The 226,429-nt window shown below is 43.9% G+C and overlaps 12 protein-coding genes across 30 annotated transcripts; 4 read left to right on the forward strand and 8 right to left on the reverse strand.

Moving 5' to 3' along the window:
* Positions 1-3,594: 3,594 nt before the first annotated feature.
* Positions 3,595-12,985, reverse strand: LOC120453543 (muscle segmentation homeobox). The gene is made up of 2 exons (XM_039638295.1): positions 11,514-12,985; positions 3,595-4,680 (listed from the first exon to the last, which is right to left on the reverse strand). The coding sequence occupies exons 1-2, from the start codon at positions 12,736-12,738 to the stop codon at positions 4,343-4,345; spliced, it is 1,563 nt and encodes a 520-aa protein (XP_039494229.1). The 5' UTR covers positions 12,739-12,985; the 3' UTR covers positions 3,595-4,342.
* A 42,823-nt stretch (positions 12,986-55,808) lies between these two features.
* Positions 55,809-56,615, reverse strand: LOC120452123 (NADH-quinone oxidoreductase subunit B 2). The gene is made up of 2 exons (XM_039636205.1): positions 56,566-56,615; positions 55,809-56,512 (listed from the first exon to the last, which is right to left on the reverse strand). Exon 2 carries the CDS (start codon positions 56,509-56,511, stop codon positions 55,873-55,875), a length of 639 nt encoding a protein of 212 aa, XP_039492139.1. The 5' UTR covers position 56,512; positions 56,566-56,615; the 3' UTR covers positions 55,809-55,872.
* Positions 56,616-69,708: 13,093 nt separating this feature from the next.
* On the forward strand, positions 69,709-73,991 carry LOC120451096 (protein TRC8 homolog). 2 transcript variants are annotated; one of them, XM_039634501.2, is made up of 7 exons: positions 69,709-70,831; positions 71,204-71,774; positions 71,988-72,528; positions 72,584-72,758; positions 72,963-73,159; positions 73,224-73,424; positions 73,482-73,991. In XM_039634501.2, exons 1-7 carry the CDS (start codon positions 70,414-70,416, stop codon positions 73,830-73,832), a joined length of 2,454 nt encoding a protein of 817 aa, XP_039490435.1. In that variant the 5' UTR covers positions 69,709-70,413; the 3' UTR covers positions 73,833-73,991. The 2 variants fall into 2 exon arrangements, with proteins under 2 accessions (XP_039490435.1, XP_039490436.1); XM_039634502.2 differs by having other exon boundaries at positions 72,978-73,159.
* A 539-nt stretch (positions 73,992-74,530) lies between these two features.
* Positions 74,531-78,038, reverse strand: LOC120451099 (F-box/LRR-repeat protein fbxl-1). Of its 2 annotated transcripts, none has more exons than XM_039634504.2 (7): positions 77,758-78,038; positions 76,238-76,562; positions 75,562-76,180; positions 75,334-75,501; positions 75,058-75,261; positions 74,802-74,991; positions 74,531-74,741 (listed from the first exon to the last, which is right to left on the reverse strand). In XM_039634504.2, the coding sequence occupies exons 1-6, from the start codon at positions 77,839-77,841 to the stop codon at positions 74,856-74,858; spliced, it is 1,536 nt and encodes a 511-aa protein (XP_039490438.1). In that variant the 5' UTR covers positions 77,842-78,038; the 3' UTR covers positions 74,531-74,741; positions 74,802-74,855. The 2 variants fall into 2 exon arrangements, with proteins under 2 accessions (XP_039490438.1, XP_039490437.1); XM_039634503.2 differs by lacking the exon at positions 77,758-78,038 and adding an exon at positions 76,821-77,052.
* Positions 77,861-78,991, reverse strand: LOC120451100. The gene is made up of 2 exons (XM_039634505.2): positions 78,779-78,991; positions 77,861-78,075 (listed from the first exon to the last, which is right to left on the reverse strand). Exons 1-2 carry the CDS (start codon positions 78,969-78,971, stop codon positions 77,861-77,863), a joined length of 408 nt encoding a protein of 135 aa, XP_039490439.1. The 5' UTR covers positions 78,972-78,991.
* A 993-nt stretch (positions 78,992-79,984) lies between these two features.
* Positions 79,985-82,167, forward strand: LOC120453564. 6 transcript variants are annotated; one of them, XM_039638317.1, is made up of 4 exons: positions 79,985-80,071; positions 80,915-81,276; positions 81,435-81,502; positions 81,558-82,167. In XM_039638317.1, exons 2-4 carry the CDS (start codon positions 80,951-80,953, stop codon positions 81,917-81,919), a joined length of 756 nt encoding a protein of 251 aa, XP_039494251.1. In that variant the 5' UTR covers positions 79,985-80,071; positions 80,915-80,950; the 3' UTR covers positions 81,920-82,167. The 6 variants fall into 6 exon arrangements, with proteins under 6 accessions (XP_039494251.1, XP_039494255.1, XP_039494252.1 ...); XM_039638321.1 differs by having other exon boundaries at positions 80,008-80,120; XM_039638318.1 differs by having other exon boundaries at positions 80,015-80,150.
* A 225-nt stretch (positions 82,168-82,392) lies between these two features.
* Positions 82,393-82,844, reverse strand: LOC120453565 (protein Diedel). The gene has a single exon (XM_039638323.2). The coding sequence runs from the start codon at positions 82,810-82,812 to the stop codon at positions 82,465-82,467; it is 348 nt and encodes a 115-aa protein (XP_039494257.1). The 5' UTR covers positions 82,813-82,844; the 3' UTR covers positions 82,393-82,464.
* Positions 82,845-83,281: 437 nt separating this feature from the next.
* Positions 83,282-83,921, forward strand: LOC120453773 (signal peptidase complex subunit 1). Its single transcript, XM_039638614.2, has 3 exons — positions 83,282-83,441; positions 83,498-83,644; positions 83,719-83,921. The coding sequence occupies exons 1-3, from the start codon at positions 83,418-83,420 to the stop codon at positions 83,842-83,844; spliced, it is 297 nt and encodes a 98-aa protein (XP_039494548.1). The 5' UTR covers positions 83,282-83,417; the 3' UTR covers positions 83,845-83,921.
* LOC120453772 (tRNA-uridine aminocarboxypropyltransferase 1) lies at positions 83,862-84,995 on the reverse strand. The gene has a single exon (XM_039638613.1). It carries the CDS (start codon positions 84,898-84,900, stop codon positions 83,941-83,943), a length of 960 nt encoding a protein of 319 aa, XP_039494547.1. The 5' UTR covers positions 84,901-84,995; the 3' UTR covers positions 83,862-83,940.
* Positions 84,996-85,181: 186 nt separating this feature from the next.
* On the forward strand, positions 85,182-223,853 carry LOC120452046 (uncharacterized protein C2orf42 homolog). 6 transcript variants are annotated; one of them, XR_005616433.2, is made up of 7 exons: positions 85,182-86,152; positions 86,213-86,833; positions 86,892-87,221; positions 87,276-87,387; positions 120,349-120,383; positions 208,726-208,949; positions 223,733-223,853. XR_005616433.2 is itself a non-coding variant. In XM_039636106.2 (6 exons), exons 1-4 carry the CDS (start codon positions 85,283-85,285, stop codon positions 87,384-87,386), a joined length of 1,932 nt encoding a protein of 643 aa, XP_039492040.1. In that variant the 5' UTR covers positions 85,182-85,282; the 3' UTR covers position 87,387; positions 120,349-120,383; positions 124,618-124,719. The 6 variants fall into 6 exon arrangements, 5 of the variants coding, with proteins under 5 accessions (XP_039492040.1, XP_039492039.1, XP_039492042.1 ...); XM_039636106.2 differs by lacking the exons at positions 208,726-208,949; positions 223,733-223,853 and adding an exon at positions 124,618-124,719; XM_039636105.1 differs by lacking the exons at positions 120,349-120,383; positions 208,726-208,949; positions 223,733-223,853 and adding an exon at positions 119,342-119,394.
* Positions 89,019-192,290, reverse strand: LOC120452045 (tyrosine-protein phosphatase 99A). Of its 7 annotated transcripts, XM_039636100.2 has the most exons (18): positions 191,937-192,290; positions 159,054-159,223; positions 156,675-156,801; positions 156,104-156,227; positions 151,411-151,592; positions 148,933-149,120; positions 144,762-144,876; positions 103,101-103,304; positions 101,510-101,790; positions 99,963-100,079; positions 98,309-98,448; positions 92,892-93,181; positions 92,443-92,783; positions 92,220-92,386; positions 91,587-92,142; positions 91,261-91,529; positions 90,922-91,196; positions 89,019-90,210 (listed from the first exon to the last, which is right to left on the reverse strand). In XM_039636100.2, exons 1-18 carry the CDS (start codon positions 192,052-192,054, stop codon positions 90,173-90,175), a joined length of 3,702 nt encoding a protein of 1,233 aa, XP_039492034.1. In that variant the 5' UTR covers positions 192,055-192,290; the 3' UTR covers positions 89,019-90,172. The 7 variants fall into 7 exon arrangements, with proteins under 7 accessions (XP_039492034.1, XP_039492032.1, XP_039492033.1 ...); XM_039636098.2 differs by having other exon boundaries at positions 89,019-91,196; positions 191,937-192,286; XM_039636099.1 differs by lacking the exons at positions 144,762-144,876; positions 148,933-149,120; positions 151,411-151,592; ... (2 more) ...; positions 159,054-159,223; positions 191,937-192,290 and adding an exon at positions 112,547-113,322 and having other exon boundaries at positions 89,019-91,196.
* LOC120452051 (chymotrypsin-elastase inhibitor ixodidin) lies at positions 205,922-206,417 on the reverse strand. The gene has a single exon (XM_039636116.2). The coding sequence runs from the start codon at positions 206,387-206,389 to the stop codon at positions 206,108-206,110; it is 282 nt and encodes a 93-aa protein (XP_039492050.1). The 5' UTR covers positions 206,390-206,417; the 3' UTR covers positions 205,922-206,107.
* Positions 223,854-226,429: the final 2,576 nt, after the last annotated feature.

Here is a 226,429-nt window from a genome sequence, read left to right on the forward strand (position 1 = left end):
TATCTAATTAAGTTTGCCATTATATCCCATCATTCATTTACCTTGTGGCAAAGGAAAAGTGCAATTTCCCGGACAGCACTGTTGATTTTCCATGTGTGCCGAAGACTGATGACTCCGAACTTCTGAAGACTCGGAAGATTCTGAAGAATCAGGTGGTTGCAACGGTTCGGGGAATCGAGAAGAGCAGCTGGGGGCTCGCATAACGAGGTGAAAACATTATTTTCATTACCTAATTACCTCAATTTATTCGCGGTAATTGCGAGTGCTCTCCATTCGAGTGAGTGGATGGATCGCCATGCCGTCTGCATTGGAGTATTTACGACCATATAGTATATAGTATATAGTGCGGTTTTGGGCCGAGAAGCGGGTTAAGCACACGGATTTCCAATTCGCTTGACTTTATGAATGGATCTTCTGTGAACTCGCATATGAGTGTATCTGTCTCTGGGCAATCATCGTTTGTTGAACTGCCTGTCGACTGATGGAGATGTAGATGTTGGTGTTGGGCTGGAAAAACTACAATCTGTCGGGGGAGTTTTTCCGCCACTTCACTCCACTCCACTCCACTCCACTATCCATTATATCTGGCATAATCAGCCCATAATGAGCTCATTTGCATGTGTCCGTTTGTGGGTGTTAATTAAAAAGTGTTATGCTTGGATTTGCACTCTCAGCAGTTGCTAATAAGTGCCTGTTTTGAGATGGTGTTGTACGGCAGGAAAAGGGTTCTTACACTTTGAAAAGCATATAAAATATTTCAGAGGGATTTGCTAGATATCAAAGTTTAACTTAATTTGCTTTAAGGTTCATTATTTTCCCTCTGTGTAGTCCCAATGTAACCTCTGACATTTTATCTGTAGTTAAACCCGCTCAGTCCGCAGTTAATCAATAAAGCAGAAAACAACTGAAATCAAGTTGTAAGCAGATCTTAACTGCTCCGCCTCAATTGGGTATCCCAACCCCAAAACCCCAACCCCTTCCCCCTCCTCCGCTCAGCTCAATCGATTCCCATTCCGATTCCCTTGGCGGCTGGCCCATTGATAACTTTGAACACAAATATTATCATTGTAAATGCGCCGCCTCACAGTTGGGCGTTAATATCAAGCTGTGATTTCGGCGGGGGCGGGGTAGCCCATATATATACACAGACATATACATATACGTTTGATTGGGCCCCAAGCAGTGGGGCACACAGACAGAGACAGCAGGACAGCTAGAGAGAGAGAGAGAGAGGGAGAGAACGAAGGAGAAAGAGACGACGCCAAACAAATGCCCGCAATCAGCGCAGGCGGCGCTCGGTCCATTAGGCCCGATATAAAGCTTAATTGCCGGACTCGGCCAAAATCGCAGCAGGCTACCAATGTGACCAGGCTGTGATTTTCCCGATGCTGACCACACTGGCCAAAAATTTAGCTCAGCAAAGCACACATATCATAGTTATAATAATAATAATAATAATTCATATAAAATGCATTTACTATAGAAATATTTAATATATTAAAGTTCATCACCATAGAAGTGTTTATGGATACTGGAAAAAAGTTGAAAAACTTAACAACTTGTTGCCGCTTTCTCTCAGTGCATTTTAAGGCTTGGTTTTGGCGTCTTTTCTGTTTCGGTTTCGGTTTCTGTTTCGGTTTTTGTTTCTGTTTCAGTTTCAGGCTGCTCGCCGCTTGCCAAATGATTTGATTACGTTTTGATTAACGCATTGCACTTTCCGGCGCGCTGCGTTTTGCATGCAGCGCCACCTGCGGCTACCTGAATACCTGAAGGCGAAGCCGTTCCTAATTAATAAGCGGGCGAGGGGTCCGTTCCCACCAGACTGATACCCTCGTTTCCCCCCGATCGCCCTATTCGAAGGCATTGGATCCATTCTGGAGGGGATTGGGGATTGGGGCGTCAGACGTTGGCGTCTGTGTAGGCAGGCATTGTAATTATATACGCGTAATTAATTGCGGCGACAATCGATTTGACATCCGAGATAAAAACGGTCGGCTGCCGTGGAGAATTCATTTATCAATACTTGATGAACAGTAAGTGCATAATAAATGTAATTGTTTTATTGCTACCCAATAAAACATCGCACGATTGCAGCTTAATTGTTAACAAATTATATTCAAAGCGTGCGAATGGCAGGCAGGTGAGTGGAATTACATTGAGGCTATCATATACCCTGCAAAAAGCGTAATTCTTATATCTTAATGATAAATAGGTTACAAATATATTACTTCAATATCAGTTGTGTCCCAAAAATATATACTTAGAATGATAGGAGTTGAAAGCTCTTCATTGTTAATCTGATTATATTTCATTCGACAATAAATTATTGTATCACAGTTCCATTGGCGGAGGAAAAACCCGCGGCTGAAACATTTAAGCCAATATTTGTTCACACTTGACAGTGCAGAGCGCTCCGCTCGGAAATTTTCTTCCCTTATCAGCCGCAAACTGGCAAACTGGCAAACGGAGAAACTGGCAAATAATAATAATGTTTAATTTATTTATTGAGCGCACACGCACTAACACACCTGCGCAGATCTGCGAGGAGCACGTTGGAGCACTTGTTTGCGATTCGTAAATAAATCAAAATAGCTAAATTATTTGACGTGTTGCTCGCTGCTCGCTGTGGCGACGGCGTGTTATTTCCATTTGTAATTAAATTAATTGGGTTTTAATTCCAGGCGATAAGGAACCGCTCAGCAGTACATACACCATACACCATACACCATACACATTATTTGCAACTGACGCTCGGCCAACTGTCAACAACAAATAAAGTGAAACGTGAATAAAAAATGTATTCGTTATTGAACCTGGCCTGACACTCGACAAATCGCGAAGGAATAAAAATTATAATGCAAACAATTTGATAATCACTCAATTGCAATCGTATTTCGCCGATTGCTAGTCCAACCTCTGCCCACAGTACGTATACATTTAAATGGACAGCGATACGCATACGAATACGAATACGAGTACGCATACGCCATGTGGGCCAGCCGATTTGCCTCAGCAACCGACTGCCTGATTAATTAAATATTAATTGCCAGCCGCGATAAGGCATCACTCGATTCTCAAAATTCCACGATGAGTAACGCTGAAATGGCGAAATCTTCATGAACTCATTGGATTAGTTTTTTAATTGAAAGCTACTTGTTTCGTAACCCGCTAATATTTCCTCTCAATTTCCCTTTATCAATTCGCTGCGGCCACCAATTTCAGATTTTTCTATTCGCCATTTTCGATTTGCGATGGTTTTGCAATGGAAAATGCATTGCAGCATAGGCAATCGCACTTATGCAATCACCCCGTTGAAAATAACACTTTACGTGTTAATCAAAACAAAATATTGTTTCCCTGACATTTTGCGAGGCTGTCGATAATGGACTACATTCACATAATCAGCATCAAATGAGACACTTTGTAGCTCAGAGAATAGATTCGTGATTGCAATGAACTGGAAAATTCAGAATTAAACTATATGGATTCAATTCCAGCAATTGTGAAATAGTTTTGCCACCAACGGAATAAGCAGACTTTTTTAATTTTTTGTATAATTATATATTTTTTTTCAATGATTTTTGTATGATTTTCCTTCTGCTCTTTTCGCATGTTTTTGTTTTATATTTTCACACTTCGTTTTAATGATTTATGATTAAACAACTACAGAGGATTAACGCTATATGGTATTCATAATATATTATGCGTGTATGAACTATATGTATAGGTCTGTGGTATTATCGTAAAGTACTTTTAACGGCATAGTTTATAGCATTAGATTAGTTTAGTTTAGATGCTTAGAAGTATTTTTTAAATACACAATCGATCCATTAGCTAGACTGACTTACTTTGCAAAATACAATACATAATCAAATATGAATTTAGTTAATGTTGTTTTACGCTTATTGACTTGGTTTGTGCAAACGAACGACGTTCGGTTCGATTCTTTTGTCAATTGATTATACGAAACAAACGAACGAAGGTTTTTCAATTGATTGGGTTTACATGCTAGATTTATGTACAATTAGGAAACATTTTTCTGCTTGCTTTTGCTCTCGCTATATACAAAGTTTGATTGTTAAAAAATCGAAACCGGGTGCTTCTACTCCGTTTCTTATAGTTATTTACAGGGTGTGCATTTGAAACAACATTTGGAAGTATCGTAACGTAAAATGCGCTAACATCACAGCAAAATTTTGGGGGTTTCCGCTCGAGGACCGCCGCCAGCGGTTATTTGGTTACCAGGATGAAGATGATCTTGGCCACTGTGGCTCAGTGGGCGTTGGTGGCGCATGGCCTGATGGCGATCGTGGTGATGGCCAACCACCAACTGGGCCGCCACTTATCCCAGGTGCATCAGGCTCGGATGGAAGTACCCGGCCATGGCCCACTGGGCACCAGGTGCTCCTCTGCCCAGCGCCGCCATCTTGATCTTCTCGATCTCGGCCTCCTGCAGGCGCTTGGCCTTGGCTCGTCGGTTCTGGAACCAGATCTTCACCTGCGTTTCCGTCAGCCGCAGCGAGGAGGAGAACTCCGCCCGCTCGGCGATGCTCAGGTACTGCTTCTCCCGGAACTTCTTCTCCAGCGAGAGCAGCTGCTGTGTGGTGAAGGGGGTGCGGGGCTTCCGGTTGGGCTTGTGCTTCCGCAGGTTGCACTTGATCCGCGGCGGTTCGTTGGCATCTGGAAAATAGATGGAAAGAGTCTTGATTAGTTGTCTGTTGCACTGGTGCACTGCCATTAGGGCAGATAAATGGGATTGCATAGTGGCTATTCTGCTAAGCGGGCAAAGTCCCGCCTTTGTCCGCGAAAAATTAAGTGGTTTTCGTGTTATCAAGATTCTTGGATATTTTTCTACGCCTTCTTATTAATTGTGCAAAAAAACATTGTCCGCTATGTGTCTTGTCCGCTTCAGGGAGACACCTACGTCTAAGTTAACCTACACAAATTTTCTAAATCTTTTGCTTGCCCTAGGGCTTTGTCCGCTTTAAGGGACACTTACTGTAGCATGGAGCATGCAAAATGCAGCCGCTCGCTGAATGAAATGTGCTGTCAACCGCCGCTGTCCTTGGCCTTGTCAATTTGGCTAAAAGCGGCAGCCGCAACAATATACGGTAATTACTCCTTTAAGTGGCCAATAAATTTGCTGTCTAAACTATTTGTCAGACAAAGCAGCAGCAGTAGCGACGGGAAATGCATTCCCCGAGTGAATCCCCTCCTCCTTCTCCTTCTCATCCAGCATCCCTGCCTGCCAGCTCAACAAATCCCGATTCCCCCCTTATCCCGCAATATCTCAGTTCGATTCTCTCCACAGCAAAACAATTTTAATTTGGGCATTTTGTTTTGGCAAACAAAGGCACCCAGGCAAGTAAGAGACCAACACGAAAAAAAAAGCACAAAGCAAAAAGAAACGTGCAGGCCTTATAAAGACGGGCGTTCTGTGGCAAAGGGGGGTTTGCAGCAGCAGCAGCAGCAGCAGCTGTTGCAAGTTGCAAGTTGCGAGTTGCATGCCGGGAGTGTTGTTAATGAAAGTAATGAGCTTGCCATCGGGGCTGCGCCAAAACCACAAAGATGCAAATGGCATTTTAAAGATGCAGTCAGTCCGGGTCAGATCTTCAGATCCCCCCATCCCCATCCCATACCACAATCCCCCCTTGAATGCCCCACCATCTTCCTTTCCAGGCACGCGTAATTTATTGAGCATTTTGTTTTCAGGCAAAAAGCGGAGACAGCAGCAGTTGAATCAAAATAAAGACAAACGCAAATGCAAATGATATGCAGCGCTTTAATTTTACGCATAATTGCACAAATTGAAATTGCCGAGTGACAAACGTGGCCAAGTTGCATGCTTTTGTAATTGCTTTTCATGCTCTGCAAATGGCAAACGATGCATTAAACAACAATGCCAGAAGGCAGAAGGCAGAAGGGCAGACCTCGAAACTCGCCGAGGCCATTGAAATAATCGCAAAAAGCATTGCAGAATATTATATGGTACAATAATATGGGAACATGGGAACATATGACTAGGAAGTGGACTTCGATGTGTTCACACACATTTTATGATGTTATGTTTTCAGTAAACAAATAAATGTCGCACGGCCTGTCTCTGGACCATAAAAATGCGACTGGCGATGGAATCAGAACTAATAACCACGGGGAAACCTGAGCTGACTGGCTCATTAAGTAATTAGTGTGACATGTCGGAGTTATGTTAATGCTGCGCGGCCTTATCGATATGGCCGATATACTCGTATGCATATAATTTCACTTATTTGTGTGTGCCTCGCTTTCTGGCCGGGTCGTAAAAGCGTTTTGTATGGCCCCTAACAAGGTGAATCGAAATGCGAACACTCCTGACTCCAGATTCCAGGTGCCCCAGTCTTTATAATGAAGACTGCATTCACAAAATTTGTTACAGACTCTGCGACTCCGATTCGGCCTCTATAAATATAAATATACATATGGATATATGTGCATATACATATATACAATTTGTAATTTGGCTTGTTTTCTTGGCCAGCTTGCATTCCGTGTGAAGTTTTGCTTTTAATTTTGTTTTGTCTTGTCTTGTTTGGTATTTTGTTGTCGCTCTTGTTGTATTGGCCGTAAATTAGTGGCCAAATTAGCATTTAAACGAGGCGGCCAAACGGTTACAGCCCTTTTTGGCTTTTGTCACAGGTTGCTCTCTCGACTTTTACGACTCTTTTCTGTCTTATAATAATATTTATACTCAGCATGGCTTTAATATTTATATGCAAAACGTTGTTATTCAAAAAATAAAATTAATAAAAATCGAAAGAAATGTTTGTCCCACTCTTTCATTATTTGTATGCTGTATCGTGCTTCAATCTTGCCTTCTTTTCGTTTCGCTTTGCTTTACATTTATTTCAAAATTAATTGCTCATTTGTCGCTAAATTGTTGGAATGGGGTTTCCATAGCAAGTGAGCTGGATTCGTACCGCCCCCCTGGCCCCGCCCACCGACTGCCTGTGGCATGTTGCAAAACCTGCGGAAAAGCCTGCTAAAAAAAACAAAAGTCGAGACTGAAGGGGCAAGATGGAGACGCACGTTGAAACCAGAGTGCGAGACTTGTTTTCGCCTTTTTGCTCTTTTATAGGCATTGTTGCTGCTGCTGCTACTGCGAGTTGCTGCTGCTGCGAGTTGTTGCTGCTGCTGCGAGTTGTTGCTGCTGCTGCTGGGGCAATACGTCGCCATTGCCAGCGCAAAATACATGCCACAAACGCCAATTGTGACATTTAGCCTATGTTTGTAATGGATTTTCAATTAATTTGAGTTCTCCGGTGTATTGTAGCCGCGACATCGTATAAGTGCATCGAGCAGCAGCAACAGCAACAACAACAGCTGCTAAATGAGACAGGCAACAAGCAATTGTGAAATTTACGCGTATCGCTCCGTGCGGCAGCAAAATACTCGTACCAATACCAAATATCCAACACAAAATCGCTTTATATAGACGGCGGTGACAACGCTCGATTGATGTGCGGTGCAAATTGCTGGCAATTAATTCTTCATTAAAGCGTTTTCGCATAGCACCATCCAGATCCAGCAGCGTTTTTGCAGTGAAAACCGTTGAGCAATATGGTGTGTACTAGGATTGGATGGAGTAAATGGATTGGATGGCGTGGATGGAGTGGATGGATTGGATGGAGCAGATGGATTGAATGGATTGGAGGCAGAGAGCAAATGGGCAGATCGCTGGCCGGATGGCTAATGCAATTACACGCTTACGGTCAAAACGGCAATCGCTTTGGGACCCCAGGCCGATTTCATAATGTGCGATTTTAATTAGCTCCAAATAGGTGTTTACCGGCTAACTGAATGATTTAGGGGAGGGGGACGAAGGTCCTGGGCGAAGGGAGCTCCGTTGGCCAACTGGCACCGGTTAAACGAGTCAATCAATTAGTGGGCAGCATGGTGTTAAGAACCAGTTGCCACAGATAAGCGAACATGGGCAGTAAAAGGGTGTTTAAAATCGCAAAATTATGCGTTGTTAATCATTAGAGGTGATATTATACATAGAAATGGTAATTTCATCTGCATGCTGCATGTGCACATATTTCTCTCAGTGCTGTGTTGCACTGCCCACTCTGTTGCAATCTTGGCACATTGCGTGCTGGCCACATCTATCTATTTGGACTGTTTTGCAATGAAGTTCGCTGCCTCTGGGCAAGATAAGAGTGCTCGGTTAGCCCGTGGGCTGGGTGGGGCCACCTCTTATGACAGGTTCCCAATGCTATTTAATTACTCAGGTGCAACGCAGCAACAGCCGCAGTAGAAACAGCAACAAGCGCAACAGCAACACATTTACAGCAGCAGCAACAAGCAACAGCAGGCAGCTCAAATTAGTTGAACTACCAATTGTCTACAAATATTTAGCAAATGTTTTCTCAACCTCACAGATACCCACTATCACCACACACACATACAGACTTAGCACCCCCTTTAACACCCCCATGCCCCACAGCACCAGCTCTTAACCCATCACCATCAGCAGCAGCAGCACCTTCGCTTTGTCTGGCCTGGTAATTTAATGCAAATAAATTTTATTTACCAAAACATACATCAAAATGTCTGCGCCGCCACACGCCCCCTCGAAGGCCCCCTGAAGAGATCCCCATGCCCCAACCCCAACCGCACCCCCCTTGGCCCATGTCCCTGTGTTGCATGAGTGTATTTAGTACAGCGTATGCACGTTAGATGGCGTGCAGAATGCAAATATTAGTTTAGCTTTTGACTCTCTCGGCTTGGAGCCTTGCAAATGGTGTTAAAACGCATGCAAACGGCTCCCCAGCTCCCCTAAGCCCCCTTAACCCCTGGTCTTCCTTAACCCTCTTCTCTTCTCGCTTTTCGCCAACCAGCAGCCGTCTGTCAACGTTTAAATTGCTGCCGTTGCTGTTGAAAATTGCGTGTTTTGGGTGGGCGTTGCTGACATGCCACACCCACCGTTTTGGCCAGGTTTTCTCGCCCCCTGTCTCTCTCTCTTTCACTCTCTTGCCAAGAAATGTGGTGTGCGTTTGTGTGTGTGTGTGCCTGGCTCTATGTATTTATGCAATGACTCCCAAGTTGTTGCTCGTTTGTTCAGCTTGAAAATTAATTTCTATAATGGCTGCCAAGAATTGCAGCTGCAATGCGTGGTGGTGGTGGTTGAACAACAGGGGCCGTCGATGGGTTAAAGGGGGGCAAAAAATGGGTGGCATGTGCAGCATACGTGACTCGACTGCGCTTGCAATTAGTTAAATTATGAAGGCACAAAGGGAATTCCCCATATTGCAACACGAAGATGCTAATCAAATGGCAAGGCAAAAAACAATCCAATTTATGGTCCCACACAAAATGTGTGTGTGTGTTCCCTCTAATCGAAGGTAGTTTAATTTAATAGGCCATGAAGGAGCCGACAAACGGTAGCCAAAAAGATACAACCTATGTATATCTGCTATCTGCAGTTGAGCTGTTCTCCAGGTTCCGAAGGCACTAAGTACCTAACACTTGACATAATGCCGCAGAAGATAGCGGCGCAGGTCAGAAAGGGAAACCCTCCGGAAAACAGGGGATCATCAGTCCACTGAAGACAGCAACCTGCTGCGCTAATGAGACACGCTGAATACAGGAACCAGAAACTGAAACCGATACCGAAGGCCTCAAGAAAAAACACAAAAACAGCTGCCAAATGATACGAAACGAAATGCAATGAAATGAAGTTGTTCGACTGTATTTTATACACAGGCAGCAGTTGACAGCCAAATGACAAAATAAGCGGCAAATGTTTGGAATAGTTTATTCATCTCGGCCTGTCTGCATCTCGGCCTCTTTATAGCGAAGGGACAAAAGATAGCTCAAGTGGCTGAATTGATGGCCCACATCGAGATTGATTTATTTCGATCTTCTAAACAGCTCCCTTTTGAAATATTTTGGAATTAGGCAGGCACTTTTTGAAAATGCAGTTCTGAAATTCCGTGTATTAATAGTTCATAAATTGAATAGGGTCAGTACTATGGTAATTTTTGAGCTAACCCACTTTAAAGCCCAAATTTCCTAGTACGACACCCTATTTGAAGCCCTTTTTGCAGCGCAACCGACAGCTTTATAAAACAATGCTTTGTGCTGGCTAAAAAAGCGGAGTAAATGCCGCAAAAACAGGAACAATAGTTGCTGGTCTGCATATAAAAAGCAAATTTACACTTTTTTGCCCACCGCCCTTTCGGTGTTTTTTTTTTTTGAGTGTTTGAGCTACTTTAAGGAGCGGAGCGGAAACGCAAAGTTCGCGATGGCCGAGTAAAGTTCACATGTCAGTCCGGCATCAAAGTGTGACTTGGCGAGTGTTTTCCCTGATTTTCCCTCAGTTTTTCCCCATGGCCCAACGGCTTTTTTGTCCAGGAAATGCAGGCAAAGTGTGAACTGTGCATGCAGATAGAGATCGCCATAGTTAAGCAGTCAGACTCGCTTCAATTAGTCTGGCTGGCCGGTTAGACAGTCCGCTTTTTATGCGTTTATTATTAGATTTTCAAATTCGGATGGTAATGGGGGGCTGGCTGGGGTTGGCTGATTGGCTGACTGATTGGCTGGCTGTCAGACCGGAAAACACCGAAAAACGCCGCTGGCCACCGGGTGCAATGAATAATCAGACGTGGCCAATTGAGTCAAATCACAACCGACGCGACTATCATCGGCCTGGCGATCATCATCATCATCACCATCATCATTGTAATAATCATCATCATCAAATAATGGGCCCAGCAATCAGGCAGTTTTCATTGTTTTATTTAAGGCCCCGCAATAATTGCCACGCACTTTGACTACAAAATGCAGCCACGATCACCACGATTCATTCCATCGCCACGATGACGCTCATGACGATGACGACGAGGTGGCCATGATGGAGCACCCGCAGCTCGCGTCCGACCAGGAGCAGAGTCACCATCGATGCCAATTAAGGCGAGGGGCGGCAGTTAATTGAATTAAAATGCGACACAAAATGGTGTAGATAAACTTGCCACCGCACATGGGGCATACTCGTAAAACAATGAGGGGTGGCGCAAAGGGAGCACCACTGAAATTCCACCATTAAATAAATCGTTTTTGAATACACATCGTTGGCTGGCTGCTAATGGGGAATTTGCTCTCAAGCGGAATTCACGTATCTCTATTGTTCGTGGGTTCAAAAGATTATGTTTATGGGTTTACAGCTAATGATAAATATATGCAATGTTACTATATATTTAATACTATACTAATATTTCTCGAGCTATTTTCTAAACAAACTTTAAGTTGTGTTTCATTGAGTAAGACTTTTTAGTTATAGCACTCCTATTATCTATAAAATCGCCTATATTTCATTCATTCCCTAATCTTCAAGGTTTAAAATACCCCTTTGGACAGCAGTTAAGCACATGTAGCAGATAAGGTTTATCATTTCCCCTCTAGGAAGCATAAAAACTGAAAACAAGCTGACAAAAAACCCACATAACCCGGGCGATATACTGAGTAGCGACACTTACCTCCACCGAATCCTGCACCCGGAAACATGCCAGGCGGTCCGAAGGGCGGCATTTGTCTGGTTCCTGGCCACGGAACGCCGCCGCCCATTCCCGTCCAGGCCACCGCCGCGGCGGCCAGCGCACTGAAGGGTGTCGGGCGGATGGGCACATGACCGGAGGCCAGGGCCGCCGGGGAAAGTATCGTGGATTGCATGTGCGAGCCCGGCGGCGGACCGTGTGGCGATTCCATGGACTTGCCGCTGCCGTCGAGGCCGTCGGGCGTGGAGCGCGGCGAGTCGTCCGCGTTCATGTCCTCGATATCCACAATGGAATCCTCCTCCTCGTCGTGATCGGCCTCGTGGTCCTGCAGCATCTCCTCGTCGTACTCCAGCTCGGAGTCCGTGTGGCTGCCCAGCGGCGAATGGCGTTCGTTTTTGGCGGGAGTGGCGGCCACATTGCCCTGCGATCCCAGAGCGGATCCCAAGGGCGTCGAGCTGGGCGTGGAGCTGGTGGAGGCGGGTGGCGAGTTGGCCCGGGCGTCGGCTTGCTGCTGCTGCTGCCGCAGCTGGGCGGCCATCGCCTGGTGCTGGGCATGTGCCGCTGCTGCCGCATGGGCGGCTTGCAGCAAGTGGGCGTGGTGCGCGACGGCGGCGGGATGGAAGGTGTTGGCGGGAACTTGGGCGGCCGCACTGGCCGGCGGAGGTGGCGGCGTGCTGCTGGCCTGGGAGATGGGCGAGGTGGCAGCCGAACTGGTTAGGTTCTGGGGTCCATCTGCCGCCTGGTTGGGTGGCGTTCGGGGCCGCGTGTCCGCCAGGAGGGAGGCCACGCTAAAGTTGCTCAGTCGGGAGGTGGTCTTGTGCAGATGATGGGCCGGCGGATGCACTGCGGCCAGCTGGAGTGCCGCCGCCTGCTGCTGCTGTTGCTGCTGCTGCTGGTGTTGGTGGTGCTGCTGCAGCAGATGCTGCTGGTGGGCCAGCAGCAGTGCCGACGGCGAGGTGGGACTGGCCAGGGCGTTCAGGCCAGCCGGATGGTGGCTGGGACTCAGGTTGGTCAGGTTGGTTATGTTGCTGCTGGCCATGTTGCCGGTGCTTAGGTTGCTGTTGCTGCCGCTGTTGCTGCTGCTGTTGCTGCTGCTGCTGATGATGAGGTTGCCCGCGGGAGTGTTGCTGCTCGGCGGCACCGTGGGACTGGTCATCGTCTGGCGCAGGCCTGTAACTGTCATGCTCGCTGGGCTGAGCTTTAACATAAAGCCTTTGTGGGGTTCGTTTGTGTAACTTGTGGCTCGTTAATACTTTGCTTAAGGTGCGTCGGTTAATTGGTTCATTGAGACATGGTCTGCTGCTAATTTGTTTTGATTATCTTTCAATTAATGCGCTCGTTCATCACACGCTTGGGCAACACACAGACACACACTGACACACGCGGCGTTTTCTATATTTTTTTATTTTCAGGGGCTATTTATTTCCAGAGAGAGACACGTCCTCTTGAGATCACGTCTGTTCTGCGACTGAAACTATAGTCGCAGTTTCGGATGCACCGCTGCCTGGCACACAGATACTCACGCACACCACTGTCACACTCGACGATTGGTGGTGGGTAACCGGCTGTGCAGAGCGTGCCTCTCTTTCTCGCCCGTGGTGGCGGGCACCTGGTGCGACACCATTTTTATTGGTTTCGAGACTAGCGCTCTCGCTCTTTTTTTTTCCGGTGTGAGTTTCGTATTTCTCCACTTTTCCGACTTTTGTTCCGCCTTCTTTGCTCTTTCGCTCTCGCTTCAGTGTGGTGAGTTTGACGCACTCTTGCAGACAGAGATGGTATAGCACCCCCATAGTATGGCCGTCCCTGTCGCACGCCTAATTATTATTGAATAATTCAATCTTCAAAGCGTTTTTCCACTTTTTTCTCGTTTTTTTTTTTTTTTTATTTTAGCTGCTGCGCGTATTAGCATTTTATAACAAGCAGCGGCGGCAAACGCCTGTCCATTTCCACTCTGGTTTTCTGGCTTTTCCTTGCCCATTTTTCCCTCTTTACTTTACGACTTCATTTGGCCAAATTGGCGTGATTTTTTAAGCTTTATGTACCTCGTATGTACATATATATATATATAGACCAGGGGGCTCTGTCGAATTTAATTGGCACTCCTACATGTCCTTAGCGCACAAGAACAATATAATAAATAATAAGCCCATTATTATCAGGGCCCAAAAAACATCAAACGTCGGATGGGGCAAGGCATTATCGCAAAGCTGCAATCTCGGTCAGGAAATTATGTTTTTTCTTCCCTTTTGCTCCACCTCAGGAGATAAGCCATAAAAATCGGATCGGGCCACATAAATCGAGCAAACCATACCCATACCTACCGGCAACCCAACCGAATCAATCACATACGTATAAAATATATATATACATAAATATGAAATATGCAGGATTATATAGAATTTTGCCATCCCCCATAAGCTCCATAAATTGCATGAGAGCGTGGGGGAGGGGGAGCACCCCCGGCACCCTTTATAATTTTCGCTCTACAAATTAAACTCATTTTAAGGATTATTATGTGAAATTGTTGGCTTGAAAACTTTTGCCAGCCATTGTTCAGCTGCTCCTTTGTTTTCCGCTGCTCGAAGGACCAAGTTGTGAAAATGTGGAAATGGGAAATGCGAAATGGGCGGCGGATTGTGCGGGTGGGCGGGGCTTTGCTCGGCTTTCGACTTTTGGGGGGCGGCAAGTTGGTGAAAGGATTTTAATGACAATTGCCAGTGGGTGGAAAATAAAGAGCTCAATTAGAACAGTTGACGAATGGCTGTGTGGTTGCCTTAATTAGTTGCAAACGATGCTGAAAATGAAACGACGCTGCACGATTACAGAAATTCTAGCCAATTAATTTGGGTTTTTGTGCAAATGGGTGGGTTGAAATTCAAAAGTGATTTTATATTAATTACAACATTTCTAAACTTTTTCCAAACACTTTCCAAAATTGCTTTTAATTACACTTAAAAGAAAGCCCGGCTGTAAACCCATTTATGAACCTCACACATTTCCCAGCCATTCAATTAACACTTGATATAACTCTTACCACTTTTCCAACGCCTCATTCGCTGATTACAATTTTTCCTACTTCCCAAAACTTGAGCTCTTCATTATGGATGCCCAACAATTGCGCTTTCTTTTCAATTATACATTTCGAAATGACGGCAAAATGTGTTGAGAGATGCCGAGATGCCACGCAGCTCGTTAATATCATTGTCTGCGTCTCATTTTCTAGACTTTGTGCCGTTGGCATAAACAATTATAGCCAATTACAAATATTAATTTCACAGGCCAAGCACGTCGAGCGTTTCTTTTATTTTCCACTACTTAACCACCATCATTATTCATTGCGCTTTGAAATACGCAAATGAGCGCCGAAAAAAGCCATACAACAACGAGGCGCAAATTAATTTTTCAATAAACATCATAAGCGAGCTCCAGCCCACTCCACTCCCCTCCCCTCCCCCCCTCTCTACCACTAGTTCGAGATGAAACGAAACCGGCAAAAGCAGCAGCAAGTCGGCCAATAACAAAAGCACCAACAAAGTCCACGCTTCGGCCAAGTTGGTCAATTGATAAATGGCCGCCGATTTGCTTGCGTGCAGTGCTGACAACTAAACATTTTAAAACCCAGCTAAAAAAAGATTTAAAAATATTTCAGTAAAAGGCACTCTTATGTAATCCGAAATATAAATTTTTCATATTGTAGTGAAAGAACAAAAAATAAATCTTATTTTCAATTTTAAATAAGTTGAGTCATATATTTAAGAACTTAGTTTTCAAGAGGCGGTATTTTCGGGTAAGATAAAAAACTGGAAAATATCCAAATCCAGCTAGAGTTGGCTACTAAAAAGCCTGCTGGACAACACTAAGTGCGTGGATCGAAAAGATCACGTCGTTTTCCTCACTTCCCTTCGCTTCCCCTCCTATGTATGTATGTATGTAAATGTTTTGATAGTTTTTCATAATTTTTTGAATTTATATTTCCCGCCAACCGATTCCAATTCCAGTTTGATTGTAAAAGCTTTTGGAATGAGAGGTGGGGCTATTCGGACGTATATAGTTGGCCATGATTGAGTGGGTGTGCGTGTGTGTGGGTGTTGCATATTTATGTGGGTTGCCGCTTTTGCTTCGTGTGCCTTTTTTGTGCGGCAATTAAATGAGAATTTGGTGTTTTATTGTGCAATTAATTCCGAATTGAATTGCATAATTGTTTGTATCCGAGAGTGAGCAATTAAACAGTCAGCAAATTGTTTATTATACCAGCTGGATATGAGAACATTGCTAGACTGTGATATATTATTAAAATAATCAAGTTTGATAGTTTCTTTTACATATATACTAAATCACTTATATATTTAAAGCACTACATATTTTAATTAGATGCAAGGGATGCAAATGCGCAAACATCCTCTTTTAAAGATAATTAGCAACTTGCCGAATTTAATCCCATTCCCCAAGTTTTAAAGGACCTCTAAACGACGCTAATTTCATAGAGGGCGGCACTGTGCCAGGACAACCAGCCAAGCGGCGCATAATCAAAATTTCATTATCCTTGCGATGCGTTAAATCGCTTAAACAGGCGAAAAAGCGAGGCAAACGAGAGAGCCACCAACTCCACCCATAGAAATAACCTTAGCGACCAGCAAACAGTTGACATGTTGACAGTTGAGAAATTTCCGAAGGACGCAGGACGAGGCTGTTGCGAAACTCGGCTCAATAAGCGCTGCTGCTGCAAAGGACGAAAAGAGATGGTGGATCCTGGGGATGCGATGCTTTTTGAGGGGTTGTTCGCCGGCCGAGTAAATAAACCATCCCCCTTGGAAAACCCTGCGGTTGTCAGTCAGTCATTTAGTCACAGCGGCTGTTGTGGCAATTGCGGCTGCCTCACACAGATACACACCCATACAGAGTCACTCCACTCCACACACACTCACATACACTACTAAGCGATGGGGTGTTGATGATGGCGCACAACGCTCGTTTATTGAATTACATCCGCATGGCTGAGCATTTAACGAGCTCTCGGGTGTCGTTTTGCTGATGGCGTAAATGTTTGGCAAACAACAAGCAAATAAATAAAGTTCTGATTTGGCACTGATTGCCTTCGGTGGGTGGATGTCGATATGGATGTGTATGTCAATGTGTATGTAGACCCAATCGCTGGGTGGCGGCTGATTGACAGCGCTCTTTTGCTCTATTACCATTTTTTTATTTCACCCTCCTGGCTCATAGGAAGAATCACACGGCCAAAAATGGCTACATGATGATTTAAATTTGATTTTAGATCACTATAATTAGTATAGTTATAATAAGTAAATAGTTACAAGGCTAAAGATGAAGAACTAAAGATATATAAGGAAAAAAGAATGTTTTTTATCTTCTGGAACATGAATGCAAATATATAATTTTTACATATACATATAAACTTCTTTGATATATTTATTTATATATTTCTTTCACTGTAGCAGCACACAAAAAAGCTGGTCGTGCGTCGCAAGCTCGTTTATGATTATTATTTTTTGCTGCCATTTTTATTAATTCATTTTGTATTTACTCTATTTATTCGACTTATTCTATTTATTCAGTTCGGTGCTGTGCGGTGCGGTGCGTTGTGCACCGTATTATGCCCGCCCACCCTAGACAGCTTCTTATCTTCATTGCCGGCATTATGTGAGATAAGCGCAGGACGACGACAACGAAGACAGGGACAACAACAAGGATAACAAGGACAACGAGGACGACGCTGGCAAACAACAGGGAAAATGCCACCCAGCCGGGAATTATCCACCCACCCCGAGCGCAAAACGGTTGGCCCATAAAAATGTAAATCAAATAAATTTACCTAATATCAAATTTCCCCTTCAGCTGGCAAGCTAACAAGGCAGCAACCTCCGCTTTTCCACCTCTCCCTCTACCACCCCTTGGCATTTTTCACGATGCCACAACTCTACACCCTCTTGTCAGCCTTCCAGTCCCCTGCCATTTTCCTTTTCCCCCCTCGACCAGCAGCAGCAGCATCATCATCATCATTCACGCTCATCCTTTATCCGCTCGTTTAACAATCGTTTAATAATTTAGCCTGGTAAATAACACTAGCACTAACACTCCACTCCCGACCAGGCCAGCAGTCTTGCCTTTGGGCCTGCACTGGGATTGGGATTGGGATTGGGTTGGCATTGGGTTTGGGTTTGGGTTTGGGTTGGGAGTCGCAATGGTGGGATGCTGACTGTGTGGGCTTTGGCTTTTCTTAGGATGCGCACAGTGGTAACTTACTGGCTTTTTATGCGGATTTATTACCACTAAATGGTCGTAATATTGCCCACATTGCTTGGATGGCATATACTATAATTTAGAAAGATTGGATGGCTCTTTACAATAACACAGTATCTCTGTTCGCTGAAGCTTGTGTTTCTTTACATATTACATAACATTGACTTAAATTGATTTTATGGATTTTTTCAACAGTCTTAAATCTGATCTTCAATCTCTTCAAAGTACAACATATACGGAATCCATAATCCTCTTAAAATATAGAGTACAAAAACATATATGTACTTATACCATTTATTCCCAACGATTTCTACAGTTTACACATGCCCATTGTGTCCTTTCTCTTCGTGTGCGCCTTATCCTTGCAGCATATTAGCTACTATCATGTGCCAAACCGCAACCCCCCAAACGCCCCCACCATCCCGCCCACTGGCGCCGAAATATTTTCCACCCAACGGGCTAACCAAATACCAAATACCCACTGAGCTGGTGGCTGCTGGTGGGGAGAAGATGGCTGCTGCAAGGATACTTGGCCCGAGTCATTTAGCCATTTAACTTTGGCTTAATTCAATTTGCAATTTTTCAAAAGCCTTCGGCTTGGTTTTTGGTTTTGGTTTCGGTGTCTGTTGCTGGCCCCCGTGGCAAAACGGGGATGCTGGATGTTGGATTTGGCGACGAGGTTGGGGGCCATGGAGAGCATACGCTTTTCAAGCGTTTTTATGGCCTTCTGCCTTTGGGGGTTGACTTTTGTAATTTCAGCCGGCTGCTTCCTGGCGCAGGATGTGCGGTTCTGTCGCCCTTTATGTGCCACCATTTCCCCCCGACCCCCTGTGCATATATTTACTCGCATCCCGGGGGTTTTACGAATCTGGATCTCGATGTGAATGTGAATGTGGATGGGCAGAGTCACCCTTGGCTCTGTGGACTCTTGGCTTTATTTGTCGTCGCTTGGCTAATGAATTTTGATTGTTTTTCGCGTGGGAGGACGACGACGAAACTGTGCTCCATAAATGGCCGACTTGTCGGCTTGCCTTTGTGCCGCTTAATTACAGCTTAATTGTACGCTTTATGCGTACAAATTCCCAGCTTCCTTGAAGGCAAACAGCAAATCGCAGAGGCCCCAAACTCGGGCAGCTAAGATCAAATTAGCTAAATGTATTTATCTTGTCAATTTGCAGACGCGATTGCAAACTGCACTGACAATCACACGATCCCCTGTCCCGCCAATCGGACACTGCAGTTCATTAGGCACGGCTTCAACTCGCCGTTGCAGTTGCAGTTGAAATTGAAGTTGCAGCTGAAGTTGCAGTCGAAGTTGCAGTTGAAGTTGAAAAGTTGCTAAAATGTTTACAAGTCACTTTGCGGCGATTCGAGTCCGCATATCGCCGCATATCCATATCCCTGTGCTCGCCTTCAGAAGCTCCCAAACTCTGGGTGGACAAACGCTCTTACTGTTCTCCATGACCGAGGCGTACACGGAGAGAAAATAAGCAAGCTACTTCAAAAAATTACGGATCATCGAAATCCATTCGTGGCATTTATGTATTACCGTTTTCAGCTTGAAGTTAGAAGCTTATGTGACCAGAAAAGCACACATAATTGACTCCCGATCTTGCACTTATTTCTCCCAGTGCACCAGTTCGAGGTTCCAAGTCACAGAGCCCGTCTGGGCCATATCAATTGTTTGTTTGCCTTAGATCTCTGGCTCCTTGGCCCGGCACATTTGTTTGTCAACTGCGTTGGCCGTTCATGGTCGCTGGCTTTCGTTGGCTTTCTGCTTTGCACTGATTGCACTTTGCACAAGGATTCCCATTCTGCCGGCCAGTAGCCAATTCCGAATCCGAATCCCCATCCGAAGCCAGCAAAAATCTGAATCTCAAGCTCAAACTCAAGATGAAGCTGAAGCGGCAGCTTCTCGCGCGACGCACATAAAGTGTCATTCCGTAGCTGCTAATTGACATCGCACACAGCCGGCAGCGTTTCGCGGCTCCTCTGCCATTTGTATATCTGCTGGCCAGGCCAACTGAATGAGGATTCTGCGATCCCGAATGAAAGCTGGACACTGGATAGTGGATGGTGGATACTGGACACCGGAGCTGAATCTCAAGCTGAAGCTGCTCAATTGTTCTCGTGGCTCGGAGGACCATTGATGCGATTTGAATGCGCGCGCGGTTCTTTTTTGATACCCTTTCTGAAAGAGTTCCCCTGCAACGAGATAAAGTTTACATAAATAAATAAAAAATAAAGCAAATTAAAGCAGAAATCATAATATATTTTAATCCAGTTAACAACATAATAGATTTATATATTAGTACTACTAAACTTAAGTCAAGTTCCTAACTGTTCTCATATTTCTCATTAGTCTTTTGGTGTCGGCGATGTTAAATTGATTGATTTCTAAGCGGTTTCCAGAGGAAGTGCATTTAAAATTCGGTCTATCTGCTGCTGTTTCCCCATTTAGATAGAGTTTATTTATAGAGCCCGGTAGCTGGTGGCGTGGCACACACACTCAAAGTGTCGCAGTTAATTGGCAAATGTGAGTCAAAGTTTATAGAAAATCTGCCACAACAATTGGCGCGCGTTGCCGCTTTGAAGTCATAATAGATGTAGCCAGCTCCCGAATAGGGGGTATGTGTGCTGACCAGAGACCAAGAGAAGTGCCGACTGGCCAGTGGACACCTGACATAGCCGAACCTACACTATATCTCTTTCTCGACGTAGAAGTCGGAGTCGAAGTGGAAGTGGAAGTCAGGGGACCGACTGACCGGCTTATTTGCATGGCAAATGTTGACGCTTGGTAGTTGGAACGTCCCAGCCGATGAGCAAACAAATCATAAATACTCCGAATGCTGGACGATGGTCGAGCTGGGCAATGTGTGCCATGGGTATGGTGATGATGGTGATGATGGAACTCCGGGTTCAGGTTTGGGTCCAGGTTGAGCTCTTCATGTTTGGCAAAGTAATTGAGTAAGTGGCGGCGGTGGCGGTGGCGGCGGCTGACTTGTCATACCCATTAGCATTTGTTTGCCGAGGTGCGGATCTGAGCGCAGAAGCCGAAAGTCATGCGGCGGAACACAAATGCCACATTAATTGTTTCAAGTTGTTGTCGACGACTCCGTCAGCGGTTGCTCTGCAAATATTTGCGATCATTTTCAAGTGGCAAGATTATGACGCATTCACGCCAGATCGGAAAGATGGAGAGGTAGTTACACTGCGAAAACTAAAGTTTATTCTCGAAAATTACAATCTCTTATATATCTAATATAACTTGAATTTTCGTGTAAGAAATATAAGTTTATTTTCCTAGTGTAACTGAGTTAAGAGATCTTCTCCTCCAGTGATATTTGCACTTCGAGCGGCCCGGTCCACTTGTGTGTTCCAGTTCCAGTTTCAGTTTCCAGCTTCAGCTGCAGTTATTAATTGGTATTTAAAGTGAAGAATAATGTTGGCTCAAACAAAAGGACACACCACAAGCACTCGAATCCTGCCGTTCGCCCAGCGTCTCGGCTCATCCATCACTTTGCATCACCCACAGCGTCTCGAGTGCCGACTGCAGGTAGGGTGTCCCTGTGGACCCTAAAGACATACATATAGTGTATAGTAGTATCTAGGACCAGCTGGATACCCTGCCTGGCATCTCGAGTGCGCACTTGAGCGGATAAAGGAGGCAGTGGGCGGCGCAGGAACTGCAGGACACTCGCTGCACTCACTCTATTGGCAGGTTTATTATTTTCACACTCGCACAGCAAAAATAATTGCACGCTGTGAGCTTAGCCCAAAAGCAAAACCTCGCAGACTCCGAGGCACCACACCCTGGTGGTGCTCCTAATGCCCAGGTGCCAGAATGCCATAACACCAGAATGCCGGCATGCCATACTGCCAGAATACCAGAAACTAACTGCAGACCTCGTGGCAACTGTCGCCTGGCTGTCCCAACTTTATGGCACTAGCTTACTGCACTGGGAAATGGAAAACAGTGAGAAATCTATGAAAATTAAAAACCATTTTATTGAAATATACTTGCTTTAATATACTATCCAGCAAATTCTATTTGCTACAAGTTAGTTTGATGTTTGAATACAGCGGAGCTATGACTTCTGTGATCTTGGGTTCTGTAAGATCTTTTATTTTCAAAACCCCTGGTATTTTTTCGACTGCATCTTTATGACACTCGCTAGCTGGCAGCTGGGCCAGCCAAATGGTTGGACACAAGCCGTGGGTCTCGAGCTAGCCGTTAAGACGACTGCCAAAACATTCAATAAATATGTTGGCTCATATAAATTATGGCGGCTAATGAACACGGCCAGTGTGTGGAGCAGGCCTAGAGAAAACTCACACTCCGGACCCAGCAGCAATCTAAAACGAAACCGAAACCTTATAGACCGCGTTTCAACACAATGAAGCGCAGTTGCATCTGCCACTAAATGCTGCAGCACGCTTATCAACCGCCACGCATCTCTAAGATTTCCCTGGAAATATACTATTGTCGACACTTGGGTTACGGTTAAGGTTAGGGCTAAACCATAGTCTTCCGAACACACCCTTCCTTCGCCTTGGATTGATTGAAATTTGTGAGCTACTTGGCTTGGGCTTTATGGCCCGCTAATTAATAAAGCCGGAGTCAGTTGGTAGCAGTTAGTGGGATACAAATGGGCATCCATGAAATACGAAACTCAAAATCGAAGGAGTGCAATGAAATCCATTTATAATGAGGACTATAACGGAAGTTGTTGTACCAGAATTTACAGAGAATTTATATTCAATTTGCAGTCCCACGGTAATGAAAATGTGATTCGATTTGAATTTGAAAATGGTTTTGAAACAACGAAGATACTTTAGATGTCCCATCAATGTACTTAAAGCAGTGCAAAATGAACTATGAGTAACATGTTCAAATCCTCCATGAATTTTCCCGAATATAATAGGCAAAAGACCTTCTGATAGCTCATCAAGTGCACAATTGATGTTCATCAATACCTGATGGTTTTTTAAACTATGGTAAAAATATTCTCCCACAGGCAATTCATCGGCGATTATAACCACTGGCAAATCGGATTTGTTTTGGCTTTCAGCATGAGCTGCAGTCGACCAAAGAATATCTTTTAATTACGCTGCTCTCTCAACTGCGAACAATAGAAAGTGGAACTCAGACAGCTGGGTGAAGGAATTTTCGGGGATCAATCAAAAAGTGCAACTTGTATGGCCCATAAGCGCATAATGCTGTTTGCACTTTGACTTTCAAATTGGCTGATCTCCTCCAGCACAAAGGACCAAATCCGGCTAATCCTCTTGTAGGAAACGCTGCCTTTTTGACACCCATCAAACGCCTGAAAGAGCTGAAGTGCTGGAGTGTGTATCTTTTGCATACAGGCACTTGAATACTTGAGTCCTCCTTTTTTCTGTTGCTGTTTCTGTTTTGAAATTCTTGCGAAGCGAAACAATCAAACAATTGGCCTGTCAGCAGAGATTGGATGTCAAGGGAGCAGCTCTTAGGGGGAATTGCACTTCATAGTCCGTATCTGCATCCATTGTCCCCGACGAGTTCATTATTAAATCATTTTTGGGCATCATTCCCTCCGTTTTCTACCGCTTGACACGTGAGCTGACCACACACATTCGTTTGGGATGCTGTAGTGTTGGATAGTTTGGCCGAAGATACAGATACATTTACAGATACATTTGCCAGCTGGACATGACGCGTCTGAAGTCGATTTCATATGCAGATTGCAGCGACGACAGCTGACGACTTTGTTTGCCAATTATGGCGATTTCAGTTTTATTTCCCCGTCGCCAATCGATTAATGACAGATGTTCGAGATACTCAACTCGAAAATCCCAACATAATTGGCTTGTAGCTCGTCATAAAGCCAAAAATAATGAGGGTGCAGATACCCGGCGACTCCCGCACAACACTTTATATGCGAGGGATTTTTCACAGTTTCCAAGCGAAACAGATAGCCGATAAACAAAGATAAACATCTCGGTAATGAGACGATCCAAGAGCATCGCCGCACATATGCTTTAATTGCCAATTGTTGGCCCAGGACAACTTCGACTTCCATGCGGGCTGTCCGATTCCCATGTCTGGAATTTAAAGTGCCAACAAGCAATTGACACAATGGGTCCAAAACTCGCCATATCGTTAGGGGGAATGCATAGCACCATCGACAGTTGTTGGACAAACGCAGGGCAAACGCCTCTTTTGGATTCGCACTTTCTGGCATTTTCTGGCATTCTGGCTTTCTGGGGGAGTGACTTGGACAATTTTCAAATTAAAAACCACTAAAGATGCCGTTGACACGCTTCATATATCAGTGACCGAACTCCAGCACCTTTTTTGATTTCCGGGAAAAACACAAACTGAACCTAAAACAGTAACAGTAAGAGAAACCGAAACAGCAACAGAAACAGAAAGCCAAATTCGAAGGCGTTAAGGCCAAAACACACTTGGCACTCTGCACTCGGCTGGCAATTAGATGCGCTTCACTTGAACCTATTTAAAATACAATCGAAACACGGCCGCCTCACAAAGAGGTGTAAAATTGTGTCTGTTTTTCCTGGCCCGTTCCTGATTCGTTTTGTTTTGTATTTCGCAACGGCCAACAATGCCCGGCCACTGATAGGAACAATGGCCGAAAGTCCCGGCCAAGATGCCAGACAATGCCGCTGATTTAGCCGACTGCGCCGAAAAGGTGCAGCCAAACAATGAGCCAGCATTGTCCAGCAGCGGGGCAATTGCAGATTGGTTTAGGATCGTTTGGACCAGGCCCAAAGCCAAAGTCAATACGTGCGGAAAAATCACAGAAATTGGCCAGCAATTAGGTACTTTAAATATCTCTGCCGCAGCAAAATTATATTATTTTGGGAAAGAAAACAATCTTTAATTTTGATTTGTAAAATGCAGCATTCTAATGTTTCCTCAGCCTTATCACATTGATTCTATTAGTACTTTGTAGCTGGGCAGTGAGTTCAACAAACCCCTCAAATCAGACATCAGACACTCGACTAATTTAATAAGCTATGAAAATTATCAACGTTTTTCCATTAGGCCCGCGGGAGCCACTCGTCCACTATCAGTCCAAATTAAAACATAGCGCTTGTAATTGAGCATAAAAAGGATAACATCGCTGACAGCCAACCCAGTCTTATCACCCAGGAACGCAAGTCGGGGATCTAACTTCCCTTTCCCTAGTATCCCCTTCTTCAGACGCAATTGAGGCTGTCGTCTCCATCTAATCGGCAGGCATAACGCTTGACTAGCCCCAAACGCTTATCTCCGAGCGATGCACTCGCACAAAAGACGTGTAATTATGTGGCATTGCGATAAGCCTAACCCTAAACGAAGTACTACCAAACCAAACTACTGGGGGAAACTGGGAAACTCTGCTGCTGCCAGCTGACAAGATTTATGGACTTGCTCTGACAATTAGCGCTGATAACTTTCGATTTCAGTTGGATTCGATTTGGTTTCGACTTTCGAGCGTGGGTTCCTAAAATTGAAATTGCCTGTCTAATTTCCTGAGTTATGGCGCCGAGTTCAGCGCGGCACTGTAATTATGGCATATGAGAAAAATTACTCGAGCCTCGGAAAATATGAGACCTAATATATGCACTACTCTTCTGCGTGCAGCAGCTGTGGCAGCGAGTGGGCGTGGCACCGCCCCAGGCCAAACATTAAACGGTAGTTAGTGCGATTAGAGAACGCTGCTCGAGTGGTAAATATTGTGCCTCTTTCTTCCTACGACTTTCTCCGCAAAGCGTGCCTCGTAGGTCCCAGACCAAGACCAAATCCAAATCGAAATCCATGTCCAAGTCCAAAGTATCTGGCGCCAGAGGTGGACACTTGTCGCACATTCCGCCACGGTCGCTTTCTTTGTGGATCGCCTTTCACGCGAAGGATGGACCAAAATGCATCCCCCGGACGAAGTTATCCTTGCAGGACGCGGCTCATTAATATCTCTCATATTTTTCACGCCAACCGAAAGAGTTTCTTCGGCGGTGTCTAATGAGCAGGGCAGAAATATGTTTCATAATTATTCCTAGTACTCATAATTTTCCCTATGTATGTACAGTAGAATCCGGTTATAGCGACTTTCAAGGGACCTACGATTTAACGTCGTTATACCCGAAAGACGCACTAACAGAAAGGTGGAAATAAACATTTTTTTGTATATTTTATGATTGCCATGCAATCAATTTAATTTAATAACATAGCAGTGAAAATAGTTGTCCAAATGTGGACCAAATATTTTAGCTGTGCGACCATTTTTGGCCAAGTTATGCCGAAAACGCCCATTAAAAATATCCGATTTTTTATAAAATTTTTTTTTTTGATTTTTTGATAAAAAACAATCCGTTTTTCTTCGATAGCAGTAAAAATAGTTGTCCAAATGTGGAATGCCATACCTCGTTGAATTCGTAACAAAATTCCCTATCGATCCATGTACATACTTTGAAATGCTAATTTTCTGTCATTTTTCGCAAATTTTAATGATGGTACCCCTTATCAAAAATTAAAAAACTTGTCAATTTTTTTTTTTTCGAAATCGAAAAAGTAGGGATAGGCATAGTTAGATATGTTAATTAGCATCACAAAACAGTCTTTATTTTAGCTGTGCGTCCATTTTTGGCCAAGTTATGGGGAAAACGCCGATTGAAAATATCCGTTTTTTTACAAAATTTTTTTTTTTGATTTTTTGATTAAAAATAATCCGTTTTTTTTCGATAGCAGTAAAAATAGTTGTCCAAAAGTGGAATGCCATACCTCGTTAAATTCGTAACAAAATTCCCTATCGATCCATGTACATACTTTGAAATGCTAATTTTCTGCCATTTTTCGCAAATTTTAATGATGGTACCCCTTATCAAAAATTCAAAATTTTTCAAATTTTTTTTTTTTCGAAAACCAAAAAAGTTGGGATAGACATAGTTAGCTATGTTTGTAAGCAGCACAAAACAGTCTTTATTTTAGCTGTGCGTCCATTTTTGGCCAAGTTATGGGGAAAACGCCAATTAAAAATATCCGTTTTTAAAAAAAAAAATTTTTTTCGATTTTTTGATTAAAAATAATCCGTTTTTTTTCGATAGCAGTAAAAATAGTTGTCCAAAAGTGGAATGCCATACCTCGTTGAATTCGTAACAAAATTTTCTATCGATCCATGTACATACTTTGAAATGCTAATTTTTGGCCATTTTTCGCAAATTTTGATGATGGTACCCCTTATCAAAAATTCAAAATTTTTCAAATTTTTTTTTTTCGAAAATCAAAAAAGTTGGGATAGACATAGTTAGCTATGTTTGTAAGCAGCACAAAACAGTCTTTATTTTAGCTGTACGGCAAGTTATGGCGAAAACGCCGATTGAAAATACATATGTAGTTATAAAATCTATTATAGCTGACTTACCACTAATTTTAAGAGCGTTTCTTAAAGAAGCCATTTTCTAAGACCCTTTTCAAACGGTCTACAGTTTAAAAACATCAATATACGAAGATTTATCAGCCTTCCCAGACTGCCAAACAGTTTTTGCCCTTTGTGGCCATCAATCTTCAATCAAGCATTTCCCAACGTGACACTTTCGGCTGGGAAACAGAGGCAATTTAATCAAACTACTGACACACAAGGCATGAAATGCCTATGAAAGGCAATTTCCATCAAATTTATTGTCATTGTGTGGAGGGGCAGTGCTAAATGGCTGGGAACGTCCGGCATGCAAATGACATTTCGGCAATTGCATTAATGGCGGCGATTCTGATTCGGATTTCGATTGTGATTGTCTCGCCCTCGAAAGGGGAGTGCCATATGCATATGCATATACAAATACATAAAGTACATTGTACATTATAGTTTGGCGGGGGGAATGGCAATTATACTCGACTCGACTGGGCACATTCATGCTGGTCAATTGCCAGAGTGACATTATGTACGTCCAGTGAGGCGGGCAGCTCCGATTGAGGGTATTATTATTGTTATCCTTTCAGCGCAAAATGGCCGCCTGACATGGCCATAGTTTCGATTTCGGCATTCAAATTTCGCCATCACCATCGCCATTGTTTGCAGCTAACTGTGCGTGCCGAACATCCAGGCGTCCAGGCATCCAGAAATCAAGGAACCCAGGAACCCCGGAACACCACATCCAAAATATCCCAGCGGGCAGCTGACGACAGGCGATTAAAATCTCAGTCAGAACTGGGACCCCGCATGGGCAGCCACTTCCATATATGCTGGATGTATTCTGCATGTCTGCAATATTTGATTTTCATTAAATGTGCCTTAAATGTGGTAGTTCAATGATGAAAATAAAGGAAAATTGCCTGGTAAAAAGATAAACTATAAAATGCACAGAACTGCTAGCTGTAGAATATATACAATTGCTACCATCCAAAACATAGGAGGATCGAACTTGCTTCTATATACATATATATTTATTAATTAGCTAATAAACTATTGCCATTTCCTCTTAACTGATTAAAGGAAAACAAGTTTTCAGCTGCTTCCGCTCGCAGAAGAGCGCAACGAATAATAAATTGCTATAAATGTTTATTAATTGTTTGAAAATAATTGATAATTACGGGGCCACTAAACACGATCGATGGTTTCCAAGCGCGAACCTGATCCCTGATCCAATTATTCCCACACCAGAGGCGGAAACCCGAGAGGAATAGTGTTCAGCTTCGGATCAGATCAGACTGATTGCCGCTGCTAGGGATCGTTAGTGGCAGACAAGTTGGGCGCAACCGCAACAACACAATTCCCGTGAAAATGGGAAACTGCGGCGAACACACGCGGCGTTTTCCGGCCGCAGGATACTGGATCTGGATCTGGATATGGTGGCTAATGGCTGGTGGATATCGCTGGGAATTGGAGGCGTCAGCGCCGGCGGCGTTGCAGATGCCGCAAGTGGCTGTCACTTCCAACACATGTTTTGACCACGTCAATAAATCATCGCATGTCGGGCGTGTCAGCAGCGGATGATCCAGAAGCTATGTATAGCACCCAGAACTGACGGCTTGGGAATGTCCCGCGATTACTCAGTAGTTAAGAAGCCGTATAACAATTAAATGAATATTTTATTATATCACTGATTACTCAGTACGCTTATCTCTTGGGGCTCATATTTGAATACATAATTAAATTTAATGGAATTCACGGACCATAAAAACATATTGCTTATATGCCGCTTAATGAAATTAGGAAAAACACAATAGAATTATTTTGAAAACCCCAGTATTCCTCGCAATTTCATTTCACGATAACCATACCCGAGTAATAAATGTTTCCCCTTTGACTTATCAATATCCTGCAATGCTTTTCCCACACACAAAAGACAAAAACAAAACTCAATTACCAACAAGTTTTCAATTGCACCATTGTCCTCGTTCATTAGGCATAATTCTCACTTTCCTTGGAGGCTCGACCAGCATTCTGAGATACGAGTATCTGTATCTGCGCTAGACAATCTCACAGATGCGACAGATGAGATGGGAAAATGGCGAAAAGATGCAAAGTCAAGCTGGCTACTTGCCCCACAGTTCAAGTACTCAAATAAATTTCAATGTTAATTTAAATAGAATTCATTACCCGGCCAGCCGAGCAGAGAGCAGTCCATTATAAATCACATAGAAATTTTCGTAAATTCATCGCCACTTTAGTTAACCCCTAATGACTTTTGTGTCCGAATTGTTTTGGGCAATCAAGCCGGGCCAACCGACAACCCAGTCCTCTCCTGACCAACCCTCGAGTGTTAAATTAGCTTCAGATAGGGGAGGATTTCGGCAGGGATGCGGCAAAAGGTGCAAAATGCACAAATGAGTATAAATATTTTCACAATTAACGAGAAATTAAAGGCGACAAAGATGCCTGGCGGCGGTAAAAAGCGGCAGCCGCAGGGCGATGCTGTTAACTGCACTGAGAGAAAATACTTGGGAAATATATTCAAATGAATACCGGAATATATGAACAACACTAACACTAACACAACAGTAACACCTTAAATACTAAGTCACAACATCTAAATATTGCGTATATTATTAATTAATTGTATGAGTAATAAATATAAAGAGCTGATCTTCTGCTGCCATAGCATAAACTAGTTTTTAAGTAGATCCACATATTTTTCCTACTCACTTTTTTGGCAGTGCACTTTCGGTGTGATCCTGCGGCTATCCTGATCCTCGAAGTCACCGGCAGACAAACAAACAACAACCCCAGGAGCAGCAGATGAGCAGGCACTCGAGCACTCGAGCCAGACAAAAGGGCAGAACACGAATTTAATAGACTCCCATTCCCAATCCCAATCCCATTCCCGTTCCCATTCCGATTGCGATTCAGATTCCGATTCCGATTCGATGATGATGATGTCCTTCTGCCATTTAATGCGTACAAAACGTCTAATAAATTAACTTCACTTCTCTGCGCATCTGTGTGTGTGTGTGTGTGTGTGTGTCTGTGTGAGTGTGTGTGTGCTGTGCTTTGTGTGCGTGGCCTGAAAGAGAAATCGTTTTCAAATGAATTTCAATGCAACGAAGCGTAAAACATTTTACGCCGCGCAGCGCATCGTTTAGGGGAATCGGCTGCGGAGGGTTAACAAGGAGCCAAATAAAAGGACATGCGGCGGCTGCAGCACTCGAGTAGATATGGATATGCTATTAGACAGCTTATTAATGAATCCTTTCAATTGTTAGCGCGTGATTTCACTTTCACATGCCACCGTACCCCTGGCACATCGGTACCTCAAACCATTCAAGGACAATTAGACGAAGGGCTCACAAAAACTATATTGCAGTTTATCAAATGGCACTTAATGACCCAGAAAGCATGTAGCTCCACTCTCTGTAAATATGATTGGACAAACAGTTGGCATCGGATGACACAAAGGATAACGCAGAAGGATAACATGAAAGCTACTGCGCCGCTACCGAATATCCTTTTCGATTCGGTGTCAAATGCTTTCCAGGACTCCTGGACGCCTTGTTTTTTAAGGCGAAATCCAATGATTTTGTTGTGATTTATGCACGCGGCGGGATGTCCTTGAAGTGGATGGAAGTGTTAGGATGCGACTCCTCTGGCATCGAATGACATTGGCTTGCAAAGGGTGACACGCTGCCAGATAAAAATTAACCAATTAATGAAGAAAATAGTATCTAAACTAATTCTGTGATCAAGTCTGTGATTAAGTATTTAACACTATAGTTCGAGATGTATGCTGTGGGAAAGAATTCTTAAGGACACACATCAAGGACATATTCATTTTCCATTTACAGAGCAGTACCTACTCATTGTTTGAATCGGTGCATCTGCCTCATGAATATTACGAATTGTTTAGGCAGCAACCATTACAAATTAATATTATGACCCGTTCAGAATCGATTGTCAACCTCTTACTTTTTTACAAGTCCCGGTGAAAATGGGAACGTTCTCGATATGAATTGCTTGTGAAGTGCCAATGAATGGCGTACAGGAATTGTGGCAGGGTTTTCATTATGATCGACCCATTGAACAAATTTGCCCCCCCTTCCCACATTCATCTCCATCCGAATGTGTATCTGCTGCTCTTTCTTGTACCGCTTTTTTTCAGCTAATACGATTATAAATATGCGATTATTAACACACGATTGCCCGCTGACATAATTAAGACACCAGAGTCTGTCTGAGCAAATAACAAATAACCGAGTGGCTGTATGGTGGAGTGGCTATAGAATACATTGAAGGGTATATGCCATGTACATATCGGGCAAAACAATGGCGCAGGCCGCTTGTCACACGTTCTACAAAACCGACTGACATTGGCTGATGCCCAGATATTTAGCTGATATTGCTGACATGTGCTCGGATGCATCTCGCCATCCTTAATGGCCTGCTAATAGATGTACATACATACGCCGTGTTTGAAATTAAAAGTAAACCGCAAACAGGCCGTGGATAAATGGCCAACAATGGGTGAAGCCAAATCCCCTGGCAAACCAACTCATTGCAGGGTGATTGATGATGAGCTACTCGGGCGGATTAAGTAAATAGCTGCGATAAAGCCAACCCCTGGCCAAGTGTGAGAAACTGGCTGTACTGGCAATCAAAGGGTATACGTCAAATATCACTTTATATTTAATCAAAGGGTATCCGTCAAATATCACTTTTCATATTAACTAAGAATATACCATCATAAATACTTCTTTAAATCCACTTTAGTTCAACTATCTTCCCATCCTACATCAGTTTCCCATGTGCCCCATCAATATTGTTAACTCTATAGCGATTCCTGTTCATTCAGTGCCATAATTAGCTTAAGCTCGTGATGCACGTCGCCACACCTTGAAGGTGATCTTGGCCAGGTTCGTTTAGCGCAATTAGCCACAATCGAGTTGATATGTCAAATTAATAAAATATTAAACTGAAGGTGGCCCCTGCTGCTCATCGGCGGCCGAGGCGCATAAATTTCGCAATTCGAGGCGTTGATTTGTTGAGCGTGTTTTACCTTCTGATGAGGATCGCCGCTGCGGTTGACTGTCAAAAAGCCGTAATTTCTGTTTAACTTTGCGCAGCCAGCCTTCGATAAATTATCGCAATTTGCGTTGCATTTTGCAGTTTTGCGAAGTTGACTGGGAGTTTGCTGGAGTTGGGGGGCGGTACTAGCAGTTGCTAAATTAACAGAAGCCGAATGCAACTAATTTGCGACAAAACGCCCTCAGGTAGTGGCAGTGGGCCAATAAATCACGTCAACCAAAACTGGAAGCCAGCACCAGAAAGCCAGTAAGCCAGAAAGTCAGAAAGCGAAGGAAACCAGCTCGGCATCATTTGGCACTCGAATTTGTTGTCGTCGTCTGCATGCGCGCCAAATAAATTGCCCTTGCCAGCGGTCCAGGCTTTGGGCCTTTGCCTCGCGGCTTTTGGACGCTTTTGCAGCTCTTTGACCAGATTCCCCAGTGCCCAGTGCCCAGTGCCCATTGCGAAGTGCCCCCAAAGCTCCCTGGGCTTCCTGGCCCAATGCGAGGCGCAAACGCGTCCAGCAATTGTGCAGGATCACCATGAAATGGGATTAAATCGGACAAAAATGTTCGTTAGCGTCAATGAAAGGGCCAAAAAGAAGCATGAATGGAAGCTGCGACTTGTGGCAGGCTGCAGCTCCACTTCCAAGGAGCACACTGTCAAAAGAAGTGCTTAGTTATGTCATCAGGATATTTGGTAGTTGGTAAAATAAATGAAGAAACTGATTATATAAAAGGGAAGAGAAAACTGTGTTTAAGGATAAGCTCACATAACATTTAGTATTGTGGTATCTAGGCTCTCTCGATTATAGCACACTAAATTTAACAATTTCTCTCGGTGCACTTTCTGGGCTGGTCGGACCAACAACAAATTAACACCTTGGCTTTTGTGTTGCCACTTTGGGTACAAACAATAAATAAATATCACTGCACGTTGGCCTGTCAGGAGGAGTTTCTGGCCAACTCGAACAAGGCCAGTTCCTGTGCATTGAGATTGGCAAATTTATCGTCTTTTAATTAAAGTGCATGCGACCCGGTTCTCCGTCAGTCGGCCAGAAAGAGATCGCACCAAATGCCGCTACGCGTCTCTCTCTCTTTGAGTCCGATTAGGAGTGATGATCGCCACGTGATCTGCATATGAATATAAGCCAAGCCCAACTCCCAAAGATCTTAGATCTGGACCAAAACTACACTGCACAACACAATCTTAACCCTACAAATTGTAAGATTTCCTTCTTTTTCTTCCTACCTAAATGTGTTCCAGTTTCGTGTTAGCCAGTGTAAGTGAGTAGTGCAGCTGGCCTGTTGGCCCTGCGATTTGTACACATCTCAGAGCTGATAACTAACTGGGCTGTTCAGCCGCTTTGGGCCGCTTCCACTCAGCACTTGGGATCAAAATTGAGTAATTTAACTACTCAATTCACGATAAATATCCTACTGGGCAGCCCGATGCCGTGGATCACCGATCACCGATCCACCGATCAGCGATCAGCGGGGGTGTCGAAGCCCCTCTTTCCATTCCATCAGAAAAACCCCTGCGTCTTGGCCATTTCTGGGATCTGGGATCTGGGCTATGGCATCGTTGTTAGCCGCATTGAAGGTGTTTTTGAAATTGCCAATCATTAAATGGAGACGTGCCTGCACAGCGAGGGTTGATTATGAAGTTAGCGAACTGAATTGGAAGAGTCTGAAATATATTAGACTTAGTATATTATTAGACTTAATATATTAGACTTGAGCTTTTGCAAATCAGTAAATTATATACTTGAAAGTAATATGTAAGTAAACTGTTTGATCCAACCCCTTTCAGCAATAAACCGATCGGTGCCATGTTTTGTGATCTTTCCAGTGATCGTTCAAGTTAATCACAGCATTCATTGTTTGGAGTCCACAAGGGGAGGAGAATCGGTGGGGAATATGAAAGTGGGGGCTACGTTAACAGCTACACCGATGTAACTACAAGATACAACATACTTTGTTGGCCAACTGCAATTTAGTTTATTGTTATAAGTGAGTGAGGTTAAGTGCGCGAGTAATCTACGAGACAGCTTCCCCCGATCGGCCCGATATTACCCATATATACATATATAACCAACTATACCCGGCCGATCCTCGTCATCGGCATCATCATCATTTGTAAAGGAGAAGCGAAAAAATCACAACTGATTGCATTCCAATCGATCGGCCAAGTAAGTGGCGAGTGTGCCGGAGCAAAGGTGTTATAAAATTTGTTTAACTTAATTTCATCGAGCGCCGCTGCACGAAAGAGACGGCTAGCTGGGGCCAGAAAGAGACGGATGGCCGGGTAACGGCGGGGAGGCGAATAAGGCAGAGGCGGCGCTCCTTTAATCAAGACATCGAGGCAGGACGATCAATCAAGTCATCAATTTGAATGTGTTGTAGCACAAAATATAGTAATTTTCAATATATTTTCAGCAATAATTCAATTTGCAATTATCTCAAGTGTTTTGACTCCGAAACTTCAAGACGATCCACCGACCACGTATCGATGGTCCAATGGATCGATCAGAACAAATGACCGCTGCCCGGGGGCTCGACTTCAGCTCCATCTCCATCTCACGAAGTGGTGTAAATGAACCCAATTGATTAAAGCGTAAATTAACCTGGGGTTAACAATGTTTGGCCGCAATTGTTATTAATCACTGGGCGGTATGAATGCCTAATCAGTTTGGGAATTATGAACGCTCTTGGGGGCGGCGATTGTCAAAGCAGTTGCTTTCCCATCGAATTCAATGAACGATGATTGGCCTTTGACGAAGAAAGTGCGATCAGAATCTGGCTAAGTGAAATACAAATACAATTCGAAATAGAAATAGAAATCCCCAGCACTTGGTGGAGTAATAAATAATTGTTAACAATCCAACAGATCATCGGAAAAGCCTTTACCTTTTTCTTCACAGAAGATGCATAGAAAAACGCTTCAATTGAATCAGCATCATGAGAGCAATTCACACAATTTCCATCTTCCCCCCTTGACGAGAGTTAATTTTTCATCATTACAATTTTTCCAGCCTCCAGCCTCCGATCCGCGCTCCAATCAATAAATCAATCAACAATGCCATCGAATCTGGCAGACATCTGGGCGTCTGGGCCAAGTCATTGGCCCTATGCCTAAAAGGCATATATGGCTAATATGCCAGACGGTTTGGAGTCAGATCGTTGATTTGTTTACCATTCGACTTATCACAACTCACGCTTAGTTGGCACTTTTTTCGGGGGACCCATCCAAATTGGAACCCTCGAAGGTGCAACTGTGGCAGGGGAGGCTCATGTCAATAGAACTTCTTCAGCAGCGCACTTTGAAGTGGGAAATTGACAGGCCTAATGATCTTCGGGCATTCGGTCATTCGGGCGTTACTAATGCCGAAAGTTCAGCTTAAGTGCAATTCGTCTTGGATGCATTAGGTATTCATTAGAAGATAGACGCACAGAAGCGGCATCCATACAGCGGAAGATACTTCTGCTTCTCCAAAGGCACTTACAATAGCATAAGTATATTCAGTTTTTCCTTACTTTTTTATCCAGACTTTAAGCCTTTGCTAACGAAGCCACTAGTGGGACAGTGACTAGCAATTCACTGAGCTGTAATCTCTGGTCAGCAATATTTCAAGCTTTTTGTCGCTGTGAAAATTAATTCAGTTGTCTAATTTTTGCAGCATTACTAAATAAATTGCCCAAATGAAAAAGCATCCCATTCCTTCATCCCTCCACCACCACGTTGCCTTTTGGGCCACATAATCAAAAAGCGCAGTCAGCCACGCAGAATGCTAAATGCAAAATGCAAACGACCAAATCCCCTTTGGCAGCACAATGAGCTGGAGAAGATGGGGGACTTTGGGATGGGAAAAGGAGTCGCGGCGGGAGTGCATATAAAATATTTTGATACCCGAGCTGCATTCATGTTAAGTTAAGCCTGGTTTATGAGTGTTGAAAGTGCCAGAAGACCGGCTCCGTGATTGCAACTATTGTTGCGGTCCAAATGTGGCATGAAGTTTAAGGCTGCCATCAAATTTGGTAAAGACAATTTTAAATGCATGGCCCGGCCAAACGGGCTTATGACTGGCCAACAAGGTAGGAACGGGAGGACAGGGCAGGAAATTCTACGTAAAAGCCCACTCGGAGCATTGTAATGCGCCTTTGTGTTAAACAAATCATAAATCAATAAAAAGAAAAACTAAGCAGCGGCATTCCAGCTCCAGCTTCAGCTCCATCTCCATCTCCAGCTCCAGCTACGATGTGGAGTCGCTCTGGCTGCTGCAACCCGATCCGCGGGCCTGCGACTCGCCTGTCCACGATAATTGCGCATACACCTCGGCCAGACAGACTGCGGAGACAAAAACATCTTAACTTAGTGGTAAGTGCAGTCAACTAACTGCTACCACTAACAAAGACAACAAGCCAACAAGCGGCCGCGTTCCGCGACCAGAACGCAGCATGTGCTATGGAAAATCGTGCCCCAAGCTCACGACTCCATTTCGCAGGACCAGGGGCAATGGCAGCCCCGGGGGGTGGGGCGGCTGGCTGGCCACCTCGCCGTGCCCCTTTTGGGCCGAGAAAAGAAGGCAAGTGCCGCAGGCTGTAAAACACTCAGCACCCAAAACGCGAGTGGGTGGCTGCAGGCGGACGCGGCGGCGGATCTCTTCACACTGCGAACTCAAGGTGGTAAGAAGTTTATATCCGGCTCGAAGGACCAAAGTGGGTCCAGGGCCAGTGCCCTTAGTCCTCTGTTTAAAAAGCTAAAAGGTACCCCATTATTTTTCAAGTATAATTACAGCACAAGCATAGAAAACCACGCATTCAAAATGAAGTAGCTATCCGGCTCGAGGGACCAATATTCGAAAAAGACTCTTTTCTATAGGTAAAGTTGAAAAAAAAAAACTAAACCTCACATCCTTAGTTTATACAAATATAAACTTGAATTTTTGTGTTCATAATGTATCCGGCTCGAAGGACCAAACTTACACACGGTTTTATTTCCAGTGCACGAGTAACCAAGGGGGACGATCAGCAGCTTTGGAAAATTGTCGCGCCGCTTAATCGACAGCAAAAGCAAAAGCATCAGCAGTAGCAGTAGCAGCCAGAGCAGCAGGCAACCTCGAATGCCTTCTGGAAAAATTATTATCATAGTCCCTGGTCTTGCAGCGATGGAGCAGGGAAAGCCTTTTTGGCCCGGAGCCTGGGCTCAGTTTTGTGTCAACACAAAATGCTCAAGGTGTTGGAGAGTTCACGCTTTTGCCAACAACTACTTACCTGGCCCTCAACAAGCATATTAAGCCACAAAATGAAGTTATCGCCTGGTTATGGCCTGGCTTGGCTTGGCTTCGTCTGGTCGCTTGGCTGGGGAACAAAAGGTGCGCTCTATGAAAAACTGATTCATGACTTTGGGCCGAAACCGAAAAAGCTGGAAGCAATTTTTTCCCTCTCCTCTCGCTTTTTGTATTTTTGGTTTTTTATTTCGCTTATACATATATATTTTTTTTTTTGATCGTGCAGCCGCGGCACGGCATAGTTGTTGTAAATTTGTTGCAGCTCTTGTTGCTGTAGCCGAAGTGGTGATTTACGGCATGCGTTGGCCAAAAGAGCTGTGGATCTGGCATCTGGGAGTTGGAAGCTGGGAGCTGGGAGCTGGCAGCTCTTGGCCAAAAGCTGTGCTGGATCCTGGGCTGCCATCGCAAAATTTGCATGCCCAGCGAGCGATCCTGCAGATAATAAAAGCGCAGCTAGACGGCTGCCTTAGCCGGCTAAGGCTAAGGCGATCCTCGCGGTTTTGGCCGATCTTATCTCCTGCCAGAGTCAACGCTTTGGGCCAAGTGCCATTTGAACGCAGAGCCCAGTGAACAGAAAAACCCAAAACACAAAAAAAAAACCACAAAAAAAATGGTGAAAAAGGAAGGAAAAACAACCTTAAACAACATCGGGGACAAGAAGAACGCCACGTTTAGTGTGCGCATTTTATGATTATGTTGTTTTGATTTTCACGATCAGCCGTCTGTGGGCTGTGGGCAAGTATTTAGTGTATTTGGTGATTGCAACTAACATGGCCAAGAGGCCAGGGTCTAACCTTTGATCGTGTTACTGATCGTGGCATAATTATTGCCCTGCTAGCATAATTAACAAATGAATTTGTTTACAAGCTGCAGACTTAGAATTATCTGGAAAACATTTGGCCAACAACTCAATCATTAGACTTAACCTAATGAATATAAACGGTTATTAATGAATCGAGTTGGCCTAATTAAAAGTCGTTAGAGGCGCTGATTAGCCAAAGAATGAACTCAGTTAAAGTTAAAGTCTTTCGTGGTATCTTTTTGATTCAATTAAAGATCCAGAAAGGTTTTCATTTCAACTACCAATCATGACTGGTCTAACATTTAATTAACAAATGGACTTGTACCAGCGTCAATTTGATCGTGTTAGTGATCCAGTCTGGTTAATTTGCGATATCAAGAACCCGAAAAGTCATGACTTGTCTTACAGTTGTATAAAAATCAGGAGCCTTTACGCCCATTTATATGCGATATTTGTCTGCATGATTGTTGAAAAGTGGGTGAGAGACCACCAATCGTGACACATTATACAATTAATTAACAAATGTAGTTGTTAAGACAGCATTTCGATCGCGTTGCTGATAAGAAACAATGCAAATTTAATGGCTTAACAAGTGCTCGACATTTCAATTTAAATGGGATTGTTGAGATCTTATTATAAAAATGGAATGCAACGAAAAGACTTCATTTACACTCCCACTAGATTTTAAAATTAATAAGATACTTCGCAGTAAATTAAGCCATAAACTTGACGGTGTTACCAATCGCACCACAATTAAAATACAATACTTAACGCTTTCATAGAGAGTTCATCATGGGGAATTGAGTTAGATCATAATCGACGGTAAATCAAAAATCGTAAGCAGTAATTAAAATGTCACAAATCCGTGGAAGAGTTGCCCTTCTGCTGGTGTGTTGTGTGTGGTGGCTGTTAAGTTGATTTATGCACTGCGAGGAAATACTGAAAAGAAAATCAGTTAATAGTTTGAGGCTCGCTGGGCATTTAATAAGGATTTATTGTTTCTCGCTAGATGTTAATGCCGCCCGCCAGGCATTTCAGGCCCAAAACCAAGTCATCCCGAAATTTACAGCTGGCGAACGTCTTAATGGGCTATTAAGTGGATGTGGATGTGGATGTGGATATCTCGATGGGTGGAGGAGGAGTGCTTGACTGGAGATGTTTTAATCAGCATTCGAGATATTTGGTGGCTCTGGACGCTTAGTTGGCGTTTTACGAGCGTGACCAAAATGGAAAAGAGCTCAGATCCCAAACTCCAGATCCCAGATCCCAGCTCCAAATTGAAAGTTGAGTATACCAGCTGCTGCAGCCGGCGGCATTCCAGAGATCCCACTCATCACAACATTTATTTGTTATTTGTAAATCAAAAGCGCATTTAAATGCCTCGGCCGGGCAGCAAATAAATCATGGCTTTGTGACACGAAATTCGAGTTATTTAATGGGTCCAGTCCATGATTTTATGGCACCCGCTTCTTTAATTTGTTAATTTGTTTTTACCCATTTTTTTCTCCTTTATCTCCTTCACTCCGTGGCAACACATGGCGCAATTTATGCCACATATAAGTGACAAGCTGCGCGGCTTTATGTGTTTTTCAAAAGCTTCGACAACACTTCCAGGAAACTATAGAACTAACTGGTCCTGGCGATTATAAATGTGCACATATCGCATATTTATACATTTCGTACGTATTTCTGATTGTTGTATATGAAGCTGCCAATTGATGCCTGTGATAGTGCCAGTTGGCTGTCCCTGAAAGGATTTGGCTCTGCTTACGTGGAGCTATCAGTTCAGAGCTTGATGGGCTAATGACACTCAAGATACACGGAAAAATCTATTTCAATCTCATTTCGGTATCATCTACTGGTAACTTTAGACAGCGAGTGTCATTTGTGGTTCTCTTTTAATCAAGTCATTTTTGAACTTTCTGTTCCTAAAACTTATTCGATTTTGGTGGAGAACAGGATACACCTATAAATTCGATTTTCTCTATCAAGCCTAATAGGATTTGTAGGTCTAAATATCAAGTTTGTGTCACATATTTTCAGAGTATATTTCAGCGGTATCTCAGGTGCCAAAGGACCTCGTGTTGTTATTTTCTGTAGCCGCTGTTAATATTTTATTGTTGAATGAATGAACGAAAGGAAGTTGCAGCATTGCCTTCGCATATTTTTTAGCCGTGTTTGAGCAGCTTTTTCCGATTTTTTTACACTGTAGTTTTGCCTTGTTTTTTTGTTGTCAGACTGAAGCGTGGCTAGCGGTTGTCACGTTTTGTTTGCTGGCAATTTATGCGCTGCCTGACGATCCTGGCTTCCATTGGCATCCACTGGCATCCCCAAAGCATCCCGACAGGAAGAGGTGGGAAAAAAAAAACGCAAAAAGGCAAACGGCAAAAAGGAAAAAGGAACGCCATCAGCAGAGCAATCCTGTCGAAGCATTCATCAAAAAATGGAAACTAATTTCCTGTCAGTCGTTGTTGCCGTTGACGCTCCACTCACAATGGCTTGCACCTTCTTCATGTTGATTTTTTGCAGCTTTTTGTTTGTGTGTTTGTTGGTCTGTTTGTTTGTTTGTTGGCCGTGTGCGATGCCATTTCGGTTTTATTGTTGCTCCATTTTTTACTTGGCTTTTATTAATTTTTTGCTGTCTGCCGTTGGCCGCGATACAATGAAGTGAAAATGGCGCTGACTGCACATAAATTGCCGTCGATTGCTGTGCGTTCTTCTCCTTCTCCTTCTGCCGACAAGTCCTCCTCCTTCTCTTCGTCCTTGTTTTTTTTTTTTTTTCGCCGACTGCCATCGTTATCCTTATTGTGCATATGGCGAAGTTATCTTTGGGTCCTTTGTGCTGCAACTGCCATTTGACTGGCCAATTTTAATTGAAAAATTTTGCATATTGATGGAATTTTTTACTAGCAATTTTCGGTGCGCATATGGATTTATGAACGCGGTTGATAAGGTGAAGGTACATTCGGCAAAAATGCTAATGAACTTAGACAAAACTGCCCTTAAATACAAAAAAACAAGACAAATATTCGTACAAATATCACTCTTAATGAGAATTCAAACCCTTAACTATCTGAGATCCTAGATTATAAGATTAAGCGCTGTATTTATTGAAGTAAGTACTTGCTTGCCATAACCGAAATATGCATTTCTTATAAATCTATAAATGTTGCAACATTCACTATATTATTATTAGTTTTCGAGTGCATCGAATTTAAAAGCATGGCGACCAATGAGCGGCACTTGAGGCCGCTGAAATTATATGCTTTTAAGATAACCTTAATGCGATCTTGTAATTTTATTGGTCGAAATTACAGGGCAGCAGCGGATTCGAGTTCCCAGCGGCACGGTGAGTCCAAGCTGCCAATTTGTTGCCGCTTCAGGACGCTGGGGAATTTGCTCCTCCTACTTAGCCTCTTAATTTGCGACAATAAACTTTGCGACTCAGCAATCGGCTGGCTTTTGAAGGGAAGTGCGGGTCCAGTTGGCTGGAAAATTACTTGGGCCGCACGGCACAAAAAAGCGAAATTATGAAATGCAATTTGGAAAATATTTGCAATTGGCTGCGCGGCCATTAAATTGCCGACTGCGAGACTCGACAAAAATAAAGCCGACTCGCAAACAAACCGAAACGAAACGGACTGAAATGAAATGAAATGAAAGGCCGCAATAATAAGTAATCATAATAATTGCAGCGAGAGGCGCTATAAAAAGCAGCAGAAGCGGGTAAAAAAAAGCGAGGAAAGCTGGGCGGAGACGAGTTAATTAAGTCATTTTGCCCAGCGACCGTTACACACGGCGTATACGCAATTAAAGAGCCGCCAGGCATTCAAAATATGAAGAAAGCTGCCTCGGAAGCGGCGACATTCGCCATCCAGCGGAAGTTTGCTTAATTGCGTAACCAGAGGAGATTCCATTCCGGTAAAGGTTGGTAAAGGAGCCTCCTTCGGGAGGATCCGGATTTCTGGTGCCCGCTTTGGTGGAGTAATTGACAAATAACTTGATATAATTGCATCATTATGAAGATGACTAATGTGCGACAGCTTCTTGCAAGGTAGCTCTATAGTATATAAACTATATAACAAGTTAATAACTGAGACATCAATAATTTCAGATGACTACCCATTAGAAAACATTTGAATAGTTATGAGGAATATCTATGCAGTGACTTGTTTGACTGAGCTTAGAAGGAGTTGTGCACTATTCAGAAAACTTAAAGATATATAATATATATTATGTATTATACTCTTAAATAAACAGTAGAATTTAGTAGAGGACATTCGCTTCACCTCTCGATATGCTGAGCAGCCACGTCAAGCACTTCCCTGGCTAATGACTTACATTGAACTCTAACCCGCTGACGACGGGCTTAGAGACAGGCATTAGCCAGGCTTAGTTAGCCATGGCCGCGGAACAGAAACACCTTTGGCACACAACAAAATGGCAGGTAGCACTTGGGGCTTAATTGCCTATTAGCAGGAGCCGCAGCAGCCGCAGACACGACCTCGTCGAGCACTAAAAAAAACGGGGCCCAATGCCCAGAAAGCCGCGGCCAAAAGCGCAAAAGCAGCATGGCTGATCCGAGGGCCAACTCAAGTGGGAGTTGCAAGCCATTGGCAATTAAGTGCAAGCCAATCAAGCGATTTGTACATGCCCAACACTTACACATGCCAAGGTGCTCGCTGTCTGCACACTGCAAAAAATTTAGGGCTATAAAGATCAGATAGTATGCAACTGAATCTTTATAGTAAGTAAGAGTTCTACGCACTCATTTAAAAGAATATAATAAATTGTAAATTATTGTAAGTAGTTATTAATAATTCATAAATATACTATATATTTTTTAAGTGAGCTTACCAGAAGGAAAACTCATTTGGGCCGATGATCTTGGCCAGCAGCCCAACGGGCGGTGGCTGAGTTGGCTAAGTTCCAGCTCGGAGTTGGCCAACACAGCCAATGCGCATTGACTCTCTTTTGACGCCTTGGGCAAAACGCGCTATAAACTTTAATTAAGACATAAAGCACTTTTAACTGTGCACTAAAAGGTAGCCCCCCAGCTCTTTGGGGCCAAAGTGAAAGAAGGGCAACGTACCTGGTAAAATACCCGGGGATGGGCCCGACTTTTCGGCCTTTTCCGATGATGGGGGCAGTTTGAGTGCTCTACGTGAAGGGCATAAAATCGACAACGGAACTTTAAGTGTTAGTCCAGACCCGGATCGGCATAGATAGGGTTTGTTTTTTGTTGTGGAGAAATTGTGAGAGCACGATTACCCTCTCGTTTCGGGCAGTGATATTGAGCAAATTGCGTAAATTGTTAGCCATATTATTAATATTTAATCTAAATTTGCAGCCAGATTTAGTCGCTGACCCATGAAGCGGATACTCAAGCTGTTTTAGCAGAAATATTTCAGTAATTTGCTTTCTATTGAGTGCATCTTGTTTCGACTTAAATATAGGTATTATTCATTTTATATAAACTGTTAATTCTAAACCCTTTTCAAACTGATACAAACAAACTTTCCATGAGCTTTGTGGAACTGCGAAAATTCTTGGAAAATTTCTGATGAGTTCGAGTGCTGCTGGCCAAACTATGTGACCAATCTCTGGCTTTGGGACTCACTCACAGTTCACATGGCGAATGGGTAATGGGGAAAAAATCAACGTCTCTTTTTTGCAGTCGTTACAAGCGCTCTCAAATCGCTAACCAATTAACTTGGAAAGTTCACGAAACTGCAACCGCGCAGCGAGCACTAAAAATCGACACATAAAATGAAGTTATAAGAATGCTGAGCAAACCAACTGCTGAGCAGTTGCAGCAGATGGATGGATGAAGGATGCTGGATGCTGAATGCTGGATGGTGGATGGTAGGTAGATGGTTGGGAAGACCGAAAGACTGAAAGACTGGAAGACTGAAGACCGGAGGCCAGAAGACTGGGAGACTGCAGAGGCCGAAGGCGAAGACTGGTTTTGTGATCCGCAGATCGTCGTCAGTCAGCAGCGATTTAACGTGGCGCACATTATTCATTCCGTACGTTTTTATTACTTCATGTTCGTGTTATTTGTAATTTTAACAAGATAATTTTGTTCAGGCATTTAATGACAAGCCGCAGAGTGGAACCAGCAGTCAATTTACTTGCACTTGCAGCGATCATCTCGAACGGAATGGACAGCAGTGAAGTGGAGTGGAGTGGACCAGGTGTGTTTCTGTATCCGAAGGATACACTCCGTCCACTTGGTCACATACATACACTTAATTGCCATGGAGCGGAAATGTATTCATGTGATTTTTATGCTGCCACACCAATTATGGCTGCCTTTTTCGTGGGATAGCGCGACTTAATTGGCAAAATATTAAATCAGCCAATTTGTAAGGAGAAACGCCAACCATCGCAACCTCGTCGACTTGGCTAACTTGGCTAACTTGGCCGACTTGGCCAACTGCGCATAATGAAGCCATCAACTTGGGTCCCACTGCCACGCCCCCTGGCATCCTTGTGCCCGGAGTGCCTCGAATCACCCAATAAACCTTGGAACCTTGGGTATCGCAACCCTTTTCTTAGCTTTGGCCAAGATCGTTTATCAAAAGTCGCTGCCATTGTGGCCATTTTCTGCGGGGCATTCAAATTCCTAGAACAATGAAATAATTCCATAAATTCGATCGCTATTAGCGTTGGCCACCATTTTTCTGTCCAGTCACCATCTTGGCCAAAGCTCCTCCTCCTTTGCGGCTTTCGGCTGGTAGGCGGTTACCAATGCGATCGAAACGGGTTTCCGTGGTTAAAACTTGTTGGCCAAAAAACAGGTTTCCCCCTTTATTTTCAAAACAAAACTCAACTCGCGAGGCAGCAAAGTTGGCTAAAATGTCTGGACCCGGTGGATTTATGGTCAGTGAGGTACGAATGGGTTTTCCACACCGTTCTGGCCATTCAGTTGGCCAACTTACTGCTTCGATTTGGCCGACGGCAGTTACATGTTCGCACCCCGACCATTCGATCTCATTTGCGTCAACTGAGTGTCATACAATTGGAGTGTTTATCTAGTTGCACAATGGGTGACTGCCTCAAAGTTGCAAGTTTGTTGCAGCTTCCTGAATATTTGCAGTGCGTTCTTGTGTCCCCTTCTTGTTTTTGTAAGAGTGCTTGGAAAGTTTGAAATGCCAGTGAGCAACATAAACAAATTAAATGAAAGGATTAAGTTCATATATCAACTTTGTAAATGTTGCACAGTAGGACTTTAAATAATTATCATGAGATCTTGTTGTTATCTTGAGATCATAATTGTTCTGGTTCACCGTAAAGTTTCTTAAGTTACCAACCGGTAAAGGTGCTGAATTTTAATGACTATAAAATCAGTATTAATAGTTATCTTCTTGGAACAATTAATTTTTAATTGGTCAAACGTGTTAAAAAAAAAAGCGCATCTTAACATCCATTTAAAGCACTGCAAACATGGTGCAGCCAACCATGGGCATAATTTGTTTACACTGCCACATTAATATCAAATGCCCTGCCGATGCAGCCCATAAATTAATAATAATAATTTCATAGAACCCATTCTCTGTAGATAAACGGAAGGAATTAGCCATAATTACGAGCTGGGCCGATTAAGTGCATCATGGCACGCAGGCGCCTCCCAGTCCATCCGCTCAGGATGGTTCCCTTCGATGGTAGATGGTAGCTGGTAGTTGGTAGATGGAGTATCTCATATCTTTCGCTTTGGTAACGAACCCCAACAGAACGGAGAAGTTCTCGCAGCAGTTCCTTGAGCCAATGTCGAGGGCAATTAAAACGAGCAACGGCGCGCAAAACGCAAGAAATGGAATTAAAAAGGCATCTTGTTATTAATTAGGGAGAACAGTAGCTGACAGATATAAAATGTTTGCTAATTTGAGATATATATATATATATGTATGTATGCACATATATTCGGTAGATATATATATTCGCATTCCCTTTTGGCAGCGGCTTCCTCACATTCGGTCAAACGAATTCGCGATAAAGCGAATTTCAATGTCTTTAGCTTATAATTGGGCACAGTCAGCAAAAATCAGCAAATCGGCAAAAAGGAGAGGACAAAAGATACACGATACTTTGGATACTTTCGATGCTTTTGGAGGAGGAAGGAAGGGTCCTCTATCGTTAATATTTGGGCATTCCATTTCTTCTCTCGGCCTCCGCGCCAGATTGCTATCGGTGTCGCCTCGAAACTTTGCCAGTCTCGATTTTATAGTCGAAATTAATTAACATGACTTCCGTTTTGCCGAAACGCTTCTTATGCCTCCGCTAATTGGGTATCAGCAGCCTTTGTTCTGGTATAACTCTCTGATTTGAAGCCATCAACCCTAAATAAACACCATGAAACACCTTCCTCAACCCCAAAAAACAATAACAAAAGCAGACTTTCGCTTTTCGATCTGAACTAGTTGCCCCATGGCGTGTCGCCTTTGCTTAGTCTACATTTTATTATGCTCATTTAATATTGGATTTTTGAATACCGAATTCCCGCCACTTATCAGAGCTCCAAGATCTCAAAGTGGAGGGGAAAAAACAATACTACGCGACGCGTGCAAATTGATTTTCGCGTTTTGCATGCAAATTTCAATCAAAATTAATTAGTTAACATTTTTATTGTTGTACAAATGAGCAAAAATTAATTTGCATGACTATTAAGAGGAATGACTTTCGTGCAATAAATAATGCCAAGTCCGGCAGCAACAAAAAAACACAGCGAGCCAACAGCCAACAAGTAAAACAAATACCAATACAAAAACCACTGGCAAGTGAGCAGCGAAACTGTAAAAGCCAAAATCGACTTTTTAGCTTCGGGACTAATAGTTATAAATAACAAACACTGAAAATAATAGGGGAAATCGGTCGTATGCTATTAACCAAACTCAAAATGCTCTTTCCTTCATTACTTTTGTTGAAGAAAGCATTTTTGAACGACAGATATTTATTTGCACATTTAAGCGATTTTTAGCCATATTGATTTTGTTTCTTTCCTGTCTTTTATTGCCCATCAAACGAGCATTAAAAATATGTATTATCAAAGTCATAAAGAGACTTAAATCAGAGTATTAATATTTTGAATGGCGCTGTTCCTGCTTAATTTATTTGAAAACGTGTCAAATACATTTCCTGAATTATAAAAATAAAAGAACCCCTCAAATCGAGCAGGCATCTTTGAGCTGTAAAAGCTATAATCACTCGATTTGCGTAAATCATTTAAGGAATTTTGTATCTTTCGGATACAAGAAGATTTAAGAAGAGTATCCGCATCCCGACCCGCTTAACACCTGAGATGCGACTGCGAAGTGCGCGGCGGTGGGGCAGAATTTATGAGTGCGCTACCACAAAACTACAAAACTATCGGGTTACAAGGCAACGACAAGACAACCTACAACATGTTCGGATCTCGGAAAGCGCCCATATGCTGATGACGTTGAATGTGGCAAGTAGTTTCGGTGCTATGTCTATGTGTGTTTATGTGGCATATGGCTTGGAGTCTGTGCCTCTGCCAAGTGGCAAAGGTATTTTGTTGGGGGAATTTATCGATGGTGGTGCACATACATCAGTATGTGTGTGACCCAGTTAATGGAGGTCTTGTATCATCTACGGTTTAGACAAAACGCTTTACGAGCGCCCTTATCAGCCAAGATCAAAATATTTCGTTGATAACAATTGCCAAGTCGAATGGAAAACGAAATCAGACAATGCGCAGACCTCGCATAAAATTATAAGCTATTTTAAGGGCCAAAAACGGGCTTACGAAATCCGAAAATCTTCGCCAAGCCATCTAAAAAAAAAGATTTCCAGCGACAAATGACCGACGAAGAGTGACAACCCAAAGGCGAGCCCATAAAACCAATTAGTGGCACAAAAAAAATAACTCAAAGTTCTCTGGAACCGAAAACTTGCGGCTACTGTGCACGCATATGGAGGAGTTATAAAAAATAAAAAATGCGAGAAACGGGGAATGATGTGGCATCCAATATATCAAAATCAGAAATATGTTACCAAATCAGGAGAACATGCAACAGGCGAGAGAGTCGCTAGACTCGGTAGCTGCAGCACCTCAAATTGTTGTTAATTAAATGCAGATACCGATTTTCAATCCCTCGCTCGATTTTCTCGTTGGCTTTTCCGAGAATCAATTAACAAACGTTGCTGGCTGCACATTAACCAATTAACTGCTAATCTAATTTTATAGATAGTAGAGAAATGCTTGAAGACAAAGACTCAGAAGAGTCAGAAGAATCAGAAGAGTCTCACAAGTCAGAGAAGTCAACGGACATCAACGTAAATCTCGGGGAATCCGTCCCATATTATCAATGAAATGCAATCCCAACGAGACCCAAAACGACGGAGCAGAAACCCTTTAACTAATTAGCATTTTTCACTAAATTCCCAAAGTCCAATTAAAAAACACGAAAACACGACGTTAAGAACAGAGCGATAATTTACCTACATCAATGAGTTCCATTATTCGTATTTCGAATGTGTGTGTATCTTTTTCTCGCTGCTCCGAGTGCAGATGGAGATCTTTATCTGTATCTCAAAACTGGAACCCAAGAAGAGCTCTGATTTCACAGCAGGCCCTATACCATACGAATCGCGGGGGAACCCACACGATAGCCCCTAGACCTCAATAGCCCATAGAGAATGCCATTCATAATTAAAAGCAAAACTTATACCAATATGTCAAGCATAATTTTTATCCCAATGGCCTGCACCCAAGTCGCGAGCAGAAGGGCAAAAGGGCCAGAGGTTTCCGCGTGGTCAGCGCATAAATATCCGGCCTAATCGACGCAATGTTGAGAAATATTCTCACCTCCGATCGTAAGAATGCCGCTTCCTTTGCCGCTGGAGAAACGCAGAGGAGGCAAATTAACATTTCTGCCTTTCGGGGTCCCGCTTATCCGTTTGTTTGGATTAATTTTAAATTCAGTCTGCCTCTGCAGCGGGCTGCACATTCTAGTATTAATTACTTTGGCTTCCGAAATCGAATTTACATATTAAAGTCGTTTTAAGGCAACCACGATTCGTATCGTGCGCGAAGAAATCAAGCCGCATCCACGAGGTGCAGCTGCAGTCCCCAGTCTTCTGGCTCCTCGCTCCTCAATCCTCGGTCCTTGTGGCTCCGGTGCAGCAGGTTAAATGGAAATCAACCAGCGCCAGTTCACTTTCCACACCTCGCCTCCCTCTGTGCACTGGGAGAAAAGGTAGTAATAAAACTATAAATCAAGTTCCTATCAAATATTTTATAATGACTTTCAGTGGAATATTTCTTGAGTGAGCTTTCTTTGCATCTATATTCTATATTGTTCTATACTTTCTATTTCATGTGTTAATCATGTATTTTGATCAGCATTTTTCTCAGTGTGTCCCAGCCCATCGACGACCATTTCACAAATCGATACAACGACAGGAAAAGGGGCCCAAGTGTCGACTGTGGGCTGCCTTTGTTTTGTGTTCTTTTATTTTAATTTTTATTTTAATTGGAACAACATAATTCCTAGAAGTTCGCACGAACTAACCACACAGCTCCCCCCAGTAAAGATCTGCTAATGGAGTTCGTTTGTTTAGCTCGGCATGGGTATTTGCTTTAGGCTTCAGGGCCCTTACTATAGGTTTTCTTTATTTTCAGTTTCAGCTTTTTCAGTTTGGGTGTCATGCGCTCTGCCGGCGAACCCAATCACCATGAGGCCATCGTAAATTACTCGATCGTGTGTCTGGTGAGGACGGGAGTTGGCTTTGGCTTTGGCTGGCCAAGGAAAAGAGGATTGAAAACAATTAAAAAATTGGCAAACACGAATCGATTGTGATTACAGTAAATTGTTGTCAAATTAGCGGCAAAATGAGCGCTGTGGATGTGGAGCCAGCCCCAATGGAAAGGTGCCCCAAGTGCCCCTAAGTGCCCCAAGTGCTCCGTGTGCCCACGTGGGTGTGGATTTGGATGTGGATGTGGTTAGGATTGGCATTGGATAGGATGAGCGACGAGCGATGGCCGATAGGTGATAAAACTGGGTGCGGAGTGGCCCAGAGAAAGTTTGAACTCCGGTAACAAAGTGGTTCCGAGGAGATCAGATTTCACGGTGCTCTATGCAATAAAAAGTCAGCGCACAGATCGCAGATTCGCAGATTGATGATCGGTTGAGAGGTGGAAGATCAACTAGGTCTGCAAAAAGAATGCCAAAGCTGGCTGACAGATGGAAAGTTCTGATCGTCAAAGTAGAGCAACCTTGCAGATCAACAGTTTCGTGGGTAGATGTCCCAAAAGATGGGTTATACTAGAATAACATATAGGATATTTAATTATTTAAGATGACATGATTCATTGACAAAGTTCAGATAAAATCCAGGTACTAAAGTTAGGTCTCAAAAACGGTGGTAATTAGCTGGCTAGTCCATTAACATTTTGTGTCCCACACAAAGGCGACTACAATCGAAGTAAAATCTGTTGGCATTTTCAGAAAACCCCAGCCGAGTCCACCTGACAACATAATTACATAAAAATATCAATAATCCAAAGTGGCCCCATGCGGCTATCGCCCGAAATCAACATATCAAAACAGACAATTATACAAAACAAAACCCGTAGGTACGAAAGTGTCTATCGCAAGGCATCGCTGCGCACTCACTCGCTCACCGAAAGCACACCGAGATACAGATACGGATATACAGATACGGATGTACAGATACAGATACAGATACATATACAGATTGATCGATCATGAGAATGAATCTGAGCAGGCAGCCACACAGCTGAAATAATTATGAAATGTCAAACCTGTGTTCGCGCTCGATTACGCCACTTGACATGGCCAATTAATCTCGGCTTAATTGGTTTGTGCCACAACAAAACCGAGATACAGATACAGCTACAGTCACAGCTACAGATACAGATACAGATACAGATACAGATACAGATGCAGCGCAGATACACGACATCTGATATTGATGTGCATTCGCTTCTGATTTCGCCCCGTTTTTGCTGCATTACGAGTATATGTAGTATATGTATACCCGATGTGGTGATGGTTCCTCGAAATTTGTCATATTTACCGACGGACAAGTGATCGATCTGGTAAAATCGGATGGATCTCGGCGATTCTTCGTTCTCGTTGGTTTGGTTTCTTCTGGCATCCTCGCTTGTAGACATTTTATCAGATTCTTTAATTGCGTAAAACATTTTTGGATTCTTCACGTACGAAATTCCGAAACACCGAAGCTTGTTAAAATTCTTCTATCACTGAGCAGGCATTTTTTCTACATACATATATACTCACTCGTATATTCGTGAGTGGAGTGGAGTATCTGTGTGTGTTCGCAGAGCGAGAGAGAGAGATAGCACAAGATACGAAAAGAGAGGGACGGCAATCGGCATGTGGAACGTACGAAACGCCAATTAAGAAATTGACAAATTAAAGCTGAATGCTTTTTATAATCAAAACAGACAAAGCTAATAAGCTCGACCAGGCGGCCAACAACTTGTTCGAGGTTGCTTGAAAAATGTATGAATTTTTATTGTCTTTATTGCCCGGCCACGGGCACAACCACAAGTCGCAGCCAACTGGTTGTTTAATATTTAATTTGTGGCATATACACCCAGCACTTTGCATATTTTTATTCGCCTCGCACTGTCCCTAGCCCAAAAAATAAAAATAAAGTTCATAAAATACATATGGTACGTGTAGTCAACTAAAAAAAAGTTGAGAAAAACTTTCTATTTGCGCTGATGTCGCAGATGGCACGTATTTTATTTTACTTTTTATTTCGGTGGCCAATCGGCAGCGGCAAATTAACGCAACGGCTTGTTACAGACGCGTTTTACAATCTCGGCGCATTTTTTTGCCCCCTTTGCTGGTTGCACGTTGCACGTTGCTTGTTGCCGGTTGCAGGTTGCAGGTTGCAGCAATCAATCGATCAACCGATCAAGCGATCAAACGAGCGAAAGCTACCGATGCGGCCATGTCAAAGTCCTTTAAAAACAGCAGGAAGGCCCAAAGGAAGCTGGCAAAAAGGCTGAGAGTATGCCCAATATCAATACTAATACCAATACCAATACCATTACTGTTACCAATACCAATACCAATGCCAATCGATGGCCAACGATGGCTGCTGGCTGCATTCCGAAATGACAAAACAGTTAAAAAATAATTAATTGCGTTGCCTTAAATGGCCTAAAGCGGCTTGGCTTTTTCCTCCTCCTGTTGCAGCTTTTTGCTGCTCGCTTGTTTGCAAGCTGCAACAGCAAGGGAGCTACACTGAGCGAAACAGTCAGTCAGAAAGGAGCTAGTGTGATAATAAACAGATTAATGCAAGCTATTTCAAATTATTATACCACACAAACAAGTTTACGCTGATGAGCAATACGAATTGGTTGTATATTATTTAATCACAAATTAAGCTGAGTATTTGGCGCAGTGCACTCGCAACTACAACAAGATCAACAAGTGCACATGTTGCTGCCGCTCTGCGTTGGCCGCTCATTGCCCATTTTGGCCATTGTTTTTATTGCCCGCCTGGAGCGGCCATCGGGCAGCCACTTTAGGGCTTATTAATGATGGATTCTCCTCCTCAATTCCTTGGCGACTCCTGTTTTATTGCGCAATGCAGCCGGTCAGCAGATCCGTACACTCTTTTCCCCCTTCGATAATTCCCCCGAAGTTGGGCTTGGTCTTGGGTTTGGGTTTGGGTTTGGGTATTGCGAACTGGCAAAAACAAAGGACCTGGCCGAATGTATGTCAACGTTATTGTCCGCATGACAAATGGACAATTGGCGGGCAGAGAAACGGAAATTCTCTGGTGAGAGCTGCGTACTAAACGTTTTGGCAGCTTGGCGACTAATTTGGGCCAACACACCGATGATGATGATGATGATGGTGCTGATGGCCACGAAGATCAGTGCGATGAAGAAAAATCGTTCAAACTGCCATGAAGAAGATCAAGCTTCAATAAGTGAAATTGGTTGATTGAAAACGTTTTGAGATAACTAAAAATTAAGTTTGATTTCATATAAGCCCCACTTCAAATATAAATCAAGATGCCTATCGCCGAAAACACCGACAAACTGAGTGCAACAAATAACAAATTTTCACTTTTATTTAACAAATGATCGCTGGAAGAGCCCGGACAAGCCCGAAAAACTAATATCAAGATCCCATCGCGATGGCTTTGTAAAGTATCCATAACGGCTTAGCGCGCTGACGACTACCCATAACTTTGGACCAAGATTGGATTGGAAGCATGGGAGTCAGGGCCAAGATATATTTATGTAAGCCACATTGGACACACACGGACAACGCCCTGGTGAAGATTACGGATCTGTAGTCATAGTCAATGCACTGGCGATAAATTTCAATCAAATCCGATCGAAAACAAGGCACAAAACATCGCCCCACTCCGAAGAAGAAGATCTTTGGCGTTCGTTGCATAATTAGGAAACGTCTAAATTTCGTTTTGTATTTCGAAGAACACTAAATTAGATTTACGAGGCCCGATCAAAGCAGCCAAACAGCCAAACGCTGCACGGAACGCAATTAAAATCAGCTTAATAACTCTGGCCAGAAGAAAAGAGATAAGATTCGGATTCAGATTCCAGGTTCTGGACTCGAAGACCCAAGGTGTGATAATAATTTTATGAAAGAGCCCAACGAGGCAACAAATCAATTCCGCATAATGCCAATAAAAAAGATTTGAAGAAGGCATTTACATTCATGAACATAAATCTCCGCCAGCTCACAATGCTCAAATAAAATGGGAACGAACTTAAGCAGACACATCCAACAATTTCATTATGAGGCCATGAATGAATGAGTGCCACACTGGGGCACACTGAATAAGCGAATGAATGAATGAATTCTAGATCTATTGTTGCACCCATTTTGGCGGCGAGTCAGTCTCTTTTTTTACGTTCCCTACACTTTTTTTTGGAGGACCTCACAATCGGATGGCGAGCATTACGGGCGATTAGGTGTTAAACACACACAATTCGTTGGGCATTTCTGCTCGATCTGCGTCTGACGTAATTTATTGCCCGTGGAACATTGGCCGAACCCACTTATTTTTGGCCAGCAAAGGGGCTGCTATGGATCTGCAGGTAGGAGCCACCTCGGTGGTCGTGGTTCTCCAATTTACTAACTTTTCACTCAAGTGCAAATCCTGAGCATGCGCCGCTGGACAGTCCACTGAATGTGGCAGCGAAAAGTCGCTGAAAGTGCACTGAAAAAATTCTCAAGAAATTCGAAATTTAATGGAAATAAACTATATATACCAAGATGCTCAGTTGCTCAGTTCCTTTAACTTTTTCTTTGCAATTTAAGGGACTTAACATTTTGCATGTGCACTTGCGAGGCTTTTTCGTTGGCGCCTCGGCGCCGCAATTAAGCAGAAATCGGTTAAATAAAAAAGAGCAAAATTAAGGTTAATGTGGGCCGGGGTCTGCTAATTAAGATATGGTTGCCTGGCTGCCAACGGTCCACTGGTTTCGATTCTCCAGAGCCTCTGATGACTCTGATGCCTCTGGAGCCCCTGAATTCTCCCCTGGATACTCCCTGCACCTTTCGACAAGTCATTGAGCTGTTAAATTTATTTAATGTCCGCACAATGGAGGCAAACAAGTTGCCAGTGGCTTTGTTATTAATTTTTATTGCTGTGCGATTGAGACAAGTTAATTTCTCCACGCAGCCATTCTTATTCGCAGGAATTGTACAAGTCACGAACGAGAGTCACGGATTCCCAGGATCCCCGAGGATCGGCGGGCTGCCTGCTGAGCCATTGTCCCGATTTTCAGAGTGTGCAGGTCCTTTTTGAGCAGCGAGCTCAATGAATGAGGAGGTGCTCATTCATTCAAGTCCTTCACTCTCGAGAGTTTCCATTGAGGACTTTAGGGCTGTCTGCCAGTTTTGTGGGTGTGTCGCTCATGGATTACACTAATGCGATAGTTGTCCCACAATTTAATGCACTCACCGCACTCGAACGGGGATTTAATGATGTTCCCACCAAGTTCAAGTGCTCGAAGTCGCCAGATTCGCAAAAAGGATTTTTTTGGGTGTGTTTCACAAAAATGGGAAACAACGAAATCCTTTCATATGCCTCAAGAACCCTTCATATTTCATCGCCACTTGAGAGACAGTGCCGCCCGAAGAGTTTATTGTCTCTGCACATTGTCCGCAGGACTCGCTTCAAGAGGTCCTTTTTAGGGAACATGAAACCGATCCTGCCAGTGCATCAAGTGCAGGTGAGCACGAGCCCTATGCCGCTGACTAAGCGACTTTCTGAACCAGGCATCTTCTGCAGATGCTGGAACTGATGCGCTTAACTCTTTGATTTCGTTTTGGGTAAGGCCAAGATCGGATTAGGCTAGGAGCGATTTAAGCCTGGTCACGAAGCAGCTAACTCTACTTATGGGTTGCACCACCCTAAGGACACATTACATGAAAGGGTTTGCAAAGGTATCACAGCTCGTGAGTCATTTATTTACTGATCACCTTAGGAGGACACTCCACTCTACTTCCTGTACCACATCTGCAGCGTCCTCATGCGCTTGACCTTCTTCTGCAGCTGCAGGATTCCGTATATCAGAGCCTCCGCGGTGGGCGGACAGCCGGGCACGTAGATGTCCACCGGCACAATGCGATCGCAGCCGCGTACCACCGAGTAGGAGTAGTGGTAGTAGCCACCACCATTGGCGCAACTGCCCATGGAGATGACCCATCTGGGCTCCGGCATCTGGTCGTACACCTTGCGAAAGGCCGGCGCCATTTTGTTGGTCAGGGTGCCGGCCACGATGAGCACGTCCGCCTGGCGCGGAGATGCCCGGAACACCACTCCGTAGCGATCCATGTCGTAGCGCGGAGCCGCAATGTGCATCATTTCGACGGCACAGCAGGCGAGGCCAAAGGTCAGCGGCCACAGCGAGCCCTTGCGACCCCAGTTGAGGAGGTCATCCAACCGGGCACAGGTCCACTCGCCCCAGGTCTTCTGGTCCCTTCCGAAGGCCGAGTAGCCCCACTTGGGCGGATTTGGGCAACGGTAATCGTACACCGGCATGGTCTTCTGGCCACGAAGCCACTGGGCTTGCAGCACTCCACTGCGAGGCAGCAGCCGCTTGCCAGGATTCCTGGCCAATATCAGGACACTTAACATCCTGCAGAGACTTAATTTGATTTTCAGCTGTGGCAGTGAGTGAAATTACTTTACTTTTGAAATTGCTAGCGATAGGAAGTGTTTGACACGTTTTTCTGAGACTGTTTGCCTTCTTAGCAATTAAAACACCTTCTACAATATAAATAAGTACCTTAAGTAAATCTCTTGAAACTCCCATTTGGATCCCACTAACGCCGCCGCTTGGCGTCAAAATCAATCCGAAATCCCAGCCACTTAACGCTGGGCGGACAGCGAACAGGAATCCACGGGCTCATAAATACGCATGAGCCTGAGGAGCCTCCATTCATGCCCCATGGAAGCTGGAGCCCAGATCGCTTAGGAGGAAATTATTAGCTGATTGCAGCAGCGCCATCCTCATTCCCCCCCTCCTGCTGCACTTGGGGCATTGATGGCACTCGAGGACCTGGGGACATGCAACTCGGGAGGTGGCAATGGGAATGGGAATGGGCACCGCTCACTGGGAGCAGATGCATCCGCGGAGAACTTACGCAATCGATGCTCGGGCTCATTACGGAACAGACACTGGGGAGCTGCACTTGTAAAAATAAGAACTATTGGCAAAGAAATAGATCCAAAATCCAGTTGAAGAGATAGAGATACAAGAGTAATATCTGTAAAATCAAGAATTAAGCATTCAAAAAGAAGTATTCATAAAGTATCTGAATATATACTGCTTATATAAATACTGTTCAATATAGATTTATATGATCAGCAATGCAGTAGAGTTTCTAAAAGTCTGTAGTTCTTTTTTGATCACTTAGACTTAGTTTTTTTCAAATGAATAGTGAGCTTCTAGAGTTCAATTATTGCTGCAAATATATCTCCAAGTGTGAGATTGGAGTCGTGGCGCTGGCGCAGCTGGCAGTCAATAGTTGGTGGAAAAATGGCAACTGGCAGTGTGTCTTTTGCGGTTTTTAATTAACGCTTTTGCACAATGCTTGTCTAATTACGCCTTTGGTGCCTCAGACACGACAACAAAACGGCAGCGACTACTAAATCATCAATATTGTCAAGCGGCAGCTGCGGTTTCTGATGCTCTTGCTGCAGACTGCCTGCGAATCCTGCAGGATGGGCAATAGAAAAAAAAAAACAAAACAAAAAAATGAATTGAAAATAAATACGGGAGACATGGACGACGATCATCGCATGGCAATTAGGCATTGGCTGCATTTGATGCATCATTAATTGAATTTCATTTGCATTTAAATGCGCACCTATGAATGGAGCGCAGGCCACAGACCACTGCCATTTTCCCAGCCAGAAAAGCAGAAGATCCAAAGACCAGAAGAGTCAAAGACCAGAAGACTTAAAGACCAGTAGACCAGAAGCTCAAAGAGCCAGCCAGCTCGTCTCCATCGACAATAAGCCGCTGATGAAGTCATATGAGCCCGGCTCGAACGCATTGGCCAAATGCAGCGAAACTGGCAAGCGAAACTGCGCTGCGTACCCGGCGAAAATGCCAATTTAAAATGGCTAAAATAAATTGGATTCGTTCGGCTTTGTTCGCTCCTCCGTTGGTCTGGCTGGCCAACGCAAAATAGACTATCATCAATTTAAAATCAATATGTCACATAAATTGGAAGGGAAATCAACGCCAAAAGCCGCCAACGTTATTGGCCAAGGAAAATGTACAAAAAAATAGAAAAAAAACAGAGGGAAAGATGCGAAATAAATAAGTGAGGTGGAGAAGAAAGGAATGGCTGGCAAATTCCAAATACTCTGCAAATTTGATAGAGAAATATAAATTGGGTATATCCAAAACAGAATGCTATACGTATGTAACAGAAAATAAAATAACTTTTGATTGAATGGCATGTTACTTTATTAGGGTAAAGTAGAGTGAATTGAGGTATATCCTCTTCCTGGAGAGTGTATGCTCGAGCTGGATAAAGGATGCAGTGGATGCAACTGAAGAGTCCACTACGATTACTTTGCTATAATTCGTCGTCATCGCTGATGCAACTGCAACTGCAACTGCTGCAATTGTTGCTGCCCGGTGACATCGTCGCTGGGGTTTTATTGGCCACTTTTGGCCACATCAGCGACAACGATGAGACAGCCGAGTGCGCTTCCTGTCTCATGGCTCATAGCTAGTAGCACATAGCCATGGCATATATCCCATCCAACATATATGTATGTATATATATTTTTAATATATATATGTTGCATATACCCGTGTGTGCCGGACAACTTGCCATTATTATGCGCATGTTGCATTGCATTGTTGTTGCCGGATTTGTCAGCGATCCTCAAAGTGATAAAAATTGCTCGTAAATCCTTAACGAGTGGAACTAACACGCGCTGGCTGGCTGGCTGGCTGGCGTACTGGAGCCCCAACTGGAGTCCATCCACCGTCCAGCTGAAGCTCAGGAGCAGGAGCAACTCCCCCGCATCCACATCCACATCCACATACACATCCGCATCCGCACACCACATTTGTCTTTTTAGCGAACTCCCAAAACAACAACATGCCAAGTGGAACAATGGCGATCCGCAGACCGAAATGGACGCGCTCATCTCTTGATCTGCATTGTTAGTGGCCAGCAGGAGCAACGTGGCCAAAACACTAAGAGAAATACTTGCAAGCTCTGCTGTTACTCCAAGAATCATAGCCAACTTGAGCGAACTTTAGATCGACGATCAGGCATAGTTGTATATATCATTTTAAGCAGCTTAATAATAACAGCTTATTTTTCCCAGTGCAGTGGCATCTGCTGCATTCCATTTCCTTGGCGACTTTTGGATCTCTTTGCATTCAGGAGACAACTCACACCAATCCACTGCTGTGGGCCAGTTTATGCATCACCAGGCACCAAATTGACTCCATTAAATTCCAATTGTGCCAATGTTTTCTAAAAATGTGGTAGGAGAAACTACAAGCATATACCAAGTGGCTTGCTGCAACAATGTTGAAGTCACTTTTTCCAGCATTCAACACACAAGTAGCAGAAGCATTCTCGCTGTGTACTCAGCCATTTTAATTTCTATATTATGGCATTCGCCTGTTATCAAGTGGCCCAAACTTGCTGTAGCCAACGATAAGCCGCAATTAAGCCTTTATGTCCGATCGATTAACGCTAATTTAAGAGCCCCACACAAGAAGCCAACGCAGAGTTACAGGTTAACGCTAACAAATCAGATCGCTGCCATATGGCATTATATGGCTTAACCAGCCAACCAATTAAAGATGCAAAAGACAAAGAGTTCCAGCCCGAGCTCAGCAGCTGACAATAAAACCAACAAATTTTCGTATTTAACGATCGCCAAATTAACATACATTTACACATGCCACATCCACGTGAAGCGGGACAAACGAGTTTCCAACTTTTCGAGTCTGAGTGGCCGACCACCCAAATGTGGGGGCAGTGGTGCTGGGTGCTGGCTTGGGGAAAAACTACCAAATAGTAGCTAGTACTAAGTAGATAACTTTTCAGACAGAAGAAGTGCGATTCGAAAGATTTTTAAGCAAGAAATACGCTCCATTTCCAGTTATTAAGCATTTATATTAAAGGTATGTATCTTGAAGATAAAGATATAAAACTCTTGGAAAAAGTAAAAGAAAGGCTTTTTAAAGTGCTGTAAACTCTTTACCAATAATACATATATCATATTTTATTCTGAATTTTGTATTCATATATATCTCATATATATACCATACATATGTATCTCATAGATACTATAGATACTATACCACTCAGCTACAAAGCAGCTGAAGTGCCATCACCCACAAGGAAGCACAGTTTGGAGCAGCTGACGGGAGGAGGGCCATTAGCTGCTCTCGCTTTCACAAGTAGGTGTTGACAGTTCGGCATTATAATAACTACTTTACAGTGGAGCCCGATAATTAATTGCCGGCGATTAATGGCAATGTTATCTAAGCGCACGACAAACGCCGCGGGATGAAGTCAACGGAACAAAAGCAAAAGCTCCATCGTCGCCTTTTCGCTCGACTTCAGATGAGTTCGAGCATGGCAGCCACGCCCCTTCGTTTTCGTCTTTTGGGGGGTTGGGGGCGTGGCGAGCGCCTGCTGTTTTCAGCCAAGTGTTCTGCTTAATTTGCGAATAATTCGATCGAGGGCTTGGCTACAGTGGCTGCTGGCTAAGTGGACAAGCAGTAAAGTAAGAAGGGGTAAGCTATTTACAATGCATGGATTTCGAAAATATGGTTGCTGTTAGATTTATGTGCTGCAGCATTATTGGCAAATGTTTATTAGTAATTCATCAGCTTTTCTACTTTCACCGCATGGGAATGTAAACTGTATCGCTCCTAAAAAATGGCCATCGAAGTCGGCTTCTTTGAAGCGCTTGTTGTGGTTACACAAAATCCTTTTAATACATGCTGTCATTGTGACATTCAGATCACTTATTCCGAACATTTGTATTTGCCCTCGTTTTCCGTCTGTTTGCTCTGGTTTGTACTACTACGACTATTTTCCTTTCGACCGCACTTTCACTTTTCCCGGATAATTAATGTGCCGCGCGACCCGAGTTCCCGACTTCCCGAGTTTTCCGAGTTTCCCGAGTTTCCCTAAGTAGGGTGCTCTAACACACATCCCAAGTGGCCGCCCAAAACATAATTACGATGTTTCATTAACAACATTAGCAGCGACCATATTTCACCCGATTCCCTTCTCCCGACTCCCGAGTAGGATCCCTCCGCATCGCCGAGTGAAGTGGAGGTGGCCACCACTCGGGATCTTGATTTATGGACTCTAGGCCGGGATGGTTGGGATGCCCTCTGCCGTGGGTGGCAACTAGGGATGTGTCTTTGGATCATGGATCTTACTTAATCGGTATAGATAATTCAATCTTCCAGATTAGATAATATATTTTTAAAGTGTTTACTTGATCTTTGAGGTGTTACTTGATCTAATAAGGTGTTTACTAATACAATTTACTATGATATGTATATATTTATATATATATTTTATATTGCATATATACGATATGGATCTTACTTAATCAGTATAGATAATTCAATCTTCCAGATTAGATATTATATTTTTAAAGTGTTCACTTGATCTTTGAGGTGTTACTTGATCTTATAAGGTGTTTTGAGACCCGAAAGCCATTATAACTAATACAATTTACTATGATATGTACATATATATTTACATACATATATTTTATATTGCATATATATGTAGTTTCTAAAACTCACGCACCCATCGCTGTTTAGATTCCGGCGTTATGGATTATTAATGCAATGGGTTGCCAGCGGGCAGATGAGGCGGCATTGATCACTCTCTCGAAGTGTTTTTCCCCTCCTGAGATTCTCCCCCCGCTCACTTTTTTGGGGCAGTGGGAGGGGGGGCGTAGACTGACTAATGCAATCTCAAGTATGTGCGACACGCTGGCTGGGGCGACTGCAACATGTGGCCAAGTGGTGGGGCAGGCACATAAGGCATACGTATAAGAAGATGCAGCGGTGAATTTATGGGATGCGGCATAATGGCATGTTGCCATTGGCCTGATGCTCGCACGCATTTAAATGCCTCATAAAAGTTACACTTGAAAATTAATGAGCTGCGTTTTCGGCATTCGCCGGCGCACTAAACAAAGTGACAACACTCGAATTGAGTTGTTGCCGTTCGTTTAAGGATCTCGCGGATACGATACGATTCCATTCGATTCGATTCGAAGTGGAGTGGAGTTGCAACTGCAGCTCGATTTTCCCCCGATTTCGTTGTGGCTGTCAGAGATTTCTGCCGAGATTTTCGTTCGTTCGTTCGTTTTAGTTGGCGCAATAAATTTTGTGGTTTAATGGGGCGGGCGTGGCGGCTCGACTCTGAAGTTTTCCACTTTGATATTCGAGCGTCTATTAATGAAAGCGTCGCGCTGCCGTTGAGCGGCCTTTTTTGGCCCATTTTATAGGGCACACTTCCTTTTTTAATGCCCTCCCATCGCCCGGCCTCCTTGGTCCGCCATTAAAGTGACAAAAACTGACACTAATCATGCTCTGCTGCCCGCCAAAAGGGTTGGCCCCCCATTCAATTTGGAGGAGTCCGCATTTTGTAGCGCTGTCATGTCGCTGGGCGGTTCGTAATTTATGTCTTAACACTTACAGATCGTTAGCGAAATGGGAAATGGAAAATGGAAAACGGGAGAGGAACAGCTCGGGAAAATAATAGGACTCACTTGTAAGCGATCGCATGCAAAGCGCTCTAATTAGCTGATAAATATGAACACATGTTGGTGATCAAGCAGCCACATAAAGTGGCAAATGGGTGATTAAGTTGCAAGTCCTGCCAGTTATATAGATTTATATATAAATTTACATATTCTAATTTATGTAAATTCGCTCTAATGGTACCATATTATGCAGGGATATTCCATTTAGTTCAATTCCTCACCCTCAGTCACACTGAACCCACATCCCAATCCACATCCGAGACCTCATCCGTATCCGAATCCCTCATCCAAGCCCGTGCCCAGATAGCCGGGCAATAGCGACACCATCGCTAAACGCAGCAAAGTAAATTGTTCGATTAATTGGATTTTAACAGCGACAAGTAGCCGCCAGCCAGGACAGTCGATTGAGCCAATGAGCCAATGGCCAAAAGGCAATAAAACAGCGAGTTGTTGATGGAGGAGGAGAGGTTTTCTTTAGTAGATGGGAAGTGATGAAAAACCAGCTGCATTCCCAGGCAGCGGACATGAAATCTCGCTCGGCTGGGCGAAATAGAGATGAATTTACAGCTACAAATCGCTTGATCAGTCAACATTTTAGCCACGTCTAATTGTCAGTCAGTCAGGCGGACGGCAAAAAGCGGACGGCCATGCCACTGGCAGCAGCAACATGCAACAAGCAGCAGTTACTGCAGCAGCAGCAGCAACATCCACAGCAGCAGCGACAGCAGCAGCAGCAAAAAGAGGCCCCAAAGTTGAATTTTTATTGTTGTCACAGCAATTTCAATTGGTTTGATGAGCATTCCAGCCTTGCACGCGGCCAACTAGCGGAGCGATCGAGTGGAGCTCAAAAGACAACCAAAACCAAAACCAAAAGCAAGACAAGCAAAAGCCCAGGCAGGCCAAGTGGAATAACCAAGCCAGGCCAAGCCAAGACCCAAACTGGCTTAGACGAGATCCGCTGGAGACACAGCTCCATCAGCTCCATCATCGATATTATGTCGCTGGCAGACGATTAATGATTGCCAAGGTGAAGATCTCATCGACAAGCGTTCGTCTCGCGGTCGCTGCTTTCAGCCACAGTCGGGCATCGCTACAAGGAACTCTCTTTAAGTCAAGTGTATAATAAAAAATACTTCTATGTATGTTAATCATACTCATTTGAACTGTACACTGTTACTCATAAGTAACTAAAGCACATATGTAGAATGTTACGATGCTTTTGGTGATATGTAACCCAGAACTGCAATCAATATCCATATCTTTCAACTGAATTATAATATTTAAATAGCCTACCTATACAGTATATTATTCAATATTGTTATTCTTTGTATATTGATAAGTCAAGTCTTCATTTTGGTAAACCTAATCGGCAACTTAAAACCCAATAACTCTATCAAAGTTAGCCCGATTTTAAAAAACCAAAATCTTGTTTTATTCATATCTTTAACATATATATAATATATACTTCTCATATACATCACTTATCTTCCGCTAGTTAATCTCAAGCACGCTCTACTGTACTTTTTCTTGCTTGTTCTCAATGTCAGTGCGTCAGTTTGTCAGTCCGTCAGTTTGTCAGTTCGTCAGTTTGTCAAAGTCGCCGGGCCAAAGCGAGCAACGTCTCTCTCCTCAAACACTTGGTATTTATGCCAATTAGTATGAAATTTCTTACGTGCCCGCAGACAGTCGCAATAGCAGTCGCAGATCCCAGATGCAGCTCCATGGCCCCAGATCCATAGCTCCATCTCCATCTCCAGTTCATATCCCACTGCTCCTCCTGCTCCTCCTGCATCCTCATCCGAAGCCATCGGCTGCTTCCGCTCAAACTGGTCCAGTTTCGTGGCTCGATTTCACCCTAATGCCACTCAGAGGCACACAAGGCTATACACTAAACTCGGCTATACTCGTATATCTTATGGCTCTTATTGTCTCCGCGCGGACTTAGCGCCATTTTTGTCGCGCTCCTCTGACTTTGGAGCTAATCTGGGTGCTCGAATCGCCGATGCGCGAATATTTGCTGACTGTGGCATAAAAATGCAATTCAAATGCGCCACTATCTGCGATTGCCAGCTGGAATGGCTGTTCGGTTTATAGTTCGATTTAATTAGGTTGTGTGGCTGCGCCATCTCAAAATGATGTGGTGTTAACTGCAAATCTAAGCATGTAAGCAACTCTATTTGCATTTCGAAAGCAGTTCTAGGAAGTTCTCTGTTCCAAACTTGTTCCGAAAGTTAGAAACACATCCTTTCATTCTCAGTTGATCCTCTTGCAAATCCACTGAGTAATGCTGCCAGTTGGGTTGCACATTTTCCGCAGTCCGCTCCAATTAAGTTTTAGCCGCACCCATGCTGCCGGCAACCAGACAAATTTGGAAAACAATTTTCCGCCCAGCAAGTGCGACTCGTTTGCGGCGTCACTGCTCTTAATTGAGCAATTATTCATTCAAATGGATTGCCAATTTCGCCGACCAGCCCCCAACATCTGGGGATCGCATCCTACAATCCAAAGCGATCCACAGCGATTCAAAGCGATACAAAGCGATTCAGTGCGATACAGAGCCATACACCTCGGGGCCAATTTAGCAGATCGAACTGCCAACTGCAAACTGCATGTTGCAAGTTGCAAGTGGCAAGCGGCAAGCTGCAGGTTGCAATTGCGATTGCAATTATAAAACAATCACTTGTCGGGATAGGCGGCTCCTGGTCGCCACCTTTAACGGCAGCCCATTACTTGCAGCCTGCCCAGCATCTCCAGCAGCTCCAGCATCTCCAGGATCGAGTATCCACTGATTCCCCCTCGCCTTTTGTCCCGCTTCCTCCAGAGTTGGCCTCTTCTTTTGGGCGGCGGCCACGCAAATTGTGCTTACTTAATAAGTCGTACAACCTGCTAATGTGAGCAATTTACCAAAGGAACGCGCTGCACCCGGTGCTGCAGGTTCTGCTGCCCCAACTTGGCTGCCCCACCTGGCTCCCCACTTGGTTGCCCACTTGGTTGGCCACTTTCCGAGCTCCACGCGCATGCGCAGCCCCCGCCGATTGCGATCTGCGCAGAAGGAAGCGCAGAGTGTGTGAGTGCGCACAATAAAAAGGTGCGAGCTGCAAGAATTTATGGGCCAGCAGCCGGTCGATAAGCCAGGCGAAATAAATAAAATAAAATAAATAAAGTGAAGTAAAAGAAGGCAGTGAAATAAGGCAGGGAAGCTGGAAGATCGGGCGCAGGCAAAACAAAGTCGCTGGCACAGCGCACCTAATTATTATAAATAAACCAATCGAACAATAAAGATCTGCTGCTGCTTCTGATGCTGTTGGCCAAGTTTCCGCGAAATGCGCACAGTGGCCATAAGAACTTAATCGCAAATGAGATTCCGGCCCAGAGCGCGTCCCAAAAGCGGAGCAACGCCATCGATATAACACAATCGATGATGAGGCTTCGAGCTACCAACTCCATGCCATGCCATTCCATTCGTAACCCGAATCCAGAATCCAGAGCCGAATCCCAGTCCCAGTCCCAATCGAATCCGGGCTAACAAGCCGTTTGATGGGGCAGCCAGTCGGCTGGATTAATCGCTGACACGGTGGGGGGAACTGCTGGCTCCCAAAATGTCCAGTCTTACACTCGTAAAAATAGGAGGTGCTTAATGCGTGGCTCAGTCTGAGAAATGACTTCTCAAATTTTCAGATGATTACTTTAGTAAATTATATTGTTTTATTTTTAATGAGGTTACTGTCTTGCTTTTATTCCTTAATTTCTTTCTTGAATAAAATATATAAACAGAAATCAGACACTTTTGTAATGAATGTATTGACTTCTTTTATATAACTTTGTGTCAAATTTTTTCTCAGCCATTAAAGTGTTACCTTTTTTCGCGCAGTGCCAGTCCTTGGGGCCGCAGATAAGGCGCTGACGTAGTTAAACATATTGTAATTGCTGCGATGCCCCGAAACGAGTTTCCATCCGCATCCAGCTCCAACTCCAACCCCATCTCCATCCTCATCTCCAACCCCATCCCCATCCCCATCCCCATCTCCAGCTGCAACGACCTGGTCCGGCAGTCTGGTCATTGTTTTGGAGTGGCTTCTGTATCGTCGCAGCATCAGATTACCACTCCATGTGCAGACAAAGGCGCAGCATCATCAGCAGCATCATCAGCATCAGCATCAGCCAATAAATGGAAGGCGTCGTTGTCGTCCTCAACGGCATCCCGATACGCCTAACTCCACTCCACTCCCCATCCCGATCCTCTCCAGCCACCATCCTCATCCCCATCCTCATCCTCCAACGTCGCTGTCGTTACGGCCTTTGATTTTTGTGGATCAGGAGCTGCACAGTAGCCGTTCGATAATTTGCTATGGCATTCCAAGTGTATGTCTCCTTATCCGCATGTCAATCAAGCTCCTAATTATTCGCCGAATGCAAAAGATAATTGGGCCGTCGCTTTTTGGGCTTTTTGGGCTTTTTGGGCCTGCTGCTCCTGTTACCAACTACCAACTGGATTTTTGGCCATTCCAATATAAGAAACGAGCAGCGTTCTGCATGGGACACTTATGACAAACTCAAAAATCTGATCCTTTCCTTCAGCTGCAAGTGGCATCCAATTAAATCGAAGGGCTGAAAAACAAAGGAAGTGGGTACAAAACGCAGATAATCCGTTGATATATGCGTTGAGCTGGCTGGAATCCATAAAAAGATGCGGAAGAAGAGGTCTCAATATCGCCATTTACTGCGAGTTAACTGGTGTGAAACCCGAGAATCACTTGCTGCAATTATTCGATAGCACTAACAGCTTTATCACCACCATTTGACTAGTATTAAACCCCTGGTCATTCGATGTTATCTATAAAATGAAGTTTCCTTTCGCCAATTTTTGATACCCTATGTATATACAAGGTATATTGGGCAGGTAGCAGAGGGAAGTTTTAGAGTCCTTTTGGCAAAGTAATGCTCCCTTGTAATATAATATTATAATATTTAACCACTTGTAAGTTGTAAATGTATCTAGATACTTTATAGAACTCAAGTGGGTATCTGATAGTCGCAACTCAAGGTCCCAAGAGAGCCCCATCGGCAGTTTTATCGGCAGCTAATTCATTTGGCGTCCCAGCAGGTTTCCAGCCGTCTATTTCTATATGATATCTGCGAGTGGTAATCACGCTGGGAACGCGCTGCTCTGGGTTCACATGATCGCATATAGGTCTTGTTCCTGGCCACTGGGATGCACTGCGAGAAATCAGTAATAGTATTAAATGGGCAATGCAAAGAGTGGCCTTCTAGGCCAAAGATTTCCTCACTGTGCAGCTGCAAGTGCAATGAAATCACACGTAGACGGCTGAAATGAAACTGCGATTGGAGCAGCAGCCGTTGAAAAAGTGGTCTAAATCGGGGGTAAATCGTGGGGAGGGGGGAGGGGTGGCTCTGCGACATGGAGACCATCGACACTTTGTACGTTGTTGTGTAAAACGATTGGCGCGTTAATCAACGTACAAATTTCCGACTTATATGGCCAGCGAATTAAATCGTTCCCCCGAGATCTCGCTGGACTCGCTGGCCAACCTGAGCAGCCAACCTGGCCAACAAACGTGGCCAACAATCGTGGCCAACAGCTCAGCTCAGCTCGGCTTGCCCGTCCTGCTGACAGCTGCCGATTAGAACTGGAGCGATAAATTATACAATTGCCATGCGTGAGACCCGCAAAGAGAGCGGATCCTGCATCCATGCTCGGATGCCTGGATCCATCGAACTGGGCTCCTTGCATCTGGTAGCGATTCCCCCGGCTCATTGCGCTGACAATTACACTGATTACATTGAATATATGAGGCCCATATTGGGCTGCCAGTGCCTCTGGGAGTGTCAACTGCTCAACTGCTTTGGCCCGTCCCGCCAAACTGAAATTCAAATCGTCTGCGCGCGCAGTGGCCCCTCGAAGTATGCAACACGAAGGGTTAGTCCAAAACTAGAGAAAACTATGCAAATTAGCGGGGCCTAAAAAATTGTTAGAATTATTATTATACCCTGCTTTCAAAGCAGGGAACTTTACTGAACTTTAGACACTCTCATTTCACTGATTGAAGTTACAGCTGCCTGAAAATGATCTTGATTAACTCACTTTTCTACAGCCAATAAATGAACTAATTTTAGCTATAACATAATAATAAAGTGTAGTGAAAGTGGAAGTAGGTAATACAACTAAAGTACCCTTCGTACCCGCAGCCTAAAAAATCGAGAAACATGCATTCTTCGTCTGAGGAGCCGGCTGTTTGTTATGACCTGTGCAGTTTGTTTAAAATTCTTGTGGCGCGGCATGAAAAATCAATTATGTTAGTTGAACTTTCCGAGCTAAACGCTAAACAATTGCGCATAATTACGAGCGTTGCGTTGGGGACGAAACCAAAACGAAACCCAAATGCGGACTGCATCGCATTTGCCGTTGCCGTCGCCGTTGCCTCAATTTGTGCATTTGCATAGGAAAAGAGTTTGGGGATTGTGGAGAGTGGAGAGTGGGGCGTTTTCCAGGGGCTGTGTGCCACAAACAAGAAAGAACAACAATTAAGGTGGCAAATGGCAAAAGTTAATGGCCGAACAATTGAGGAAATTCACGTAAATGACTTCGGGACCCTGCGGATACGGATTGCAATTGGAATTGGGCGTATTCGAAGGAATGCAGGAAATGTTTGCGTTTAGAACTAGAAACTGCGGGCATTTCGGGAAATATGAGCAGAGGAAATGAATTCAGGGGTTCACTCTTTCCCCTAATGTCAAATGAAATACTTCCCTTCATTAGAAATACAAATAGTTCTATTTGACTAGTTATTGCTCTTTAGATTCAGCGCAAAGTTTGAATTTTGTAGACAGCGCGCCAAACTAACAGCAGCACTAGCCAACACTGGGCAGATCACTTAACAGCTCTGTATAGCACACTTCAGCGACTCTGTTCACGCCAGCTTACACTTTACATTTGGTGAATGTCAAACTGTAATAATCTTTAAAAACTGAAAAGTAGCTTTAAATAAACATATAATAAGTAAACACTGCACGAAAGTGTCTCCTTATCGCAGACAGAAGGCTAGGCCAGACCCTTTAAAAAGTAGTTTTGGAACAGAAAATCTAAAATTATCAGTACTTCAGACCGACACGCAGGAACACGCGCCGTTTCGCTGCTCGAAGCCAGAGGGACTTTTGAAAAAGCGCGCCAAGCGATCAGCTGGCAGCGACAATCGATAGTCGGGCGAGCGTAGGGCCCCGCTGGGCAGCACTGGCGGCCGCAACGATAGGCAGCGATAGGCAACAGCGCCAATCGATAGCTGGGTCGCAGAAGGAGGAGGAGAAGCAGAGGAGAAAAACAAAAACCAATTGTGAAAAGTGTAAAGTTTACATCGCAGCAGAGTCGCGTGGCCAAAAGCGGTGGACAAACGTGGAAACGGGCAGCCAACCAGATAACACTACCATTTCTCTACGACGCGCCAGCGGGAGTTTTGCACCTGCTGCAGGCACTCTCCCACACATACACACAAACGCACACACACACACTCGCAGGCAAATCGTCATTCTGCGCTATTTGTTGTTTTTTGCGAAATCCAAGACGAGGGCGAATCCACAACAAATGCAGATTGGAATCGGAGCTTGATTGCTACGCGATTAGTGCCTAGTCACGCGGGATCAGCACACCACAGCCGATCCGGCCGCAGGCAGAAGGGGCAAAGCCAGTGGATATCATAGTAGCAGGGTAGCAGCCAGCTAGGAGGATACGGAGCCATGTCCGTGCGGACGAAGGTACTCGGCCTGGTGGACGTAATGATGCGCGTGCCACCGGTGATGGTCATCGATGAGGTGCTGAAGCTCGAAATGGGCCTGCACACGTGGCTCAATCCCAACAAGGACAAGCTGGCCAGTGAGGCGTTGGCTGCGCCACCGGGAGCAGCCGGCAGACAGGATACGTTTGCCAGCATCAAGGAGTTCTTCGGCCTCAATACGGCCGAGGATGCGATCGCCCACATGACCTCCTCCGCCCAATCCGCCCTGGAACAGAGCATCGAGAACGCCTCCAAGACAGCCAAAACGCACGGCGTGCTCAGCACCGGCTTCAACTCGCTGATGAGCGAGCTGTCCAAGGACGAAACGCTGGCGAATGTGCTCAGCATCATTACGGTCAAGTTCGTCATCTGCGTGTTCGGTGAGTCAACCACATGGGGTTACTTTCTGCTTAGAATGCCCACAATATGATAAGGATATAGTAAATGCTCTATATGCAAAGTCATAAACTTTAATATCAGTAGGATTGAGATAACAAGTATTCGCAGAATCGAAGGTAATGCTCACCTAGCAAAATAACTATATGCGAATGAATAGTTTGCCTTAAAACAGCTTGAGCATTCCCATTGAACCCGAAACGTAAACACAGGCAATTAAGTTAGTTTTTTCGAGTTCATTGCTTTCGACCTGCTGACGAAATCATCCGGAATTCCAAGGGCCGCTTATCGGACGCACTTTGGAACACCAGCAAACGCCATTTGATACTTTACTCACAATCTGTGTGCTTTTGCAGCTTTCCTTACCGCCGCGTGCATCTTCATGCTGTGGACCCGCCACCTGGTGATGGTCTACATGTTCCTCACCTCGCTGGGCCTCACCTTCCTGTCCTACTGGTCCAACGTGAGCGCATTGTCGCTGATGGAGCGGAGTCCCAGCATGCTGGAGGAGCTCATGTCGCTGAACACCACGAGGCTGCTGGACTCGGGCGGGGTGGTCATGTCGCTGGCGCCGCACCTGATGGCCCAGTGGTTCATGGGCATGCTGTTCGCGTACATTCACCTGGGTCCGAGGTTCGAGATGCTCCAGAAATCGATGCCCATCATCTTTACTAGTCCAATTCTGTTGGCCATGATGCCGCTGCCGGCGAAAGTGGTGCAACACCTGCCCGTGGTGGCCGCATTTACGCCCATCATTCTCACAAAGATCACGCTGATGCACAGCGCCATGGAGGCGAGTCGAACGGTCTACAATGGTTACCAGTACGCCATGAACTTTGTGTCCAACTTTGGACTGTCGGCGCTCATCGAAAACGAATGGCAGCGGCTCAATGTGCCCAACGTTCTGAGGGTTTTTTGGACCATCAGGTGGGTTTGCCAAGTGGTTCATTAATTTATGTTAATCATGCACGTGGAACCTTCTAATTCTCGCATTCGGAGCGTTAGTGTGTCAATGGTACAAGGCCATCAATCACATTGTGTGTCCATGTAGATACTCTTATAGATACTTATTAATGGCCGCAGCGCACAGATTAACTGGTTTAAATGAATGATGATCGAATGAAACACCTTTCTTTTTAGAATAATACAAGGCGGCTATGCTCTGGCCACGACGGAATCGGACGAGCCCCTGGATCTAGTGACGTCCACACAGAAGCTGCTCGTCGATGGCTGTGAGACGCTGACGGCGGTCCTGGGCATGACGGGTGTCATCTCGATGATCTGCCACTACATCGGACGCTGCTTCCAGTGGTACCTGATGACCTACGACAACGACGAGGAGAAGTCGCTGGGCACTGTCTCCGCAGTGCTCTTCTACATCCTCGCTCTGCAGACAGGACTAACATCGCTGTCGCCGGACAAACGCTTCATCAGACTGTGCCGGAATCTGTGCCTGCTGATTACCGCCATGCTGCACTTCCTGCACAACATCGTGTCGCCCATTCTGATGTCGCTCAGTGCGGCACGCAATCCCTCGCGTAAGCGCCATGTGCGCGCCCTCACCGTCTGCGCCTTCCTCGTGGTGATGCCGGTCTCCCTGCTCTACTACCTCTGGACGCAGCGCTCCATCTCCACCTGGCTGCTGGCGGTTACTGCATTCTCCGTGGAGGTCATCGTCAAGGTGCGGTGACTATGCAATGTATTTGCTTCCAGATTACAACATACTTCTGCCGTAGGTTCTCGTTTCGCTGGCCACCTACACGCTCTTCCTGCTGGACGCGCGGCGGCAGTTCTTCTGGGAGAAGCTGGACGACTACCTCTACTATGTGCGTGCCTTTGGCAACTCGGTGGAGTTCTGCTTCGGCATCCTGCTGTTCATCAACGGCGCTTGGATTCTGATCTTCGAGTCTGGTAAGTTTGCGCGTAGCGTTCACCGTCCTTGTTACATTAACACATGAGTAAGCGAGTGCTCAACTCGCCGCTTTCCATTGGCATTCCCTCTGTCCATCGGATCCGAATTCAGATCCTTTGTCCGTGTCCAGCTTTTCTGTTCTATGTGTGCATGTAATATTTTTATTCGGTTGATTTTGTGTACCGATAACTATAACTTGATAGACCAAAATGGTACAGGCGGCGCCATCAGAGCGATCATGATGTGCATCCATGCCTACTTCAATATCTGGTGCGAGGCTCGTGCAGGCTGGTCGGTCTTCATGAAGCGGCGTTCGGCGGTCCACAAGATCTCAGCCCTGCCAGAGGCAACCCCCGCCCAGCTGCAGGCATTCGACGACGTCTGCGCCATCTGCTATCAGGTGTGTATTGTATCTAAATGCATATATAGTAATTCAAGTGACTCAACTATCTTTTTTGATTTAGGAAATGTATTCTGCGAAGATCACACGGTGTCGCCACTTCTTCCACGGCGTCTGTCTGCGCAAGTGGCTGTACGTGCAGGATCGTTGCCCCCTGTGCCACGAGATCATGATGTACACGGACAAAGCGGACGAGAATGCGCAGGAAGCGGAGCCAGCGGCGGCTGTCCAAGCCGAGCAGCCCATTCGGATATACCCGCGCGACGTGAGTGCCAACAGTTTCTATATACATCAATGTACTATCTATCCCTTAATCTCACAGGATGGCAACAACGCAGCTGCGCCGCGACGCTCCCCGGAGCGCGTTCCAGTCGAAGCACCAGAGGCGGCGGCCAGCAGCTCCTCCAATGCAGCAGCGGTGATCGGAGCGGAGGCCGTGTCGGCCATCGTGGAGTCGGCGGCGGCTGTGGGCGAGGCGCGTTCGCTGGGCAGTGTGAGCAGCGTGGCCAGCAATGCCACACACAGAATCAGCGCCAGCGGGAGCAGCGACAGCAGCTACATGTCCGCATCCGCCCAACCGCCTCCGCCGACGGCCACTTCGGCTGCTGCTGTGGCCACGGCGGCGGCCAGCAACACGACGCACATGTTCCGGATGTCGCAGGACCAGCAGTAATCGGGTGGGATAATAGCATAGGACCGAATCGGATTGGAATGGATAAGAACGGAACGAAACGGGAGCGCTCGGCGTACCTTGTTTTTCTTATATATCTTGCTACTTGGAAACGTTCTGTGTGTTAGTGTACTTATGTAAAAATGCAAATCTTTGTAGCGATCCAAGGCTTCTCTATTCCCCCGCCCAAAGAGCACTCTACTCCCCGCACACACGACCACAGCACTCACCACTCACCTCCGATCCTCATAGACACAGACATTGCGTATGTGCAACTCACGCAGCCATGCTTAACTAAATTATATACCATGCATATAATAGCGCACTGAATGCTGAACGGTAATGAGACGACAATTGAAACGGAGATCTATGTACGTTAAGTTTATGGTAAAAAGTTGATCCAAAAATGTTGAAACACACACAAAAAAATGTAGCCCTAAGTTTGCAGTGATGATAAAGAGATGAGAGCAGTGTAAAAAAAAAACCCATCAGCAGAAGCAAAAGCAAAAGCAAAAACGATAAACATTTTATGTGGTGAAGTCTGAAAATGATTTAATCAAGTTACCAACTAAATCTAGTTAAAAACAAAACACGAATCAACACGGATTAAAAAGTAAAAAACAAAGAAACAAAAAAACGAGAGCAAGTCGAAAAGTTGCGTTGTATAATTTTGTAATGTAAAAATAACTTGAATAAGCAAATCCTTGTTTTGTTTTTTTATTTAAATTACCTATGTACGTTTATTTAGATTTAAAGTAATTAAACGAAAGAAGCGGAAAATACAGAAAACATTAAAACAGTCTAATGTAAGCGAAAACACACAGAAACAACACGGCTGGTGCCGCCTTTTGACTACAAGTGTGGGTCATTCCATTCCATTGCCTTCATTGCCTTCTCTTCCCCTCCAGAGCTCTGCAACCAGGTAAGTACGCAAATTACTTTCAAACTCGGCGCACTTTTTCTTCTACTAACCCAATCAACTCTTTTGCCTTTCAGCTCCGAAGCTTGGCAGTTCAGCCCACTTGCTCAGTTGAAAATCAAGTCGTTGTAGTTGCGCAGCAGGTGGTAGGGCGACACGCGGCAACAGGTGGTGGTGCGCACCACGGTGATGCGATCGGCGCGCTCGAAGTTCGCCTTCACCGTCTCGTAGTAGCGACCATCGCTGGCATGGAATGGAGATAGTATATAATATAGTATAGTACAGACAACTGGTGGAGTAGAGACCCACCTGAGCACCATGCAGCGCAGCTTGAGGCACTTGACGCGCAGAATATCGATGGCCTTTTGGCTCTTGTCGGAGAAGCGCAGGTTGTCCGGATCCCAGCGCAGCTCCAGGCGCTCCAAGTTGCCGCAGTTCGAGGCAATGGTGTCCATCAGCTGGTCCACGTGGATGTTGACGCCCAGCTTCTCCGCCGTGCCCATGACAATGATCCTGAATGTGGCAAGTGTTTAGCTCATAAGAATAGCATTTGAATATCATTTGATGAGCAATGGAAACACCTACTTGCAGTTGCCCAGCAGGGGCAGGATGCTCATCCACAGCTGGTCGGTGATGTGCGGCATGCCCGAGAGGCAGCAGGCGCTCAGCTGGTGACCCTGGCGCTGTATGAACTTCAGCAGGCCCTCATCCGAGATGTTGTCCGAGGAGTCCAGGTCCAGCGAAATAAGCGATCTAGAACAGAATGCTGTAGAGGAGTATTTGGCTTATGGAGCAGCTGCTGTGTCAGCTCACCTGGTGGTGCCCGACTCCATCCACTGCTTGAGAACGCCGTCGTTGAAGCCATTGATCTGGCCGGCCGACAGGAACTTGAGGCTGGGTATCCTGGTCAGCATGTCCACGAGGCACTCGGGCGACAGATCCGTGGCCGTGATGTCCAGCTCCTGCAGGGCGCACTTGTCCCACTCGGCCTGCATGACGAACTCGGACTTCAAACTGGTGCCGTTCATCAGCAGGCAGGTGAGGCGCTTGGAGCGCTGGATGAGGGTCTTCAGGGTGGAGCCGGTCACCTTGTTGCAGAAGTTGACGGCCAGGCACTCCAGCTGGATGCAGTTGGAGCTGAAGGCGTCGATATGCGAGTCGTCGATGAAGTTGATGCCATACAGATTGATCACACGCAGATTGGGCGTGGCCGACTTGAGCTTGTGCACGTTGATCACCTCGTAGATCTCCTCCTCCTCCTCCTCGCACTTCTCGTAGGTGCCGATCAGGTGCAGCACCTCCAGGCCGTTGATGAAGTTGTAGATCTTGCGCATGAAGCCCTCCATGAAGATCACCTCCGACAGGCAGACGCACATGTAGCGCAGCTTGGTGGGAAACGCCTGCATCTCGCTGAAGTCGTGCAGTTGCATGGCTACAAAGTACAACTAATTATATCCTATTTCTGGAGCGGATGAAGTGGCGCACCCACCTGTGGAGAAGTCCAGCAGCATGTGCGTCAGATTGGGACACTTGGCGGACAGCTCGTGGAGCACGGTGTGCGTGATCAGCTCGATGGGCAGCTCGATGTAGCGCAGCGTCGGCCCAAATCTCACCGAGATCAGCTGCAGCAGCATCTCCAGGGAGCCCACGTGCAGACCCGAGACCTCCGGCCGCAGGCTGACGTTCTTCCAGAGGCGCGTGTCGTAGGCAATCTGGCGCCATCGACGGCAGATCCGCGCCAGGCGGCAGATCTCGCGGTGCGACAGGTACGAGAAGATGTGCAGCAGCACCTTGTCGGGCAGCTTCTCGATGGTCTGCGGATGAGGAGCATGGCAAGGTTGTAAGGATCTTATCCTTATATCTTATCTATACTAAATGATTCGGATATGATCTCAATATGGAGCTAAACGTGTGAATGGGAGCACAGGCAGCTAGAGAGGCATAGTTGAGTGCCTATATATGCTACGGGTGAGTGAGCTTCTATAGCTTCTCTTTCTGGGCTCTCCCACTTTCGGGTGAACTGACGAGTGGGTTCCCAAAGTAATAATCCCAAAAGGAAAAACCCATAGTACCGTGTCGGCGAAGGGACTGCGAACTGTGCCGTCGGAGAGGTAAACCTGGGAGGCCTCCACGGCCAGCTGACCCCAGATATCGGTGGATATATCCATTGCTCTTGTATGAGTCGCGACCACTTGCTTATATAAAATATATAGCTACTACACACGGCGGCCAAACTATGTACTTCTACGCGTGAATATCCGTCGTATCGAGCTACTTTCGCGCTACTGCGAGGCGCATTCCCTCTGCCATCGCCTTGCCATCGGAATCTCCAAAGATCCGCCAGGCAGTGGACTCAAGAGAACCCCTAGGCGTATTTATAGACCAGCGGCAGTAACGAGAGCACCACCACCACCATCACCACCACATCACATCACACCACATCATAGCAATGCATCAGCTGTGCTGTTCACGGGCGCCGCACCACTCACGCACTCTGCCTGCACCACTGAGCCACTGGCATCACTAGCACCACCCACCCACCAGGCGGTGCACGCGAAGAAAGATCACTGCCAACCTGGGGAGGATGAAGAGCATCAGCACTAAGCTGTCTAGAAGTATGCAACACCTTTCTTAGCTTCCACTGACCAACTGATTCATCTGCAGATATTTATGTATCTTTTACTTCCTTCTAAAAGAAGCTGTAAGTGCTTCTGTTTTCTGAGAAATAACCTACTGAGTTTTAATCCTGCAAATTCTTCTCTTTCTTCACAAGTTTCCTCTGCCTACTATATCATATTTTATAGTAGTAATAGCCCCTCTTTTCTCTCAGTGCACGTGAAAGCTGACAAGAACGCACGCTGTTTGTTGCCAAGATTTCTGTACACACGCCATCGCTCGTCTGGCTTTGTTTTGTTTACTACATCTATATCTGTATCTACTACATCTATATATACATACATATATCTGTATCTTTATATACACATGTGTGCCCATGTACAGGGTACTCACCAGTCGGGTCTTCACCACGCCCGAGTCGTGTAGTCCGATGGCCTGCGAAGAGGTTTGCGCTGCCAAAACATTCCAATTATCCATGTTGGTCACTGCTCTAGCACTAGCTCTTGGATCTCTGGGATCTCTTGGATATCTTGGATCTCTTGGATATCTTGGATCTCTGGGATCTCTTGGATATCTTGGATCTCTGGGATCGGATGGGGATCAGCCGGGAAGGTGTGCGCTGTTTCGGCTGTACAATATGTGTTCTTTCCGGATCCGTCTGGTTATATCTGTCTGTGTAACTAGGGGAATGTGCCGGCTGTACTCTATAAGCTATGTATGTATGTAGGAGAATTCATTCATGCGCTAAACTATTTCTGCGAGGCTTTCCCACTACTTAGTCACTTAGTCACTCGGCATTCTGCGCATTTCAATCTATGTAGTTAATTGATAATTAGTTTACAAGCAGCTGAGTTAAGTTATTCTGCCATTTTAAAGCCAACATACAAGTTATCCAGTTTAGCTAGAACATTTGTAGTAGTCTACTAGATATTTCTTATATTTTTGGAAAGCAAAAATACATAAATCATTCAAGCAGAAGCAGTTAATCAAAATTGAATGATTATGCAGTTAATTACCCATTTGATTAGTTGAACAAGCGAATGGTTAGACGCTCTCTACAAATAAACACGGGCATGAGAAGAAAAGCGATTAATTAATTAGTTGTTGCCGTTTTACTTAGTGCCTGCAGTCGATTAAAATAGCGAATTCCCAATTATGCAAACTCAGTGCACACACATTGTTCACTTGCGTTGGATTTTGATTTGAGATTTGGGGCCACACATCACAATTTGTTCACCCTTCGCCCGGTTTATTAATAGTTTTCATTCGGCTGTTGGCGCTGCTGTTGCAAATTGTTGGATGTTGCAACTGGTAAGTGCAACGCCGCACAGAACATGCAGTTTCGTAACTTTCGCACCACAAAGTCACGGGTCGCGATCTCCGTGGAAATACACTTGTTCACTTGGCGAATTACTGGCAAATTGAACGCTGAATTCCGGCGGAAATCGACGAATGCTGCGACTTCTCATGCGAAAGTTCCGCGTTCTCGACGGCTCCACAACTCTGAGAAAACTGAGAAAATCAGGCGTCCGCGGAAAATGGTTTATACCAAAATCCACTCGGCTAGTTGGTCGTACCACATACGGAGTACATGGGCATGTGGGCATTGTGGATGTGGGGATCCGTGGATATGAAGGGGTTATTCGGAACGATCTCTGCGAGTGCAGGCGTCATTAGCTTTTCCCATGGCGCACGGCCAACAGAGGGGCGCATGCCAAGGGGGCGTGGTCCATCGTTGGGAATCATACATTACAGCGGCAGTTTCCTACAAAGTATCTCTTATTATTATTATTATTTTATGACTGCATTTCAAAGCTTCAAATCACTGGCAGAAACCTATTATATCATCTTACATTTCATTTTTAGTTTTAGTTAATGGGGCAAAGCTAAGAAAATCCCCAAACTAGAAGGCATTTGAGATTGCGAATAAGTTTTAGAAACACTTCCTAGTGATCAGATTGATTGTGGAAATTGCAACCTTATCAGTTTCAAGCTTATATTAAGTAATCTACCAGTAATTAATTACGAATTTCTGTATGGAATGCAATTAGATCTTCTTTTTATTGGTTACAAATGTACATTTTTAGCTAAACAAGGAACTACGGCTCTATCCTCCTGACTTCAACGATGTGGATGCCGTATTTCTGGTTCTTCGTCACAAAGTCCTGGGCCCAATTGCCAGTTAAGCAGCCACCATCGCAGTTGCAACCAAAGATGTTGCACGGTCCCTGGCCGCAGTAGGCCCTCGGGAATCTGTGATTTTATACGCTGCACTATGGGTGCAAGGAACTCGACAGGTTGGCGAAAATGCTACGATTTAGTCGGAAAATTGATTAGGCCCAGTTTCCCGGAATTTCATTTTAGTTTCAAATTTAGCTGATGCAAATTTATTCAAAGGAATTACAACTGATAAGATAGCAATAGCAATCTTTGAAATGCGATATAGTTTATTAGTTTATTAGTTTATTAGTTTATTAATAAAGAAATAATTAGTTTAAAACGCAGATCACTTGTAACGGAAATCCCATTTGAATCGCTCTAATCGGCGTTGCCAGACCGCGCTAACCCTTCGCACTAGCGCCTCCGTTAGTTCTGATCAGAACGCAGTGGTTAAGCAACGGTTGCTCGAACATTTCAGTCGTTTCTTCGCCGCTCAATCGTTCGGTTGCTGCCCGTTGTTGTTGCCCGCCAATCGATATCGATAAACGTAGGTGTGCCTGCAGTGCGCCTGTGTGCGTGTATGTGTCAGCAGTGCAGTTCAGTATTCCTATTTATCCCCAAATTCTGTGAGAAATGTGATTTAAAAGTTTTCTATACTTAATATTAACCGTTCAGAGCAACCAGAACTCGCATGTTTAACTGAAAATCAAAAGCAGTAGCTGCAAACATTGCAGTTTGTTTATATCTGGTACAGTGCGCGTTGCAACCTGTTCTGCGTGCGTGTGTGTGAGTGCAAGTGTATGCGCCTTAGAGACGCCCTAGGAGTTGTGGTTGTAATGTTATCGAATCGAAGTTGCAACTCATTAGGGATACTCACGATCCTCGAAAAGGCAGTTACTAAATAATTTGTTTGTATCTCAGTATCTTGTAAATTAGTATCTTGTATCTTAGTATATTGTTTCTTAGAAAGATAGGATTTAAGGTTGAAAACTCGCTGATTGTGAGAAATACCTCTACAAACCTAAAATTCCAACTAAGCTTGCATAAATCCGATTACGTTTCTTATAGATAGTAATAGTGTACTTCCCCCTTTGGGAAAATTTCAAACAAAACCACCCACAATTCCGCTTAGGCAATCGTCTTCAATGATTTGGATGTAATTACAATTATGGGGCATTAAGAGTGCTCGAAATTGCCCAATTAATTAGGTCTAACCCAGTGAACTGGACACAAATTACCATAAATATTAGTTGAGCACTCTGCCTCCACTTTCTGGCAAGATCAGCCTGACCTTAATGGGTATCAAATGGGGCTAAGCCACTTGTCTCTTGAGCAACCCACAGACGTAGTACTTATATTCAATCATTGATATAGTTCCTTCTTACTTCAGATCCCAGGAGCCAACCAATACGATCCCACACCCACGATGTCGTACTCCGCGGAGCGAGCCCTGTCCCTCCTTTACCCGCTGGCCATAGTCTCCTCGCTGGTCTGCTGCATCACCTCGGCGGTGGCCTGGATGCACTGGCAGTACGTGCTCAACGCCTGCCCGGACACCAACTGCGGATGCGTGCTGCACGGGAAGAGCACGTTCAACAGCTTCGAGGGCGGCAACATCGCCTACTGCCACTTCGCCACCTTCGGCCTCCTGCTGCCCCTCATCTTCGCCCTCGTGCTGGGCATCTACCACGGCTATCGCATGTGCATTGGGCGTGGCAAGCCCAAGGCGGGCACCGCCACCATCCGGCAGCGGTAAGATCGGGTGTCTGCGGGTCAATGGGGTTAATCGACTGGCCACATTCGTCTGCGTCTGGGTGGGCCGCATGCTAATGATGAGCACGCGGCGGATGAGTAATGCTGCCGAGTCGGAGTCGCGTCAACTAATCACTTGTACTTCCCTCTGCTTGCAGCTCCGGTGACATGATCGTGGTGACCACCGAGTCGGAACTCACGCCCGATGGCCTCTCGCCCTACTACTGTAAGTATCCACCGAGCAGTCCATAGTTCCCATGTGTAATACTCGACTTTCGTAGGGCTGCCTGCCACCGTCATCTCGACGATAATGGCCGTGTATCAGCTGGTCTACTCGGCCATATTCACGGACGGATTCGAGGTGACCTGCAAGCAGTACAGGGAGGCGCTGCTGAAGGAGATCCAGGGCGTGGGCAACATAGTGCCCGTGATCAAGTCGCGTCTCTCCTGCGCGGCCGTCTTCGACTTCATGGACTACCTGGTGGAGAGCATTTCGTACGAGCGGCGACGCTACGGTCGCATCAACACCGCCGCCTGCCTCTACTTCACCCTGGTCTTCGCCTGGATCGCCCTGTTCGCCTGGCTGCTCATCTGCCTGATCAACGTCATCCATCTGCGGCGCACGAAGGCCGCCCGAGTTTGAGCTTGAACTTGTGCCATGCATCGGAAGCAGTGCATTCCCGGCCACTTAAATTGGGAAACGATTAACTATAAGAAACACCACACCGCACATTCGCCTTTTAACTTATTTAGTAGTAGACACACAGCCAGAACGTCCACGTTATGAACGCATTGTACAAATGTTTGTATGAGCAACGAGCGATATGCTAAATCGCAAGCATTTTTAACATTATATATAAAGCCTAATAAATATATATATATTTATACGAAGTGAAGCGCATCACTTAGAACATCGTTGAGAAACAAACATTACAGCTGCAGTTTCCTACAAAGTATCTCTTATGGTTTTATTACTGGATTTTATTCAAAAATCAGCATAAAAAGCTTCAAATGATAGTTGTGTAGTTTTCGTTAACAGTAGAAAAAGTTCCTTGTAATCAGATTGATTGTGGAACATGAAACCTTATCAGTTTTGTGCATATTTAAAATAATTAATTACTAATTCCTGGATGCAATTAATGCTTTTTTTTATTGGTTGCAAATGTGCATTTATGGCCAAACAAGTAACTACCATGGAATCCACTTGACTGAAATGATTTCAATTCCGTATTTCTGGTTCTTCCGCACAAAGTCCTCGGACCATTCGCCATTTAAGCAGCCACCATCGCAGTTGCAGCCGAAGATGTTGCACGATCCCTGGCCGCAGTATGTGCCCACCTGGGCGACTCCATCGGCGCAGATCGTCACTTCGCACTTGAGCGGATAGTCTCCATGGCCGCCCACGTCCTGGCAGTCGCCTCTGTCCATCTTGTAAGACACCTCCTGCCGGGAGGAGCAGCATTCCGACCTGGCCACTTGGACGAACGACAGGCAGCAGATCCCGACGAGCAGCAGAGTCATCACTGGGGATGTCATGGTTGGATTTCCTTTGAGAACTGATGCTTTTTCCCTCGGGAATCTGCGATTTTATACAGGGAAACTGCAAAGTTAGCGAAAATGCTGCCAGTTAGTCGGAAAACTGATTAGAGCCAGTTTCCCGGAATTCTACTTTAGGTGCATTCCTGCATTCCTGGCCACTTAAAGTATAAACTGATGAACTATAAGCAACCATTCTTACTATATTTAATGCCTAATAAATATATATATTTTTACGAAGTGAAGCACATTACTTAGAACTGCAAAAACCATAGTTAAAATTTGCCAGGTTTACATAGGATAACATAAACATAATCTATGCATACAATATTTCGGCATTTTTTAAACTTGTTTAGTTTGCTAAAAGTCCTTTTCTTGCATAGAAAAATTTAAAGACAAATAGTTTCATGTTTCAATTAATTTTGTAAAAGAGGGAAATTGTGAATTTAAAAACATAGGGAATTTAGGCATAAGGGCAATTCCAGTATATTTCCCAACGCCCTGGCATTTTCGGCTGGCACGGTCACACCAATCCGCTGCTGACGTGCCGCAAAGCAAATTGTTTACGTGAAAATCCTTCAATTGCAGCCGAGAAATCGCACAAAATGCTGGACATTCAGACGCATATGGTAAGTACGCATGCACCGCAATCCCGGCCACGTTTAATCGCACACTCTTGCCGCAGGACTTTGCCGGACAGGGCAAGGCGGAGCGCTGGTCGCGCTTCATCATCACCTTCTTTGGGATCGTGGGCCTCATCTACGGAGCATTCGTGCAGCAGTTCTCGCAGACGGTCTACATCCTAGGCGCCGGCTTCGTGCTCTCCTCCTTGGTGAGTAGCTGTCTCCATAGCTTCATAGCCTCCATAGACTCCAGCGCTAACCGCCTGTTATGCTCCGCACACAGATCACCATTCCGCCGTGGCCACTGTATCGCCGCAATGCGCTCAAGTGGCAGAAGCCCATCGACACGGACGCCAAGTCGTCGAGCTCCGAGTCCGGGGACGAGGGCAAGAAGAAGAAGAAGCAGTAGTAGCCGTAGTCTAGGTCTAGGCCAGCAGTAACGTGTACTTCTCACTATCCAATACAAACTACATACTAGAACTAGAACAACTCGAGAACTAGATAACTAAATGGGTCGTCGGTAGGCGATGAGATCGTTGTGGTCGTAGTACTTGTGGATGAGATCGTACATGTGGGCGAAGAAGAACAGCAGGTTGTCATACTGCCCATTGTACGGCGCCTCCCTGCCCACATCCTCGATGTCACTTTGCGTGCGGAGCGGCGCCGCCAGCTGGTGAAAGCTCTCGGTGATCTCCAGGTTGTCCAGGCCGCGGTACTGCGTGTTTAGGCCCCAGGCATTGATGTGCACCTCCAGCAGGAACTGGTGGATGGCCTCAATGGTGGCCAGGTACCAGCGCGGACTGCCGCGCTGATGGCGCCAGAACTGAGACAGTCGATTCTGCAGCACCACGGTGCGCAGGCCGCGCACCCGTTCGTCCGCGTAGATCCCACGGCTCTGGTTCCAGGTGCTGTCTATGAACACGGCGCGGCGGATGGGCAGGTTGTCCAGCGTCCAGGTTCGCCGCGCCTGCGGCTCCTCCAGCTCCACCTCGTCCATTCGCCGGCGCAGCATGGTGCCCATGTGATGGCCCTTGGGCAGGCCGTAGTTCTCGCCGGTCTGCAGCCGGACGTTTCGTTCGAAGAGCTGAGGCACTGCGAGCGCAGTGGCGCTGGGAAAGATGAGCACCACTCCCGACTCCTCGCGGTAGTCCGGGATGTCCGGAAATGTGTGAATGCGCACGTGCTGCGGCGCCAAAACGGCAGCGTGCACCGCCGAGCTCTTGCCGTCGATCTCCTTCTTGTGCTTGATGATGTCCACCTGCAGCGGCAGCTCCAGACGGGGCAGCAGCTCCTCCAGTTCGCCCACCGGCACGTAGCAGCTGTAGCAGAAGAATTTCCGAGATCTGTTGCACAGGTGGCAGTTGTGGCGTCCCTCGATGGTGTCCAGCACGCTGTGGTCCGCGATGCGCATGTGCACGAAGGGGTACTTGCGGCTGCGCTGTGCCGCCTCCAGTGGATGCGTCATTGTGGCGGAAAAGCTCTTTCAAATTGCAACTTGAAATAACAAATTTTCTGAGGAAATTGCAGTTTAGTTATCGATAAACAGCGGCTGAAGTGACCAGGGCTGGAAAGCACTTTCTACACAATTTGGCTGGAATAGCCCGTATGATGTGTAGAATAAAAGTAAAATATGTGTAAAAACTGAAACAAGTGCAAGTATCATTTATTCTTATTCTTTTAGCTTCTTTTTGTTAAACATACATGTCGAATTTGATTAGCCAGCCCTACTTGCACCAGCAAGCCAAACGGTCACACTGCGCCAAACAAATCAAAAGCCGGCAAAGTTGTGCGAAAACTAACAAACGAATTTGAAAGCCCTTTTTCCGTATTAAAAGATGTAAAGAACAATGCGCGGCATTCGCAAGTGTGTTCACTGTGGTGCCATCAACGGAAACCGGGCGCTGATCTGCAAGAACGCCGCCTGTCCGCAGCGCAGGAATGTCCTGGACGCCGTGCAGCTGGTGTCGCTGCGACCAGGCTCCACTGTATACTCGCTGCGGACCAAGGAGAAGGAGCAGCAGCCGCGCAACTTTGTGGTCATCCAGGACGTCACCCTGTCGCTGCAGCCGGATGCTGCAGTGGTGTCCAGCAAGGCCGAGTGCTTCGTGGAGTCGTGCCAGAAAACGGGTGGCCAACCGGCGGACTGCGTCCATGTGAAGGCTTGCCGGGAGCTGGGCACCGAGTTCGCCAAGGCGCAGGTGTATCGGGTGTCCCGCGAGGTGCTGTGGAACCTGAACATCAGCCTGGAGCAGAAGCAGCACCTCTGGCAGCTGTACAAGTACGCCGAGGAGGAGGAGCACCTGCCTGGCGTGCAGCGTTTGAATCACTCCACGTTCGCCGTCAAGTGCGAACGCTCCGAATCCTTTCCAGCTGCTCGACTGCACGTCACCGTGTTGGCCAATGGTTTGTCCAAGAAGAAGAGCAGCTACGCCTGCGCCTGCCGCAAACTGAAGATCATTGTGGAGACGGATAACTCGCTGGTGATGCAGGACGAGATCTGCGATCATCTGCTGCTCGTGCTGGCTGCGATACTCAGTTCGCCGCAGGGAAAACGGGTCTATGGCCACTTCACCAGTGGCTTGCAGAACTTCTGGATGCCCTCGCAGCTGGAAACTCCGCTGGGCGACGTGGCCACCGAGGACTTGAGGCTCAGCCTGGACATGGTGGATGAGTTCGACCCGCAGGTGGACATACTTGTGTTCGGCGATCAACTAGATGTGAGTTACACCACCCAGCCTGACCAGCTTTTAACCTATTCGTGTTTCATATAACTACAGCTTCCCTTGCCGAATCTCTCCGATGGCGTCTTTAACCTGGACAACATGCAGGCCGCCACTTCTGCTCACAGCACCTCGAGCACCAACGATGCCTTGATTCACTATGCCAACGACTCGCAGCTCCTGTCCAATTGCGATGTTTATGCAGAGCCCATTGAGCTAACCGACTGCAATATTGAGCTGATGGATCAGTTTCAGCCCACCGATCAGCTGGATATATGCAGCGAGGATATAGAGCTGCCCTTGATTAGCGAACCCTACAATATCCTAGCTGCTCCGCCCATTTTCACCGAAGCCACGCCCTCTGTCGTCGCCGATCAGTTGCCCATTGAACTGGCCACCATATCGGTGGTAAAGAAGACGCCGGTCAAGTTCTCGGAAATAGTGACGGAAGTAAAGTCCCTGAAGCAGCCCTCTCTGCCGGCCAAAAGGGATTTAATAGTGAACAATACGGCATCAGCGTCATCCGTTTGCTTAGACGCTTCCGTTCAGCCGGCCTTGTCCTACTCGTCATGGCTGGATCATGTGATCGAGCTGCTAAACGAGAGTTGCGAGCCATTGGACACTCCAAGCGCTACTATTACCAAGCGCTCGGTTCATCAAAACTTCCATGTACACAAGGTAAACGGAAGGGAAGTGCTAAGCCTCCTACTTACAACCTTTTTGTGTATCTTTGCAGGAAACCTTTTCGCAGTTTTGCAAGAGCTTCAGCACTGGAATCAAACGACGGCCATTGGACAAGCTAACTGTGATAGAATCGGGCAAACATAAAGGCCTCAGCAAGTACACCTGGCACTTTGCGAGTCCGCACACCGCGAAGCGCATCTTCAGCACTTCCAACATACAGCTGCAGTTGGACCGCGCCTTCGAGCGGCATGCAGATGGCCATTTCGTTCCCTACGTGCGTCCACGCATTGAGCCACAGGCGCCGGGTCAGCCGAAAAAGCGAGTAGTCTACCCGAGACTCCGCCTGCACATGGTTAAGATAGTCTTCGAAGCGGCTCCAAAGGTGGGTTTGCTCTCGAACTGAAAAGGAGGATAATAATAAACCTTTATTCCGCAGGACTTTGTCGGGAATGGAGTCCTGCTGAGCTGGACCCCGGATGTTTTGCCCCGCAGCCACTTTGGGCTGATGCGCGTGGAGTTCACCGTGGAGACACGATCGCCCAGCTAGGGTAAGTTTGCAATTTGATGTTCTTTATTTAGACGCTTTCGATTTTGTCTGTTCCATTTATCTTTAGTCCATTTCAACTTTCATTGGCTTACGATTAGCTTAGGTGTACATACATATACATACATATATTCATATCATTAATTCTGTTTATCGCGAGACCTTGTCCGATCTTTGTGTCGCATCCTCCTGCTGCAGTGGCCTCTACAAGCTGCGGGAAAGTCCCTACTTTCAGGACCTCCTGACAGATCCTGTCAGGATCTGGGGCAAATGCTTCGTTCTTTTAAATCTATGGTCTGCCTCTGGGTATCTGTATCTTTATCTATTTGCTTAGCTCTAAAATCGTGGGCATGCTTACTTAAGTTCTCGCTACATCCAGCTCTTTCTCATGAATCGTTTTTAATAATTCTTTGTTTTTTTTTGTATCTTTTGTATTTTCTTGGTTTTTTTTTTTAAATTGTTTACGCTTAACTTTGACATTCATCACATTTATAAATTGCATAACACCGTCAATTAGATAATCTGTTGCATCTGTGGTTTTGTATCATTCTCAATTACTTTAGTTAATGTGTGAAGGTAGTTTAGTCTTGGAAAGTTTTCCATTTGCTCGAAAAGAGTGTGCACTTTTTAATTGGGGGATTTCGGTAGAACTCTGTGTGATCATTGCTCCATCGCAATGCGGTTGATTAAGCTTTTCTTTGGCTGCGACGTACATCGCACACTTACAACATTATGTACATAATGCATAGAAATATCCATATCCACCTATAGTTTCATCGTACGTACTACTATTTATGTGTTTAACAGTTAAAATGCATAGTTTTTGGTTTTTCAATATCGTATATCGTATCGAAATAATATGATTCTTGTTGTTATATTACAGATGAAGCATTTGTTACCATTGCCGGTGTCAGTATGAGAAATTTACAAGCCCTCCTAGCGTATAAGTAGTCTTAGCCTAAGTCGGGTCTAGTGCCTAAGAAACATAATCTCACAAAATTGGTCATTAGTTGGTTAGTTGGTTAATATGTAGAGTCGCCTATTTGGTATCAGCTGACAAATGATTGGATTGATACGATCAGATTGAAGGGTGCTCTCCTCCCTTCCACCCGAATCGAGCCCGAATCTACGGGGTCTGCATCCTCAAGTAGTCTGACTACATGCGATTGTGGGGTGGACACGGGATGGATGTTGGCGGGGAAGGGGGGAAACTGAAGGACCTTTGACATTCGTTAATTTACATAATCAGTATACATGCTTATTCAAGTTAAAGTGTACAAAAAACCAGTCTTTAAAACATGTTTGTTTATCGTTTCTTATGTTTCTTCATTTCCACTAATACTTTACATATAAAATGTAAAAATATTTACTAAATTACTTGCGCTCTACTCGCTTTGCTGTGGTGTGGGGAGATATACTTGCTATCTGCCCGATCTGGACAACTGCCAGACCATTAGCCATGGCAATTCAGAGTGCTAGGTTTAAGCCTAATTCGTATCCACATCCGGGGCTAACTTTAAGAACTGTACAGGTTAATATTACGCTGTTAGTCGGGTCTATCAAATATGGGGAAACATGGAAACGTTGTAACGTGGAAACACCCTGTGCATCGATAGAGGAAAACAAAACTTAAACTTGAGTTTTCATTGGGATTTTCTTTTATCTCGCTTTTCACATGTATCGTATATTTTAATAATACTTTGCTTGCGACTACTTGCAGATTTACACTTAGTTGTCGCCGTTGCTTACTTTACTTTTTTATTTTTACAATATTATTAGCTTATTAGCTTAATAGCTTTGCAGAGTGATGGGTTTAAGTTTTCAGGCCACTTTTGACCACATTTTTACAGTATCTTTTATCTGCCTATCTGTTTTCCGGCCTTGGCTGTATTTACAAATTTTCGTGATGCCTGGTGCTTTGTGCGGAAATCGTGTGATTTTTTTTAGCTTGATTGGGATTTACAGTGATGTGTGGTGTAAAGTGCTCGGTAACTCGGCGTATTGCCCACTAAATTCGCAATTAATTTGTAGCTAGGTTTGCTTGAGTTTGTCTTTATTTTGTATTGAACTGCATTTAAACTGGAACCAATTGATTAAAAGGCAAAAAGAATAACAGATACTAGGACGGACTGAATCGATTCGAAATGCAAAAAGTTGCTCAGCTCAACTAAACTCTAGGTTAGTTAATTCGGCAATTCAACTAATAATCATTACTTTAATAGGAGCTTTTGGGGGGCTTAAAAAATCATGGCACAAGTGTGTGCAGCATTAGCCTGCATTTAACGTTAGTTATATGTAATCAGCGTATATAAATGATTAGACAAATATGTTATTAACTCTACTTGTTCAATTTGTGCATTTTGCTACGTTTCCACTTTAGATTTGCGATTATTTTTTTTGTTCTTTACTGCTTTTACGGCTTCTGACTTTCTGTCGCTTCATGTTTTTCCCTTGTGACTAAATGTGGGTAAAGTATGCTGTATAAAAACCTATGTTTACGATATAAAAAACTACACAAGACGAAATAATTTAAATAGTTTTAGTAGGGGAAAACTAATTGAGGGGAGGGGGGCATAAGTTATAAAGTTAAAGTAAAACATGAGCTTACAGGGTGAACGAATAATTTATGGACACAGCGCTAGACGCTCTGCACTCACTTAAACGACTTAAAGGTTAATAAATACATCGCTATGTACGTAGGTGTAAGGTTTAAAGTTAAGTATTTATATTTAAACATTTATAAAATGATTTAAATTCCCTCTCTGTAAATATGTAAATTTATCTTTAGTTTAGCCTACAATATCTAGGTTTTGAGCATCTGTCGCCGCTGCGCTTGTGACGTTGTTGTTCGTAATATTATTGTTGTTGGTGATCGTTGTCGTTGGTGAGGAGCAGGTTGGTGAGTTGTCCGCATTGTTCATCACCGATGTCAGGTCACCGATGTTGTTGTGATGTTGGTGCGTGTTGTATTGTTGTTGCAGTTGGGTTTGTTGTTGCATCAGGGCCAGCATTTGTTGTTGTTGATGTTCCATCAGATCAGCAGCGTTGTTAGTAACAGTATGGAAATTGGCATTAGTAAGGGTTAAACTGTTCTGGGATGCGAGTGGTGTTATTGTCGGTATTGTGGATGGGACTGTTGGTGTCGTTGGAGTCGTTGGTGATGCATTCGCACTTGCAGTTGCAGTGGCTGGCGTGGCTGGTGTTGCTGCATGGGCGACTGTGGGTGAGATCTGGTGGGTCAGGTCTGATGGCGATGGCAGTTGGATGGTTTGTGGGGATGGTGTTGGAGTACTTGGTGGTGGTGGTGTGATGGATGAACTGGAGGACAGAGGAGCGACTGTGGGCGGTAGCAATGACAGAATGGGCAAGAGGCTTGGATTAGTATCGGTGTGCGGTGTGCTGACTGTCTCATTGAGTGCTGTCTGTTGTTGCTGCTGCTGCTGCTGTTGCTGCTGCTGCTGTGTCTCTAGGTGTTGCTGCTGCAACTGCAGCATGTGCAGCTGCTGCTGCTGCAGTATGACATGCTGTGGAACATTACCATTGCTGCATATTTTGCTATAGAGATCCGGCGTGGCCGTTGTCACATCCTCGAATTCAGTCCGAAGCGCCGTGCGCTTCAGCAGGTTCAAATTGCCAGGCAAAAATGAAAGTATGTTGTAGATGACACGAATGTCCTCGCTGGATGTCCACACCCCGGGTCGCTTGTTGTGGTACAGCTTCGCGTACTGGTACACATTCGCCGTGCTGCAGTACTCCATCTCGATGGCCAGCGACGAGATGGCGCAGAAGGTGCACGCCTGGGCGCCACCATATCTACGGGAACGATGAAACGATTTGTGATGACTTTATAACCATAAAAAGCGCGTCCTAAACTCACCTGTCCACAATGACGATGGGTCCATTGCGGTAGTCGTTGCAGCGCTCGTGCACATCGACGATGAAGTCGTAGATGCTGTTGGGATTGGACATCTCCGGCCAACTGGGACAGTGGAGCATCTTGACCGTCAGCTCGTAGTCGTCTTGTATCGACTGGATGACAAAGTCGCGGCTCACATAGTCGCTCTTGTTGGTCTTGTTCAGAAACTTGACGCGATAATGATCGCTCTCGATGGGCGTGGCCTCATCCGGCCAAAACTGGGCAAAGTTCTGTGGAGTACATTAGGATTAGTGTCACGATTCGATGAGCAATCCTATTCAACCTACTATATCGTCTAGGGATGAGAGCAGCACGACGGTCTGTGCATTGTGGTCCCAGACCATCTGCCAGAAGTCCTTTATCGTGTGCGCCATGGGATGCTGAGTGACTATAAAGTCCCGCAGCCGCCGGAAGCCGTGAAGCCAGGAGGCGTTGATATAATCGCTGCCATCCTCGCCCGGCTTGGGCGTCAAGTGCACCCGACTGCCCTCGATGGGGAAGATGGCGCCGCGGTTCTTGATCGAGTTCACCTGCTTCATGGCGGATGCAATGTGTATGTCCTTCGGCTGGAACTGTATGATGTTCTTGTACTGCTGCTCCAGGTAGGGAGTGCAGTTCTTCAGCTCCTCCACCTGCTCGGCCATCAGATTGGTCTCCCCTGAGGCGATGGCCTCCACCAGAGCGTCGTGCAGGAATATGTACTGCTCCTCGGTTTGCACCAGGAAGTTCCTCTGCGCACGAATGTGGCGCAGGAAGCCAAAGACGTTGACGATGTTCTTCTGCTGGATCTGCTTGAGCATGGCGTCCAGGACGATGTAGGTGCCAGTGCGACCGACGCCAGCGCTAAAATGGAATTTAAAATATAACATAGTAACTATAGATTGAATACTATGGATCTTCAATAGAGTAAGTTAGCCCACCTGCAGTGCACGACTATGGGACCAGCCTCTGCGGGATTGGCGGCCGAGGATTTCTTGACAAAGTTGAGCACAGGAAGGGGATGATCCGGGGTGCCGTGGTCGGGCCAGTTGGTGTAGTGATACTGATAGACCAGCTTCTCGGTATTGCACTGCTTCTTCTTCTTGAGCTGAGATATATATTGTTAGTTATGCGAACTTTTGAAGCCATTTAAAGTAGACCCACCTTCAAGTGCTTGATCTGCAGGGTGCGCACAGTGTAGGTGGACATGACCTCCTCCTCGATGAGCTTGACCTGGATCACGCCGTAGGTCTCCACCCCATCCTTCGGCCAGTACATGTCGCACTTGCGCCTGCCGCGCTCCACCAGATTGGTGATCATCACTATGATGGCCACCCGCTGCTCCCAGATCATGCGCCAAAAGCAATCGAAGGTGTCGGGCAGGGGACCCTGGGTGCCGATGAAGGCATGTCCCTTTTGGTAGCCATCGATGAAGTTGGCATTGATGTAGTCCAGGTTCTTCTTTTGTCCCGGTGTGGGATGCAAGTGCACCCGACTGTGGTCATCTGTGATTTACAAGCAATTTAACAATAATTATTCGTCATAAAAAAACCCATTACGTTATGAAAGCTTGCAGTCATAAAAAGTAGTTATCTAATAGAGCTACGACTTACAGGCTGTGATGTTGAGATAGCGATTCTTGCGTTTGTTCTCCGGATGCTGCGAGTGCTCACATGGCAGATCATCGCTGATGCACTCGTTCTGGATGGCCTCGTACTCCCGGCTGAATCCAATGTCCCCATCCGCGTGCAGTGAAGCCACGTGCTTGGCGAACTCGTTTACGGGCACAGCTGCGCGGATCTCATCGCCAATCTTCACGGGCACTTCCCAGTCCACCTGAGGGGCATTTGGATGGTGTGGCGGGTCGTCCAGGTAGTAGTAGGCCGCATGGAAGCACTTTCTGCTGAAAGGAGTGAAAGGAAATGCCAGGTGTTAAAAAGGATTGTCCACGAAAGAGTCTTGTAGTGACTTTTCATCTCTAAATTAACCACTTCTCAGTAGAAATATAAATACAGTGTCCTAGTATTGCCTGTTCCCATTAACCTAAATATACTGTGTTCTTCAAACTCAATCCCATTAGTTGCCTGGAGCGGAATTCTCACTGACCAGCGGCAAAAGTCTCCTTACAAAAGGCAGGCTACTTTGCCAGGAGTGTAAATTCTATTTAACAGGGAGAACATGATTTTCTTTGCCACAGTTGTGAGCCCTGGAAACTATGAAGCAGCTGCAATCTGTTAGGGCGAATCAGCGAAAGGTGTCAGGTGGGCGTGGCCGACGACAAGCTCCTAACAAAATCAGAATGCATAAATAAGCAGGTGAAAATGCTGCAGGAGCAGTTGGTGGCTAGATAGCAGAAAGTGGGTGGTGGTCAGCACTAATGGCATTCGCTGGCAGTCAGGCGTGAGGAGAGACCGACTGAATCCTTTCGGCAGGACACTCTCCAGTGGCCCCAAGCTGCGGCAAATGAGTGACAATGATGGGGAAAAGGCGGACAGGCATTATGCCCGTTCAATTGCTATACACAAATTGAGGTTAAGTTTTTGTAATTGGCTTAAGCGATTACAAGGAGCGCGCAGAACTTTGGACCAAGTTTCGCCTACAAGTGCACTCGACCAGCCAGCACAACTTGGCAACTTCCCAGCAAAGTTTGCCTCCATTTCACTGCGGGATTCCGCAGCCTTGGGAGAAAGTGCACGACATAATGGCAACTCAGTCGTCCGCACTGTACTGCCAACTTTTCATTCTGTTTCGTGTTGTGGCTCGTTGCACTTTGCTAAGAATATTGCTCTCGTAATCTTGATCTGAATGGTATTGTATTGTATTGATACAAATCGATTATTTCCCCAGAAAATACGGACAGTTTCCGCTTAAAGTGTTCTAAAGCAAAATCAATGACATCTAGTTTGAATAATCTTTTAATAAATTTCTAGCCATTGTAAAGTACAGCGTTTCACACAGAAATAAATATAAATTATTTATTTCTTATTCTTTAGGGTTGCTTATCGCCCAACCAACTCACACATTTCCCCATCAGCAATTCCATGACTAAAAGTTTGTTTTCCAAGATTTGCTCTCCATTCCTGAGTGTTTTGAAAGCGATACTGATCTGTCGTCGTTGGAATTTCTGAAGAACTTGCTTTCTGTTTACTCTGCGAAGTTTGGGAGGCATAAACAAAACTCGAACTGGCAAACTGGCCAACTGGCGAATCGAGAACTTTGATAATTATTTCAATAATTCTTATCAACGGGAGATGGCCATGCGGCTTTTGTTTACTTTGGCTGTCGACGGCAAAGTAAATAGTAACGAAATGGGGGAAAAAACCGACTAGAAAATAAGAAATTCCGCCGCCACATAGAGTATGCACATATATTTACATATGTTTTTCTTGACTTCTGCGCTTGTTTATTGTAGACATTTGTTGTTTTTCTCGCGTCTCTATTACGCACCAAAAAATCGTATTTATTTATATTTGTCAACTTCCGCTCGCAGCTCTGAGCCAGCCATTTGATATGCAACCTGGCTTTTTGTTAATAAATCTTTATGATTTTCGTCGTTTAGTTGGGCAAACACGTGAGGGCTGCGAAAAACTTACGTAAACCAATTTCCGCGCTGCGACTTGCGGCGCAACAGACGCGGCGGTGTGGCACTTGCAGTTGCACCAGCAATTTCCGATGTGGCATGCAGCATGGGGCTGCTGCTGCAGCGCTTTCCCCCGCCAACCGACATTGTGTGTGCCTCCACTGGAATGGCGTTGCATGCGCCGCCCTTTTTTCGCTGCGTGTACCCGCGATCTTCGCCTACATATTGGCACAAATTACGTCATACGTCATATTGGCAACTGCAGTGTCGCCAGTTCACTGCAAAAATAGTACGCAATAACAGCAAACACACACTCTAGCACAATATTTGTCTCAATGAGGCCGTTGTTGTGACGAAATTAGTACACTACAGGTGTCTCTCGGCACTTATCGCTCTTCTTTCACAGCGTTGTTTATTGATAAGGTTTATTATTGTGCCGTTTTTTTTCGTTTCTTTCTGTTTTTTTTTTGTTGGGTGCCACCGAAGTATCTTTGGATCTGCGTGCTTATAGAGGCGCGTGCTTTGGAGAACTGAACTCTGGGCAATTGGCGATCGGCGCGGTGACGGAGCTTTTCCTCAGTACCCCGATCTTTAACCCGACTGAGAGATATAGAAAATGATGAAGTGAGCGAGCTTTTCGAGCTTTGCCTCATCAGCTGTTTGATAACAACTGGCACGTTTTTACTGCCAGTCGTAAAAAGCCAGTTGCCCTTCCCACTTTGCTACAGTGACCATTGCTTAAGAATGTTTACTAATATATGTAATTAAAAATAATTTTTTTTTCTGAAATTATATTTTAAATTGAAGAAAAGAAATACCCATTTATAAATATAAGTAATATTCTTATGTGGTGCTTGTAGGAAGTATAAACTGTGACAATTCCAGTTAAAGTACTGCAGTTAATCCTATCTGTATGTGACATTGATTCGACCTTTTCAATTTACAATTGTAATGCATTTTCTCTCCCGTGTTTGCTTAATTAACTCTACTGTTGTGCGCTACTGTTGCTGTCCAGCAAAGTGGTTAATTTATTAATTGCAAATGCTTACTGCCTTGTGGGTAATCAATATTTGTTAATCGATCGATTGGGCCAGACAACTTCCTCAATAAAAGTTGCATTGGGCGGTGTTTGCCCATGGAAAGTTGATAACGCTGGCAGTTGGTTCATCGATAGCGTTGCTAAAGTCAGTGCAAAGGAAGGGAAATTGGGAAAAACTAGTGGAAAACTGTCCCTTTTCCGCACCACCCACACCCAACACACCATGCACACTTTGACTTTTTGCAACGTTGTCATGAAATGGAACTTTTTTTTGGCAACAGTTACCAATACGTTGTCCAAAAACAATTTCTTGTCCGACTCTCTACTCGACATTCTATTTTCGGCATAGGGAAAAGTTCTATTCGAAAAACCAGACACGCGCACACACATTTGCCAGCAAATAAAGCCGTCGACACAAAAACAATGTTCGCAACTGCATCCGTTATGAAAAAGTAACACACAAGTCCACGCACGGTGGGTTCTCGATAGCGAGAACAGCTTTTTATAATTCGGTGTGTAAATGCAAATGGAAAATTGTTTTGAACTACTCTTCCTTCAAGTCCTTTCATCTTGTTTTCCCATTTCTGGTGCAAATTTAGACTTATAAGTTTCATCATTTAAGAAGAGAACGCTGTCAGCTCGACTACCAGATATCCATTGCCCGCAAATAGATAGACGAGAATTCCTAAGTTTATATAGATGCCTGGAATAAAACCGCACAATAATGATTTACTGCATGACGTCTAAGTTATTCGCTAAACTATTTTCCTGTTGCAAAGAGAGCTTTTCCTTGGCTAAAAATGATGGTTATCGCTGCTGGCAGCAAATTGTTGCCACAAGAAAGTGCAAAGTATTTCCACTTGGCGCCCAAGTTGCCAGTTTTCCAGAGTGTGTGGTTAGTACTTAGTAAGCCTGCCCCAGCGGTTATTAAAATAAATTCCACACCCCTTGACTTTGTGGCATTCGTGCCTCCAGTGGCAGCCACTAAACGTTGATTAGTGCTCTGCAGAGATGGCAAGACGGAAAAGTAAATGCAAATGTAAATGATTTTGCCAAGAGCCGCGTATTGAGTTCGGCAAAAAGATTTCCTCTCACTCACGCAGAATACGCGAAAACCCTTCTTTTCATGTTTTCCCACCGCTTTCCTCGGTTTTTCCTTCCTTTTTATCCCCCATTTTTTTTTTTTAACTGCCTGACGACTTTTGTTCTGGCTACCTCTCACCCAGTCGCCACTTTGGATTTGTTTGCATTGAAAAGGAAATTGTAGAAATTCGCCTTTGTTTGCTTAATAAAATATAATTTTTTCCGCTCTAAAACTTGGGTAACTTGAAGAATGGGATGGCAACACTCCAACCTTCTGCTTTTCCAGCTCCTCACGCTGTTTTGCGTTCTGCTCTGCTCGCAGGGTATTTGTAAAAAATAAATAAAATGGCATTAATTTGTTAGGGAACCCGAGAAGGGGTAAAAAAAAAAGAGGAAAAGGATGGTGGTGGGCGTGGTAACTTTCATTTGGCATACTCGCGGCAGCATAAAAAATCGCTTCGACAGAGAAAATATGCAAAATTCCTTCCATTGAAGTTGGCTTGGTATAAAAACGCTTTTCATTTTCCCCAACACATTTTGTCGTCTCAAATGTTTGCAATTGCCTCCGGCAAATGCGAATCCGTATCCGGATGTGGAGGATGGGGATGGGGATGGGGATGGAAATGGGGATTCCCGGGTTCTGGCCAATGGGTTAACCACTTTTACATTTAATAAAGATTTTAAGTAACTTAAAATTGTTTTGCTTGTCTTTGTCTTTGGCTTCGCCTCGGACTCTTGTGTTTTTTTTCGATTTGAATTTTAATTAACATTTCCAGGAAATATGAGAGTGACCCACCTTCCCTTTTAAGTTCGTGGTATCTGGTATTTGCTGTTTGCTCAAAAAAGAGGACAGAAATGGTCGAGTTATTGCCTTAATTATGAATTGGTCTAAAAGGATGTGGCAAAAGGATTACTGGTTTTTTCTGCATTTCATTTGGTAATTGGATAAGTATGCCATTTAATGAAGTCAGTAGCGCAACAAAGATAATTTTTCTAATGAGGAATAATCACGAACCATTATAAGCACAAATTCCGAGAATTTTTCACTTCTCCAAGTTGGGAGAACCTATAGATTCTATAGCTGCAACTGACTCGATTTGCTGTCCCTGGTTTCTTTTTGGTTTATTTTTAAATTCTAAATTCCATCAAGGGAGTGGGAGTACAGGGTTTTGCACTCAGCACTTTGACAACACTTTCCCAGATTTATTTATGGAACTGCACGCCACTGTCTCGAGAATGCAGCTGCTGCATCTGCACTTGTTTCAGCTATAACTTGGGTTTTATTTTAGGACTCAGTTTGTGAAATCACGGCACAGAGCGCCACTTACCTCCACAGGAAGAAGGCCATGATGATTAGGATAATGCCGAAGCAGCTGAAGATGATGCCCACCAAAACGGCCAGGTTGTAGTCATTATGCGACTGCCGCAGCAGCGGTTGCAGTTTCTCGCAGTTCGGTTGCAGTTGAATCTGTTTGCAGAAAAGAAGAAAATTTATTTGAAAAAAAGGGGTAGTTTTTTATAACCAGCACATTAAGTATTGGAATCAATAACTCCAAATTGGCAAACTTCATTTCCAATGAAAGGCACTGGCATATAAAGCATACTATCAATTGCATCATCCGAAAAACAAAGCTAAAATGTTGACAACATTTGTGTTATGTTTACTCGTATGAAGCGAATGCGTTACAAATGTGTGTGTGCCTCAGTTATCATCATACTGGAAATGTATTTTTTTTGTTGATTTTCCGCTGGCTTTTGTTTGTTTTTCGCGCACTCTTTATTTGCGCTTGTTTATTTCCGCATTTTGCATACGATTTTTGCTGCCACCCGAAGAAGAAAGGATTTAAATGAGCGCCATTTCGCGGGTAGGTGGGGCACTTTTTGTGTGCGCCGAGCGGAAAATGGCAGCGGGCCATGTAAATGCGGCCAAAAGGTGCAGGCCACTTGAAATTCAGGCGGGCCAACAACAACAATGGCAATGAATTATGAATGAGTGGGAGGTAGAACGGTGGGGAGGAGCGAAGGTAGCTAGAACCACGAAAAATATTGCTGCATACTTATGAGGGCGTGGGCCCCGCCCAGTTGACCCCCCACCCCCACCCTCTGGCCAGAAACTTGAGGTCAACTAAATTGTTATATTTCTGCCACAACTTTGGATTATATTTTATGCATGCAACAAAGTTTGCGGCTTGTGTGTGTGCGTCTGCGTTTGTGTGGAATGTCATTAAGGATGTTGTTATGACAGCTTGAAATGTCAATAAACGCAGGTGCACAGGAAAAAGCCTTCCTTGTTTTTCAAAGGAGATGGTTTTACCACTACATGTTCAGCGAAAAATCTACATCTTTTAACTATTTCTTTCTGCAATTGTTCACAGTTCTGAATGTGAAATGTTGGTTAGAATGCCTTTAAGAGCTTTATTTAAGCAGCCACATTGTTATTTCATACATAAAATAATCGAATTACAAATGGAGTTCGTCGTTTTGACATTTCGCATAATTTCTTGTAGTGCAGACCATGTTAAAGTGGTGACGATACTCATTGTTGTACGAAGTCCATTAAATGCGTCTAAGATTCACATTACGCATACGCCCCGGGGTCCGTTCGGCAAGAACTCAATAATGCAAAGAAACAAAATAGAAAGGCGCATAAAAAGGTAAAGTTACATGAGCAGTACAGCAACATACTCGGAATATTTTGCCCAGGAAAATTTGGAATTTTCGCAACAAAATAAGTTTTCTGTAACACCTACTCCGCAAAATAGAAGCAGCCTGCTTCCTTTTTGGACATGTAATCTGATATGGAAACTGACAACGGCGAGGCTGCCAACTTTATGGCGTGCCACGCCCACTGCCTCGCATCTCCACCCACCGCCCCTGCCACCGTTGCGGCCCGCCCCAAAAGAAAATGCCAAGTTTTTCCGCCATGTGGCAGGTGTTGGTTCGCTCTGCGGATTGCACTTGATATCTTCATGCGCTACTTACAATCCTTGACTCCGAGAATTTGCCCAGCACAATTTTCTTTGGATTTATGACACTGAACGTTGCCGCTGCCACTTTGACCTCGTAGTACGAGTTGGTTGTTAGGTTTTGAAGAATCATCTGCAAGGGAATAAACAAGAGATGTAGTGTTAGTATCCTGTTTTAATGCAAATATAAATTCCAACTTTAAATATAAAAAGACTTAAGGAAATATTATTTTAATACGAATCGTCAGAAAAAGCCTGGCTTTTAAATATTTTTTTGTTTTCATACATTCAAATACTTCTTATAATAATTAAGCTGCTTTCCATTTTCTAGCACTTTGACATTTGACTGCTCAAAATTCCTCCAGTTAATAAAAACGCGTCATCAAATTTCTTAAATGTATACTACTCTTTGTTTAACTAATTTAGTTTATCCAAACAAGAATTTTCCCTCGCGTATGTGGAACATTTCTAATTTAGTTTCCGTTTAACTTCGAATTCTGTCTCCTTGATACGGAAAAGCTAAATATTTGGCATTCATATTCGCAAACTAACAATGAAAAACAAAGGTAAAATTATTGCCATTTCTGTTGTTTAGTTGTTCAACAGCAAGCTTGTTTGCCGCTGCAGAATATTTCAATTACAAAAATATTTTTAACTGTCCAAAAACAAAAGTCGGGCGACAGAGGAGCCACAAAAAAAGGGGATTCTAAAGGGGGGAGAAAAAACAGGACCAAACAAGGATCCAACTAGTTTTCAGATATGGAAAAAGTCAGCTATGTGTATGATAACATTTTATTGTTGCGAAATTTGTTTGCCTCGCCACATTTCCCTCGACAAACTTTTTATTTTTATTTATTTACTTTTGACGTGTTTTATTTTTTGTGCCATCCATTTCAGGCGCTAAATAAAAAGGGAAGACGCAGCACAAAGGCGGACAGGAAAAACAACATAAATTTAATTTATTTTCGCAGGTGGGCGGATTTCAATGGGTGTGTGTGTGCATGTTGCATTTTTTTCATGTGGAATTTGTATAAAATATTTACAGGTACCGTGGCAGGTGGGTTTTATTCTATGCCGTTTGTTGTTTGCTGCATAAAAATGCAATTATTACTGCTGCTCCCCCTTTTTTTTTTGTTAGCCCGCCCGAATATCTGTCTGTATTAGGCCGTTTATCATAGAACTTTTCGCTTTTTATGGGCCGCAGACCGGGCCAAATGGCCGCGATAAGCCGACTCGATTGACATATCGTAGGGTGGACAACAAACAACAAATGTTGCCCACTTGGCAGGCCAACTAAAATGTTGGCTAACAGCGCGGGAAACTCTTTTATTTTCGTCGAATCTTGCGGATGACATATTAGTGCCAGACTCCAAAGGGACTAATTCACTTACATTTATTTTGGTACTCTATACAGAAATATTTCGTGCAAGCTCTTGTGTTTTTAAAGTAGAAAAGTTATCTTTTGGAAATACTAATCTAAAGTTTAAACTTATTGTTTAAGGTTCGAAATTAGTTAAGCATCGTTTTGTATTGTTTTTTTTTTTTTTGGAATTTAGTACTTACGGCAGTTTCTAGTTCCTTCGCCGAGGCATTAATCCTTATATCCCGATGCGTATCCTGGCCAGCCAAACGCGTTTTGATGATGTAAAAGTCGATGGTGTTGTAGAACTCGTAGGGTCGTCGCCACCGAATGGTGATCGACTCCTGGGAGTGGCAAGTGAGGTTCACAATCGCCGGAGCACTGGGTCCTCCCACATCCGTTCGCTGGGCAATCTGGTCGGAGGGTTCGCCCTCGTTCTTGGTGGTGAATGCCTTAACTATCACACGGTAGTCGGTGTAGGGTCCTGAAAAAAGTGATTACATATAGCAATACAGGATATAAAACTACTATCTATGGGAGTGGAAAATCAAAAGTAATTATTTAAGAACATGCATTCCGTAAGCCTTTAATTTGCCTGATTTTCAGTCCAGTGCATTTGGATGCGACAGTTGAGGCATTTATTGGTCGCAAATACGTCCAGGGAATGTCAGTTGTTTTTCCGCGAGTATGTGGAGCACCTGCCACCTGACACCTTAAATTGAGCGGTGGCCACCTTTTCGCTGCTCATTATGAGATGCGTCGCCGCATGTCACTGGATGCTGGGGAAGGGGAAGGGGAAGGGGAAGGCTGGATGGCGGGATGGCGGTTGCTGTGCGGCTTTATAATTAAATTTTACTCAGCGAAAATGCATGGGACAGGGGAAACAATAACAATGAATTGATTTTTCATGGCGAGGAAAAACAAAAAGCAAAGAAGAGGGATCGCTTCAAGCGGCGCTGTCAGCTTAAATTGGATTTAATTAACAAGAGAAACTGCTGACATCTACTTGGATTAAATTTGGAAATAATTAAACGTTGCCATGGCGACCCAGCATGCCGCAAAAAGGAGGCTCCTTTGCCCAGGAATTTGCAAGCAGAAGTTAGCATGTGCATCCTGCATCCTGCATCCTGCATCCGAAGTCGTGTAATTAAATTAAACAATGTGGCTGCATGAGAATGTGGAATGCGGTGCATAACTTTGTAGCAAGTTAATTGCATGGGGGCGCCTAAAAACCTCCAAAAACCACGGCACTTTTCCACCAGGAGCCTCCTAAGTAGCTTCTTCTGATGCGGCATATCCTGCGGATGTATTCTCCGTCCCAAGAAGACTGAACTCACGCCTTAATCAGGAAAATTAGCCGACTTTGTGGTGTTCAAGTTATAAGCGTCAAAAGTTGTTGGCAAACAGAAAGTGGCAAGCGAGCACTTGCAACTATTTAATTACAAAGCAGCTGGCAAACAATTTGGCTGGAGCCTCAATTATGGCTAATAATAGGTCCTCTGGCAGGTTCAAGGAGTTCCCATTTTCCATTTCCAATTCGCGGCGTGGGCGGTCCGGAAAAGTATGCTGGGCTTTTCACAACGTGGGCGTTCGACTGCTTACAGTTTAATGTCGAGTTCGCAACTTGACGGGGGTCACCAATCGGCGAGGACAACTTGAAATCCATTTGATCGACCAGGACTTTCGAGAACTTATCGAGCGAATAAATTAAAAGTTTCAAAACCTTTTACCCTACGTTCGCTAAATGAACCCCAAATAAAATAATACAGTGACCGAAAACGTAGTTAAACTTACGTAAATTCTGCAGCTCAAAGTGAATGAGTGTTTCGACCGAATTGCGAGAGTTCTTCACGATTTCCACGCCAGTTTGATTGTCGTGGATGTGGAACACATGGTAGCCGGCGATGGCTCCGTTCTGATTCTTTGGCGGATGCCAGGACATCGTGATGCTGTTGGCCGACACATCCAAGATGGTTAGATTCTGCGGCTTGCTTGGCACTGCAAATGAGAGTAAATAAAGTGCGGGGATGAGTACAAAAGTCGAAAGTTAAATTTGCCCATGTTCTTAGGCCATGTTGCATATGCTCCGGCTTAGAACCACAAAGTTAAACAAACTGGAGTGGTGGAGTATTTTTTAAGGGTGGGTGTAGAACACAAGATACCCTCTTTGATATTTCAGTTTTGAACATGGTCTCTTAAAAATCTTAAAATTAAAGCATAAAAATCATTGAGAATATGTTTTTAGATTTTAAATATTTAAAATGCTTATACATATATTCCATGAAGAGTATATATATTTACATTATTTTCGTATCACACAACTTTCGAATGTACCCTTGATTTGTATAATTTACGACCATAAAAGATGATTCCCAACTCATGAGTTATCAAAGTCGTCGCAGCTGTTTAATGTATAAAAAGTCCGCCTGCAAACCCAGCAACTTTGTCAAAAGTAATCCCGAATTTGTAAACAAAATATGTTGGCATACTTAGCGGTGTCTGCGCATAGAAAATGGCAAGCCAAATGACAATGCATAAATAATTTATTTAATAAAGAAAAAAACGGGAGCAGGCAAAACAAAATCGTAAAAAGAGCAGGAAGCCGAGCAATCGAATGAAGAAAAGTAAAATAAATTGAAATGAATATTTTGCAGCAGCAGATAAAACAATTTATATTCAAATGGCAGGCGATCCATGTGTGTGTTTGCCTGTATGTGTGCTGTGAATGTGTGTGTGTGTGTGTTTGTGTGCAAGGGAGAGGGAGGGGAGAGAAAAAATTATATATTCAATTACGAGGGGTAAAAGAAGAAAAGAATTGGCGCAAGTAAAGCGCATCGTAATCGAAGCGCATAAAGAAACGGAAATGCGATTGCTAGCAATTTATTATGGCCTGCACTTGCCAGTGGGGTAACACACACAGATACACACATATACACACATATACACGCCCATACAGGCACACACAGATACACAGATGGTGGCTTATAATCCAGCAAACCGGCGGATGCAAAAGCCCTGGCAATAATTTCATTTGCAAGCCAAAGGACAACACTCGACCATGTGTGACAGCCAAAGGGTTCTTGTACGTGTGTGCGTGTGAGTGTGTTGCGGGGGTCCTTGCCTTTGTGTGTGTGCAAGTGGCAAAAAGCACTAAATGGTAATTTATTTTACTAATACAACAAAAGCCCGGCCAACGAGCAAAAACGCTCTGCAATCAAAAGAACAAATGAGTGACCCGAGGGCGGGACCAGCAACGGTAACGGGCACTTGACCCTACTCCGCCCGAGACTTTTGCCATGCAAATGCGATAAAGCTTAGCCAAACACACACCCCAAGTGGCCTGGTGCACTGAGCGAAAATCGAAGGTCTTAAGTTAACTCAAAACGATTCCTTTGAAGTTATTACACATAGGGTTTTACCATTGCTTATTAAGAAGTCCAAAGGTATGACACCATATATTGCTTGTGTACTTATACTTAAAGTAATATACCTAATAAAGAAAATGTATCATTTCTCTCTGTGCAAACCAGCAAGAAAAAGAGAAGCCCACACATGAACAGTTGGCTGGGCAGAATAAACAGTCGCTGTCGATGTATAGAAATTTATACAATTCAATAAATGGCATTTCTACTTTCTTTGCCTTTGCCTTTGCCTTTCACTTCCATTTCCCCCGCCCGTTTCACTCCAATTTCTTCTTGTACTTCATCCTTGGCCTGTGCCCCTGCAATTGCAAACGGAAATGGAAATGGGAAATGGACAGGCAGCTGCTGCATCTGCAAAAAGGGAAAGGAAAAAGCCAATTTATAGACTCGAACTCGAACTATGAAGGCGAACGACTCACTTGAGGACCGATGGCGCAAAAGGAGTGGGGAGCTTGTATTAAAATCAATTAAGCAACAAAGTGCTCCACACACACATACATCCACACACACACTCACTCGCTCAGCGATAAATGTCCTTGCAGCAGCGGGAAAATGGGAAAAGGGGAGAGAAAAGTTAATAGGTTTGCAACTCGCAGAAGACAGCTGGCCAGCTCCTCACCTCCTCGACAGGTGACTATATGGGCACTCGAAGCTCCTGATTGGTTTTTGTTTGGCAAATAAAACATAAATAATTGAGACCCAGGAAAAACCGCTTTGATATGCTCTATCAATCAATCAAAATGGCTGTATTTCTGTATTTTTGACACAATCAATTGTAATTAATAGCAATTAAATTTCCCTACAGACTGCAGACTCCATTCCATTCCTTTCTAGAAATTCGCTTCCTTAGTCCTTTAGTTTGGCTCAAGGAACTCGTGCAACGTTTGACATGTCTGGGCAAATTAAAAGAAAACAATAGATGCGCCTTACCCACTATTTGCTCAGCCATCGCGCCGGAAGTAACCAAGTGTGAAAAAGCAAAGGAAAATCCGGAAAGGAAAGCTAAATTCTGGGAAAACTAAGGGGGTGCTGTGCTCACTCAAAAGCGCGCGTGATTATTTTCACAAAGGCAAAGGCAGGAAGTAGAAAAAATATAACTAGGAAAATGTAGTCGGAGGTGGGAAATCGCTGGGAAAACGCGTGTGGTGGCTGGAAAAACCAATACCGACGACGTGCTCAAGTTGTTAAAAACTCCAAACAAAAGCAGGCAGAAGCTCGAGGACTTCAAGGTGTTTTTGTGTGTGTGTGTGTGTGTGAGGAGCAAATAGCATTAAGTTGTCTGAGCCTCGAAAAAAACTCATATATATACAGCAACAAATGGCTCCAAGAGCAAGAAGCAGCAACAGAAGAAGGTGGAGAAAACAGGAGGGAAAACTAAGGCTCGAACATGAAGATATATAAAAACAAGTTAAGAGTGGGGCCCCATTGTTGTTGGCCATATGCCTTATTTAGTTGTTGCTCCTCGTGCCTCATTGTTGTTGCCCAACTTTACGAGCGACGAGCTGCTTTACAGATTTGGCCAGACGTAAAAACTAAACAAAGGCGACGGCCGGAGAGTAAATAAGAGCGAGCGAGCAAACAAACAAACAATTAGAGAATAAACACAATCACACACAAACACACACACGCGAAACAAAAATAAAGGCAAAAAACTCAGGTGACTGCCTTTCAAATGGCGTCAAAGGGTCCACCGCCCCGAGAATTCGCACAAAGGCGCAAAAATTATGCGAAATAAAGCCCAAAAACGAAAAGGATGCAAGAAAAAAAATAAAAAAGGCAGCGACAGCGACAACAAGCTGTGAAAAAATAAAAATGCTGCAAAGTTTTGTCCCCCAAAGCTTTGATGGCCAAGAGCAAACAGTGAATGGACCAAAAGGATCCGGCACTTAGCGGAAGTAACGTGGCGGCCATTTTGAATGCACATATGTATGTGGGCGTCTGTGCGTGAGTGTGTGTGTGTGTGCGCGGGAGATCCTTTGAGAATTTTGATTGCATGAGAAACGGGCTGAAAACTGACTTTAAAGTGAAGAAATATCTGGCAAGAGACTTGCTCACTCATGATGTCTTTGCTTTCCTACCAAAATGTCCTTCAACTATTTCGATTCCTTCCAAATTTCCCCGAAAAGTCCGTTGAACTCGGGTGATGTGGTCGATTATAAGCCGTTGTTCAAACATGCATTTGGATCAAATTGCTGTAATTTGCGTAATGGCAAGTCTTCGGACAGGAATTTAGCCATAATGCCGCTGGCCCTATTTAAGCTCAAAGCACTGTCAAATGCACAAAGAAAGGGCAAAAACACAACTGACACACTTCAAATGGCCCACACACACACACACTTACATTCGAACTGACTCTGACAAATGGGCAAACGACACAGAGTATTTGTTTCAAAGTGATTCTGCCACTCGGCTTGTCAGTTGAAATCTACCGATCGCCCTTTGCTTTGCCTTTTTTATGCCGAACTCTAATGTCCTCTAATTTGCAACATTTGAAAACCTTTGACATGTGTCTTGTTTGGGTCAAAGCCAGAGAACTCGTGCGTTGCCCCAAAGGGTTGATATTTGAAAAGGTTTATAGTCATGGTGAAAAATAGAAACCGGAAATAGAAATTGTGTTGCAAATTGCTTATTATTAGTTAATTCAGCTAATAAAAACCTTTAATAGAATTTGACATTGCTTCTTTCAACTTTTTCATCTTTTATGATAAACCTGGAGTTCTGGCCCAACTTTAAGCCGATCTTTAACCGGGTCCCTCGGGATACGTTGGCTAATTAAGGGCGCCTGTCTGGTCCGGAGTCACGGTTCTGCTGATGGCTGCATTTGCCTGTGCTCCATGGTCTCCTCCGTGGCCAAGAGCGAAGCGATAAGGCTAACACGATGGCGACGGCTTTGTGTGGCATGTGTGTGTGTGCGCAAAAGGTTATCGGCAGGAAGTTGCACATGGAAGCACCATCACCTCGGGCTCGCCACACCACATCCTCCACCTCAGCTCCATCCATATTCACATACACCATTCTCAGCCACAGCCACATCCACATGGGCAGACCCAACCTTCCGGCCGGAGTTCGCTTGTTTTTCGATGCTTGAGACACGGAAACTGTTTTGGGCTCCGTTCGCCGGCACAAAAACAGGCATCAATGTCACGTTCAAAGTGTCGAGTTGTTGCACTAACAAGGTGTTTATGATTTAAAGCGCCGCTCAGCCGGGAGCTGGGGTTTTTGGCAGACAAAAGGCCTCCATGACAAGTGACTTGGAGTGCTGGCGAAAGCAGGGAAAATGCCAGCACACACACATGCAAGTCGAGCTGTGAGTTTTCCTCTCGAATGTCATTTTTCGTAGGCGTTTCGGTCAGAGGGGGTTGATTTTATACTCCGTTTCTTTTTTTTTTTTTGTATCCATATCCATCCATCTGGATGGGCGGCGGGTGGAAGAAAAATTGACATGTTGAAGTGCAGTTAGGCGGAAGTTGTCGCCGAGGCAACATTTTTCTATCTACCTCCCACCGCCCATCGCTCAGCTAGCCAGAAGTGGAGTGGGCGTGTCTAAATGCGGGTTGGCACGTGGTTGGTCTATAAAAAGGCGAGAATTTTCCTAGAAAAAAGGGCTTATCTATGTTCTTGATTTTGATTTCGTTTTTTTTTTCCAGCTTTGTTTGTAGTTGCGACAGAGGCCATCTATCAAAATGTTTTCGTTTACTGAATGAGGGTATTACTCCGTTGCCAAGTGTGTTTGGGGATAAAGGAGACTTGTTTTTAGAAACACTTCAAAACGTCATATTTTTGTTTAAGCTTGCTAGATTCAGAAATCTCTTTCAATTAAATCCCACCAATGACGAAAATGTAATCTCAAAATGCTGGTTTTAGCCAGGGAATGTTCATGTATCAAGATACTCATGTTTTTCATTGTAAATTGTCTTTTTTCGATAGCAAATGAATGTAAGAGTATTTAAGCCACATAAAAAACTTCCTTATCAGCGCGCACATTTTATTAATTTTTTCTGCTGTTTTCCAACGAAGGTCCTTATGGGACTACATAAATTAGCGCCAACCGATAAGTAGGCAGCATATTTGTGTGCATATCTGGCTGTTTTTCCTCCACACGTGGGAGTGCAAAACCGCAGAGGAAAAACGCCAGTGACAGGTCGTGAAAAGCGCAACTCAAAGTGAATCAACTGCTGCCATTGTTCACCACCACTCCGCACGAGGAATAAAAAGTCCTTGGGAAGTCTAGTCAGCTGGCTTATCATTGCTGAGTCGTGCCAACGGCGCCTTGAGCACGATTCACGCCTTTCGGTTGTGCAACAAAAGTCCTGAAAGTCCTCGAGAGCGTGTGTTTGAGCCATGTTGCAAATTAAAATCAAGACAGCGGCAAAGCCAGCCAAATGATTGATGGCTGTTTTCCAGGGAAGAATGTAAGTAAGTAGCAGGAGCAGGAGCAGAAGCAGAAGCTGTGGCTGGTGGCAAAAAGTTCAATGATTTATGCTTTTCAGTTGGGCCAAATTTGCTGGCTACTAAATGATTGTTTTCATTCTCGCAGAGAAGCCAGCTCGACTACTTTGCACTTTTAATGTATTTTTTGACAAGTCATGTTCATAACTCAGTGTCCTGTGAAATTTCCACGGGTCGATGGAGAGAAAGTTTCCACTGGATCTGGGATAAAGTTCAAAATCAAAGTTTTCTCAGCTCCACTCGGTTTTACGTAGTTATTTTCGTTAAGAATTTTTGTTTTTCCTCTCTATATTTATTCTTCCTTTTTTTTTCGGCTTTTCCGCAGAGACGCAAATCATTTGTCAAAATACGAGAGTACGCAGCAAAGTTGCTGCCTGTTTGCCGTTGACAAGCCGAAAGTTGTGCCAATTTGTATTAGAAACTTTCAAACCCTGCGCCTGCGACATGTCCGACTTTGGACTTTGAGTGCGGCTATATAGTATGATATATATATATATAGATATGTATGTGCTGCATGGTACACAGATCATGGACAGGGGCCAGTTTATGTGGCAAGCACTTTGCTAGAAGTTCGAGCTGCGACTGGAATATTTAAGTTCAAATTGTTTGCGTTGCGGTTTCAGCTGTGTACTGGCACACACTATTCTCCTTACCAAACCCCTAAAGCTTACATTTAAATGCTATAAAACTTCATTCAGCCAGTTCATTTCCATTAATTGCATCTGTTTCGCGACATTTTTCGCCTATCAAAACTGTTCGCCAGCAGTTGTTTGTCAAAATGCCGGCAGTATTCAGTTTGCGCAAACTGCAAGTATCTGACAGATATTACTCGCACACCCACTTGACAACGGATTGGGGCACTTGCAAGCCCCTTCCTTCATAAATTCCAATTTCAAGCCTCTGCAGAAGTGGGTACTTGGCCCGTTTTCACAGGGAAATGCGTTCCGTGGGTGGGCGGCTCTCACTTGATGAACTGCACTTTTCATCGGGGCCACGGAACCGAAAGTGTTACTCCAAATTGTGACAGCTCTCAGCTGCGCCTCGGAAGTGAAAATGAATTTACGGAAAATTAACTCTCGACAGCCGACGAAATATATGGTGGAAGCAGCAGGAGCCTGCCTCTGGCACTTGGCTGCACCAAAGTTCGGGCCGAACAATTAATTAAGCTAATGACTCGGTGGGAATTTCACAGCAGGGCGGTCCGAAAAATGATTTGTGAAAATCTCGATTCAGCAGGTTTATTAATTAAAGTGTTTCGCATCGGAATGAGTTAACAAAACTTAGCTGAAACGCGGTTAATACAGCATTACACAACTTGGCACTTCTTATCAATTGATTGCTTTGTTAATTGCGGCGATCAGAAGTTCAATTATTTAAATTTTCCAGCCCTTTCCGTTTATCGATTAGAGCACAGGCACAGATACTTTATATATCCTATACATTCGCTTAAAAGTAATTTCTGGGGGAAAAAAAAACTAATGAATTCGTTTGACTGAAATAGTAATTACTGGCGAGCAGCGAAGCATTCCAATGAGTATCGTCGTTGGCCGGCAATTTATATAAAATTTATTTAATTTTCGCTCTGCTGGCACAACACGTTTTCAGCTGAGCAATTTGACTGGACAAGCTAATTGGCTGTTAGCTGTTATTTTCATAGTTTAAAAATTGGTGGGGCTGTGATTGCATTTTAAATCAATGTTTTATGGCACGCTTTGATTTACGTTGTTTAGCGGTTTTTAACTAAAACACTTCACGGCTTGCAATCAGCAGTTCGCATGAAGCTTCAATAAATCATAAAAGGAACCTTGAACCAGTTGAGCCGAACAACTCCTTTTGTCCTCAATACGCCCACACCTTGTGCCCTATTTTTTCTTATTTATTTGAGGGGGCGTGGTCGCAGCACCTGCCCCAAAGTGCAACTTAATACAAGTTTTGCGTGCGGTCAGCAAATCAGGCAGCTTTTGGCCAGTTTTCAGGACAAGGCTCTGCGATTTGCCAGCTGTCAGTCTGTTTGGCTCAAAGGCACGCAAATGGTTGGGAAAAATACTCAGTGGGTGGCATGTAAATTCATCTCGGGCGAATTTCTTGAGTCCTATTTAAGAGCTGGCAGCTCCAATTTAATGACATGCTCATAAAAATAGTTGGCTGCAGCTTAACAATAAAATACCAAATAATTGTGGGCCATAAAAGTGAAGTTGTTAATTGTTTTGTGTCCTGTGCACATCGCGTGTCCCGTTGTGTTGAAAACGAGAGAAAAGTGGGGAAAACGCGAGGAATAGCAAGGAAAACTGTGGCAGGGGATTGTGAAACATGGCTCACTTACAATGAATTGTTGCTGTTTGGCACCCGCTGGCCAAGTTTTAACGAGCAGACAGACGGCTGCTTGTCAATTTCCCCCACAACATATTTCATGGGCCAGGCAAGAAAAGTATATAAATATACTAGACAGAAATAGTTGATACAGAGCAGAAAAATATTGTCAAATTGGGCCGATACTTAACTTTTAGCTGGTCCAAAATTACTATAATATCTCAATTAATTAAGATAGCTCAAAACAAACGATTGATTTGTTTCTATAAATATATATACATATAGTAAATTTCTTGAAATATTAGAATAATTTCTATAGCAATCCTTTTTCTCCGTGCATTAACTTGGCTCGACGAATACAATGTTAAATAATTCATTTGGCCAAAGCTAAAAGTTTTGCGTGAGAATTTTGCCATATTACAGGAAGGCAGGCAGTTGTTGACGTTGCCCCGCCCACTTTTCCGCTGCCCCCGCCCACAAAGAGGGGCTGCGTGCCAAACCGGAAATGAAAACTCTCTTAATTGCCTTGAAGTATGCAATTGCTGTTGTTGTTGTTGCCGTTGAGTTAGATTTATCTGTGTACTTTATTGTTGTTCCTTCAGCAGATAATAACTGAGTAACTACAAGTTCTTCTTCGCCGAAGGGGCTTAGCGGGTTAAGGTTGGGGCGGTCAGGGGTTAAGGCTTTCGGGGGCTGAGAAAGTTCGTAAAAGTGCGGTGTCAATGAACCTAGTTGAGCAACTATAATTGCCAATTCTTGTCGAAAGCCCATCGAACTTTTTGTTTTCGTTTGTCGTTGATAACGGCGTGTTTTCTGTGGCTGCCCGGGGGCAACTTATTTGCAGCTTAAATTATTGAAAAGGTCGGGTGAGGGGTATGGGTTATATCATTAGGTTTAGTTCCTTAAGATTGCTCGCATTTTTGTGACTTCGAGTTGATTGATGGTGATTTAAAATCGCTGCTCAACGTAAAAACAAACTTTAATTGCAGCACGAACTCAGTTGTGAATCACGGTTTAGATAATTTATGTATATTTTATATAAGCTGTGTAACTATTTACCATAATTGTCATCGACCGCTGCGTAGGGGGGCGTGGCATCGTTATAGTTGCCCCCGCCCATTCCGTTGCCGTTTCCGTTTCCCATTTCGCCGGCCACCGGAACCGGAAACGCATTTGCAAAGGCCAACGTGGTGGCGGGCACATCCGGTGGCTGATCCTGCTGCTCAATGGAGGTGGCTGCGGTGCCCAGCACCGGTGCCTTGGCCAACTTTTGGGTGCTGCTGTCCACAGTGGTGGCCAGATTGAATTCAGTCTCAAGAGTTTCCCAGCCGGAACCGGTTGTTTCGGCCTCCGGATTGACTAGATCGGCCAGACTGCGATCGGAAGAGCTGGCATTGATGACCGCCGGTGACAATGGTGATGACGATGATGATGCAGTGGTCGGTGGCGGTGAAGCGGCGGTGAAGGGCGATGGCGACGATGGGGCGTTGTAGGCGTTGGTGGAATTGGTGGGCAGGGCGGTGGCACAGTGCTCCGCAATGCTGGCGAAGAGCAACAACTTCAGCATTGCTCGGAGAAGGGCGTGGTGCTGGGGGCGTGGCATTTTTAATTCGTTGTGCGTTTTGATGATCTACGTTTGATTTCACGGCTTTGTGCGTTTTTTGGTTTTTTATTCGTTCACTTATTGTGCGCTTTTGTCCCACTGTTTAGTAGGACTTGCTCTTTTTCAGTGCTTTCTCCTTTCGTTTACAACATTTTTGTGCGTTGTTTTATAGTTTGTGCTTGCTTGTGTTTTCACTACAGTTAGTTCTTAATATGTTCGGTTTAAATGATTTCCATTTTGGCACTAAAGATAATACATTAAATTAATTAAGATGACTAACTCAACGAGTAATTTCACCCATTCACTTTGTTTCGTTTCTGTCCCTATAATTCTTATATATTTTAATGTTATAACCATTTAGGTAAATATACCATAGAGCCGATTATTTTTATAGTTTTGTTATTTGATGTTTTGATTTACACTCAAATAATTTTCAGACAGCAGAGCTATCAAAGTTCGGTTTATTTGCGATGATTCACTTTTGTTGTACCCAGCCCATGTTGTAAAAGTTGCTGTTGTTGTTTTTGCTGTCTTCTGTAACACATTTTTCAAAGCGGGCCAACCCAAAAAAAATATATAAAAAAAGCAACAAAAAAATCTTAACCCGTGTTGAACCCCATCAAGCAAAAGCTATGCTTCTTTTTGTTTTGCTTTTATTTATGATAATTTATTGCATTTCTTCAATACTCCTCTGCCATTGTTTCAGTTCTCTCTCTCTCTTTCTTTTCGTCGCTCTCTCCCTCTCTTCTCTGTTCTTTGCCGCTTTTTTCGCATTTTCTTCACACTTTCCTGCGCTTTATTGTTTTCGTATCCCCATCGCAACGAAAAGAGTTCAATGGGGTTCATCCGCCGCCGAAGATGCAGCCGCATTAAACATACACTGCCCGCCATAAGTGTATAAATAGGCATATGGCCATATACACAGCAAATCTGAAGAGGCTGCCAACAAATTGGCAATGCCCACAAATGACTTTCTGACGACATGTGTGCGCCAGCTGTGGGTTAAGATGATCCAGTGGGTTATCAGGGGGTTAAGACGGCTGAGGCGCACAGAGAAGACCACAAAAAATTGCGTAAAATTAATGATTGGGCGTAGAGCAAACGCCGAAGGCGATCATCGAATGCGCTGTAGCAAAACCGAAGGAGAAATGTGGAATAACTAAACGATATCCGGAATGTAGCCAACAAATCGAATGTATACTTATTGAATCTCTGAAAATAGATCTGTTTTTAAGAAGCACTTGCTTGAAGATTCCATGAGTTAACTGCTGCTTTTAAACATAATGGATGTATGTAAATGGTTTGAAAGAACCTTTAGGATCTGCACACCTAAACGTGTGCATAGCTAACCGATCTCAATCCATAAGCCTAACCCAAGCACCATAATTTCCAGGCTCGGAACCCCAACGACACCGGATAAGTGAAACATTCCATCGCTATTCCGCTCCCCTCGCTGTCCTCATCTCGGCTGCCTTCTCCAATTGCACTGAACAAAGTGCAAATTACTGGGAGCCCGTGCTGATTCATTCAGAATTAGCCCCAGCACGCTATATTCTCGGGGTCTCCGAGTCGCTTGAACCGTACTTATACTATATCTGGTATAGTAACGCGTGGTGGTTTTGCGTTTGGCCAGCTAACCACAGCCATAGCCATAGCCACATCCACAACCACAATCGCAGCTGCTAATTAGCAGCTCATCAAATTGCCGCATGCAAAAAGTAAGCCAACGAGCCAGAGCTTTAAGTGTAGTCTTTGGCATTACACTGGGAAAAAATACAAAGAAACAGGAAACTTGAAAAGTAACGAAAAGCAGATTCCTTCATAGATGGAAGATCACCTACATTTATCATTCGAGTATATAGAGTATTCACTTCCACTATAATATGTTTAAATTTAAGACATATATGAGCTGTAATATTTGTTTCTATTATAGATTCAGAATTTTCTTTGCTACAAGAAAAGCGGCTGACTAATCTTCTGCAGTATGAGCAAGTTGTCAGTGATATTTGATATCTGTATTTTTCTCTCTGCCAGACAGACACAGATGTGCTGGTTCTGGAGTGCCACAAGTAAAAGGGCGCTTTATAAAAATAGAAACACAAAAGATTATTGAATTTGCGGCGAGGAAAAGAAAGAAAGAACGAAGGGGGAAAACCATAAAATGAAATGGTTAAACGGGTCGAAGTCGCGTCCAAAGACGCCGATTCAACCAGGAAAATTGGCCAATCAAGCTACAATTGTCGGCCATTTGTGGCCAGTAAGTGCTTAATAACGCTAAACGGGTCAAAGACTCGCAAGTGGACAACACGGATTGCCCGATTGATTCTACAGCTCTAGAATTCTACGATGATTTGCATTATCCGTCGAGCCGACAACAACTGACAGATAATTGAAAATCACTAAAAATACGGCGGGCAAAGTGGAAAAATCAATTGGCAGAAGGCAAATTGCCTGACAACTGCAGGCCAAAAGCAGTGGGAAGTCGCCTCTTCAGATTTTCTAGTGGGTTGTGTCGTATTTTTGTGTTCATAAATTCTGGACATATTGACATATTCGTGACGACATGGGCCCCGCATGATGTCCATTATTCAGTGCCCCGCCCAAAGATACAAAAACCATTCACATAATAGACAATTTGTCTGTCTTGGGTTTGGATGAAAAGTGAAAATGCCTGGAATGGGAAGTAATATCTCAGGTAACCGGAAGAAAATTTGAAAATACGTGGGCTGGAGCGTCTGTATGAGCCAACGGAAGTAGAGCTTACTACGGTTTTAGTCCGCTAAAACCAACATAAGGCGATTACTTATCAAAATGAGTGGGTTTTCATTCAGCGGACTATTCAGAGCGCCTTCCAACATAATATTCCTTCCTCTAAACAAACTGTATACAAATAGTACAAATCAAATCTCATTTCTCTAGAGTAGCGTTCCTATTCGAACCATTTCCCAATGCAATGCATTTTCCTGGAAGCACTCGCGTGCTGCAATCCCACTGCCGCCAATCCAAACAATCAAAACACCGGACTACTCCCACCTCGTAATGAGCGTGAGATTCACTGATAACCCAAATACACTTCCACTTCCACTTCCGAGGAGGAGGTGCCCCACTTGGGGATCTGTTTCTGTTTGGGATTCTGATTCAGCTGTAGTACCAGCAGTTTGTTTACCCACCGGAGGGAGCCCCCAATCGCCTCTTATGAATGGCCCACATTGTGGACGCTATGAAATAAAATCACTGTTTGTTTATACAGCCAACACTTCGAATGGCGTTAATTTGTAAGCCAAACAAGTGTGTACCTAAATGCAGTCAAGTGACGAAAAAGTAGCTGGTACGCCGGAAAAGTACACCGGGAGAAATGGAAACTACAGTATGCATGTTTGCCACAAAACTGGTAATAACTAAGACATTTTCTCATTTAAGTGGATACAATTCATTTCATTGTACTGTTGTACATTTTAAGTACTTCTTAACTGCCTGCCTCACAAAAAACCTTCATTACATTAAAAACACGATAGTTCATTGCTTTAACTATATATTTGCACTGCATTTGCTGTGATCACAATATTCCTCGCAGTGTGTCCGAAAATGTTGACAGTCATGGGCTAAGGTCAGTGCACTGGGACTGCGAAAATAGATGAAAATGCCTGAAATGAACATGCGCATATGCAGCTAGTGCCGAGAATCCGGAACCGGGAAATGGGCGGAAAACCAAGGGAAAATGGGCGCCCGTGGGATGTGCGAAAAATCAATAGAGCCGGACTCGCAGTGCACGTGCTACGGATTCGGATGCGAACTACGGTTACCCAAAGGGGGGGTTACGAATTCGCTGCAGAAAATGTGCGGCCCAGCCCCAAAAAAAAAGAAAAAAAATTCTCAGCCGGAATTGTGTCATTTAACTGTCAGCGAATTTGCGCAGTTTATAATTTTTAAAAATTTCACAGGGGTTCTTTGTTTTATGCCCCACCATCCGGTGGCTTATTGTCTCATTTTGCATCTGCTCAATATGCTAAATTGTGATATTTTCCAAGCCGAGCTTCATTCGCCGCAGACAAAGCGGCAAAATGTCAACAAAACACAGAAAAATATATTGTGAGAGAGACAGAGAGAGCCGCAGCGAGAGAGACAGAGATAGAGAGAGATACTCGTTTTTGTTGTTTTATTGATTTCTTGAAAGGTACACAAAATGCTATTCGCAACAACAGCAGCAGCAGCAGCAACAACAACAAAGGCGAACAAAGGGAGCAACAAAAACAAGAAGCTGAAGAAGAGGCAGCAGCACTAAAAATTTGGAACTATAATTCTTGTTGAACTCATTTGGGATTATATTATGGCGCTTTTCGCTTCCTTATATCTTTCTGATGTGACACAAATGTTGCTTTTATTGTTTATTTTGGGCTGCCTTCAATTGGGCAGCTTTTAACTTCATTTAACACTTTTTTTTAGCGTATCTTTGCTCGAGAGATACAAAAGTATCTGATGGATTGCCTATAGGTTTTTTACGTTCGGAAAAAAGGCGGCTGCTGCGCACAGAGAAGCCTGTTCTTCTTTTTTTCTAACCACCAACTAAACACCTGGCTTTTCATGCGATTTTCACGGTTTTCTTTCGGTTTTTCATAGGTTCCCAGTTCGCACACTGTTTAACTCATGTTTTAGTTTGTTTCACTTAGGATATTGTTTAATTTTAACAGATATTTGCCTTTTTTTGCATGGCCACAATCGGAATAAAAACCACAGCGACGAGACGACGACGGCGACTGATGATGATGACAGGGAAAGAGACGGATACATTCGCCGCGTTTGCGGCGTGCAGATGAATTCGCCGCCCAAGTGCGGCAGCTGCTTGCTAACATACACATTTTGCGGCGAAGAGAACGTGGCTTGTATAAGAGCATTTATTTTGCTCTTTTAATGTGTGTCTTGAACTCGCCACTTTTTGATCCCAGCGAGTAGGGGGAAATTCGACCTTACATCAACATTTAAAATTCCCTCGCCTTTGGCGCGCAATTTGAATTCGCTTCGCCTTCTCCAATTGCCTCGCAATAAAATGTGGCTAATTAAAAAGTATCTGCTTATCGCAGAGCTTGTTTCGATAGCAGTCGGTGGGCAAGTACACGTTATTATTGGATATTTCCCATTATCTCTGGACTTAATAGCCTGAATTGCCCTTATCGATTGTAATTAGTTTGTAGTTGCCATGAGATAAAACGTCATAACTTAGTGGGGTAAAAAAAGAAGCCAATGTCCTCATATGGTTATAAAGCACAGTATTATCAGCTTTAGTCCGCTATTTAATTTCTTTTTATAAGTATTTCTTTATATATAATATTGTAAGCATATTTTCTAACCTTTAAGCTTAAACCGCAAATTCGCTCATCCCAATTTATAGTAGCAATTTAGTTCGATACACACAATTATGTGTAATAGTTCCAAGATCATAAAATAGTTTAAATATGCAATCATAATCACTGCACTTAAAATCCGTTTAACTAACATAGTTGGTATGGAATTCCAAGCCCTTCCGCTCCAACGCCCCTTTTCATTGTGCAAGTTTCCGTCTACGGAAGATACATCATTAGGCATTAGAATGAAATTACCTGCCTATGCAGGGAACCACTTGAAAACTCATTATAACGGTAGCGGGCAACCAGCTCACACCCACCCACACGCACACACTAACACATCCACCCACTCAGCAACACCTATACAGATTCACTCGCAGTAACAAATACAGACACAGACTTTGGTAACTGGCAGTTACATCAGCCGCAAAAGTAGGCGTTGCCAAGTCGCCCCAAAGGCGTTAAAGCACTTAGATTTATGGTCCTACACGCAGACACAGCCAAAACACGCCCACACCCGAAACTCTCACACACACACATATATGAGTCCTGTGCGTATATGCATAGGAATCTATATAGGTATGTGGCATACAGCCTTTGGCAGTCCAGGACTTTGACTCGTTTTATGCATTAATACAAACTTTCACTTCGGCGCTAGTGCTTCATTTTTTTATATACTTCACTGAGAAAAAATAAGTTTGTTTAAGCACATGTTAAGGTTAAGGGTATTGTTTTGTAGCAGCAATAAATACTGTATAACGAACATATTAAACGCATTAATGCATTAAAATCGGTTCAGTAACTTTTTGTATATCTTTTATTGGTACTTTCTAAATTTTTAATTTATAATTCAGAGCTTTCGCAAAACGAATAGGTATTTTGTGCAACTTTATAAGCTGTTATATCCCACAGTGTTTCGCTTTACTGCAACCTCAAAACTTTTGCCGCTGCATTGAAGTTAAGTACTTAAAAAGTAATTTCCCCGAGCTGGCAGTGAAAAATCGTAAAAAGGATGCGCGCCTCGCGAAAATGTTAATGAAATGATTTGAATTATGCTTACGCTCGAATATAATATGTTTCTGTGCCGCCTTATTATTTGTGGCTTATTAAAAAGTTAAAAGCCAGGCGGCGAGGTGTTGCCGGGCATGACCAATAGCCAATGGCAACCGCAGCTGCTGTGTGGAAAGTGTGGCAAGTGCGGCATGGGCGGCAGGAAAAGTATGAAAAAAGCATAAAACCCATCAAAATAATGTTAATTCATTAAGTGGCAGTAACTTGGTCGGCGCCCAAGTGTAGGCTATAAAAATTTAACGCTCGGAAGGAGTCGCACGGCAGAGCCTAAGGATCCTGAGGATCCTAAGGATAAATGTATGTGGGGTGAAAGGAGCAGAAGGCTCCGGCAACGTGCACAAAATGAATGATTTTTATTTATATTTTATGGTTTTTTTTTCGGGTCCTGGTAATTAGACCAGCTTTATGCCGCACTCCGTTTTGGCCAGGTGTGTGTGTATTTTGGGGCCAACAGCAGCTCACAATAAACTGCAAAATTATGTGAATGAGTTTTCTTAACTTTTTTCCGCTCCCCTCCGAGATTTATTCGCGGCACATGGCGGACCGAAACCGAATCCCAAAAACCAAAAACCAGAAGAAACGGCTGGCGAACAAGACAACGGAGCCAGCAGACCAAATGAAATGAAACAAACAAGCAAAGTTAAATGAACAACTTTTGTGCATTATTTATCTGTAAGTGTAAAGTGTGAGCAGCAGTGAGAACAAGATGGAATGGCTGTCCCATGGTGAACGAGTCGAATGGGGAATACTGTAGGACCTGAATCTTCTTGTTAATCAGTACTTTATTAGTTAGTAAAATAAATTTCAACTTGGTTGTATTAATTAAATTTTACAATTTTTATTTTCAGAATATATATATGTCTGGAAGTATCTTACATATTTGGTAAGTCAAAATCAAACTATCTTTATCGAAATATTTCATACAAAGTTTGAAAATCTTCTCTTTACTTTAAAACATTGTTGGTTTCATATTTTTGTAAAAAAGTCCAACATACCCTGTCTGAATTAAACGAATTTGAGGGAGGGCATGATGTGGCGGTTATAAAAATCATAACCACAACTGTGGCAAAAACTCGGTTCATTTTACATGGGCCGACATTGCCTTTGGCATTTTTGCCCCCTGCCATCGACTGATTTAGAGGCCTTTGTTACTTAAATTGTGAGTGTGTGTGTTTGTGCTAGCCACTTAGTAAATATTTTATGAATTATCTGTTTTCTATTAAGATGTTTCAACAGAGAAAGCAAAACGTGGGCCGAGCGACAACCGCAAGGCCATCAAGCTTCTTCGAAATGAGCGCTATAAAATCTAATAAACATAAGTCTGTCCCTCGCAATGCACAAGTGTGTGTGTGTTAGGTATACGTATACATGTCTGTTTTGCTTGTGTGGTTTGTGGGGTTTTACGAGTTCGGGGTCCATTATGTTACCTTCTTCTGGGGCCCTTATTGATACGGTACGCCCTCGCTTTCGAGGGACGCCCTGAGGGATGCGATTTTTAATATGCATTAAAATTAATAAGAACACGTGTCGCTCTCTCGCACCCGCATCATTGTCCTTGTCGTCCTTGTTGTCGTCCTTCCGTCTTCGACGCCCTCATAATTCCATTTTATCGCGCACAAATTTTTATAGCTGCGCCGCAGGCGTCGATTTTAAATAACGCTCAGTACCCAAATCCCTCTTTCTTACGTTGATTTTGTCGCCATTTTTGTTGGTTGTTAATTTTATGCTTATGAGATAAGAAATTGTGACAAAAACGCTGGAAAATTTATGTGCAAAGCGCTCCGAGACGGTGAGCCGAATACACGGTATATGAATAAGAGATTCCCCCATGAAAGGCGATAAATGCTAAATGGAGACCCAGCTTCTTCATCAGCACTGTCATTGAAAATCCTTGTGCGGAACTGGGGCAAACAAGTTGCCAGGGGATACATTCATCCGTGTATTGTGAGTTTTGTATTTAACCATGAATACATTATCGCCGGATGGTTCTAAAAATGGGACTCAGTTAAACAACAATAAATGGTTTCAAGAGAATGTGGAGCTAAGTGGAGATAACAACACCTACGGACTTGTTTACGTTCATAAATTAAGTCTGCGTTTATTTAAAGAAATATAATATGGAGAAAAACAAAATCATAGCAAGGCATCCCTCTCGAATCACCTTGCTAACTAAAGTTGCATTTTGGAATGCAAATTCCACTGAAAGTGAAGCTTCTCCATGAGCAAACCATATTACTTGGCATTATCCTGATTTGAGCTAATGCTCGTTTGGAAACCCAACCTCCGAATGGCCTTCCGGGCAACAAATGCAGCTGACTGGCCAAGTTGAAGACCGAGCTCATGTTGCGGATGGCCAATATCCGAGTCAAGTGGGTACATGTCAAATGGACGTTGCGTTGGCAGAACCACAAAAGCAATGAAATGGAATCGCTGTGCCTCCAGCTAAGTGGGTCAATTATGTGGCCAGTCTGCTGCAAGAGAGCTCAAGTCGGGGATCGCTTAGCAACCCAACTCTTTGACAGTTTTCCTTTGGCCTGGTGGCTTGTTGGTCTGTTGGCCTGGCCTGCTGCAGCTCCCAACTGGAATCAGAGGGCGGTATTGGGCATTATTCGGTTCGATTTCGATTCGGATTCCCGGGGCAGTGGGTTAATTATTGTTTTATGATTTGTTTCGGGGCGGTGAGAGCTGATGCGAACACATCCTTTGTGTGCTGTGCCTTGGTATAAACATTGCTCATACGCCCCGCGTCCCGCTGCTTCTTCCAGCTGCTGTGCGAAAAGGTAACCAAGCGTCACAGGTGGGCGAAATGCAATTACCACGCCCACTCTAGCCCACTCTCGTCCACCCTCGCCCTCTACCCCGTTGTTTAACTAACGAACAATAAAACGAAATTGAATTTTGCGCTTTTAGCGCCAAACGCACAAAGGCAATAACTGAAACAGAGAGGTGGTGGCAAAGAAACGGGGGTGAGGTCACCGAATGCAGGATTGCACTGCGAGAAATCATGGAAACCTCTAAGGCACGTACTGGTTTTAAAAACCCCAAGCACTCTTAACTTGTTGAAATTAAATACTTATTCCTTTTTAGATACATTTTTTGAACTTTCCTATTTTCTCCCAGTGCATTGGAGTTTATGTTACTGTTAGTGCCTCACAGCTGCAGTTTGCGCTGTATTACTGCGTGCGACACCGTGTTGCAGCCACCCGTAGCATTAGGCCAATTATATGCTGCTCTTTTGACATTAAATTCGATTCAATTTATTTGGCTGTCGTACCTTTTTGGCCAGCGGCTCTTTTCCCAAAGAAAAACTCCCCGGCGCTCCGCCCTCGAAAAATGCTTCTGTTATCGTTGGTGTGGCGGGGATAATGATGATGGGGATCCTGCCGGGGCTCCTAGCTGCCTCAAAGGGTTATTGTTGTTTGCACGGAATTTAATTTCATGCTCACACACTCGGTGCAATTTGCCGGCTGCCGTTACAAAGCAGCGGAAATTATCCGCTCGGTGCCGGCGAAATATGTGAAAAATATTGCATTTAAACGTCGTCCAAGTTTTTGGGTAATTTTTAATGATTTTTTCCGGATTTTATGCCCACCCAGGGCGCCCTGTGATAATAACAAAAAGTTAACTGCGCATAAAAGTGCGAGTTATGAAATAAAAGAGCTGTCATTAAATCGCCTCAGTGGATTCAGTGCCTTTCGCCTTTTCCACATTACACTCTAGCGAATGAATGTATTTTCGAGTTCATATATATGTTTTTTTTTGAACACAACTCAACTGAAAGAACTACGTTTTAAACATCTACAAGGGGTCTTACATCGCAGTAGCCATGTTACTGGTATAAATCTTAGCTATATCTCTGGAAAACGACTGCCTGAACGTATTGTCTTGCAGGCGAGAGTAATTTGCCTGTGCAGAAGACAGAAGAAGTGTGGTTTTCGGACCACCTGTTCATTGGGTTTTCCATCAGCTGTCAGATGATCAACCCGTGTACCCAGACATATCAATTGCAGGCCGCATCAAGATTCAAGAGCTCGGGGACAGCCTGTGAAATTTATGATTTCCATTACGGAGCTGCCTGCTCCCCGAACCCCGACACTCACATGCAACGTGGGGCATGCGACATGAGACTGGTTTTCTGGGCTTTTGTTGGGGGGTGTCATTTTGGAATCAAGTGCCGAGTTGTCGAAAGAGCTGACTAAATGGCAGACAACATTGTGTACATAATGCTGGCATAATAATATTTCTGTCGCTGCAATGATCTGCATGTCAGCGTCCTCACAATGGAATCACCAGCTCCAAATCGAGGAGCACCGAGTCTGTCGAGTTTGTGGAGTCTGTGGAGCCTGTAGAGTCTGTTGAGCTGGTTGCCATTTGTCTGGGCCATTACTCACAGTAAACAATCTTCGCAAAATGTGTGCGAGGCAGCCACCACTGCCAGTTCTCCATTGCTCCAGTGCACCGCTGCAACTTCAATAAATTCCTTGGAAAAATGCAATTTTATTGAAAAATATTTGCTGCTCTCTTTGGGCTGCCTTCTCTCGGTTTATTTTGTCGGTTTTTTCTGGATTTGCGAAAGCGCAAAATGAGCAGACAAAGATAAATAGTGCTGGCGATGCACATGATCACACATAGTCGGTTGAATTTAATTAGAGAATAGAATGAGTTTCAATTACTCACATTTTTTGCTAAGACTCTGTAATAATTCACAGCTTTAGCTATCTAATTTGATATTTCCGAAACGCAATATCCTTTTCCCCTAAAATTGACAGAGCCTCAACGAATGCTTTAAATTTCCAATGTTAACAGCTTAGAGAATAAGCATATTAAAGAGTCAAGCTTGATTAGCAGGTGTGGCCAAGTTTTATGGCAATGGAGAGGCCATAAAAACAGATAAAAGAACTTGAAGAGGGAATAAAAATAAAAAGGCGATGGAGCTTAAAAGTTGGGTCAGATAAAAGGTGCAAATTAAAGGTTAAGTTTTAAATCTGTGGGGTGTGCCTTTGCCAGCAGCCAAAGTGGTTTCCATTTGGTGCGTCAGCCAAGTGTTGAGATCTGCTTCCTTTTCCATATATCCTTTATCCTTTATCCCTTATCCTTTTGCGTTTTCCCTTCGCCAGGTCTCATTTATGTCGTCAAGGTGTGTGCATGTGTGTGTAGATAATATGCCTGCGATTTCAGCACGAAACCGAGACGTATGATGATGTTGATGATGATGATGACACACGCACACCACCGCACATGGTCTAGAAGGGGCGCTGTGGCATACAGGGCGTGGCAGCGCTGGGCGTCATAAACAACAGACAAGTTGCACATGCAGTGGAGCATAACTACTCGGTTGCACAGAGCTGACGGGCGAACTACACTTGCCAAAAGGTCTGTCAAAATAGTGTTCTTAAGATCTATAATCATTGCTTAGTAGTTTTCTTTCAATAAGTTTAATGCTGATTTTATGGCTTTATAGTATGGATAATCTCTATCAGAAATAAAAACTGTCTGAAAATCTAATTTTCGAGGTTTGCTCTCTAATTTTTTCAAGTGTTTTTACGCAACTTTACGGGCCAAAGCGAAAAAGTCAGTCCAACAGCTGGGGCAGAGGGGGCCGAAGGGGAAAGGGGTTGCTGCGAGGAACAAGGAAAACAGAGGGAAAACTGGCAAAGGGAATCAGTTTGTGCATATTTTAACTCCCACAGGAAAAATTTCACAAGACAGCTACGGAAGTATGACGAACGAGAGCGGCGGCAAAATGGGAAGTGGAAAATGGAAGGTGGGGTTGTAGGGAAGAGAGGGGAGAGCGGACGAGATGTTGGCCAACAACTGTGACCAAACAATGTTGAAGCTTTGATGAACCTTAAAAGACAACAACAATGCCAGTTGCAACAGGGAATATGACAAAATATAGAAGGGATATGGCAGAGAAAGTTGGGCATATCGAAGTGTGTGCAGCTGCATGGCCAAAGGGGCGTATGAGTGTTAAAAAATCCCCACTCCGGATGAACTCAACTGGGTTGCACTGGGCTTTGCGTGCTATACACTTTTTTTTGCCTGTGTATATGTGTGTATGTGGGGGTGTTGAGGCGTCACTTTAAGCAAATGGTGATGAATGCGTTGTCGTTGGGAGTCCTCGGAGATACGAGAACATTGGCATATTTTATGCAATACTCCAGAGGACAAAGGACGAAAACGAGATGCCTGTACTCTCAATAGTTTTGAGGTTTTTCCACATGCCAACCATTTTTCAATTAATTGTCAAGAGGTTTCCGTTGAGATTGATCAACTAAAAGGTTTAGCCAGGCCAGTAACCAGTCAACAGTAACCAGCAACCAGTGACCAAAGTCAGTTAAATAAAGCCTTTGTGGCCAAGGCACAAAGCTTTCAATCTCCCTCTCTATTAATTGATAAATGCATTTGGCAACCGTCTCTAATTTGGATTTATTTTGCCCAAGTGTGTTGCAACTAGGTCCGTAAAAGAATCACAGCTGTCACATATATAATGTCGCTTGCATATTTATTATATTTTCGGAACGCATCAATTTGCAAGTGCCACGCCCCAGAAAATATACGTTGTCTGTGTCTTTTTAGTTTAAATTGTTAAAGAGCTTGTGACATTTGGATTTATCTGTGGTTTCCGGCATCCTTTTTGGACTGTCATGTTACCAGCTGGGCGAAAAAAGTTTGCTATCGTTATAATTGATTAATTAAATCTTGCAAGTTTGAGCAGGACACGCAGGACCAAACAAAGCTCAAAATGTATATGTATTAAATAAAAGTGCACAGGCAAAAAAAGGAATTCCATTGAAAAAGTAGTTTTGCAAATGTAAGAGGAGTGGATCCCATAGGTTACATTTTAAATTTGTATTTAACTCTTGCTAAACAAATGCAGTTTCAGTTTCATTAAAATGTTCCAAATTATAATGTATTTTTCTCCATGCAGTACATAGAACATCCGCATAGATATAGATTCAAATATGTGAACACACTGAGAGTTGCACATTTTGCTGGCAAAAGTTAAGCAAAAGTTGTCGCAGCTGAAAACTTTTTATAGCAAACATTTTTTGGCTGCTGTCTTTTTTTGTGTTGTTTTAACTTTACATATTTCCGTATGTACGAGTGGAATTCTCCTGCTGCTCACTTGTCATCCTGTCAATTGGCAAAACGACTGACAAGAAGCCAGCTTCTCAGAGCACTCAACCTTCAACCCCGCCCATTTGCTCATAGTCTACCACCCATCGCCCACCGCCCACTCACATCCAAGAACAGTCGACGTCGTCAGACTGATATGTCATTACTTATATGGGCACTTGAAAAGTTTCGAGTGAAATGTGCGCCAGTCGAGAGGGAAAATTGGAAAGCCATGGGCACGCGGGGGCACCGGGAAATGCCTCACAGATAACGTGGAAATTCCGTATTTGTAGATAACTCCTTTTGCCACTGGCTCTGCACGTTAAATATAATCAGATTAATAACTGTAAACACTTGTAAAGGACCTCCGCAATGGTGTGTGTAGCTTCTGGGTGGCACCAGGATGCTATAGATTGGATTTCGCCTTTTAGAGCTGAGTTATTGCAAACGGAAATCGATCCTCGGCACTCATTATAACATCACCTCTCCATATAGCCACATATACCCATATCCCCACATTCCCATATCGCCATATCCAGTTGCCAGGACTGCGATTAGTCCTGCTTCTGAAGGGCAGGATGTGGCGACTGGAGTTCGAAGCTTGATTGATTTATATTCACGTACGGATATGCCAGGCGTTCTGAAATCGAGTCCTGTTTGCAGTTAGTTGACTAAGGTGAAAAATGAGCTGGCAAATGTCCAGGAAAGTTCGTTTCACATCCTTCTATTTGCTTTGTATGATTACTCCATCTTTTGAATAGGAATGTTACCCAATGCATTATAGATGTTTTCCCTGTTTTTTCCATTTTAAAGCGTCATCCATTAAATCGTTTTGTGCATTCCGAAACACAGCGCGCTAAACTTCACTTTCATATTTAATTATGCGCCACTTTTTCCGCTCCAAATGAAATGGAATGTTTTCAAAAAATATTTCGCCTGGCTAAGCGCCTGTCACGATTTTAAAATCCCATATGAGACAAGGCTGTGGGCTGGCCACAAAGCCGAGGCGTTAAATAAACAATAAAGCCCCGCACTTAATTAATTGTGTTGTGCGGCCCGCGATTGCCATTAAATAAATATGGATTTAGATGAAAAGTATTTATTATTTTTAAGCCTGGCCGCAAAAACATGCCCAGTGAATTATGAGCTTCGAGGCTGGGAAAAAATTCAGGATATATGTCGCTGATGGGAAACTCAAACTGGGTGACAAATCCCGATGTGGTCTGGGTATATTGATAATTTTAATTAAGCGCTAATATATTTTAATTTATTATTATGATGTTGGCAGCTCGTCAGAATGTGTGTGTGTGCGTCTAAACAAATATGAGGATAGATATGAAAATTGACGTCTGCTTTTTATGTGACAGCTGCAGGAAACGGGGCGTATGAGCGACGTGATATGAACCTGTCAGAAGAGTTGAGTCTATCAAGAGCCCCGTTCTGCGGAAAGGAGGCTATTTAATTTCATGAATTATTGATGCATATTGTGTATTCTCACTCGTGGCAAGCCAATTAGGCCTGCAGCTACCTTTTTATATTGCATTTGTGTGGCTGAGCACCGATGATTTATAATTACATTCACCTGACTGAATCGAACTGCCCACTCCCACTCCCACTGCCATCCCCACTTCACCCATACTCGATTCCTGATCCCATTCCCAGTTTGCACCATTTCAATCTGCGGCTGATTTATGCGGTCGCTCAACTCTGGATTAGTTTTATTTACACGCCATTGGCTGTCCGGCTGGTGAAACTCTCTATTGGATTGCCATCGCCCATGGATGTGCAGTAGTATATATGGCTATATATGTGTGCACTCATCATGCTGCAGTTCATTTTAATTAAACCACTGACAAGTCATAGGCAAATTATTGGCTGATATATTGACATACCCGGGCATAAATTGCAGCACGCATCGACTTACCTGAAATTGGAGGAGAGAAGGGAATTTTAATTAATTAACGAGCTAAGTGTGTTGGTATTTTAATAATATTGCACCAAATAATTTGGTGATATAGTATGCTACAAGTGTAACTCAATCAAGTCAGCAATTTTCATTCGTTTTTTTCTCAGCCTGGAAGCGCAATTAAATGAACCTCAAATAAAAGTGTTAAATTCCTGCGAATGCATATTTTTATACATTTTAATAGCTTTAGGGCGAAGACCCTAGCTTATTAGAGTGGGGAGTGTTCTTATGCCATCCAATAGCATTGTGTGAAATTAAATTTCACATCCAATCAGCTGGCAAGTCCTTCTGACTGCGTTTTCCCTCTGTTGTTCCTTATCCTCGCCGGGTGATGGTGATATTTAATATTTGCCCCGCCACTTTCCCACTGTAGCTTCCGACTGCAGTGCTCTGGATAAATACGGAAAATGGGAAATAGAAAAGGGGAGAAGGAAAGGCCACGGACCCGAAGGAAAGTCGAAAGTCGATAGACGATTGAACTGAACTGAACTGAATCCCGTCGACGGCTTAGCGGCAAAATCAATGACACAATAAATATTTGTGCAGCCCTTAACAGTCGAGTGTTTAACAAGACGAAGTCTGAATGTTCCTATATATATATCTATATACTTATAAACTTGTATAGATGGAAACTTGAATAAATAGAAAACTTTCGCTTGAAGATTGAGGCCAGAAAGTGTATGTCTCATATTTTTTAAAGTGCTCACATGGAAAGTAAAACCAAAAAATAAGTGGGTAAGCTCACGTTGACAGCAAACTACTATTTAAGCTTAAGCACGACCTTATAAAACGAGTTTTTATTTTAATTGAGTTTTAAGAAAGGAAAGCAATTTGAGTGGTTTTCAATTCATTTAAAGCTTAACATTTTACCACATAGCCTTAATCCAACATTCGGAAATTGGAAAAGTGAAATTTTAAAAGTTTTGCCTCAGATGCAAAAATGCGTTTTAAGGATATATTATTTTGTGACTTTTAAATTTGCTGATTGGCTAAATAATCCCAGCCATATTTCAATGCTTAAAACGATGCTTCAAGGGAAATGGGCAGATCCCATTTCTTCACTTTTTGTCTCTTTGCATTTAAGTAGGCCATCGAAAGTGTCGATATACGAATGTGTGGCACTGTAGCGCGCATGTTTATTGCACTTTGGGGAATTTACCAGCAGAAACACGACCCAACTCAACCCAATTCGGGTGAAACCAGCTCGGCTTGGGCCGCTTAATGTGGCAGAAAAATGTGTAAATTTACGTCGAAGGGAGCTCTGAAGTTTTGCCGCCTGCCTGGGTATTTCACTTCTCCTTTTTTTTTTTTGGGGTCTAGGTTTGAGTCTGTCCCCAAGTAAATTGAAAAATGTAGCTCACTGGGCGGTGTGGCAAAAGTGTGGCAAGTGAAATAAAAATGGCAAATGGCCAGAGAGATATAAGCAATGAGCTACCGGATTACATGAAACTACATAGCTTGTGTGTGGGGTCTGAGGTCTGACATGTTGGGGGTTCTAAATTATTTTCCTGCCAACTTTATCAACGCGAAAAATCAAGATGCATTCGACGCGGGTGGAACGCATCCTTGTGCTGAAGGGAGAAAAAAAAAACAAGGGAAAAAAGTATATTTTGATGGCAGCATAAAATGCATTGCAATGTTGCAAGCGCTCAGGAGAAATCATAACAAATCGTGGCCAAAAAGGCAATGTAATAACTCAGCTGTCGTCTCATTGTATTCTGATTTTTATTGCTCATCACGGAGGAGTTTCTGTTCGGTTCTGTTCTGTTCGGTTCGGTATCTGGATCTGGATCTGAATCTGGATCTTTTATTTGTTTTGCTCTGTTTGTTTTACTGAATGTTTGTATAGTTTTTTTTTTCCCCGGTTTTTGGGAATTTTTGCAGGAAAGCCACTGCATGGTTATCCATCTCCTTCTACGGAAATCACAAATATCATATGCGAGAAATCAGAGAACGTTGTTTATGTGATTTATGCGCTAGTGCGCAAAAAGGGAGAAAAGTTCGTAGTTTCGGTTTAAAAGCGCTTCAACAATGTGGCAAATGAAATGCACACGAAATTCAAACAGACAAGTGGGGGCGAGGCTTGGAGTGAATTGGGAAAATGGCAAAATGGGGTTTCCCTGCCACATTTTGCTGCACTGGGGGCACGTTACTAGCGTTTTCATAAATAAACACGCAATTGTGGCATTGGGAATTTCCGTAAGATACTTTTTTGGGGGCGAGCCTTTTTACTTCTTTACTTTTTTTCCCCCAAAAATAAATCGGGTCGATGAGGCAGTCAGGCAACAATTATAATTTAATTGCAATTTTTTGTTGCCCGGTAACATTTCTGTCAATCAGCGGCGTGCAGGCCGCACCAGTACCCAAAGTTTTTCAATTTTGGAGCAACAAATAGCCAACAATTGCTGTTTATACATACACACAGGCAGGTTCAGAGGCAGTGGCACAGGCTCTGTCCCCACGATTCAATCAATACGAAACACAATTGGTCCATTCACACGCCCATTTCCCTCAGAATCTTTGCACAGAAAAAATGCCAAGGGGAGGAAACTGCGAATGGACGACGGATGGCCATTCAGCTCAGTTCGGCCAACTTTAGCTAACAAAAAATTAATTTAAAAACTTATTTCAATACCAAATTGTGCCCAACGCAGTAGGACTGAGTTCCCTCAAAAATGGAGGGCAGTGGTGGAGGGTGTAACATTTTAATAAGATTGAAATGAAAACGTTGTAACAGTTCGGCAGTGTCCAAAAAATCGAAGAAGCGGCCTGATTTGCTTTTTATACTCTCGCTGCTTTTTGTGTTTGATGCTCGATTATAAAGTCGTTTAAGGGTCATGAAACTCAACATCGAACGACATCGAATCAATTTTCATTCCGGCATTCTATAATAAAAATTTAACTTTTCATCGAGCCATTTGTTTGTGTATTTTACATATTTTGTCAGCACTTATGCGAAGGTTAATAAAATTGTTTGCACTTTTGCTTTGTCAATATAATTTCTGATTTTTGTTTTTGTTTCTCAACACAAACCAATTTTTTTTTTTATTTCATGTGTGGTGCACGGAATTTGTTTTAATTACGACTGAATTGTTTGGATTGCGCTCCAAGCGAAAATATCCATTATAAAATATTATATGTACGAGTTTTTTAACTTCAGTCTGTAATAATGAAGTGCTTTGAACTGGGCAGCGAATTTACAGACTAATTATTTGGATTTAGTAAACAATTATAAGCAATAAAAAGCTATTGCATCATACAATCGATCATAACTAACAACTCATTGCGGCATAAGTCCCAAAAGAATGTGTGATGTTATAAATTTGTTACAAGGATGTCGAATCAACGAAAATCCTTTTCCCATATATAGATTTTTATTTTCCTCTAGCCAGAGTAACTAATTCGACAGCAGAGAAAACTGCAGCTGTATAGAAAGTGCAACATTTGTTACACATCCAATAGAGCAGCTCCTTGAATAAGGCGTCGCTTAAGGACCTTCGAGCGTAAAAAAAGTGGAGCGGAGAAGGATGTTAGAGCATGCCACATGCCCCCAAAGTATTACGACACAAAAATGGCATTGCTGCGGGGGCGTGACACATAAAAAGCAAGCAAAACCCGCTGCCAAACCAAACAAAATACACAAAAAATAGCTGAAAATCATTCAGCGAGCAGAGGGCACAACATAAAAGCTGAGCGTCTGGGTGGAACTTTAGTGCTAATGTTGCCCCACCGCTCGGGATTTTCTCCACCGCATTTTCCCAACCCAAATGGTTTTTGCCACCTCCCCAAGCACCCCGACAACTGCACTTGTGCACACTTTTGGCATAATACAACAAAATTGATTTGCCGCATGCATCATTATCAGCAACGTCGTCGTGCTAGTCGTCGTCATCATCCCACTCAGTTTTCCGACTGCTGGCTTTTACTTAGACTGCTGCACTTGAAGGTCCTGGGATCCCTGGGATTCCCTTGACTCCCCGCTCCCTCCACTGCCCCAAAAACACACTCTCGTGGGCCATTGAATGCAATGGCGCTCATTCATTCAACGTTTTGCAACTCATAAGAAGCAGCAATTGAAGCATCATTAGCTGCAAGTTTTCGAATCCATCCATCGCGCCCCCGCACCACACTGCGTATGAGTAATGCATGCATGCCATTTACATTGATTTGTGGCGGAACGTCGACTGCCGATACATACACTCACAGTGCACACACACTGCACACACACACACTGGTGCACACACCCAGCTTGGCAACTTTCTTCTAATGCTTCAGTCAAGTGGCTCGAAGTGGGGCATCGATGGGTTTTCAGCTTAACCAAAGCCATCAATTATGGGTAAAATTCGCTGAAATTTGTGCAGCATTTTAGCTTTACCAGCAGCAATCGAAAATATTTCTTTTTCCACCCAACTTTAAAAACTTTTGCGCTGAAGTTTATGTTTGTGCCGATAATATCGGGATTTCTCGACTTCTCGGTGTGCTTGTTTTTCCCCATCTTATTCATGAAGGCGTTCCTCAGCTACTACAAAAATAAATTCAATACGTTCGGCGAAGAAGAAGAAAATAACAAAAAACAAAAAAAATAGAGCAGAGTCTGCAAAATAAGCAGATGCAAACACACACATAAAGAAATGTTGCTTGACTGTTTTTGGAAGACATAGAAATATGATATTTTCCTGTGCTTGTAGTGTGCATGCAGTACTGATATCATCTTAATATAACTGAAATCGTATACATAGTTGGCAAGGTCGGAAGTGCTAGTTTCTAGACATCTGGTATCCATTTGCTACACAGTAGAGCTGTTTTCTTTCCAGTGTACACCCATACTTATGGGGTGCGTGGCTCCTATAGATCTTAGCATACATATGGGCTTCCTTAGCTGGTTGTTTTTTTCCGCTTTTGTTGGGGCCGTTGTTCCATGACGTTATCACGTACGCTAATGCGACAAAAGCGCAACGACGAGCAAAATGTTTTGAAAATTTACTTAGCCCGGCTTCGCAGCGAGTGGCCCCCACCTTGGCACCTTGGCCCCTCAGTTACCCCGATTTTCCCGGTTTTCCCGGTTGCCCCTGGTTGGTTCCTTCCTTGGGTTTCTGGGTTATCCGTTTTCCCAGGGCTCTGCGACTTCGACAGGCAGCTTCTTATAGAGCATATCCTTTGTGGCCAGCTCAAGACTGTGTTTTCCTTATTTTATTCCTGCTTTATTTGCATTCCTTGGGCCACATCCGCTGTCGCTTCCTGGCGGTTCTTTAAGCGCAAAATACTTTTCCGCTGCTCGAGTGGCAGAAAAATGAAAATATTATTTGCGGCGCGTGCTTTTTGGCCATGCAGCGCACGCGGCGTATACGTAACGCTCAGGTTAAACGGTCACATATACACGTTATGTACGTTTCCACAGTTTGGGGCACAATAATGTTTTATTTCCAACTTGAATGTATTGAAAAGGTTGATGGAAAAAGAACATATTTAAGAGTTGTCCACAGCATTCGTTTGTAACTAATTCCAGAACTTTAGGGATATTTTAAAAAAACCAATAATTTAAGTTAGTTTTTAGGTGGTACCCAATGTCAAAGTACTTGTTTTACTGCAGATTTATTAACTTGAACTTGGCTGTATGTCAGGCCCGAAAGAACCCACATAACCGCAAATGTACAATGCAGGCAGGGCGGCCTGTTCCGTGCTCTTCTGGTTCGGTTTGGTCTTTGGTTTGGTTTGGTTTGGTTTGGCTTGGTTTGGCTGGATTTTCGTTTCGGTGCGAGTCTGGTTTTGGTTCGATGCTCGGCCCAGGTGCGGTGTGCGGTTCTGGGCGGGCGTGGTGGGCGTGGCAGGCGCGTTGTCGGCGCCGTGATGTGTTTATACATTTCGTGAAATGACAGAAATTGAATAAAATTTATGCGTTTTACGCGAGGCAGGTGGAACCGCATATGGAACCTGCATGGTCCCAAAAGCGAAACCAGAAACCCAAAAAAATAGAAATTTTCCGTCTATATTGGCGGTAGGAAGTACCACTTTCCACCGTGTAACACCCACGGTTGTCGCAATTTTGGATTTGAAATATGTGCGAAGGTCGTATGGTGATGTGTGCTCGTTGCGAAATGTTTTCTTTTCGATGCTGTTTTTCGAAAGAGTTGACAGCGGCTGTGGGTTAAATGCAAAAAACTCGGTGTAGACAATCGGCGAAATGGAAAAAATACGTAGCCAAAACTAAAAAATGGTACTTTTATGCTTGGAAGTGCAGTTTGCTATGAATGCTTTTCCTAAATATATTCTTTTTCTTAGCTTCAAGAATACTCTGTTCAAGGATTTTCGCCTGGCAAAGCCTGCAAATATGTTGCGTAGAAGTGCCACTCCCAAAAAGTGCGAGGACCTGACCTTATGCCAGAAAATTCCGCTGGGCGAGCGACCGCATGCCATAAATGCTTAAATCAAATTAACGCAGGAAAGGAGGGCCGCACAACCCGTTGGCAAGAACTTAAGTTATGCAAAACGCTGGGCGTGGTCCCCACAATGGCTGCAAATCAGGATGACTGCCCGGAGCGGGGAATTTCGCTGGCAAATAGGTGAAGACAATGGCCAGGACAGCACAGCACAGCACGGCACAGGACAAGACAGAAGAGGACAGGATTCTCGGTCATTGCAGGTTGTCATTGTGTCGGCTTAAGGCAAGCGAACAAGCCAGAAAGCCCTGATTAATTGGCGCTATTTATAATTAAATTGCGTCCTAAGCTGTAATCACAGTTCTCAGTCGTCGCCGGTTTCTAAGCCCCATTCTCCACTCTTCTTCACTCCGTCCACCACCCCCGCATTCATTTGCCCCTTTTCGCCTTTGTGGAGTGTCAAAGGTTTTCTATCTTCAACTACATCAAAAGCGGCAATATAATTTCCCCACAAATGAGCGTTCTGATTCAATTAATGCCTCTTTGACTGCAAATTCTAAGGGAGTTAAATTAAAGTCCTGGCGATGTCCTTGCCTTCTTGTAGATGCGAAACTCGACATGTTGTGTGCCAAGGATATGGGCAAACAGGATTTCCAGGCTACCAGGCGTTTGCAACAGAATGCAGCAGACTAAACAAATGTTCAAAAAAATATGAAACTAACAACTTGGCCAGATGAACGATGGCACTAAAGGGAAAACATTCGTAAAATGCATTTTATTTAGGACTGCATTTTGTACTTGCCAACTAAAATAAAGCAAACATTTGATTTCACCAAATAGACTCATATTTCTCTTTAGCAATTCAGTTATGCGTGCAGTTGATTCTTATAATAAAACCAATTTTCATTGGTTGCTAAGATGGAAAATGGGATATTGTTTTTGTAAAAGCTAAAACCAAAAATGTATCTTTAAATAATAATTTTCCTTGACGTTTTGCCCCACTGTGCGCCTTTTGGCCAGGACATATCCGCTGTCCTGCAATCGGTGCTCTTGTAGTTGTAATACCACCAACAACATGGGTTACACCACCAACAACAGCTACAACAACAATGAGGGGGCTCATTTCAAATGCAAATGTGTTTGTGGTGTAAATGCAATTTTACACAATTTTATATAAGCCAGCAGACAGCAACAACAGCAAGAAAAACAACGACAATGTGCATAAAATTTCCGAGGATTTACATTTTAAAAACGCACAAAAAGCTGCAGCAACCAAGAAAAATGCTCACGGAAAATGGGGGAAAATTCGTGGTGGAAGACGGGGAAAAAGGATGCTGCATATGAGGTCCTAGCTGGTGTTAGTTTGCAAATGCGGTTTTAACGCTTTGGCGATGGCGACTGCGCGAAGACATTTTAGCAAAACAGCGAAGCGAAGCCGACTGCAATTTGGCTAAGTGCGTGGGGAGTGGGCCAAAACTGCAAATGAAAATGTGCAATGCACATGTGTGCATGGCGCACACACACACACATACACACACATTTCTGCGGCAATCAGTGCCAGACACACATGGGCTTAAGGCTTTGGGCTTGGGCTTTAGGCCTGGCCAAAATGTTTTGCCTACTTGCTACTGGCTGCCACTTGGTTGCAGGCTCACTTGGCACTTTCCACTTGCCATCTGCCAGCCGGCTGCATAAATCTACGTCTCTTTTATTACGAGCTTTTGAGCATTTAAATAAATTTCAAAGCTTTGGCCAGAGCTGATTTACGAAAAAGGGGGCGGAGGCTGGTGGCTGGGGGAGTGGCAGCCGGCACATTTAGCGTTAAATGTGCATAGTTTTGTCTGCGGCAGCAAACTAACCACGTGAAAGTCGCCTGCGGAACCTAATGCAGAGTAGCCTGGACTCACGAAAAGACAAAATACTGAAAGAAAATATTGATTTTTTAAATTAAAAGTTTGAAATATAAAGGATACCTCTAATGACTTGATACTACACAATGTATGCTATATATTTATTTAGAGTTTGAATATAATTTCTTTTAATTGCCAGCAAACAATGGTTGATAAAGGGAGCAATATTTTTCAGTGCACCCACCGAGACGATGTGCAACATGACAGGCTGAAGTTGAGTGGCTCACACCCACACAGATGCGGCTGCGAGGACGATGGACGGACACAGACACAGACACAGATACGGATACGGATACGGATACAAGGACAGACACACATGGACCGCAGCTGGGCAGGCTAACTGAGTTAGAGCTGCCGAAAGTTCAGGAGCGGGGCCGTCAAGGATTCGAGGGGCAGCAGAGCAAGGATGCCGAGCTGGGGGCAAACAAGAAATGTAAAGAATGCCACTGACAATGTACAAAGTGCAAAACTAATTTTGCAGAGTGAACAGCAGCAGGAGGAGACTGCCGTGACTGCAACATGTTGTGTGTCCTGTGTCCGAAACACAGGCAAGTTGCCAGACGAAATAGATCATACGCCCTGTGGTACGACTCTCCCTCCCCCCTGCAAACGGAGAACTTAACTCATTTCCGTCTTGATTAACCAATCGAACTAGTGGAGAAGTCAGTTAATCATAAGAGAACCTTCATTTAGGCTAAAACACAGCTCGAGGAAGGAGGCACTTTCGTTACGGCCTGTCCTTCTGTCCTGACCTGACCCATTTTGTCGAAAATTTCCGAATGTGATTTAAGCCGATCTCTGGCAAAATGTCATGCAATCTTGGCCCTAGGTTGATTACTTTGTTTCTCATCTGATTGCCGGCATTGCCCTGCATTTTCCGTTTGTTTTTTTGGGGATTTAAGGCTGCTCTGCACTTAATTGCTTAGATTTGTTTAATTTAAGCCGATTATACACGACCACAATTTGTTAAAAGCTTTCCGTGTGCAATTGTGCCCAGGTGTCAGGTCTATTATCCATTAATCGATATGACACTGGATTGGATTTGAAAAATGGATTGGATAGTACACGTCGCAAAAGAATGTTCTTAACCAATAGGAGGAAACCTTAAATTATATACCCCACCATAATTTGAACTCGCATTTGAAAACTCTTGAAATAGTTATGGCGTAGTATGTTTTTTCAACGATTCTGTGACTTTTAGCACACTTTTTTTTCCGAGTGCCTGCACATGTGATGGCCAAACTATGCGAACCTTAACCTTATCGAACACCCGTCAATGGCCGAAATGGAACGGAGGAAAATGGCAGGGAAAAAAGTTTGGAAAAATGTAATCAAGCACGGAACTTGCACAAATTTTCTGCACTTTTGCCGAAGCCAAAAGCGGCAAAAGCCCCCAGGCCAAAACGCACATACCCACACATACACGTACGTAGAGTAACATGAACGGTGACAGACACGCACGCCTGAGTGCTGCCACGCCCACGCTAGCAGAGATACCCATCCGCCCACGCACACACACACACACACACACACTGCGATACTGAGGTGCCATCAAAAAGATTGCCGGCTGCCCTGTTTGTCCTTGTTGTTATTGCAATCCTTTTGACTATGAACTGCAGACAAAAAAAAGGATGCGAAAGAAATCGAACAGGAAAAAAGATTCTTCCCCTCCAACGGGTCAAAATACAAAAAGTCAAAAGAAAAGTTAAAGACTTTAAAATCCGCCCCGGGGCCAAAGTGATTGAGCGTGTGTCGCAGCAAGAGCAGGGAATTTGTCAAAAAAAAGAAAAACTTTCCAAGGATGATTCGTAGGAAAAGGGAGATGTCAGGTGAATACACAGAGACAAAAATGTTCACACGGAAATTGCTTTCAAAATGTTTACGTCCAATCGTCCTGAAATGTCCCTAAGTGAAATAGTTCAATTAGCTGCTTATAAAAAGATATTACGAGAAACCGTAGAAAAATTTGTTTGTCAATATAATTTGTGAGACCCAAAGTAAGGTTCTTAATATTGTCTGGCAGTGCAAAGTGTACCTGTAACCGAGCTCAGACTGAGACCATAGCTGGTCCCTTTAATAGACTCATGGCTGCATAGTCTCATGTCCCCCAAAAGGCGCTCGAAAATCAAATGAAATTGATCCCACAGACAAAGCGGAATGAAGGGAAATCAAAGGCGGAGACTGGAATGAAGGATGGGGTATCCTTTGCCAAAAAAGCGCAGACATGATATGAAATTATTTGTCAACGCCGAATGCCATTTTCAACAACTTTCCGACAACTTTCATTTCGTTTTCATTCTGGCAGTCGACTTTGCCTGCCCGGCTTCGAGTGCCCCGTCAATTCGTGGAAAATGGAAGGCGCGCCGGGAAAATTGGGCGAAAAGCGTCTTTGGGCTTTCATTTTGCATTACAGTTTGTCTGCCAGCGGCCAAAAGGAGGAAGACGACGAAGAAGACAGGGGAGCGGCCCAGACATGCAATGACATCCATCGCAGAAGGCGCTGGAACTTTCTGATTGCTTGCAAATGTTTTATTAGCCTGATTTTCCGAATGGAAAACCCGCCGCAGTCCCATCCCAAAAGTGATATGTGTGCGCATTATGAGACCGAGATGTGGAGCAGGATAAGAAGAGCACAAAGGTGAAATGGGATTCCGAACAAGAAGCCAATATTCATATGGGTCTGGGTTCTTTAAAAGTAATAGGATGTTCAGGGGAACAATAGAAATAGAAAATACTTGTGCCCATCAAAGCAACGTCAATTAAACACGACTTCGAAAAGCGAAAGGCTTAAGATTTTTAAAGGTGCATGCAGCAAAAGATAAATTGTTGCACACCTTTAGTCATAATTGTTGGTTACCTTCAAGGTGGAATACTGACCATCCTCTGATACACTTGTATAATAAGTTTAAAGTTTACTAATTTCCCAACATAATTTTTTAAATAAGTTTCAAAAGCGGGATCGATAAATTTGTTAAGGCTCTTCCTGCTGTATCGGGGACTAAGCTTGCTTGTTGCAAGTTTCTGCGGGTCCTGGGCATCCTGACCATCCTGAGAATCTGATCTGAGCCGGCGGCAGGGATTTTCCTTTACCCCCGTGTTGCTGCTCATTAATTTCGTCTATTTAGGAAAAGTTTTTGCTGGCTGCGTTGCTGTTGCCTGCAACTTTTTTAAGTGGTTTGCGGTTTATCATTTTTGGCTTTGCAGCGAACGAAAGTGCAGCTGGCCCTGGTGCGCTTTTCCTCGCACAAATTTTTTTTGTTGCCTCTTTTTCTGCCGCAAACAAAACTGTGCGCAAACAGGAAATAACGGTAACGCTGCTTCATTTCCGCTTTTATTAAAACATACTTTTCACGTTGTACCTTATCCTGCTGCTGGCTCGTCCTTCTGCTCCTTCATTTCTCCCCTCCCCTCATTTCCCCCCTGCCCACCCTTTCTTTAATAGTCCCGACCGTCTTACCGCTGTTTGCTGCGGGCATCTTATTACCCTTCCTTGAAAAGAGTTGCCCAAAACGATTTGCATACTGCGATTTTTTAATTAAACAAAGTATTTCAACATTCTGCCTAAGACTTGTTCTATTTAGTTTTTACATGTTTCAATCACTCATTTTAAGTTAATGTTTTGTATATTTACTGCCCATTTCAGAGTATAGCTATAGCTAAAGATTTCCCCCTTTTCATTCTCTCATAATGCGCTTTATTTTCGATTTATTCCCCTCTCAATTAGTCCTCCGCTTTCCACCTGCGAGTGTATTAACTATTCATTGTGGCCAACGAAAGTTTTTTCCCTGGTGTTTTATCTGCCACCCCCCATTTCCCCCACCCACGAAATGCAGCTTGTCACTTCCGCCAGCCAGCCGCCCGCAGTTTTCCACGAAGGAAAACTTGTGCCCAGAGTTTGGGTTGTGCGCCACTATCTGAGTGTGTTTTTTTGGTCCGTTTTCTGGGGCTGGCGCTTTAAAAGCAGCCAGCGGATGCGCCGAACCATCTTTTAGAGGTGGGCGGTGTTTTTCCAGGGGGGGCGGGGACGATTTCCACGAGGATTTTCAGTGCATGCAAACGGCTGAACCTGAACCGCAGCTAGTTGAAAGTAGCCAAAGGTAATTAATTTTGTAGCTACAAGTTGAGTGTCCTGCTGCAAAACTTAGTCGCCGGCAGATGCAGTACTCCGGATTCTGGTTAGACGACCACAAGCTTTTGACAGTCCGCGCTCGCTGCAAATGGATTTCCCATTTTCCATTTGCTTTAGTTTTCCACTCCGAATGAGTGGCAACATTTCCTCAAAATGCAAGTGCGTTTTTTTCCGTTTTTTTTCATTTTGCCTTCCAAAAGGTGGATGGGTCTGTGCGTGTGTCTATTAATTTTCTTGGATGCAACAGCAGCGATAAGCAACCATGTGCCACGCCCCCAAGGGCGTTGACAAACGGGCGGTGATAAATTGCTGGAGGTGGAATTCAAGGATAAAGCAGATGCTGATGCACTGCTATTCATCATTTTAAATTTAAAGATTATAGATGGCTTCATTCTGAAACTGCACATTCTCAATACAAGTGCACTTGCAAAAGATAATGTTTAATAATTTGTAGAAAGAAATTCAAGGTCTCAAGCGTGTTGGCATCCTTTTCTTATTTACACACTGTAATGTTGGGTAATTTGAAGGGCCTTTCCCAGTTTTCCCAAGTGTTTTGTGCTTTTCTGCTTCAGTTACCCGTAACAACGAGTCTAATGGACCATTTGTTTTGGCTGCGTTGATTTTGCATTTTGGCTGAGAGAGTAATGGCGCTCAAAGTCATTTTCCAGTTTCAGCTGCAGGTTGTTTGAATTATAAATTTGAAATTAAAGAGCCAAGGCCGGCCAGACGCCCTCGAGTAGAAGAAGTAGACAAATTAAATTGCACAACGCTCCAGTTGCCTGGCCATGGACTTAGAGGTCTTAACCAGTTCACCTCACTGCATGTGATCCCCGATCCCCGAACCTCGTAACCTCCTCTGCTCTTCCATGCACAAGAGGTCGTGTCAAAGGGCCCAAAGCCTTGGGTAACAGGACGCGTTAAAGTCAAAAGTTGCCAGGACAAGGACAAGACCATCAAGTGTTGCCATGTACACACGAATGAAACGAAACGAAATGAAGTTATCACGAAACAGGGCACAAAGCCATTACGATTGTCCTGCTGTCCTGCTGTACTGCTGTCCTCTTCCTTGAGTCCTTGTGTCCTGCTGTCTCGAAAGCGACAAGTGTTTGGGGCCCCTTGAGCTGTCTGCACTTCAGAAGAAAAAAAAAAACTCTATTCTTGGCCACAGGTCGCCCGTCTCGGCCGAATGAAATCCAAGTGCGTGCCGGCTAAAACGAGGAAGACAAGACTGTTTTTGGGGGGCATTCTGAGCCCGTGCCAATGTCAGAAGTTAAAACGCAAAAACAAAGGCACGGGCCGAAGGAAAGTGGAAAATATCTAATCAAAGACGGCCTGTCGAGCTGCTCGACGACTAAAACTCGAAGGGCAAAGCCAAAGCCAAAAGCCCGGCGAAGCCCTAGAATTGTTTTGCAATCGTTGGGCTCGTTCTGAGGACATTATCTGGCTGGATAACACGGCCCTTCCCTCAAGGAACTGCCGGATTTCATGGATCCCTGACTCTCCCCGACTTTCTGACCCCCAGCTAAGCCGCACTGCAAGGCTTCATAATTTTCACCGCATGTGGTCGTATTGCAGAGTTCTTTGGTGGCTTTTCCTCTCGGGCTGAAAATTCAATTCATATGCTGGCTAAGAAAGTGTAAGGGAAGTTAACTGCCAAGGGAAGTGTAGATACACTTTTTAAGGGTATATATTTCAAATTAAAGTTTAAAGTACGAGTAAGATACTACGCGATCTGTAAATATTTGTAATTATTTCAAGTGCAGGATTGTATGGTGTATGCGGTTGTTTTTGTGGCAAATGTTCGGGGTAATTAATCAACTGCCACGCGCATCGTGGCATCGACCACGCCCCACCCAAATCAACTGAATTCTATTAGGCCCAAAGCATGGGGAGCATGGGAGCATGGGCGCAGAGCAGCTGTGAACTGGCCTTGGCCAAAGTCGCTGCCTAAGCCGCTGGAAATCCCCAGAAAGCGCCGCTCGTCTGCACCTGCCGGTTCACCTTGGCACATCCACATGCTGTGCGGCCAAACAAAAATTGAAAGAAACGTGAAAAATTCGGAAATTACTGAGTTATGCCAGCTGTCGTAAAAATCCCGAGTTATATTTTCGCTCCCGCCGAAAGCAGCTTATATGTGTACACCCAGTACCCTGGAGGAGGAAGAGGAGGAGGAAAAATCCATACGGACGAGTGCCATCGTATATTCGTTTTTATCGAATCTGATTTTATTCCGTTTCCGGCCAATCCCGTTCCCCGTGACGCAGGCAAAGGATTTTCCGCTGAATTTTATGCTAATTATGCCGCTAAGCTCTTGGGCAACTTTCAAAAGAGTTTCGAGTCTTAGCGCGCCTTAAAAAACTTCCTTCGCTAAATCCGAGCACAATATTTGGCCAAGACGCGCTTATGCAAACAGATTTGCGCTGACTGCAGGAAATTAAATTCCCTCGTCCGCCTGCTGCCGCTTTTCCGATAAATTCGCACACGTTGGACTTTTTTTTTATCCGCCCCGATTTATTTATGACCGACTGCTTATAATTTACGTTCCGCCGACTTCAGCCGGCCGGCGACTATGGCATCAACACTTCCGCCAGCGGCGGCGTCTGGTGATACCAAGTGAGACGCCGCCAGCGGAAATCCACGTGGCGGTCCAGGATCGAAGGAACCGGGGGATTCAACAATAGAAAGGATGCGGCAAGGAACGGGACTCGCAGGATATTGCAACCATTGGATACCTTTCTTTTTCTATTTTTATCTGCCAACGGAGATGGTTATATCTAATTTGTGTTGTATTTTTCTGGCATTAAAAGATGTATCTACTGGGTTTTTCTGGAATAATAATAATAACTTGCTTATGCTGGCTTTAATTTCGGTTGCTGAAGAAATCAAGTTTCATTTAGTAGTTTCCTATAGAATTCATTGGCTTATCAATGCGGTATACCCAAAAACACCTCACAAGTAGGAGGTATAAAAAAAGGGGAAAGAACCAAAGTAGAAAGGACATGCCTGGGCAGTTTTTGTTGCTGACTGAGCAGCATATGGCGAAAGTTTAAGTAAGCAATATTTATTTTGTATTTCTATTTGTTTGGCCGAGTGTTCTACCATTTCAATACAGTTCGCACACCGAACTGCGGTCTGCAGCGGATTTTGAGTTGCCGGGCAAGAAGCTGAATGGTTTTTCTCCATCCGGGCAAAGAGGGTAAGAGAAGAATATGAAAAATTGCAACATATTTTCCTTAGCCTCTGGACGGAGTTAAACTTTTATTTGTTTGCTTCATTGCATGGCGGAGGCATTTTGTGGTTGAGCGAATCTCAAAGTTGCTGCTTTGCTTTGCTGTACTGTGCTTTGCCTTTGCTTTGCCTTCCACTCGCATCCATGCAACCATGGAAATGTTGCTGGGGGAAGAAAAACTAAAAGTGCACACAAAGGCGAATTTATTTCTGAAGCTGCTGCATCTGCATCCTGTACTGCATTTGATATGCGATATACACACCATATAACTTCCCATTTTTCTTGCATTTTCGGGGTCGGATTGGTCACTTGTCTGGCATGTCAATAAGCCGTAATATTTGGAATTTTGCGGGTCCGAGATATGTGAAAAATAGTTGGGTCGATCGACTTATTGACTTGTGGCCATCGTTTGCATGCCTGACAGCCCAAATTCCCCAGCGAGGGCACTGTGCGGCATGCATCATTGATAATGTTGGAGATCTGGGGAATTTGCATTGCATTCTGTCCCGCAAAAGGGGCACTGCCACTCACCTCCTTCGTCGGTCATCACCAGAATGGTGGTCTCCGGTCCCAGACCCTCGGGATTGAACACCTGCACCGTCACCTTGTACTGCGTGTACGTCTGGAGGTTCTGTATTTCATGGCTCTGCAAGAGAATGGGGAATTTTTCATTTAAATTACTAGTCGTTTGTGTAGGAACTCAACAAAAAATTCACTTTAGATTTAACATTCGTACCTAAAAGAGTGAAGGAATTCTGTTTATTGATTTATTAATTCATTCCATCCCGTTACTTGAAATGTTTGAGTTATGATCTCTATAAAAAAAATTCTCAATTAAGAACAATTCTTGGTGTTATTATTTTTTTTCGCTGCACACACACCAACGGAATTTTCGTTTGTTGGCCGTCGAAGGCGCTTAACAAAATAAAGTGGGGCACTTGCAGCAAGTGCTTCTCCACAGCAGCAGCAGCAGCAGCAACACCACCCACTGCACCGTCCAGCCCCCGCCTCCCCTTCCATTCGCCCATCAGCATTGTGCATGCTTGGAGCGGAAATTGCGCGTTGCATACTTTTGTGCGTTGCCGTTGGCAAATATGAAAATTGCAGCACTTAAAATTGATTTGCACTGCTGCGATGGCGGTGCAAAAGGAAATTGAGTTGCTTGGGCAACGAGCAGTAGTCTTTGCCTTAATTGCCACTCCACATATATCCGTACACAGCGCAGATTCGAAAAAGTAAAGGAGGAGGAACTTTGATTTTAACTTTTTCACAGATATCTTTTGATTCATGATGATTAAAGGAAGTACAACAATTCAAATCAAATATATATTTATGACATTTCTGCACTTGATTATCAAGACCAACGGCAATTTTCGGAATATATTTTTAAAGTCCTTATATCCTCGCAGTTTTCTGTGCGTGTACAGCAAGGACTTGCCATAAGTGAGTCCGTTCCGGTGGCTTTGTATGTGAATTTCGCGAGCTGCTGATTAGGGTTTTAACCAAAGGTCAAAAGCAGTGCCAAACCATAAAACAAGCCGCAGACTTAGAGTGGCTCGCTATTGCCTAAAGCACCACATGTGTATGGGATTGTATGTGCTCGCAAATGGTCAGCTGCCTTGGGCAAATTATGTAGCATACATTAGAGCGCTGCCTGCCCGAATTTGCCTGCTGGTGTGTGTGTATCTGTGTATCTGAGCCCGTCTGCGGTCCCGCCGCAAAACCAACGGGTTTTCGACTGTGCGAACTCTAGGCTTGTGCTTAGCAGCGGATTGACTGCCATGCCAACAGCTTAAGTGGCTGCTTTCGGCTTTTCAGACGGCGCCAGCCACAGTAGCAGTTATTTCCGCCAAAAGCGTGATATCTTATCCAGCATTTCGGCATCCTGCCACAGCTGCGGTCAAGATTATAGTTTTTTAGCTTATCGTCTTAGCAATTTGTTTAAATACGTTTCTAAACAATTAATTTCTTTAAACTCTTCATTTTGGCGGGCTTTGCCTTTCATTACCAAGTAGTTCTATAGAGAATGGCACTATTACTTTAACCGCCACTGTGTTAAGAACTACGCACATGAAACTGTGCGCTTGGATTTAGTGTTTGTATATGGTGGGCGGTCATATAATGCCATTTTATTTAGTCGCCAGTAAATGAGGCCGAAAATTTACAACTGCTTTTATTTTTATGGTCAGCTGAAAGTTGGAAACGCCCGAGGGCGGGCCACGTAATTGATATAATGTAATTGATAAAGTTGCCAACTTCCTGCCATATTGCATAAGTTGGCAAAGTGTGAAGCAGTGGGGGGATAAGCATCTAAATATGCTCGCCCTTCTGCGTTCATTAGTGGCAACTGGAAACAAAGTGAGCATCTAGGTGTTAGGTAGAAGGCAAACATTTGGAACTACAAACAGATGGAAATTTCGCCTGTCAAACAAATCCCAATGTCTCTAACAAAAACTGCACAATTTTGCCCAACTGAATTTGCTCTTTTATCTTCACAGTATTTTTTTCTTCTTGTTCATCAACAATATCAGTGTCGGACTACGCTTTTTCGCCTCCACTTTTGTTATATTTTTTTTGGTATTTTTTTTTTGCGAAGCAACTTCCTTTGAGGTTTCGGGTGACTCGACTTGCAGGCTTTTATCTGCGTGAAAGTTGCGAAATTTATGCTTTACGGCGCAGAAATTTTAATTAGAAAATTGGCAAATTTAGCCCTGCGGGCGAGCGCTGCAAAATCCAGCGCCCCCTCGCTTTCCACCTCACACGTGACAGCTCAATGTGAATGCCGCCGGCCATGGGAGGCGGTGGCTAGATAGGGGCGTGGCAGGTCGGCAGAAGCCGCAGGATCCTGAATGCTGATGCTGCGATATGGGAATAACAGAAAGCCATGTCCTGAAGTCCGCCAAAGTGACTTGAGCACAAAAAAGAGGTACACATGGAGAAAAAATGTGGAGCTATGCGGAAGAGAAATTATTTTTGGAAAAATTTTTGTCAGAAAAAGCTCTAATGCTTATGCTAATTTTTTTGATTACATTAAAGTTGGTACTAGAACTTGGTACTAGACTATTTTCTGCGTGTTCTTACTCCTGCGAAAAAAGAAGTCCAACTAAAGTCGCACGTTTCTGCCTGCAAGGATAATATTTCAACATGCCAGCGACATGCAAAAGAGAGAAAAATGGAGGACAAGCAGAGTGAGACGGGTAGCTGCGTCCAGATAAGGACAAAATATGCACTCGAGCACAAAAGCGTGCCACGCTTGTGGCAATCAAGCGCCCCCTCCCGTCCCCCCCTATTTTGGAGCCCACCACCATCCCCCCTCTAGGCGTGTGTGTTTCTTCTATTTTTTGGAAAGTCGACGCGCCGAGTGTCGTACGTGAGCATTATCGCTAATAATTTCTGCATATTTAAGCCAATAGCCTCGCAGCTGGCAAATCCATCCGGAATGCAGCTGCAAGTTCGGAAATGCATTCCCAGTGCTCGACTTTAATGCTTCGCTGAAAGAGACTCCGAAATGGCCAGCGATTCGGATTGTACCCTGGGGTGGAATAAAGTCCATCCAAAGCCAGGTGATGGCCGTCGAAATCGTTAAAATTTAGAGCACCTAAAAGAAGTGCAAGAAATAGCAGAGTTGTTTGGTGGCCATTTTTGGAAGGAACACTTAGCACTCGAGTTTAAGAAGGTCCAAAAGAAGGTTAGCATTTAACTTATAACCAATAAACATTTTTGTAATAATGATTTCAAGCTTGTCCTTCTTTAAAGCCAAGATCTTAACAAATTGACAGATAGCCGCTGTATAATTTATCAAAGTGAAATAAAGCGTTTGCTGTGCCTGCGGCCAAACTTTCCCTTTATTGAAAGGTATTCCCAAGCTATTTGTTCTAGGATCGCCCCCATTTTCCCGACATTTTCCCCAATTGCCTAGTTCATTAGCCAACTTGCGTGCCCAACTATGCGCCCACAAAGGAGACCCGTGGAGCTGTGCAGACACACCCACTGTTTGGGTTTCTTGGCGTAGACAGGAGGAGACTACTGGCCCCAGCTGAGAACTAATCGCTAACAAATTGCCACTGATAGCGGGGTCCCCAAACGAGATATGGTAACACCTTGACAGGTGGGCAAACGAAAAACACTTGTAACCCCGCTCGCCGTCATGGTGTGTGGGAAATGTTTTACCTTTTGCCAGGTGTAAATTACTTTTTAATATGCCGCTGATGTGACTTTAAGCCGCCGAGTGACGGGCTCGTAGCGCCACACATTTTAGGCCAACTTTAAGCCGAAACTCAGGCATTCCGTGGTAGGAATGAAAACCCTACAGTTCTTGTGGCAAAGAAAACGATATGCACGTGGCAAAGCGGACAGACACGAAACGAAACCAAAGCGAAATTGAATGACGCTGCTGGCGGAACACGAAATGGTGCCGCTCTATGCAGTGCACTGTAAACAAATACATTAGCTTACAAAGCTTAAGTGATATTGCAAAGGCAGTTAAACACAATCTAAATGAGATTTGTGCATGTTTAAAAATATACATAATAATGCTATAAGCCTTAAATGCTTGACTATAATTGAAGTAGATTTTTCTCACTGCACTTTCATATCGCGCCTGCATTTGCAATATGGCGAGGTGTCAGAAAACGTGAAATTCAATTATCTTTGGCCCGTACAACTAAATACGAGTACGACTGCGAGTGCAGCGATAACTCACCTCCACGGTGTTGTCGCGTATATAGATTTCCTTGGTATCGTTGGGGTCCCGATCGCGTGGTCGATATGTGATGCGGTAGCCAAGGAATTCGCCCAGTATGGTATCCGGCGGCGGAGCCTTCCACGAGATGTACACGGAGGTGGAGGACGTGTTGTGGGCCGTCGTCGGAATGGGCTTGCCCGTGGGAGCTGTAAGAGATTAAGTCGGTTAAAGAATGAGCCCAGCATAGGCCAGAAACTTTGGCTGGCTGGAAAAGTTGAGCTCCGGCGGAGTGCTCAAAAATTCGAAATTAAAAACGCCGCGCAAAAGTTTCAACTGAAAACTCTGACCTGTCATGTAAAGCGGAACGTTGTCTGTGGCATTGTCAAGTTGTCACTGTCACGCAACATAAGTTGCAAGTGCCACGGCCTGTTTTTTTGGGCTTTGGAGTGTAAGTGAGAGTGGGTGTGGGTTTCGGGACTCTGCGTCTACGTTTTTGGACGGCTTTCCCATTCGCAGCCATCTCCCTTTTGGCCTTGTCTACGGGAATTACTTGCAGGTTAAATGATGCGTGTGTCGCGCAGATACACGGACAAAAATTAGTACTTTAAACTTGACAAAAAAACACCTAGTGTACCTCTTTCAAATTAAATGTTCTTGGGAATGCTTCTTACTAGTACTTTCTTCACTATTTTAACTGTTTTCATAATTAGAGCTATTTATTTTTGGCCTGCCATTTTCTAAGTGTATCAGGTGCGCCCGGCTTAGGATGAACTGGCATTTTGCCAGGCCAGAAAGGAGGGCGAAATTCTTCGCATAGCTCAATGAATTTATAAATAAATTAAAAGATATTTTGTGTCTTTGGGCTTGACATTGATGCCGCGTCCAAAGTTTGCTTAGCAAATTGAAAACTTGTCGCTTTTCCGCTGCTTAGATTTGCGATTTGGCCAGCATCCGATTCTCGGATGAAAAGTGCCGTTGGTTAATTTATGCATGCGGCAGGCCTAATTTATACAAATTGGCAACTCGGCCGGCGACCGCAGGACACGCACATACACACACACGCAGCGCGCTGCAGGAGGAGCGAAAGGACCTTAATGAGCTCACAAGACGAGGACACAGCAACACACTATTGACTAATTTGTAACCGCATGTGTTGCAGCTTGGGCAGCTTGGGTCGCATTCCATTGTGCGTGCGGCATAAATTGAATTTCGCACCCACACGAACGGCTTACACTGGGAGAAACCAAAGAAAACTAAGCAATCTATGCAACGAATCGAAAAATAATCGAAATGAGGAAATGAAATAAGAGCAAATATGTTGCTTCCGTTTAGTGTTCTATAACTTTTATGTCTTGAATACAATTAAATTGGAAATTCCACAGACCTTAGCTATTATGTTCCCAGTGTAGTGGCAAAGTCATTTCCAATGTCCGTAAGACAAATGTGTTGCTAATAGCTTGTCGCTGTTGCCGCTGCTACTGCTACTTTGCCTTTGATTAATGTGTCTCGCGCTCTTAAAGCCTACGGAAAGTTTTGTGACTTTTTGGAGTCCATTTATGCACATGTGGGGGTGCTGTATACTACATGTGAAACACGCAGCGGCGTACGATTAATCATTGTCTGTGGCAGCCACACCAGCAGGTGAAATGTCGGCCAAATGCCACAGAGCCCGGAGGCATGCGGCCCGAAATTAGTGCATCCAGCAGAACCCATAGTTCCACTATGGTTGCCCCATCTTTTAGGATGTGAAGTTGTAGGCTTTGTCATCGCATGTTAATGAAACGAAAGCTGCCACTGAAATTTGAGTGTTTCTAGTTTCATAGTCACACGTGAAGACAATTGAGGTCGGAAGAAATGAACTATCTGGAAGACAAATCCTAAGTTACACTCCGTGCTATCTGTTCCTGTTCCTTTTTTCAGGAGCATGTAACTATTTCTGCGGCCGCAAGTGTAGCGTTCTTTGGGTTACAGGCGGCCGCAGTTAATGTCATTTAGCGCAGGAAGATGCGAGGGGGCGGTGTATGTCTCCAGGTGGGGCAGGAAGCAGGAGAGCTACGTAAAATGACGACACACCTGGCCGGGCCTGGCAGGTCCTTCGATGGCCTACCGTCAGCGGAAAAATAATTAAACGTATACAACGTGAGGAGACTCCGGCTTTATGAGGCAGTAATTGCTGGCAGTTGTGGGAAAAACTGGAAAAGTGGGGGAGCAGGGTATTGCGGGGGTGGGGAAAAGTGGGCGCGCCTGTGACAACTTTTCATTGGCGGCACTTAAAAGTCAGGCCAAGTCGTTGGAATTGAAATGAAAAATTAATGCGATTGTAAAAATTGTTATGTCATGTGTCGCGTAATTTTGATCCGTGCTACAGCCATGCGTTACGTTATGTTATGTGGCACCGCACCGCCTACGCGAATAGTTTATGATCCTGGCGTCAATAAAGTGTGTAAGCACAAAGGACCCAAGGATTCTAGGATCCAAGGCGCAAAAAGGACTTACCCTCACGCAACGTGACTATGTAGTAGGACTCCTTGGACGGCGGACTGATTCCCAGCTTGTTGACCGCCAGGAGACGAAAGCTGTAGACGGTGAAGGGCGTCAGCCCGGTCACCTGATATGACGTCGCATTTGTCTTCGTGTAGATCCTGGCCAGCTGCTCCCAGATGCCATCCTCGCCCTCGCTGAAAAGCAAACATACAATCAGTTAGGAACTAGAAAATAATATTTCATATTTGCCCCTCACTTAAGCTTAAATTAAAGTGCCTCGTGTGGCAATCATATGCTTAAAATTACGCGAATTTGCAAGTTCCGTCGCCTTATTGACCTCATTAATGTGTAGTGAATGCTGATGATGAGTCATTCAGAGGGAAATTCAATAAACAATTAATGGAGCAAACGGGCTGCGGACAAACAAAACATTTTGATTCAGCCAAATTATTTGAACGAATCATTTCATTATTGTGCATTTATATTGCAATTACCAGCTCAATTGCCGCCGCACGAGCACACGTCCATATAAATAAACTCAGAAATCTATATTTTACGTCGCCAATCTGGCAGGAAAATGAGATGAAAGCGGGCTCGCAGTGCGATTCCAATATACATAAACCATGGGCATAAAATGCATTATGAAAATTTATATAAAACGGATGCGGATTTGCATGACACTTGCGGGCGGTTTGGGTCCTTTTGGGATCCCAAACGTGAAATGTGTGCCCGCGCATAGGCACTAAAATATTTATGCGCCTTTCTGCCGTACAAAATACGTACCCGAGTACGGTCCAAAAAATGAAGGAATATTTGTATTCCGGCGATATTGTTGTTGCCGCGCATATAAATTACTCGCAGCCGCTCGCACAATGAACATTTTTCATGGCACATTTCAAAGTGTACTAAATTTTGGTTTAAACTCACATAATTTTAGCATATTTTTTGGCACATTCTCCATTTCGAGGGGTGCTGTTGGCGTTGGCACACATAGGCATACATTTTGGGACCCCGTCTAAAGTTTGCTTTTAATGGGGCTCACCGATTCGGTGCGGCTTTCATGGTGTGATTAAAAATTGTTTAAATATGAGCCGATGAAAAATGTTCAACATTTCATGAATGGCGACAACCAATAAAGGGGAGCAATCGCACCCACTCGAAAAAAGTGCGGCCATCGAAAATTGTGTCAGAAAATGATTAAAATTAATAAATGCGTGCGAGCAGCTTCCGCGTTGAGTGGAGCACATCTGTTTGCGTTGGCAGTGGGCATTTAGTGAGTATATATAGTGCACATATAACATATATATTCCGGTATCGGGGACATCGGCACATTGGAGCACTGGGCCTCCGGACACGTTGCATTCGGCAAAAAATTGTTTGGCGACTTTATGAAGCATGGCAGGCGATGCCCCGCCATCATCTGCCCCGAATGAAAAACATATGAAAAATGCTGGGGACCTGGTCCTGAAGCCCCGGTCAAAAATGAAAACAAAAAGAAAAAAAAAAACATAAAAGGAAGAAATCGAGGGAGAGATTCTCCGGCAAAGTAACCACAATGGCAAATAAATTTGCGGCCTTTCCACGGACATGTATTGGATGGTTTTTGCTGTTATTGCACTGATGTTTTTCTTCCCACTGGTAAGCTGCTTTAAAAATGTTTGCTTACGTTTTTTCCACATTAAGCAAATAAATATGAGTTATTTATGCATCTGGTTGGGTTTGTGTTTGCCCTCCATGGGTATCGCTTCTACATGACCGACGGCTATGGGCCAAGTTCATGCACGAGTTGTTGAAACAGGACGATTTACTTGCGGCACGAGTCCTTAAAGATAATGGACAAATAGTGGTCCGGGCACTCGGCTGATAAGTCAGGAACTTGGTCAAAAAAGGCACAATTTATAGCCACATTTTTGGCAGAAACAGCAGAACAGTTAAATGTATTTCTTACAGCAGTAAATCTTTTAATTCTTCATGTTTTAAGCAATGAAATATACAAAATGTATACTCGCAAACTATTTAAAGCACTTTAAGCAATGTTGATATTCTCTTTTTGCAATTATAAGTGTTTTCGTTCATTATATCTTTAAACGTATTTTAAAGTAAACAAAAAATAATTTGCAATGTAAATGTTTTTACAAGCGTAAGATTTTATTAATTTTATTCGCGTATCTGCGACAAAAAGAAACTGCATAAACACGATGCAAAATGCAGCTGAGTGAGATTTCATGTCCAATAAGAAGTATCTGCATCCGAATCGCGAGCTGACATCGCATAATGATATAGACATAGACATACATATAGCACATTTTTTTCGCCACTATTTGGGCTTTTGGTGTCATCGGGTGAATGGTAAACGGAAAACAGTATCCACAGCAGTTGATAAACATGTCAGTTCAGTGGGGTTGTGGAGCGTGGAAAGTGGAAAATGGAATGCCGCAGAGTTTGGCCCAGTTTTCGGTTGACCGAAAGTTATGCCATTGAAATATGCGAGATACAAAACATCAATGCAGTATGTGTAAACACACATACGCAGACTGATGACATTATCCTGCCCGCTGGCTGTGCAACTCGTGCAACAGTTGAGGGGCATCAATTTATGGATAGACTTAACGCTTGACAAGACAACTTATACTTATATGAGTAGGTATGAGTAGGACCTCGTCCTGATCCCGATCCTAGGCCCATTTCAATTGCAGGCGAACAAGACGGCAAATCCAGCGCAAGGATGTCCCCATCATCATCATCCTTATAATCATCATCTGGTTGATGTTGGCGTCTTTCAATTTCGATGGGAGCTCATGTGCATATTGAACCACCAACTTGCCAAGCAACCCCAGCCCCCCTTTGCATATGCGCAAATAAACCGAATCAAGCGAAAATGTAAATAAGAGGCGTTGTGAAATAAAGGGAACGGGGGTCGATAAGGGGCTCCTCGACAGCATTAAGAACCCGACTCGACTCACTCCCATGTCGATGCGAATTTACATAAAATGCAGTCTGCAGCTTCACCTCGGTGGAGAATCAGATGGAGATGGCAGCGGGCAGGGCAGCTTCATTTTGGGAACGCGCTGCCCAAAAAAGTATGCTATGCTGCGTGTAAGCTGTGCATGCACCGAGCGAAATAGTTTTCTTTATATTATTATCTTTACTTTTTAAACATTCTCTCTTGGAGTAAATCCGTTTCATCTGCTCAGGACTTTGAAATGTATCAATGGACGGGTTATATTAGTATTTATGTTTAAGAAACTTTTCTCAGCTCCAACTATTTCTCCAAGTGTGGTACACTTGGCAGGCGGCGGCGCGTGTTCACATTTCCTTCAGTGTTTGTGTGGGTGCAGTTATTTCTTATTTTGCATAAATGCACCGCAGGCTCTGCTTTCCAGTTGGCTGTCATCGATTGTGCCGGAAAAGCCAGTGTCTTGTCGAGGACACGCCCCCCAACCCCACCTCCACCGCCACCGCCAACGCCCCCTTGCCCCGGCGCTACTGCAGTTGATGGAAATTTATTGAAAAAGTTTCGCTTTTTGGTATTTTTTGCCCACATTTTCGCTTGGCCTTTGTACCGGGTTGGCGGCGCTCGCTTTTTATTTCATGCCCCGCATTGAGTTCAAGTTATTCGGAAAATAGCCAGTACCGCACAATGGCAGGCGAATGTGTGTGTTTCCGTGTATGTGTATGGGTGTGCGAGCTGGACTTAAACGGGGGAACCCCCTTCGCACACACACACACACACACACACATGCTCATCGATGCACAGATGGCTTTATACGCGCGCCTGTGCTTTCTTTTCTATTTAAATGGAGCACAAGTGAAGTGCGTATTCCCGTAGTCATGCATGGCATGCATGTCGTCATGCTTTTACATATTAATTAAAGTACCGCCGGACCAATGGGCGGAATTTACGCACCGAGGCGTTTTATATTTATAAAATATACTTATAATTAAAATCAAAGTATTTACTAGGCTACATACTCGGTGTGTGTGTGTCATTAAAATATTTTCTTGCACACTTGTATGCACCCTTGTAATTGATTTTAAAGCCCTGCTGATTTCAGTGGCTATTTCTATTACGTTCCATCTTAAAATGCTTGAAAATATTGCGAAATAATATATTCCATGCAATGAATGTCATGTTTAACGTTAATATTTCAAGCGCAGCTGTACCTTTAGTGCATAAATTTAACTGAATCGGCTCGCGCAAATCAGTGGGGTGGCTCAAGTCAAAGGCGGGGCCGTGGCAGTGGGCGTGGCTGGTTGCTCAGCATCCGAATGACGCTGATGGGCGCATTATGGCGGATAGTGTGTGCATCCAGCGCCCCGCTTTGCTCGCTAATTCATTAGCGCAATGGGGTCAGCCGCAGTTCGCATCCTTTGGCAAAGCGCCTTTGCATGTGTCAATCAACACCACCACCACCACCTGTCTGTCCGCCCAAGTGCACTCCGCCCACTGGCACTTCATCAGCTAAAACAAGCCATTCTGGTGAGAAAGTGCTGGTCAGTTGGCTTGGTGGCTTAAGGGCTCCATTTCTAACCATCTTATACTATTCATCATAAAAAAAAAGTTTTGCATACGTATTTTATAGTTATTTCTTGCAAGTATTATTGCTTTTAAATGAATGCCCCTTAAAGTTTATAGTATTATTCCGAACTTGGCTACAGTTGGCACCTCTGGTGGCGCTTCATTCTTCGGCGTGGCAACACTTACCGCGTTTCGATAATAAAATGCGTGACGGGCGCATTCCGCGGATGCTGCGAGTGCGCCCAGGATAAATTCACCGAGCGTGATGTGAAACTTATCAACAATGGTCGCTCCGGCGGATCGGGCACATCTGCAGGGAAGAGAGGAGAAAAGTGCCGGCTATCAGTGGAATGCAAATGGAAATCATGTCAAGGCGAGGGCGCCAACAATGAAAACAGGAGTGTGGAATCGATGCTGGAATAAAGGGCAGCATCGAAGACATATCGGTAATGGAATCTGGGGCCAGCGGATGTTGGCCAAGTAAACCGGAAAAATCATTAAAGTGGTTAAGCGTTTCATTAAGAAAGCAGCGTAAATGAACGCAGAGTGGGATAATTCAAATGTAACCAATGGCTTTTTACTTCAGAACGAAAACGAAAATGGAATCTTTACAATGCAAATTAAAAATCTATGCAGTTACTTTCTTAAGTAGGTGACATAAAAAGAGGTTGCTGCCAGATAGATTTCCTTAATAACTGAACATTGCTGGATTAATTGGGTTGTGTGGTTATGGGTTCTTATGAAATGCAATACTCACCCTGGACCAGCAAGTCGACTATAGCTTCTGGTATATGCCGATCGTTCACCAGGCATATGTACTCCGAGGTATCACTCGCTAATGAAGGGGAAAACTGCAGGCCGAAGTTGTCCGAAAGAAGTTGAATCTGCAACGAGATGAGGGTACTTAATTAGAAATCTAGATATTTAAGGCCTGACAACAACGACGTACATGTCGAGCGACATGAGTTTCCACTTTCGGTAGGGAAAACTTTTAAATACCAGCCAGTCCTACACACACACACACTACATATGGGAAAGGAAAACAAAATTTGGGAACTCTGTCATCGACCCAGCCTAAAAGTTTTTCCTGTTTCCTCGGCAAATTTGTTTTGGCCACAAATGCAGACTCTTGCCCATAATTGAACTATGTGTCTTGCCCAAGTTGAGCATGAAGCCAGTTGCTTTGGCAGTAAATTCATTCAAGATTTGTTTGTTTTTATGTTCTGATTTGCAGAAAATTTGGAAATTGCATGAAGCCGAAAATAATTTCCATACACAGATGTACATATGTACATACCTGCCCTACTCAGAGAATTGAGGCAAATTTAATAAGGATTTCCATCACAGATTACTGCGATACTCTGTGCACATATATTTCGGGCGAATTTATGTTCGTTTCGAATGGCAAAACTAAATTATTTCATCCACACTGCCAGCAATCTATCTTTCGGTTGGTTATTGCAGCCAGAGTGCAACTAGCTTATCTTCGGATGCCTGACCCTGTTGTTTACTTTTGTATCTTTTGCCGCATCCTTGGCCTCAAATTACAGCCTTGGGTTCCACAAGTATATGTGCGTTTCGGTCGATTGCATTCTGGTAAATTGTTGGGTCGACAGGCATTATTAGACGAGCGCCGAAAAATTCTTGCCAGAATTTACCATGTGGAATTTTTAATATCCCATCAGCTACTCGTACTCCCCAGTAAACTCTAATTACATTCATCGCCCCCTTGGACCCACATGACCAAAGCAAATCCAGAGAGCACAAAAAATAAAAGGGGAATTAAAAACACAAGTAAGTCTTGTAGAGGCAAATCCCTCGTCCTTCGGCCAAGTGGATCTCCTTAGTCCGCTTGGCATGGGCAAACATGAATCATTTCTAGTCTCGGCCATAAAACAAAAGTTAATAGCTCAACAGGGTCCTAGAGCTGTGTGTCTGTGTGTGTGTGCGATGCGAAGGGGTCATGTGTCAGCTGTAATAAAATGAAGCAGCCACTGTGCCAAGGTGAAAAACTTTTAATACACATAATAGCCCGGCCAAGAAGCAGCCGCCGCACTTGCAGCAAACTTCCGTCCAAGAAATGCGAACCGAGCGCCGGGCGCCGAAGCCGGATTGGGACCAACTTTGGCTGGCTGCAGCTCAAGTGTCCCAGTCCGCCATTTAACACATAGCTGGATGGCCCCCTCCTGCAGCTCAGGGAGGAGCTTCCCAGTGCACTGGAAAAAAACAGGGCGAAGAAGCCTTAACCAGTTATGATAAGTATCACTTCCGATGGCTCAAGCATTCTTTGCTCTTTCAAATTTCGATGCTAGAGATTGAGTAAACCGTATTTGTAAAGCTAGAATCCATTTTCCCGCTCAACTCTTTCTCACAGTGCACACATCTCAGGATTCTCCATCATCTTGCTCCCAACGAAGGGGCAACTTCATCATTCTGTTTGCGCCGCCTCAATGGCCCCCGAGTGCGTTTAAGGCCATTGCAATCACTTTTGGCCCTCCTTTTTCTGCCATCTGGCAGGCACTTGAACACTTTTTTTTCGCAGCCATGTCGCTTTTGTTTTAGTGCAACTATCAAACATTTAAAATATATTAGCCGCGCCGGCTGCACTGCACTTGGGTGACCCCGATCTCCCCGCCCTCCCGATCTACTCCTCATACCACCCGATCTTGCCACCATTGATGGCCACTTAGTTGTCGGGACTTTCGCTGCACTTTCTTGCACTCATCGCCGTTGTCGACGGCGGATGGCAAAGTTCAAACAGCCGCCCGGCAACCGGCCATCAATTATTTTAACAGCTTCGTTTTTGCACCCAGAACGAAGGGCTTATATATCAGGGATGTTCGCCCTTTCCAAGGAAGAGCACTGCTCCTCTGCTGCTCCAAAGTGTTGAAATGAATTCTGATATGACACTGGAGGGCCATTTCTGGGCGAAAATTGCAGGAATGGGAATGCATCTCGCCGCTTTAATGAATAAATTCGATTTTGTGCTTAAGGTATGCAGATTCACTACTCATCTTATTTGGCACCAGTCTAGGTCTAGATTCTCCTTTTTCTGTATTCTTAAATTCCCGTTTGCTGTGTTTTTCCACGTGTAGTTATAGAATTTTCCCCAGCATATTATATCCTTTTTACTCACCCGCGGACTGTGGAGCAGGGGTATCCGGTTGGCAAACTGCGCGATTGTCGTCGACGCCGTCTTCCACACGAGCGTGTCCACCAGCGAGTGCTCGTTGACCCCCGGACACGGAATGGTCACGTTTTTGCCCGCCTCGGCATTCACCTTTACGTAGTCCAGATTTGTGACGTCTGCAAGAAATAAATAAAGCATCAAGTATTAACGTGGTAGTGTAGAGGTATGAACAACAAAAAAGGGCGACATTTTGGAGCTTTACATGGTCTGCAATTGGAGGCATACTTGTGAAAGCTTTTAAACTGTTGTAATACTCAGTGCATGTTTAATTTGAGTGAAATTATGTACATCAGTTATTAATACTTAAACTCCAGCTTAAATTCAATTCCTAAACATGATTGAAATTCCTTATATTCGTGTAAAATGAATGCTGATTTAATTGGGTAATAAAAATATACATGGCACAGAGGCTGCACTTTTTCCGAGCTCATGTACGAGCTGCATGCACCAAGATGAAGGAAAAGTGGCGAAAGCTTGCCAGAATTTGGGGCATTCCATTGAGAAAGTTGGGGCTGCGAGCGCCGGCTGCTCATAAAAGGGGAGCTCAAGTTATTTGGAAAGGAATATTTTGGCACACAAAAGCGAAAAGCAGCCGCAAAATGTTTGGGCAAAATATCTGCAAGGCATTTTAATTACATAACATTTTTACGGAGCACTGCTCACAGTTTGTGCTCCATGCACCACCACCCCCCAAAAAGCACATATATTCGGATGTATGTATGTACATATATCTAAAGTCCCCCATGCACAGTGTGTCAGTTGCCAGTGCTGAAAGCAATTTAATGCTCTAAACTATTTGGTAGGTGGCCCGGCCGGTCACCTGAGTACGAAGGCACCACTTCATGCATGCCGGAGCAGATCCTTTCGAGCAATATTTGTTTTGGAAATTGCCAAAAATTCCTGGCTCTCCTCGGACCGAGCGAACGCAGGAGCTCCAATTAAAATTATAGAAACAACAAATCGACTGCCCGATGGGCAGTTGGCCAAGGAGCATCCAGCATAAGCGGCTTTGGCAGCCGAATCTGCACCGCATCTGCATCTCCAGTTGCATCTGCATAAATTGCCAAGCGTCCGAGTGTTGGTAATAAGCATTAGGGATGACAGGGCCCCAGATCCGACTCCACAATCCAGCTTGGGCACCAAAAACTCCGATGCCACTTGCAATCAATTGAGAAATCATGCTGAAAACCAAAACGATTCGATTCGATTCGATACGAATCCGTTGACCAATACCAATACCAATACCCAGTGCCAACGCCAACGCCAACGCCAAAGCCAAAAACCCACCATTTAGCAAGGGCATTGGGAGAGGCAGTTGCAACTCAACTGGTTGCCACAACGACTGCATTTCGAGTGGATTCGGGTAGAGGTGGACGTAGGTTGTTGCACCACCACTTGCTGCTCTGGAGCTTCATTCAGCAAATGGGTTTTCGGCTCTCGGTTTTCGGTGCTCGGTTTTATTCATTTCTGGACCCTTTCTCCCTTTGGTCATTACGGGCATTGCGAAATGAGTGCTGCTGCTTTTGTTCACTAAGCCACGATCATCGGAGCATTTATAAATTATCGATTCATTGTCTTTTGAGTTTTCTCTCTCTTGAAATTAAATTTCAGAGTGGAACTCTGTCGCAGAAATTTTGCATAATACGGAGGACGACATTCGCTGTTTTGGTGAGTTTGTGTGTAATTTATGATTTTGGACTGCGGCAGTGAAGCACGAGGACTTGCAATGGGTACAGTGAGAAAAATGCCAAGGAATATGGTATAAATTTCAAATATGAACATGAACTAAATCGTTAAGCCTTGAAAAGACTTAAGAATCTACACAATCATAATGACAATGAAATGGAGTCGTAAAGCCTCTGCCCTCCTATTTCTCGCAGTGTCCTTGTTGGATTGGGGGCATTTTTGCATATTTCGCCCGGCGAATGCAGATGAGTTGGACGGTCAGAAACAGAGGGCGAATCGCTGTTTAATTTCCTGATGCAATGGCCCCGAGTTCAGGAAACAATTGCACACAATTTATGACGGTGGCTTTTTTGACGACTGCCCCAAAAGCGTTTTCGTACTAGAACTTGGCAATTAAGCAGCAAACAGAGCGACATTCAAACTTAAAACCAGACAGACAGTCGGACCATCAGACAGACTGACAATCAGACTGACAATCTGCCATTCAGGCGAGCGCTCAAGGGATTCGCTTTGGACCACAGGAAAATTAGCCAACGACAAAATCGAAATAAGTAGTCCAACCAGAATTGTGACCACCCTTCGGTTTCCGGTTTCGTTTTTGGATTGGATTGAGCTAATAATCAAATTGAATGCAACCCCCGATGCTGCCAAGGACGACTCGACCGGCAACAATTAATTTTATTTATGTTGATTCTAATCAAGGGACTAGCAGACAGTGGGATTTCTGCTTCTGCGATTCGCAGGCACAGGCTGCCATGGCGAAGGGTCCGTGCCTTTGAAATCCTAGCGGAAAACCCGCCGGAGCGCATGAAAGATGAAAATATTGAATTCATGCCTCGCTGCTCACAGCTTTAGCGGAAATATTTTCAGCCCCTCCCACGGATTAATGCTATATAATTGATTTGGCATTTTTATTTTTTAGCCAAGTTAGGCAATTAAAAAGGGAGAATTAGAAACATTCAAGGAGTAACTATGCAGGGAAGGGTGCTTTTGAATAAGCAAACTGGCTGTACACTGTACAAAACCCCGCCATTACTCTAAAGAGTATATTTTTATATATCTTTTTTCGTTCGTTTAAAGTTGAAATACTTATATTTTCGCTGCGTGCACGGCGAGTACCAATATCACAGCACTTAGCCGCTCCTGATTGTTTGTCCTGCAATCTCGTGAGCTCCTCTGACCCGTTGCCATGTCAATTGGCTGTAAAAACACTCCCCGATGGCTGAGCTCGTTTGAGGAACTGGAACTGGAACTGAACTCCAGCTGGAGTGTGTCTCTTATAATATTCCGCTTTTGTTGCTGGCTGCTCGAGAACTACTCTAGTACTCGTGTTTGAGGGATCATTTATTTGCATACAACTGCATCGATTTGGGGAGCATTTAATGCCTCGAACTTGTGAATGGAAAGCCATTTGGCAGTTGGCTGGAAAGGGGGGGAGGCGTTGTGGGTAAACCCTTTTGGCAACAACCTAACCGTATTTGGCTTTCAATTTCCGCACATTCCGGGTGTCATCTGCGCACATCTCGTGCGTTTTGTGAATGGTCTGTGGAATCGCTTCCGTGCGTGCCACCAACAAGTTGCAGTCTTTCTACGGACTGCATCTGCACTTTGAAGTGCATCTATTTGGAAACCATTGCGATGCATTTTTCCAAGCACAGGGAGGGGAAATGCCACTCGAGCCGCAGACTAGGCAGCTTCAAAGGGAGCATTGAATACGGATGCCGCAGTTAATCTCCCCCCGAATGTTCCATACACACACTCACCAACCCCCCGGTGCGGTGCAACAACTTCAGGCGGTATTAAATCCCGGATTGGATGAGTAATTATCCAATTAAAATTGAAGTTTTGGTCGCTCGAGTGGTGGACAACACTTGGCTGGACTGGCAGCTCAACGGCCTGGCCGAGTCGAGTCTCATAACTTGAGGCACGTGGCCAGGCGCGTCAGTCAGTCAACTGGTTGCAGAAAGGATGTGCCACGCATGGTGACACTGAAAAAAAAGGGACTCAGTCTGGGAAAAGTTTTATTAAAAGGAATATATGGTAAAGAATTGTTAGAATCTTATGATTCATGGTGTCCCTTTAAAATTCGATTTCATAAATATTTCATTCAACACAAATTCATTTGAAATCTCTTATTCAAAATATTCAATTGTACTAGTCCCAGTTCGTGGCCATTTCGTTTAAGCCCTGCATAAGTGAAATGCGAACAAGCAATTGTGCCTTTTTTTCTGGCAGTGTGAGTGCGTATCTGTGTGTGGCCGTCCTGTCTGCTGTTTGTATAGACATTTTGCTGTCATCCTGCGATGGCCACCGACTGCCACAGAAGCCGAGCAATAAAGGCGTGTGCAGACATCGATGGAAAGGACATGCGAGCAGCATCGTGCTCATGACAACCCACCCACGCATACACTTACTCACTCTCACTCATATACCGACACACACACACACACAGATACATTCATCGCAGGCAGCCAGACAATATCCCTTTTTTATGCCTGAACGCAGCAAATAATGAAATTATGACAACCGTCGGGGGCGGAAAACTCTGGAATATAAGATGGGCACTTCTTGTGATGACGAAAACGAGATAAAAGCTGACAAGTGGCGAATGTGAAATATGATTGAGCAGGGCCACGCCCCTACCACAGCCGGCCCATCCACGCATATTTTACCCACGAACACTTAACTTTAACTAGGCAACTTGAAGTGTTTCAGCCTTGGGTAAACATATGTACATGCGAACCGGGCGGCGGAGTAAGAAGCCCTTCAAGGCGCCCAGGATCAGTCAATAATGCTGACATCGAATTGAAGCCAAGCTGATGGCAACTGTCAGGCAAATGTGTTTCAATTTCGTTAAACTTTGGGCCAAAGCCTGGGCGCGGGTTAAGGGTTACGTGTACGGTGCTTTGGACCACATCTTCACTGCGTGGGTGGTTCAAGGATGCGGACTGTGGACTGCGGGTTGTGGGTTGCGGGGTTGCGGGGTTGCGGGGCAACAACAACCGACAGTCGGCGGCCAGCGGTAATCCCTTCCGTTTCATTACACAAATGCGGCTTAAGGGAAAATATATATTGTAAATACCAACAACAATATGAAAGCCCCATAAAATACGAGGCATATTAAAATGCAAATAAAGCAGCGGAAGCATCCCACACATGCACGGCGGAAAAGTAAACAAAATTGGTCAGCAATAAGCAGTTAAAATTCCAGTCATTTTAAAGTACAATTTTGGTGACTTATCCATATTAGTTGTGTAGAATTTGTTTTGTTTTCAGACAATTATCCCTAATATGTAGTATTTAATGCAATGTATGAAATACACACAATTTTGCTCAGTGCACTTTTATATTGATGCTTTAAAGAGTTCGCCGCAGACCAGGTGTGTGCGGAAAGCTCACTTGCAGGCCCCTTTGTTAAATTGATATAATTAACCGAGCCCCGGCGGACTGAAACCGGATTGAATGCCTGAAAATTGATCGTAAAGAAAACAGTGCATGCATCCAGCTCGCCTAATTATGGCCGCATACTTTTCGCGCCCAGTATGTTTCCCAGCCGTATTCCTTATTTTCCGCAGCCGAAAGCCAGCAATTTGGCGCACAAGAGCGTTTCCCTTTCGGGCCAAACGGCGACCAGTTTTCCCTGCTGTCCATGCCCCAAAATTCAAATGGAAAATTCTGCACATTTTGCGCTGTAAATTGGAATTGCCAGCGGTTAAGCCGAGCGCCGTGAGCCACGCCAGGTGAAAAGTGAAAGGCTCAAATGCTGTTGCCACTTTTGCGCGGCGAATTTCGAGCATTTGAGCGTTTTTTTTGCTAGCTTAGAAGAGCTCTCCATGTGTCTCTGTATTTGCGACTGATTCTGTGTATGTGTATGTGTATGTGTGTATGTGAGGGGTGTCCTGCCGGGCTGTGAGTGTGTGCGTCTGTGTGTCGTGGCCTGGAGCTTAGTGTAATTAAAGCTAAATAGCCTGCATAATGAGAAAGTAATTAGCAATGTGGATGCTGCCCTTTATTTCCTCTTACGTCCTGCTTTTAAACGTGATCTATATAAGTTTGTAAATAGAATAAAAAGCGATAAAAATATGTGTACTTCCTGCATAAATTATTCTTGTTTGCGCACAAAAATGTTGCTTATTTTGACTACGCAAGTGCTTATTTTAACAGCGAAATCTCTTGTTTGCCTAAAAGTATTAAGTTTATTGTTTTGTTGGCCAGAAGCTTTGCGTTCGATTTTCCATCTCATATTCAATGTAATCTATTTCCATTAAAAAGTCAGATAAAAAGCATAAATCCCTGCATAATTAATTTTAGGAAATGTGCCATGATCCTTGCTTTTTTTGTGATTTCTCGTTAGATTTTCTATCATTTCTATAAGCCACGCTTCAATTGTTTGGTGATTTTTCATTAAACTAGTTTATCTACGAATAAAGCATTTGTGCTATTTTTTTAATGGCTGGCAATTAAAAATACGTGATTTACGCGAAGTTCGTGGTAATTAATTTAAATCGCCAGTTATTTTCTTTATGGATCGACCATTGTTTTACGTCCTTCCGGCGGTAAGCTTTTATTGTTTCCTCAACTCGGTATAATTTAAAGATTAAAGCGTAATGTTTTACCAACCAGAAAGGTTCTATCTGGAAAATTATTCTTCGCCGCGCTATTTGCAATGCAAAATGAAGAGGATTTTAATTTGAAACCGCGGTGAGGAGCGAAAGCAGAAATCGAAAAGAAATTACAATGCTGTGTTTGCATGTCTGAAATGTCACCTGGCACACGCATACAGAAACACCTCTTACACACATGCACATACACACGGGCACACACATGCATATGAACACCTCACCTGTGTAAACTAAATAAAACCCGCCGACATCACCGAAAACAAAAAGCGACACGGAGAAAAAGAGCGGAAACAGAGAACAGAGCCCACACCCAGGAACCAAACTCAAATAGCAGAGTAAGTTCTTTTCTCATTAAGCTCTGTGTTTACACATAGACACCCGCCCACTCACACACACACACATACATGGGGACACGCCTCCCCACACACACCAATACACATTCTACTGTGTTGTATACATATTTGCTGAATTTTCACACCAACAGTGAACGAGCCTAATGAGTCCAAAATCCGATGCCCGCAACTTTCCCACTGCCACGCCCCCTTGTCCGGGATACGATAGCCCTGACCCGCCCCCCTTTTGCCCGCTTTTCCATCCACCAATTCACTAGAGAGGGCCTGGTGTAATTTGTTGAAAAGCCGCGTGGTAAAAAATAAACATGTTCACACTGGACTGTTCGGTACAACAATACAAACACCAATACAACACACAGCAAACGACAACAACAGCGGCAGGATGTACAACAACAAATACGAAAAGAACAACAACAAATAGCACCAAAACATCCGAAAATAGGGAGCAAGTTTTAATTAATCATGACGAGCTAAACAAAAGTCCCGTTATGTTACACGACAAATAAAAGAGTAGTGCGTTCGAAATATGTTATGTGTTGATTCCAATTGAACCACTTAAAACTATTTATTATTGTAGTCCCAGATTATGCAAATTCTACAAAATGTATTCTAAGCTTTATAACACAATTAGCTACGAATAGTTCGCCGTGTAGATCAAGGGCAAAAGCTTGACTGGCAGTGAACAAAAATGTCAGTGGCAAACGTCTAGATAAATATGTCAGCAACAAAGCTGGCAGCCAATCCAGCTGCCCCCATTTCTGAAGGAAAATCCACCACCCACTGCCACCCACTTGGTGAGTGGCTGACAAATATTTGCCTGAGCGATAATCAAATTTACATTGTGCTCAAGTAGAAAACGAAGATGTGGAGAAGGGAGGTGGTGGTGGTGGTAGTGGTAGTGGGCCACTTAGAGGTGTCTTCTCGAGTGGGTGATGCTCGATGGTTGGTTGTAGTAGTGGGTGGTAATTGCGACTCAAATGACACCGAAGGCAATTGGCATCCTTCGCCAAAAGGAGCAACAGCTGGAGCAAACTGCGGGCTGCAGCTGCCGGAGGTACTGGAACAGCAACACCAACATCACCAACAGCAGCAACAGCAGCAACAGAAACAGAAACAGGATCTGTGAACAGGTACACGCGCATTAAGCCAAAGGCAGGCCGCCCGCCGGAAAATACAAGGAAAATTACTTAACTCCCGGTCGTCATTAAAGAGCTTTGGCCCGCCGCCGGCTGCGAACGCTGCGAACCCCAAGAACAAGGACCTTCGCTCCACATGATGCTGCAAGTGTGGCTGCCGCCACAGGACATTAAAACATTAAAACTGTTTCCGCGCTTCGGCTCGCGTGTCACTGTGCGTTTGCGGATGTCCCCAAAGTTTATGCTAATGGATGCCCGCATGCATCTGGGTTTGCATTTTGAGATGCTGGCTAGCCAGCGAAGCATGGCGACTCGAAAGGGGCATTTCTAGGTCCATTCACATGTTTTAAATAACTTTTTATGAGGGCGAAGCTGTGTCTGCTGCCTATTCCTTACTCTTATTTAAAACTATGTTCATCTTTAACGTAATTAAAATACAGTGAACGCCCACATTCTCCCAGGAGCTTGAAACCAAACTAAGCAGACTCTCACTCACCGTTTTAGCCAATTGCCACGCCCCTTTCCAACCCGCCCACTGGCATTGGGCAAAGTGAACAACAAATTACACGACCCTGGAGAATTCATCCTTGGCGAAATATTTGCGGCAAGGCGAATGCCGCGAACCCGGCATGTCTAATAAATTAAAGCAGCTAACTGGCAGCTCCTTTGGCCCTCACTATATCTTGTCGATTGGCCCGATTCCGAATCCGAATCCGAATCCGATGCCTCTCCCTTAACCGATTCTCCATCCCGCTGAGCCGCTAGAGGAGCCAAAGCAACCAACACACCCAACAAATTTCGCTTAAATTAAACACAAACGACAAGTTGAACTGTAAACAAATGCGACAATTTATCTTACTTTCATTTAATTGTCAGCGCCAAAATGCTTACCGAGGCAAAACCAAAGAAAACAGACAAAGTGGAGCAGTCATGATTATATAACACAACAATACACCCAAGTAAATATATCTATATCTATATATATATATATACATATACATATAAACGGTTAAGTGTGTGTGTGGGATAATCAACGTGAAATTAGCGCTGACAAATTGCCAAAATGCCAAAAGGAAAATGTTCGCTCAGGATCAGCGCAGTTACTCTGGCTTTCCACTTTCCGTGTTATCTGGCAAAAGCGAAAATTCAAAAATTTTCCTACAACCCACCAACAGTCCCACACACACACAAGCGCACCGAGAGAAAATAATGGGGCGCGTATTTATTTTTCCACGAATGAAAATAGTGAATACAATGCAAGCGCAGGCGGTGGAACGGCTTGTCTGGCCAGCAAAAATATTTTCATAGATATTTTTGCGCTATTTAAATGCAGCATATTTTATCCATCTAAGCCGCACACTTCTTGCTTTTCATCAGTGCTGCTACATTTGGCGAAAAAAGCTGGTTTGCAAGCTTTTCAAAGGAAAACAAACTAATTTGTTGCTTGTCTGCTGGAAAGCTAATCAGTGTTATGATTAGATTATTATCATAAATATTTAAGCTAATCAATAACCTTAAAATCTGAATACATGAAAAATTTCGCTTTCAGCAAAGTTTAGTTGCCAGCACTTTAATTACATTCCTCCTATTTCAAACTGCCTTTCGTACTTTTTTGTTGGCCAAAAAAGTATGCTACGCTTTGTGGTTGCCACGCAGCGTGCAATATGATAAATAGAGTGTGCAGCTGTTGTTGCTGCGCTTTGGTATTTGGTGGTAGTGGTGCGGCCTGTTCATCACAAAGTGGGTCAGTTGTTTACTGACACAGTGACTCTTAAGTGCACCCACACACTCGCTGCGAAAGTATGCAGCTGATGTTGCGTTGTGTTTGATACACTCGAGCGTCGACAGACGCTCTCAACGCCGCAGCAGCAACGTCCTCCACATCGCAGCAGCCACATCTGCAGCAGCAGCAGCCACATCTGCAGCAGCGGCAGCAACATCAGCTAGCTGACACAGTTGACGTCTACAGATGTAATGCCCCATAGCAGGCAGCTACCACTCAGTCAACCTCGGCCACGCCCCACCCATCTGCGCCGCCCACCCAACGAACCACCCACTTGTTGTAATTTTTTATATTTTGTTTCGTCACAGTGTTTAGCAAAAGCACTGGTTTTTTTGTGTGTGTGCGTTTGCGTGTGACTGACGGAAATGCAAAAGTGTCTCATTGTGTTGCCCTCGGGTTTTTTGGCCTGGCAGCAACATTTTTGCTAAGTACTTGGAAACATTTAAATGCTGAAATTGCAAAGAGGGTAAATGGAATGGAGAGGAGTGGAGATGGAGATGCACTTGCGAGAATTGAATTTTGTGGCAAATTGCAAACAAACAAAACATCGAAGAGTAAGAAGAACGACACCTGAAGCTTGATTTTCGCCGCATTTTAAGCTCTTGGCCTGGTTTAGTGGCCCTTACACGGAGCGAAATAATTAGGAAAATTGTCTTAATTAGTTTTTCTTATATATGCTTGGTCGCACTGTATAAAACTGTGACCAAATGATAAATCGAAACACTGTTGTGATCATCTCCTTTTTTTTGTTTGTTTTTTGGCAATGCAAACTTTATTTATTAATCTTTCTAGAACTGCACACCTTATCCTTTCATCGAACACAAACTCATTTAAGGTCTTTGATGGCTTCTATATTTTTCGCTGTGCACCTGCCATTGTAACTTTTTTTGCAGGTCAAGTGTGCGGTGCATGCCACCACAATGGGCCATTGCAACCACCCACACCCACACATTCGTCGCATTGTGGCTGCTGTTTTTGCTCCATTCGCTGGGGTCAAAACGGGGATAAGGGAACGGAACACCTGAGGCCAGGTTGCAAGCGCGTTCTAAGTGAAACAGCCAACACAAATAGCACGCTCTTGCTGGGCAAATAAACGGGACACCAGGACACCAGGACACGGGGACACCAGGACACGGGGACACCAGGACACGAGGACACTAGGTGGGCTTGGCAGAGATTCCTCATTTTAGCAGAGCAAACAAACGTCAAGCGTTGCGTATACGCAACGTGAGCCGCTGTCTAGCCTGCCAGGCACCAGGCACCAGGCAAAAGCTACTGCTGTTGTTATTGCCGCTGATTTCCAGATGGGTGTGGCTGCTAAGCTCTGGGCTAGATTTTCTAATGCATTTTGCGCGTGTTTATTATTTTAATTACAGAGCATGCAAAACTCAAATGCCTTCAGATGCAAATGGCTCTTGTCTGCCACTCATCTGGATCTAGAGTTTGTTTGCCTGCGCGTGCTGTGGCAGCTGCCAGAAGGATGAGGCAACGGCAATAGTTGCCACTAACAGCACTGGCAACAACGTCGCGATTTCTCCCCAACAAACTAACTATTAAGCGCTTGGTTTCCTCATTAAAATGCGCTATGATTATTTGCCTATGAGCTCTATGAACTGGCGAAGCGGCAGTTCATCATTTAATGGGAATGGCAGTGAACTCGCGTGATGGTGGGGCATAAAAACAGATCGTCCCCGCTAATGACACCACTTTGGTATTGATTTCGCTTTTGGCCCCTCAAAAACCATGATGTGCACTTTTTGTGGCTTTGCTAATGAAGTGGTTTGCCTTGGTAAAAATAATCCGGCCAAGTGGGTCGCCAATGACAATGCCTTTTTTCGGCGCTCTATTTCCTTTGTGTCTATAAATAAGGTGACAGGAATTGGATTAGTCTAGATATCCATTCGTTTTCATTAGTCTAATTTTTGTGACCAGCTTTAGCTTTGTGCTAATGACACCGAATGGTCATATGTGCTGCTGCTCCAGCTGCTACGGCACCTTATGCATATGCCAGAATATCCAAAGGAATTTCCCTGGTCTCGGCCAAATTGGTTTTCGAAATTGGTCGGCCACAGGCAAAGGCCACAAGATCTCGGGCCAATGCCAAGCTCACCTGCAATTCGGCACAGACCAGACTTCTGGCACTCAAAGTTCTCCATCTCGAACCACAGAGCACTTAACATTTCTCCCAGACAGGCCTTAAATAATTGTGCATCTGTCGACTAATTCGAGGCACTTTGAAGTTGAACGCAGCCCGTTTGGCCATACGAATCGAGTTAGCTGTCTATGGCGACAACTTAAAGCTGCAGTTTCATCAGTTGATGGGGAAGTACACATAAAGAAACAACCTAGGCACTTTGGGTAGGCCAAAAAAAAAATCATTTCATTAGCTTACTTATACTTTTGCGTATACTAGTGTTCGATTTATCAATTTGGTTACTTACTTCATTTAACGAATAATTTGTAAGTCAGTAATTATTTCTGTGCGTGCTATTAAGTGGCTATTGGTTGAACCATGCTAGAAACTGCTTAACATTTCCGGGCACACTGTGACCCAGATTTTGTCATAGAAATATATGGGGGATTATGTGCACTCGCCTGTTTCTATGGCCCCATGTGAAGCACATGTTGAACTGCTTAGCTGGCTTATCGGTTCTCATAATAATTGCAGCTGCAAATTGTCTTTATTTATTGTTCTGCAGATGCACATGAGTGATGCTCATGAACTGCGTGTGTGTGTGTGTGTGCGTCCTTGCATCCTTGCCGTTATTTTAATGATGACAATTGTTTGCACTGCCTACACAAACACGCACACGGGGGGAGGGGTGGCGGGTGTGGTCGGGAGAATGGCAGTCAGGATATGCTGGAATGTCCGGTGTGCATGTAAATTTCAATTAGACGCAAACACGAGCCGGTCGGCTAATAAACTCTGCTCATTACATTTGCTAATAAATTGTCGGAGGCAGATGGCGCAGCTACTGGATGTCTTTAATCTGGCCCTGAACACAGTGGACTGTGGATCGTGGGCCAGGGACCAGGTCAGCAGTTTGTTGCTCCCAATCAATCGATGACAGCCACCGTCTGGGCGTAAATCAATTAGTAGGCAATGAATCGAAAGGACGAGGCAGCAGAAGCGCCTTTCACACATCAACAGCATCGAGCAGCGACAATTTGGCAAAGTACCCAGAAGGCAGCGATGTCGGGTGTCAGTGCCCCACATCCATCCATTCGCGTCATAAATAAAAAACCAATTAATTTATCTTGGCCTCGAAGCGTGGGCGAAGTGTCGAGGAAAGGCGCGAACGCGTTGGCGTTTCAGATGGCTGAAACTCGAGACGGTCTATTTATGAGCTCTGCAGGCGCAGCAAGCCAAGGGGAATCAGTATGAGTTGAAAAGTGGAAATATAAATACGCGTCCGACTCTTTAAATATGTTCTTTCATAACTGCGTTTGGAGAAATATCATTTTCGCTAGATAGGCTTAATTGCCATTAAATGAATAAATTTAATTCAAGCGTAATAAACCATTATTTCGTACTTGCCAATAAATTTTAGTATGTTGCCTAATCGAAGCATACATAAAACTAATTTTGAAAAATTTTAAATTGATCAATAAATTGCACCTGGTCTGCTAATAATTACATTAAATTATCGATGCTGGCACGCGCTCCACTAGAAATTGTATTCATTTAATTGAATTTAGATAGAAAAATATTTGCTGAAAATAATACAGTCTGCTTATTTGATTCTGAGAATCCAGGGAATCGCGCGTTCAACTGTCTGCAGGACAACACAAGGATATTTAGCCAGGCGTTAAACGAACCTCTGCTAATGGCAACCACGCACGCAGCAGTGACAACAAACACCAAATACAACTTATGGGCTTCTGGGGCAAAATCGCGTTACCCATACGCCGTGTTGTGCCAACGCAAACGCAAACGCATTATAAATGATCAGCGGCAAGTTGCGTTGTGCGTGCGATTTGCCGCCTTCTTTCCCCTCCCCCTCCCACTTCCGTTTCCGTTTTTCGGTTTTGTTTTTCGCCGCTGCTGTTTGCCTTTTGCATATTTTTCACCTTAACTCAATACTGTTTGTTTGTCGGTCGCTCGCGAAAGGCGCAACATAAGCCGCCAAATGACTTTGCGGCATTAGGAAGTTGCAGAGTTGGGGGCGAGGTGGCAGCCAGTCAGCTGCCAAACACGCACATCCGCTGAGTGCACACGTATGTCTTACCTATCTGCCAACGTCGAACGGCACGGCAAAAAATATAAATCAGTTGTATTTTTAAGAAAGGAAATAACCTATAAGTGTGGCTTAAAGTACACGAAAACCTGTAAGCACTTGATCCACGAACTGGTGCGATTTCTGTTAAAAATATAATTTTATGTATTTAGTCACCTAATATAATATAAACTCCAAACCATAGAGCTTAACTAATTATAAGAGGCCTTTTTTCAGGTGTACTCAAGTGTAACTGCTTTCCCCGTTGTTTTGTAGGTGGTGGATGCCTGGCAACCGCTTAAATTTAAATTTAGTTGCTCGCATTTATCGTTGCCGCATATGGTTGCCTAATGCCTTTTTGATAGTAATTCCCGGCATAAGCATTTTATATACGTGCCTTTCCTCCTGGTCCCCGCCCCGAGGAACTATCAAGTGAAATTATTAAAGACCTCAGTTTCGGCTCTGTTTTTCCTGCCGAAAAACAATATTAGGGGCATCCAGGGACCACGTGCTGTTTGCTTAGGTGTTTTGCTGTCCGGGTGTACGGTTTCTTTTCCGGAATTTGGTTTGCTTTGGGTTTTTGCATAGGACCTTTGTTTGTTTTCGTGGGGGCCTGAATGTGGTGTGTGTGTGCGTGTGTGGTGTTATTTTGCTGCTGCCAACACACATTAAAAGTTGTTAGTCGGCAAATTGTTTGTGATTCATTGTTGTAGCTGGGCTATCATAACGATAGCAACCTGTAATCACATGCTAAATATTATATTGTTTGTATTTTTACGGCTAATTACTCATATTTGGACTGTTGTTGTTCGGTGCTCTTGGGCCAGGCAACGTGTCGTATGCGTGTTATAGCCACTTGACAGCACCGAGTAACAGCATAGTAATAAAAGCTATTTTCGCATTGCCAACAGACGAGGCCTCTAAGCAGCCGCACAGTTTGTTGTATAATAATTGGGTTATAAAAACAATGAGCGGCAATAATGTGCAAAATAATTTTAAATGCACTCTCACTGGAGAGCAAAGTGTGGGGAAAATACAGAGCCCCACACACACACACGCCCGCCAGGGAAAAGCTTTCTTTTAGGGTTAATTAGCACAATTTTCCCCTGCTTTTATGACCCCAAAATACAAGTGTTTGGCGTGTGGCCATTGCAGGTCCCAGTTTTCCGCTTTTTTCCAGCTTCTCTGGGCTCTGGTCTTTGGTCTTTGGGTTCTCGGCTCAGCTTCAGAGCTCGGATCCAGCCTTGAGCTCTCCAGCTCCCAGTCGACTTCATTTTGTGGTAGCCAATTTTCTTTTAACTGTTGTTTGGGTTTTCCCCTTGCCCCCGCCTGCTTGCCCGCCAGCCTGCCTGCCCGTTCTGACCTCAATTTGTTCTGTTCACAGCATGCCCACGGGCGCAGTCTGGACATTTAATTGTTTGCTTTTTGAGTGCGCCACAGTCGGCCATGGAAAATAATAGAAATTACGCCAAAGCGCCCATAAACGCCCCAATGAGCTGCAGTTTTCCATTTCCATTTCCATCCATTTTCACCCACTTCTAATCCGACTGCCGTTCAATATTCGTCTGCAAACTTTGCAGCCGCGTCGAGAACTGAAAAATTTTAAGTGTCCAACTTTGGTCACAAACCAAAAAAAGTTAAAACACAGTGAGAAATATATATGAATTTAATTTAAAGAACCATGCTAGTTAATTATTAATTTATGCTCAATACATCATTTAAATGCTGCAAATTAAACACGATGTCATATTTTAATAAATATAAATTAGTTCGTGCCTTAGTCGCATAACATGAATTACTTATTGTACAATGTATTGTTTTGATTTGTCTCTATGACATATGAAACTAAATCACTAATTAAACAATCATTTTAAGTATTCGTTTGTCTGATTTATTAATGAGCAAGGGGAACAGATAATCAAAATATTATTTAAAATAAGCATAGTCATAAAAAATTCATAAAATATGTTTTGATTATTTATTTTATAAATGAAATTCCATAATATATATATATATATAATTTTCATTCAGTTGCGAATGGAAATAAAATTTGAACTGGCGCAAAAAAGAAAAATACAAAGTACGGAAAGAAGTGTCTGCCATTTAAATATTAAGCTACTTTCGCATGCAGCCAAATTTGATGCGGCTCGTTGAACGTCTGTCGCATTTTGTTGGTTTCACTCATTTATGAAAATTGTTTTCATTAATGCCATTGAAATTGTATTATTTGCGTCCAAGTGGATAAATTTGCATACGGCTGGGCAAATAAGTCTCATCTTTTCTTCCACGCATTTTCATATTATTTTCCTTCGCCGCTCTTTGTTTGCCCGGGAATATCACAAAAAAATACAAAAAACAAGCCACTGACAGCGGTGATGTCGCAGTTTCTGACAGCTTCCATTACCTGTCCACTCGAGCATTCAGAGTCCTTTTCTGAGTGAGTGTTTCAGTGTGTGTGTGTGTGTATGTGTGTGTGTGTGTGTCGGGGGAAGGTCCTCTACGGCTCCACAGTTCTCCACAGTCCTCCACAGTCACTCCAATAAGCACTTCGTCTGCCGTGGAACAGCCCCATTGAACGAGCGAATTGTGTATTCAAAACTGCAATTCAGGAAATTACATTTCGAGGCGGTTCTCCATGAATGGGACGCCCAGCAGGTGACAGCCAGCTTAAAATCACTGCTGCTCCAATTAATTGGTGGTGTTTACCTTATATTTAAGCAGTGGCTTAGCATTGGCTTAGGTTGCAGACCGACCGAGCTTCCGACACACGAAGTGTAGAAAACTTGTTTAGTAATAGTAATTTACCTAATTGGTTTACTAACAAAATAAGGATGGCCACAGCATTTTAGACCTGAATTATGATTTCAGCCATAAATAGCTAACCAGTAGTTATTCATGTTTGCTTAAAAAGGAGTAAATTGTGGGAAAATTATTACCTTCGGTAGCTGTTTAAATTGAATTTCGTGGCATATGCGTAGTTTTTTCCTGTGCAAACCCAAAAACTAAACCTCTGCGATTCGATCGAAATTTAATGCTCGAGTGGCGGCTGCCAAGTTTGGTTACCGATTGCATCGTTTTGCTCTCCAACTTTCAATAACTATCGGCATGTGCGGTTGACTTGGTCACTGGCTCATTAGGCAGTGGTAAATTTACTGGCCGCCCACGCGGCGTATGCGCAACGCGTGCATGTGTGCAATTGTGCAAGTGTGGTAGTGTGCCAGTGTGACGGCAATTAATTTGTGAATTTAGCAAATGAGCATACAAATTTTATGCAAATTGGAAAATGTTTTTGCCCTGCATGTCCTGAACAGCCTGACAGGTGACAAAGTCCGACTAATGGAGCTACCTTGCATCTCTCGAAAAACGAATTGCGAAAAACGAGCGAGTCCAGCCGAGGTAATTGCTTGATTTGCATAATTTATTGTCCCATCCAAATGCAATTTCATTCGATTTCAATTTGAGGTGTTGCCTAACGTCGACTGACAGGTGAAGAGGTCCCAAAAATAGTTTCGTTGTATCGCAAAATGTTATCGGTGTCGTGCAAGTGGTGCTTAATTAGGCAAAACTAACGATCATTATGCATAAACAGTAATTAAATTGCACACTGAACGGCGCTGTTCGAACCGAAATCATTTGGGTCACTTGAATCAGTTGAAACGTTTGAAGCCAAGTTGGCTTAATGGGCTGGCATTTGGCTGACACGCCCACTCGACAAGGACGCCGGGGGCGGCAGACGGAAGAGGAGCGGAGCGCCATTTATCAAAATGAAATGCGAATAGCGATAAAAAATAAACCAGCGCAAAATACAAAACGAACCGAGGCGAAAAGTGAAAAAGTTTGCAGTCCAAAAATGTTTGCGTCTGTCGGCGCGCTGTCGTTTTTTCTGATTTTGGCTTGTTTATTCGCCAGCAAAGAAGAAGCCAAGCCAACTGATTGGCTTCTGCACTACACTGAACAAAAAATTAAGTACATATTTCGCTGACGCTCATGTGTCTTATTTTTTTAATACCGCTTTTACCAAGCATAATTTTTTCCAGTGCATCATCCTTCTCGGCCGTCAGCCTGAATGACATTGAAGTAAACAAATGCTGCTGCTAGCTGCTAACAGCATTAAACAGGACAAAGCCAAGCCGAGTGGCATTGTACCCATTCTAACCATTTTTTACCATTTTTCCGTGGCAATTCACTCAGTCGCCGGGGTGTTAAACTATTTTGTTGCATTCGGTTTGATTGCAGCTGCAACTCGATAATGAAATGGCCACAAAAAGCTGCAGTTTTATTTGCTTTGCCTTTCAGAGTAGACTGCTCCGTTCCTGGATGCTCAGTGTCAATATGGGAGCGAGAAAATTTAAGTGCCCGGGTTTCCTGGTGTCCGGTTGTCTCCTCTGGCGGACTTGGGAAACTAAGTTCCTGCGGTCAGTGCCTCGAAACTTTCGTGGCAGCAAATGAATTTGCGGCAACTTGTGGCCAAGACAAATGCTGACAGTTCACTCAGCCAGCTGGTGGACTTGTCATTAATTTTTTGGAGCTGGGAACTCAGAACTCAGCAATGCGAGGAATTTTCGCAATTATTCGTTTGCTTTTCACCCACACACACACTCATACACACAGCCGCACACAGTTTGCCTGGCAACTAATTACATTTTTCATCAATCAAATTGCAGCGTCAAAATGCAAATTTCATTACACCCACCAGCCCCCGCAATTCGCAGCTTATGTTTAATATTAATTAATATAAAATGCCGGGTCTAAGCCAAAAATGGTTGCAGCCATTTTCATTACGGCCATAACAATGAAAATTGCCGGCTTGTAATTGCAAAAATTGCAGAGGGCAGAGCAGATTCAACCACCTAGCGACCCAACCAGCCAACCAGCCAACCTCCGTTTCCCACTTTTCCCGCGATGTAATTTTCGAGTTTTCAGAACAGACGTCGTGGCTTATATTCACCCACTTTTCGCCGCGTTTTTCGGCCACGTTTTGTTTGCAAATGCCACTCGAAATTTTCCATTTAAATGGCAAATAGAAGCCCGGAGAAAGCTGCGCTAGGAATTTTCACCGAAATAAAAGCAGCCAAAACTGCCAATCCTGCCCTGCCGCTGCAAGTGCAGCAAATTCAGCAGCTCCAACATCGGTATCCAGTGGTTTTGGTTTTGATATCCCCATTGGCGGCACAATGACTTCATAAACAGATTTTCATTTCCCTCCGACTCGCTTTTCCTCCTTATCTCCCACTCTATCTCTATAAAAATACAATTTCCTGTTCTTTATGTGGAGCAAACTCAGGCAGACATTGCTATATAGCGTCATTTCCACACCAACCAAACGACCAAAGGCACCGAAGGTCCTTTTCGAATATTGTGCTGCATTTTTATGCTAAATTCTGTGTTCTTCGGCTTTCGCTTGGCCTATTGCCACATAAACAAATTGTTGCCGGTCTTATAATTGCTGTGGGTGGTTGCTCCGACGGCCCAGAAAGTTTTATCAATAACTCATGATGCACAGTGCGTGCTGAAATGCAAGATACGATCCAGTGGGAATTGAAATTGCATGGCTCCGGGCTGTCGAAAGATGAGACTGGAAAATGACTGGAAAAGCAAGCTGAATTGAGGTTAAGCGATACGGTGGTTATCCCAGTCATAGTCACTTAATATTTGCACTACGTTTCATAAACTAGTATCATTTAATCAGTAGTAAATCTGTAGAATATTGTTCAATCATAATACATTGTTCAACAAAATTGTTTAATACAATAAATCAGAGTGGCATTTTCCCTTATGACCAACATCCACTGTATCCTCACTTTGGGGCTTAATAAAGAAAAGACAGAAAAGCAGAACGATGTTGCGCCTGTTGTCACTTTGATAAGGGCACTTAGCCAAATCTTTTGTCAGGAGAAAGCCTCCATTGATGTCATCGTTAGGCGAAACTCAAAGTCAAAGGAAAAGCCTGCATGAGGGGCCTGCGTGGAGCTCTTCATTAAAACACATGGCAGGGCAAACCTTTGGCTCTTCCGATCCATTCCATTTCGTTCTCGACGCGTGTTCAGTTTTCGCATTAATTTGGTCAATTTATGTGCGTGTGCGATAAAGGGACAAATGGACAGTCATTCGAATGGAGTTTCTGCTCCAACCCAAAAAGGCACTGAGAAAAAAATACGTGCGGATTTAAAAAGTGTCTCAGGTTTCGATAATAGTTAATAGTGCAATACTGATATGTAGGGGTATCAAATTATGCTAGGAAGTATAAATATGCTTTTTCCTGTACAATGTGAATTAAATCGATACTGGCATTTTTTTTCTATCTGTACAGCCGTTCAACCCCTCTTCAGCACCTATTTAGGCCAAGCGTTCATTGCATAACAAATAGTTGGAGTGTGTGTGTGTGTATTGCGAACGGACGCGCGAAGCGCCTCTAAATTGCCATTACTCATACGCCGCGTGTGACGCCGGCAATTAAAGCCAATAAAATGCACAAGTGCCGCTGCACTCGGCTATAATTACGCAACTACTGAGCTGCTAAGAGGGGGGAGGGACTAGGGGCGAGGGATGAAGGCTCTTTCCAATTCACTAAATTCGACAGCCAAATGCTTCACATTCTCTAACATTTATTTGACGTCAGTCAAATGGCTTTCAAATGATCGACCTCATCGGTAAACGAAAGCATTTCGGCCAGTTTAAACGTTTTAAAAGCGTTCGCTTGCAAAACTGCTGGGGGAAATCAATTATAAACTGGTAATTGAGGGACCGACTAAAGTTTGTGCAGCTCGCAAATTGAATCATGTTATTGCTGTGGGTTGGTGGCTTTCTGGGTGCTGGATGGTTGCTGCTGGGTGGTCGGCTTGATTGGCTGGCAAATTGCACGTGCCACGCCCACGGCGACCACGCTGCCGCCCACCTCGAAGACGCCTGGTGGCCAGTGCATTTGTGTGTGGTCAAGTTGTCGTTTGTTTGTTTGCCTACATGGAAAACTTTGGGTTTTGTTAAGTTTATGCAAATGTCCTTTCGGCAATTAGCAATAAATGTTTGTACTGGTCATTCTATGAGCTCGTTGTGTATGGCTATGTGTATGTGTGTGTGTGTGTGTGCATGGGTGTGTGTATGCTTTGGCCATTTGTGGCCCATTTGAGATACAAATCATGCGGTCAACGTTTACTGCGGGCCACCAGCTGCCTTTGACTTGGCCAAAACGCCCACCCGGCAAGTAGAAATCGAAAAGGGTCTGCACAGGGGGCGCATTGCGGTCAACGTGCAAACTGCATTATATATCGGTCTGAATTTCGCCACAGGCTCATTTGCAAAGTTGCACAAGGAAAATGCTGGGTTTTAGTGCAGAAAAAATGAATCGAAGGTGCCACTAAAACTAGGATGTAGAAATCACTGAAAAAGTGCAAGTATAGTACAGTAAAATGTCTAACGAAGAAATGTATAATATGAAAGTTTTATGGAATTAAAATGCTGTAAATGCAGATGCAGATCACATTTTAAAATATTCTACAAATTTAAGTTGTATCTAAGCATTTGTAGGTAATAATAGGGCTTCAAAGGGAAAGTTCTCGCATAGTTTTCTGGCTCTTTAGAAATGACGGTGGCTGCGATATTAGTTGACCGATTTAAGTCGCATGGGACCGCCAATCACATTCAGAAGTCACACCTAATCGGCAATTTATCCACCTGCCGTGCGATGCACTCCATAAGCTAGCCGTTTCGATAAGCTCTTAATGCATTAATTGGAAAGCAAGCCGGCGAGGCTTTGTGGCCTGCATTTAGATTGATTTTCATGCATAAGCAGGAGGGCAGTTGCCTTCCCCAATCTGACCCCCTTTGGGCTGACCCAGTTTGTCAAGTTTTCACTTGTCTGGAATGCGCCAAGTGGCCTCGCCACGAGGACAATACTTGGTCTTGGTCGGCCTGTCTGTGAGGTTTCCCCAGTTTTCCGCTTGCCCATCCTGTCCCTCTCCCCCTCCCTCTCTCGCTCTCGGTCTCTATCACGGAAAATCTGGGCCTGGCACTCGGCATTCTGATGCCCGGGAAAAGTTTTTCCAGTTGTGCCAACACAACGCCTTTTGGGCTGCCTGTCGACATCAATTTGCATCTGTGTACATTAGGGTGGGCTGAATGATGTTTGCGAAGTTTTAAGCAATGCAATCCGCCGCCCATAGGGTTACCATTTGTGAATATATGAATTTTATGCCAAATGTTCCCTAATTCGTATTTAGTTTGGTTTTATGTTTCAAACAGTTTGGAAATATTATAAAATTGTACATTCAATCAACAAATAATCATAGATTTAAATGTGGTATACCAACTAATGTAATTAATTGAGTGATTTTTTTAACTTGCCATTTTATATTATATTTCATTATTCATCTAAAGTACAGGCCACCCTAGTGCACATGCACTTCTGCATACAGTACGTGTACTTTACCCACTTATTTGTGTGTTTGCGTTCCGCTCGATAAATTGTTTCGCAAGTTTCGAGGAGTAGCAAGGAGCAAGGAGCGCAGGAGAAGCCTGGTACCCGAGCTGCTTAAATACATTCCATCTGTAGGCTGGGACTATTAATAATGGCACAATATCCTGTGCCCTGCCGATTGATTGATGGATGATAAGAAACATGAATCAGCGACTAAGGTCGGGCATTTTCCCTGAACTCCACTCCTAGCCATCTGACGGCATAATAATACGCGTTTATCTCTGCTTGGTTACCAATCTCTAGCAATTTGATTTATGCATTTCCATTTGTGGGACCCACGCATGTGCCCCAAAACGAGCAAGAAGTTTTCCCTGGAAAGGAAAAGGGCCAGCACACATGCACACACATACACCCAATGGCAACACAACATCAGAAAGTCTGATTAGATTTCCGTGGCAATTACGTGAGCAAGTTGCTCCTTTGTTGAAAGGCACACTACTCGGGTTCAAACGCCCATTCATATGCCGCTTTAATTAGTCAAATTTCGTTGGCAACGCGACTGGGCCACCCATGTGAGCATTATCGGCCCGATTTAGATATATCGCTGGTAAATAGGCACAATGATTGAGCTTGTTAGGCCATTGTCGTGCATGTGAGTAAATGTTTTATAAATCATATCCGATTGCGATTTCCCTGCGACGACAATGGCAGGAAAAGCCACACCGCGACAAATTAATATTGTATTTGCATGGTTAAAAAGTTATTCATGTGAGCTAATGCAAGAATCAATGCTTTATCCTAATCTTAGAACTACGTATTAGTTAAAAGTGGCAACTTCGATTTTTTTTTAAGTGCATTACACTGTGCTTACAATGGCAGATAATCCTGGTTGCAGTTGCCTGGCAACCTATTTTGGCAAAATCCCTTTTGCCAATTCCTCTCAGCCGAACAACAAAGTTCATTTGGCTTTGACTTAGCAGGAATTCAATATTAAAATCGGATATAAATTGTACGCACAGCAACGAACATCCTTCTCATCCTGGAAATAACAAGTGGTTGACATGACCCACACACACACACATACACATAAGCAAACACACAGAGAGATAACCACCCATCCGTATTGTAACATGTGCATTTGTTTAAGTATGTGTAAGCCTGTTTATTCAAATGTATTGCATTTATTTCCGCTCGTGTTGTGCTTCTGTTTTGTTAGCAATTTTCGAAATGCTTTTAAAATATTCATGGGTATCAAATGTTTGATACAAACAAATGCATATATGTATGTGTGTGTGTGTGTGTGTGTGTGTGTGCGGAAGCGAAAGAGACTTAATCCGACTAACTGTCGAATTGGTTTTGCGTGTAAGCCCACGTACGTATTCACTGAAATATCGTGAGCTCTACTTTAATATTTATATGATAAATTTGTACACATCCACTGGCAATGGCCAATTAATCACCACATTCATGGGCTCCCTGGCCCAGTTATAGTATATCCTGGAAATTTGATTGATCGAGCGAGCTGTCGTGTAATTAGCACATACACACAAACACACATACACACGCTGACCTCCTGACAGCTCGCTGGTAATTGCGTAATGAAAATTAATAGATTTATGACCCGCCAAAGCTCAAAAGAGCGCTTTAAAAGTGACTGACACTGCTCGTCCCTTGTGCTTCTATTTGTATTTGTATCTGTACTTGTATCTGTATCTGAGGGATTCCCTTTGACAGGCGACGGCCGTAAAAGCGGGAAACAAAAGCAAAACTCGCAGCCGCCGGGGAACCCTTCGTCGGGATCCTTTTATTGCCCCGAAAAGTGTATGACAAATGCGTGCCACCGATGCCATGGCATCCGCATCGGCATCCCAATCCTGCTCCGCTTGCTCCTCCTCATTCCCATTCGCATTGCCATTGCCATTCTCCATGGTCGTAAAAAGTGCGACGCCTCCATTGTTAATCTCCACTCACGGCATCGCTTCTGTTTGGCTTTTGTTTTATTGTCGCACTTATTTTTATTTGCACATCGGGCGATGATGCCATGCAGCTCTCAGCTTGATTAAATTATAAAAATTGTATTATAGGAAGTCAGTGCCCAAAGGCGATTTCGGATTCGGATTTCGTTTAACACGCTGCCAGCCGCAGGGAAATTTATAAAATCTGATATTCGACTCCTGGCGTGTCCAAAAATAAAGTTAAATTCATTTTAGACACCTTTTAATTTGAAGCTCCCAACTTCAGGGGATAAAAATGAACTGGGTGTCCCTTTTTGTGCCTAGATCCTTTGTAGGGTTAAGTCCGGACGGACTGAAAAAACCAAGCACTTGGCAGCGGGTCAAAAACTCTACATCTATCTATCCATCGAGTGTGGCTGCAGAAAAAGGGGAAGGGAAAAAGAATAAAAGGGGAAGTTGGCCTGGTATTTGGGTCAGACTGCAGCTGGTGCATCTTGGCCTTCGCACGCACCGCCCTAGTTGAAATTTAATTTAAAACTTTCCATCCTCGGCCCAAAAATAAATGTGCCATGTCCAGGCCATGTGTTGCTGCTCCTTGGCTGCTGGCTGCGCTTCTGGTTTTTACTTGGTATCAAATTGTTTTGCAACTTGCATAATAACTCACTGGGCATCCAAAGGCAAACAATAATGAACGACTGTAGCAGAAATTAAAATGTCTTTAGAGGAAACAGAGAGCTGCTGCAGCTTGGTCAAGGAGCTTTCGACTTTGCTGCCGGCTGCAATTGATTAAAATTCTCAGCAATGAACTGCAAATAGAACGGATTCCTCAGATCCTGCCATTTCCAGCCCCCTGCGGCTGTGGCTGATGGAAAAATGCAACTTTTCCGTTCTTTGTCGACTGCAGCTTCCTGCCAAAGGTGTTTTGAAGCCGAGTAACCACGCTCCAATCTGCAGAGTACTTCCTTTGACTTGTGCTTTCTCGCACTTTCTAATTACTTCGTTTAATTAATTTAAGAACCCATCAAAGTGTTTTCGCCACACAATGGCCTCAAAGCAAACCATCATCCAAACCAAACCATCTTCCTCGAAAAAATCAGCGACTAGTGCTAAACACTTTAAGAGCCTAATAAACTCGGTGATGAGCTTAATAAGCCAAACAGCACCCACGTTAATATTCCGAGGCGCCGGTCAACCGGAAGCGGAAATTGTCCCCAGCAAGCGGAAGTGCTTTTTTATTTATTATTTGCCTCTCCAAGTATTTTTCAAGCACACAGAAGTGAGAGAGAGAGAGAGAAGGCTAAGCTGCTGTCGGCCAGAAATTGGATTTATCTGCTTCGTTAGTAAATTGGTTGTGATAGGCGCGACATCACGAACTGCTCTTGGCCAAGTCGGCCTTATCCTTTGGCCGTCTGCAAGAACGCAAGTCTGGGCCTCTTGCCAACCAGCTGCAATGGCAATTGGGCCCACCAAAGTCGGCCTGCACAGTAGCCAAAATTGAGGGAAAGTGTTTGGCGTTTGCTGCAATTTATTCGTGATTTATGATACCGCGGAGAAAAATCAACACACTTAAAAGATATAAATAGAATGTCCTATGTACAAATACTACACATGTTGCTAGAAAATTTGTTTTCTAATTGGAGTTGAAACCATTCATAATGTAATCCAAATTGTTTCTTTCAAATCCCTGTTCCTTCTCTGTACAATCCCCATAATCCGAAGGCAACTTTAAGTGAGCCAAAACTTTTTACTTTTTTCGGAATTTTTTCCCATTTCCCTGCTTTGGGGCTTCAAGTCGGTCAACGTTTTTTTTTCCCACACAGTGGCAGAATGATTTTTATGCGAATTTCATTACAGTTAGTGGCTGTTGGACTCTTAAAGCTCTGCGCCTGCTTGGGGCAAGTTTATTCATTATTGACTTTCCGCCCAACGTCCGACGCCGAAATAAATGCTTAAATAAGCCAGCGGCGTTTCAATTTCGGCAAAGTTTAACTTGGTCGCCCATCCTTTTGCGTACCCGCGGCGATTGCAAGGGTCCTTGGACAGGATGCGACACTGAGTCCGTGATTCTGTCACATTTTTTATTACCATTTCCATTTGGTGTTTATAATTTGTGTAGCAAATTGAGCGACAGCAATGGTGACATTCATGCGCGCAACGCAACTAATTTCGCCGTCCAGATGGGGAATCGCTCATTTGGCCGCGGCCACGATAATGATGATGATGATGAACTGCCCGCAGGCAGCTGATTTATGGATAACACAGATGGGAGGGCATAGAACACGCGAAAAAATAGTGGTGAACTTTGGAAAATATTAGGCAATAGTATAGGTCAGGGAACTCACTGACTAAGTGCAATGGAATCCGATCTTATATTATAATTAGTTATGTATTTTAAATTAGATGGGATTTTTTCAAGTGCAGTTTAGTAGTTGCAGGAATGAGAAGGCAGCAACCAGAAACAAAACAAGCCATGTGGAGGGCCACCATTCGGTTGCATGGATTAATGAGCCACAGCGGCGACCACATTGGGATATTCGGAGCCTAGTACTCTGTGGATTATGTTGACTTTCTGCAGACAATGCCGCTGGAGGTGCAGAATGGGCAGGAGCCGGAGACGAAGGAGGAAAGACGAGCCCGGCATCATCGCAGGATGTGCGCCCCGGTTTCTTCCTTCCTCCGCCTCTCAGCTTCTGTCTGTGAGCTTTGCTCCGGACTGCGGACTCCGGACTGTGGACTGGTGGCAAAAATTAAATTATGACAGCAAATGAACAGCCGCTGGTGGGGCCGAGGACGAGCTGGCCGGAAATGCTGGGCCGCAGGCAACCTGGCTAATAATGAAATACATGAATTTTTTAGACAATAATCGCTGCAGCTTAGCCGGGACTATAATGGGCCCATGATGATGTCCAAGGAATACAAAGGCAGTCCTGGCTGAGTTTGCCAGCTTGCGTTTTGTTCTTAAAGTCGCACAGCGTACTGAGGGCAGAACTAAATTTAATATATATATTCGGTTATTTTATTCTATTATTTTTCCATTAAATTCCATCAAATGCCCATGCGATTGCATTTTTAATCATCAATATTTACAGATGTAAGTTTGATTGTCTAATCAATTATTGTTGTTTACACAACTCATTGCCGTTCGGTTGGAAATGTTGCCTAAATAAACATTAAATGCAATTAAATTGCTTAATGACCCACATTGAGGGAATTATATTTGCTTTTTCGAGCGGCAAGTGTCCCAAAACTTTGTTAAAGATTTACGACCTGCATAAATTTCATATTTTCCCAATGGCTTAATTGTCTCTCTTTGCCCAGGACAATGGTAATGAAAGTTTAATTTCCGTTTGTTTGGTGCCATAATGGAATATTTCTAAGCTGGCATAGGTTGATGAACACAGGCATGTTTGGCCTGCACACTATTGTTTTTTGGGGCTTACTGCTGTTTCAGTAACCAAATTCTTTGCTCCAAAAAATCTCACTTATCACCCAAAACATAGTGCTTCGTTCACTGAAACCCAAATTTAATTAAACTTGTAACTAAATTATTTCGATATGCAAAGCTAGCCACTAGGACGGCGATAACGACACTGCCGAGAACAGAGAATGCAGCAAAATAAAGTCTGCAGCAACTTTGACAAAAGCCAGCGTGGTAGAAAATTTGTGTAAAAAGCGTAAAATATTATTTGCAATTTTCGCCCGGGAAAAACGAAACAAAGGAGTTTCCCCCCAACGTTCAGTCCGAGAATTTGGTTTATTTATTTTTTTTTTTAATTTGCACATTGCTAAAATAGTTTTCATTGGTTTTGACTGCATTATTATTTTCCAATATTTTTCGCTTTCACATCTCTTTCTTTTTTTTAGTTTTTGGCTACAAATCATTCAAACACACAGTATATTTATATAAATATACATATATGCATATTCAGCTGCATATTCCGAAATTGCCGTTTTGATTTTTAATTGAATTCCCTGGCATAGTTGAGCGGCCAGCCGTAGTTTCATTAAATATCGAAGCAAACAAGCAGAAATCGAGTCCACTCGGCGTATACGTAATATCGGATTTCAAGTACGCCTATCGCTTGATTGGTTCTCTTCTGATTCAGATATTTCGCCTGCAATGCAACGTGGCGAATAATCAAATTTGATTCGGAGAACCTGGCTTTGAATTTGGCAACCTGCTAATTGATATGTATGTGTCGTTTTCCAATGGGTCCCGCTGCAGTTTTGTCCATTATTTTTCGCCCTGGGTCGCGTGAAGCCCCGCTGACATTTTTCCATTAATTGAAAATGCCAATGACCACCAGGCAACAAAGCAGCCTCAAATTGCCAACCATATTGTGCTGCAAAACAGCAAAATCCACAGCTCCTGCACATATGGGCATTGTATTATTTTGTGGGCGCCCTGTCCGCATAAATTATGAAAAGGCCCCGTTTCTGGCATATTTTGATGACATGCATGGCATGTCCGTGCCTAGGGAACTATTTTCTATTTTTCGGTTTCCTCTATTTCATATCACCCCTTCGTTTTTTTTTTCGTTTTTCGTAAAAGTCAAATATCCCGCATTATTTACCATGTACTCGTTGCTGTGGCAAACCAAACAAATGTCAAAGCAGTGCTTGTTTGCACTTTTAGTTTGTCAATGCGAATGGATTTGCCATTTCTGTTTGCTTGTCGATGTGCAAAGCAAGCTGTAAGTTATTTTAGCACACTTATAGAGAGCTCTATCACCAGTGGGCAAATCGCAAATAAAAACTAAGTTGTCAGTTTGAAATACTACAATTTAATTACTTTAAAACGTTTCGGAGTCATACAAAATGAATCAACATAATGGCATGTGGCACCTATCTACCTCGCAGGTGTCTGATGATATTTTTGGGCAAAAAAGACTGGGTTTTAAATGAGGTCACCACAGCGACTGGCTTATTTATTCGAAAATCCATTTTCGAAATTACACGCATCGCGCTCACTTTTCTTTACTTAATTATACACTAATTATAATGTGCATAAAATGCTATAAAAGAGTGAAAATATATTCTGACATTGGCGGTTGTTTGTATTGCATAATGGAAGCAGGCGAAAACTCGATGCATTTTTTTGATTGAACGTGTTTTTTGGCCGGGCAGAGAATTTCACGCTCCTGTATATTTTATAATGATTAAAAATTGTTGTCATAAAGCTGCGCCATCGAATCGCTCAAAAAACCAGCCCAATGGCCACACATTCTCGAGTCTTTTTATTTAATTTTTATTGAATATTTTATAGCTGTAAGGTAATGGTTGGTTGGTTGGTTGATTTATAGTTTGTGAGACTGTAAAACGTGTGCAAAACACGCAGGCAGGATTTAAGCACTTCGGGTGCTTTTAAAGTTATTAAAGGATGTGCAGAACTAAGTCTTATCCTCCGGCGGGGCCACTCTATGTAATTCTTAAACAATTTCTTCTGCTCTATTGCAGTTTTGTTTTGCCGGAGCCAGGATAGCAAAAACTAATTTAGAAAATTGTTTTTAGACTCTGTTGCTTGTCCGCTTCGCTTGGCTTTTGCCTTTGCCTTTGCCCTTAACTTTGCCCGGGGCAAATGAGAGTGTCCTGGAGGGCCCGAATGAATCTAATAAAGAAATTACTCCAGACAGTATAGGCGTCAAGGACGTCGCCCACACCAAATAAAATCTCTGCCATTTCCCCCCTCGATGTCGCCAATGAGCTGAATATCAAGTGCGTGCCTCGAATCGGGGGAGTCCTAAATCGCTGTTTGCTCTTAGCCAGAACATGAATAATTTAAAAACAAAGGCGAAACGATTTGCGACGCGCGCCCAATACACTTTGCCCATGTAATTGCAGATGTGTGAAAAGGATCGGGCTTCAGCCGACAGAAAGGACCTTCTAGCCGGGCTAATAGCCGCCAACAAAGGCAGCAGGCAGCGCCCTTCAAGCATTCAATTCACCAATTGTGCTTAATGCTCGACTATTCCTAAATGGCCAAGAGACAATGTGTCTGGTCTCCGGGGAAAAAAGCAGGTAACTCGTGCACACGTGTCGCCGTTGTAGGCGCATTAAATATGTTCTGATGGCCAAAATTGCCGAGTCAACTTATTCGTATGCTCGGGATATCGAAACAGTTGCCTGACTTATTCATGGCGACTCTCCGCCACCATTGTTTTTATTGGTTAGCCATTAAGTTTATGCTGTATCGATGCGACAGTCATTCACATGAGCTTGATGGGGGAGTGGATCAGTTCTCTAGGCAACCGGAGAAAATAGGAGATGTTATTGGCCATATTCTAGCTGGGAAGTTTAGATAACTAGAACTATATTCTTAAGCTTTTAACAAACTCAACTTGAATTTATTCTTGGGAGTTTGAGACTATATACTACTTGAATTGGTAGTCATGTTTGAGTGTCTGATCAAAGCGAGAAACTTGCCAAATGCTGACCAATTTGCTGATAGCTCTCAGCAGGAAGACCCTTTGTTCGGTTGGGCTTTGCATCCGAAACAATCTGGGTGGCATCGTTTATGCCAACAATTAGCTGCATCCAGCTGCAGTTACACGCCCACTTAAGCCAGTTGCATGGAAAAGTGTTAGATGGTAGATGGCAGCAGTGGAAAATGGGAAAGTGAAAAGTAGACCAAGTGCACTCCGTTTTGTTCGAAGCGCGCTTTGTTTTGTGTCGCCGGGACTTTAATTGCGAAAACATTTTCAAAAGTTTTTCATAAATTTCTCGCACTTAACCGAAAGTACATAACGCAAACAAAAGTAAAGTAAAAGTGTGTGCTACTTACACAGCTTATTTTCTGTGTGTTGCAGTTGTTCTGGCTGTTGCAGCATCAAACTTCGCTGCAATGGCGGCAATGCACATCAATAAAGCGAAAATTGCTGCAGAATGGTGCACAATTGTCCTGGGAACTGAAAGGCGTTGGAATCCGTATATGTGTGTGTGTCTGTTTCTGTTTCTCTATCTGTGTGTGTGTCAGTGGGAGTGTGGTGGCAAAGGGGGGCGTTGCAGGCTGCTGCAATCGTTGTTGCTGCTGCTGATTCTGCTGCTGCAGTGAAAACAATCGAAATTATAGCAAACAAGCGCGTAAACTTTTCGCTTTCATGGTCGGCTATATCTATATATGAATGTGTGTCTATATATGAATGTGTGCGGTTGCCGAGAGTGTGTGCGTGAGTGCATATGTGAATGTGTCCTGCAGTTTTAGTGCTGTTCTGTTGCAGTTGCGGCTGAACGCATACTTTAAAATGCCTGACAAAAAGCGCCGCCAACTGGCAACCTAATGCCAGCGCAGTAAATGGGCCCGCTTTTTGAGTGTGTGTGCGTGTGACAGTGATGCCTAAATCATAATTGCCGAAAATGTATTAAAGTTTTATTTTACTTAAATACCTATGGTATAATACGCTTACTTTCTAGAATAGTATAAATTATAATCAGTAAGAAATAAAACATTTCGCAAGTGAATAATTTAATCGAAACTCTCGAAATAGGTACTAAATAGATTTTCCTTTAACTTTCCATCTATTTAACAACCCAGAATGATCCCCAAATAAACGAATCCATTTAGAGAAACACATTCAGCCGTCAGCACTAGTTCATGCGGTAGCTTTTTATGTTGGCGCCTGTTTTCGCCACCGTTTTTTATTGCAGCTCTTGATGACGAGCGAACTGCGCTCATTTGCGTGCACATTTTCGAAGCACACTTTTTGGGGCCGTGAAAAAATGTGTGTCAACAAAAGTTTTGGTTTTCCAGTTTCAGCGCATTGTGTCCGCTTTCACTGTTTGACTGCCGCCGCCGCTGCCTCTCCAGTTGTTGCCACTATTGCCATTCTGTGCTGCTGCTGCTCTGTGACCGAATCTAATGGCTCTGGAGGGAAAGTAGGAAAAGCAGGAAAATTCGGGCAGACAGACAAAACCTGCCTGCAATTAGAGACTCCGGTTGAATGTTGGGAATTGGAATGTGTGCAGAGCAACCCTTTTTTTGGGGCAGTTGCGGCAAATAACTAGTTATGCTGCCATAATTAAATGTAAATTATCGCCATGTGTGCAAAACTGTTGCCATGTTTACTTATTTATTTGTCAGTTAATTAGTTCGGTATGTGTGTTACAAATCTGGTGACTTTGCCTGTTCTGCTGCGCATTACAAACCACGTACAAGAAATGTAATTATTTTCATTACATCAACGGTGCAGACAAACACACACATACACACAAACACACACCCGAATAAAAGGCAACAAATGCACAGGGAAAAAAAACATGGTGTTGACATTTCCAATACAATAAAGCCAGAGTGCGGGACCTTTGTTTATTTTTGACATTGACGTCCCTCATTAATGTAAACGAAGTCGACTGCTGGCATAAAAAGGCGACCTTCTGTAATTATAATTAATACAAAAAGAACATGAGCCCTCTGTGCCACCATTTGCCGTGTCAATGAGTCGCGTTGACCCGAAACCAATACAGGAAACGAAGGAGGTCCTGCGGCGGTCCCAAGGAGTGGGCCACATAATGCCGACAGGAAACACAACGCACAAATTGCGTCTTTCGCGGCATTAAAAATTCCATTAGCTGCAAACTGCCCGCCCTAATTAGAGCCGCAAACAAAAACTGATAGAAATTTTGATCGCAGCCCCATCCGCGCCCAGTACACATTTTTCCAGGACTTACCAAAGATTCGTCCTGCCCGCGAGGCTGGTGGCAAGGTGGCCAAAATCAGGAGCAGCACACAGCCAGGAATGATGAGCCCTCGATGATTTCCGTATGTGGCCGATATGCGCAGCGTCATTTTGTTTGATGCGATTTGTGAGTGGTTTTTATGTTTTCCGTACTCGTCTATGGTTTTAATATAAAGCAATTTTTGCGGTGGTTTGCGTTACGGTTTCTTTTATTTTGTTGAATTTCGTAGGATTGCGGTTGTAGTTTTCTGCCCTTGGGTTTTTCTAAATCAATTTACATTTATTTTTTCGCCAATGCCAATTAAACTTTGTTTGCGTTATGAACTTTTGCGTTTTTTAGTTATTCACGTTTTATTCGGTTTTTTTTTATTTATTTTTTTTGTTTTTATGCTTGCACCGATTTTGGCTTTAGGTGATCATTTTGAACGAGCTGCAAATACGAGTGAGAGAAAAATGGTAATTAAATTTTTTTGGTAAACAGAAGCACTTTTGATTCGGTTGCAATTTATTTAGGCTTGCAATCCGATTGGGTATATGTGTAAAGAATATGTTTGGACCATATATACAACTCCCATACTTTTTAAAACTTTTTCTGCATATTTCAACTTCTTTGCGTTGCGGCTTCGTCAAGTGAAACCCTTCTCATTTGCAAAGTTTTTTTTTGATTCCAACAGCACTCTTTTTTTCAATTTTCAGTTTAGAGGACTTTTACGGTCTCCTAAAATCCGGACAGACACACTATCCCTTTCGTTTTAGTTTTTGCGGCTGCGAAATTAACTAAAGATGTCAGTGCGGAACAGCAGGGAGTATAAAGTCCGCGGCTGCATGTAAGTGTGTGTGTGCCTGTATATGGGTGTGTGTGATAAAGTTTATATGCTGAAAATGAATTTGGCATTTTTACAACAAGCGAGAACAGCGAGAACGGCGCTCTCGGAAGTCTGACAGCATAAAATGGAGTGAAATCTCTGCTGGTGGTGTGCAGTCAACTAATGTGGCCAGAAGTGGAGGTGCTGCTGGTGGGTGGTGTTGGTGTTGGTGTTGGTGTTGGTGTTGGTGTTGGTGTTGGTGTTGGTGTTGGTGTTGGTGCTGGTGGTGCAGGCAGGCGAGTGGTGCAACTCAGTGGGTGGTTGTAAAAGTGGGTGCCTCTCAGTAAAAGTGAAATGCGCCGGAGGCGGGCTGCACATTTAATGCGGCAACAGTTACAACATGTGGCAGCAAATGGCGATTGCTGTTGGCCCAAACAACTTGGCTTTTGACTATAAAAATGGCAAGAGAGCGAGCAAGAGATAGAGAGGTAGGGAGAGTAAGCTGCCACGCCCCCTGCTTGCTGCTGCGCCCCCTTTTCAACTTTGGCAGAAGCTCGTGCAACGGCAACAAAAACAATGGCAACAACGCCACGCAACGCAACCCGCCGCACATTGCACATGACGTAAATGTTGTGGTTGCTTTTAAAAACTTTGTTTTAATGTGTTTGCTGCAGGCTGCAAGTTTATTTTTTGTTAACCCCCCTCACCTCATCCCCTCCCCGCTCCCCTGAGACCCACTGCGTGTTGACGTTAAAATTTAAAGTTCAAATTTGTAACTTTCACGGCAAGTTTCAGTGAAAACACAGCGATGTGCAGACGGCAAATCGTTTTAAGCCTCAGGCATTCTTACTCATTTTCACTACACAGATTTTGGCCTGTCTCTGCTGCTTTAACACAGGCCCTTAATATTTTGTTTAATATTTTAAGGCCCTTTTTAGCCAGTTGAGCTGCACTCCGGTATTATTTCCATTTTATAAACAATATTGTGATTGGTAAAAAAAATCAAAGAAGTGCTGGTAAAATATTACACACGCCGCACCTGGCAATTGATGTTATTTTCCATTTTACACACCCTGGCAAAAACTCGTTGACTTTTTCACAGACACCGCAATGTGTGTATGAATATTCGTACACAAAAACACGGTTTGTGCAAATAAGTTTTTCACGAAAGCGGCGCTATTGTTGCTCGGTTTTCGTGGCCAGGAAGCGGCATTAGCGCAAGTTTGTTTGAGCTCACTTTAAAAAGAAAACAACATTAAAGCGCAAAACAATTTTTTGAGCATAAATATTGACCTTGCCTGAGAATCTGGCAAATTCTGGATTAAAAGCTGCGGTCTATATATATTGCATTGATTGCAGTAGAAATTCATTTGATTTTGTCATATGTAAAATAAGCTTGCTTCCAATATTTAATCCTGTACTAGTTTTCAAAACCCAACTGGATGAATTACCCAAACTGTTTATTTAGCGTGGTAAATATATTTGTAGACCATGGAACACGCAAATACCTACAAAAACACCTAATTTGAATGGTATTGCTGTTGTTGATGGCACTATTAATCGCTATTATTTGTTCTCTGCCAGAATTAGGCTTGTGTAATACCTCGAAAGAGTGGACTTCTAATGAAGACATGCCACCGAGAAGCCCATTAATAGTCGCGGCTAGACGACCTCAAATAGTCAACGCCTTACGCTAAGCACCTTAACGACAATTGCCCCCTAGAAAAGCATTTTCATCTCCGGTGGCAGTTCGTCAGTGGTCGTCGCTCAACAAGTTTCACCCGGAAAATGGAAAAGCGGAGTGGGATCTCCGTCGTGGCCACCATCCAACCACCCAAATCCAGTTCGTAATGACCGGTTGTGGATGGCAGAGTGGCGCAATGTGCCCGGTGGCAATTAAAGTGCTTCGGAACTTGTACTTCCACTTGTACTTGTGTTGTTGAGCAACATTTTCTCAATTTTCCACATAATTCCAAACGCAGTGCAGCGCCGTCCACTGTCGTCCAGTCCCACGTCCACCCCGTTCTTTTTGACCATTAGTAGTCCCCTTTGGGTCCGCAGACAGTTCCGAGCCGCTTTCATGCCCGAATGCCCCAAACACTGGCAGTGAGGAGCGTTAAGTAGCTGGATGTCAGTAGCCGATTTGCAGTTATGACAGCCCCACTTCCTCACTTCCCAACTTCCTCACTTCCAACTGCAATGCTGCTCCCCTTTTTGGGGGGCGAACTTTAAATTAAACAGTAGCACAGGCAAAAGGCAGCAAAAAGCAGCGGGAGTTGCGACTTCCAGCACAGAGAGAAAATATGCCACGCAAATGGCTCAATGTTGCAAATATATGTGTCGAAAGTGTGTCAGACTTTCATAATTGCTCATACAAATTTTATTACTCGATCACTCGTTTATTGTCCTATTTTTAAAAACAGGAAAGCCATTTTGTTTCCATTTCACATACAACTCCGTTGTCCCTCGCGCAATGAGTTATGTACATTGGGAAAAAACAACACCATTCATAAAATGTTTAAAAATTATGAAAAATAATTTAAGTTTATAAAATATAAAAAGAATATAATATAAATAGAATTAAAGTTATTGTATGCATTTTATTATCCTTTTGTTCTCTGCTTTTTTATGCTTCAATGGTACTTCGAATATTTGAGGTAGATAATGAAAATGAAATCATAGGGTTTTAAAGCCTCTGATTGTTTTTTGGAAATCAAAAACAGTGCAATTAAAATAGTTGCTGCTCTGATGTTTTTTTTCTGTGTATACAAAAAATAAGCAGGGCGTCAGTGAAGAGCGAAAAAATATGGCACTGCATTTGGCATGAGCCATGAGGCTGGGGGCATGCAGCATGCAGCACGAGGCAGGAGGCAGGCAACAAGCAGCCTGGGAATTGTCGGAGTAGAATCATACAAAATATGCAGGGAACAGCGACAAAAGCAGCAACATCAGCTGGAAACAGCGGAGCAACAGAAGTTGTAATTTACAGCTTATTTACGTTGGAATAAAAAATGAATTAAGACAACGAACCAGCAGCATGACAGCAGCTTCCTCCCCGGGCAACTCGCAAAGGTAAATGCATAAATAAATCAGGCAAAGTCCAGCAGTAAAAAAAAGTGGAAAAAGTGTGGAGATAGCGAGGGAGTGGGGGCGAAAGTTGGGGAGCGGGTAAATGCAGGAGTATAATTAAATGCTTTGACATGAAAGAAAATCAGTCAGCTAAATGGGAATGCTGGAACTTGGTTAATTAGCACGGCCAGAGGTGTCGCCGATGTCCTTGCTGCGCTCAAACTTCGAACATGCAGATTGAGTCAGCCTTAACTTATGCAATCAGGATGTAGGTCCTGCAAAAACACTTGTCAAGTGAGCACAATAACGCGCAACTTGCATCTGTATGCATTTGCACCGACTCACATAGATGGCGATTATAAAGCCAGACGGTTCACAATGGGTGTGCAAAAGTAGAGAGAAAATAGAAACAGAAATAGAAATAACAACTGCAGCGGTAGAAGCTTAAGTGCAACTGCAGTGGCTGTGTGACTCAAGTGTTGCCACAAAGGGGGGGCGGTGAAAACGAACCACCCAGCGACAACAAGTTGCACGCCTTTGCTGCAAGTGCAGCTGCCATTGTTGCTGCATTATAAATTGCAGAGTTGCAACAATGAAATTATTATACACGACAAGCAGTGGAGTTCTCCAGCGGAATTTATCACATGCCAGCCACATACGCCTAATCATCTTGTAAGCATTACTGTAAAGCATCGGTAAAAAGGACACTCGACTAATTCGGTTTAGATGCCCGGGCTGCTGGCTGAATTTATATTATTATTTGCTGATGTTTGCAATTTGGGCACGTGCAGCAAATTCTAAAATAGTTGAACGTGTGCCACACCGCTCGAGCCAAAAATCCGGCTCCACCAAAAGGTTAAGCACACAAACACTCTCGTTTTTGGACGTTTTTTCGATTTTTTTATTTCTCCATTTTTTTTTGCAAGGGGTTCGAAGGACCAAGGACCATTTTTGCGCTCCGCTGGCTGTGTTGACAAACACATTTTTTGAGTGGGGCCAACATAATGCGAAAGTGAAGTAAAGCTGCTGCCGAAATCAGCGCAAATTTAGTGGCAAAGCAAATACATTTATTTTAGTTTTTCCCAGCCATTGTTGTTTATTTTATTTTATTTCATTTTCATTTCATCTTTACTGAAGTCGCTGGCTGGCTTTTATTGCCCCAACAAATGGCAGTCGTAGAATTAGGAGAAGTGACGCAAAAAGGGTTTTCTCTTCGCCTGGGTGTTTGTTCAATGGCACATACAGTCGATCGGGTGGCCCATTGTTTGGTCCACCCCAAATACCCCCAACTCCCTGCGAGTCCTAACAATAATGTCGGCTATTAGCGGCAGGGCATGACCGAGCGAATCCCGGGTCAGCAGTTTAAAATAAAACTTTGCGCCAGAAAGGGTCTTAATTTTGGCTCGAAATGCCAAACCAATTTCTGGTCCAAACCCGACCGACTAACCAACCGCCCACGACACTCACTAATTAAACTAATTAACTGAGATGGCCGAGGGATAAGTTGGCCAAAACATCGCTTCAAGACGCAAATTGAAAGGGAAATCGCTTAGCAAAGTGGGTCAACATAAATCCAGAAGTCCGCCCCAAAATGCAAAATATGCTGCAGTACGAGCGTTGAATTTTCACCCAGTTTTCATTCAGTTGCCTCGATTTGAAATCGTTTATTTATGCTTGTGGGTCACCAAATCTGGGGATAACCACCTTTTGCTGTGTTTTTTATTCGGCAGCTTAGGACCTTCTTCTTCTATCAGTTAGTGGTTTATCCTCGAGATCGTCGGTATTTGGGATCCTGGTACCCGAGTCCAAGAACACGAACACAAATAAAAACTTAACACGGAACTGGACAGCGATTGCCGCATTTTATATTTGATTTTCTCTCGACGCGATAACAACATGCATGATTATATGATTATTATTCTGGCATTCACTTCAGCTATTCGCCTGATTTTCAATCACTTTTCGTGGCCCGTTTCGGCTTTGGCCGCTTTTGGCTGAGATACATTCAGCGTCAGGATAAACGCGCACACACGCGACGCGAACGCACGAAGTCCGGCAGCGCCAGCGGACACATCCTTACGAGCGCACAACAAACACGAAACTGAGCCGCTTCGTTTTTGCGCAAATAAATTCCCAGCTGAAAGGCAGAAGCCGCCGTTGCTGCTGCCACTGCCGCTGCCTTTGCCGTTGCCGCTGCCGTTGCACCACCACGCCGCCCGGAAAACCCCTCTATAAGGTCGATGGTTCGTGGCGGACTTCGGGTTTCCATCTGCTATCCACCACACACACGGCCGTGCTCCGAACTTCTTTGCGAGCTCCACTGTGTGCTGGCTGTTGCCTAGATTTGTGCGCGGGTGGACGCCTCGGCTGTCGTCCTGCCGAGAGCAAAAGGACTCTCTCTCTCGGAGAGCGCGTGTTCCACTTTGAACTCCGAAACTCACCATGGCCCAACTCCGAATAGCGGTGGCCTTATCACTGATAAGAGACGCGCTCTTTGGCGGACACGACCTGCTCAAATCGCTCAGGTGACGAGCGTTCCGGCACAAACAGAACTGAAACGATGGCAGCAAGTGTTTCAGGAATTTCTCAGGCAATACAAAGAGGTCCTGGACGGACTGCAGTTAGCTTTGGCCAAAGGCAGAAGCCCTTTAAATGAAAACAAATTTTAAATTTGATCAATAGGTAATATTTTAGCCTGCATTTCTTTATAACAAAAGAGCCAAGCTTTCGGAAATATTTTAAGGAATTTAATTATTAAAATTTATAACAAAAAATTGCAAGGCATTACATTGTATAGTTTATCACAATCAATGGTCTATTATTATTGTTACCATTTAAATGAACTGTAAAAAGTAACCTGGCGTACATTCGTAGTAATTTTAGTGCTCTACAGCAGCTGTAATGTCTGGAAAAGATTTCGAATCTAGAATCTAAAACCCCCGAAATATCAACATCAGTAAATGGGTGTTGCTGTTGAGGTCCTGTGCCCAATTTGTTTACAGAAAAATCAACCGAAAAAGGAGATGGTCCTAACATTTTCGAAAATTACCCCTCGGTCCTTTGCGAATGTTATTCTATGAGTTGGCCTTCATTCGCACTGAGTCCTGGTCCTGTTAACGCGTTTAGCAGGCTAGATAACAAAGGTCTATACTAGAATGTAAGAACAATGTTGTCGTTTTACATTCGGTCAGGGGTGGAAAGCAAAACATTTCTGCTAACAACATTCGCAAACAGACGGCTATGGAATGCATAACATTTCGGTGTTATTCAATAAATGTAAGCCTGTTGGCCTTTGTTATGTTTATATTACAAGCAGCTGTTAACTTTACATTTTCGAAGAACGGTAACCAGATATGCGAATTGAATGTTCTTTAATAGCGAACATTACATGAGCATGTTATTATTAACATGGCCTGTTAGGTTTGTTAACTTTAACGCGTCAATTAACTTTAACTGTTGCGATAATATAACATAACATAAGTCCATAACGTAGTCCTTACAACTCGCAACTTTCCTTTAAGACTTAATATTTAAAAATAAAACTGATATTTTTTTTTCCCTGATAAATATATTCTAATTGTATTATTTCCCTATTTATTGATTGAAAATAGAACACAATTTGCTTCGCAATAAACTTCCTTTAAGACTTTTATATAATTATTTTTCTATGATAAATATGTTCAAATTGCATTATTTGTTGTTCGATTGATAGAATATAGAACACAATTTGTTTCGCAATAAATTTTCCATCTGACAAAACTGCCTGTCCAGCCCCATAATTCGTTGTGCTGATCAGTGCGTTACTTCCGCAATTATCCCATTGCCTCAGGCACCTGCCCCTAAACGATGGCCACGCCCCTCGGTCCGGTCAATTGCCCACAATTTGATGGCTATGAGGACGACGAAGATACCCACCCCCACCAGCCACATCCTGATGCAACTGAAGTTGCGAAAGGAAGACCCGAAAACCCACCCTTCAGGAAGTCAGCATTGCAATCGTGTTCGCAGTCCTGTAATCGCAGGCACTTCTTGTTGTTGCCGTTGTCAACGCCTCTCAAAAAAGGGAGCAAAGGCAAGAGCAAGGATCAACCCCTAAACTCAACCAGCGACGATTTATAACAAATTTTAAATTGCAAAAAATTGCAACATTGATGAGGGATCGAGATCTGGCGTTGGGCGTCAGGCGTCGGGCGAAACCGAAACTAATTCGCAACAAGCGCAATAAAAATTATGAACAATAGCGGAAATTAGCCATGGCATCGGAGGGTAGGGAAAGTCACTAACTCACTCACTCACTCGCTCTGCGGTTTTTCGCCAACAGACAGCGCAGCGAAATGCCAACCAATGCGTGACGAATGCAAGCTGCGTTCAACAAATGGGGGGAAAGTACACAGAAACAGAAAGTGCTACAGTAAATCAGGTCAAATGCTTATAGTCTAAATGCCATTGGAAATATATTTTATAAATCCAAAGAAAGTAATATTTTGAATTGATTGGAAGAGAACTAGAACGTTCTTTATTTACTGCATTTAAGTAATTGACATTCGCTGTTAATTTTCATTATAACTGAAACTTAACTAACTTTTAACCTTATTCATTTTTAAAAGGTCTTGACTTAGTTTCTCAGTGCACTGAGTTGTTCTAGCAATTGCAGATGACATTGGGGATAACACTTTCGCTGGGGGCCGGAAGTTCAAGGGGGCGAAGTTCAGGGCCCGCCCTGCGAGCACAAACTTTAATTAGCAACTTTTTCGATTTTTCCCCATTCCACAGCCCGAGTCAGGCATTTTCCATGTCCTGGGTCGCATTTGAGTGGCTGCTGCAGCTTCCGGCACTGCACCTTTCTGCCCTCGAGCACATGTTCGTGGTAAGTTGATACCGCTCGGTATATTATCTACATGTAGCGCATAGATGGGGATGTGCAAAAGTTTCCTCCTCGGCTGGGATCAGGGATAAAGGATAAAGGATGCCGTGCTGCTGCTGCTACTGCTGCTGCTTCGTGGGCGAATGACACTTGACAGTGATTTATGGCCGGGCCACTGATAACCCGCCAAATGCAAAGGCAAAACCAAATCCAATACCGAACCGGCAAGTGCAAATCCAGGGCAGAGGGTGCGCTTGTGCGATTGTCTCACCAGACTCACCCCCTCGGATTCCAATTTATCTATACTAGATCTCCGTCCATATACATCTAAATATATTTCCATGCCGCAAATGCTGCAATTTCGAGCCAAAACGCTCGCATGTGCAATCATTTTTTATCGCAAATCTCCCGCTCTCCACAGCTCACAACTCTAAGCGGCCGTTGCAAATCGCTGTCATGTGGTGAGGTCCTGCCCCGCCCCCTGGCCAATTCCCGCTTGCCGCCCCTTTTTTTTGACTGCCCAGCGGGGTGTTAAATTGCCAGAGCTGCTGCCTCAATTTCAGCGTCATTCAACGCCATTAACCTTCTGTCAATTTCAATAAGTCAGCGTCGCATAACTAAAAAAGCCGCCTGCCATTCATGAAAATCTGCTGCAATTGCAAGAGCAAACGAAGTTCCACATCAAATACAATATTGAAAAGCAGGACGATAAGTGACCAAGTGCACAGTCGATGGCAAATCTGAATTCAAGCTTGTCAAGATGGACATGTATGTCTTAAATTACACTCGCCTGGTTGGCCAAATACCACAGGGAATGACCCCGAAAATAAATTGACATTGTTAATGCTGGAAATTTTAAAGTCCGAACTCTGCACTTGATGGGCTGTTGAAATTCTAGACAAGCCAAGCGTACGATTTCCTTGCCAAATAAAGGCAAAGGCAAAGGTATTTTCGGCCATCTCACAGAGGGCAGTAAGCAATTTGGTTTTATTTATTGCAGAAGCATATCTCTTTTTCGAATCTCCTTGAATATTACGTAGTTTTCATTTTGCTCCTCGCATTTGCTAAGGTATTTCAGATTTCAGGCATGAATGAGCAATATAGAAACAATATGAATTTCCTCCAGCATTGTTTAAAGATGAATTGATTCTGATAAAGAGATATACAAATTCCATGCACAAATATGTTACAAACTTGTCGAAAATATAATAGATTTTTACACAGCAATTGTTGTTGAGAATATTCAATTTACTAGTCTATTGCCCATTGATACAACATTGCTAGCTTAATTCCCTTTTATTGCCAATTTGCGTGTATTAATACTCGTATTAATTTAACCCTTGTAAGCTGACGGTTTTAACTTGAAATTCCGCCAAGTGACAAACCGCGAAGCAGAGAACTTGCCTTCCACAACATCGATGGCAGTGTTTTTCACTATTTTCCACTATTTTGTATTTTTATCCCAGGTATTTTGTATTTGTATGCCGGCGAACGTGAACACACCTTTTCTGACCGCATTCCCCAGGCGGCGGACATCGGGCCGTTCGTTTGGTGGCTGCGCTTGTTGCCATTTCCGTTTCCGGTTGCCGCTGTCGTCGTTGTCATGTCTACATGTCCTGCGTCCTGTACTCTGCATGTGTGCGTCCGTGCCGTGTGTGCATATGCCTATGTGTATATGTGTGTGTGCGAGTTTGGCGTGTTGCACATAAATCGTTTAAAATAAAGTGATAATTGCATTTGTGTTGCAACTGTCAAAGTGACGTCAGTCCAGGAAAGTCCTTTGCAGCTGCACGTGTATTGGTAGCTTAACGTACTGAACTGAAACTGCCTGCATCGCGAGGACATTTTATGAATGTCGCCGCCGCATGAATAATTGCGATAGCAGCCAATTTGAATGCCCCCATGCCATTCAACCAGTGATTCCTTCCCGTTTTGCCACAATTTCGGGGTTGTTTACGGCCCCGTTTGTATGTTTTAATTTCGGTGTCACTGTGAAGTGGATTAAAGTATTTCCATCGGCTTACAACCTAAAACGAGTGCAACCCTCGGCAGTTAAGCCGCCCATCGAGTTGCACTCTGGGCTCCTCAAAGGACATACGCACTTTTTTCAGCCCAATGCACTGCGAAAAACTTGCACTTTAAAGCGGAGGGAAATTTATGAAAATATATAAATATTACAAAATAGTTTCCATAATACTTTGCTCATGGCTTTTCAAAGATTTGATTGATTTTGGCATAGGTTTGAAATGATTTCCGACCTACAAAAGCAGAGAACAATTTTTCCCTGTGCAGTTGCTTGTGAATTTATGGCGACTGATATATACGGCATTTCTACCTCGGACAGTGCCTGTGATTAATATGCAACACCCCGTTGGCTCGATGGCTCGTTTTCCCATTTTTCCGTTTTCAAAGTGGAGTTCGTGTGAAGCAGCCAAGTGTTTCCCGCACCCCGAACGCCGATCTGCCAACCCTCTCGTTCGAATTGAATTGTTACGCAAATAGCATTAATATTTATATTGTTTTTTATAAGGACGACAAGGGTAGGGTGCAGGATGCAGACGGGACGTCAATTGCGATGCTAAGTGCCACTGCAAACAGACGAGAATATTGCATTGAATGGGAATCCTCGAGGGATCCGCGGCATGTGGCAAATTAGGTTGCCTTTGATGCGCGATCATGGCTGTGGAAAATTAATAAAAATTATGCTACAATCGAATCAACATTAATTCACTTAGCGAGCCACTTGACGAAAGTGTTTCGTTTACTTGGCTGGCTGTCAAGGACCTGCCACGCCCCCTTGACCCTACTGACCTGCATTTTCGGGCGGTCTTGGGTCGTGGGGTTAAATCGACACGAACTTTGCGTGTTTGCAGGCTGTCGAAGCGTCGAAAAAAAAGCACGTGTCGATTTGATGAATGACGTTTATTAAGCAAACAATTTCGAGCTATAATTGAGCCCCATGCATCAACGTGTTGTGGCAGTTAAATGGCTTATTAATATTTAAAAGATATTTAAAACTAAAAACGCTGGTAACCCGCATTGTGTACAAAATACAAACACGACATACGAATGTAAATGGTGGACCTAATGCGAACATTAAACCCTTGCATGTCCCTTGAAAACCGAAACAGGAAAAAAAGTTGAAGGCAATCAAGTGCGGCTGGAAACATGAGAAATAACTGCAGTGAAGTAGGCTTTCGAGTGGAAATGGGTTTTGCATGCAGCACGCTCGCTTCCTTTGGGAAGGGGAAAAGCCAAAGGAAAATGGGGGAAAGCATTTCCCATTAATTATAACTGCAATGCCCACACGTTTATGGTCGGAAGTGTAGCTGTGGTCAGGTTGCCCAAACTTCGACTAACTTGGCTGATTAGCTAATACGTCTCGTATCTATGGTCGGAATTTGGCAACACCTTGATTTGCTTGATTTGCATAATTACTGCCTGCGCCACTTGACTGTTGCCAAACAATTTACAACTTTCGGCCCCGAAACTCCCCATCATTTGCACATTTTTCGGTTTGGCAACTCTTGAAAAAAAAATTAAATGAAATATGCATTACATACGAAAAGTTTAACCATAAGTGCCACAGCTTCCGTGCCAGCAAACTGACTGCGATTTTTCCGGGCTGCAAAACTAGCAAGTGTAGTTACAATAAATACATATGCAGCACTGTCGACTGTCGCCGGCATTATAGAAATCCCGTTAAACCCACTTAATTCAATAAAACACCTTTCACACACTTTGCTCCAAAGCCGACAACAAACTATAACCCTCTGTGTGTGTGCGCGCGCCTGTGTGTGTATGAGTGTGCGTGTGTGTGTGTATATGGTGAATAGCGGAGCTGAAGAGCGTGCGCCAAAAGCTACTTCACGACGGCAATTTACGTTTAAAGTTGCTTAAAGTTGCTAACGACAAAAGTTATAATTGCATAACGTGCATGTACTTGTGTGTGTGTGTGTATGTGTGTGTATGTGTGTGTGAGTGCAGGCGGGATAACGGGACCGGGCTTTTAGTGTGTGTCGCCTTAAAACTCACACACTCAAACATAGTGCAACACTCTCGAAGGTGCACGGAAAATTAAGTAGCTCCCTACTAGATATGAATAGTTACATACTTTCAATAACTTGATTATCTTGTCTTTGATAATGAAACTATAATGTTCTTAATATATTACAAAATTATTAAAGTAATAAGATTCTGTTGAGAGTAGTCACTTTCTATTCATTTAAACATTTCCATTGAGTTTTGTTTAACTATCCCCCAGGAAAAAGTATCTATTAAGATCTTGACGAACATTTGTTAGCACATTTAACAAGCTACCATTATACTTACGAATCTCCCTCGATTATTGCTGCCACTTTTCTCTCTCTGCAGAGATGCAGCTAAACGCTGCTTCCTTGGCTGAATTCGTATGCGAGGCAGCATATGGCAGCCGGAAATGAAACGTAAATCAAATAAGTAAAGAGCGTAAATGCGCGCTCACACAGACACACGCACACACACACACACGCACACATGCACACATTCACATTCAGGACGAAGTACAAGTGTATTGTCATTAGCGACAAGGACGACACAACAGCAGCAACAACAACAAGAAGAAGGACAGTGTGCGATGAATCCGAGACGCTCCTTTTGCTCAAATTGAAAAGTTTTGGAGTGCATTTTTCACGAAAGTGGCAGCGATTCGAATGGAAAGGCGAACGGAGGAAATTGTTCATATTATAAAATAAAAGCGGAAAGTGTTGCGAGCAGGGCAATGACGAAAAGCCAGGCGAACGGCACGCCCAGCGACGCATTTCCTTGGACTCCGCCGAACGCCCACCACCCACCACACCCCCTCCTTCCATTTCCGCCCACGCTACGCAGCCTGGCTCCCATTTTCCCAGCCCACTTTTCCAGCTGTCAGTCAGCGGCAGGTTCGAAAAAATGTCAACGGCACTGTGGGCGTGGCTGTCTGTCGGTCCTTTTCTCCATTTTCATTACGTTGAAATGCGTTTCGTTGAATTAGAAACATTTCATTCTGCTGCTACTTCCTATTTCTTTTCTCCGTGTGAGTTTTCCTTCTGCCGCCACGCTTTTCCCTTTTCGGAGGCGTTCCGGGAAGGTGTTGGAAATGTTTTATGTCTTAATAGCTTTTCGCTGGATGTGCGTCTTTCCTTTCCCCCTCGCTCACCCCCTTTCCCTACCCTGCTTCAAAAAAAAAAAAGGAAGCAGGGATCAAACATGAGTCTCGCGTTTGGTTTAATGGGTTAACGAGTTTGCGTTTTCCCCTTTTCCATTTTCCATTCGTTTTTATTGAGGAATCTTCAATTAACGCTGCGGGAGTTGTGAAATTTGATTTCGCTCATCCAGGGGAAAAATGTTGTAATTGAGTTTTAGATCTTCGTAATTAAGTCGAAAAACCTGTTGGCTTTTGCAACTTTAAAGCTCCATTTCCTCACACTGGGCCATTGGAATACAGGTGCTGTTGCTGCGAATCCAGCCCGTCTTGCAAATGCATCCATAACGACAGTTCTTCGCACAATCCTGGGCTTCGCTTTCTCCACAGGATCTCTCACAAGGCCTGCAAGGCGAAACTATTTCCTTGGAGGAACAGTGAAAGAACAGCCTCAGCATCAACTGAACTGATCCTTCACTAGTCTGAATTTGCCACATTGAAGTGGCCAAAAGAAGGGCCAGGATGAAGAGCCGACAGTGTGCCATTGCCGAAAGTAGCTGTGAAACTAAACAAAGTTAGCCAAATTGTGTGATAGTAACTTGCTTATAATGACAATACATGTGCATAACGAAATGCAATTTTATGACACAATGGAACGAAAGCATAAAACCAAATAAGCATGCAGTCTGCAAACGCACGTTTTTCGAATTTCCAGCGGACATATTACTTTGATCTGGTACTAAAAATGTCTATATAAGTTGTATGATCATTATTCATTACCGTGTACGCCTTTGATGGTACCGAAATGCATAGACTACCTAATCGGCTTTAACCCAGTGAGATGTCAGCCACATGAAAGCCTCAAATTTATTTGACCAGCCCCTAAAAATGCAACTTAAATGCAGGGCAACATTTAAATTGCAGCTAACCAAGCGAATATGGAAAACCAAATCGCAAAGCCGAATGAAAATTAGACCAAGCAAAACATAATTTCAATTTCCGCTGCAATTATTTGCGGGTCTCTCGATTGTTGTCATTTTGTCACCAGCTTAAATAATTAAAATCCGAAATATATGCACGCATGTATGTAAATACTCGCATGTATGTGTTTTTGCAATAGGCAAAATGCTGGCTCCATTTTAAGGTCACCGCCCATTAACATTATAATATAGTTGCACTGAGGCGATCTGAGCCCAGACTGACTAGTGCGAGCCGAACATTTTAGAACATTTTCATAATATATGACAACATATGACAACAGCATTAAAAAAGGCCACAAATTTTCAATTTGGCCCCGACAAGCATTTGATACGCGACCGAAATTTGCGCATGAAAAATTCAGTTAGATAAATCCGTGATACTGTCGACCCATGTGAATTATTACCGCCAGGCATATTGATATCCTGCACTTGAAAAAAATCGTAGCTTGAAAATTATGCAACATGATATTTAATGAATTTTTAGCAAAAGTGTGTATCCTGTTTGAAAAAGTGCACATGTCATTTATAATTATTTACCCCAGTTTAAGTGGTTGTTGCTCCATTAATATTGGATTCTGGCTACGCAAAGGGGGTTTTTTCCGGGTGCATAAGCCCTTTCAGCCGCCATCCTGTCAACGGCATTCATTGGGCTCGTCACTCCGGTTGGGCCGAAATATTGGGGGTCAATATAAAGGCTCGAAAACACTCGACGCGGGTTCGCCTTCAATGGAGTTTTGGGGCTGGAATTAAACGAGGAGCAAGATGAGCAAGTGGAGCTGGAGTGCTGGAGAATGGTATGATTCCGACTCTCGTATCAGTCATCTGAACCATTTAGATAGGCCATGGAGCAGCAGAAGGCAACGATGCGTGGTCGTTAGGCCCTGCTTTCCTGCTTTCCTGCTTTCCTGACTCTCCTCGGTTTGAACTGCGAGTCTATGGGACGACGAATGCCATTGCCATTGCCATTGCCTTTCGGTTGTATCTTAATGAAGTATCGATTTCTGGCATCGACTCGACGATTTCTCGATTTCATGTGCCCTGCGGTGGAATTCCTTCGAGTCATGTAAATCACTTATTACATTTTCGCTTTCCGTTTGCTTCCTTCGACTTCCTTTACTCTCTACTTGGCTGCCTTCGGGTGTGCTGATGCACAAAAATGCTTGCAGAAACCAACTCCCCAGTGGTTGGGAATCTGGGAACTTAATCTCAAATTAGTTTTAAGCCCGTAACGGAATTTGACTAACTGAATTGTCATAATGGCAAATAACAACGGAAATAATGGTCTGGTCCACTGGTCGAATAAAAATCAAATCAGCAGCCGGAGCAGGCGAAGCAATCTAAATGCATGTGAGTGAGTGAGCAAAGCTGTGAGCGGTGGCGTATACGTGATGACTTTGCAAATGGATTGTGTTTGTTGCTGCCGACTGCTGGCTGCTGTATCGTAATCACATGGCAGGCTAACATCATAAAAAGTATTGGATGTTTTATTCGCATTAGTGTGGCGCTCCGATTCGATCAGGGATAATTTGTTGGCTGCTAATGCCAAGGCAATCTCCTCCGCAGGACCTCAAATCCTTGACTTGTATCCCTGACTGAGCAGCGCGAAGTGTGCCCATGTGCCCATTAATTATGGCCACACAAATGGATTTCATAATTCCAGCGGCAAGGAGCCATGGGCCAGTGACCAGGGCGCAAAATAGTGCACTTAAGTTCACAGCCAAATTGAGATATTTTGGGCCGTATATTTGAATATGCATGAACCGTGCTGCTGATGGAGCGATTAAAACGCCGTCTGACACTCTCTTTCCCCAACTTTCGTTACTTTTCCTTCGCAGTTTTACTTTATTTATTTGCTCTAACGCTGCCTTTTTTTCTGTTTTTTTTTGGTTCCACTCTGTCAGGCACTTAAACAAATGAAGCTGTCGCCGTCGCGTTATTTATTAGCAGAGCTGGTAAAAATGTTCAGCCTCAAATGCTTTTTTATTAATTTGCATTGTGGCCAACTCGCAGACTAGCACACACAACTGGCTGGATCAGAAGGAGGTGCACTGAGCGAAAACTATGCGTTGTGCACTGAAAGGGATTCGATACTGACATGCAAACTTCTAAAAAGGTTTACCATAAGGTAAGTAAACAAACTCGTATTTTATACTAGATCTACATTTGCTTATCATAAGTAATTAATTTGAGATTTGATTATTTTATACCAGTTCTACATTAATTTACCATAAGCAATTAATCTGTTGCATATTCGACCTTAGTCATTTAGTGGGGAATAATTATTGTAGGTGCAGTGTTATCAAGTAGTGATATGTGCTATGATATTATTTTGAATTTCATATTAGTAGCTTTTTCTGACAGTGCAGCGCGGGAAGAGCGGCCGCCATCTCGTTTAGCGACTGCAATCTGAGCCTGCAACGTGGCTTATTTGTCTGGCTGGAGATGCCGAAATGGCTGCTCGTCTTTGGCACCGCCCCCTTGCCACCCAAATCGCCCCCCTCGAATCCAACTCCCCACCCCCCTCCGACAGACCCTTTATCGTATGTTAAAGTCAGCGCACACAAAATTTTTAAGTGGTTTTGCCGAAAGTTTTCGAGTGCCGGAGTTCGAGAGCCTTCAGCTTGGCTTTTGTTTAAAATGTTCCGGCTTTTTAAGCGCCACGCTGGGTCGGCCTCCTGCCCACCCAAGGGGCGTGGCTGGTCGCGTTTATATCTATATATATATATGTATATAAATCTGTATATACTGTGGAGACACACATGGCTGGCACGCTAATTCGCAGCGGGTGACAAAGTAAATTATGATATTCGTTTCCCGACTAACAGACTGCGTGCACTTCCTGCAACGTCTATTTTTCCTTTCTTTCCTTTTTGGCTCTCCTCATTTCCCCCAGAATTTTCCGCCGGACAGCGCGGCAGGTTCAACGGGATTTCCATTATGCCTGGTCTGGTTTTTGGACTGGAATCGGGGGATTGAGGATGGGGGGGCTTCAGTTTTCGGGCCGTGATTTGTTGCACGGCCAATGTCGCGCCCCCGCGATGAGCACTCCGGAACTTTGCGTATCTGTTTTTGAGCTTCTTAATAGAAAGTTTTCGGGGGCGAAATTTACGATTGGGGGTCGGTCTACGTGAGCATTTCGCCCCCACCCAACCGGCGTCATGTGAAGATAAGCCGGAAAATTGCAGGGGCTTGGTGACTTGGGGGGACTGGGAGCCGTTTGACTGCATCTGAAGCTCGCTTAAAGCGAATTAGTTTAAGTTTTCGACCATCGAAGGGCGAGCTGTTTGTCACGTCGTTTGCAGTTGCAGTCCTGATCTTTGTTTGCATTGGCCGGAGCTTACTGCTCCATCAAAGCCATTGTTTGTCCCACGGCGATGATGGGGAGCCGGAGTAAATTAACAAGGACTTAGCTGCAACTGCTGCCTGGGATGAGCTTTTACACTGGCGGCTACATTGAGCAAAAGCAGTATCAATTTTATTTTTAGGCAGTTTTAAAATATATTTTAGAGCAAGCTAAAAACGAGAAAGCAGTACACAGATTTATCTGGATTTACAGAAAAACGTTTCAGAGGACTAACGCAAGTATATGCAATGTTTGATAAGTTATTTTAGGCTTTTGTTGTGTATTTACCTTACTGAAACACAAGACGTACTTATATACTTATTTGCTTTTCTTGGCGTGCAACTACAGAATTGAGGGAGCGTGCAGCTCGCTTTGTTTACCTCATCGCTGGGAGATCTGTTGGCCAAGAAAGGTCCGCACATTTTCGTGCAAACTTTGTTAACTATTTAAGACATAATTTAGCAAATTATTTTCCTCCACGCTGCTGCTCGGGGGCGTGGCGGCTGGGAGGCGGCTCATAAGTAAATATTATGCAAATGAGAGCTTGGGGACCAGTCCCTCCCCCTCCTACCACCACCCTACCCTTGACAACAAGGGGCAAACTCAGCCTGCGAGAGCTTAGCTGCAGTGAAAGTTACTTTTTTTGAGCGCAGGATGGGGGGGAGCAGAAGCAGGAGCAGCTGGCTTGGCGCCATGTCCTTGCCATGGCTGTTAGTTTTTTAATCCTTTGCAGTTATTAATTTAATCGCACAGCTGCATTTCAGTAGCGTGTGCCGCATGAAAAAGGATGGTGCACAGTGGGGGTGTAGAGTAAGTCCTGGGAAAATCGCGGAGAGGGACGCAAAGTTGGTGGCAACTTTTTGGCTGCCAGCCGTGACAGTCAGTCCGCTGGATGGCTTGACAAACGCTTGACACATTAATCCGACGTTGGCTTTAATTAGTCACTGGATTTGTTGTCAAAAGTTGTAACTTTCACTTAAATTATTCATGTAGCCGCTGTCACATGACGCGTCGCGTCCAAAAATCATGGCCACCAAAATGGGTAAATCGGTGAGCTCATTTTATGGCCATAAATTATAAAAGCCGCTCAATGGCATTAAAGCATGGCTAAATTATACACAGAACTATCTGTTTACGTTTCTTGGAATTATCATCGATAGGCGGCAATTAAAATTAAAGTCCAGAAGCCAATGAAATCATCCTCAGTTTTCATTAAGCCAAAGTTGGATAAACAAAGTGTGCACGTGAAGAAAATTCTCGGAATGAAATGGTTTTAAAAATGATCAAAGAACAATTAGATTTATTTAAAATTTGTTGTACACATTGCTAAAGCTAAATTTAAATAATTCGATTTCACTTTAATTCCACATGAATTTATAGATTCAGCGACATTGATCTATGGTTTTTCGCCTGTTTTTCCACTGCACAGCCTTTTATTTGATTGTTTTCCCAGCGCAAACAGACAGACCTGCTTATAGCCGCATTATGCTTTAACTGATTTTCGCATTTGAATGATTTATGCTTCCCGCCAGACTCATTCGCATTCGTTTTGCCTGCTTTTCACCTGTTTTAGCCGTCGGGCCAACGCCTTTGGGACCTCTTGTCTGGAGCTCGTTTTTCATAATTTTGCATGTGATTTGCGCTGGTTTTTAATATTCTTCCACCCACTTTTTTTGTGGGGGTTTTGTGTGCTTTTTTGCCAATCGATAATCAAACGCGTGTGAAATTCGCATGTTGGGACATAAATTTATCAACAGGTTAACAAGTGACTTACACAAAAATGTGCTCATTCATTTATGACTCGACTTTTGGGTGGGCGTAGCGGTGCCTGCAAATTTTACAAGCTAACAGAATCATTTTACGCATCATTAACGTTTTTGTATTTCATATGCAAATTCGCCTAGTCCTCTCATCATTCCTTGATCCTTGAAGACCGGCCATCAGACGTCCGTCCAAACAAAGTCAAACTTTTTGGCATTGGATTCGTGTGTGTGTGTTTGTGTGTGTGTGTGACCGACCGCTCCATTAGTGAGGTTCACTGAACATCGCAACGGGACTGGGAGTTGAGCAGGTCCTGGCAGGACCTCATCCACATTGGCCACATTATGTGCACGCAATGAGCCTTGAAATTTAGTTTTCGGCTAGTTTCAAAGGGTCCAAAACTTGAGCTGCTGCTCGGGACACTTTTGGGTTTGGAGTGTGGAGGTCCTAGCATCCATGCCAAGTGACAGGTTCCGGAAAATATGCATCCGCCTCGCTCATTACGGCAAATGAATTGCAACGACTTGCGCTGCATTGGCCATTTAAAGCGCCATTAATTAATCGTAATTAAAGTGATTTTCTTTCGCCTCCTGGGCAGCCGCTTTTGTTGCGGTCGCTCGCTGATTGAGCCTTAAATGGCCGGCATCGCCTTTTGTGGCCGCAATCGTCGCCATAATGAATCGTAATGCATAATTACTGCAAGCCGCTGCCGCAGCTTCTGGCCATTTTTGAGTTTTCCTGGCCAGGACCACTGGTAGCTCGCTGTCCAAAGTCCAGAGTCCAGAGTCCGAGGTCCTTGAGTTGTGTGCGCAGGGTCTTTCGACTTGAGCCATATTTATGCACTCATGTCGGGTAATTAACAGCACATTGTATTGTACATATGTATGCATATATAACGGACATAATCGGGAGGCCCTCGTTAAATATATTTGAACAGCCACCAGATCCTGCCGTGATTGTCTGTCATCATGGCATGGATCTCTGTGCTCGAAGCCACAAAGTCTAAAACAAATTTGCACACAAAAAAAAGTGGATTGTTAATTAAATAAAACTTAGAACTCAGTTCAAGGAGCAGCGAAATGTATTTGATATCAGTATTCTAAGTTAGGCATTCAATTCCAATATAATGTATGCAGTCATTTTTAAGTGCAATTAATACTTGAAGCTCATATTTTCGATCAGTGCATAATGGCACACATATTGGGATGTATGGTAAACAGATGTTGAAGTTCGAGTGCTGGACGTTTGTGTGCGTGTGTGTTGTCGGTGAGGCGATAAGTGACATTTGAGTGAAAGCTTTGGCTCGGCAGTGTGTTGGGACCCCACCCCTCCTTCCCTCCCCTCGCCATCGCATTTGTGTGTGTGTGTGTGTGTGTGTGTGGGGTGTGCGTGTGTGGCGCGCTTTGGCAAGCCAACAAATATTTATCTATGCCAGTGGCCATTTAGCCGGAGCCTGCCAATAAAATTGCCATTTCTGTCATTGTCAGCTTAACGGCAAAGTGAGCAACAGACAATTGCGATAGTGTGTGTGTGGCGTGTGTGTGTGTAGTGTGTATGGTGTGGTATGGTGTGCTGCACACTCGACTATCGCTTGAGTGGTGTGTGTGCGTGTTGCTTTGACAATTGATTAAATATGTGAAGTGTGCGCAATTATGTCAATTAAATGGAAATTACTTTATACCTCGGCCGGTGCTCTTTTGTGCTTGACAAATCACACGGAGAGGCAAACGAGTTTTATTGCCTGGCATTAACTGATGCATAAAGTGGATAATGAGCGACTGGACTGCCGGATTCCTGAGCCCCGATAAAGAAGCCCAAAATAATTGGCTACCCCACCGCGCCGCGTTGTCATTGGCAACCGCAAAACAAAGTTCTCTGATCCTGAAAGTGTTTGGCCAAATGCATAATTTATTAGCTGTTTGCTTTCTACAAGTAATGGCAATGCTCGAAATAATTGGCAGCCAAACAATGGGCTTCTTTGAAGTTCTATGGCTAAAATGGGAAAGCGGGGTATCGATTACAGTCGAGACAAGTGTGCTGCAATACGTTTAAACTGTTCATTCATATAATAAAACAATATTAACTTAAACCATCATTAGTGTTATGCACACTGGCAAAAACAATTAACGTGACCAAGCGAGTAACTGAGTTCGCATGGTCAGCTGGCGCAGCTAGAGATACAGATACAGATACGGATACGAATACAGATAGAGATACACGGCATGTCCTTGCACACTATATCCCACAGCCACCCGCCCCCCTCCTCTTAGCCAAGCTTCAAGTCCTGGCCCAAAGCGCGTGTGTTAATGGCAAAACGTTTAATGTTTCTGGTCACGTAATAAATCCAAATCTGTGCTCTGTGCTGCGCACGCTGTCACTTCCGTTTTATGATTTAATTTGTAATTTACTCCAAGGCTCTTCCCTCTCCACGGAATGTTGATCTTTTTTTTGTTTTTTGTTTTTTGGCAGTTAGTTGAGTTGATGTTGTTATTTTTGACAACGATACCTGAGGGCATGCTCCTGAGGGCTGACAGTGTAGGCCTGGAAATAGAAAGCGAAATATGCTTTCCTGCCATTTCGATTATGGCGAATAGTTAACTTTTCGGCGGCAAACGCTGCATGGGGACCAATTTCCGATCCGATCCGTTCCGTTCCGTTCTGGAGGAGATGATGGATACGCCGGAGCACTGTTTGACTGCCACTTAAATTGCCCTGAGAAATAATCAATCCGGCTCCAATCATCGTTGTGTCCAATCAAGCTGACTTCAGACTCCAGCAATCCCTAGAAATGTGTTTTCTTCCTTTTTTTTTTGCCCACTAACAAGCTGCCTAAGAACGGTTGCCATATCAGCATAAGTCAAGCATTTCCACGGACAACTTAAGCCTTATCCCTTTTTGGTTGCACTTATTAAGGGCCACCAACAATTGGTACACTAGAAAAAATCGAGGCCTTTGATAAGATGTATACCCCTTTGTTATCAGCAATCATTTGTTTCGGTGTAGCAAAATGTCAACCAGCCAAAATTCTTTTTCTAGCCCCCCTAAACTTGATCCCATCCCGAAATTTCCTGCAAATTAACACCTCTGGGAGGCGGCTGACTTTTATGGTCTACTACTTTGCATATTGGAGCCACACAAATTGTGTATGGAAAATCATTACCCCCACATACACACACTCACACACACACTCGCAGAGGCAGCTCCTTGCCAGTCAGCCTCTAGCAATTCATTTTGGCCCCCTTTTCACACACCAGCGTCAAGCTCTTCAAAGAGAAATTACCTTTTTTCGCGTTACCAGGCCACGCCCACAAGGCGGGAAAAGTGTTGGTTTGAAGCCAGGGCGATTGACTTGGGAAATGCGGAAAATCAGTGGACTGGGAGTGTTTTTCCAGGGGAAAAGTCGGCGTTCGTCGAGCGGTCTTTAGTGCTGATGGCAAACTATCTTTTCACGCTTTGCAAGCTAGGAAATTTCTGCATTTTTAGGCACGTTTGGTTTTCCCCAGCACATCCTTTTATTGCCATCCCCCCGCCCCCCTCCCCCCCATTTTATAACCCCACTCTCGTCGACGCTGTCAACGCCTCGATGCGTTCGTGTGAGCGCACTGAGCGAAAATGAGGTGTAATTGGTATACCAATTCGGAAGTATATGCATGCACAAATACTATTTTACTCTTTTTGACTTATATATCCATGCTATAATGGTAACTTTTATAGTATACATATGTAAGCTTCTTTGGTGTAGCTTAGTTTTGCTCAGTGTTTTGAGTGTGAGTGGTGCTGAGTGCATTTTTCTAACGCCAATTGCTTTCAACACCTCTTGGACCTGCATGTAAAGTTGCTTGGCTTCATCTTGCCGGCTCCTTTTGTATGGCCGTTGTTGTTCCCGTCGGCCTGGCCGACAAAAGCCGTCGAAAGTGTTGGCCATCGGATGTCGGCTGGTCAGATGGTCAGAAGGTTGGATGGTCGATTTTAGATGGTGGATAGGCGATGGACGATGGGCGATGGCCGCAGCTCATGAAAGTGGTGCTCGGACTCGTTTTCGTTTTGGTATCTTGGCCAGCCAGTCGTCGTCCTCCTGTGGGCTGACATATTGCAAGTGCCTCGATGGGCAGTGAGCTGCGATTATGTGCAGCCCACACACACACTCACACACACACGCACACATGCTCGGTAGCAGTGATTGCATGTCCTGGCTATCTGAGCGTGTATGTGTGTGTGTGTGGGCCAACTGGCAGCGTTTCCGTTGCCTTTCAGCAAACGGAAGTTGGGCGCACTAAACGATTTGCTTGTTTCGTGTGCTGAAATATTTAGGCAGTGCGAGAAGTCGGAGGTTCTGCTCCCTTTGAGGCACTCACACTCACACTCGCACTTGTAACTCCAATGCTCGAATGCTCCGCTTCACTTAAGAATTAAGAGATATCTGGCAATGAGTTGGCAGCTTTTTGAAATACTGCACTAGCTTTGCATACAAATGTGCTTCGTTGATAATGCAGAGAGAAAAACAAGGCATTTCATCTAAATAAAATATGATAAATACTAAATCTTATAAGTGCTCAAGAGTAGGCGAGAATTCTGAGCAAATATTCAAGATAGTTGTAATAGGAGTTTATTTTCCCTCAGTGTGAAAAAGAGTAAGAGGGCGGTGGAAATCGGGGCGTGGCTAGCTATTTGTAACCATTTAGTTTACTTAATTTGGCGTGTAAAGCACTGCGGTTGTAGAGCAGACGAACTGATAGGTAGACCAGCCGCTCCCCGCCAGGAGATGAATGTTTGTTTGTGTTATTAATGCCCCTGCCCAAGAAAGTCCTGGAAGTCGAGAAAGTCATAGAAGTCCTGGAAGTATGCAACGCACTTCAGTCAGTCGGCTAGCATCTGGCCCAGGGCTATTTTATTGCATTGTCAATTTAATGGTGTGGAAATGCCTGGCGAAGAAAAGCTGCTACTGCCGCTCGAAAGTGGAAAACCCGAACAAGCTCACAGATACAAGCAAGCCGGCAGTTCAATGCTTCCTCACACAGACTCACACACAGCAACTTGCAAGTGAAATAAGGCAGCGTTTAATGCCTGCACAATATTTATTGCCATGTTTCATATTCCTCTATATATGTACGTACGAATATCCCTGCCTTCCTATTTCCTCTTTTCCTCTACTTTTTTGTTTCCGACTCTGATGCCACAGACATGGCTACAAAGTAGCCTTCGCCTCTGGATCTGATTGCCAGACTGAGCCTGCATTGTTTAGTTTTGTACTTGGGCCGATCCTTGCTGCTTGTTGCTGTGTCAAGCGATTTATAAAATGGGAAAGTCGGAGGAGAAGCGGTCGGGCCCATAAAAACAACAAGCTGCTAGTAGCAGAGAGATAAGCGGAAATTATTAAAGTGCTGCCAGATTTATGAAAATGTATTTGTTTCACTCCTGTCTGCTCTGCATAGGGAAATGCTATTTTCTGACTTCACATGCTCGTTGTTGGGCTTTTAATGAAATAAACCCCTCTAATGGGTTTGGTAAAGTCCGAAAAACGCGAAAAAAGCGAAAAAGCGGCTTGGAATTGTTATAAACACAAAAGGCCTTTTAAGCCCCGAATGAAGTCAGTCTTTGTGTTTTGTATTTATTAACCAGTTCGATTGTGTTGTGCCCCTACAAAAACGTATTCCATATTTGATCAGACCGAGGTCTTTATCCCTTGGTAAGCCCACAAAACATAAAAGTCTGTGTAGGCTGATTCTGATGATTATTCTGGGCGAAACAGTAAATCATTTCCATAATATATATCACACGATTTTTTTTGCCGGAGGCGGGGGGCATAATTTAATCGAAGGCAATAAATTGGCATTTAAATGTAATAAAGACGAGCAAAATAATTACGGCTGGCGGGAAAAGTCCCACGCTTTCATTACTTAATGCCATTGGCATTTCCCCTCCCTCCCTCCCTGTTATCCATACAATTTATGTACAACTTTTGGTGCAGAATTATGCACATATTTTCCTCGCAGGACATCCGACTTCGGAGTTCGGAGTCCATTTGCTTGGCCCGCGGCTCTCGGCTCGCGTCGAATTGTTATGGCCAACGAATGACAGTTAAGTGACGTTTAACGGTTAATAAGCCTGACAGATTTACAACTGTCAGCAGCGTTTAAAAATAATGAACATCAACATCAGCGAAAGGAACAGACAACAAAAAAAAACAAGAGAGAACGCTATAGTCGAGTTCCCCGACTATCTGATACCCGTTACTCGGCTAGGGAAAGTGCGAAGGAGAGTCTTCAACACTGACAGTTTTTGGCGGTTTGTGGGCGTTAGAGTGGGCGTGGCAAAAAGTGTTTTGGCAAATCGATAGAAATTTACAAGACTAATACAAAAATGAAAAAATATCAAAACATTTTTCAAAAGTGTGGGCGTGGCAGCTTTGGGCGGTTTGTGGGCGTTAGAGTGGGCGTGGCAAAATTTTTTTTGACAAATCGATAGAAATTTACAACACCAATACAAAAATGAAAAAATATCAAAACATTTTTCAAAAGTGTGGGCGTGGCAGTTTTGGGCGGTTTGTGGGCGTTAGAGTGGGCGTGGCAGCATGATTCGACAAACTTGCGCTGCGTCTATGTCCCTGGAGTCTGTATGCTTAATCTCAACTTTCTAGCTTTTGTAGTTCCTGAGATCTCGACGTTCATACGGACAGACAGACGGACAGACGGACGGACAGACGGACAGACGGACAGACGGACAGACGGACAGACGGACAGACGGACAGACGGACGGACAGACGGACATGGCCAAATCGACTCGGCTATTGATCCTGATCAAGAATATATATACTTTATATGGTCGGAAACGCTTCCTTCTGCCTGTTACATACTTTTCAACGAATCTAGTATACCCTTTTACTCTACGAGTAACGGGTATAATAAATAAGGCCGGACTTTTGCTCTCTCGAATAGCCAAAGCGATTTGGCCAAATTGACTGCGCAAAGTGAATTATTAATGTCATGTAGGGGCTCAGACAGACTGGGAAAATCGGAAAAACTGCGGGGGGGTTGGGGGTGCGGGTGATGGAAGGCAGGGAAAGCTATCGGGGCGGCACTAAATGTGCGTCTATTTAGTTCCAAGTGCTGAAGTGCTGAAAATTTACTGTGCGTATTAAATAAATGCGATTTTCCGGCACGTGAACCAAACTTAGAACCAGGACTAGGCCCCAAAAACGAAAAGGAAACCCCAGGATGAGACTGGAAAAACAAGAAAAGCCGAGCGAAAACTTAACCAAAACAAAACACAACCGGACATCAGGGGAGCGGGGGCGAATAGGGGGAATAGGACAGCGGCAAGGACAACGCTCATAAAACATAAATTTAATTTATGTGCAATTTTAGCAAGTCGTATAAATTTCCCCAGCCCAAAGGACGAGCAAAAAAAACAAACCGAATTCCACAGCGGCACCGGCCAGCTGGGCAAGGAAAATGTCCTTGAAAATGTCGCATTGTTGTTCTTATTTATAGCTCAAAGCACGGGTGCTGAAAGGGTTTTTCCGGGAGGGCTTCCCCCACTGGAAAACATACATGTATATTTATTTCTGGCCATATTCGTAGCTGCACTTGCACACACAGTGTTTCTGGGTCCTCTTGAATGCTAATGAATTGCTACAAATTCATGGGTGGGATGCAAGCCGCTGGCAAAGAACCAGAATCCTTACTCAAATCATCAAATCAAATATTAATTAAGCCTAAATCTGGCTTTGACTTGGGATCCGCTCACCGAACTGCATGTTGTTAATTAGTAAACTTAATGCGGGCATGCATTTTTACCATAGGTTACGTTAGCAACCCCGGGGCCTCAAATGCACTTCCATTTTCCGAGCAAACACATTTCGAATTCAATTTGCAACACATTTTATTTGCCATTTTGTGAGCCCCCAAAAAGTTGCCGGAACTCGACAATGCAAATATGTAATAACAGCTATGGCAACATGGCCAAAGTTGCTCTCTTTTTGTGCCAGTAATTTGCCTGGCAGAAGAAATTGGCATAGATAAAGTCATACAACACAATGCGCACTGCACCTTGGAAAATTTGTTTTGCCTAGAATTTGATTGTCAAACTGGTTCAGCTGTCCAGATTTGTTGGCCAAACTTTCGGCAGCCTCTAACAACAACAACAACAGGCAGATGAGTAAACAGTTTTCCAATTGCGAGAAAACTTTCCATTTGCCCAAGAAAGGCAAACATTTCGTTGCCTGTGATCACAGGATCATGCCAGTGCCTGGAAAACTTTTTCGGTTTCCGAAAACAGGATACATTAGCCGCTGGCCCCAGGCTTAGTCTAATTGCCTTGGCCACAAATCAACATATCTTCGTCTTACCTGAAAGTGTGGAATTTATGGCAGCGTACACACAGATTCTTCGGCGCTTTTGCGGCCATAAAATCGTTTTGCGGTCACTGAGCACCGTGGAAATGGGGAAAAACTGGGCGAAAAAAGGCGAAAACTGTCGCTCTTTAAAGCGAAATAAGAAATTTATGAAGTTCCAGGCCGACGTTCCCTTCTGGGCACGTACTCTCATTTTCTCAATCCCAGCCACAATTTTCCAGCTGCTCTTGTTTCTGGGCCACATCTAATTCATTTGGGAAAGTTATTTATTGTATTATTTACCACTTGAGCCCGAAACTTTGTCAATTGTTTGTGTTTGCCGACCGGAAAGTTTGTGCCAAAGACACCAGAAATATCTGGCTTTGAATACTTTTTTTTATTCCACCTTTCAGTTAGCACTTTAATATTGATGTTGCAATGGTGAAAAATTCACAAAAGGTAGTGACTGCATTTCTCTAAAGCACTGGTTGCTGTTGTCAATGTAATTCGCTTTTTTAAACAGTCATAGTGTTTAAAAATTGATGGGCAGCGACATGAAAATTGGACGACAGCACTTTGAAGAGATTTTTCCCAATTTTAATGAGAATTGAGACAGGCGAATAGCAGTTGTTGATTGGAGCTTAATTCGAGTGAGATTGACAGCTTGTTATTCGCGAATTTCGGTGGCATCAGCCATCACATTATTGTCACAATAATCATCATCAACCTGCTGATGCGAGCACACTTTGCATTATCCCGTACACAAAAATGTTGTAAATTGTCTGTTCAAATGTAATTAGATTTTGCTTTGAGCAAATAGCAAATAGGCCGACAAAAAATAATGCGACACAAGCGCCAGGAATCCTCGACAAGCCACAATCCACCCCCTTCAACCAAACCGCATCCTTCGTTATCTGGGAAAAGCCACACAAGTAGAAGGGGTTGGGAAAAGCAAAAGAAAATTATCCCCTTTTTCCACCACCTTTGCCCCATACTTTCTGTGTTTACCTTGGAGTGTGATCTGCACTTAATTAATATGATATTCGTAAGCCACTCAGCATCTTGTGCGGTAATCTTTATGTCCCCGAATACTTGTATACTTGTATACTTGTATACTTGTATACTTGTATCCTTGTATCCTTGCATCCTTCAGTTGCCCGGCCAACGAGCGCTGTTTGCTGTTTTGTTGTTCTCGGCGGGTTAATTAGCATATGTAAATGAAAAATCAAAACTCAGCCACTTATCAAAGGAGCAGCAGCTGCGGGGTTGTTTGTTTGCACTCTGCATCACCGTCTTACGTTCGCTACTTTTTCGTCCTTTTGGTCCTTTGGTAATCGCTCGGTGCGGCAAACGCTCACGTTGCGACAGTTAAGAAGCTGCCAAGCAGCTCGTAAATGGCCCGCAACTCCCAGGAAGATAGTTACGAAAATAGTCTTGGCCTGCAGCCATTGGATTGCAGTGGGGCTTTATTTTATTTAATTTAATTAAAGCCACCGCAGACAGCGCTGCGGACAGGCACGTTGACAAACCCACAGCCTAGTGGCAGCCTCATTTAAATACAAATAATTTATGAATGCGATTCCCTGCTGTCTCCGCCGGTGAGTTTCGCGTACCAGCTGCGTGAGGATTTTCATATTTTTTATTTACTTTTAATGCTGGCGCTGCATTAAATGCTTTTTAACTTATTTGCCGGTGGCACTCGTCCACGGTCCACCATTCAACATTCACCTCCTTCTTCCCCTTTCCCCGCTGAATTCCGCTTTATTCCGACAACATTAAGCAGATTACATATACGCTGAGATTATTAAAAAGTTAAGAACTTAAAGTGCCGCTTAATGAGTTGCAATAGCATTTGCATTCATACTCAATGCATTTAATTAATGCGCCGTCCCTTTGCTTTGCCCCACGTCGCGCATACGCAACGTTGGCCATCCGCGATCGATCCCCCATTAATTGCCAAAAAGGGGTTTCCGCAGCTGCCCATGGCTGCGGCGACATTTAATAACGATTCACGGCCCCAGTACATTTGGCAAACATGAATCTACAGGAGTAGAGAGCCAGCACATTCAAGGACGGCAATCAGCGGCCGATTTATTGATGACCGACTCAGTTGACCCATGACCTGACCGACGTCTTTGGGTTTCAATCAGCAGCAGCGCCACCACAGTATCAGCCACTCAATTGGGCTCCCATAAATAATGCATGCTCGTTGACATGTGTTTCCGAAACACTAGATTACAAGGACGAATGTGGAGAGCCTATAACTCAATAGTCCTTATAGAAAACTAATATTAATGTGCCTTGAGGACAATAACCATTTGATCTTTTACTTAACAGGTATATTAATGCTTCTAAATGAACGCTACCAATCTCCCTTTAATGCATGCTTTTAAAAAACTTTTATTTATATAAAATGCCAAAAAAGGCACACTTTTGTGGCGCAGTGTTATCAGAAAGCAAAAGTCAAAATGGAAACGCCACAACTAGATGACTTGAAAACTTTATTGACACAGCACTTTGGGGGTTTATCAATCTACATATGACATCTGAGCATTTCATGGTAAACATATTTTTGTGGTTAACTGCTGATAGTTTTCTGTGGCCAAAGTTTTGCAGGAGACATGTGCGGAACAATCAATTTCGGGTCCTTTCCAAATGTTTTGGGCCATCGTAAAGCAAAGTCCAAGTGAAGCCGGGGTCAAAGGCAGCGAACAGAAAGGGAAACAGAATAAAACAATGCGGACAAGGCCAAAAAAAAAAAAAGTGAGGGGCGAAAACTACTTAGGCAATTTTCAAGTGATGTCCTTGCCTCTCCTCGCACAGAAAGCGATAAGTGGGTGGCTCCCAAGGATCCCCTTGGTTTTGTATCTGTCTAGCTGTCTTGTGTGTGTGTGTGTGTAAGTACTTTGTGGTCCATCTGCCATACGCGTCACGTCCCTCCCCGCGCCCCCCGCCCCCCGCCGCCCGCAGGGTAACTAAAACAAACGAAAACAAAACAAAATGGCCATAAAAATGGACAACGGCCAACGCGCTGATAAGCTGCAAATAATTTGTGAGTCTGTGTGTGTGTGTGTTGCTACATGTTTGTGTGTGTTTGTGGGGGCGACGATAGCGCCAATTTCAAAGGCGCTTCAAAAACACGCAAACAGCAACCACAACAACAACTTGGCCAGGCCAAGTGCCCCCGATCCTGTGTGTGTGTGTGTGTCTGTTTCTGTTTGTGTGTGAGTTAGGGCTTTGTGCCATGATGGCATATCTGTGGAGCATAGAACGTCCTTCTCGTCCTTTTCAAGTGGACACTGCTGTTGATAAGAACTGAGGAACCACAGCGACACTCCGGCGAATATTTAAATGCGAAAATAACGAGAATTGTGAAGGGATTATACAAAAATATATATGTATATATATGTATATATATTCCATATATAATATAATACAATATATATATAAACGATTGTTGTCTTATTTGCAGACGGCCCGTGATTTCTGGCTCATTATGGGCGCATTTTCGGTTCAGTGGCCGCCCTTTTTGCGAGCCCTGTTAATTATGGAATTATTTGCTCCTTCCGCTTTGCCAAGCATTAACTTGTAGCCGCTGCCGAGTCGATCAGGTAATCCAATCAAAATGCGAATAATTATTGTCGTGCAAACAAAATGGAGGGGGCGGCGTGTTCCCGAATACACTTGTGGCAATTAATTCGCCCCGGGCGAGTTAGCTCGTCCGCCAATTGTCGGATATATCTGAATATCTACATACATATATGTATCTGCGTATAGCTCTTATTAGGCCTCGGTTTCTACCAACTGAATATGGCAGCGATAAGCCGCCGCAAAACTGAAAATCCACAGCCACGTAGGCGCTTTTGGTGGGGGACAATAAAAATTGAGCTAATGCAAACACACGAATGCGAAAACGGGGTAATATTTGCATACGTTTTTTTGTAGCGCACTCGTACTCACCCACTCGCCGGGTTTATTGACCGAAATGCAGAAATTGCTGAAATTCGAAGCAGCCAACTGCCAAATGGCAAAATGGTAAAATGGCCCTGCACGCTGCCATTGCCAAAATGAACGGCTTACGGTTTTTAAGCGCAAGTTATGGGCCATCGTGTGTCGATTGGCGGCGGTTTTAAATTTCAATAAAAGTGAATTCGCAATGGGGGCAAATGGCAAATGGGAAATAGTGCATAAGGTGGCGTTTGGCTACACAAACCACACGCGCAGCACCAACTGGCTGAGCAACACTGTTGAACAAATCGTTGGATCAAAGTATGGAAAAGATGTATGTGGCAGCGGGGAAAAGGCCCAAACGAAATGGAAAACAAAAGGCGCACTGAATGCAAACGGCGGGGCGGGGGGGGGGGGGGGGGGGGGGGAGGCGGCGAATTGCGGTCCTGCCAACGCATGACATTTATGCCTGACATAATCCGCTTACACAACAGGATAACAAGATGAGCACTCGTACATTTTTAATACGCTCGAGATACAATAATTTATATGCGTGGCACGTAAGCGCCCGCCAGCAGAATCCGCAGCAGAATCAGCAGCAGAATCAGCAGCGCCTGCAGTTCCGTGGAACTGGAGAATCAGGATCCGCAGAATCGGCAAGGAGCAAGAGGCAAGAGGCAAGGAGCAAGGTGGCGGCGAAGGCTCACGGGCAAACGTAAACAAAAACAGCGTCTAGCTGCTCCTGCTCCACTCATCTGGAGCATATGGAGCTTAGCGGGCTAAATAAAGCGCAGGATTGGGATTGTGGGAATTTAATGGGTGGACATGAAAAGGTGGCAATGAACTATGAAGTTAGGAGCTGGAGTTCGCAGTGGCCAGTACAATGATTTGCCAGCTAAATTGCTTAAAGCCAGCGATAGAAAAGCCATATAACTACTGGCAAATAAATATAAGTTGGTAAATTAAATTTTAAGCGCTGCGAAGCCTAGTTGCCCATCAACAAGCTCTGCGGCACTTGTGGCATCGGCCAGAGATTCGCGCCAATAAGGTCAATGGAATCTCAATCCCAATCCCAATCCAGATCCCAATGCCCATACCAATGGCAATGCGAGTTCGAATCGAAGCCCAGAGAAAACAAAGCAGGAAGCGGAAAAACATCCCGGCCAAGTTGGAGTAATGTCAAGAAGCATTTACACACAACGCCAGCCGTTCCGTTGGCGGGGCAACAATTTATGCGTTTTTGACTTGGTTCCTTGTTTGGTTGTGTTTTGTTTTCCCTCCATAGCTTTTCATTTCCCTTCTCTTTCTTTACTTCCTTTTTTTTTTTTTTTTTTTTGCGTACAAAGGCGTTAAATTTAGCAACGCCCACACGTAAGCGTGTCGATTCTCCACGTGTGTGTGTTTTGTGTATTTGTGTGTCTGTTCGTGAGCACTTTATGTCTTAAATAAGTCAACAACAGGAGTCACAGGATAACAACAACAAAAACAACAGAAGCATCGACAGATCTTTTGGGGCAAACACGTTTGCCGAGCTTTGTTTACACTTCTGTGGGTTTTGTTTATGATGTCAAATAAAAGTGCACAACAATACCGAATAAATATTTTATTACTTTGATGAGTCCGCTTGTCCAAGGCAGCGGCGGCAATCGATTTCCGGGCGGCAACTTAAAGTATTACCGATGCCATGCCCATCAAATGGCATGGACAAAAGTTAAAGATGCTGGGTGAGATTTCTTGGGGCAGCCAGTGAAGTGAGCAGCACACACTCGTAAACAGCTTTTGACAAATGTGCGCCTAATAGAAATAAATGCAAATATAAACTTGTCCAACTCGAAGCGCTCACGGGCCTGTCGTCTGTCAGACGTTGTCCATTTGTCAGCGCCAGTCGACGACCTCCCGCCGGGGAAATGGAAAATGGGGGAAATGGGGAAATGTGGAAATGGCTTTGACTTGGGCAAAATGCGACTGCGATGACGATGGCGAAATGAGAGCGAACTGCCTCCGCTTTTATTGTCTCACTCGTGTGATAAACATCTTGGCCTATTGCCGCCAGTATTTCGCATTTCTATATACGACATACTCGTATGTATGCATGCATATGTATGTAAGTCATTCCCCCGCCGACTTCCGCTTATCATTAAGCATTATCGCGCGACGTATGTAGTCTGCTTTTATTGTCTCCTTAACTTAACCGCCGCGTCGGCCGAACACTCACGCCCTT

This window comes from Drosophila santomea, chromosome 3R, assembly GCF_016746245.2.
Source record: "Drosophila santomea strain STO CAGO 1482 chromosome 3R, Prin_Dsan_1.1, whole genome shotgun sequence".
Classification (NCBI taxonomy): Eukaryota; Metazoa; Arthropoda; class Insecta; order Diptera; family Drosophilidae; genus Drosophila; species Drosophila santomea.

Coding starts and splice junctions, on each gene's coding strand:
- LOC120453543 (XM_039638295.1), bottom strand. CDS start 12,738: ATGTTAAAGCTCAGCCCAGCGAGCATGACAGTTACAGGCCTGCGCCAG. Junction 4,681..11,513: donor GGGTGCAGGATTCGGTGGAG/GTAAGTGTCGCT, acceptor TCTATTTTCCAG/ATGCCAACGAACCGCCGCGG.
- LOC120452123 (XM_039636205.1), bottom strand. CDS start 56,511: ATGTTAAGTGTCCTGATATTGGCCAGGAATCCTGGCAAGCGGCTGCTG.
- LOC120451096 (XM_039634501.2), top strand. CDS start 70,414: ATGTCCGTGCGGACGAAGGTACTCGGCCTGGTGGACGTAATGATGCGC. Junction 71,775..71,987: donor AGGGTTTTTTGGACCATCAG/GTGGGTTTGCCA, acceptor CTTTCTTTTTAG/AATAATACAAGGCGGCTATG. Junction 73,160..73,223: donor TCTGCGCCATCTGCTATCAG/GTGTGTATTGTA, acceptor TTTTTGATTTAG/GAAATGTATTCTGCGAAGAT.
- LOC120451099 (XM_039634503.2), bottom strand. CDS start 76,916: ATGGATATATCCACCGATATCTGGGGTCAGCTGGCCGTGGAGGCCTCC. Junction 76,563..76,820: donor GCAGTCCCTTCGCCGACACG/GTACTATGGGTT, acceptor CCTCATCCGCAG/ACCATCGAGAAGCTGCCCGA. Junction 74,992..75,057: donor CTGCGCTGCATGGTGCTCAG/GTGGGTCTCTAC, acceptor ATTCCATGCCAG/CGATGGTCGCTACTACGAGA.
- LOC120451100 (XM_039634505.2), bottom strand. CDS start 78,971: ATGCCCACATGCCCATGTACTCCGTATGTGGTACGACCAACTAGCCGA. Junction 78,076..78,778: donor ATTCAGCGTTCAATTTGCCA/GTAATTCGCCAA, acceptor ATACATACATAG/CTTATAGAGTACAGCCGGCA.
- LOC120453564 (XM_039638317.1), top strand. CDS start 80,951: ATGTCGTACTCCGCGGAGCGAGCCCTGTCCCTCCTTTACCCGCTGGCC. Junction 81,277..81,434: donor ACCGCCACCATCCGGCAGCG/GTAAGATCGGGT, acceptor CTCTGCTTGCAG/CTCCGGTGACATGATCGTGG. Junction 81,503..81,557: donor TGGCCTCTCGCCCTACTACT/GTAAGTATCCAC, acceptor CGACTTTCGTAG/GGCTGCCTGCCACCGTCATC.
- LOC120453565 (XM_039638323.2), bottom strand. CDS start 82,812: ATGACATCCCCAGTGATGACTCTGCTGCTCGTCGGGATCTGCTGCCTG.
- LOC120453773 (XM_039638614.2), top strand. CDS start 83,418: ATGCTGGACATTCAGACGCATATG. Junction 83,442..83,497: donor TGGACATTCAGACGCATATG/GTAAGTACGCAT, acceptor CTCTTGCCGCAG/GACTTTGCCGGACAGGGCAA. Junction 83,645..83,718: donor GCTTCGTGCTCTCCTCCTTG/GTGAGTAGCTGT, acceptor CTCCGCACACAG/ATCACCATTCCGCCGTGGCC.
- LOC120453772 (XM_039638613.1), bottom strand. CDS start 84,900: ATGACGCATCCACTGGAGGCGGCACAGCGCAGCCGCAAGTACCCCTTC.
- LOC120452046 (XM_039636106.2), top strand. CDS start 85,283: ATGCGCGGCATTCGCAAGTGTGTTCACTGTGGTGCCATCAACGGAAAC. Junction 86,153..86,212: donor TGTTCGGCGATCAACTAGAT/GTGAGTTACACC, acceptor ATATAACTACAG/CTTCCCTTGCCGAATCTCTC. Junction 87,222..87,275: donor TCTTCGAAGCGGCTCCAAAG/GTGGGTTTGCTC, acceptor TTTATTCCGCAG/GACTTTGTCGGGAATGGAGT.
- LOC120452045 (XM_039636098.2), bottom strand. CDS start 192,054: ATGACGCTGCGCATATCGGCCACATACGGAAATCATCGAGGGCTCATC. Junction 98,449..99,962: donor AATTCTCGGAGTCAAGGATT/GTAAGTAGCGCA, acceptor TTCTGCAAACAG/ATTCAACTGCAACCGAACTG. Junction 91,530..91,586: donor TCTCATCCCTAGACGATATA/GTAGGTTGAATA, acceptor TGTACTCCACAG/AACTTTGCCCAGTTTTGGCC.
- LOC120452051 (XM_039636116.2), bottom strand. CDS start 206,389: ATGGCACACTGTCGGCTCTTCATCCTGGCCCTTCTTTTGGCCACTTCA.